The sequence below is a fragment of the Liolophura sinensis genome, chromosome 13 (assembly GCF_032854445.1).
Source record: "Liolophura sinensis isolate JHLJ2023 chromosome 13, CUHK_Ljap_v2, whole genome shotgun sequence".
In the NCBI taxonomy this organism is placed as follows: domain Eukaryota; kingdom Metazoa; phylum Mollusca; class Polyplacophora; order Chitonida; family Chitonidae; genus Liolophura; species Liolophura sinensis.
Window position 1 is genome coordinate 7,293,755 of NC_088307.1, and position 274,971 is coordinate 7,568,725.

Genomic DNA, 274,971 nt, shown 5'->3' on the forward strand with positions numbered 1-274,971 from the left:
AGTGCATTAATTTGACTGCAGCTAGCTCTGTAACATGCACAAACTGAGCATACAAAAAATAATAAATAAATAAATATTAAGGGGCACTGTATCAAGAGATCAAGGTATATTTGTTTAGCTTTACGATAGAATTAAAATATTCGGATGGCCATGATGAATTCTGGTAACAGTTAAAAGACCTGAAAACAAATACAGTGATTCCTTTCTTGTGAATTATTGCCTACATATCATTATTCTACATACAATATCATATATATGGGGCTTTCATGTTGTTGTTTCTCAAATTATTGTAAATGACCTAAAATTTTGTTCAAGACCAGGCTGTTGATTTTTCCTGATTCTGATCGAGTTTAATTGATATATTTTAGAAAGCTGAGTGTTTTGAACTTAGGACGGTAGAATGATGTTGTTCTGGACAGATGTAAATTTCTTATCCAAAAATAATACATTATCACATTTATTTGCCTCTATAAAAGTTCAGTTATTTTTAGGGTGAAATTTTAAGTCACTTACAGCTTATAGACTAGTGTATATGAATTATTAATGGCTAAATGGAAGTGTAATATATAATCCAAGTTTTATTTGAGCCAAGTCAAGAGGAAGTCTCTCTGTAAAAGAATTTGAAACCACACAAAAAGATCTTTATGACATGGAATAAAAGATGCAGAAAGCCAAACATTTTGAAAATATGTGAATGGTTAAACATAGTACAACATGAGGAATGTTGTACAGATGGCCATAGATCCGGGAAACTCTGAATATTGAGAAAAAAAACTACATAGTCCACACATGCAACTCTCTCTTTCTGCAGTGGGTGTGCACATGAATGCTTTTTGTGACTCTGGAGTTTACCCAAGCACATAATTATTTAGTTCTGCATGAAACTTTCTATTGTCTTTGTGCTTCTGTGATTGTACAGGCTTGTTTCCCTTTCATGCTCTACTATGCATATACATGTACCTTAATTTTTCAAAAATTTGAGACAGATATTAGTAGTGTTGAAACTAGATTATTACATTTCTATAACAGCTTTTTGAAAAAGATATGAGTATGTTGTTCATTAGATGGTCTAACCAGGTGAGAAAAAAAGAAACTCGATATTCCTGCTGGAATTACATATATTCACTAAAATGAGCAGACCAAATTTTAGAAGAAATAAGGTATATAACCTGAACTAGCTTTGTGGTGTATATTCCTGAATAGGGCAGCATGGAGTCACCGATAGGCCGAAATACAGAATACCAAACCAAATATGTTGACTTTAATATTTAGGGTTTCCTTGTTTTGTTTTACGACACTATGACAATGTAAAATTCTTGTCATAGACTGTGGTCAATTTCAGTGTTTTTTTTTTTTTCACAAACAGTCTGTCAACAAAGTGCACAGTTTGGCCTATTGTTTTGCCTATTGTCTTTTTACCTTTCATATTGTCAGTCAAAAACCTCATGACAACACTTGCTACATAGTCCAATCAAATTCCCAGAAAGTAAACTGAGCACATCCCCTTTCATAATCCAATATTCAGGTGTACCATCCAAGTCCATAATGAGTTGTACACATGTAGTTACATGTATAGACACATGTAGATAGGGTCTACTGCTCATGGGTTATTTTTAGCAGTTTAATTGGCCACCTTACTCCATTCATTCAGCTGACATATAGGGCAGAATGCCAGTAAGTGCATCTATACACGTTCATACCTATTAGTGGATAAAAAGGGTTGCTTTTGTGGGTCATGTAATAAATTTATTCTTTACATTTTTGACCTAATATATGTGTAGGCGGAGATATGGCAGAAATTTTTCTTTTCATTGAGCCCCCTGTTCAGCCATTTCTCTTTCGTTTAGCCTCTTGTTTATGTTGTTTAACCATTTCTTTCATTTATCTCTACTTGTTCAGCCATTTCTTTTTCATCTTTCCTTAATTGTTCAGCCATTTTTCTTTCATTTAGAAATTTAAACGCATAGTTTTACCAGTGTATGGAAAGATGTAAGCAGACATTCAGAATTAATGCTTTAATGCTTACTTAAAACACTTTAAAAACTGAGTTACCATTAACGCCTAACAAATTCGACCTTTACAGTACGGCTTTAGTGTCTGTTTGAAAACATACCCTAATGGACCTAAAATTTCGTCCAGAAAAGTGCATTTTTAGAGGCAAATGTCACAAAATATTTTTTTTGGTGCTGAAACTTACAATTTCCCAGTAGAATTTCATCCCATGTTCCAAGCAAACCTCCAAGCAAAAAAGCACCTTTCTAAAATCAATAAAACTCTCAGAACAAGGAAAAATGGGCAAGTTAGTCATGGTGGAAGGTTATAGTCATTGTGGAAGGTTATAGTCATTGTGGAAGGTTATAGTCATTTAGGGTAAATCATAAGATTTTGAAGACATTAATGTTCAGGTAGAGGTATACTTTACAAAAATAAGAACAGAATCATGTTCAGATCAGATAACATTCTCCTGAAGTATGAGTATGCCAAGACCTGTATAACCATACCTAAGCCCTAAAATTTCACAAGTGACAAAACTGCACGGTTTGCCTGATTATCATTTTGCTACTGATTTTAGAAATATCTTTCGTTTGGTAGGTTACATGATATGATCCTAGGATATGAAAAATACAAGTTACAGCACCAAAAGTAATATTTGATGACATTTATTTGCCTCAGATTTTTTTTTGTGTACAATTTTCTGAATTTACCGTGTATCTGTGGTCAAATTTGTTGAGGATTTAAGGTATAGCTATTATATGATATTGCTGTTATAAAATATTCTTAAATAAGTGTCCCACTTAGCAACAAAAGCCAGTTTTTGTTACCAGCATAGCAATATGCTGAATGCCTTTTTCTGATCTTTAAGTGAACTGAAGATCGATGTTAGCTGGCAATGTTACACTTCAGGTTGATTGGTGGTGACTTTCACAATGGAAAAGGTATGATGAAAAACCCCAAGCACGCAGGCACAATGGAAAACGGGAAGTTTTTGATGTTGGTAAATGTATTGATGCTCCAGTGTGTCTGACATATGAATTATAAAGCATTCTTCAGTGTTTGATATATAGCCTGTACCCCTCTGAATGGCTTCTTTGATCTTGGTTTATTTTTTTAAATGAATGAATGAATGAATGAATGAATGATCTGTTGGTTTGACACCAAATTGGCAATATTTCAACTGTATCGTGGCAATTTGTATTTTGAGCATACTGAGTAGAAAAAAGAAGGTTAGATGGACAAGGAAGTTTATGATCAGGAAGCCAGGACTGTTGGCGCGTGTGACAAAATTGAATTCAGTTTCATTCTAAAACTTTTATTAATCTCTAATTGTTCAGCCCGTTTTCTTTCATTAGCATCTGATGTAACCAGTTTGGTTTTATTTATTTACCAAGGATTGTCTCTTGTTCATACTGCTATCATGATCATTGGCTACACCACATACATATTTTGTGCTACTGTTATCAGATTAGGTTTTCAAAATTACATTTTGAGATATACACCATGCACTATGTATTTTGTGCAATTGTTTTCAAAATCTGAACATCTGTCTACTATAGGTAGATTGTATTTGTTTTGGGAGGTTTTTTCTTTTTTTGAGGATTATTAGGTAAGAAAAATAACATTTGGCAATCTAGTGAAAGTTTTACCAGAAATGAAAGTATTATTCCAGGTGGTATCAAAGTGTTATTTAATGTGTAATAGCTTAACATTTTGTTTAACACGTTTTTTTTTTTTTTAAAGATGTTCCTTTATCTATTTTGATAACCTGTTACTATTGAATATCTTGCTACATGCTACCACCTGTATGTTTTTAAAGAGACTAACTTTGCTTTTTTACAGAACAGGTGAATCGACCAATGACATGCATCGGCACTCCTCTGAGTCCAGTGGCAGAGAACAGAGAGTTGACCACATTTACCAGAAGCAGGGGAATCCCCAGAGAGGCTCCCAAGAGACCCCCTCCTGTGCCTCATTTTCTAGAGGAACAATCTGTGAAATGTCAGACTGATCAGAAGAGAAAGGTAGCTGTAACAGTACATGGTGGAGGTCCCAAGATAGCCTCAAACATTCTGCAGACAACCAATAAAAGTCTAATCCCCAAAAATACAGCGGTGAAAGTTGTCGAGGAAGAGGACGTCAGAATCCGCCCTTTATGCCAGCCTCCCTCCAGACCACCCCCTCGGCCTCCTCCTGACAAGGTATATGTACCTTCATATCAGCCTTATGTGTATTTTCATAAGGATGGTTGATCATGTAGGCCTATACTTTTCTCTCATTTAGCCTCTTGTTCGGCCATTTTTCATTCATTTATCCCTAATTGTTTAGCCATTTTTCTTTCACTTAGCCCTTGGTTCAGCCATTTGTTTTTCATTTAGCTTTTCTTTAGACATATTCTCACTTTAAGCTCTAATTGTGGAGTCATTTCTCTTTCATTTCACATTTGATCAGCCATTTCTCTTTCATTTACCCACTTTTTAGCCATTTCTCTCATTTAAGCCATTTTTCTTTTCATTTAGCCCCCTGTTCAGCCATTTCTCTTTCGTTTAGCCTCTTGTTTATGTTGTTTAACCATTTCTTTCATTTATCTCTACTTGTTCAGCCATTTCTTTTTCATCTTTCCTTAATTGTTCAGCCATTTTTCTTTCATTTAGCATTTTGTTCTGCCATTTCTCTTTCAGTGAACCTCTTGTCCAGTCATTTCTCCTTCATTTATCTGTAATTGTTCAACCATTTCTCTTTTATTCATCTCTAATTGTTCAGCCCGTTTTCTTTCATTAGCATCTGATTTAACCAGTTTTCTTTCATTTAGCATTTTGTTCTGCCATTTCTCTTTCTGTGAACCTCTTTGTTCTTCCATTTATCTCTAGTTGTTCAGCCAGTTTTCTTTCAGTTAGCCCTTCATATTCGGCCATTTCTTTCTCATTAAACCCTGGCTCATGTATTTTTCTTTGCTTTAGTCTTGGTTATATACATCTGGTTACAAATGATTCTATTAAATATCCGGTGGTTAGTGTGCTATGGCAGCACCTTGACCCAGGTGTTTCTCACCAACGCGGTTGCTGTGAGCTCAAGTCCAGCTTGTGCTGGCTTCCTCTCCAGCTGTTCGTGGGAAGGTCTTTCAGCAACCTGCGGATGGTTGTGGGTTTGCCCCAAGTTCTGCCCAGTTTTCTCTCACCATAATGCAGGTTGCCGACATTTAAGTGAAATACTCTTGAATACGGCATAAAACACCAATCAAATGAATAAAATCAAATAAAATATTGTATATATATATATATGCTTCTGAACACAAATGACATTGAGCTAAAGTCCAATTTTCTTTACATAAGAAAAAAAAAGAAAAATATATGAAGTCGGATTAAAATTTTATTGATGTACTGCATATATATTCAACAATTAAGTTTCAAGCAGACATGTAGACACTCAGTGCCTGTCAAGTATAAACCAACATTGCAGTCTAGATCCAGTCCACAAGTAGACACTTGGTGGCTGGCAAGTACAAACCAACATTGCAGTCTAGATCCAGTCCACAAGTAGACACTTGGTGGCTGGCAAGTACAAACCAACATTGCAGTCTAGATCCAGTCCACAAGTGGACACTCAATGTCTGTCAAGTATAAAGCAACATTGCAGTCTAGATCCAGCCCACATGTAGACACTCAGTGGCTGTCAAGTATAAAACGACATTGCAGTCTAGATCCAGTCCACAAGTGGGCACTCAGTGGCTATCAAGTATGAGGCAACATTGCAGTCTAGATCCAGTCCACATGTAGACACTCAGTGGGCGTCAAGTACAAACCAACATTGCAGTCTAGATCCATTCCACAAGTAGACACTCGGTGGCTGTCAAGTATAAAACAACATTGCATTCTAGATCCAGTCCACATGTAGACACACAGTGGCGGTAAAGTATAAAACAACATTGCAGTCTAAATCCAGTCCACAAGTGGACACTCAGTGGCTGTCAAGTACAAAGCAACATTGCAGTCTAGATCCAGTCCACAAGTGGACACTCGGTGGCTGTCAAGTAGAAACCTACATTGCAGTCTAGATCCAGTCCACAAGTGGACACTCAGTGACTGTCAAGTACAAAGCAACATTGCAGTCTAGATCCAGTCCACAAGTGGACACTCGGTGGCTGTCAAGTATATAGCAACATTGCAGTCTAGATCCAGTCCACAAGTGGACACTCAGTGACTGTCAAGTACAAAGCAACATTGCAGTCTAGATCCAATCCACAAGTAGACACTCGGTGGCTGTCAAGTACAAACCAACATTGCAGTCTAGATCCAGTCCACAAGTCCACACTCGGTGGCCGTCAAGTACAAACCAACATTGCAGTCTAGATCCAGTCCACAAGTCGACACTCAGTGGCCGTCAAGTACAAACCAACATTGCAGTCTAGATCCAGTCCACAAGAGGACTCTCAGTGGCTGGCAAGTACAAACCAACATTGCAGTCTAGATCCAGTCCACAAGAGGACACTCAGTGTCTGTCAAGTATAAAACAACATTGCAGTCTAGATCCAGTCCACAAGTAGACACTTGGTGGCTGTCAATTATAAAGCAACATTGCAGTCTAGATCCAGTCCACAAGTAGACACTCAGTGGCTGTCAAGTATAAAGCAACATTGCAGTCTAGATCCAGTCCACAAGTAGACACTGAGTGGCTGTCAAGTAAAAAGCAACATTGCAGTCTAGATCCAGTCCACAAGTAAACACTCAGTGGCTGTAAAGTATAAAGCAACATTGCAGTCTAGATCCAATCCACAAGTAGACACTGAGTGGCCGTCAAGTATAAACCAACATTGCAGTGTGGATCCAGTCCACAAGTGGACACTTGGTGGCTGTCAAGTATATAGCAACATTGCAGTCTAGATCCAGTCCACAAGTGGACACTCAGTGACTGTCAAGTACAAAGCAACATTGCAGTCTAGATCCAGTCCACAAGTAGACACTCGGTGGCTGTCAAGTACAAACCAACATTGCAGTCTAGATCCTGTCCACAAGTGGACACTCAGTGGCCATCAAGTACAAACCAACATTGCAGTCTAGATCCAGTCCACAAGTCGACACTCAGTGGCCGTCAAGTACAAACCAACATTGCAGTCTAGATCCAGTCCACAAGAGGACTCTCAGTGGCTGGCAAGTACAAACCAACATTGCAGTCTAGATCCAGTCCACAAGTCGACACTCAGTGGCCGTCAAGTACAAACCAACATTGCAGTCTAGATCCAGTCCACAAGAGGACTCTCAGTGGCTGTGAAGTATAAACCAACATTGCAGTCTAGATCCAGTCCACAAGTAGACACTGAGTGGCTGTGAAGTATAAACCAACATTGCAGTCTAGATCCAGTCCACAAGAGGACTCTCAGTGGCTGTGAAGTATAAACCAACATTGCAGTCTAGATCCAGTCCACAAGTAGACACTCAGTGGCTGTGAAGTATAAACCAACATTGCAGTCTAGATCCAGTCCACAAGTAGACACTGAGTGGCTGTCAAGTAAAAAGCAACATTGCAGTCTAGATCCAGTCCACAAGTGGACTCTCAGTGGCTGTCAAGTATAAAACAACATTGCAGTCTAGATCCAGTCCACAAGTGGACTCTCAGTGGCTGTCAAGTATAAACCAACATTGCAGTGTGGATCCAGTCCACAAGTGGACACTTAGTGGTGTCAAGTATAAAGCAACATTGCAGTCTAGATCCAGTCCACAAGTGGACTCTCAGTGGCTGTCAAGTATAAAACAACATTGCAGTCTAGATCCAGTCCACAAGTGGACTCTCAGTGACTGTCAAGTATAAAGCAACATTGCAGTCTAGATCCAGTCCACAAGTAGACACTCAGTGGCTGTCAAGTATAAACCAACATTGCAGTCTAGGTCCAGTCCACAAGTGGACACTCAGTGGCTCTCAAGTAAAATTTATTTATTTATTTATTTGATTGTTGTTTTACGCCGTATTCAAGAATATTTCACTTATACAACGGCGGCCAGCATGATGGTGGGAGGAAACCGGGCAGAGCCCGGGGAAAACCCACGACCATCCGCAGGTTGCTAGCAGACCTCCCCACTTACGGCCGGAGAGGAAGCCAGCATGAGCTGGACTTGAACTCACAGCGACCGTATTGGTGAGAGGCTTCTGGGTCATTATGCTGCGCTAGCGCGCGAACCGACTGAGCCACGGAGGTCCCTGTCAAGTAAAAAGCAACATTGCAGTCTAGATCCAGTCAACAAGTAGACACTCAGTGGCTGTCAAGTACAAAGCAACATTGCAGTCTAGATCTAGTCCACAAGTAGACACTCAGTGGCTGTCAAGTACAAACCAACATTGCAGTCTAGATCTAGTCCACAAGTAGACACTCAGTGGCCATCAAGTTTAAAGCAACATTGCAGTCTAGATCGAGTCCACAAGTAGACACTCGGTGGCCGTCAAGTATAAACCAACATTGCAGTGTGGATCCAGTCCACAAGTAGACACTCGGTGGCCGTCAAGTATATAGCAACATTGCAGTCTAGATCCAGTCCACAAGTAAACACTCAGTGGCTGTCAAGTATAAACCAACATTGCAGTCTAGATCCAATCCACAAGTGGACACTCAGTGGCTGTCAAGTACAAACCAACATTGCATTCTAGATCCAGTCCACAAGTAGACACTCAGTGGCTGTCAAGTATAAACCAACATTGCAGTCTAGATCCAATCCACAAGTGGACACTCAGTGGCTGGCAAGTACAAACCAACATTGCAGTCTAGATCCAGTCCACAAGTAGACACTCGTTGGCCATCAAGTACAAAGCAACATTGCAGTCTAGATCCAGTCCACAAGTGGACACTCAGTGGCTGTCAAGTACAAAGCAACATTGCAGTCTAGATCCAGTCCACAAGTGGACACTCGGTGGCCGTCAAGTACAAACCAACATTGCAGTCCAGATCCAGTCCACAAGTGGAAACTCAGTGGCTGTCAAGTATAAAGCAACATTGCAGTCTAGATCCAATCCACAAGTAGACACTCAGTGGCTGGCAAGTACAAAGCAACATTGCAGTCTAGATCCAGTCCACAAGTGGACACTCAGTGGCTGGCAAGTACAAAGCAACATTGCAGTCTAGATCCAGTCCACAAGTAGACACTCAGTGGCTGTCAAGTATAAAGCAACATTGCAGTCTAGATCCAGTCCACAAGTAGACACTCAGTGTCTGTCAAGTATAAACCAACATCCTGTCCACAAGTGGACACTCAGTGGTGTCAAGTACAAACCTTCATTGCAGTGTGGATCCAGTCCACAAGTAGACGCTCAGTGTCTGTCAAGTATAAACCAACATCCAGTCCACAAGTAGACACTCAGTAGTTTTCCATCATGGTGCTGCTTAAATACTTATAAAAGTAGTTTATGGACAATATTTTCCGATCTTTGTTGAGTGTGTAATACAGTGTATAAGTCATTGTGAATGTTGAAGAAGTTTTTCAGTGGTCTGTAAATGGAAAAATATACATGAATGTAAATATTTCTGTTAAATGTGTGTAAATTTCCATCTTGTCAGTAATAAAATTGGGTATCCTAGCTCACCTCCTGAGATGGTTAAATTTGCTGGTTCTCTGTGACTGTCAGACTATTCAAAGAGGTCACATGTTCAAAATCAGCTGCTTGTTACCAGGGGGCCTTAAATCAGACACTTTGTCAACTAACAAAGGTTCTATGGTTTACTACAGACACTTCCCCCCCCCCCCCCACTCCCACCCATAATGCTGACTTCGATCATACATGTATAAAAGAGTGGAGTGTTGGATACCAATCAAACGAATAAATGAATAAAACTGGTCTTTGTCTCTTCCCATAAGTCCATAGCGACACCTGTTCGCAGTACTGTGGCTGTATACAGTTATGACCCTGGCGAAGATGGGCAGCTCATGTTCAGGGAAGGGGAGATAATCAGTGTCGAGGAAGATGGTGAGTCGGGTAATGCTGCGTATTTCACATAAAGCTCAAGTTGGTGTGTAAAATGGACTTCCAAATTCACATAAAGGTGACATAATGGTACTTTTGATGGTAACACTTAAATTTTTTTGATAAGAAATTATACTTCACAGAAAACATTAAAGTGATACAGAATCCACTTTGATTGGCTGATAGCGAAGATAGGATTTCCTAGGTGTAAGCCTTCATCTTGGTCTATGCTTGAATAAATCTGCCTTACCAAAAATTCAGCCTGTGATTGGCATATAGCCTGGATCAGCAGAGGTTCTGTATCCTTTTAAATGGCTCTACGTTAAAAATTGTCACTTGAAAAACACTTTTCTATTTTCAGTTGATGAGAACTGGTTTCAGGGGAGACTACGAGGGAAAAGTGGGCTGGTTCCGTGGACATACGTACAGAGCATAGGGAGAAAAAGTGACATCTTCCACTGACAAACAAAAGTTAATTTATGAAACACTAATGTTCCGTGTCTAAAGTAACTAATACATATATATTTATTTATTAATTTGTCAGAATTCTGGTCAGCCTGAATGCAGATTCCTTAAATTACTTTTGTGGTTAATGAGTAACAAACAAATAATACAATTATTTCCATGAAATGTGATTATTTATATCCTCCGGTTATACCAGCGCCAAGTTTGTACCAATGAAGGTTAGACCAAATATTGCAAATCATCTGCAAATCAAACCATGATTAAAACTTTATGCTAGACGACACCAAATATTTCACCCTATCTAAAAACAGGGTTTTGAAGATGGTTTGAATTTAGTGACCGTCATGTAAATTTTATTTACCAAATATTGTTTGTTTGAATTTTGGTTCTGATAGTTTTACCAGCTTTAACATGAAGAACTTACTGTAGGGAGGTTTGAGATCAAATTCTTTTGTTTCTCTAGGTAAATAAAGTCTTATGGTATTACCTTGACTTTGTTTACCTATAGTTAGGGGTAAAAGAGGACGAATTTGAATCTCTCCTAACCAACTTGTGTCCCTTTTTGCTGACAGATATTTATGATTTCTTATATGTATTTATTACATCTTATTTGCTAATTAACATTTTTTGTTTTAATTATGAGTGCTATGCAGCCAAGAAGACAGCTACCCTTAAACATCAGTGTTTATTGTCCCTCCTTTACAAGAATTATACATCACAATATATGACAAATTTTGCTATTATATATAACTCTATGTCCATATACGTTGTTCTATAAAGTGACATGATTGTATGATTCACCAATTTACACTTTTACAGTTACTTAAGTTTAGATGACTATGGACATGTCTTGTATATGCTACTAGATATGCATATAACAGTACCAATTTTCTTCACCTGTCTCCTTAAAGCACTGCGATAGTGCTTTTAGCATTCAGGAAACGAAAAGTTAGTTTTCATATTCCATGACTGAAATAGTCAGTGGGCTTTCAAGATTTTTGGCCAAAAAAAAAAAAAAAAAAAAAAAAAAAAATCAATCAGCTCAGATCTAATCAAATTTTTGCTTTTATTTTAGAATAGCCCAAATAATTACTTATCACAAAATATCAGCATCATATGTGGACATGTTGGCATTAAAACTCAGTGATAACGAGAACAGGTATCAGGCTGATATATTCCAAAAGGCAATAATTTGAGCTATTCTTCACAAATGGAGAAAATTAGATTTGCTTTAGCAAATAAGGATTTTTTTGGCCAAAAATCTCACTACAGTCTGTTAAAATGTAATTGTTGATCGAATTTTATTTTCTGAACGTGTTTGACAAGAGCGACGTATTGTTGTGAAAATAGTTAGTCTGACAGTATTTGTTTATCCCCTAATTGTCATGGAGTCGTGAATTTGCATTTATAGTCCCTGAAAGTTATTATATGTATATTTGCTTTTACTGTTCATTTTCCTCTATACGAACATTTGAAGTTGAGGGCCTCCATGGCCGAAGTGGTTAGCGCGCTAGTGCAGCGCAATGACCCAGGAGTCTCCCACCAATGCAGTAGATGTGAGTTCCAGAACATTTGAAATGTTCATTGAAATTCTCTATGACAGCATTTGTCTTTTAATGGTGAACTGCAGCACTTCCAAATTTCTCAAACATTGTTTTCTTCAGTCTTCTTTCGTTATTGTACAAGATTGTAGAAACTTTCTTTGTGAAACTAAATCAGTTAGTGTTTTTAATAATAATAATATTTATGATGCTGTGCTGTGATGTAGGTCACTTAAATAAAGATCTTCCGTACGTGTAAAAATGTTGGAGAATTACAGTAAACACCAATTAAAGAAAGAAATGTCAAAGGTGGCAAGCAGTATGGTTGGGGGAAACCAGGTAGAGACCTTACATGATAAAAACTGCATAAACCCATCTGCTGGTGATTATCAGGTGACATTGGTTGTGTACACTGAAAAAATTATAGCTGTGATCATGTGCCTTATATTGTTTTATCGTCCACATACTCACAAGAAGTTCTTCTACTGCCATATGACAGATGTCATACAGGTACGTTTATGGCACATATGGGACAGTGGGATGGTAATAGTGAAGTACAAAATATCGTATGACAAAAAAATGTTGTACGCCGCTGTGTGAAACTGGGCCCAGTACAATAGCTAACCATTGTCTAGAGTTTTCAAATTTACATTGTCAGTGCTCTAGCTATTACAGTAACTTATTGAAGGATAATTTTCATGTCTTGTGCCATTACTTTTCGTCTTATTTCTTGACAGATCAAAGTAATGACTTGTTTATTTGCAATAAAATAAATTGTTTGCAGACGACTCTGAAAGTGTAAAATTTTATTTTCCGTAATAAAGTTACTTCTGTTAAAAGCTTATTTCAAGCTATTACTTTTTCTCAGGTTAAAATTGTGCCTGCTCTTGAATTAATGTGGATACACATTGGCCACATTTGAACGAGAAGAAAACATAAAAATGTTGCCAAAATCAGATGAAAGAGCATCAGAACTTATTTCTTTAATATTTTTTTTCGGGAGGAAAGGGTATTTGAAAATATTTTTGTATGGTGGATTTTTGGGACTACCTTCTGGTATTTATCATTGTTGCAAAATATTGTCCCAAATAAAAATGTGATGCATATGTAATAAATTTATTTGAATGTAAATTTGTTGTCCATATGCATTTAATCTGAATTATGATATTATTTATGAACATATTAAAATATGATTAAAATCCAGGTGGAACATATATATATATATATATATATATATATATATATATATATATGCGCACACATATTAAACATGTGTTACATCCTCATTTATAACCTTATTGCGCAGACTACATATACCACAAGGTAGTTCTAAATACCCACCATAAAAAAATATTTTGAAATGTCTTTCTCTTTAAAGAAAAATCGAAAAAGAAATTTGGAAGACCATATTTACGACTAACTTTTCACACTCTTGCATCTGAACTTTATGTAATTTTTGTGTCTTCTCCAGCTTTGAGACACGACTGGTGTGTTTTCCCCAGGTATAACTTTGAAGCATTGAAGTATTTGTCATATTATAATATTGTCCCTAAATCATCTATGAATCTCGATTGCCATTTTGGCCGAACAGACAGGTTAAAACGTTGACATATACTTGTCAGAGCTGCAAGCCACGCCCACAATGGGTATATAAGATTTATACCCTGCCCAGTCATTTTTCTTTGCGACACTTCATTCCATGGCACGTCATTGTGATATCACGCCACTATACCAGCATTGTCGGCAGTCAACAGACCTAGCATGAGTTTTCATAGCTCAGTTTTACATATATGGGAGGCTTTCTAGTTGATAAATATTGGAGGGAAAAATCTTTACCCACGTTTTGAGAAGGGTATATTGGGATTTAAATAGTGGGTGTGAAATTTTAAAATTTTTAAATACCCTTCTCAAAACGTAGATAACTTTTAATAATGAGGGACGAGTCGCTGCTGAGTGGTTTTAAGGTGATTGCCATTAAATCGCTGCTAGTGAGCTTAGTAGCACAGCACGACGACCAAGGAGCCATTCACCAATGCAATCAATGCTCGCACTGGCTTTCTGTCCGGTTGTATGTGTGAAGGTTGGCCAAATGGCTCTGGGTTTCCCCAAAGCTCTGTCTGGTTTCCTCCCACCATAATGCTGACAGCAGTTGTTTTAGTGTAATTTTGTTTATTACATCAATAAAATAAGTAAACAAATCAATGTTAATCCTGATAACTCGGGTTCAATTCACCTTGCCCATGCAGTGCATATTATTATCCCTTACAAAAGTTTCTGCAGCGGACATTCTTTACCACAAGTATCTTTGCAGAACTTTTCTACCTGGACACATTGTCATATGGTGTCCATATTCTGTGACTGGATGCAGTCATGTCTGGTGTCTTCAGCATGATAATCTTGTGAGGCAGCACTATAAACCTGTGCAAAATAAGGACCCATCTACCATGACTACCATGATGAGAATGAAATAATGTTGAATGCACTATGTAAGCAAACAAACATTCCCTAGTGGGTATTTTCACCAAGCTATAGAAAGAAACCAACAATTTTTTGTACAAATTGATGTTTTATTATTACTGTGACAATATATATATATATATTTACAGGCAACCAAACAAAAAAAGTTGACCTTCCACAATTTCATATACAGGTATGAACTAAACATCCTGGCCACTTTCTATGTAATATTTCAAAGGCATATACCTGTTGCACCATGCAGGACAAATAAACAACCATGGAATTTTGAGGAATATTGGATCAATTAGATTTTGACCAGAGTTTTTACAACCTATTCAACGTTGATCAAATACTGTTTTTCGTGGAGTGATCGGTTTGTAATCCTTGCTGTATGGTGATAAATGCAATGTCTCTGGAAAATGGCTTCAGTTAACAACTGTTGTGAAAAACACTCCCATTGAGAATACCCTGAAGAACCAAAACCTGATGCACGTACATATCAAACACATCGTACTAATATACCTATATCTAGACACTTAAAAGATACCTGAAACGATTTGGTTTTATTTCTTGATGTGCAGATTATCATCTGTAATAACATGACAGAACAAACAAATTTTTCAACTTTCACTTTGGGGGGTATAAATGGCCTCAAAGAACAGTTTCTTTAAGGCCCCAGCCGTCAGTCTGGAAATTAAGTAGCTTGCAGCGGTGAGGTCTACGATGATCCCTGTTTAAAAAGAGCTTCGAGGGCAACAGACTGAATGGGTCTGGCCAAAAGGGCGGGAGGTGTGGGGAACAGATCGAACGGGGGCTTGTGTAAGGGCACGGAGGGGGCGTTAAGCTGGCCCGAAAAAGCCATACAGTATCATGACATCTTGCTCGCACTGTAGCAACATTGTTCACCGGGCTCAGGGCACATCCGATGTGTTCGCTGAGTTACCAGCAAGATCAATAATGATGCAATTTCCAAAAAAATCCCACGGTTAATGGAAAATATACATAATATGGAGAGGTAATTAACAGGTATAATACCCCCAAAATGAACTTTTTTAGCGAAAATTCTGAGGCATAATTTTCTTCATTTGGCATAGAAACTTAGCTTTGCTTTACGGTTCCTTTTCATGTATTCTTTAATATGCTTATATTTAGTACGGCTGATACAGGTATGCCTATATGAATAGACTTAATACAGGTATGCCTATATGAATAGACTTAATACAGGTATGCCTATATGAGTAGACTTAATATAGGTATGCCTATATGAGTAGACCTAATACAGGTATGCCTATATGAGTAGATTTGATACAGGTATGCCTATATGAACAGACTTAGTACAGGTATGCCTATATGAGTAGACTTAATACAGGTATGCCTATATGAAAAGACTTAATACAGGTAAGTCATGGCTACAGAGAAGAATAACTGCAGATCTCCATTTCATTCTGATGTTTTAATAATCAGTCAGTCACTTGGTATTGGAATTGACTTACATGCTCAAATATGAATTTTTTGTCTCGGCTTTTTTGAGCCTTTAATAATTAACAATACTCTTAAATTTCAACAATGCTGACAACTGATTTCTTTGCAATTTGTTCAAGATTTCCAATGTTAAGAACCACTTAAATACAAACTAATTCATGTGCAAAAGTCATAAAATAGTCTTACACACAGATGACAATTTTTAATGTCATATATTCAGTGGTTTTTTAAAAAATTCTTCTTTGTTCTCAAACCAATGTACAAGTACCAGTCTGAGGCAAGTTACTAGTCTATCTACAAGTAAGTACACATATAAATAAGTGGATTTCTATAGCTATTTATAAATATCACAGAATGCCTGATAACACATAAATTACAACATACATCATATCCAGGTACAGTAACATGGACGGAATAACTATTAACACTGAAGACACTGCCAGGTGTTGTACGCACCTGGATCAATGTTTAAAATTAAACTAATTGTTTGATAGGTTAAAAATTAATGTTTAAAAGCAAAATAATAGTGAAAATACACACACTTAACCACAGAGCCCTTTCTGGTATTTAAAACTCACACAAAGTAAAACAAAAAAAAAAATCCTAAAACGTTTAAACTAAAATGACGAAATTTGTCTTTTTTCTCAGAAAAGATATTAAGTCAAAAGGCAAAGGTTTTGATGTTTCTAAGGTTGTGCAGCACCCTTTACAGCAAAATTTTTCTTTTCACAAAAACCTGTTGGAAGAGTTGAATATCAATGGAAGTACTTCTCATGGCCCATACATGTGGCATGTCAGAGCAGGGCGAGATGCAATACTGTAACCCTGACATGTCAAAATACATCAACCCATAGACATTAAAATAATAAGCGGGACAAAATCTGATGTATAATTTCAAAATCGTTGATAATTAAAGACAAAGTGCCTGATGAACGTATGGATGGCCATCAATTATACTCTAAGATATTTAGTCCACAACGATTTTAATTAAAAAAAAAAATAATTTTTACAACAGTGTGGGGTCAATTTCACAAGAGTTTGTCAGTCTGAAATGTCAGGTGAAATATTTTGTGGCTGAGACCTGTAGTAGGGATAAATCTGAACAGGATTCTGAAAGCAGTCATCGCCTAAGCTGATTGTAAATATCATAGCAGCGCATGTTAAAGGGTCTATGTACCCATGGTGTAATTACAATCAACTGAAGCCTATGACCAGTTAATGGTTGTATCTCAAGGTTTCATGAAGCACACATGAAGCTAAGTATTAAAGCCCTTAACTACTATGACAACAGACGATATGAAACACACTTAACTAAGGGTTACTTAGCACTAAGTATGCTTCATGAAACACAGCCCAGTGTCATTTCTGACTTATGTCAAAATTTAAATCTTCGTCACAATGCTTAATTTTTGGTAGTGGAAGCTGAAATTTGGACACATTTGTCCCAAAATGATATTGATGACAGGGACAAAATTTTAATTTCGGAAACTGAAAAATGAGCTTTAATATCACATTTCAAATTTTGACTGAAGTCAGAAATGGCTTTGAAGAACTGACCCATGGCCCCTAAGACAGAGCAACAACAATAAACTACGAAAATTCAGACTGGCAAGAGATGTTCTTTTGTAAAAAAGCCTTGGTCATTTGAGATGACATTTTCAGATGCTGCCTTTAAATGGTAATCCCTGGTTTGTTACTGTCTGTATCAATCCGTCTGTCAGCCTCTGATTGTCCTCCTGGCAAATCGTCATGGATAACCTGACCTTAGCGGCGAGCTGGTGCCCAGAGTTGTCTCCCCAAAGACGTTGGCGTAGGAGTTTTTCAGGAACTGTACGTAATTCTGCATGCTCCTATTGGTGCTGTGTGACTGCTCCAGACGGTCTTTCAGGTCATAGAGTCGTGAGTTGAACTTACGCTCGTTCTGAAAACATTGACAGATTTCATACAGTAATATTTATATATGTATTATATTTTTGGTGTTTTACACCTTACTGAAGAATACTGGACTTAAGTGCATTGGTGAGGGGCTCCTGGGTCATTGTGCTACACTAGCATGCTAACCAAAAGGCCACAGAGGTGCATCATGTTGAACAGATCATACAGGTAACGAATATAACAAGATAAATCAAAGAAAAAATTCAGGACAAATATGGCCACAACTCTGTCAACAAGAGACAACGATCCAAAACAAAGTTGTATGATGAATCAAAAAAAGCCTGGAAAACCAATTCTTGTCAGACTCATGTACAGATGGACAGACACATGCCCGCTAAACCTGTGCTCTCTTTCTCCACCCCCCCTCCCTCCCCCGGGAGGGAACCAATCAATGATGTTGATGTGCTTCCCTAATATAGCTACACTATAGCTAGATATCTTGTTTCCCCTCGGTTCTGCAAAGGTTCCCTACCATCATAACGTTGGCCTTCATCTGAAAGTGATATATTGTTGACAACGTCCTAGAACACCAATCAAATAAATAAATAAGTAAATCTCTATCTTGTAATCGAGATGACTTACCTCCTCTTTCTCTCGCTTGATCCTCGCGATTTCGGCACGCGTCTGACTCAGTTGTGACTCCAGGTCCATGATCCGACTCTGCAGAGTCCGCTCCTGATAAAAACAACGACCACAACACGCAAAAGATGAAGATATTTTGCAGTTCTTGGCAAAGGAACAATACAAATGTGATTTGTAACACTTAATTACAGCAAGATTAGCTAAAATGCAATAAACTTGTACATTTAATAAATGTTTACCTGTAGGCATGAATTTCATACTTGTTGACACAATCCATACTCCTTACCTCACCTACCTCTCTACACTCATTTTACATCACGCAAAGGTCACTGGCCTCACGGTTATGAGACAGGAAGTGGTGTCAGAAACATAAACTCTGGCTCAACCTTTGTTTCCAATAACACATTATATACGTACACATGCATTCTCTTTATCTAAAGAATGACTCGAACCAACACCTGAAAACACTTCATTACTGAACGTTCATTAAATAATTCAGTATGAGAACACCTGTGGTGAGGCAAAGCCCAACCAAGCCTTCATGCGTCCCACAGACTTCAAAGGCCAAGCTTGTCTATTGGCGGCAGTTACATAGAGGGAACCTGTAGAGAGTGGCACATGTACTGTAACAAGTATGGGCATGACTGCATATCCTGTGATGAAAAAAGGACCAACCTTTGTGGAAAGACGGTCTCGATTCTGGGCCTCCTGTCGTCGAGCATCTCCCAGAGAGTTCTCCAGTTGTCTTGTCAAGCTAGAAACTTCACGGGTCTTCTCCTCCAGACGCAACTGATCACAACAAATAGGTAAATTAATCAATGATTTCCTTATTGCCCACCTTTATGACATAAGTAGAGTAAAAGCAGCGACAGCTGGATTTGAACACACGACCGCAATGGGCCAGCCCTTTATTAATCTGAGACACTGAGGTCCCTTGAAGTTCTCCATTTTTAATTAGCCAAATTACTCTAAATGCCTTTTCATTCACGGGCATAAACCTTTGCGGATTTGGTAAGAAGACACATTCGCGGGAATCAACTTTCGCGGATCTTAAAAGAATTTTGGAACAACTGATAAACGAAAATCAAACTTCAAGTATTACGTCAAATAATAAAACAACTCAAGCATTCCAGTAACAATGTCATCATTTAAACTTGTTTGTACCTGTACGACGTGACAAAAGAAGTTAATCCTGCTAAGCTTTTAATCTTGTGAAGACAGTTAATCTTTATAAGATGAAGCCCTTATACCTGCTGTGTGAGCAAATATTCGTGTCACTCACTACAGGAGACAAAGAAAGATTAAATGTGATATAAATAAATCCCACTGTTTAATTCTCATGATTCAACAGTGCGAGTGAGACTTTGAGTGAACTGTGACAGATTTGAGTAAATGTCTCAGAAATCGTCATTATGAAAGGAGGTCTGAAGTGCAGAAACCCCCGAGCGATGTATCGGGCGCATCGGAAAGGTGATCTGACTGGAAGAAAATTACAGTCAATAAAAAACAGCCTCTCTCATCGTATGTATAACCTATCACGTACACACGCACAGTACAAATTATCAATTTGTATGTCTCCAACCGCGGCAATAAATCAACAACAACATCGCAATGTGGCGATACTTAGACGGAGCCAAGCCTCCTTAAAAGAAAACGAGATTAACTGACAATCAATTAAGCTGGATTTTTGAACGCCAGAATACATTCTAATTAGGTATTTCTAATTAATGTGTTTGAAAAAGCATTAGAACTGTAGTGCTTGCTAACAAATTTATAACTGTAAAGCATGCTACATTAATAAATTACTTACATGGGTTTTATACTTGATGGCACTTACTTTCGCGAAAGTGTGTTTGCTGCGAAATCTGTGAATGTTAGTACCATGCAAATAAAAAGGCACTTACAGTAGTTGGTACTTGTGTATTTTTTTGCCTCTGCAAAATAATTTTAAGTCCCTTTTTTAAGATATGAATATTGTATGGCAATAATAGTTTTGACATCATCCCTGTCCCACAAAGCGAAATGATCCCTGTCTCTCAGAGTGTCCCCACCAGTTCATAGCAGCACGGACGTGTACCCACCGTATTCTGATGGATGGTCTCTTCTCGCTTAGCTATGGTCATCAGCAGCTCTCTCACCTGGTCTTCAGATTCGCGCAGCTTCCTGTCAAACACAATTTATTTATCTGATTGGCGTTTTAAGCCATACTCAACAATATACCTGGTTACCACCAAATCATACACAGCACAATAAACAATTGTAATAAATACTTTAAATGGCCTCAAAACAAGATCAATAGAACTCTAAGTACCATGTAAAAGGATCAACTTGACCACGGACAAAATTTTAGGTCAAACACAGCATATGAAAAATATTTGTTTATACAAAGGTGAAATGTAAGAATTTCCTTCCATGTAAAAAGTGATATTATCTCACTCAGTTAGATATCACTTTTGCTATTACACACTCAGATGACATGATGTCAAAAAAGAAACATTTTGTTCATAATGGTCTAATTCAAGCTCAGTCAGAAGACGTCATAATACATCAACTTCAACGTTCCTACGTCACGCATCAAGACACAAAGTCATACAAGACGTCATGCTACCTACAAGTCTGTGAGCAAGTCCTGCAGCTAAAATATTCAATCTGTAAACGTTCAAAAGACACAAAATCCTTGTATTATCAAAATATAAATAATAAACAGAATATAGTTGGGACTATCTATGTAACAGCTTCTACATCTGACTTGACTAAGACAGTAAACCTGATCCCTACCGCTCCATAGTCTACAGTTTACTGACAGCTTTGACTATCTATGTAACAGCTTCTACATCTGAATTGACTAAGACAGTAAACCTGATTCCTACCGCTCCTCAGTCTACAGTTTACTGACAACTTGGACTATCTATGTAACAGCTTCTAGATCTGACTTGACTGAGACAGTAAACCTGATCCCTACCTCTCCACAAACTCCAGTTTATTGACAGCTGGGACTATCTATGCATCAGCTTATAGATGTGACTTGACTGAGACAGTAAACCTGATCCCTACCTCTCCACAGTCTACAGTTTACTGACAGCTGGGACTATCTGTGTAACAGCTTCTAGATCTGACTTGACTGAGATTGTAAAACTCATACCTACCTCTCCACAGTCTCTAGTTTACTGACAGCTGGGACTATCTGTGTAACAGCTTCTAGATCTGACTTGACTGAGACTGTAAAACTCATACCTACCTCTCCACAGTCTACAGTTTACTGACAGCTGGGACTATCTGTGTAACAGCTTCTAGATCTGACTTGACTGAGACAGTAAACCTGATCCCTACCGCTCCTCAGTCTACAGTTTACTGACACCTGGGACTATCTATGCAACAGCTTCTACATCTGACTTGACTGAGACTGTAAAAATGATACCTACCTCTCCACAGTCTAAAGTTTACTGACAGCTGGGACTATTTATGCAATAGCTTCTAGATCTGACCTGACTGAGACAGTAAACCTGATCCCTACCTCTCCGCCGTCTACAGTTTACTGACAGCTGGGACTATCTGTGTAACAGCTTCTACATCTGACTTGACAGAGACAGTAAACCTGATCCCTACCTCTCCTCAGTCTACAGTTTACTGACAGCTTGGACTATCTATGTAACAGCTTCTACATCTGATCTGATTGAGACAGTAAACCTGATCCCTACCTCTCCACAGTCTACAGTTTACTGACAGCTGGGACTATCTATGCATCAGCTTCTAGATGTGACTGGACTGATACTGTAAACCTGATCCCTACCTCTCCGCCGTCTACAGTTTACTGACAGCTTAGACTATCTATGTAACAGCTTCTACATCTGACTTGACTGAGACAGTAAACCTGATCCCTACCTCTCCACAGTCTACATTTTACTGACAGCTGGGACTATCTATGCATCAGCTTATAGATGTGACTTGACTGAAACAGTAAACCTAATCCCTACCTCTCCACCGTATACAATTTACTGACAGCTGGGACTATCTGTGTAACAGCTTCTACATCTGAATTGACTGAGACAGTAAACCTGATCCCTGCCGCTCCACAGTCTACAGTTTACTGACAGCTGGGACTATCTGTGTAACAGCTTCTAGATGCGACTTAACTGAGACAGTAAACCTGATCCCTACCTCTCCACAGTCTACAGTTTACTGACAGCTGGGACTATCTATGTAACAGCTTCTAGATGCCACTTAACTGAGACAGTAAACCTGATCTCTACCTCTCCACAGTCTACAGTTTACTGACAGCTGGGACTATCTATGCATCAGCTTATAGATGCGACTTAACTGAGACAGTAAACCTGATCCCTACCTCTCCACAGTCTACAGTTTACTGACAGCTGGGACTATCTGTGTAACAGTTCCTAGATGCGACTTAACTCAGACAGTAAACCTGATCCCTACCTCTCCACAGTCTACAGTTTACTGACAGCTGGGACTATCTATGCATCAGCTTATTGATGTGACTTGACTGAGACAGTAAACCTGATCCCTGCCGCTCCATAGTCTACAGTTTACTGACAGCTGGGACTATCTGTGTAACAGCTCCTAGATGCGACTTAACTGAGACAGTAAACCTGATCCCTACCTCTCCACAGTCTCCAGTTTACTGGAAGCAGTCCTCTGCTCTTCCTGAGCAGTGTGAAGTTTGTCTCGTAGCTGCTCTAGCTGATCTCCCTGAACCTCCACCTGTAAAAACACACACATACAAACTTTAATATAAAAATACCATATGAATGGTTTTCTTCAGAAACAATTTTACTATGTCACCATTGTGTCTTGATCTTTGTAGCATGATGTCTAAAATGGCACAATTATACAGACTACAAATCTCTTGCACATGATATTTCTAGCTCACTGTAAGAAGACGTTACTGTTCTATCACATGCTACACTGCACCCGGTCTCATGTGAACTAGCTGAGAGAAGTGACAGCTATCTGTTTGACCTGTACATTCGCATCTGTAATCAGTCTGTTTAATATCAATGTAATTCTTTTGACAGTTTAATTTTACGAGTAAACCTGTTAGGTTTTAGACCAGAAGAAATAGCAATGGTAAGAGTATTAAACTACCCCAATTTGCCAGATGGGAGTGTTTCCTCTTCTGAAAATTTTATTTATTATTTAATTGATTGGTATTTGACACTGCAAGAATTTTCACTTTCACGCTGGTGGTCAGATTCGTGGGTTGAGTAAACCAGCCCAAAATGCATAAGTTTATTTTATTTATTTGATTGATATTTTATGCCCTATTCAAGAATATTTCACTTATACGACGGCGGCCAGCATTATGGTGGGAGGAAACCCTGAATGTATAAGGACAGCACCTTTAGTTACATCTAAACCCACCCTTAACTACCACGACAATGCATGTTGTGGCGATATGAAGTGTGTTTTAACAGTAGAGGGCTATTTTATCACTTCTGTAAAAATCTTCAACCTTTTCAACCTCTAAAGCACTTTTTTCAGTGGAATTTAAGCATACAATTATTATAAAAGTGATGCTAACATGATCTGTTGGTGTCACCAAAGATGCAGGCTTCAATAAAGCTGTGCAAATTATTTCTTTACACCCCATCATTCTCTCAAAATGTTTTAAAATATTGGTTGCAGAGGTGGTTGTAAAAGTTGAAGAATTACATGTAGGATAAGTACACTTCATGAAACTGACTGGTCTCCTAACTTAAAATTGCCGATGAACCAATAAGAACATGAAAGCTCAATGGTCAACAGCATGACAACCATCTGACTTTTGTCCAATTCTAGAATCGGCACAAGTGAGCGAGTCATCAAATTTCTGGCAAGTCAAGATTCATCTATCTGATATCATTACAACCTATTCTCTCCAAAGTTGCTTTCCGTTAAATTCACAATGATCAATGATTTCAAAACAGCCCTCAACTAGTCATAGAAATCAGAAGAAAATGGGCAAAATTCAAGGATATTTCCAAATGCAGTTATAAAATGTTTTTGAAAAGTTTCAATTCTTTCATTGGAACTAAATCTTTACAAATGGTTATGTCAAAATCGCCTGGTTACTGGAAAACATCTGGATTTACCTGAAACTGCATACTGACGATTCACATCTCCACCTGTCCACACTAAACCTACCTTCATGACCTTTGTACAGATTCTAACTTTTTACACAGTGATCTCATTTCTCAGGCGACCACTTCTCTCTACTTTTCTGGTTATCATACTTCTTTATCTGAGCCTTGCCCCTCCCACTGAATTTGGTAGCCTATTTACCAACGTGGTGATCTACCCTCCTGCCCTGTCGTACCTTTGCTGTCAGCTCCGCAATCAGTTTGGTATTTTCAGCATTCTTTCTCTCGTACAGGACCATTCTCTCTGAAGACTCGTGTAACTTGATCTCTGTGGACTTAAGCATCTCGGGCAAGGGATCTAACTCCTGCAGTCTCTGCTGAAGACGTAACTTTACCTGTGGACAGCCAGATTGGCATCATCATCATCACAAGTCATGGCTGTACTGCATGATACTGAATACTAACACAAGGCCATCTTTAAAAAAACCATTTGTTGAGGGTATCTTATTAAACTTATCAGAAAGGAAATTTTTGCGGGAATTTTTTTTTTTTTTTTCGTGATGAATGAAAAGGATAGGGATTTATCATGAAATGAATTTTAAGACAAAATTTTTTTAAAAATCAGAAATTCCATGAAAAAAACATTCGCGTAGGGTTGTTTTCTTCGGAAGGTTGGTCGGATTTATATCCCTAAGGCTCATATTTTTCATAATGGCCCAAGTAGCTCACTTAAATGATGAAGGGGAAGTAGTTTCATATTCATCATGTTTCATCAGACTTCTATCCTACATTTACCAGTGCAAGCTTCTAAAAAGTTCAGGCTTTTCTACAGTAAACCAAAGATAAATTCATGGAAGTTATGTGTTAACTGTAAATCGGACAGAATTTCACTTCACTCGTTACCCCCTTTGTACAGCAGCATGACTGAATAGCTGGGGAAAAATTCTATTGCTCCCTGACTATTTTGCTCTGTCAATATCAAAGAGCAGCACTAGAGTGTCACAAGTTCAAATGAGAGCCTAGAACAACTACAGCTTTTTTGGCACTCACCTTATCCAAACTTCCATCAGAAAAGCATCATCAATAAGGGCTTTATTAAACGTACAATGCCGTAAACTTACAACACACATCCGCAAGCCAAGTTCGTATGCAAGAGTCATCTCCCTTACCCTTTCCAGTTCGACTTCACCGTCCCTCTGGATCCTATCGTTCTCTTTCTGCGTCTCCTCCAGCCTACACATGGTGTCATCAGCTTCACGACGAGAACGATTCATCTAAAAATACAAATGAATGCCGGGTTAATAGTCAGTGTTACCAGGAAGCCAGAAGCTCCATGTCCGGTTAGAAATTTATTGTCTTTATTCTACAAATATGGTACTGGATTAACATCTTTTTTGAACTCATTATTTTACAATAATATTATGGCATGGTTTTGTCTGTTCATTCATAAATTTTTGAATGTTACCACTAAGCCTGGAGAACAGCTGCACTTAAAGTTATAAAATCTGCTCACATTTTGTCTCGATACCTTCCGAGCAAAAGACAATTGAAATAAGTCACTTCACTTATTTACTTATTTATGCTCTCTCTCTCTCTTTTTTTCTTGATACATTGGTTTTTCATGTCAGCACTAAATTACAAAAAATGCTTCCCTTACAGAGTTCGAAAGTGGATGATTCTGTGCTATTTGGTCATCAATACCAAGTCTGATGACACTGTTATGCTATGGCTGGCAAATATGTAGGTTCCAAAACTATTATCTGCACAGTACTGTACACTGTGTAATTGTTGATTTTTTTTTTGCAAAACACAATTGAGACAACAAACTGATGTAGTTTGGGATGAGAACATTACTGTGATTTCAAGGAGAGAAAAGACATATACATGTAATTTATACAATTTCTGTAGTTGTATTAAAACTAAATTTTGGGATGCAAAATGACTACAACCTGATTTATGCCCATGCATTTTTTACTTTTTTTTAGTTTTTGGAAGAGTCTTAAAGCCGGGAACAGACTAAACAGATTTTTTTGCTTGTACATGCGTATTTTGTGAACTTCTAAAAATCTGCCTAGCATCAGCGATCTCACTGTCTGCGTAGTGTGTCTGCTCTGGCAAATTTCAGCAATCAGGATGATCGAGCTGACCAATCAAACAATGGGGAACTGTGCAGACCTGTGACATTCTGTTTTTTACTAATTCACATGGCATAATCTATTGACGACGATCAACGGAAAAATCTGCCTAGTGTGTCTGCAACTATGCTGCAAATATCTCCCGGGCAATTAAGTTTGTCCCTACATACGAAAAAATCTGCCTAGTGTGTCCCCGGCTTTATAGAGGGTATTACAGCATCATTTATACACAATGTGTACCAACACTACACTCATGATACATGTACATACATACATACATACAGGTATCATTGTTCGCATTACACACATACAGGTATCATTGTTCGCATTACACACATGCAGGTATCATTGTTCATATTAAATACCTATATGTATTATTGTTTGTATCACATACACATATCGTATCAGTCACTTTAAAATTTAAATAAAAGAAGCAAATATTTATCCTGTCTAACATCCATTACTACATGCATATCCACACCCACTGCCAAACAAATACAAAAGTTTCTTATTTACAGATTTAATAGCATGGTGTTATATTAGTGTTAGTAAGCATGCCTACGGACACGTACACCTTCCCAAGCATGCAGTGACTAACAACAAAGCTACATGAAACATCTTCATCTCATAACCCATTTTCATGATTCATTTGCATGTACCCCCACCACTGCGAACTGAGACATCCACAATGAATTGTAGCTCCTTATTTAAGGTTCTGAAATTACCGACTTGAACGAACAGAATTGTGATCTGCAGAAACTCCATACAAAACGTATACAATTTGAAGAAAAACCTTCACGCACATCAATAATATACTACCACACTGAATTACCAGCAATCAATCAACTTGGAACTGAGGTTGAGCTCAGAAGAATTCACTCAAATTTACAGAGTTTAACATACATGTACATGTACGTAAACTCAACCCAAAATATAAATGCAGGAGGCAATTTTTATATTGTTTTTTTCTCAGTATTAAATAATGTGTTAACTCAACAATTAGGGTAAGTATTGATTATCAAGAGTGGCTTCAATGTCCACTTCAATTGGGCCACTTGATTTTAAGAAAATAAAATCAATCAGTATACAAATAAATAATTTGTGGAGGGGGGTGGGGGAGGGGCATGTTTCATGAAAGGTTATTTTAACATAGCATTTTTGATTTGTGCGTCTATATTTTTGTTGAGTGTGCATAATGATGCTAGAGAGAACATCCATTTCTCAACAAGACGGGACAACCCGCAGCCTGATACAGCATCATCAAAGTATATGTAGTGTTAATAGTAATGAATGCAGACAGTGTTTGAATCTTTCCCAAAACCAGAACAAAAAATCGTTAATCATTTTATCTCCATGTACCAAGGGCAGTGTCAACTATTGTGGTTTTACTCCTCTTTTCTCCACCAATAAATCAAGCTATCTTCCAATAAAGTAAAAGATTCTTGGGAATGTACTAAGCAAATTAATGATCCAATAGTTTTATCTCTACATCTAGGTACAATACATGAAAAACAGTTGACAACTTCTCATTAGATTTCTGTAAGAGGGGTCTTATTTCGGTCACAGATGGAGGGTAAGACTGCTGTAGTTTTGTACATGCAATAAGTTACCCAAAATACATACTGGGAACAAATCTGAACAACTTCTATTAACAGAGGCTTTCTACCAAAGACAGTTATAATAGACAGAGAGAGTGCAAAACTGAAATAAGGCAAGCTAAGAGAACAAATGCACTACAAATACCACAATGGATGATAAAAATGCTGAATTCTACAAAGCATTTTGAAACAAGTCAGTTGCATTCCTACATTGCATTTTTGAATATTACAAGCCCAAATCACACTACACACCTAAAATCTATTTCTAGACAGGTATTTTAATACTGATTATAAGAATGTCAGAATTGATATTATCCTATTTCAGAAAATTACATTGCAGTCTTACCTCTTTCTAAATGTACACTGATCATTTTCAATCGCAGTTTACTGTCACCACAGACAGAACCTTCATCCTTCACATATATCAATACAATCAGCCTTCAACTATCACATAGCAACATGACCTTGCCCTTTAACCCCTGACCAGCTACAGTTCTAGTAATAAGAGCATGCAGCACAAGGGCTAACTTTGACATCTACTAAAAGTCTACAATACAGAACAACATGCAGTCTCACCCTGGATCTGAAACGTGTCAGAAAATCAGGCAAAGGCCGGTCTGGATATTTTAAATTGTACTCTAAAAACTGAAAGGAAACATTTAACTATTGTGAGGGAATGAAGTAGTGAGTATAGCAGTTCTGTCCCAAAAGAAACATCAAAAAAAATCAAGGCTGGAGAATTTCCCACCTGCTTTATGGTTGGAAGAATCTGGAGTACCTGAGATAAACCAGCATCCTTTGGGAAGATAGAGATGAAGATTACATCATACAGTGCCCAGTTTGACAAAGCACACTTAGCTAAGTAAGGCCTTAACTTCCATGATAACATGTTGTAGAGATACAAAGTACACTTAGCCAAGTAAGACCTTCACTTCAATGATAACATATGTTGTAGAGATACAAAGCACACTTAGCTTAGCAAGACCTTAACTTCAATGACAACGTACGTCGTAGAGATACAAAGCACACTTTTAGCTAAGCAAGACCTTAACTTCCATGACATCATACCGGCCCGGATAGCACAGTTGGTAGAGCGTCCGCTTCGGGACCGGTAGATCCAGGATCAATCCTTGGTCGAGTCACACCTAAGACTTTAAAAGAGGAAGTTGTAACTTCCTTGCTTGGCGTTCAGCATGAAGGGGATAGTGCAACGACTGGTTGACCCGTATCAGTATAATGGCTCGGGCGGGGCGACTTACTTGCCTTCGGTAAGTCGTCTCAGTGATGCAGCACTAAATAAAAGAGCGGTGGAAATCCGTCCTGCAACAAGGAGGCACATTACAGGTGCATGCACCCTAATGATTCCTTCGTCGTCATATGACTGAAAAATTGTTGAGTACGACGTTAAACCCCAAGCACTCACTCACTCACTCCATGATAACATATGTTGTAGAGATACAAAGCACAATTAGCTAATTAAGACCTTAACTTCCATGATAACACATTTTGTAGAGATACAAAGTACACTTAGCTAAGTAAGACCTTCACTTCAATGATAACATATGTTGTAGAGATACAAAGCACACTTAGCTAAGTAAGACCTTCACTTCAATGACAAGGTACGTCGTAGAGATACAAAGCACACTTAGCTTAGTAAGACCTTAACTTCCATGATAACATATGTTGTAGAGATACAAAGCAAACTTAGCTAAGTAAGACCTTCACTTCAATGATAACATATGTTGTAGAGATACAAAGCACACTTAGCTAAGTAAGACCTTAACTTCAATGACAAGGTACGTCGTAGAGATACAAAGCAAACTTAGCTAAGTAAGACCTTCACTTCAATGATAACATGTTGTAGAGATACAAAGCACACTTAGCTTAGTAAGACCTTAACTTCAATGATAACATATGTTGTAGACATATAAAGTACACTTAGCTAAGTAAGACCTTCACTTCCATGATAACATATGTTGTAGAGATACAAAGCACACTTAGCTAAGTAAGACCTTCACTTCAATGATAACATATGTTGTAGAGATACAAAGCACACTTAGCTAAGTAAGACCTTCACTTCAATGATAACATATGTTGTAGAGATACAAAGTACACTTAGCTAAGTAAGACCTTAACTTCAATGACAAGGTACGTCGTAGAGATACAAAGCAAACTTAGCTAAGTAAGACCTTCACTTCAATGATAACATATGTTGTAGAGATACAAAGCACACTTAGCTTAGTAAAACCTTAACTTCCATGATAACATATGTTGTAGAGATACAAAGCACACTTAGCTAAGTAAGATCTTAACTTCCATGATAACATATGCTGTAGAGATACAAAGCACCCTCAGCTAAGGACCATTGTATAACACTAAGAACGCTTTGTGAAACTTGGGCTGATTCCAGAAGTCCCTTAAGCCAAGATTTAAAAACATTCAAATTTTGACTTTAAGTCAAATGGTTTTGTGCAGCCCCCTGATAAAAAGACAAATGATCGAAGGCAAAATTCTCCAAACAGCCCCACAATTGTCAGACCGCTTACTGTCACCTAGAAGAGTGCACGGATTGAACCCGCACCAATCAGTTTTCCTCGATGAGTTCTCACCCATTTTCAGTTTCAGCAATATGACATATGGCATGAAGTCCAGGAATAATCACACGACGGAAACAAAGACAGGTATGACAGGTAACATTTCCGTACATTCCCAATCTGTTAATGCTTCATAGGGAGATAGTAACTGTGATGAAAAGAAGAGCTGTGCGCAAAAATGACAGCAACATTGTTATATACCACAGACATGGCAAATGCAGTATGCAGACATGGATGCAATATGAAAACAAAAGTGAAAGTGTAAAAGTTGCATAGGCTACACAAAGAAAGATGATTAATGATACATGTACTTCTGACGCTGAAGCCAGTACTGTGGCTGTCTGGTGGCACAATATGGCTCAGAAAGCTCACAATGTTTACATCTAGAGTAAGTATGTTAAATGAAATTGATACACTCAAGCTAGTGCAGAGTCTTATGGTATAATGCAATGTGGTGCAAAAAGTCCACCATATTATCAAGAATAAGCATGCTGAATGATGCTTGTTACACTCAAGCTAGTGCCGTATTTCATGATATAATGCAATATGGTCCAAAAAGCCCACCATACTTTTATCTAGTGTAAAGCCATCCAAGACACCAGAATTCCGATATGAAGTGGACATGCACATGACCCAGGGCTATATTACCAGACAGGCAGCACCTACCCTCAGTGACTGTAAATTCTTACTCTGATCAAGGAAATGTACTGTCTGTAAACACACAGTTTGTAAAATTATACAAAAAAAACAAAACAAAACAAAACAAACAAAAACATTTTAACTTTCAGACTGCAAATCTACTGTAATATGTAACCTTTAGAGGGGTCAGGAAGAAAACAAATGAAGTACGGATCGTTAAAGGCAAACTGTATGTAAAAATATACCTGCCAAGTATAACAATTATTTATATAATTATTTAATTATTTAAGAAGTCATGGTTCACAGGAGCATAAAATAAAATTTTGATGATGAGATAATAAATCCACAACAACAACAACCAACCAAGATGATTTCTACTCCTGTATGAAGTCTGGATGACCTTTTATACACAAACATACAAGCCATGTGAGCTTAGTGTCAACAAACTAATGTAGGTGTGTCTCTCATCAGAGTGCCATGCCCATACTCGTGACACATCACAGCACCCGCCCCACCTTACCAATACCCACTCACGACATGCAGCCACACTATGCTGCCGTACACAAAGTCTATCCATTTCACAAGCTGAGATGTTTCAGAGAGGAATGAATGGGCTTGATTATGGGCTGATGTCCCTTTGGCAATATTGTAGCCATATTGTGGCGAGGACTTACGAGTGGAACAGGAGGTACAACTGAACAGATTTCTCACAGATCTGATATGTTCAGATACACTACTTCTCCTACAAAGTACCCACCAAAGAGGTACCAAATAGGGGCCACTTTCACGAAAAAAGTTTCACGTAATATTTTTGCAAATGATGTTGTCTAGACTGTAGCTCCATAAGGGCGATGTGATTTATGTGAAAAGTTATGAAAAAATGATTTATGAAGTTTTGTGCAAAATGGTTATGCTCTGTCTCATTTTTCTAACAATGTCACACCTGTCATTAACTTGATACACCTGAATCATGCTGTCTGTGGCAGGTATATAATGTCAGAGCTGTCTGGGGCAGGTATATAATGTCACACCTGTCATTAACCTGACATACCTGAATCATGCATTCCCCTACTAAGTTCAAGAACTGTTTGGTGCAGGTATATAAAGTCACACCTGTCATTAACCTGACATACCTGAATCATGCATTCCCCTACTAAGTTCAAGAACTGTTTGGTGCAGGTATATAATGTCACACCTGTCATTCACCTGACATACCTGAATCATGCATTCCCCTACTAAGTTCAAGAACTGTTTGGTGCAGGTATATAATGTCACACCTGTCATTCACCTGACATACCTGAATCATGCATTCCCCTACTAAGTTCAAGAACTGTCTGGGGCAGGTATATAAAGTCACACCTGTCATTAACCTGACATACCTGAATCATGCATTCCCCTACTAAGTTCAAGAACTGTTTGGTGCAGGAATATAAAGTCACACCTGTCGTTAACCTGACATACCCGAGTTATGTATTCCACTACTAAGTTTTTGTACTGTAGGAGACGGGTACACAATGCAATTAATCAGGCATACTTGATTCCTGTACTCCTCTAATGATGGAGACAGGTAAATCTACATGATGTCACACCTGTAATTAACCTGTTTTACACGAGTCCAGAATTCAAATTCTCCAACTGTTGGAGACTGGTAAATAATGTCATACCTGTAATTCATCTTACGTACCAGAGTTCTGCATTCCTGTACCAAATTCTTGTGCTGCCTGAGACGGGTATATAATTTCACACCCGTAATTAATCTGACATACCTGACTCCTGTACTCCTCTACCAAATTCTCATACTGTCTGAGGTTTGCCCTTAGCTGATCTATCTCCTCCTCACTCTGGTTAACTTTACTCTCCAGGCTGGAGACTGTAGACTGTGAACACAATAAAACATCTTTGTGAATATGAGAAAACATCACTGTGAACACAAGACAACATCACTGTGAACACAAGACAACATCACTGTGAACACAAGACACCATCACTGTGAATATGAGAAACACTGTGAACATTTCTCATATTGTGAATGAGAAAACATCAATGTGAACACAAGACAACATCACTGTCAACACAAGACAACATCATTGTGAACACAAGACATCACTGTGAACACAAGACAACATCACTGTCAACACAAGACAACATCACTGTGAACATGAGAAACACTGTGAACATTTCTCATATTGTGAATATGAGAAAACATTAATGTGAACACGAGACAACATCACTGTCAACACAAGACAACATCATTGTGAATATGAGAAAACATAACTGTGGACGCGAAAGAACATCCATGTGAAAACGAGACAACATCATTGTGAACATGATAAAACATCACTGAGAACAAGAGACATCACTGTGAACACGAAAAAACATCCCTGTGAACATGAGAAAACATGGGATCTTTCAAAGGGCCTTTGGGCCATTGTGAAAGAGTTGACTTTTTTTTCTTACTTTATGGCTTTCTTCAGTTTTACAGTCAATTAGTCTAATGGCATTTGATTTCTGAATATCTGAATATTTTAAAATACTGGTGGAGGAAAAATGTTCAGGTTCTATTATCATTATTATATGATACTTTTTGTGACAATTGCTGACAAAAAAAACGGAACAATGAATTCAGATGTGAAGGGTAAAATTATGTGTGGGCCACAATTTTATTTAAATATTTTTTAAATATCATGCCACTTTGCAAACTGTGGTTCCACAAAGCGATTCTGCACATACGGTTTTGTAAAAACTGGGGCAATGTTTGAACGAGTTATTGCCCAGGATCACAAAGCGATCTTAGACTTAAGTCAAAATTTCAATCATTAAATTCGTTATGTTCCATTCCATTATTTTAGCTGAAATTTGAAATAACTTACCCTGAATCTACATTGTCTAGCAATGTTTTGACGTTGTTCGGAAATGAACAATTTCAAAGTGAATTGAATTAAAGTCTAAGGTGGCTTCGCGATCCCGAGGCCTAAAACTAAAGCATGATGACCCAAATTACTGTTTACGTGTTCAGCTGTCTCACCCTAAGTCTTTCATTGTCCAGTCTGAGGCCCGTGAGCTCGCTGGTTTTGTCCTGAAGCTGAACTGACAAGTCTTCCGTTTGTGACTTACTGCTCTCCTCAACTCTGTCCAACATACGCTCCACTTCTGTTATTCTCCTGTAACATCAAATGTACTGAATGGTTCTTCATAGACAACTAATCCCCACATCATTTATTTATATATCTGATAAGATCAGGGGAAACCCTTGGCCATCCAGAGGTTGCTGACAGAACTTCCCACAAACGGCCAGAGAGGGAGCTAGGCTTGAGCTCAGCTTGCGCCGTGCTGTCATGCTAACCACCTCGGCCATGGAGGACTCCACCAGCGACATTTGGCAAGACCTACTGTTTACACACACCCTGTTGACATATGCAGTAATACACACATTTCAGTGGGAAGGTCTGTCAGCAACCTGTGGATGGTCGTGGGTTCTGCACGGTTTTCTCCCACCATAATGCTGACCGCTGTCATTTAAGTGACGTATTCTTGAGTATGACGTAAAACACCAATCAAATAAATAAATAAATAATACATGTACATACATTTCAAATACTCGCCTCACATGTAACAACTTAAAAATAACTGTTTTAACATTGACAGTATTGTGTATAGAGAAAAGATGATTGCTGGTTGGATTTCCTGCTTAATAAAGCCTATATTGAGTCAAAATAACAGTTACTACAACACAAGAGTATACATAAAATATATGTGTTATGACACTGAAAACAATATACATGCATTGAAGAAAAACAACAAAAAGAAAGCATGGCTGCAGAAGATTTACTGAATCATGCAAGGTCCCTGAAAACAAAAATTTACTGCCATGGAAACAGGGGCTTGATTTGAACTTGCAAGCTACAGGACTGTGTAGTTTTGTCTCCAAAATCAAATTACTAATGTACTAAATTGCACTGAAAGTTGCTCTTTCAGATGCAAAAAGGTTGAGGACTAAGATGTAGTCTAATATCAGATTAATATCAGTACAAACATAAATTATTACGATTTCAGTCTTAGCAGAGAAACCAACAAAACAACACTGTTAAATGTTATAAATGTTAAATACAACACTCGTGTTGAGTCCTACAATGGTGTTCTCTGTCATCAGTCTGAAAGTCGATTGTAACGGGCAACATTCTGTCAGTCAATGAGTTTGTTAACATTCATCCCATATACGACTACAAAGTATTATGTTTGGTCTTTGGGTTACTTGGTTCTAATTCACTATGAATTATTACAGGGATGTATGTGTAAGTTGAATGCCTGTTACTCTAGTTGCTACACACTGTCAATGTTAAATGCACATTTAAGTCCAACAAGGTAGTGCTCGTTGCATATTAAAGTGAGACACTCACTGCTGGAGCTTTGTGTCCATGCTGATACTTGTCGTTCAGGTTACACACGTCACATACAATGTCACAATCACTACACTCTTCATGCCCAATACTACAAGGTAAGAATTCAGCCAGTCAGTCAGTCAGTCAGTCAGTCAGACACTCACGGCTGGAGCTTTGTGTCCATGCTGATACTTGTCGTTCAGGTTACACACGTCACATACAATGTCACAATCACTACACTCTTCATGCCCAATACTACAAGGTAAGAATTCAGCCAGTCAGTCAGTCAGTCAGTCAGTCAGACACTCACGGCTGGAGCTTTGTGTCCATGCTGATACTTGTCATTCAGGTTACACACGTCACATACAATGTCACAATCACTACACTCTTCATGCCCAATACTACAAGGTAAGAATTCAGCCAGTCAGTCAGTCAGTCAGTCAGTCAGACACTCACGGCTGGAGCTTTGTGTCCATGCTGATACTTGTCGTTCAGGTTACACACGTCACACACAATGTCACAATCACTACACTCTTCATGCCCAATACTACAAGGTAAGAATTCAGCCAGTCAGTCAGTCAGTCAGTCAGTCAGACACTCACGGCTGGAGCTTTGTGTCCATGCTGATACTTGTCGTTCAGGTTACACACGTCACATACAATGTCACAATCACTACACTCTTCATGCCCAATACTACAAGGTAAGAATTCAGCCAGTCAGTCAGTCAGTCAGTCAGTCAGACACTCACGGCTGGAGCTTTGTGTCCATGCTGATACTTGTCGTTCAGGTTACACACGTCACATACAATGTCACAATCACTACACTCTTCATGCCCAATACTACAAGGTAAGAATTCAGCCAGTCAGTCAGTCAGTCAGTCAGTCAGACACTCACGGCTGGAGCTTTGTGTCCATGCTGATACTTGTCATTCAGGTTACACACGTCACATACAATGTCACAATCACTACACTCTTCATGCCCAATACTACAAGGTAAGAATTCAGCCAGTCAGTCAGTCAGTCAGACACTCACGGCTGGAGCTTTGTGTCCATGCTGATACTTGTCATTCAGGTTACACACGTCACACACAATGTCACAATCACTACACTCTTCATGCCCAATACTACAAGGTAAGAATTCAGCCAGTCAGTCAGTCAGTCAGTCAGTCAGACACTCACGGCTGGAGCTTTGTGTCCATGCTGATACTTGTCGTTCAGGTTACACACGTCACATACAATGTCACAATCACTACACTCTTCATGCCCAATACTACAAGGTAAGAATTCAGCCAGTCAGTCAGTCAGTCAGTCAGTCAGACACTCACGGCTGGAGCTTTGTGTCCATGCTGATACTTGTCGTTCAGGTTACACACGTCACATACAATGTCACAATCACTACACTCTTCATGCCCAATACTACAAGGTAAGAATTCAGCCAGTCAGTCAGTCAGTCAGTCAGTCAGACACTCACGGCTGGAGCTTTGTGTCCATGCTGATACTTGTCGTTCAGGTTACACACGTCACATACAATGTCACAATCACTACACTCTTCATGCCCAATACTACAAGGTAAGAATTCAGCCAGTCAGTCAGTCAGTCAGTCAGTCAGACACTCACGGCTGGAGCTTTGTGTCCATGCTGATACTTGTCATTCAGGTTACACACGTCACATACAATGTCACAATCACTACACTCTTCATGCCCAATACTACAAGGTAAGAATTCAGCCAGTCAGTCAGTCAGTCAGACACTCACTGCTGGAGCTTTGTGTCCATGCTGATACTTGTCGTTCAGGTTACACACGTCACATACAATGTCACAATCACTACACTCTTCATGCCCAATACTACAAGGTAAGAATTCAGCCAGTCAGTCAGTCAGTCAGACACTCACTGCTGGAGCTTTGTGTCCATGCTGATACTTGTCGTTCAGGTTACACACGTCACACACAATGTCACAATCACTACACTCTTCATGCCCAATACTACAAGGTAAGAATTCAGCCAGTCAGTCAGTCAGTCAGTCAGTCAGACACTCACGGCTGGAGCTTTGTGTCCATGCTGATACTTGTCGTTCAGGTTACACACGTCACATACAATGTCACAATCACTACACTCTTCATGCCCAATACTACAAGGTAAGAATTCAGCCAGTCAGTCAGTCAGTCAGACACTCACTGCTGGAGCTTTGTGTCCATGCTGATACTTGTCGTTCAGGTTACACACGTCACACACAATGTCACAATCACTACACTCTTCATGCCCAATACTACAAGGTAAGAATTCAGCCAGTCAGTCAGTCAGTCAGTCAGTCAGACACTCACGGCTGGAGCTTTGTGTCCATGATGATACTTGTCATTCAGGTTACACACGTCACACACAATGTCACAATCACTACACTCTTCATGCCCAATACTACAAGGTAAGAATTCAGCCAGTCAGTCAGTCAGTCAGACACTCACAGCTGGAGTTTGGTGTTCTCACTGAGCAACTGTGTCTTCTCCTTGTTGTGTTTCTCACACCGCGCCCGGATCTGCGCCGTTGACGCTTCCAGGTCAGCTAGCTGATTCTCGCGCTCCAACAGCTGCACCTTGATCTGCTCCAAGGCGTCTTCTGTGCGCGACGCTCGCTGTTTTTGTGCCCTGTCAATGGGAGAAGTAACCCCTGACTGACCAATTCGCTGAGTGACTTAACTCAGTTAATAATCACAAAGTTTGTATATGGATGGAGAAGTAAAAATACTCCAGGATGTTCAGATGCTATTTTAGGACAGCCAGGTTAACAAACAGTACAAAATTAGGTATCAAACTTTACATAACATCACAATTTCCAAGGACAGTTATTAAACTTTTCTAAGCAGACAAGAGTGAGTGAGTTTTGTGGGTTTAATGTCGCATTTAAAAAAATTTTCAGTCATAAAGACTACAAAGGAGTCCTTGTAGTGTATGTAATGTGCCTCCTTGTTGCAGGACGGATTTCCACCCCTCTTTTATCTAGTGCTGCTTTACTGAGGTGATTTACTGAGGGCAAGAAAGCTGCCCCGCCCGAGCCATTATACTGATACGGTCAACTAGTCATTGCACTATCCCCTTAATGCCGAACGCCAAGCAGGGAAGTCACAACTTCCTCTTTTAATGTCTTAGGTGTGACTTGACCCAGGATTAATCCTGGATCTACTGTTCCCGACGCGAATGCTCTACCAACTGTGCTAGTGGGGCCGGTCCTAGGCAGACATGACAGATATCAAACTTTTCCAGTCAAATATCAAACTTTCAAAGGCCGATATAAAACCTTTCAAGGACCATTTTAAAACTTTACATGGTAACCTGATGTCTTAATACTACATGTACCTACAAATCCACAAGAATTGAATTCTGCTCTGACATACATTTATTTGACTGAATACTGTTTTATGATGTACTCAAGATGACTTATACGACAGTGGCCAGCATAATGGTGGGAGAAAACCGGGCAGAGCCCATGGGGAAACCCCAACCATTCGCAGGTTGCTGGGAGACCTTCCCATGTACTGCCAGAGAGGAAGTTACTTACAGTGACCGTATTGGTGGGCGGTTTCGGGTCACTGCGCCATGATGTCATGATAACCCCCTCGGCCACGGAGCTCTCCCCCGCCCCCAAGGATATGCAACTAAATATGGGACTGGTACTATGTGCTTGAACTAGTAATGTTTTATCAGTGATTTAATCTATGAGCTCTACAATACTTCTGATACAATACTAGAGTTGTTAATCGTACAAACTGTACCACTGGGTTAAGGGAGCCACGTAAGCACATATAATTTCTTGCCAAATAACACAGTTACATGTGCACTCCTATATGAAGGTACACCAAACACAATATACATACAGAAACTCCACAAGTACTTAGGACAACACATTTACACAGGGACTCGTTTTGGCTGATACAAAATCTAGAAGTACACACACTCTACATGTATAGGTCAGAATGTCAGCAGACACCACACATCCGTGGAAAGAGTTAATCAAACTATCACAAAATTACTGGTTTTTCACACTTAACCTTTAATTAGAAAGTACAACATATTTCATCACCCTGAGGCCTCACTTAATAATATGAATAATGATAGTTTTCTGTCCACCCATGACCTCCAATAAGTGACCACTGAGCTCCCATAAGTGACCACTGAGCTCCCATAAGTGACCTGTGACCTCCACTCAACGACTCTTGACATCCCTGATGTGAACCTTGAATTCCCATCAAAGACACTTGACATTCTGTCAGTGACCTCTGATCTCTGAGCCCCTCAATGACATCTAAGCCAGCCTGTGACCCTTGATCTCCCTTAAAAGACCTCTGACCCCTCTGTTTCCCTGACCTCACCTGGTAGCTTTTTTGAGGGCCTCCTTGTCGCGGTCACCCTTATCCCGGGCTGTGGCTAGCAGTTCTGTCAGATGCTCACACTCGATTCGAGACTGGGCCAGATCACTCTCCAGGCTCTACAACAACAACAGCAACAACTAAAACACCATATCAACAAAGGAAACACAACCCTGACATATATGCAGTAACCAAAATGTAGTTGGACACAGGCCCCCATTACAACTTCCGTTTTTCGAGAGGGACGAATGTAATTTTGTGTATTTTAGGGTGTAAAGTCTTTTTTAGCTGCCAGCCTGCCACTTTTGGTGTACAGCTGCATCCTTGGTATCAAAATGCTGGAAATTGTCTAAAAGCTTTGGGCAGGTATGAGTTTTACTGATGAAAGTTTGAAATTCTAGGCGAGAGGACACAAGGAGATAGGTGGTGATGAGGCTGCGAGTGACGTCCCGTTGGTGTTGCTAGGCATCCCCTCCGAGCTGCCAGCATAGAAACGTCTAGATTTTGACAGTCAGCCTATGTCAATATTTTAATGGCTTCTTTCTCACAGGCTGGGTCAGGCATGTACCAAAGCTTACTGGCCACAGAATGTTTGGCGCTGAGCTACAGCGCTAAACGTTAACATTGTAGCTTATGGAAAATTAATGGGGGCCTGTGGCCAGATCCTGTCCACTTGTGCCAAAATATGTGATATGTCACTGTGTGCTCAAATTTCGCAGCAGCCTGATAATATTTGGTGAGTACATCTGCAATGTGGTTTGCATTGACATGGAACTTGATTGAGCAATTTTAAAGCTTTTTAATTCTATATTTCCCCACATATCTGTTTTGTCTAAAAATCAGCTAAAACACTCTGTGGTAGTATAGGTGTATGAGCAGGCTGGAACAAACACAGACAACGTTTCATTGTTCCTGGTTTTTTAAATGTCTCTTTTGGGGCTGAAATAGGATAAATAATGCAAAATTTGAGTGCTGTGAGTGAAACTGGAGTACGTGGCTGGTAGATAGGGTGTGTGATTAAGGATGGTCAATAAGGCCGTGCATCACAAATAAGGGCCAAGCTTCACATAGGTGGATAAAAACACATCAGCAGATTAATTTACTTGGCTAGAGTAGTAGAGAGGGCCAGTGTGCATTTAATACACAAACCAAGTCAGGTTTCGCCCATGTGTGCCACCATACACTAGGTAAATGTGCATCAAATCAACCTGCAGTCACAAAACATGAAAAACAGGCATCTCTGCTGCAACACTGGCTACTGCCTTGGGTATAGGCTTAAAGCTGACAAGGTTAATTTTCCTCTTAAAACTTAAAAATAAACCACTGTAGTTGTCATTGCATGTGTGTATTCATTTCTCTGACAAGTTACATGTGCACTCATACATTATGTTCGGCGATGGAACAAAAGTAATCAATTTCCAACATCTAGCATACATGTAAGTGTGATCTGTTGGAATATTGCCCTTGTGAAAATGAGTCTCTGCCCCAAGCAGTTTTTGTTGTTGTATCTGGCCCATGGTGGCATCCACCTCCCTGGGCAGCTGGGATTTTTTTTTTGTTTCTAGTGTCCTCACACACAAGTTGAGAAAATAGACAGCTACACCTGGCTTTCACATCCTAGTTCAATACGTTTTGAGCTTTCTTCTTGGTTTCCCTCTTTCAACCTTGTCTCTCAAACATGGCTTCAGTGAACTTTGCCTGATTTATGCATGTATTGAAATAGGATCTACCTGGGTGAGTGGGGTCTGCTGGCCGTTAGGCCTCCTCAAAGGCCTGACCAATCGGATGCAGTCCTCCACTCCCTTGGCTGACCTAGAATCCCCATTGGTCCAGTACTACGCCATGTCATAGCCCTCCAGCCCCCCTCTCCTTCATCCATCCCCCTCGGGGAAACTTCCAAGATTTCTCATATATGTATGTACTGGCAGTTTAAATGTCCATTCCTCATGCCCACCCAGGAACACCCAATGTGGAACCTGATTACGGATGTAATTTCTCACTGATTATTTGAGGATTTCTGTGTTGGTACAGGTTAAAACGGTTCTTTCAAAGGGTTTTATCATGTGAATCAGTATGTAAAAGGGATACTAGTCTTTTCTTAAGCCCTATCCATGGAAACTGTGCCTATGAGCATTTCTATATCAATTTGATGTTGATCAAATTGGACTTTTCTGGAATTTTGAAAATCTGCTTTGGTATCCCCCTGTATCACTGTAGGTCAAATTTTGCACAAAGTTGCCAAAAAGGCATGTCTTATATTTTGTAAGTGAATTGTCAAATAAATTACCTATCTTTTGATATATATTTTGACACTTTTGGTCGTTAACTATTTTCTAAGTACTACTGTAAACATGAAAATCTACTTGAAAATCCATAATTTTCTGAAGGTTTGTTATTGGAAAATGTAAAATACGTGATCATTGGAATTTTTTCATTTTTCTTGCAGATATACAAGCTAGCTTTCCAAAACATTTGATATGGTTGAGATATTTTGAACGGTATGTGCACTACAGAGCTTTGAACTTCGTGCTTGAGAGCGGACAAACAGACACATTTCCAAGATAAGGGTACCCCAAGTTAAATTCCTCCTACTCCAAAGTTTTTGCATGTATCAAGCCCTAACTTTGTGTGTGAGGTTGAGAGGTGGTAGGAATTATGTGGTGCAAAAATTATTGATTTTGAAAAAAGTTGGCTGGTGTGATAGGACACAGAGCCCCATTACAACTTCCGTTTTTCGGGAGGGACGAATGTAGTTCTGTGTATTTTAGAGTGTAAAGTCTTTTTTTGCTGCCAGCCGTTTGGTGTGCAAACGCTTGGGGCTGAGCTACAGCTCTAAACATTAACAATGTCGTTTATGGAAAATTAATGGGGGCCTGTGGCCAGTTCGCTTCAAGATTCCAAAAAACAATCCCAATCACACTGCGTAACTTAAATGTAAGCCTGTCAATATGAATGAATCCTGAAAAGCCATTATAATTGTGAAGAAAGAAATACATGCACTTATTAAAGTTTTGGTGGTTTAAGCTTTGCTCTGGCCGCAGGCAATTAGGTCAGGAGGTTGTCTGGTACATGGATACATACTAATATGGTTTACGCCATCCATAAACTGCATTTAACCCCAACTGAATACACAAAGTGAGTGTGTGCTGCTTTTTCTTCAAGCAAACAGACCTAGAAATAAACGAATTATTGATATCTAAGACAACTTAGTCATATATTGGCGGGGTGGGGTGGGAGATGGGGGGGGGGATATGAAATCTCACAAAATTTATTTATTTGGAAGCCTGCATGCTTACACCAGCAGGTCCCAAAGGCCCCCACAACACTTAATACAACCTACCCTAATCTGGACGGCCATACGGTTACAGTCGCCCTCTTTTGTCCTCAGCTGCTTCTGTAGGTGTGCCCTTGTGGTCTCCAGAGAGCTCTGTAAGCTGGACAAAGCCATATTCTCCTCCTGACAATAAACATGTGCAACTGTTACATAGGCCAGAAGGTGACACCAATTACCTTTTGCCTTCTTTTATTTATTTATTTATTTATATATCTGATTAGTGTTTTCACCAAACTCAAGAATATTTCACTCATACGATGGCGGCCAGCATTATGGTGGAAGGAAACCAAGCAGAGAAAAGAGAAAATCCATGACCATCTGTAGGTTGCTGAGAGAGCTTGTACGGCTGGAGAGGAAGCCAGCATGAGCTGGATTTGAACTCACAGTGACTGCATTGATCAGAGGATACTGGGTCATTGCACCTCACTTTGTGTTTTATGAGTGAGCCGACACAAAAAACCCAAAAGTGGACTACAAATAGAACAGAAAGTCGGCCTTTATATTTTGTCCGATCTTGATGTTTTCAGGGTTTTCCTGTTTTTCAAAGCTTTCCGATCATGTAAATATGTCTTCAACAGGAAAAAGTTCTGTGATAGTCCTACAAATTAGATGAAAGTCAAGTTTTCTTATTTTATACCCTTCAACAACACGGAAAAAATTCCATTCTTTTTAAATGCATATTTACGACTTATCAACATATTTGTCTGCCTTACCTTCTGGGCGGCAACCTGTGCCCTTAGATCGTTGCACAGTCTGTCTTTACTGATAAGTTCTGAGCGAAGGCGCTGAAAACAGACAAGTATAATATGACTATTATCACATTACAAGGTAACATGCCATGAGGCAACAAATATAAAAATTCAAAATAATTTCTCCAATATGAACAGTTGGTCGTACCACGATCAGCATGACATAATAACAGGATTCTAGCTGGACTGTTCAAGAAATTCCTTTTTCGTTTTGGTTCTAATATAACTGTAGGTGGCTTAAATCTTTGATATCCTATCCTCTAACTGACAATGGGCCTACATGTAAGGCAACATGAAATGTTTGCAGGATGTTGGTGTGAATTTGTGCCGGTTCTTTGCCTAAATTTATCACTTTATTTATCTGATCGGTGTTTTATGCTGTGCTCAAAAATACTTTACTTATATGATGACAGCCAGCATTACGGTGGAAGGAGGGAAACCCATGACCATCCGCAGGTTGCTGACAGACCATTTATCAATTTTAATAGAGCACCACGATAACCACAACACTGACTACATAACAACATGTCTTTTCCTTTATAACACCTGGAGTTATCATGGCTCAAAAAAAGTAGACAGGAGCTGGGGTCGGTTTTACTAGTCAAGGGCTTACTTAAAGGTGAATAAAACACTCAAATGAAGTATATATCAGATGAAAGACCAATAAACATTGCCCAGGAAAATAGTTTGATTTATTTTTTTCAGAATTTTCTCTCTGGTGACCCAGAAGTAATTTTACATCCATACTTTTTGCTTGAAATAGTTTATTTCACGGCCCATTGGGCAAATGCCTTCACAGATCTATATGTATGTGTATTTAAAAATATGAAATCTTGCAGTTTTTGTGTAAAGTGGCAAAAACGTGATGTGACGTCACTGGTCTCAATATGACCAGAAAAGGCAACCATACAAGTTTTACCATAAAGTTTTAAATACATTTTACCGATTTGAAAAAATTCTGAAAAAATAAATCCATCTATTTTTGTGGACAGTGTTTAATGGTCTTTAGTATGACGTATACTTCACGATAGTGTTTTCTCTGCCTTCAACAAATTGCATTTCATGAAACCTTACGCTGGTTTAACTCAGCACAAGTCCTAACTCAGTAGGTTGTGTGTGTGAAAGAGCAGCTGAGCTCTGTGGGGATATTAACAATGTATGAGGAACAGGTTGAGTCAATCTGTGTACTAGTTATCTGACACCTGCTTTAACAGCCTAAAGATATGCACCCAAACACCATGAGCAGACCTAAGGAGGCATCAATTGAACAGCTGACTACATGACAGTTGGGCTTCACATGTGTTAGGTTTTTGGTGAATTTTCAGGTGATTTTCACTTTGGCTCTACCTGGCATCTTTCATCCCTAAAAATGACCTGCTGTGTTGTGCTATTGGGGAACTAGCGGTAGGCAGAGGTATGACACAACAATTACGGTTTTACGGTTTTACTTCAAGACAACTGACAAATCAACATCATTTTTTCTCAGCTCATCGAGCCCTCCTCTCCTCCTCGTCTGAGGTCATGACATTTCACCCCAACTGACTAATGCCTAAGGGCGAGTCTATTTTACAAACATGTGTGATAAAGGTTTCATTCACAAGCTATACACTTTTACTATTGTAAAATAGTAAAATCTTACACACACTACAGGTGGCTAATATGTTGATACCTAAGAAAAGAATCAGAAAAGCAATCGTACCAGGAGTATAACAGCTGTCACATTTAGCTCATTAAGCATTCTCAGACTCAAAGTTTTGATTTGCCACATAATCCACGTTCCCCAATGATTCCAGCCTTAAGAATAATATAACTAACACAAAGATGGCTGTAATTTTGTTGAAAGGGATAATTTCCCTGGCACTCCTTCTGGATATGTAGTTCGTATTAGTGAAGTCATGTACTCAGACATGACTAAGTTTGATGTCATAGACAAAAGTCTTGGAGCCCGCTTTAGAGCACAGGTGGACATATATAACTCTCATAACTTTGTCCAACATGAAGGAAATCACCTGAAAAATGACCAAAACATTAAAAAAGCTTTTAAAAAGTTCAAAAAACTTTTGACAGGCTGACAGATGGGTTTAAAATCTACATGTTTAGTCCCCTGGATACCAGTACAGGGCTAATGATGAGAACTATATAACCTACAATCAATTAACACAAAGAGTAAATCAATTCTTCCCATACCAACTTTCCTACAGTTATTAAAGGCTAAGTTCAAGGTACATGTACTTGTACGCATGTACGTGTGGTTGAGATGGTTCACGATACAACCAGTTCTAACCTTATATCAGCTCTGCAGTCCCAGGAAGTAGTCTGGCTCTCCTTCCGTGTACCATTAAAATTAATGCACAGCTGATCTGACTATAGATGACCAAACCACAGGGCTTTAATGATCAAGTGCATGTAATGGGGCCAGGTACTGGCTGTTAGGAGATAGATCTGTCAGTTCAAGAGACCACATGTACATTGCTGGCATCAGAGAGAGTATTCCTCCAGCAGATATTAAGCTTGTCAGATCATGCCCTGTGGCTGTGTGAGGTAATCTATTATGCATGGGTTACATGTACTGCTCAGGTGTGATTACCTGTACTTGTCGTTAATTACCTGTGTGGTTTAAATAGACAATGGCTGGGAGCTGTCCATGGTAGACACAAGCTGACAGTTGGTAAGACAAGACTGAAGGTCCTGAGGACTTTGGGGGCAGGGATGAAGGTGTTGGGGTGTGGGGTGGGATGGGGGGGGGGGAGGAGAGAGAGAGTCTTTGTCTTGGTTCCATTTAATACAGGGATTGGGAATATCACATCAAAAGAGGGACAGATAATAGGAGTCGATTCTATGCAGCCATTTCTACTTTAAAAAATCAAAATTTCAAAAACTTTTCACAATCCTAGTTTAAAATATCAACTTCTAGTGCCCCAAAACAAGCTCTAGAATTGTATTTGAAATTTTAACTTAGGTAAGAAATGAATTTTTGGAAATGGCCTCAGATCACAGAGCCATTTGAAACACAACAGTCAAAATTTGCAAGACAATCTTAGAGACTATCTTTGGGTCCAAGATATTAAAACTCTGGCCACCTCATACATGTTAAATATGTCACTTTCCATTACCAAAAACTAGGTATTGTGCAAAAGGTTCTAAAAGTCTGACTTTATTTAACAGGTCACAAATGGCTTCGTGGAATGAGTCCCAGATAATCTAAAAGAGACTGACTTGCTTGTACAGTAGATTCCTGAATAAGACAGAGGAGTAATGTTCAAAAAACACAACAGTTTATTATGGTACAAGGAACTAACACCTTGATAAATATGGTACTGGGACTGGTATTGAAACGCCTCTCATAAATCATCCATGAAACAAGGCAGTGGTTGTCCATGCACACAGTCGTTCTAATGCCAATTCCACAAAGCTATTGCAGATTTCAGTACAAAATTTTAAGTTTTAATAAACCTCATCACAATGCCTAGTTTTTAGTAAGGGAAATTGAAATGTTAACGCATAGATATCTGTAAAAAGATAAGACTGATGAGGTGGGAAAAACATTGTTTTCTTCAGCTCTTCAGCATTTCTTCAACTATTTTGCGATATTGCTTGTCAGAAATGGTTTTGTGGGATCGACCCGTATCTTCCTAAGCGGAGAAATTAAGATCAAAAAAAAAACAAAAAACATGGAATCTCCAGGTTCACTTTATAATGACATACACCGAAGCTTTGGTGAATGAGTATAGAATGGGGTGAAACACTGTTTACATGTAGCAGGGTGGCACTTTGGGCTAATTTGATCCCTCACCCCTAAGTGCTGTTGTTATCATATTAATGCTCAGACAATGTCAGTGATGTTCTCATCTACTACCCAGATGCATATACATGTACAAGTACCATATGACAATAAAATCCTACCATTTCACTATTCAGTTTACAAAAAATTAAAAAGGCATTCAAAGCTACTGTAATAAAAACTGCTGAAGGACACATGAAAAGGAACTATAAAACAAAGATTATGTTTCTAGACCAAATGAAGAAAATTATGCCTTGGAATTGTTGCTAAAAATGTTTATTTTCAGGGGTATTTTTGTAACTGTTAATTACCCCTTTATATTATGCACATTTTCCGTAAACGATTAGAGTTTTGTACTCTAATCTGTACACTAATGCTGCATTTCTCCCTATGGCCAGCTTAGCTGCCCCTCCGCACCCCTACACCTGCCCTGTTCACCACACCCCTGCCCCCATTCGCCCAGACCTGTTCAGTCTATCCCCAACAGAGTTCTTTTTAAACAGGGATCATCGTCGGCGCCAGAGCTGCAAGCTACATGTACATGTATTCCCTGACTGACCAGAAGGGCATTAAGAAAACTTTACTCTGAAGCCATTTTTACCTCCCAAAATGAAAGCTGAAAAATTTGTTTGTACCGCTATGTTATTTATTACACGCGACAATCTGCACATTAAGAAATAAAACCAAAGCGTTTCATGTAACTTTTAATTTTCTCAGTTTCTAAATGATAGAGACTACATGTTATTTTTTCCCTCTTAAAATATTCACAAAGCAAAATCCACTTTTTTTCATTGCTATTTTGTTGACAACATTATCTTGTTTGAGTGCAAGAACTTCCACACCAACATACATGACCTCATGGCATTGAATGGATCTGAATGAAGAAACTGAGCAGTACTGTGTGGAAGATGCTGGGCACTGTGTGTCTCATCTTGTGGGTTAATCAGGAATTTACATGGACCAAATGTACTTGTACACCAGTTCTTTGAGCACTTATTTTGCTATGTAGTCTAAGTTTACACAGTACAGAGCATCTATGAGCCTTGTAGTACAACTGGTACTTCCATTCTCCAGTACCATGTAGTTCTGAGTCACACAATAATGTGCATCTATGAGCCTTATAGTGCTACTGCTACTTCCACTCTCCAGTACCATGTAGTTTTGAGTCACACAATAATGTACATCTATGAGCCTTGTAGTACAACTGCTACTTCCACTCTCCAGTACCAAGTAGTTCTGAGTCACACAATAATGTGCATCTATGAGCCTTGTAGTACTCCTGGTACTTCCACTCTCCAGTACCATGTAGTTTTGAGTCACACAATAATGTGCATCTATGAGCCTTGTAGTACAACTGCTACTTCCACTCTCCAGTACCATGTAGTTTTGAGTCACACAATAATGTGCATCTATGAGCCTTGTAGTACAACTGCTACTTTCACTCTCCAGTACCAAGTAGTTCTGAGTCACACAATAATGTGCATCTATGAGCCTTGTAGTACTCCTGGTACTTCCACTCTCCAGTACCATGTAGTTTTGAGTCACACAATAATGTGCATCTATGAGCCTTGTAGTACAACTGCTACTTCCACTCTCCAGTACCAAGTAGTTCTGAGTCACACAATAATGTGCATCTATGAGCCTTGTAGTACTCCTGGTACTTCCACTCTCCAGTACCATGTAGTTCTGAGTCACACAATAATGTGCATCTATGAGCCTTGTAGTACAACTGCTACTTTCACTCTCCAGTGCCATGTAGTTTTGAGTCACACAATAATGTGCATCTATGAGCCTTGCAGTACAACTGCTACTTCCACTCTCCAGTACCATGTAGTTTTGAGTCACACAATAATGTGCATCTATGAGCCTTGTAGTACAACTGGTACTTCCACTGTCCAGTACCATGTAGTTCTGAGTCACACAATAATGTGCATCTATGAGCCTTGTGGTACAACTGGTACTTCCACTCTCCCGTACCATGTAGTTTTGAGTCAAACAAAAATGTGCATCTATGAGCCTTGTAGTACAACTGCTACTTCCACTCTCCAGTACCATGTAGTTTTGAGTCACACAATAATGTGCAGGAGTCATGCAGTTACCCTAATTCCTCAGCCTTTCCGCATGAAATAGCATCTGTCAGTGCAATTTAGGCACATTTTTCACTTGATTTTGGAGACAAACCTACATTGGTTGAAGAGTTTTTAGAGGGTTTTGCAAAAAAATATAATTTTATCAGCATAGACAGAATAAGACCTTCAGAATATGCTTGAAGAAACACTTTGCAATTGTGCAAAGAGGTTGAAGAATTACAGTACTGCACAGTGCCACAGGGTTTAGAATACTCTCTCTCTACAACACAAAATGTCATTTTTAAGTGGAGCTACCTCCATTTCTTAAATACTACTGTTATGTTTGGTGTTGGGGTTAAAAGGTCATTCAGGCAGAATCTGAATTTGTGAGGAAAGTTATGCTGTGTACATTATTTGTCTTCCCCTCACCTCAATAGTTTGATCAGAATCTGTGAGTTTCCTCATCAGTACATCTCTCTGTTCACTGAGGCGCACGGCTGCAGACTCCTGCCGATGCTGGTCTCGCAAGAGTCGCCGCAGTGTGCGATTTGTTGTCTCGAAATCTGTCAGCTTCTCTAGCAACAATTCTCTCTCCTTGTTCAGACGAGTGCTGGTCAATATGGTAGCCGTGGCAGTGTCCTGAGGTACAACACGAGAAAAAACTTATTTGATCGTTGTTTTATGCCATAGTTATGACTTTTGCCAACATGTAAAAACTGGAGTGCTTTGGGAAAACCAATATCTTTGTTAAGTTATGGACAATTTATTTATTTATTTGATTGGTGTTTTACACCATACTCAAGAATATTTCACTTACAGGTGGTGCTAGTGTGAAAGTCTTTTGTTGCACGACACAGTACAAGTTTTGTTCTGAGGTTTTATCTGTGACGTTGCACTGGTGATGCTGCAGTGGAATGTCCAGCATCACTGAAATGACGCAATACATCCCACTTCGGATTTCTGTCGGTATCCCATTGCAACAACACAGATTATGACCGGTGCAGAAGTGTGTTTCCTTGAGTGACAGTTTGGAAACAGCTATTACACACCCAACTCATTTCAACGGCCCAATGCCACAAGTTAAATTTGATTTGAGGCCTTATTTTAGCAAAGCCTGTCCAGAGTATTTTTGAACCTATCAAAAGGTATTGGGGGTTAGAAGTTTGGGATCCAAAATGCCAAATTTTCACAATTTTCACAATATTTGCATGTATAAAAATAGTGAGAATGATAGCTTTGCAAATCAAAAGGAACCAAATCTATTCAGCTAGGTCAGCCCCTCTTTGGGATCAAAAGAGTTACAATATGGAACATACAACAAGGGTTATGCTACATGTAATACAATTTTAGCACAATTTAAACGTCTTAGGCTACAAACTACGCAAGATATCACACAAAACTTTCAAACTTTCATGTAATTCACAAAAGAAGTTGTCTTGGGCGAGTGGGCAGGCGCGCCCCACACTAGCATTGAGCGCTCCATGTCAGGCACAAAATCTTGATGCGCCCAGCACTCCAAATCAAACCAGCTTTACAACATTCATAATTCATGGAAGGGACAGTATCCTGGGGTCAGTTTCATGAAGGTGTTAAATAGCTAGTTAACCGACACTTTTAACTGCATTTCATATGTCTATGACATATGTTGTCATGGTAGTTCAGGGCTAACTTAGCTAAGTGAACTTTACGAAACTGAATGCAATTCCACAAAGCCATTAATGACTTAAGTCAAAATTTGAAATACGATTCTAAAGCATATTTTTAAGGCCTTGTAATTAAAAGTTTGACCACCTCAAAAATGTTAAGGTATGATAAATATGTCAAAATTTCAACTTCCAGTACCAAAAAATAAGCACTGTTAAAGACATTTTAAATTTTGGCCCAGAAATGGTTTTGTGGAATTGGCCCCTGGTCACAGATCTCATCCTGGAGCCCTGATAACAAATACGCTTTATACATGTACCTTCCTGGATGTCATGGGTCATCCTACTTCAATCATCAAAGTTCTTATGTACCTTTGTACATATAATAGCTCTTTGAATGTTTCACAAAAAGTCCTTTTAGAATTTTGTCTGGAAGGCTTTGACTGGCTGTTTTGTTTTTGTTAGCTTGGCTCAGCCACATGCAGGTTTTTTTTTTTTTATAACACTTGTTAGTTTTCACTATTATGACTCAGTAACAGTGGAACAGTGGAATACCAAGCCTAATTTTAATGTAATTACCTCTTGTACAAAAATAATTAACAATTTAAAGAGCATGGTTTGGAATATCTGAGATTTAACTTGTCCCGCTAATCCTATTATGAGATAAATAACTTGCCCAAACCTGTATTATGGTAAATAACCTAAACTCCACCCCACCCCACCAAAGGGCTTTTTACAGGCCAATAAAGTATAAAATATCAGTTCTGCTGATAAACTTTACCTTTTTCCACGAAGATATCATACTACTTTTCAAACAAACCTCAAAACAACTGTTTAAGATCAATAGGCCTTTTAGAATCTGCCAAAATTTAAAACTATTAAAAATTTAAAATGGCCAAATTTTAAGTACGTTTTAAAGTGGTGTTAGGCATATGTTTGCAACATTTATCCATCACTCAAAGCCTCTGTTGGGGCCTCCGTGGCTCAGTTGGTGTAAAACACCAATCAAATAAATAACTAAATAAATCAATAAAGCGTCTGTCATCCCACTACCACATCGGGAGAAGAAATGAGAGACCAAAAAAACTGGGCTCAGTGGATTTATTTATTTTAAATTGACTACAGTTTTATGATGTTCTCAACAATACCACATTACAGTGGGAGAAAACCAGGCAAAGCCCTGGGGAAAGCAACAACCATCCACAGCTTGGTGGCAGATCTTCCCATGTACGAAGCGGAGTGGAAGCCAGAATGAGCTGGACTTGAACTCACAGCGACTACATTGGTGAGAAGCACCCGAGTCATTGTGCTGTGCTGGCAGGCTAACCAGGCCTTGGGATCAGTGGAGGGCTTGTTTCAGCTTGGAAGGACTGACTGATTAAACTTTTCACGTATATGACTGCATTAAAGTTTATGGTGAACGAAACCACAGGCCTTCACCAGGTAGCCAGCAAAGTTCCATTACTGTACCTTATACATGTCTGCATGTATATTTGTGCCAGACAAGGTTGCCAGTTTCCCAGGAAGAAATATGAGATATTCTGTATTTAATGAAACCAGGACAAGGATGTCCGCAAAACTGGGTTATCTATCGATTAGAAATCAAGCCAACCTCTTTCTTCCTGAGGAATTCCCTGAGTTCTGCCACCTGCCTGGCAGCAGCCTGTCCGTCCATTTCCACCTCAATCAGTTTCTTCATAAGCCGCTCTCTCTCATCACTCAAGATGTCACGCTCAGATCTGAAAGTAATCAATGTTCATAAACATCATATAAAAGTCGCAGACGGTACATTACAATGTATTGTTTTCAGCACATGAATGACAGGTCAGCTTATCTTCACTGGTCGTAAGCTTGATCTAAGTAGAATTTATTTGTGGACCAGGCCCCATTTTCACTAAAAGTTGTAAGTTGCAATTCCAATCCTAAAGCTTACAACAGACAACCACATATACATGTATCACATATATGTCCTAAACCTCTCCAACATAATATGTACCAAATCTGCTCAATGTCTTCAAACAGTGATACATGTATCACATATATGTCCTAAACCTCTCCAACATGATATGTTCCCAATCTGCTGTATGTTATCAATCTGTTAAATGTCTTCAACCAGTGATACATGTATCACATGTACTAACCCTCTCCAATATGATATGTTCCCAATCTACTGTATGTCATCCATCTGCTAAATGTCTTCAAACAGTGATACATGTATCACATATATGTCCTAAACCTCTCCAACATGATATGTTCCCAATCTGCTGTATGTCATCAATCTGCTACATGCCTTCAACCACTGATACATGTATCACATATATGTCCTAAACCTCTCCAACACAATATGTACCAAATCTGCTAAATGTCTTCAACCAGTGATACATGTATCACATATATGTCCTAAACCTCCCCAACATGATATGTTCCCAATCTGCTAAATGTCTTCAACCAGTGATACATATATCACATATATGTCCTAAACCTCTCCAACACAATATGTACCAAATCTGCTAAATGTCTTCAACCTGTGATACATGTATCACATATATGTCCTAAACCTCTCCAACACAATATGTACCAAATCTGCTAAATGTCTTCAACCTGTGATACATGTATCACATATACGTCCTAAACCTCTCCAACACAATATGTACCAAATCTGCTAAATGTCTTCAACCTGTGATACATGTATCACATATATGTCCTAAACCTCTCCAACACAATATGTACCAAATCTGCTAAATGTCTTCAACCTGTGATACATGTATCACATATACGTCCTAACCCTCTCCAACACAATATGTTCCCAATCTGCTAAATGTCTTCAACCAGTGATACATGTATCACATATATGTCCTAAACTTTTCCAATATGATATGTTCCCAATCTGCTAAATGTCTTCAACCAGTGATAAATGTATCACATATATATCCTAAACCTCTCCAATATGATATGTTCCCAATCTGCTGTATGTTATCCATCTGCTAAATGTCTTCAATCAGTGATGCATGTATCACATATATGTCCTAACCCTCTCCAATATGATATGTTCCCAATCTACTGTATGTCATCCATCTGCTAAATGTCTTCAATCAGTGATGCATGTATCACATATATGTCCTAACCCTCTCCAATATGATATGTTTCCAATCTGCTAAATGTCTTCAACCAGTGATACATGTATCACATATATGTCCTAAACTTTTCCAATATGATATGTTCCCAATCTGCTAAATGTCTTCAACCAATGATACATGTATCACATATATGTCCTAACCCTCTCCAACATAATATGTTCCCAATCTCCTAACTGTCTTCAACCAGTGATACATGTATCACATACATGTCCAGCCGTACGTGGGAAGGTCTGTTGGTCTGAAGGTCTGCTGGTTGTAGGTTCCCCCAAGCTCGTTTTCCTTTCACCATACTGTTGCTTGTCCTTGTATAAGTGAAATATTTGTGAGTACAGCGAAAAACCCCACTCAAATGAACAAAATAAATAAATACCAGTGCTAGCAGGGCCATTATACACACATGTATGTCCCTAACCTGCCAAAATATGCCTCCAATCACTAAAATATATCCTCAACCTAAAAATAAATTAGGTCCCCATTCCATTAAAAATTGGTCATGACAAATGCAGTCGGCAGAAACTACAATTATTTCAGTATTTCAGAAATCATTATTTAATAATCAAATGTTTGTTCAGCTTGAGATCCACTGATGGAGCTGTAAATCAATGGACAGGAAAGCAAAACAACTTTCATGTTTGTGATGTCAGTGTGGTTACCAGCTACCTCAGACCCTGGAGACCGTGTACATGTACCACGTAGCTGTACATCACAACGAACTATGATGACTAATGAGCCCCAGCCGATGATCAAATCCTGAAGGTGTGTACAAGGTATTCCTTTATTGTTGTCTGGAAAACGGGCTATGCAAAAATTTAAAATGCTCTACAAGGAACTGGGGGCTGAAATTTGAATATCTACGAAATACAACTAATAAGCATAATAATGCAAACAGAGTGAATCTTTCTTGTTTATATGAGTTGTATGGGTGAAGGAAACCATAAAACATCACCAAGCCCTTGGCAAGTAATTGGTGAACCCCAAGAACAATGGGGCTAAGGGAATATGCAGGATTCTCTACAAGTAGCTGTTTGAGTGAGTGAGTGAGTGCTTGCGGTTTAACATCGTACTTAACAATTTTTCAGTCATATGACGATGAAGGAATTCTTAGAGTGCATGTAATGTGCCTCCTTGTTGCAGGACAGATTTCATCTAGTACTGCTTCACTGAGACGCTTTAGCGAAGGCAAGTAAGCCGACCTGCATGAGCCGTTATACTGCTACGGGTCAACCGGTCATTGCACTATCCCCTTCATGCTTAACGCCAAGCTAGGAAGCTACTTCCCCTTTTAAGGTCTTTGGTGTGACGAGAGCCAGGATTGACCCTGGATCTACCGCTCCTGAAGCAGACCCTCTATCAAATGTGCTATCGGGGCCAGTAATCCTGAATCTGTGCACACGGTATTCCATTATTGTTGTCTGGAAAACGGGCTATGTAAAAATTTAAAATGCTCTACAAGGAACTGGGGGCTGAAATTTGAATATCTACGAAATACAACTAATAAGCATAATAATGCAAACAGAGTGAATCTTTCTTGTTTATATGAGTTGTATGGTTGGACGAAATCATATAAAACCACCAAGCCCTTGGCAAGTAATTGGTGACTCCCAAGAACAATGGATTCCCTACAAGCTGTGTGAGTGAGTGAGTGAGTGCTTGGGGTTTAAAGTGGTAAGGCAAGGCAGCAACAAATACCATTTTTAAAGTCTTTAAATGACATGAGCCTGGTTTGATCCCTGGTCTTGCGACTTCTGGTACTGGTACTGAAAAGTACTGGTATAAAGCAAGTGACCATCAAGAATTTTCTCTTATTCTCTATTATTCTTACACCCTCCTTGGGAGAAAATTATTAAAAAAAATTATAAAAATAAAAAAATTATTCTACCGATAAAACAACAATTTACATTCACATGGCCCTAAGGCTCCAAGAACAATGGAGGCATCGAGGACTGTCCAGCATGTAGCTCTCTGATGCTTGGTTAGACGCTACACCTGGTGTGTCCTAGCTCTTCACTTACCTATTGAGGTCGACCTCCTCCTGGAGCTTGTCCATGCTCCTCCTGAGGATCCGGTTCTCGCGCTCTGTCACATCCAACTCCTCCTGGTAGTCTCGAAGCTCCGTCTCCTGTTCCTCCAGCACACGGCGCGATGTCTCCAAAAGCTTCTCCTTCCTCTCCAGCTCCTCGCGAGACTTCTTCAGTTGTGCCTATAAGGTCATGGTGAACCAGAGTCAAGACAAGAGCTAGAAGTTAATTATATATTTATATGATTGGAGTTTAATGCCGTATTCAAGAATTTTCCACTTATGGTAAACAGCCTAAAATTTTGCAACCCCAAAAATACCATTTTCAGAGAAAAATAAACATTACTTCTGGTATTTAAACTTTTTCAATAGAGTATCATTCTATCTTCAAAACAAACCTCAAAACACCTTTACAAGATGAATATAACTCTCAGAATCAACCAAAATGGAAACAATTGTAATAAAGGCTGATCACTTAATAATCAGTGTAATAAAAGGAATCATAAGCTTTATGTTATTTAAAAACATACCTCTGTTGATTAAGTGTAGAATTGTCTATGATACACTACACTGTATATAGTCTGTAGTCATCTTCTATCAGTTATATCTACATTTTATATACAGTATACTGTATACACACTTAAATAACTTTTTGTGTGAATGAGTGTGTGCATGTGAGATTCAAGGAGGATTGGTTTGTAATTAACTGATCTTCCTCAAAAAATAAAGTGTTATTTGTAATATTATTATTATTATAATTACGTGGGGCATTCTGGTCCAACCTGTTCAACCAAGGTACATATGAACATACTGTTTATGGACAATAATTCACAGGTAGGTCTTGGCACCTACCTCGTTTTTCAAGGTGCCCACTTCATTCATAAGGTTTTCAATCTTTTTCTCGTAGCTTTTCATCTGTCCGTGGACATTATCTTCCTCATCCGTGGAGAGATCGCTCATACGGAGTCCTTCCTTCCCCGGGGAGCTGATCTCAAGGCGGTGAGACCCAGCCTGATCACAACACACACAAGCAGAACTAGATTATTACTGACACATAACACTACTTACCCTTATTCCTCAACTTTTTTGCATATGAAAGAGCACTTCTCATATGATTTACGAGCCTTTTTGATTTAATTTCAGAGAAAAAACTACATGGGCTGGGGTTGGTGAACTTCAGGGCTTGACAAAAACATATTATTTTACCACTCAACACAGAGTAATGCCGTCAGAATATGCTTGTATTATGCTTTCCATTCCAAGCAATCAGAGAGGTGAGACACATGTTTCTCAGTGGTTCGGAAGAATGTTAACTCACATTCCAGGACACCTTGGTGCCCTTGGTGGTTTTCCCCGGGGGAGGCACCCACGGTCCACCCCCAGGGCTGCGGCTGCGTGACTTGGGCTTTGTCTTCAGAGTGCTATGGGCTGGCCGAGCCTTCCTTATATTGTCCGACTTTGCTACCGCAAACCGAGACTGGGGAAAGAAAATGTGTAATACTCAGAGATAACGTGGTTGAAAATTTCACTTATATGATGGTGGCCAGCATTATCGTGGGAGAAAACTAGATAGAGCCAGGGTAAACCCATAACCATCCACAGGATTTTGGCAGACCTTCCCACATAGAGCTGGAGAGGAAGCCACTGTGAGCTAGACTTGAACTCAAAGCGACCACATTGAGCGATAAGCTCTAGGTCAGATTTTAAGGTGCACACATGTCCATGTATCTTGATGAGAAAGCAGTTCATATCTTCTTTGCTACTTCTGCTCTATACAACAGAAGGTTCATGACAAAAACTGAAAGAAAATTATTTTTTTTTATTAATCAGATTCTCGGCACTATAATTTATCCACTTTTTAAAATACAGCTGTAGCAAGATCAAAAAGGCTAATTCAATGTAGTAAAACATGTGGTGTAGTCTTCATGCGGTCTGTATCACTATTCTGATGCGTGTCTGTCAGCAACTTCACAGAAAAATTTATCCAAGGATATGAATGAAAATTTGTGCATGGATTGGCCATGGAGTTTGTATATTTAGCTGTCTCAGTGGGTTGCACTTTCGGGGTGCCTTATAGTTTTCACATTTGAATTACTTTCGGTAATGTTACCTTCACATTATTTAAAAGCTGTAGCAGATATAAAGACAGAGCTTGTTTTTTTCTAAATGAGTGCTTTCACAATACCTGCCACATTCTGTAAATAAGCATATGGATTCGTGTCATCTTGCAATGAGAGCCCTTGTTAAGTGAATGGCCTCTGTCAACAATTTGTAGCCGCAGCTAAAAACGTCTACTTCTATCTGTCATTATACTTTTCAACCAAACTGCTAAAGGGTCTACTCACATCAACTGTTTTAGCTGAAGCCGTTTTCTTGGATTTCTTCAGGTGGACGTGGACAGGTGTGTCATCCTCCACATGGACGTGAACAGGGGAGGTGGGCCGTAAGCCCTTCTCCACTGTCATTGCCATTAGCTAAACTCCTACAACAGGAACACTAAACACAAGCCTTGAAATGCATACACCATAGGCCAATCCCACACACAGAAATGTTTACATGTATCAATTCAACATAAATAATTTAAATAAATAAAAAACTGTATTGGTTATACTGCCAATCAGAAATTGTGATCATGTTTTTCTGATAACAAACAGCTACCAAGTTCTAAACTTTGGAAACATGTTTTAAGTGTAAAAAATATATTTATTCAACACTGAAACATTTGTTGGCTATACTAAATGGGTGACTGCACTCTCATATTGCCTTCAGATATTCTCAACCTGCGGCTAATGGAGAGCTGTCAAATATTTTTAGATAAATCTACATGAGACCCTATTGCCAAGTTATCGGTAGGTATTCCGTGATTGTTCTGAATCACTGCATATAAAATATGTCTCCAAAGCCTTAACTTTGCAGACACTTATGTTCCTTATCTTTCTGTCTATCAATCCATTTAAAAAACTAATGTAGTCACTGGAGACAAAAATTGTACATGAAATATGTCTCCAAGGCCATACGTTTGCAGAGAGTTAAATGTTCCTTATCTTTTTGTTTGTCAATTTATCACGAGCACAGTGTGGATAAGCCACATATACTTAATGGGCCGTGTAGGCTCGAGATTCCTAAACTAAACTGATAGCATTGACATATTGGACAAGGGAAGGTAACTGCATCAGGCTTTTACATGGACCGCGATCAGACGCTGGTTTGGAGCCATTCTTGGCCAAATAAAATTTTGCCACAGCTAACATCAGAGCAATCTCGGACAAAGGCATCGTCAGTGAACTGTTAACATCAGGCAAATATGTTGTCCAAATGAGGGATGGTAAGTGGTATTCTTGAATCAGTAATTAAAAGTCATCGTTAGAATGCTGTCTACTAAAACCAAATCATCATTTTTTATCATTCTTTCCCTAAAATGACTCACTTATTCTCTTCTCCAGAACTATGCAGAAATCTGTTATCTTCACGAACGATTTATTCTGTTCAAATGTCAGCAGATTACAGGCGCCAAATTCAAGACTTGTTTCTACCTGTCATCATGCCACTGTTGTTTGTGTCGAACAGATCAAATGGTTTCGATTTGACCACCCTATCTGTGGCGTGCAAATTGTACTTGGATTTTAATGCAAGTATGAAGCTGCATGATTTCATCAAACCCTTCATCAATAAGCTCCTCTCATTCTTAGTTTATAAACCATATAACGCAGCAATAATTTGACAGCCGTTGATACGTTCGGGCATGCAAACCTGACATACTTCAAGCCAGCGGACAAACCCATGCAATTGATAACTATTTCTTGGAGATAAATTCACACACGAAATGATAAATACTTACCACGCTTTGCTAACAATAGCCTGTACTTATTTGCAGCTCTCTATGGCTGTCACAACAGCCTTAAATTGTAAGAAAAGCGTAAGTTTGTGACACAGATTAAATCCACCCTTGTATCTTGCGGCTCCGTCAAAGAGACGCAAATTACGGACAGATGATTGGTTCATGCTGGGAGCAGACGTTTCGGACCTCACTGACAGAAGAGCTACGTCACGGGAGATAATGCTGAATGGGCACTGCATTAATGACATTTACACAAGTATCATATACCCTTTATATTTTGCTGTCGATGACATCATCGTACATACATAACCTCACGCACGGCCCAAGTCTAGGTCAAATTTTTCAGATTACAATTCTACACAGATGTAGCCCTAGTAAAGAAAGTTGACTATGACAACTACTTCAAGCTACGGAGGTAGATGTATTTCCACAAATTTGTCTTAAATGAGAAGAAAACTTAAAAACATGCCACTAGTGGCTGAAAAGAGCACATTTTTTCTATGTGGTGGTGCCTGCTGCATAATTTTGCAATTTTTTCCTCGCCATACACCTAAAGCCTGAAAACGGCAAAGCTGGCATAACTCGCTGAGTCCATTGCGTCTTCCATCTTTAACACCCTGTAATTTATGCTGGGGGTGTGTTGCCTCTCAGCCAATGAGAGTCGTTAAAACTGCAGGCTTGTTCGTGTAAACTCGGGACCTACGTCTAACATCCCGGTTACCCGATCGTCAAGCAGAAAACGAACTGTCGTGCTCACTTCCTTCTGAGAAGAAGAGATCTACCGGAAATGTACGAACTGCACTTCGACGGTTTCCGACGGAAATTCTGCTCTTAACACAGAAGACTTCAGGACTAGTTCTTAGGCAAAGTGGAGTTGCCCAAAGCGGATCTTGTCGCTGACTTTATTTATAATTTATCAGCTTGAAGTACATATTAGAATTTTTTATGGCATGCAGTCCGAGGAAATGCATAGTCTTTTCAATGGTATTTGATTGACATTTACATTTTCTTCTCCTTTAATGACGATCAGAATATAGCTTACCACTTTATCTTGGACGTTGATACAGAGAGAGTGGAAGAAGAGACAAACAGAAAAGTATAGCTAGTATGGACAAACAGATCTACGAGGTAAAGAGTGCAGATTGTCTCTGTAGCTTGTTATTATTACTACCAGTATATATAAGATATAAGCAAATGAATGCATATACCTTTATAATACTAGTGTTACGTGGACATTTGTCGATTTATCGCCTCGTCATGTAGACCAACTTTGGTTGTGTGGACGTGTTGTTTTAATGCGCCAAAAACCACTTACTACGGCATTTCCACGATTTTATATATAAAAAAAACAACAACAAAAAACAAGGAAGTTCACATTATCTGGGTCAACACAAACGCAATGTATTTGAAGTAAACAGTGCGTCTGGTTGCCACGTGGTAAATTCGCGCCTGACCAGGAAGTAGGCTTTCGCCATTTTCCGCCATGAAAATGGAGCACGTACGGGCGGGAGAAGAGAGTTGAGGTAAGTGCTGTTAATTGTTGTATTGGTTTGGGGGAGATTATTTTCTTTATTTCCTTTCTTTTGTAACTTTGCAAAATCCCGAAAACTTTTAGGATGGTATATTTAGCCTGAAGTGAAAAAGTACGTTCGGTACAAAGTAGTAGACAATCACGCAAACTAAAGTCACTTGTAATGCGGCCGTTTTGAAGCCTAAAACGACTGAAATGAAGAATACTAGTAATTGATATTAAAAAAACAAACAAACAAACAAGATTTCTGTGGGAACTATTTCTGTAGAAACTTAACTCAGGTGTAGACTTCATTGAGATATATAATTCGGAGTATCGATTTTCCATTTCGGTGATCGCTTGACTGTCTGTCTGGTGGTGTTAACATTTCCTTTAAATTGCTAATCCTCCTACAGTTCTTGTTTGAATTCAAGGAAGCTTGGATAAAGTTTAGACCACAGCAAGACATAATTTGTAATATCGAGTTTTCATTTCATTGATTGGTTGTCCTTAATTGACCTTTTAAGTTAGGTAAAATTACATCACGTCTAAATACTGCTAAAAATGATTGAACAAACACACTATCTGGTGCTTCATGATATCAGGATTACAAATCTGCAAGAATTATTTTCGTGCGTTGTGTAGATTTCAAGTTTTCACTAAGAAACCAACAAACATTTTCACATTTAACTAACATGGAGCTTTCTGCAACACTCCATCAAAGCCTTTACTATGCTTTGGCTGGCCAGACAGTGTCCTTGCAGGAGCAGTAGATAAAAGGCACAGCCTGTCCTTACATGTGGCCCAGTCCTGGTATCTGTTTATTTTCTTTTCACTGGCTTTCACCATACTCTGACATTTTTCAAAACACCCCATTGGATGAAATGGTATGACCATGTCATAAATACTGGACAAAGGTGTCTTGATCATACCACTTTCACCAAAGGGGTGTTGTTAATGCAAGCTTGCATTGTACCTACATGTAGCAGCCTTCATAGGTTCAAATCCTGTTAGTTTTCTCTCTCTGTCTCTCTCTATCTCTCTCTATCTATCTCTCTCTCTCTCTCTAGACTAGTCCTAGCACTCGCACTCTGAGGTTCAAATCCTGCCTATTTCTTTATCATTTTTACATGAAAATTTTGTTCCCACAATTTTTATTGTTCAACCTGACCTATTTTGGACGCCATGTGGCCATGAATAGAATGCCTTGACAGGAGTATGGTGTATGTTATTGATCTGAAATTCCTAATATAGATAGAACCCTTTGGGGATAGTTAGCTGTACAATATTGTTGTCATATCTGGAAAACTGTGGAAATGCCCTGATAACTGAAATTGTCACGTGACCAAAAGTTTTTGAATTTAAATATTCTAACTATGATACCTGATGTAGTTTGATATCCTACTCACAAATTTGATCTTATTTATTTTCTGCGATGTATATTTTTGACACAAATTACGATCAAAGTTTGAAAAAGTGCACTTTTCCTCTTATTTGGAGGTGACATGAAAGAAAACCTTTACAGTTGTTATGCTGAAAATTGTGGAGTGCTAAAAAACAGAAGTTCCCCAGTATTTAGAGGCCATGTGATAGGAAACCATTATAGTTTCCTATAAAGCTGAAAATCACTGAGTGCAGTTTACCATGGGAATGGAAATCATCCTTGCTACACAGTGTTCTTTATGTCCTTTGTTATGGGCTAAGAGCAAAAGAACGAAGCTGCATTGCTTCCACACTAGTTTTATTGGTAAGCTCATTGTATGTGACACCTGGCAGTCACGGGTTCAAATCCAGTTCATTCTTTTTCAATCTTTTCCATGTTTTCTCTTTTTTTTACTACCATGAAGTTGTAATTTGACTACTACATACGGTAAATAGGTAATACCATTTTTCTTATCATTTTTAGCTCTACTGGCTGCGTATCTAGATACATTGTTCGTAGTATCAATTTTCCATTTGGATCAGTTCTTAAAATAACCTGTCGGCTGTTAAATGTCTCTATGCCCAAACTAAAAAAAATGTTAATGTGTTAAATTATCATGCACTTTATATACAACTGATTCACTTTTTTTTTGTGTGTGTGTTTGTCAGTGTTTACAGTTGTGTTGTGATTTCATTTTATTTATGAAGTAACTGTTTTTTTTCTTGTTTTTTTTTTTTCAGAAATTCCAATATAAAAGGCAGCAGAGAAAGAAATGGTCAGCAAAAGAGATTCATTGTGTTAAGAGCAAATTCCTAAAAATCAACGCATAACTGAATTTTAAAGCAAATTTCCATTTATCGAGAGCACAACAGTAAATTTAAAGAGCAGAGTTCAGTATTTTGTTAATCATGCACATAAGTAAGTGGACAAGTCAGCAGAAGTGGATATACATAGGAGGACATTTCAGTGCTTTGATACATTTTTGTCAATGGACTATCAAAATTGAAAATTAAGAAAGTATTGTACCATTCAGTGTTGTATATACAGGGGGGAGGGGGGTCAAGGGGTGGGATTATGTCTAATCTGTCACTTTAACCGTATGGGAATGTGATGTTATTCTGCACAATATTTAATCTTATTGTAACTGGAAGTGTTTGTTTTCAACTGTATAGAACAAACAACCCTTCTTGCAGAGGTGGTAACATAAAAATATTATTCATTGAATGTTTGTCTTCAATTACTGTAGTTGGTGATCACTGTTCTCTTGAATATTTTTAATCCCATTTGTGATTTGAAAATAATAACATCTTTAAACTTTTCACATCACAGCACTTTGTTTGAAATAAACTTGAGAGATGTCTGTCAAATCCGTTAGAACTGTGTTCGGATTTATTAGCTGAAGCATGCACAAAATGAAAGGGAGACCAGAGATACATCCTCTTGCTTCATGCTCTAAAAGTGAACTGCTTGTAATGCAATTCAAAAAAGCAGAAGAGTACATCTAGGCATCTTGTCTGTTCCAAGCAGTAAGCTTAAATGGGATAGCATGTCACCAGGTGCTCATGCTGGGTTCCTCTCTGGCCATGAGTGGGAAGGTCTGACAGCAGCCTGTCGATGGTCTTGGGTTTCCCCCGGGCTGTACCCGGTTTCCTCCCACCATAATGCTGGCCGTCTTTGTATAAGTGAAATATTCTTGGGTATGGCGTAAAACATCAATCATATAAATATGTATATGTGATATTATGGTTCATTGGTGTCTGTACTTCGATGGAAACGATCATTCTCCCCACTGTTAACAGTAAAATGTTTGACCACTAGCTGGTTGATGTTATTTTCGAGGCAAACAGCCAAGGCTTTCCCAGTTAAATCCATTGTGGAATGAGTATGAGCCGGTTTCAAGGCCGGGACCATAATGGGGAGAGGCTACAAGCTGACCACTCGGAGTGAAATGTCACGAACATGAGACTTCTCTCTAGTATAACATTTGATGAATTATGCTAGTTCAAAGCTAACCATGGTTTTATACATGTAAATCATTTTCTTTCTACGTGTTTGTCATTCATTTCCGTCCAGCTGATTGAGTGGAAATGGCCTTGGATTACTCAGTTAGCTTCTTCAACCTGTAAAGTTGACTTTGCCCTTTATTTTTATCCATTTTGGGGAAAAGTAACCGAAGAAAGGGATAGCCCAAAGCCACAGTAACAAAATTTATGTTGGGAAGAATATGCAAACGTATCATACTTTACTATACATAACCCATATGTATTTGGACACCCGGGGCCTCCGTGGCTCAGTTGGTTAGCGCGCTAGCGCAGCGTAATGACCAAGGAGCCTCTCACCAATGCGGTCGCTGTGAGTTCAAGTCCAGCTCATGCTGGCTTCCTCCGGCCGTAAGTGGGAAGGTCTGCCAGCAACCTGCGGATGGTCTTGGGCTGCGCCCGGTTTTCACCCACCATAATGCTGGCCGCTGTCGTATAAGTGAAATATTCTTGAATACGGCGTAAAACACCAATCAAATAAATAAATATTTGGACACCCCAGTTTTATGTAGACCTACAGGCCTACGTATATAAAGGTATATAGAAGGTTTTGTGGACATCAGGGTTCAAGGGTCAATGATCAAGCCCACATAACGCAAAGTCCGCATACATATTAAAAATCTAACTGCTTTAAATTAGCCCTGATAAAAAGTTGACTTGGTCCTGTATTTTTTATCATTAATGGGGAAAAGTTAACGAAGGAAGGGATAGCGCAAAGCCACAGTAACGAAATTTACGTTGGGAAGAGTAGGCAAACGTATGCTAGTAGCTCATAACGTATGCTAGTAGCTCATAACATACTGTACTGTAAATATTTACTGCATATGTGGACCCATACTTATGTGGACACCTCAGTTTTATGTGGACTTACAGGCCTGCGTATGTAAACATACACAGAGTTGTGTGGACATCAGGGCTCAAGGGTCAAGTCCACATAATGCAAAGTTCACATGCATAATGAAAATCTAACTGCTTTGAATTAGTCCTGATGTAAAGTTGACTTTGCCCTGTATTTTCAACATCATTAGGGAGAAGTAACCCAAGGAAGGGATAGCGTAAAGCCACAGGTATGAAATTTATGTTAGAAAGAATATGCAAACGTATGCTACTAGCTCATAACATACTTTGCTGTACATAACCCATACATATGTGGACTCCTCAATTTTATGTGGACCTACAGGCCTACGTATGTAAACGTATATAGAGGGTTGTGTGGACGTCAGGGTTCAATGGTCAAGGGTCAAGCCCACATAACGATAAGTCCACATGGATATTAAAAATCTAACTGCTTTAAATTAGCGCTAATGTAAAGAATATATAGACAGTGTTAAGCGATATATATATACATAATGTAGCAGTATGTAGTAGTGTAGTAATAATAACAAGCTACTTTCAATCTGCACTCTTTAGCTTGTAGAACTGTTTGTTCATACTAGCCTACGTCTTTGCCTCATGCTTGTCTGTCTGTCTGTCTGTCTGTCTATCTCTACTTCCATATATACGACCGGAGAGGAATCCAGCATGAGTTGGGCCTTGAACTGACAACGACCACTGTGGTAAGACTGCAGCTTTAAGTCACAATTGCTGCGCGGTGGTTTTCCCTGGACAGGGTGTGGCTTCCTCCTCCCAATTATAAATCTTGCATCTAACACCAATCAAATATATCAATATAGTGTAGCGATGAAGCCTCGCTGAAGCTTTACTGATGTATGCATACGTGAATCAATCGCTGATCAACCAAGTACCCGATGTGTGCGGCAACAACCATAGCAAGTACCTAGCGTAGGCTATTCACCAGACTAAGATAAGAGCGTATGAATGAGGTAGTGAGAGAACAACTCAACACAGTAATCTTCATTTGAAACATAGCAAACAATATTTTATTCAAGAAGATGACATATGATCTGTGTGTTTGTGCAGGTGTTTTAAATTTCTCTCATTCCGAAATTATTAACTCTCTGTGCTTTCCTTTTGTATGCAAGCCAGTAAATTCAGTACCCAATGATTTCTTGGGGTAGGCGAGAGCAAGTGGCGCGAATCATAGATTAGTGGATTCAGCTGCTACCCAAGCTTTCTTGGGATTAACCAGTGACACAGCAAAAGGGGGACTGGGTATCTTGGATGTTTACAGCATTATAATGACCCAGTCTTTTCTGGAGGGGTGACCATCAACATCAACGAAATATACACACTGTGTGACTTGCACCAGTACTCGATGACTTCGCAGGGTGGCCGTTGTACCCGATGATTTTCATGAGGTAACCCCATGACTTTACAGACCAGTGCAAGTAAAGGCAGTATTAGTAATTTCCTCATTAACTTGGTATATTCCAGACATCAGGGTTGAGGTATTCATGAATGCCTTGAAACTGTTATAAAAGAATGGCCCCAATGAAGTCTGTATGTTTCAGTAGTAACCCCATGATTTCATAGGAGCACTAGGGACCCCTGTTTACAGAGGGTTACAACTGACATGCAGAGAAAATAGGACGTTTAGTCTTATAATTCCAAATTAAAACAGATTGTAAGATAATAACAAAGGCTCCATTATACCTCAGGTGGATATATTCCAATCCGTCATCAGGTCAGTGATAAATCAAGGTGTGGACTCAGCCAATATTTTGGAGCAAGTCCCTGCGTTGGTTTGGTTTAAATACTGGTTTTAGGGTCACTTTCCTGGCGGATATCGTGGGCCATCAAATCAGTGTTTTATTTTATTTTTTTAACACATGAATATTTTGGAAAGATAATGGCTGTGCGTTGGTATGCTATTTACATATGTACATGAGTCAGTTAGTGGGATTAAACCTTTTTGTGGTAGCATGTGTATAGCTTATTGTATAAGTTCAAATGCTGCCATGTTCATTTAACAGAAAGGGGATAAATAGTAAGCTATTTACAGAGATTAACGTTATCTTTACATTAGAAGTACATAGATCTACATTAAAGAATTACATTGTGTTGCCTATGAAGAAATTTAGACAGAGTGACAAATGATGACAAATCTGGTATTACCTATTTACCGTATGTAGTAGTCAAATAACAACTTCATGGTAGTAAAAAAAATGAGAAAACATGGAAAAGATTGAAAAAGAATGAACTGGATTTGAACCCGTGACTGCCAGGTGTCACATACAATGGGCTTACCAACAAAACTAGTGTGGAAGCAATGCAGCTTCGTTCTTTTGCTCTTAGCCCATAACAAAGGACATAAAGAACACTGTGTAGCAAGGATGATTTCCATTCCCATGGTAAACTGCACTCAGCAATTTTCAGCTTTATAGGAAACTATAATGGTTTCCTATCACATGGCCTCTAAATACTGGGGAACTTCTGTTTTTTAGCACTCCACAATTTTCAGCATAACAACTGTAAAGGTTTTCTTTCATGTCACCTCCAAATAAGAGGAAAAGTGCAAACAACCCTTCTTGCAGAGGTGGTAACATAAAAATATTATTCATTGAATGTTTGTCTTCAATTACTGTAGTTGGTGATCACTGTTCTCTTGAATATTTTTAATCCCATTTGTGATTTGAAAATCATGACATCTTTAAACTTTTCACATCACAGTGCTTTGTTTGAAATAAACTGGAAAGATGTCTGTCAAATCCGTTAGAACTGTGTTTGGATTTATTAGCTGAAGCATGCACAAAATGAAAGGGAGACCAGAGATACATCCTCTTGCTTCATGCTCTGAAAGTGAATTGCTTGTAATGAAATTCAAAAAAGCAGAAGAGTACATCTAGGCATCTTGTCTGTTCCAAGCAGTAAGCTTAAATGGTATAGCATGTCACCAGGTGCTCATGCTGGGTTCCTCTCTGACATGAGTGGAACCGCAGCGTAATGACCCAGGAGCCTCCCACCAATGCGGTCGCTGTGAGTTCAAGTCCAGCTCATGCTGGCTTCCTCCGGCCGTAAGTGGGAAGGTCTGCCAGCAACCTGCGGATGGTCGTGGGTTTCCCCCGGGCTGTACCCGGTTTTCACCAACAATAATGCTGGCCGCCGTCGTATAAGTGAAATATTCTTGAGTAAGGCGTAAAACACCAATCAAATAAATAAATATTTGGACACCCCAGTTTTATGTAGACCTACAGGCCTACGTATACAAACGTATATAGAAGGTTTTGTGGACATCAGGGTTCAAGGGTCAATGATCAAACCCACATAACGCAAAGTCCGCATACACATTAAAAATCTGCTTTAAATTAGCCCTGATAAAAAGTTGACTTGGTCCTGTATTTTTTATCATTATTGGGGAAAAGTTAACGAAGGAAGGGATAGCGCAAAGCCACAGTAACGAAATTTACGTTGGGAAGAGTAGGCAAACGTATGCTAGTAGCTCATAACGTATGCTAGTAGCTCATAACATACTTTAGTGTAAATATTTACTGCACATGTAGACCCATACTTATGTGGACACCTCAGTTTTATGTGGACTTACAGGCCTACGTATGTAAACATACATAGAGTTGTGTGGACATCAGGGCTCAAGGGTCAACTCCACATAATGCAAAGTTCACATACATAATAAAAATCTAACTGCTTTGAATTAGTCCTGATATAAAGTTGACTTTTCACTGTATTTTCAACATCATTAGGGAGAAGTAACCCAAGGAAGGGATAGCGTAAAGCCACAGGTATGAAATTTATGTTAGAAAGAATATGAAAACGTATGCTAGTAGCTCATAACATACTTTGCTGTACATAACCCATACATATGTGGACTCCTCAGTTTTATGTGGACCTACAGGCCTACGTATGTAAACGTATATAGAGGGTTGTGTGGACGTCAGGGTTCAAGGGTCAAGCCCACATAACGATAAGTCCACATGCATATTAAAAATCTAACTGCTTTAAATTAGCGCTAATGTAAAGAATATATAGACAGTGTTAAGCGATATATATATACATAATGTAGCAGTATGTAGTAGTGTAGTAATAATAACAAGCTACTTTCAATCTGCACTCTTTAGCTTGCAGAACTGTTTGTTCATACTAGCCTACGTCTTTGCCTCGTGCTTTTCTGTCTGTCTCTACTTCCATATATACGACTGGAGAGGAATCTAGCATGTGTTGGACCTGAACTGACAACGACCACTGTGGTAAGACTGCAGCTTTAAGTCACAATTGCTGCGCGGTGGTTTTCCCTGGACAGGGTGTGGCTTCCTCCTCCCAATTATAAATCTTGCATCTAACACCAATCTAATATATCAATATAGTGTAGCGATGAAGCCTCGCTGAAGCTTTACTAAAGTATGCATACGTGAATCAATCGCTGATCAACCAAGTACCCGATGTGTGCGGCAACAACCATAGCAAGTACCTAGCGTAGGCAATTCACCAGCCTGAGATAAGAGCGTAAGAATGAGGTAGTGAGAGAACAACTCAACACAGTAATCTTCATTTGAAACATAGCAAACAATATTTTATTCAAGAAGATGACATATGATCTGTGTGTTTGTGCAGGTGTTTTAAAATTCTCTCATTTCGAAATTATTAACTCTCTGTGCTTTCCTTTTGTATGCAAGCCAGTAAATTCAGTACCCAATGATTTCTTGGGGTAGGCGAGAGCAAGTGGCGCGAATCATAGATTAGTGGATTCAGCTGCTACCCAAGCTTTCTTGGGATTAACCAGTGACACAGCAAAAGGGGGACTGGGTATCTTGGATGTTTACAGCATTATAATGACCCAGTCTTTTCTGGAGGGGTGGCCATCAACATCAACGAAATATACACACTGTGTGACTTGCACCAGTACTCGATGACTTCGCAGGGTGGCCGTTGTACCCGATGATTTCATGAGGTAACCCCATGACTTTACAGGCCAGTGCAAGTAAAGGCAGTATTAGTAATTTCCTCATTGACTTGGTATATTCCAGACATCAGGGTTGAGGTATTCATGAATGCCTTGAAACTGTTATAAGAGAATGGCCCCAATGAAGTCTGTATGTTTCAGTAGTAACCCCATGATTTCATAGGAGCACTAGGGACCCCTGTTTACAGAGGGTTACAACTGACATGCAGAGAAAATAGGACGTTTAGTCTTATAATTCCAAATTAAAACAGATTGTAAGATAATAACAAAGGCTCCATTATACCTCAGGTGGATATATTCCAATCCGTCATCAGGTCAGTGATAAATCAAGGTGTGGACTCAATATTTTGGAGCAAGTCCCTGCGTTGGTTTGGTTTAAATACTGGTTTTAGGGTCACTTTCCTGGCGGATATCGTGGCCCATCAAATCAGTCTTTTTTTTGTTTTTTTTTTAACACATGAATATTTTGGATAGATAATGGCAGTGCGTTGGTATGCTATTTACATATGTACATGAGTCAGTTAGTGGGATTAAACCTTTTTGTGGTAGCATGTGTATAGCTTATTTTATAAGTTCAAATGCTGCCATGGTCATTTAACAGAAAGGGGATAGGTAATAGTAAGCTATTTACAGAGATTAACGTTATCTTTACATTAGAAGTACATAGATCTAAATTAAAGAATTACATTGTGTTGCCTATGAAGAAATTTAGACAGAGAGAAAACAACGGTAGTGCTTTTATTTATTGGTTAACAGTTTTGTTCTCTTGCTTCCTCCTCTGTGACGTGGAGTTCAGGAGCTCCCGCCACTTATACTGGACGCCGTCCAGGAAAAACCAGCGTACTGAAAACCCGTGCCTGTAACAGGTGCGACAAGTATAATTGAGGAGCAAGGATGTCAGGCCTCATCCACTTAGTTGAAGTCCTATTGATAGTCCTATTGTTTTGATGGTCTTTCATGTTTGTGGTCTTCGTTTCCTTGGTGTTAATTTTCTTTGGTCCCATGGGTCTTCTTATTGTTTTCCCTGTCTTCTTCTTTACTTGATTTCCTTTTCTATTTCCAATTTTTATTCGTGGCCTCCCATGGCGGCGCAGACAGTACGTTTCATAGACCGTTAGAACAGTTCCTGGCCCAGAGTGTTTAGGTGCACTCTGTCGTTGGTTAAAATTTGTTTTTGTGGTCGGATCAGTCCCCTGTGTCTCCAAAGGGTGGTCAATTAGTTGTTTGTCAGCTTCTTGTTAATTACATGGATTTTTGTATTATAAATGTGGACCGAAATTCGCCGAGATACCTGACGGTAAAGAAGCCGGCTGATGTAGATCCTTGGAATTTGGAATTTCGATTTAAGTTCACCAACGTTGTCTAAAATATCAGCGCAAATTGCTGCGGCTGATTTATGAGAGTCCGCATCGTTTCCCCCAATGTGGAGGATAACTAGGTCAGGTTTTGTCTCCTGAAGGAGACTTTCCAATCTTCCAGAGTATCTAAGTGTCCCAACTCTAGCTCCCCCAATGCCAAAGAACCGAATGTCCTGGCCTGTTCCGAAGTCGATTCTAGAGTTTGGGATCGAATTTCGAAGGACACTATTTTCCAGCCTATGAACGTACCTGCTGCCGATAATTAAGATTTTCATCCTTGTTTTTTTGTTTCTGTGAAAACAAATAGAGAAAACAAATATACAAGATAGCTGCATTTTGGATTAGCGAAGGGGTTTTGTTTATGAGATAGTGTATATCTTAAGGAAAAAGATATTTGATCAAACAGATACTTTGGAGCAAATACGTGGTAACGCTACCAATCAAATATCATACGAGGGTCTTGTTTTGTTTCTTATATTTGCAGCGCATTCAATGTTCCACTAGGGAACAGGATTTGCAGGCCTTTTATGCTGGGAGGAAATAGGGATGTGTTGTTCTGCAATCCTGTGTATATTATCAGTAAGACTTTGGTTGAATAGGTCTATATCGGAGAGGCAGTCATCAACAATGAATATATTTTGGCAATCTTTTTTTAAAATTTTCCCCCAATGCGGTCGCTGTGAGTTCAAGTCCAGCTCATGCTGGCTTCCTCTCCGGCCGTAAGTGGGAAGGTCTGTCACCAACCTGCGGATGGTCGTGGGTTTCCCCCGGGCTCTGCCCGGTTTCCTTATACCATAATGCTGACCGCCGTCGTATAAGTGAAATATTCTTGAGTACGGCGTAAAACACCAATCAAATAAATAAACAAATAAAATAAAATTTTCCCAGTTTGCTTTGTGGAACAGAAATTTGGGGTTGTTGAGATTTACTTCAGATTGAGGTGACATACCAAGTTCTGTCATGACAGCGAAGTGGTCACTCCCGAGTGTATCTGGTATAACATTCCAGCTTGCTTTAGGTGCGAGATCGGGTGTGGTAATAGTGAGATCTATTGCTGAAGTGTTGCCTGTGACGAAGTCTATTCTTGTTCCCTCGCCCGTCGTTTAGGTAGAGTAGGTTGTGTTCTTCTAACCATGCTTGTACTGTGTTACCACGATCGTCACTATGTTTGCACTTTGCATCCCATAAAGGGTTATGGCTATTGAAATTGCCGCAGATAATTGCACTTGGGCTGAACATGGAAATAATATTGTCGAGTTCTGTTTTGGATATTTTCCTCATACTTCCGGGAGGGTATATGTTTATAATGTGGATTGGTTTGTTTTCGTGGTATATTTGAATAGCTTGCCATTCAAGTAAGTCATTTACGTTATTCGAGCTCATATACAGGCGTATGATGTTTTCCTTGACAAGGATAAGATTTCCACCCAGTCGGTCTTGTAACCTATCACATCGGTTATGTTTTATAGCCAGGGATATTGAATTTGTTTGTTGGGGTTATTTCCTGGTTTGAGGAAGGTTTACTGAATACAAATAACCCCTGGGTTAGTTTCAGAGGTAAGTACTTTAAGGTTGTCTCCGTTTTTTTTGTTTTTTTTTTTGTTTATTTTTTTAATGCCACGGGCATTCCATTGTAGGATTTTGAAGTGATTTTGATTGAATTTATTGATCGAAATTTGGAGCCATACGGTTGATCATTGTTGGGGCTGTAATTATATCGACGTATTTAGTCGTTCTGATAATTTGGTTGGAATAGATGCCTTCTGGGCAAACTTTGGGTTCATTTCCCATTCAATTATTTCTTTTGGGTGTGAATTTCCAATTTAGAAAGTCATGTGCGATATTGGATATTATGTCAGTTTTGGTTCTATTGGTTGATTGTGAACGGAGTTGGTCACTATATTTATAAAACCAGAATATTCCAGTTTACTCATGATAATTTGGTCGGTTTGTCCGGTTCGGTTTCTTGTGCATGATTTTCTAGTTCACTATGCGATGCCTTTGTGTCCTTAGAATTAAAGCTTGGTAGCACGCTTTCTTTGGTGAGTTTTTGTCTGCCTGGCTTGTTTGACAGCTTCGGCGTAGCTTACTTCTTTATCTGCCTTTATAAACTCGATTGTTTTGGCTCTTGTGTATGCGCTGCACCCTTTATATCCTGCTGAGTGGTTTTGTTTACAGGTGGTTTTTGTTTCCCGTACAATTTTGATATTCGTGTTTTTCTGAACATTTAGGACAAACTATGTCGGATTTAAAAAAACTTTCTTTGTGTGACCAAATTTTTGTCTCTGGTAGTAACGTCTAGGCGCTTCATAGAAAGGGCTTCACAATAATGTTGTGCAGTGACAGCTGAACTGTTTCTGGTAATTTTAATCCTTTAATGACAAGCATTACACTTGTTGTTAGTGTATTTCCCTTGTTGTTAGTGTATTTCCCTTACTAAGACGTTTTGCATACAGGATATTTTGATTTTTGAGGTTATTCATCAGCTCTTCCATTTTGGTATTTAGGTCAATGCCATATATTACACCTTTACATTGTGTTCTACGAGGTGTATATGGTTTAATATTTACTGGTTTGTCTACTAGAAGGTCAACCTGTAGAAGTTTCTGGAACTGCGTTTCGGATCTGCAACGGATTTTAATGTCACTGCCAGGTAGTTCCGTAACGGCTGTGGACATGCCCAGCTTTCTTTTTCAGGTCTTGGGCCAGTTTCTGTTTAGGGAATTGGGTAGCCCATATATTCACTAAACTGTGAATAATTGCTATAGAGCTAGCAATGTTTGTTGGAGGGGTTTGGGCGAAACGCTTCGGTGACCTGTTCAGTTCAGGGATATCAGTCGCCTTGCGTTTGGCCATGTTAGATGAGGGGGGGGGGGGGATATGTCGAAAGTTTGATAGGTTGAAGCTTCTTAAACTGAAAAAGGAAAGGAGTAATGAAACGATTGTACTTAGCTGTTTTGCTTCTTTCTTTCTTCTTATGGGAGTGTAAGGGTTTAGGTTTCTTGTTCCCCTTTCTTCTTTTGTTGCCTGTCTTTCCTTAGTTGCCTGTAGGAAGCTCAGTATAGTTCAGTCCCTGGGGTTACCTGAATTTCCCGCCTTTAATATAATATATATAATAAATAATAATAAAAGCAGTTTCCTACTATATATCTTTGTGGTCTATAACATGTATAGATCTTCAAATGAAACAAACCAATTTATTAGAAAGTTACAGTAATATAAACATGGCCGATTCATGTAGCATGCACACATGACATGGCACCTTCTACCAGTTCATGGTGAGAAATATACAGAGACTGTGTCCAACAACAAGTTAAAACTGATAGGTAACAAGTTATCCTTACTTGGTATTTCAATTTTAGCTGTGTAATTAAAGTCGCAAAATAGTAATAATCCACTTAGCAATGTTTCACTACAACAACAACCACATCATACTGGTATTTACATTGCTCATGTGTTTGATATTTTATGCATCCACTATTAACTATTGAATCCCAGAAATATCAGCATGTTTACTACATGTATTAAGCAACATATGAACACGAAGACAGTTATGTCAGAGAAAGACATATTTTTGTCTGAATAGTGAAGTATTATATTTTTTCTTAGAATTTTCAATAATCTTCATATACTATACTATCAGACTAAGCGCAAGACCAAGTAATATAACGGGTAGCGGTATATCAATTGTCCGTGCCCTACTTGGTTTTTCGTGTGTGCACTTATGGTCTCAGCACATTAGGCAAGGGTCATGAAATCAACCCAGGCGTCACAAGTTACACGACTAGATTATCATAAAACTGACAAAAAAAAGTTAAAAATAAATAAATAAATAAAATAAATTCAGTGCCCCGAGCTTAGGAGTCGTGATTCTACAATGGGGGCCTGAATTTAAAAATTGTGGTCCCCACTTTAATATGTCCGTCAAAAATGAGCGATTTTAGCGAAATATTTTTCAAAATGCATGGAAGCCTCTTGTTCTTGCTTTTGTATCGTATTGCATTTGCCATTTTCAAACATCACCGTAAAATAAATTGTGTTGTAATGTTTATCATATTACATAGATTTTGAAAGTATTACAATGACTTGTCCACCTGTTTACCTTCCTTTATTGCAGAACATAATAAATAAGTAAACATGACAGGGCTAGCCTAATTATATTGTACCCAGCATGACATAACCTGTACATGCGTTCACGTCGGCAACACAGCAGGTGTGACAGACAACGGCAACTCAAGTATGCCATATCCAGATTGGTTGCTCTTGAATACACGTGTTTTCGCCACTCCAACAATTCTTGTGTCGCTCTGTTAAGTTATATACTTACCTTGTGACGCTACTTTTTTCAGTTTGTAAAACTTGAAATGTTTTCATGTTAAAACTTAAATCATCATGTTCAAAGACTGTTAAATATTGACAAGGCTTTTTAATTGAACTAATGTTACTTTGTAACAGACGGGCTGATATCGGATAAATGTAGCCAATATGATATTGGTTGTTATAGATGTGTGGGTAGATATCCAAATTTGTTGCTCTTGAATAAATGTATATCCCAATTCCAACCACTCCTGTGTTGTTCAGTTTCAGAGAAGACATCAAGGCCGTTAAGTACATGTAATGTTTTTATATTATAGTGAAGTACATCCTTTTCCATAACCGCAAATATCAGCTACTTGGTATTTGGATATAACCTTGATGTATTCCAGTGTATTTGGGGCTGGTGCTTCGAATCTGCTGTTTAACTTTTTTGTCTGAGTAACTTTCTGAGATATAGTCAGAACACTTCATTTTTTGCATCATCATTTCGACCAAATTATTTTTAGCCTAATAAATAATCTTTTCTAGAGGTGTGATCTCCGATCAACAATTGTTTTGCTAGAAATGTTTATAAATGACATCACCGTATTTGAAAAATTTATCATTTTTAAAGCCGATGGACAACTATAACTATATATTGACCCAGAAGACTCTCAAGAATGCTGTCACTGTGAGTTCAAGTCCAGCTCATGCGGGCTTCCTCTCCAGCCGTACGTGGGAAGGTCTTTCAGCAGCCTGTGGATGGTCGTGGGTTTCCCTTGGGCTCTGCCCGGTTTCCTTATACCATGATGCTGGCCGCCGTCGTATAAGTGAAATATTCTTGGACACGGCGTAAAACACCATTCAAATAAACAAATAAACTATATGTTGTTTCGAAAGATTATTCCAGAGTGAGGAAGTATCAAGTACCAAATGCTTTAAAAATGACAATAAATTAACACTTTGACAGCGAGTTGATATGCCGTGACAGGGAAGGTCAAAGACGGTGCGCATGCATGCGTAGTGCACGTAAACAATAGCTTCACACGTTGAATGTCGTTGTTGTGATAGTAGTGAGCAGGACACAAAAGGTAGATATCACGGAATTACCACTCGTATACACCACCGAATGGGATAAAACTTGCCCTTATAATTCACTTTACATTTGTCCATGAAATGTGATTTTGCCACTTATTTTCGTTCCCCGGCTTGATAATCGGAAGGCTCTGTTAACTGCAATACAGGGGTTTTACTATAGACATCTTCTCGGTCGTGAACTAGACCTTATCTCATTTGAAAGTTCACAACAGATTTCTTGGCTACTTCTTAGTGGTGTAGTGGTGGTAGTGGGGTGTGGAGAATGACTTTTTGGACGTTCAACAAAGCTTTGCTGTGACCGACTGTGAACTGTTTAAGGTGGCAGTGATCCAGCGGATGACCGACATCATGGGTCTACTCGCAGACTAACCGGTATTTTAGAGGTCAACTGAGTGTATGTGCGGTCAACTAAAACTTCACCTTTGCGAGAGCCATATATACAGGTATAAAGTTCGTCATCGGTCTACCACACGTTCAGTAGCAGAGATACGTGACCAGAAGTGGAAACTCCACGGAGAGTACATGACTTCCGAAGTATAACTTCGGAAGTCCGCATCTTCTCTCGTCTGCATTGGGTAGGCAACATTTATTACTACACTTTTATTATACCAACACTATACTCATCAAAATATGTACAAAAATGCACGTCCACAATGGCGTGTAAGTGTGTGTAAGACACGTTGTGGATGTATTACACAAATCACACAATTTGTATACTGTTGATGTACACAAATTACAGTTTGCCTACTGCTGGCGTAGACAAATTATATAATTTATGTGCAGATGATGTACACAAGTTACACAATTTGAGTATTTTTGAGTAATTTGAGTACTAGTATTATAGCGAGTATAATGTAGCATGGAAAGCAATTTAATCGTAACTATATGGTTATACAACGTTATACACTTCATCTGTGTTGTATATTTCTACATTTTTGTGTCTAAAGAGGCTCCACCCAAAGATGAAGATTGCCTTCGCGACTTACTCCAAGTCTCCGGATATCAACTATGGTCCCAATGTCCGTGACGACCTGCTGGCGTCAGCTCTCAGGCGTCAGGGTATAGCGGTGGACGGCGCACCGTGGGACGACTCGACCGTTGACTGGAGCAAGTTCGATGGCGTGGTGCTACGCACTACCTGGAATTACCATTTGCGATTGCATGATTTCATTAAGTGGATGAATGCACTGAAGTTGTTGGGCGTGAAAGTTTTCAACGCACCTGAAGTCGTAGCTTGGAACTGTAGCAAGAAGTACCTGTTGGAGTTACAGCAGAAGGGTGTTGCGATTCCTGCCACTCGTTTAGTTTCCCGTCGTACCGAACCTGTTCCACGGTTCAGCGATATTATGAAAAGATTCTCGGTCGACGCGTCTCGCTCCGTGGTTATCAAACCGTGCGTTTCTCTCTGTGCTTACGAAACGCATCTTGTTCCTTTCAAAGATGCTGATAAGTTTCAAGCGAAATTTGAGCAGATGGTTAGAGAAAGGGATGTTCTGCTGCAAGAGTTTGTGCCCGAAATAAAAACATCTGGCGAATGGGGACTTGTGTACTTAAACAAAGTGTATTCTCATGCTGTTCTAAAGCTAGCCAAAACGGGTGATTTCAGAGTCCAGCACTTTCACGGTGGGACTGTAAGACATGGAACACCATCACGCGCAGTCCGTGATTTTTGTGACAATGTCATGTCCAGGCTGCCAGACGACCTCTTGTACGCGCGCGTTGACGTCATACAGAGAGACGACGGGACCGTCCTCCTCATGGAGGTGGAGCTGATAGAACCCACTTTGTTCTTTGATGCGGATTCAAGCGGGCATAGCGCAACCGTTTTGGCAGATGAGATAGCACACAGACTATATCAATAGACATCTGTCAGCGGTCAGTGGGTTCGTCTTTTCGAAATTGGTGATCATCCCCTCACATCTTCATAGTTTTGTTATGTATATCAATAGACTTGGTATACCCAATCCGGGAATAATATGGATTATGGTATATTAAGTTATAAGAAAAACAATATATATAAAAAAAAATAGTGTATTTAGATCTGTGGTACTGGTGTTAGTGTGAACACAGAGCTCACGAAACATAGATGTATGTACTAAGCATAATATTAACAGAGGAAATCATCAAGTAAAACGAAAGTTTCCAGGCGATTACTTCAAACCTGGCCTTGGATAGAGAGGATGTATGTTTCCCCAGTGTTGCTTTTTGCGGGGTCTTGGTGTAGCCTATTTATATCTTGTCCAGGTACGTGGCAATGTCGGACAGCAACCTACGGATGGTCGTTGGTTTCCCCCGGGCTCTACCAGTCCTAAACCACTGGCCAGGTATACTTCACAAGACCCGCAGGTAGCTAGGGCCTCCGTGACCGAGGTGGCTAGCTACGACACCATTCAAGCGTTAATTAAACGGAGAATGAGTCACAGACCAGAAGTAATAATGGTATGCGTGTGGGTAAAAATGAAGTCATCCGTAATAAGGGAGTCCTGTTTTGCGCGCAGGCGTACTATTATCTTAGGGCTAAATGTTTCCTTTTCTTTATCTTTTAAACTGGCTAAAGTATGCACAACATGGTTCTAACGGAGACCGGAAACAATTTGTGTGCTTTACGTCTTTAATTATATCGTAAATTGAACAGGTTAGGCCTACTATACATGCAGCTCAGCAAGTAAAAACTGATTGTGACAGTTGCCAAACGGCATTTGCCAGTTTGATTCAGTTAGGGTTTTATTCTAGGTTAATATAATACATTGGTGTTAATTGCAATTAGACGTCATGGTGTAGAATTACTGAAGACAGTGAAAGCCGTGTAGAAGATAAATTACTGCGTTGCGCTGAATAAAGCCTATCTATATGACCAGTAACATTATCAACCTAACTTTTTATGTGTGAGTGCATGGATTGAAGAAATTTTGTTGTAGATTCTCATTCCTTCATGCCGTCGTTCCATCACTTCATGCCGTCTTGTTGTCGTTTCATGCCGTCTTGTTGTCGTTTCGTGCCGTCTTGTTGTCGTTTCGTGCCGTCGTTCCATCACTTCATGCCGTCTTGTTGTCGTTTCGTGCCGTCGTTCCATCACTTCGTGCCATCTTGCTATCACTTCGTGCCATGGTCCCATTGTTTCTTGCCATCTTACTATCGCTTCGTGCCATGAACCCATTGCTTCATGCCAACTTACTATCGCTTCGTGCCGTGATCCCATTGCTTCATGCCATCTTATTATCGCTTCGTACCATTGCTTCGTGCCATCCTGCTATCGCTTCATGCGATGGTTCCATTGCTGTCGCTTTGTGCCCTCGTCCCGTGTCATCGTATCATCCTCCCATCGCTTCTTGTCTTCGTCCAATATCACTTCGTTTCATGATACTGTTTCATGGAAAATGTCGTGCTTTTCCCCCGGGGCTATGCCCGGTTTCCTCCCACCATAATGCTTGTCGCCGATGTATAAGTGAAATATTCTTGAGTATGGCGTAAAACCCGAATCAAATGAAAAAATAAATTCAGGCATGATTATAAGCACATGCTGTGCTAGAATTGTCACTAATCAAATTATGAGGATACGTCAGAGGTGTCAACCCAAACTGGATAAATTGCTCCTTACTGTCCAGCTTGGGGTTTGTGTTAACACGTGAGATGTAATACACGGGCCGTGATGACGTTAATTTTCACCATTTCAGCATATCTCAAGTCAATGTTCTAGAACCGAAGCGACCTGTCATGCGTGGCTGCTCTACTTAATTTGAATAACTGTTCTACTTAATTTTGACAGCCTGCGCTTGCTAAACCGCTGACTAGGCCCTTCTGGATGTATTTATCTATTTATTTATTTCTTTCTTTTATTGGTGTTTTACGCCGTACTCCAGAATATTTCATTTATCCGACGGCGGTCAGCATTATGGTGGGAGGAAACCGGGTAGAGCCCGGGGGAAACCCACGACCATCTGCAGGTTGCTGACAGACCTTCCCATTTATGGCCGGAGACGAAGACAGCATGAGCTGGAGCTAGACTTGAACTCACAGCGACCGTATTGGTGCCCTTCTGGATGTAACAGCCAGCCTTACTTTACATGTGTGGAATTAAATTAAACCTGTTGGCTTTGATATGAGTCGTTTTGTATGATACGATGCCCTTTTGTCTAAATTGAAATGTAAATAGATCACCGATTACTTTTTCTAAGATTGAAACGTCTGAGTATTTGCCAAGAGAAAGAAAAGCTGCCGCAGAGGTAGCGTGCTCTGGCCATGCTTCATACTCAGATGAACAGAAAGGAGGCTGTGAGAATGTACTCGTAGCATCATGCGGAATTCAAGGATCAGTTCGTTAACCAACCGGTATTGTGTCATTAAGTGAAATTCTAGGAAATTTTTCTTTACCGAAAAAAGCATTACAGCTCCGGGTGAAATGCAAGGAATTGTTGCTGGACCGACAGACGTTGTATCACTATAGCACAAGGTGAAACGCAAGGAATTGCTGGCTGACTGACAGGTGTGTCATTAGAGTACAAGGTAAAATTCAACGAATTGCTGGCTGACCGACAGGCGTGTCATTAGAGTACAAGGTAAAATTCAACGTATTGCTGACTGACCGACAGACGTGTCATCAGAGTACAAGGTAAAATTCAACGAATTGCTGGCTGACCGAAAGACGTTGTATCATTAAAGCTCCGGGTCAAATTCAAGCTATCTGACCAGTAACTCTCTCTACTGCGAGTCTTTTATATCTATACTTCGTTAACAGACAGGCGTATCATTCAGTGAAATTCAAGAAATTCTTTCTTTACCAAAGCACATTGTTTTAGAGCACACGGTGAAATGGAAGGAATTTTTGCTTGATCGACAAACGTGTCATTAGACACCCGGGTCAAATTCACGGAATGTACTGAATGACCGACATAGTTTGTATCATTCGAGTACAATGTGAAATTAAAGGTATTGTCCGTTGACTGACAGATGTTGTATTATTAGAGCACATGGTGAAATTCAAGGAATTATCAAATACTTTACCGATCGATAGATCATTAAACTGGCTGGAGGACTGATTGTCGTATCTAAAAAAAATTTTTCGACAGGAGTCGTGTTGAAACTTATGAACGTAACTGTTGGAAGACCGATTTATATATTCTGGTCAAGTGTCGGAATATGAACAGTGTTCACTCAATTTCCCGGCAGAATTTCTTTTACTTCTGACAGAATTTCGCTAACCGCCTACCTCAGCAGGGTTAAGAGGATTGTCCCCATTTCCCTTGTTTTTGCTAAGCTGTTACTAATACCCGGATTAACGGAAGGTGTGGAACCGTAGGCGTTAGCGGAATACGCCCTCTTTTTACCTTATTGCCCTTAAGGCATGTTGCTATAGGGGTTTCATGTTGCTACTGTTTAAACATGAAGTTAGAATAAAAACCTGACTGAAAAAACTGATAAGGGGCCTTTACTTCACCTGTTACTTGTGACTATCACACTATCATCACTTCGAAAAGAATATTTCGAAACCCACAGGTGTTGTCGTACACACTGTCAAGATGCGCACGACATCTTCATTTTTATCCAAATGTTTGTTTTAATTCCTATTTCCACTGATGCGGGACTTATTTCTTTCATGTTTTACCATTCTGATATGACATGCATTTCTGTGTAATCAACTCTTCTTGTGCAAGTGAGACATTTCTGAAGTGTTGTGTGAAGTATGCCCTGTTGACAAGGGATCAGAAACCATATTATCAAAACACCTGAAGACTTTTCCTAAGAATTCAACAGAGCTACAATTAAAATGTTTCACTCTAGGAAGTTAAACATTTGTGCACCGATTTCTTTACATCAGAATAATGTATCAACCACAATTTGAGTTCTTTCATGTTCTGAATTTGGCTTTTTAAGCACTTGCAATTCAAGACTCACACCTAAAGTGGCCTATTAATTAATACTATATTACTATATATATATATATATATATATATATACCCACGACCTTCCGCAGGTTGATGCTAAACCATTCATTAATAGGATCAACAAACGTACTGGTTGACCAAAGGAAGAATGACCCCTAATCACTGGGCTAATCCGCTGCAGGGTTTCAACTTATGCAAACCCTCCTGTGATCCGGAAGTACAATGAAGTGAAGAAAGAAACAGAGATAGGTTACACGACTACACCTAGTGTCAGCTTGTGATATCGGGTGATATTTCGATCAATTAAAAAGCTGGGTACGACTTAACTGAAGTTGAATATGACTGGACAGAGGTTGGGTACGATTTAGTCATATAGAGTACCAGTTTTCATGAGAACGAGTTGCCCTGATTTACTCCATCAGATTAGGTTATATGATGTTGTTAATATAGAAACTAATTTGTATCTTAATTACGTTTTGATTACAACTGTTTATACATATCCAACGTCTTGAAAGTCGGTGGTTCTCCTCAACATTCACATCCAAGATCGATGAGGTCGCATGTTCGAATCCAGCTCTTCCTGCTTCGACAGTGGATTTGTCAGGAAATTTGTCAAGTACCTGACAATGGTCGGTGGTTTATTCCGGGTCCGCTGGTTTCTTCTGTCTTGAATCCGTAAAACTGATCGCCACCAGTTACATGTATTAAAGTGAAAAATTCTTGTCGACGCCCTAATCACGTGCAGATAATTGCGTATAGTTTGTCTTTACTCTTTACTTTCAATTCTCTATCAATATTGAAGTTTTGAATCATGTCTCAAATTTAATTCTCAATTACAGAGAAAGAGGAATTAAAGTTGACACCACAATGTTTGACTTCTGTAAAAATAAATACTTCTATATTTCTTTATTTATTTATTTGAATTTCCCGGGGGAACCCACAACCATCCGTAGGTTGCTGAAAGACCTTTCTGTAAAACTGAGGATAAGATTACGGAATTTAGGACTAGCATACATCAACGTACAAACGGGGAAAAGAGGCTTTGTCGCGCGCTTTCCAGCATCACGTTATATCTGCAACCTACAGTCTGTCGCACACTGGGAACGGATCGCGGACGAATGGCTAGTTATCGGATGGTCGCTTTTTGCAAGATGCGGTTCATATTCAACCTTGGACAGGGAAACTGTGGATTGCTCTACCCGCAATGTTCTTGAGACCCTGGTTACAATTTTCTGGTAGCACTTTTCCAGTTGCGTACGTTACATCATCTGTCTTTCTCTGCCCACAGAAACAGCAAAGCCCTTGCCCAAATGAAGATTGGCTTAGTGACGTACTTCCAATCCCCCGAGATCAGTAGTGATCCAAATATTCGCGATGACCTGTTAGAGAATTAGGGATCGCGGAGTGGCGGCAGTGAGAGTGCTATAGGATGACCCGGATGTAGACTGAACTCAATTCAGTGGTCTGGTCATGCGCACGGCCTGGAACTATTACGTTCTACCGGTCGAGTTTCATGTGAGGCTGAATTGGATTGAGTCACTGAGGGTGAGGCTGTTCAACACAGTAAGAGACCATCGAGTGGAACTTGGATAAAAGGCACCGGTTGGGCTTACAACAACAACACGGTATTGCGATCCCCAACATTCTCCTTATTCGTCGTCACACTTTGCCATTTCCTCGTTTTGAAGGACCTCATTGGACAGCTGTAGTGTGCCATCTCCCAGGCGATAGTAATTACCAAACTTATCTCATTCGTTTCTCGGATGGTTAAAAACTTCAGCCAAAATTTCAGCAAATGATCCTAGACATGGGTGTTCTGTTGGAAGACTACATCGCCGAGATCAAAACGTCCGCCGAATTGGTCCTTTTATACTATTCTACAGGAAATATGCATACGCCGTCCGAAAACTGTCCAAAACTGGAGATTTCCGAATTCAGCACTTTTTTGGCTTCAGAACCGAGTCACGCTGTCCGCGACTTCTGTGTCTCGGTCATGTCCACACTACCACAGATGCGACAGAGAATCGATTCGTAACATCAATAGAGTCTTAAGCTATGTTTTAATGCACGTTCTAAAACTGTTTCAAGCAAGTTAAGATACAATCAAAACCCTTAAAAAACAATGCCTAGACAGGTGGGATTGTAGACTATATGAAGAAACTGTCAGCTCTCCACAAATTAATCGTGCTACGCATTCATTGAATACCCCTTCTCTCGAGGCGACAATTTCTGATGGCCATATAGCATGTATATCTTTATATTATTTCACCACAGTGCGTAACAGCTTTTTAACCAGCCTACACTCAAAAAGTTAATCTGCTAAATTCAACTCAAAGTCTGTTGTCTGAGTGATGCTAGAATGTATTCTGTTTTTATGACACAACATTGTGTCACATTCAACTTAAATTTCCTGTTAGTCTAGTAGAATGGTTATGTTGAATTAATAGAATATGTGTGTAATATTTAACAGAATAATCTGCTGCAATAACAGAATACATTCTAGCATCACTCGGATAACAGACTTTCTGTTAAATTCAACAGATTAACTTTTAGAGTGTAAAAAAAATATGGTTTTGTGGGGAATAAAGAAAATTATCGTAAAAAAAGCATTTCTGGGACATATTTATTATTTCACTTTACCGAATAACGTTAACTGTAAATTTACCAGCATAGCGGCAGGCCTACCAGCTTATAATGGCCCGAAAATTGACCTTTCAGATCGAGCTTTGACAGCTAACACCGCTGCAGTCACTAATACAGGCTATTTATTTTCAGGACTGACAGCCGGGGCCTTAGGAAGACTGTTTAAGTAATTCATTTTTTACAATTTCATATTTATTTATTTGACTGGTGTTTTAGGCCGCACTCAAGAATATTTAACTTAAGCTATGAGGTGTCCAGCATTACTTTGGAAGATCCCGGGGGTAACCGCAGGTTACTTAAGAGCTTCTCCACGTAGTGCGCGTAAATAGGTAAACAGACCCATCGACTCTTGCAGAACTTCTATTGGTCAGTGGTAGTCACGTGACTGTATGAAATAAAAGGCCCAGAATTTATATGGAAATCGTGGATGATCCTTAACGTTTATGTACGTACAAAAACTATACCTGAGACCACAACTGGCTGCCCTTTGACGAATGGCGATATCAAGAGTCACCAAGATCCCACATGACTTATCGTTCCACCACTTCACTGGTGCATGTGTGAACGAAATCCAACACAAGCGTATTAAAATGCCACATAAAGCTCGGCTGGTTGGACAGGTCTCTTAATTGTTCGCACGGTGGCAGCCTGTTTATTTCACATGGAAACTTCCACTGACCTGCACGAATACTCCTACCCGTAAATGTATTTGGTATCCTCTGATATCTAAGTCATCTGAAGTGTAGACATGTCAAATACTGCATCTTTTAACGGTAATCCAGCTCTAAACTTTCAAATCGAACAATTCGAACCTCCGCAAAATATAGCTCTGGCAAAATATAGATACTGGCTGTTTGAAAATTTATTCCAGCGGGATTCTCCATTGGGAACATACTTTGTGTTTGCTGAGTTTTGCTTTTGCCTTTAAAAGTAAGGAGATTTCGTTGTCAACAGTTTATCTTTCAGACAGGAAGCGCGTACCTTGCCTGAGGATCGAACAATAAACATAGCGGGCGTCATTTTGACCTGTATTCAAAAACTTTCAATGGCTGGATTATTGTTAGAAGAGGTTTTGTCTGTGCAAGTTTTGATATCTTTTAAACTGGGATAACTTGTGGATTCGAAATATGCCAAACATTAGGATGGCCTCGTGCTGTAAAAAATTGTAAAATGTTCTTGCTATAGGCGATATACGGGCACGAGACGGGCTGTCTACGTACTGCGTTAGTATAGCATGACTTGATGTAAAGGTCGAGGTACATGTAACAAGGGAGCTACTAACATCATGCAGCTTATCTCGGCCTATGCGTGGTGTCCAACACTTACTATTCGACGTAAGCGTTGACTTAAGATCCCGACCTTATGCCCAGCTTAAACTGTTGAGTTCAGCCCGGAGATTAAGACCTGACTCAACTCAACTCGACACTTGTGTCGTTTCCTTAGCGCTCGTGCATGCTAAGTAACGCTCGTGCATGTGACTCAACTTACGTTGTACGTTTTGAGCTCGCGCCAATGTCTAACTTGAGATGGCATCAGCAAACAAGGTCTGAAACCGACAAATCCGACTCTTAGGCATTTCTAGAATAAACGTAAGAAATGATTAAGGTCAAGATCTTATGATTTTGAAATTTTTGAATGAAAAAAACATCAGTTTTTCTAGAGCACATTTGATAAATTGATTGACTGATGATCTCACTTGTCCTAGAGCTTAAAAATGTGTTACTTCAATAGGTGTGGGGTATGACTTCAGACACAAGGAGAAAGAGAACAACACAAAAACGCACGCCTGTCACTCTCTTTGTTAATAAATCCACCAGGCACAAGTCCATTCATCCCGAAAGTTCAAAATGTACATAATTATATAAGTGCATATATTTTTTGGATACAGAATCCATAAAAAAAAAACCATACAAAAAAAGACCGTTGATCTGTTAATAACGACTGTTTTGACAGGTGGGCGCAAGAGGATTACCTCTGTGTCGGTATCTCTTTGATTCTGGCTAACAAAAACACAGGTAAGTTATCTTACACACCTTCCCGTTTCTGCGCTCAACGTTTTCCCACCTGTATTTGATTGATCCGTACCCGTGTATCGCAACCGTTTCAGTTTGAACTGCCAGAGAAAACAGCGAAGTCATGTCCTAACAAATTCGTCCAGTTGACTTGAACTGCTTATGATAACAGAAAACATGCTGAGGTTGATGACAAAAGCCATATTTAAAGAAGGCCTATTGTCTAGCACAATCCAGACCGCCACAGTTGGGGATTAGAAAATGGTAAGTACGGGTATATATATATATATATATATATAGATATGTATGTATATATGTTTTGTGTTTGTGGATTATTTCCCTGACACTAAACACCTCGGCAACGGAAGCCTCGAAAAACTTAAGAGTCGAATTGAATAAATCCAAACGAGCAGTGCCATGAGTGGTATTCAGTGAAACGTAAGTGGTGACATACAACAGTGTTATAATCGCCATGTGGTGAAAACTTAAGGGCGATAATCGGTAACTAGTGAACCATACGCGATGAAATTGAGGAATAATATAATGGATATCTGAGAAAACACAAGCGGTGGAATACTTCAGCGCGATAATAGGTATCTGGTGAAATGTAAGCGGTGAAATTCAAGAGTGAAATAATCTGTATCTGGTGAATCAAAGGCGGTGAAATTCAACAACGCAATAATTGGTATATGGTGAAACGTAAGCTGTTAAATAGAGGAACGTGATGATTGACATCTGGTGAAATGTAAGCGGTGTGTTAAATTGTATATGGTCACACATAAACGGTGAAATACAGCAGTGTGGTGATAGACATCTGGTGAAATGAAATGAATAATGGTGAAATACAGTAGTGTGATGACATACATCTGGTGAAGTGAAATGAATAATGGTGAAATACAGTAGTGTGATGATAGACATCTGGTGAAATGAAATGAATAATGGTGAAATACAGTAGTGTGATGATAGTAGTTTTGAAGTGAAATGAATAATGATGAAATACAGCAGTGTAATGACAGACATCTGGTGAAGTGAAAGGAATAATGGTGAAATACAGCAGTGTGATGACAGACATCTGGTGAAATGAAAGGAATAATGGTGAAATACAGCAGTGTAATGACAGACATCTGGTGAAGTGAAAGGAATAATGGTGAAATACAGCAGTGTCATGACAGACATCTGGTGAAGGGAAAGGAATAATGGTGAAATACAGCAGTGTGATGACAGACATCTGGTGAAGTGAAAGGAATAATGGTGAAAAACAGCAGTGTGATGATTGGGATTGGGCCGATTCTTCAAACAATTTTTGACTTCAGCATTCAAAAAGTAGTAGGTCAGACTTCCTATAGGTGTTGCAAAATTATCTCCTGAGATTAAAAAAGAAGGGTTCTAATTACGTTCCACATTTTGGTCTGCATCAAAACTGGCGTAGTGGAATTGGTAAAATGTGGATACTTGACGGCTATTCTTTTTATCTCACCCTTGTTTAATCTAAATGTTTAGGATAACATTTCAAGGAAAGAAAAGGTTGAAGTAAAAATCCGTTTCTGAAAATACCTTTACTTTTCTTTATCGATTGGAGAGCTCCGTGGCCGAATGGTTAGCGTGCGAGCGCAGCATCGTGACCAAATGGACTATCACCAATGTGGTAGCAATTCAATCAGTCAACAAATGAATAACTCAATCAATTGTAGGCAAGTAATCAGTCAATCAATCAAGCAACCAAGCAGCCAACCAATCAACAAACCAAACAATGAATGAATGAACCCAACAATATATCGATCGATCAACCATTCAATCAACCAACCAGTCAATTGATCAGTCAGTCAATCAATCATATCTTTGTTTTTGTCTCCTTTTCTCAGGCATTTGTCGGTGTTTTACTCGTCCTCGTGTCCGCCGCACTCCAGTCGACAGACGCACAGAGTGAGTTTGTGAAAGCACAGTTTTGCATTGGGCAGTCTCATAAAACCAGTTTTTACATAGGCCTGTCAGTAATGGCAGTGGAAAGGGACAGTTTTGACACAGGCCTGTCAGTAAAAATGCCAGTGAAATATGGACAGATTTGACACGGGCCTGTCATTAATGGCGGTGGAATATGGATAGTTTTGACACAGGCCTGTCAGTAATGGCAGTGGAATATGGACAGTTTTGACACAGCCCTGTCAGTAATGGCAGTGGAATATGGACAGTTTTGACACAGCCCTGTCAGTAATGGCAGTGGAATATGGACAGTTTTGACACAGGCCTGTCCGTAATGAACTCTTATTATTGTGCCGTATGATGTAAATAGGTCAAAAACTTCTGGGTCATGAACTTCTTACATGATGATTGGACTTTCAGTTTTGACTTACGTAAAAAAACGTTTATATGGAATTGACACTTTGCCAGTCAGCACAAGGGTGCAAGTGTAACACTACCGTCAGTCAGCACAAAGGTATAAGTGTAACGCTTCAGTCAGTCAGCACAAAGGTGTAAGTTTAAGTCGCTTGTGTATACGCAAAATGAGGCAGTATGATGTTATCTGTAGAGAACGCAATAGCGGTGATATTATTAAGATATATGAAGCAAAAATATACCTTCTGAGCCATGAATTCTCATCACAATCGTAAACAGACCTATAAGTTTTAAATAATTTTGTACTTTGCAGTCACATGCTCGGAACAATTCGGCAAAGAGGAAGACCCTAATGATTGCTACAGTTTCTACCAATGTACCTTCTGGTACCCGAGCGCTCAACCAGAGAAATGTCCCAGCGGTTACGGGTTTGATTCCGACACGCGCCAGTGTGAAGTAGGCGCATGCGCAACGGGCACCACGGAGGCAGCACGTAAGCTATACATGTACATACATGTTCGTTGCTTCTCTGCTTTCGTTACTTTTTTTAACTTTCATTTCTGAAAAGTAAACAGTTAAATTTCACATAGCGATTACACCTGAGTGATTACAGAAATAATCATGTTTGGAAAACCGAGTAAATTAACGGCATGTGCTAAATCAGTGGAAGGATGGGAGAAGAGGCTATGCATGCCTAGATTTATACAGCCATTGCACTATTCACATTCTATGTCGCATAATAGTCATCTCAAAACGATGTAGTAAAAGACTTACAGCACAGAGAGTAAAACCAGAGCAGGGCATTGTGAACGTTGGTCACACGTTATCGGTTAAATACAGCCCCTTGTCTTATTTATTTATTTGATTGGTATTTTACGCCGTGCTAAATAACATTTCACTTATGCGACGGCGACCACCATCATGGTGGGATGAAAAAAGGACAGAGCCCAGGGGAAACCCACGACCATCCGCAGGTTACTGCAGATCTTCCAACGCACGCAGCCTCTTGTCAGTTTTTTCCCGGCTGTTCATGTATATGCTTGAAAAGTATCGACATACACACCCCTTAACTCCACCAAGCTATAGGTTTTTGGGAACGAAAGAGGGTTTCGGGGCATTCATATCTGTGGTGGTTGTGTTTAATCACTTACATGTGATGTCAGTTCGTCAACCAATAATATGCCACGGGCTAGTCTTAGTCCAGCGAAATTACATGTCATTTAAAATTAAAAGTTCGGTATATGATTTTAAAGTGAGTAGGTTACAAAGTTGATTTTTTTTATATTTTTTATTTCTTATTTTTTTTTTTTTGTCAACTTTGAAATTTGCCCCCTAAACCTATTTGCACTCTGTAATTTCCGTTGCCCGGGATTTTATGAGGTCTCAAGTAGACATATGAGTTCGTTAGTCATATATTCAACGGTGGAGAATAGTGATAGACGTGCCAAAAACCAAAAAAGAAAAGTATAAGAATGATATAAGTTATGCGGCGATAGCCATATACCCTCATATGCCCTCAAACACCACAAAAACATTTTATTAATGTAGGCCTATAACTGTCACCAAGTCTCTTTATACGGTTTAAAAAATAAATGTACGGTGAGGAAATGTGTATTGACCGGTAGCATTCTTTCTTGTGGAGCTTGGAGTATGTCCCACTGGTATAGGACTACTGCATTTTATAAAAAGTGAAATACCTGTATATGAAAAAAAAACCCTTGGTATGCAGAAAAGACATTTCGACTAAATTAATTTTATTTGACAATGTCTTTAAAACCAGTATTTCAAACGATCAGCCCCGTGCCTTCGGCTCAGCTGCCATGTTTATACATGTACCTAGTTTTGTTAAACACCACATGGTCTCGCTCCAAAAATACATAGTATCTCGTTTAAACATATCCTATAATGTTAAAACACTTCATGAAAATTAAATTAACTAACAGTGAACTGTATTTCCAACTACTGAAGAACCTATCTCTGGTTACATATGATAGATTGCAAAGACCTTATCAGTACTGAAAGCCTTTATTGTAAACCGTAGTGTATGTCATATACGGTCGGTTGATGGACCGAGTTTTCGTCAGCGTACGCGTTTATTTCAAACAGCCTGAGGCAACTCGTTGGTGAAAATTAAATTTCTAAAATTATGGTTACGTAAAAGAAAATCACTCAGTGTAAAGGAATGTCACTGGTTTAATGACATTTTATGATTAGTAAAGCGAGTCATGCCGTGCCAAAATCCATATTTAGTCCCTTTAATAACTTATTTTTATGACCAATATTTAAGTAGGTTTAAGTATATGGATAGACAAAACAGGGCATAGTCCAGGGAAGAAAATACCATCTTTCCATGAAAAAACCCGGCAAACCAGATAAAGACTATATTATAGACAGTAAAATCAGAGCCACGACGACAGTGTGACAGACGTACAGCACAGAGAGTAAAATCACAGACAATCATTATCTTCTTTTCTCTTTCAGTTGAAATATGTCAAAGCGGAGACTTTTTTGTCTCCAGAGGTGATCCAAACGACTGCTTTTCATACTACTTCTGCTATTTTGGCATTCAAGACCATCTTCAATGCCCCGCTAATACAGCCTTCAATTTACAAAGGAAAAATTGTGACGTCGCAAGCTACGAAGCTTGTGCTGCACAATTAACAACACCAGAGCCTACAACACCAGGGCACACAACACCAGAGCCCACAACACCAGAGCCTACAACACCAGAGCCCACAACACCAGAGCCTACAACAACAGAGCCTACAACACCAAAGCCTACAACACCTGAAGCTACAACACTAGAGCCTACAACACCAGAGCCTACAACACCAGAGCCGACAACACCAGAGCCAACAACACCAGAACCTACAACGCCAGAGCCCACAACGCCAGAGCCTACAACACCAGAGCCTACAACACCAGAGCCTACAACAACACAGCCTACGACACCAGAGCCAACAACACCAAAGCCTACAACGCCAGAGCCCACAACACCAGAGCCCACAACACCAAAGCCTACAACGACAGAACCCACAACACCAACACCTACAACACTAGAGCCAACAACACCAAAGCCTACAACACCAAGCCCTACAACACCAGAGCCCACAACGCCAGAGCCAACAGCACCAGAGCCTACAACACCAGAGCCCACAACACCAGAGCCTACAACACCAGAGCCCACAACACCACAGCCCACAACACCAGAGCCTACGACACCAGAGATCATAACACCAGAACCCACAACAATGAGGCCTACAACACCAGAGCCTACAACACCAGAACCCACAACGCCACAGCCTACAACACCAGAACTTTCAACACCAGAGCCTACAACATCACAGCCCACAACACAAGAACCTACAACACCAGAACCTACAACACCAGAGCCTACAACACCAGAGCCAACAACGCCTTCGCCCACAACACCAGAACCTACAACGCCAGAACCCACAACACCACAGCCTACATCACTACAGCCTACAACACCAGAGCCCTCAACACCTCAGCCCACAACACCAGAGCCTACAACACCAGAGCCTACAACACCAGAGCTTACAACACCTGAGCCCACAACACCAGAGCCTACAACAACACAGCCTACAACACCAAAGCCAACAACACCAAAGCCTACAACGCCAAAGCCGACAACACCAGAGCCGACAACACCCGAGCCGACAACACCAGAGCCTACAATGCCAGAGCCTACAACACCAGAGCCTACAACACCAGAGCCCACTACATCTGAGCCCACAAAACCAGAGCCCACAACACCAGAGCCTACAACGACAAAACCTACAACACCAGAGCCCACTACACCAACACCTGAGGTCACAGAAACCACAGCAGCAGCCCCGCCTCCAGACACAACAGCTTTTCCTACCACCGGATTTCCCATATCATCTACTGATCAACCGACAACCCAAGAGGCAAAAACGCTTGAGGCTACAACACTTGAGCCCACAACACCAGAGCCTACAACACCTGAGCCCACAACACCAGAGCCTACAACACCTGAGCCTACAACTCCAGAGCCAACAACACCTGAGCCCACAACACCAGAGCCTACAACAACACAGCCTACAACACCAGAGCCAACAACACCAAAGCCTACAACGCCAGAGCCGACAACACCAGAGCCTACAACAACAGAGCCTACAACACCAGAGCCTACAACACCTGAGCCCACAACACCAGAGCCTACAACACCTGTGCTTTCAACACCAAAGCCTACAACACCAAAGCCTACAACACCAGAGCCCACAACACCAGACTCTACAACACCAAAACCTACAACACAAGAACCTACAACATCTGAGCCTACAACACCCGAGCCTACAACACCTGAGCCTACAACACCTGAGCCGACAACACCAGAACCTACAACACCTGAGCTTACAACACCACAGCCCACTACACCAGAAGCTACAACACCACAGCCTACAACACCAGAGACAACAACGCCTGAGCTTACAACACCACAGCCCACGACACCAGAAGCTACAACACCAGAGCCTACAACACCAGAACCCACAACACCCGAGCCTAAAACAACAGAGGCTAAAACACCTGAGCCCACAACACCAGAGCCAACAACATCAGTGCCTACAACAACACAACCCACAACATCAGTGCCTACAACACCACAGCCCACAACACCACAGCCTACAACACCTGACACCACAGAAACCACAGCAGCAGCCCCGCCTCCAGACACAACAGCTTTTCCTACCACCGGATTTCCCATATCATCTACTGATCAACCGACAACACAAGAGCCAACAACGCTTGAGCCTACAACACCTGAGCCCACAACATCTAAGCCTACCACACCTGAGCCCAAAACGTCAGAGCCTACAACACCAGAGCCTACAACACCAAGGCCCACAACACAAGAGCCCACATCGCCAGAACCTACAACACCAGAGCACACAACATCAGTGCCTACAACATTAGTGTCTACAACAACACAACCCACAACACCACAACCTACAACACCTGACGTCACAACACCAGAGCCTACAACACCAGAACCGACAACACCACAGCCTACAACTCCTTCGGTCACAGAAACCACAGCAGCAGCCCCTCCTCCGGATATAACAGCTTCTTCTACCACTGAAATACCCATATCATCTACTGATGAACCGACAACACCAGAGGTTACAACTCCTGAGCCCACAACACCAGAGGCTACAACACCAGAACCTACAACAGCTGAACTTACAACACCAGAGCCAACAACGCCTTCGTCCACAACACCAGAACCTACAACACCAGAACATACAACAGCAGATCTCTCAACACCAGTGCCCACGACACCAGAGCCTACAACACAAGAAACTACAACACCTGAGCCTACAACACCAGAGCCTACACCTGAGCCCACAACACCAGAACCTACAACAACACAGCCTACAACACCAGAGCCAACAACACCAAAGCCTACAACGCCAGAGCCTACAACACCAGAGCCCACAACACCACAGCCCACAACACCAGAGCCTACGACACCAGAGATCATAACACCAGAACCCACAATAATGAGGCCTACAACACCAGAGCCTACAACACCAGAACCCACAACGCCACAGCCTACAACACCAGAACTTTCAACACCAGAGCCTACAACATCACAGCCCACAACACAAGAACCTACAACACCAGAACCTACAACACCCGAGCCTACAACACCAGAGCCAACAACGCCTTCGCCCACAACACCAGAACCTACAACGCCAGAACCCACAACACCACAGCCTACATCACTACAGCCTACAACACCAGAGCCCTCAACACCTCAGCCCACAACACCAGAACCTACAACACCAGAGCCTACAACACCAGAGCTTACAACACCTGAGCCCACAACACCAGAGCCTACAACAACACAGCCTACAACACCAAAGCCAACAACACCAAAGCCTACAACGCCAAAGCCGACAACACCAGAGCCGACAACACCCGAGCCGACAACACCAGAGCCTACAATGCCAGAGCCTACAACACCAGAGCCTACAACACCAGAGCCCACTACATCTGAGCCCACAAAACCAGAGCCCACAACACCAGAGCCTACAACGACAAAACCTACAACACCAGAGCCCACTACACCAACACCTGAGGTCACAGAAACCACAGCAGCAGCCCCGCCTCCAGACACAACAGCTTTTCCTACCACCGGATTTCCCATATCATCTACTGATCAACCGACAACCCAAGAGGCAACAACGCTTGAGGCTACAACACTTGAGCCCACAACACCAGAGCCTACAACACCTGAGCCCACAACACCAGAGCCTACAACACCTGAGCCTACAACTCCAGAGCCAACAACACCAGAGCCCACAACACCAGAGCCTACAACAACACAGCCTACAACACCAGAGCCAACAACACCAAAGCCTACAACGCCAGAGCCGACAACACCAGAGCCTACAACAACAGAGCCTACAACACCAGAGCCTACAACACCTGAGCCCACAACACCAGAGCCTACAACACCTGTGCTTTCAACACCAAAGCCTACAACACCAAAGCCTACAACACCAGAGCCCACAACACCAGACTCCACAACACCAAAACCTACAACACAAGAACCTACAACATCTGAGCCTACAACACCTGAGCCTACAACACCTGAGCCTACAACACCTGAGCCGACAACACCAGAACCTACAACACCTGGGCTTACAACACCACAGCCCACTACACCAGAAGCTACAACACCACAGCTTACAACACCAGAGACAACAACGCCTGAGCTTACAACACCACAGCCCACGACACCAGAAGCTACAACACCAGAGCCTACAACACCAGAACCCACAACACCCGAGCCTAAAACAACAGAGGCTAAAACACCTGAGCCCACAACACCAGAGCCAACAACATCAGTGCCTACAACAACACAACCCACAACATCAGTGCCTACAACACCACAGCCCACAACACCACAGCCTACAACACCTGACACCACAGAAACCACAGCAGCAGCCCCGCCTCCAGACACAACAGCTTTTCCTACCACCGGATTTCCCATATCATCTACTGATCAACCGACAACACAAGAGCCAACAACGCTTGAGCCTACAACACCTGAGCCCACAACATCTAAGCCTACCACACCTGAGCCCAAAACGTCAGAGCCTACAACACCAAGGCCCACAACACAAGAGCCCACATCGCCAGAACCTACAACACCAGAGCACACAACATCAGTGCCTACAACATTAGTGTCTACAACAACACAACCCACAACACCACAACCTACAACACCTGACGTCACAACACCAGAGCCTACAACACCAGAACCGACAACACCACAGCCTACAACTCCTTCGGTCACAGAAACCACAGCAGCAGCCCCTCCTCCGGATATAACAGCTTCTTCTACCACTGAAATACCCATATCATCTACTGATGAACCGACAACACCAGAGGTTACAACTCCTGAGCCCACAACACCAGAGGCTACAACACCAGAACCTACAACAGCTGAACTTACAACACCTGAGCCAACAACGCCTTCGCCCACAACACCAGAACATACAACAGCAGATCTCTCAACACCAGTGCCCACGACACCAGAGCCTACAACACAAGAAACTACAACACCTGAGCCTACAACACCAGAGCCTACATCAGAGCCCACAACACCAGAACCTACAACACCAGACCCTACAACACCAGAGGCTACAACACCAGAGCCTACAACACCAAAGCCTTCAACATCAGACGCTACAACAACCCAGGCTACAACACCAGAACCAACCACACTAGAAGCTACAACACAAGAGCCTACAGCAGAGCCCACAACACCAGAACCTACAACACCAGAGCCCACAACACCAGAGCCCACAACACCGGAGCCTACAACAACAGAGCCTACAACACCAAAGCCTACAACACCTGAAGCTACAACACTAGAGCCTACAACACCAGAGCCTACAACACCAAAGCCGACAACACCAGAGCCAACAACACCAGAACCTACAACGCCAGAGCCAACAACACCAGAGCCTACAACACCTGAAGCTACAACACTAGAGCCTACAACACCTGAGCCCACAACACCTGACCCTACAGCAGCGGAACCTACAACACCTGAACATACAACACCAGAACCTACAAAACCAGAGGCTACCCCGGAGCCGACAACACTAGAACCTACAACACCTGAGCCGCCAACACCTGAGCGGCCAACACTTGAGCCTACAACTCCAGAGCCTACAACATCAGAGCCAACAACACCTGAGCCTACAGCAGCAGAACCTACAACACCAGAACCTACAATAGCAGAGCTTACAACACCTAAGCCTACAACACCTGAGCTCACAACACCAAAACCTACAACACCTGAACCTACATCACCAGAAACTACAACACCTGAGCCTACAACATCACAGCTTACAACATCACAGCCAACAACACCTGAGCCTACAACACCAGAACCTACAACACCTCAGCGTACAGCATCAAAGCCTACCCTGGAGCCTACAACACCAGAACCTACAAAACCAGAGTCCACAACAGCGCAACCTACAACACCAGAGCCTACAACTGCAGAGCTTACAACACCTAAGCCTACAACACCTGAGCCCAAAACACCAGAACCTACAACACCTGAACCTACAACACCAGAACCTACAACACCAGAGGCTACCCCGGAGCCTACAACATTAGAGTCTACAACACCTGAGCCGCCACCTGAGCCTACAACTCCAGAGCCTACAACACCTGAGCCTACAACACCAGAGCCTACAACAACTGAGCCTACAACACCAGAGCCTACAACACTAGAGCCCACAACACCAGAGCCTACAACACAAGAGCCTACAGCAGAGCCCACAACCCCAGAGCCTACAACACTAGAGCCCACAACACCAGAGCCTACAACACAAGAGCCTACAGCAGAGCCCACAACCCCAGAACCTTCAACACCAGAGCGCACAACACTGGAGGCTACAACACCAGAACCTACAACACAAGAACCCAAAACGTCAGAATCTACAACACCAGAGCCTACAACACCTGTACACACAACACCGGAGCCTACAACACCAGAGCCTACAACACCAGAGCCTACAACACTAGAACCCACAACACCAGAATCTACAACACAAGAGCATACAGCAGAGCCCACAACACCAGAGCCTACAACACCAGAGCCCACAACACTGAAGGCTACAACACCAGAACCTACAACACCAGGACCCACAACGTCAGAATCTACAATACCAGAGCCTACAACACCTGAACACACAACACCAGAGCCCACAACACCAGTACCTACAACAACTGAGCCTACAGCATCAAAGCCTACCTCGGAGTCTACAACACCAGAACTTACAACACCAGAGCCCACAACAGCGCAACCTACAACACTAGAGCCTACAGCAGCGGAACCTACAACACCAGAACCTACAACAGCAGAGCTTACAACACCTAAGCCTACAACACCTGAGCTTACAACACCAGAACCTACAACACCTAAACCTACAGCACCAGAACCTACAACACCAGAGGCTACCCCGGAGCCTACAACACCTGAGCCTACAGCAGCAGAACCTACAACATTAGAACCTACAACATCAGAGCCTACAACTCCTAAGCCTACAACACCAGAGCCTACAACACCAGAACCTACAACACCAGAGCCTACAACACCTGAACTTACAACACCAGAGCCTACAACACTAGAGTCCACAACACCAGAGCCTACAACACAAGAGCCTTTAGCAGAGCCCACAACACCAGAACCTACAACACCACAGCCCACAACACTGGAGGCTACAACACCAGAACCTACAACACCAGAACCCACAACGTCAGAATCAACAACACCAGAGCCCACAACACCTGAACACACAACACCGGAGCCTACAACACCAGATCCTACAACACCTGAGCCTACAACATCAGAACCAACAACACTAGAGCCCACAACACTAGAGCCCACAACACCAGAGCCCACAACACCAGAACCTACATCACCTGAGCCTACAGCATCAAAGCCTACCCCGGAGCCTACAACACCAGAACCTACAACACCAGAGCCCACAACAGCGCAACCTACAACACTAGAGCCTACAGCAGCGGAACCTACAACACCAGAACCTACAACAGCAGAGCTTACAACACCTAAGCCTATAACACCTGAGCCCACAACACCAGAACCTACAACACCTGAACCTACAACACCAGAACCTACAACACCAGAGCCTACAACATCAGAGCCTACAACATCACAGCCTACAACACCTGAGCCTACAACACCAGAGCCTACAACACCTGAGCCCACAACACCTGAGCCTAAAGCAGCGGAACCTACAACACCTGAACCTACAACACCAGAACCTACACCACCAGAGGCTACCCCGGAGCCTACAACACTAGAACCTACAACACGTGAGCCGCCAACACCTGAGCCGACAACACCTGAGCCTACAACTCCAGAGCCTACAACACCCGAGCCTACAACATCAGAGCCTACAACACCTGAGCCTACAACACCAGAGTCTACAATAACTGAGCCTACAACACCAGAGCCTACATCACCAGAGCTTACAACACCAGAATCTACGACACCAGGTCTTACAACACCAGAGGCTACAACACTAGAGCCCACAACACCTGAGCCTACAACTCCACAGCCTACAACACCAAAACCTACAACTTCAGAACCTACAACACCAGAACCCACAACACCAGAACCTACAACACAAGAACCTACAACGCCAGAGCCTACAACACCGGAGCTTAAAACACCAGAGGCAACAACACCCGAGCGTACAACACCAGAACCCACAGCCCCAGAGTCTACAACAACAAAGCCTACAACACCAGAGCCAACAACACCAAAGCCTACAACGCTAGAGTCGATAACACCAGAGACAACAACACCTGAGCCGACAACAGCAGAACATACAACACCTAAGCCTACAACACCTGAGTTTACAACCTTAGAACCCACAACACCAGAGCCTACAATACCAGAACCTACAACTCCAGGGCCCACAACACCTGAACCCACAACACCAGAGCCTACAACACCAGTAGCTACAACACCAGAACCTACAACATCAGAGCCTACAACACCAGAAGCTACAACACTAGAGCCTACCACACCTGAGCCTACAACACCTGGACCCACAACACCAGAACCAACAACACCAGAACCAACAACACCCGAACCAAGTATGTTCTGCTTGATGTTGTGAAAATGCTTTTTTATTCTAATATTGTAATTTATGAGTATGTTAAGATTCAAGACGGTCCGTTAGGCTTTGTGTCAGCCTTACGGTCGTGGTGTACATTTGTTTTGGGCTTGAAATTGAACGAGAAGTGACTTAGATAGGAACAAATCTAACCTTACGATCCTGGTAGAATGGGTCCTTGGCTCGAAAACCTACTAAATTATGTCATAAGATATATTATTCCCCTGGAATACGTCCTAAGTTGTGTGACAGAAGCATTTGTATTCATGCATGTATTTATTTATTTATTTATTAATTTTTAATTTTTTTATTTATTTATTTATTATTTTAATTGGTGTTAAATCACGTGGTAGGAAACGTGCTTACCTGGGAAACGTGATGAGCTATGTGGTAGGATGCATTATTATAGGGTGAAAGGTACGTTATTTGGTAAGATGCCAGCAGAAAAAACGTTATTGGGAAGGAGACATTTTAGCAGGAACACATGCTAAGGATATGGTAGGATGGAATAAGTGCAGCAAAACGTACGAAGTTATAAAAAGTTTGCAATATTTTCCACGAACATACCAAATTGTGTGGTACTGGATACAATAATAGCTATTTTTTTTAGCAGGAAATCATACGAACTTATGTGGTATAATGTCTTACTAGCAAGAAATCGTACTGTTTCGTGTTAGGATGTATTAGGAGAAATCGTGCCGTGGCATTAGATGGAAAACCTTGAATGGAGACAACCATTAAAACGTTTTATGGTTTTAAAACAGGTAATGGGGATCTGTCAAATGCCCAGCAGGTGGAGTTGGACGTCATTTTGTTGACGTCATATGTTCCTTTCCCAGCTCATCATGATGACGTCACATCAAAGACAGTACGATGTTATAATAGAAACTGGTACATTGTGCCATTGTCGACTTTGCGCTACAATCCACTTTGACATAACAATGGCTCAAGGTCCCGCTTCACACTAGCGCGACCTCACGGGATTAAAAAATATGCCACCTTCCCATTAAAATTTAATAACACTTACGGCAATAAAGTCACGCGAACATGTTCACACATACAGAGAAATTCAGTAGAAAACTAAGAAGAAATTCAGGAAAAAATAAACAAAATTCATTTGCTGCAAACATACTTAACCCCCTACTTTCAGTGGGGAGTAGGTCATTCTCGGAGGAGCTGACTGTAGCGACGGGGCACAGCAGGTTTTACCTATCCGTCCAGATTGGTCTCTCTGCGCATACTATGTGGTAAGGCGCGAATGTCAGCCATTGCTGATCTTATGTGTAAGCGGAAATGCGCTTGGACATTCCGCGCTTTCAAATTCTGAACCATTCCATAAGTAAATGTCACATACATACTGCTTTGACACTGATCAAAATTCTTGCTGAAGCTACCATCAAGGCAAGCAAGGAATTTATACCAAAACTTGAAAAACATGGCCGTGTCAGACACAGGGCTTAGCGTAAGATCCATCGCAATTTATTGGTTCGAAACTCCACTATTCGTCTATATGCTAAGAATGATACCGCATCAACCTGGTTTGAATGTTTCAGTCTCAGCTGTGGAATGCCCAGCATTCGGATTTGAGTATAAGGCCGATCCAAATGATTGCCAGGTGTACCATATCTGCTCCACCGGCTCTGCTACGAAGTTGTCGTGCCCAGAGTACACAGTGTTCAATGACGTGACGAGTAGGTGTGATTCGCCCGAAAATGTGATGTCATGCGGTAAGTTCCAAATTCTTTTCAAAATGTTTCAGTGGTGCATGACCCAGGAGCCTCTCACCAATGCGGTCGCTGTGAGTTCAAGTCCAGCTCATGCTGGCTTCCTCTCCGACCGTAAGTGGGAAGGTCTGCCAGAAACCTACGAATGGTCTTGTGTTTCTCCTGGGCCCTGCCCGGTTTCCTCCGACTATTATTTTGACCGCCGTTGGATAAGTGAAATATTCGTGAGTACGGCGTAAAATACCAATCAAATAAATAAATAAATAAATAAATCTACCGAGGGGCCTAAAACTGGTCCCCATCGTAAAAAAGAAACATTATTGAGTGTGGTGTTAAAAGTTATCAAAAAAATAAATGTATACATCGTCCAAAGTGCCAAGATATACTACATTTACATCGAACAAAAATTGATGTTACAGGTCCAACAAAATGTTTACTCCATGTCCACCAAAAATATATATTCCTAATGGGCCAAAATGTTTATTCCAAGTAAATCAAAATGGATATTCCAAGTGAACCAAAATGTTTATTCCATGTACACCAAAATGAATATTCCTAGTGAACCAAAATGTTTATTCCATGTACACCAAAATGGATGTTCCAAGTCAACCAAAATGTTTGTTCCATACCCGCCAAAAATGGATAATACTAACTGGCCAAAATGTTTATTCCACGTCCACCAAAATCTGATATTCCTAGTGAACCAAAATGTTTGTTCCTTGTACACCAAAAATGGAGATTCCAAGTCGACCAAAATGTTTATTTCATGTCCACCAAAATGGATATTCCTAATTGACCAAAACGTTTATTTCATATTCACCAAAAATGGAGACTCCAAGTCACCCAAAATGTTTGTTCTAAGTGCGCCTAAAAGGATATTCCAAGTCGACCAAAATGTTTATTCCATGTCCACCAAAACTGGATATTCCTAGTGAATCAGAATGTTCATGGGCCAAAATGTTTGTTCGAAGTCCGCCAAAAAGGATATTCCAAGTCGACCAAAATGTTTATTCCATGTCCACACTTTTGTTCCATGTCCACCAAAATGTATATTCAGAATAGACCAAAATGGTTGTTCCACGTCCACCAAAAATGTTTATACCATGTCCACCAAAATGTTTTTTCCAAGTTCACCAAAGCAGATGTTTCTACAGTATTTCTTTTAGAGAGTCGCCTATATTCAGTAGTCTGTGAAATCAGTCATGCTACCAAAATTGCCTTTAGTTAGTAACACGTAACAACACAAGCTCTACACATGGATATGTCGGAAGTCCATATTCTTGCAAAGAAAATCAAATTAGAACACTTTTTCTAATTCATTATGTTAAACTCCATAGGATTAGTTTCGACTCCAAGAACTCACTGCCTCGGGTGACGTCATTATTGTTAAAAAAGCAGTCGCATGCCGGGGAATGGGCGTGGAGAGTAATTTGCTTTTCAAATGGGGCACCAACACACCCTACACTACACTCTCGGCGAATAGACAATATTGTTTTTTATAACAAAATTTCTTAACATCCAACTCTTAAACCATACTAACGTGAGATAATATACTACAAAACGTAAAATTGTATTTATTAAGGTTATGTTATACTGAAACGTGTAAACGCTTTCAAATATTTCAAAGACAGTTTACAGTAAGACGGATAAGAGTTTAGGAAACTGGTGTTGCCTTCCGTCAAAACATGTGGAACCCCGCCCAATACCCAGCGTGCCACTGGTTTTTGAATAATTATGACGTCACTCGAGGCAATAGGTTCTTTGCCGTCGAAACGGGGATTTTGGACTTTAACATTATGAATTAGAAAAAGTGTTCTAACTTCCTTTTTTTTCATGCAATAATGTGAACTTCAAACATATCAATGTGTAGAGCTTATGTTGTTACGGGTCACTGACTTAAGGCAATGTCGGTAGCGAGTATGGCTGATCTTAAAGGCAGTGGAAAATAGGCGACTCTCTAATAGACAATAGAAAACAGAAACAAAAACAGATGCTCCATATCTCCGAAAAATGTTCCAAGACTGAAAATTTATTAGACATCACTGTTCTTCTGTGTTGTCATTACATTTAATGTATATTAACATTAAACTCGTCTTTACTTCATCACTTTTAATATACATTAACATTGAATTCATTTTTACTTCATCACATGTAATGTATATCAACATTAAACTCTTCTCTTCTTCATCATAATTAATATATATATACATATTAATATTAAACTCATCTTTGCTTCATCACATTTAATATACATTAACATTAAACCCATCTTTCTTCATCATATTTAATGTACAGCACTGATGTCAACTGAAATTTATTTTACATCACTAGTCTGCTGTGTTGTCTTCGCGTTTAATATATATTAAAATTAAACTTATCTTTACTTCATCACATTTAATACACATTAACATTAAACTCATATTTACTTCATCACATTTAATATACATTAGCATTAAACTCATCTTTACTTCACAACATTTGATATACATTAGCATCAAACTCATCTTTACTTCACAACATTTGATATATATTAACATTAGGCTCATCTTTACTTCATCACGTTTAATATAAATTAACATTGAACTTATCTTTACTTTTAACCGACAGAATTTCCGTGTAACGAGAATAGTCGTTATCCGGATGTATTCGACTGCCGGATGTATTACATCTGTTTCTTGGGTCAGGCCATTCACGCTACCTGTCCGGCCGATTGGAAATTCAGCAATGAATTTAATGACTGTGCCCCACCACAGTTTGTTCCGGAGTGTCAAGGTGAGGTTCTTTTGTTATACATCTGGTGATGTGTAAGTTGGAGGCGTGGAATGGACGCGCGAAGTCATTGTCTCATGCAGGCAATTTTTCATGCCCATAATGGGCGCCCAAATTGGAATCAGAGGCCCAAAAGACCCAAATGAAGAGGAGTTCGAGATAGTTTAAATGTGTTTGATTTATCTGATGCTGAAAATATCTGATGTAATGCTACTTTTTTACTTTATCAAGATCCTTGTTATTAAATCGCATGTTTAGCCTAATATTAAATAAGGTTGGACAGTTTCTCAATTTTAGCTCAAATTATGGAACTCAAAAAGAGTGCCCAAATGAAAAAGCTGTATTTGACAGAATGAGTAAAGTATCATTTTATAAGGTAGAATGAGATTAGTGAATGTCATTTGAAACTGTTTTAGAGGCTATACCGGAGATTTGGCAAACAACTGATCAGCACAAATCTTTTCGAATTTTTGTTCCTATTTTAGAATAGTCCCAGTAATGACCTTACCCTTGTCTGAGGATGTGTTACTAGTCAAAAACCACAATAAAGTTCATAAAATTTATAAAGCGTGTTACATTAAAACTTATACAAACTTTAGAATCGTTTTAACACTATGAATTATACATTCACAGGTCTGATGTTTACTGAAAGGCAAAAATTTGGGGTATTCTGAGTATTAAGAGAAAGTTTGATTTGATTAGTCAATATGTCGTTTTTGACAAAAAGCTCCGGTTTTGCCTCTTTTAAGTATTACACTCTGAAAAAAAAACTAATATCGAGTTTAACCTAATATTTTGTTAACAGATTATACCTTAACTGGAGTATTATACTGTTATGGACAACACAATAACTCGTTACATCAACAGTAATGTCCTGTTAACATTGGTTGAGCTCGCCAACTTCAGGGCTTCACAAAACCTGTAATTCTGTCAGTCTACACAGAATAAAGCCTTCGTAATGTGCTTGAATAAACACTCTGTAAACATGCAACACCAGGACTCACTGTATATACTTTCTGAATATACCACATCTTCCAATTTTGTAAACCGACTGAGATCACAATGTGTTTTGAACCAAAAAAACCTCAGACTCGGGCACCTAATCGCCAAGAATGCGTGGGACCGTCTAGATTATTCGATCAACAGGCCTGCCACAAAAAGACGTGGTATATACTTGACCGATAGACAGTAAAGCACGCACTGCTGATCGGAAAAGATAAAGCTGCCTTAACTCAACGTAGGAGATTGATGATAATGTCATTTACAAAGTGGTTTAGTACATGTATTTGTATAACCAGTATTTGAGATTGACATTTTGTGGGTATAACATTTGTTATTATCTTTGAGGTTAACATTTCCATTTCTTCCTCAGAGCCTACAACACCAGAGCCCACAACACCAGAGCCTACAACACCTGAGCCCACAACACCAGAGCCCACGACACTAGAGCCTACTACACCACAGCCCACAACACCAGAGCCCACCACACCTGAGCCCACCACACCAGAGCCTACAACACCAGAGCCCACAACACCAGAGCCCCCAACACCAGAACCCACAACACTGGAGCCCACAACACCAGAGCCTACAACACCAGAGCCTACAACGCCTCAACCTACAACACCTGAGCCTACAACACTGGAGTCCACAACACCAGAACCCACAACACTGGAGCCCACAACACCAGAGCCTACGACACCAGAGCCTACAACGCCTCAACCTACAACACCTGAGCCTACAACACGGGAGCCCACAACACCTGAGTCCACCACACCTGAGCCTACAATACCAGAACCTACAACACTCGAACCTACAACACCAGAGCCTACAACACCTGAGCCTACAACTCCAGAGCCGACAACACCAGAGCCAACAGCACCAGAGCCTACAACACCAGAACCTACAACACCAGAGCCTACAACACCAGAGCCGACAACACCAGAGCCTACAACACCTGAGCCTACAACACCTGAGCCGACATCACCTGAACCTACAACTCCAGAACCTACAACACCAGAGCCTACAACACCAGAGCCTACAACACCAGAGCCTACAACACCAGAGCCTACATCACCAGAACCTACAACACCAGAGCCTACAACACCTGAGCCTACAACACCTGAGCCTACAACACCAGAACCTACAACACCTGAGCCTACAACACCGGAGCCTACAACACCTGAGCCTACAACACCAGAACCTACAACACCAGAACCTACAACACCAGAGCCGACAACATCTGAGCCTACAACACCCGAGCCTACAACACCAGAACCTACAACACCTGAGCCTACAACACCAGAACCTACAACACCAGAGCCTACAACACCAGAGCCTACAACACCTGAGCCTACAACACCAGAACCTACAACACCAGAGCCCACAACACCAGAACTTACAACTCCAGAGCCTACAACATCAGAGCTTACAACACCAGAGCTTACAACGCCAGAGCCTACAACACCTGAGCCTACAACTCCAGAGCCTACAACACCTGAGCCGACAACCCCAGAGCCTACAACACCTGAGCCGACAACACCAGAGCCAACAGCACCGGAGCCTACAACACCAGAGCCTACAACTCCAGACCTTGGCGTTCCATGTACGTTCGGAGCGACACGTGGTCACGAGAGCGCCTGTAACATGTACTACGTGTGTGTCCAAGACAACTGGCGCGCAATGACGTGTCAGGCCGGACTGGTTTGGGACGACAGTCGGAACGAGCCGGGATGTTATGAACCCACGGGACCCAGCTGTCTACAACAACCTACGACAACAGGTATTCGATCAGTACAGCATCTTATACAAAACAGACCTTCCAAACTCTTAATCAAAAACACGCTACTGACCACACATTAGTTACAAATGCTCAGTCTTTCTGTGACGTTTGTAGGTTTCCTTTGGGAATCGAATGAAAACGAACGTCTTCACGAGAAAGGATGATGGAGCGTCGGATATGTTGGATGCATCCATTTCCGCTCAACGAAAAAATATTGAACACGAATTATATCTGATAAAGTTTTCTATGAAATTGTAACTTTCTGTTTCAAGTTCTGAATTAGAGACGTCTTGACCCCTTTGCTTGACAGTATTCAAGTCATACGATGAATATTTGGGATTGTTTTAAAAATCTTGTTATATTTAGTCTGAGTGGTACTTTTAGGCACAGTTTCATGAAGTTTTAATCCGATTTTTTTTAGATGCTAAATTTAAGACTAGGCGTTCGGAAAATACACACGGCGGATGAATATAAAACGGAAGGAAACGCTAAAATTTTTAACCGATTTTTTCATTGTTGTATAATTATATAATTGTAGAAAGCTAAACCAGCACTTTACAACTTTCAGCCATTGGCCTAGACCTAATCACCTGTGGCAAGATCGATCCTTTATGCTGATAAACCAGCACGAGATTGAGAAACTATCCATAATTGGCCAATGGCCATTCCGCTTTGAAAAGACTGCCCCTTAAGGCTTTAGATGTTTTGAAGTTGTTAAATACAGCTGAATGAATTTGATAATCATCACCTGAAGGAATATTTGAAGTTGTTTAATTAAAGTGTTTAATACTGCTAGGCTACGATCTGGAAGGATATTGAAGTTAGGTAAGATTGGATTGATACTGACAACCTTTGACTCAGGTTAATGTTTGAAGTTAAATGGTACTGATAAGATCCCACTTAGGAGAATTCTGATGCGAATCTGTTTTGAAAAAAAAGTTCAGAATTTTGTACACACCCTTTTAAAATGTAAAATGACCGCAAATAAAACCAAGAATCTGGGCAAAATACTAAGACATCAATGAATATTGTAGAGTTCCACGTAACAATATTACTCATCAAGTTAAAGCCGATGATTTATTACGGGTACTCCGGTTTTCTCCACCCATAAACTTAACTGCCGTCATAAAAGTGAAAATTTTTTGAACAAGGCGTTAGTAAATTAAACACCATCATTGTCTGTTAGGGCCACACAGAAACACTTATTGAGGTGTTTAAAACGGAATGGTTATCTCATGGTTTTGAGCTCACACACACACACAAACAGAAAAAAGACCGAAAAAAAAATATAGAAAACAAACATATGCGCAGAAAAAGTGTAGATCTTTTCCGCACTTCAAAATAAACAAAAACTAAATCAATAAGGGCATACCTTATCGCAAATGCCAGCCTCTGTACACACTAAAATGAATGTTTCATTTACAAACACATTTCTGTTATAGTTTAGAAACGTGTCATAGTGTTTACTAGTATTCATAAAAGAACTGTGTTTACTAACTATAGAGATGTGTTTATTATAGTACATGTACACATGTGAAATGTTTACATATTAATGTGGTGGATATTTTCAAGAAATACAAACTGGCCAGTAAGCATGACTGTGTCTTAAAAACCGATAAACACATAAAACGTTAACCATAACAAACATGTGACATGTTCATATAGTAAACATGTGACATGTTCATATGGTAAACATGTGACATTTACGATATAAAAAGTTCACCTGTTTGGCTATATAGTAAACATTTTACATGTTTGCATGTAACAGAAATGTTTTTATAAACGCAACACTTATTTTTAATGTGTATTGATTAATCCGGATATTTAAACAATGAGTCGATCTGTAAACAAAGCTAAGGCTATTTTGTTACAACAACAACAACAACAACAATAATAATAATAATAATAATAATAATAAAGTAGTAGGGGCCATCATGAAGCTGGCTCAAATGGTTAAGGTACTGGCTGGCTCCTACTATGTCGCATGTTCGAATCCTGCTCTGGCTTTTTTCGGCTGTGACTTAAGCTTATGAGGTCGGTCACCTGACGAAGGTGGGTGATTTTGTTCAGGTACACCGGTTTCAGCCAACCATAAACCACCGTCATATAAGCAAAAAGTTCGTCAGCATGACGTTCTACTTTAAACAAACTTGCAAACAAAGAAACAAGCAAAATGTAGTGCTATAACTTCTGATGCTGAAATTGTTTGAAAGAATGAAATTGCATTTCAGAAGCTCCGACAACACCCGAGGCCACCGTTCCATGTACGTTCGGAGCGACACGCGGTCACGAGAGCGTCTGTAACAAGTACTACGTGTGTTTCCGAGACGACTGGCTCGAAATGTCCTGTCAGGCCGGACTGGTTTGGGACGACAGTCGGAACGAGCCGGGATGTTATGAACCCACGGGACCCAGCTGTCTACAACAACCTACGACAACAGGTATTCGATCAGTACAGCATCTTATACAAAACGGACCTTCCGAACTCTTAATCAAAAACACGGTACTGACCACACATTAGATACAAATGTTCAGTCTTTCTGTGACGTTAATAGTTTTCCTTTGGGAATCGAATGAAAAGGAACGTTTTCACGAGAAAGGATGATGGAGCGTCGGATATGTTGGATCCATCCATTTCTGTTCAACGAAAAAATATTGAACACGAGTTATGTCTGATAAAGTTTTCTATGAAATTGTAACTTTCTGTTTCAAGTTCTGAATTAGAGATGTCTTGACCCCTTTGCTTGACAGTATTCAAGTCATAAGATGAATATTTCGGATTTGTTTTAAAAATCTTGTTATATTTAGTCTTAGTGGTACTTTTTGGCGCAGTTTTATGACTTATTTAAGTTTTTAGGCCGATTTTTTAGATACTAAGTTTTAGGCTATGTGTTCGGAACATACACACGGCTGATAAATATAAGCCGGAAGGAAACCCTAAGATTTTTCACCGATTTTTTCATTGTTGTATAATTATATAATTGTAGAAAGCTAAACCAGCACTTTACAACTTTCAGCCATTGGCCTAGACCTAATCAGCTGTAGCAAGATCGATCCTTTAGGTTGATAAACCAGCACGAGACCGAGAAACTATCCATAATTGGCCAATGGCCATTCCGCTTTGACAAGACTGCCCCTTAAGGCTTTAGATGTTTTGAAGTTGTTAAATACAGCTGAATGAATTTGATAAGCATCACCTGAAGGAATATTTGAAGTTGTTTAATTAAAGTGTTTAATACTGCTAGGCTACGATCTGGAAGGATATCGAAGTTAGGTAAGATTGGATTAATACTGATAAACTTTGATCCAGGTTAATGTTTGAAGTTAAATGGTACTGATAAGATCCCACTTGGGAGAATTCTGATGCGAATCTGTTTTGAAAAAAAAGTTCAGAATTTTGTACACACCCTTTTAAAATGTAAAATGACCGCAAATAAAACCAAGAATCTGGGCAAAATACTAAGACATCAATGAATATTGTAGAATTCCACGTAACAATATTACTCATCAAGTTAAAGCCGATGATTTATTACGGGTACTCCGGTTTTCTCCACCCATAAACTTAACTGCCGTCATAAAAGTGAAAATTTTTTGAACAAGGCGTTAGTAAATTAAACACCATCATTGTCTGTTAGGGCCACACAGAAACACTTATTGAGGTGTTTAAAACGGAATGGTTATCTCATGGTTTTGAGCTCTCACACACACACACAAACAGAAAAAAGACCGAAAAAAATATAGAAAACAAACATATGCGCAGAAAAAGTGTAGATCTTTTCCGCACTTCAAAATAAACAAAAACTAAATCAATAAGGGCACACCTTATCGCAACTGCCAGCCTCTGTACACACTAAAATAAATGTTTCATTTACAAACGCATTTCTGTTATAGTTTAGAAACGTGTCATAGTGTTTACTAGTATTCATAAAAGAACTGTGTTTACTAATTATAGGGATGTGTTTATTATAGTGCATGTACACATGTAAAATGTTTACATATTAATGTGGTGGATATTTTCAATAAACACAAACTGGCCAGGAAGCATGACTGTGTTTTAAAAAACCGATAAACACATAAAACGTTAACCATAGTAAACATGTGACATGTTCATATGGTAAACATGTGACATCTACGATATAAAAAGGTCACATCTGTTGCTATATAGTAAACATTTTACATGTTTACATGTAACAGAAATGTGTTTATAAACGTAACACTTATTTTTAGTGTGTATAGATTAATCCGGATTTTTAAACAATGAGTCCATCTGTAAAGAAAGCTAAGGCTATTTTGTTACAACAACAACAACAACAATAATAATAATACTGGCTGGCTCCTGCTATGTCGCATGTTCGAATCCTGCTCTGGCTTTTTTCGGCTGTGACTTAAGCTTATGAGGTCGGTCAGGCACCTGACGAAGGTGGGTTATTTTGTTCAGGTACACCGGTTTCAGCCAACCATAAACCACCGTCATATAAGCGAAAAGTTCGTCAGCATGACGTTCTACTTTAAACAAACTTGCAAACAAAGAAACAAGCAAAATGTAGTGCTATAACTTCTGATGCTGAAATCGTTTGAAAGAATGAAATTGCATTTCAGAAGCTCCGACAACACCCGAGGCCGCCGTTCCATGTACGTTCGGAGCGACACGTGGTCACGAGAGCGTCTGTAACAAGTACTACGTGTGTTTCCGAGACGACTGGATCGAAATGTTCTGTCAGGCCGGACTGGTTTGGGACGACAGTCGGAACGAGCCGGGATGTTATGAACCCACGGGACCCAGCTGTCTTTAACAACTCACCGCCACCCCGCAACTACAGGTATGCCTATAGCGTCGCATGCTCCTTACAGGACATGCGCCGCCCCTTACTTTCGTTTTACGTCATTGTCACGACAAATACGGTGACACGGTGATTAGGCAGACAGTGAAGTCAGAAAAGAGCAAAAACTCTGCCACAAAGTTCATTTCTAATAATACATGATACCTATGCACTTTCTTTATGTGCACAACATATGATTCCAGCGGACACAGTGTTTGTCTGTGTTGATGCCACTGATGTAGAGCGATAGCTAGGAGCGCGGCTGATAGGCCTACGACCACACCTCTGACAACTCGAGTTGATACATCATCGTAGATCACTCACTGTTTACATAATCTCTGTTTATGTTATTAAAGTTACATGTGTGAGGGGCTTTGATCAATTTTAAGTTGATCTCCACGCACTCGTTCATCTTCGGTACAGTAGGAGGGAGGGAAGGGGGAGAGGATCGGGGTGCTCCGTGGCTCAGTCGATTAGCGCGCTAGCGCAGCGTAATGACCCAGGAGCCTCTCACCAATACTGTCACTGTGAGTTCAAGTTCAGCTAATGCTGGCTTCCTCTCCGGGCGTAAGTGGGAAGGTCTGCCAGCAACCTGGATGATCGTGGATTTCCTCCGGGCTCTGCCCAGTTTCCTCCCACCATAATACTGGCCGTTGTCGTATAAATTAAATGTTCTTGTTTATGGCGTAAAACACCAATCAAATAAATAAATAAATAAAATAAATCAATTCAGTAGGTATATTTCTCTCAGACGACGAAGGCGTCTATCGGCATAAGATGGCCTTACCATGACGACGTCTGAAGTTTTTGGCATTGATTTTTTTCTTCTATCTTTTCCCAGGTCATTGAATTGAGATGTGACGATAAATGGGATCCGTTAAGAGACGACTTGACACAGATTTATTTCATGTGTAGAATTTCTCCAACAAGTACACTATAAAATAGTCAAAATCAACATTGTCTTCCACTGTATTTTATTTTGCCTTTAAATGTTAAAACCGTACAGAACGACATTGAAAAAAATGTCTTTAGCCTATAGATACCATCATAGAGATACTATATATAGCATCATAGAGAGCGAAACCAGGGCAGCGACGACAGTGTGATAGCTGGTAAATAGTCGCACGTACCCGGTGAAATACGGCCTTTTGTCAGTGTACGCATGTAAATAAAAGTAGCCAATTACACGCCCGCTAGCACCATGGCTTAAGCAGAGTTAGGTAAAAAAATTAGGAAATGCAAAAACAAACAAAAAAAAAAACAAACAAACAAAAAAACAAAAAAAAAATCAAAAACAAAATCAAAAAGACGAAATGAGGAGTACAGCAGTGAAGGTTTGTTATATTTGGTGCCTCGGTTTGTTTGTGTATTTATTTATCTCGGATTTTCGTTTAACGTCTTATATAGGCCCACTCCAGAATTCTGCACATGTGCGATAACAGTCACTGTTTACGCCGTACTGGTACTCAAGAATATTTCACTTATTAAAATGGCAGCTGGGGGAACCACACGACCATCCGCATCTTGCTGGTCAACCCTCTCACGCACGACAGGAGTGGAAGCCAGTGTTATCTGGACTTGAACTCACATCGACCGCATTATTGGTTAAAGACCTCAGGGTCACTGTGCTGCTCTAACACGCTTACCAATAGGCCACCGAACCCCCTACAGTATATTACATGGTGCTATTGCCCCTGTCGAAGAATTCAATGCCAGAATTGATGTCAACGCAGTTTGATCACAGCTTAACATTTGCCTTAAAGGGAAACAGAATCGACGCTGATTGGCTGACAATAGAGAAAGGATTCCCTGGCTTAAATCTGGGAGCCTTGGTCACGCTTGAATAAATGTACCATACCGGTACCTAAAATTCAGGTTACGCATGGCATGACCTGGACTTGCCTATCTCCCACAAGTGCAAATCAGAATCAGTTGTGTATCCCTTTAAATAAAATCTTAAAAGTTACTGTGTGAAGTTGTGTGGTGTACCTGTGGTAATGTGGTATTAGTTCCAACAGTGAATGGGTGCCGTCATTGGGGACTATCATGACTATAGTAAGGTATGTGTGAGGGCAAAGAAAAAAAGTACAATGAAAGCGTCAAGAAAACGACATGTAGAAAAAGCGGTTAGTGTTTATTTATTTCCTTGCTTTGCTCCGAATGCTTTGGTGCTTCGAAGAACATTAGATGCTCGACCAATGCTCTTCCTAGATTGGTGTTTTACTCCATACTCAAGAATCTTATTTCACTTTATGTACGACGGCTGCCAGCATTATTGCGGGAGGAAACTAGAGAGAGCCCAGTGGAAAAATACGACCAGCCACAGGTTGCTGGAAGGCATATCCAGGTACGGGGAAATCGTCAGTATAGGAAAGCTAAACAAAAATATTTTCCTATAAGAATGAATGAATGAATGCTTGTGATTTAACCACGTACTTAACAATTTTTCAGTCATATGACGACGAAGAGTCATTAGGTGTGTATATATACTGTGTCTCCTTGTGGCAGGGCGAATCCATGTCGCCAAAGTGCTGCCTACACTGAAGTATCATGCCAGACACCAGACACCCCACTCAGTCACATTATACTAATACCAGGACAACCAGCTCTGTTTCTTTGCTCTAACCTCTCAGTGCTAACCGCCACGCGAGGCAGCAACAAGTAGGCCTACCATCTTTAAAGTCTTTTGTATGACCCGACCAGGCACAAAAGCGTGTCGTCTGCAAATAATTCAGTTGGGGTTTGAAAACGTAAAGGACGAGTGACACTTAACGTTTTGTTGGAAATGTTTGATTGGAAAAGTTTAAAAGTTAAAAAACTCGGTAAACATAAACTGAAAAGCTTAACGTTGGGTTCGCCAATGCCATGTACTATATATGCCCCAATAAAGTACCCCACATGAAGTTTAAAGAAGCATAACCTGAGATATCGGACACCTTCATCCATATGTGCGTGGGGGACGGGTGACGCAACATGGTGTTTCCGGTTGCTATAACACGGGGGAACCGATGGTCTCGTAAGAATTCTAGATTGAAAACTGATCTATATTGAGTAAGGTGATTTAAGCATATCTGTAATACGATAATCCTTGTAATAAACATTTATGGTGTTGATTTCGTGTCAGTGGGACAGATTTGGCAGTAGGCCTATATACAATGATGAAAAAATTGTTTTGTAGTGTATGATATGACATAACAGGCAGTCACCTCGCGGCGGTAAACAGTTAATTGTTAATAAAGTGGACAATTAACATTGGAAAGGTCAATAATAAGTTAAGAAAAAATCAGTTGCAATTTTTTTACAATCAGATAATCTGCATGATTACATGTTCATGCAGTTGGTTATACATGCATCTTTATAAATATGAAAACACTTTTCGAAAGGCATTTAAAGGAAAGATGCGTATATATGTAATCAGTTCTTAACAAGGGAAATTGAAACATTGCATTCGACCTTTTCAATGTTTAATATCCACATTATTGACAATTTACTGATACCCCATGAGGCTGCCTGCTACGTCATATCATACACTACAGAGCAATACATTCATCACTGTACATACTGTCAAATCTGTCTCACTGACACTAAACCAACACCATAAATGTTTATCATGGTACTATAGGTAAATTGTCCCTTTCTGGGAGCCTACTGTATGTATACATGTCTATATAGCTTAAACGTGCCTCACTTGGTACATTTCTCCTGAGGATAACTTAATTAAAATCGAAATACTGAGTTCGTCAAAAGGCATTTCTTTAGAGTTATTTTACTTATTTATTATGCTAAGCATTTCATAGATCAACAAGACTAGTACGGAGCCACAAAGGTAATTCAAGGGACGCTTCTCTTTCACGGCGCAATACAATCCTAAGTTATTTCCCTTGCTTGGGATTAGCGAACCAATGAAATGCAGCCTTCTGAACGAGTTTGGCCAATCACAACCTTTCTTGTATACATGGCGGGATCAACCTTAGCAACGTCAAAACACCTGTGAGGTGTGTAAGCTTTCCTTCTTACCAAATTTATGTTTTTCATTCACTCTACTGTTTAGCAATGGATGCAGCCAATCGACCTTTATTAGTTCCACCGGATTTTGCTACGTATGCTGAGAAAAATGGCATATTCGACATGTACAAGGTAAGTAGGAAAATCGGAGACGCTGACAAGCCTTCTAATGTTATGCAACAACAACACTGACAGGTGGCTGTCATTGTCGTCTTTGGATTTGCTGTAACTTGCGTAATATTGTTTTACGGCGCTGATATTCAACAGTAGGGAATTCGCCACATTACAGTAATATCTGCACGTGGACTAACTTCATTTTTCACCCTGGTCTTTCAATCACATTGACACATGATTTTAGTCCCGGCCTTGAACTGGGTATTTGTACATTCCCCTGTTTTCACTGTTCGTGGAGCCTTGGTGACAGTAAACTATTGAAAACGAAGAATTATGCACTCTAATCTGGTTCTGCGAATTTTGCTTTGTAATTTTTTGGCATGGCATTTTTCATGTTCCTTAAAACCGTAGTCTTTGTTTTATAGTACCTTTTCGTGTCTCCTGTAAATATAAAAGACTTACATGTACAGCATAAATAAATACTTGTATCACCATGTGTAACTTTTGCAACTTCATAGTTGTATGCTTTGTGTAGCAATGTACTGCAGCCCATATTTACTCTGCGGTGTGTGATAACTGATAACTTATCGTTCTTTATTTGTTAATCTTAGCGTCTTCTGCAGCAATTACTGATCCACAAACCTGATGATCCTCTTCCCTTCCTTGTGGATCTGTTGAAAAGAGACAATGATGATGGTAAGTGTTGGTTTTTATCTGGTCATGCAGATTCATTACTACAACCACTAATAATAATATCTCATCATACAAGTTAAATAATAATACTCATACTACTACTACAAATAATAATAATAATAGTTGTTAAATATATAAATAAAATAATCTGGAGTGATAATTTTAGTATTAAACGTAATCCTGTCAGTATCGAGGCAGGGTGCATGTAAAATGTTGTTGTTCAGTTGTATCGTGTACAGCAGTACAAGACACCTAGGAACAGTAACTTTTTCAAGACCCATAACATGTGAAGGCAAAATGACTGCTACTTTAGCAAAGACTGTAAGGTGAATTTGGGTTTTGTGTGTCCTTACCAATTTGAATATACATGAGATGATGCATGTGTGGGTGAGCTGAGAGGTAAGAGCCAAAATTCACACCAGTTTTGGACCGCATTCATTGTTTGGAAAGGCCTTATCGGACTTGGCTTTAATCGGTGTATGGTTTACCAAAGAGTGAAGTTAAAGTAGCCACCTAGGGCTACGTGTGGAACATTTACATTGGATATGTATTTCAGAAAATGCTTAGAAAGGCAATAAATATTTGGTTTCAGTTAATCCATATGTGTTTTTTAACTTCTAGATGTGAATGTTTACGACTTTATGTGTGGTTTATCTTTTGTTAGTTCCACAGATTGTTCTACTCGGGCCACCCGCTTCAGGAAAAAGAACGATTGCCAAAAGCATCTGTAACAAGTTGAGGACAGCCCATATTACAGCTGAGAACCTGGTGGCTGAAGCAGAGGTGGAATTAAGGAATGAAGCTCAATCTTACTTAGACAAGGGTCAGGTGAGTGTAACTGTTTGGATACGGAGCATGAGCAAGAGAGTCGGGATGAGATGGTGGTTGGGGTGGGGGTGGGGATAGATGTTGCAAGGGTTTTTGGTTTTTAGAAGAGAAGCCATATGTGTTGGGCAGGCCCCTTGACCCTTGGCTTATTTAAGACTTTAAGACAATAACCTCCCACTTTGGACATGATTCTGGTGCCTCTGCAGGGAGTGCACGCACAGAGAAGGCAGAGCTGAGGATATGGGTGGTGGGAATAGGGGATAAAGATGTATTAGAAACAAGGAGAAAACCAGGATGCACATGGAGGAAGTGCATGATCATGCATGCCTGAGTGTAGATAAGGGCAGGTCAGTGTAAATCAAAACTATATCTAGAGAAAGACACTATACATAAATAAAAAATGAAAATAAAATAAATTTGAAAAAAAAAAAAAATAATGTATCCTCCTATATCACAATTTTCAACTTCTGCAATCTTATTATTTATACTGATTTGATGAATGCTTTAGGAGATCCCATTGGAATTGTGGAGGAATATTCTAAAGGAGAGAATGTCGCTGTTTGACTGTGTGAAGAAAGGATGGGTCATGGAGGGATTCCCTTGTACCAGGGAACAAGCACAGGTTTTTCAGGCCATTGGAGTCAACCCCACCCATTGTGGTAAGTTAGCAGAGACCTACAATAGCTGTAGTTGAATGTACAAGCTGTGGGTTATTTATTTATCTGATTGGTGCTTAACAATCAGGTTAATCCTATATGGAGTCAGACTTCAGTGTGGAGAAAACATAAAAATGACATAAAGTTCAGTTGAAAGAGTGCGAAAAGTTGTTCCTAAATGTGGTCTTCAATATTTTTTCTGATTTTTCCTTAAGGAGAAAAAGACACTTGACAATAATTTTTGTGTGGTGGGTATTTGGGACCACTTTTTGGTATTTATGATCTTTGTTTAATAATGTCATAATTTTTGCACTAGAATTAGTTCTTTTCAGCTAACAAATATATTAAACCTCAATTTGGATCATATTTATACTTTAAAAATTTTCATAAATATTATCATAATTTAGGTTAAATGGATATGTTTTGATATAAACAACGAAAATAAGTACCAAAAGTTGGTCCCAAATACCCACTGTACAAAAATATTTTCATACCCTTTTCTCTTGAAAAATAAAAAATCCAAAAAAATATTAAAGATCATATTTGCAAATAAGTTTTGACGCTCTTTCATCTGATTTTGGCATCATTTTTATGGTTTCTTCATTTTTAAGCCAAGCTTAACTTTTATGAAGTCAGGCTTAACCTGAATGAAGTTGATGGTGGTCAGTTTCATGGATGAAGGAAAACCGGAGTGCCTGGTGTAAACCACCGACCTTTGGCAAATTACCGATAAACTGTTCCAAGTGTGACGTACAAATATGCACACTGTATTGGTACATTAGGACCCCACAAACAGCCACATGGTTATCAGTCATTGACCCCTGATTGTCACCAGCAGTGAAAGGGGTACAAGTTTCCAGATATGACGTTACAAGAGAAGTGCCCCTTTGTGATGTGGTGTTGTCGCTTTATATCACGGTGTGGTTAATCGGCCAAATTTAACATGCTATGGTCTACGAAATATAGAAAATTACTCAAACAGGATAAGATCAATCTCCTAATTCCTTTTCATTACTGGGTGGGGTTGTGTGTCAGATATTGCCAAAATAATGATATTCTGCCAGTAGATTTATTCTGACATGTTTAGAGACTGGAAAGGAGCCCTACCATGCCGTAAAGCAACATCATTTTGCACTGGGGGTGTGACTCTGTTGTAATGACTTCACTGAAGAACTACATCTTTGCTATTATTATATACATTATATATTCATGTTTGTATAAAGTGAAATATGATTTAGTATGGCATTAAACCCCATTCAGATAAATGAATAAATAATTCATTTGTGTTAAATGCACTACATATGTTCATGTGTTGTAGTGTTGCTGGATGCACCAGACACGGTGTTGGTGGAAAGAGCATCAGGAAAGCGAGTAGACACAGAGACAGGAGGTGAGTCTGGCTGTTACTTTATATATAATTATACCCCCTATTTGCCTTCTAATTTCATTCAAAGTTATAAATATAAACATAAATTATGGCATTTTTTTTTTCATCCAATGCACCAATGATTTTCATATTTGCTGTGAAATGTTCAGGAGTTGCTACATATTGTAAAGGAGCATTAAATCTTCTGAAACTATTTACCCCACCAGAAAATTGACAAGATGACAGAAAAATTTGTATTATTTTCTTTTATGCTTTTTTTCCCCACTTTGGGGCAGGATACTTTTTTTTCTCTTCACAGTAAAAAGTTGTATAATTCTTTGTGATCCACAGTTAAATATGAATTTGAGATCGTCACACAAGATTTGGTTTTTAGGCATCTGCCACACAAGATATGATTGGTTTTTCAGACATCTACCACCTAACATTTGATTGGTTTTTAGACATCTGCCACACATCATATGACTGGTTTTTCAGACATCTACCACCTAACATTTGATTGGTTTTTAGACATCTACCACCCAACATTTGATTGCCTTTTAGACATCTACCACCCAACATTTGATTGGTGTTTAGATATCTACCACCCAACATTTGATTGGTTTTCAGACATCGACCGCCCAACATATGATTTTTTTAGACGTCTACCACCCAACATTTGATTGGCTTTCAGACATCTACCACCCAACATTTAATTGGTTTTCAGACATCTACCACCCAACATTTGATTGGTTTTTTGGACATCTACCACCCAACATTTGATTGTTTTTTAGGCGTCTACCACCCAACATTTGATTGGTTTTTCGGACATCTACCACCCAACATTTGATTGGTTTTTAGGCATCTATCACCCAACATTTGATTGGTTTTTCGGACATCTACCACCCAGTATTTGATTGGTTTTTCAGACATCTACCACCCAACATTTGATTGGTTTTTAGGCATCTACCATCCAACATTTGATTTGTTTTTATGGATCTACCACACAACAGTTGATTGGTTTTTCAGACATCTACCACACAACATTTGATTGGCCAAGCAGCACAGAGATTCAGTCACGACTGGAAGAGGTGCCTGGCTATAGTGAGGAGGCCGTCATCAGTAAACTGGAAAGCTATCATCGTCACATAGACGGCATCAAGAGATGCTATGAGAAAGTAATAAAGGTTATCAATGCTGATCAGCCTAAAGCTGATGTCTTTGCTCAAGGTAAGTACAGAGTTATTCCACTCGATGAGTTCTCACCCTGGTATTGATCTCCCTTCCATGTGCATTTATATGTATATGAGTGTCATGTTAGATGAATTTGTGTACCCAAACTAAGCACGGTATAGGCCAATTTTTCATCAGACATGATGCAATTATTTCTTTAAAACAGATTTAACTTTGTATGATTATGAAAATTTAAGTCTGGTTTTTGTTTCAATAAAATTGAGGAGCCTAGAAGTTATAAAGCCTACCTAAAAGAAGTATCCTTGCAGTAACTAACCGGAGTCAGTGACTACAACTATTCAGACTGTACACCATACTCAAAACTTTTATAAGGACATTTGTGTACATTTAGGTATAGTCATTTTGATTACAGTAACTTGGTGTGTGAAGTTTTGCTTAGATTGCTCAGAGCGAGAATGTTTCCTCCAGAATACAGCTGACTAACAAGTTAATTGACCATTTCATTAGATTGCCACTTTGCAGTATGTTACAAGTTTGAGGTACGCTGCAAATTTGTGGCTTTAGGTTATTTGGTTCAGTTCCTAAAGTGTGTTGTCATTTCATACAGAGGCGTAATTAACGATTCTTGTTTCAGTGTTCTCTTACCTAACGACTATCCCACGCTCCGTGGCTCCCCACACCCCACGAGTCATTCTACTGGGGCCTACAGGCAGTGGCAAAGGAGTCCAAGCTGCTTTACTTGCCAATAAATACAACATTGTCAAAGGTAAGCTCCCTGTAATGGATAAATGGTTAGCGTGCTAGAACATTACAATAAGAGGAGCCTCTGACCAATGCGGTCACTGTGAGTTCAATATTTTTGTCTTAAATAGATTATATTTAGTTCCATTGAAAAAGTGAGTACATTCCTTGGGAAATAATCATATTGCGTTGTCAAGATGTGCGTGTATGTTTGTGTTGTCCAGTGTCGTGTGGGCAGCTGATCAAACAGGCCGTGGCAGACGAGAGTAAGCCCGGACTGGCTGCCAAAACCTACCTGGAGAAGAGTATGCAGGGTAAGTATGTGGACACTGACAGCTTGTTGATCATTCCAGTCTGTTAGTTTAATTACTTACATCAGCCTTTGTTGGTTTGTTTACTTGCATTTATTGTCTTCTTTTATCAGGCTTTGTCTGTTGGTTTGTTTGTTTTGTGTCAAACTGTTTTCTTGGTTTTTTGCTTGCCTTTCAAATGTTAAAGTTGATGCAGTAAGACGGAGATATCATTGCTTGAAGTTAATGATTGAAGTCCTTTAGATATGCATGGGGTTTGAAGTGAGAGAATTGGGTGATGAACATGTATAGACTTGGAAAAGCGGTCCATAAAGGTCCATAAAGTTTGACTGCACAGAAGAAATGTTCTAAACAGTTTGACTGCACTGAAGAAGTGTTCTAAAAAGTTTGACTGCACTGAAGAAATGTTCTAAAAAGTTTGACTGCACTGAAGAAATGTTCTAAAATGTTGTACTGAATGAGACTGAGCAGTATTAAGACTGACTTCTTTAAGAATAAAAATTTTTTTACCACTTTTGAACAAACAAGCCAAAGAGTATATTTTACATAAAACTTGACGTACATATATTTTATATGTGATATATGTTGCAGTACCAGACAGTATTGTGCTGACGATCCTCCGGGAGAGGCTGGCCCAGCTGGATTGTGTTAGTCGAGGGTGGGTCCTTCATGGTTACCCCCTTTCACGGGAGCAGGCAGAGCAGCTGGACAGGGCAGGATTCACTCCCAACAGGTATTGCTTCTAGCCTCATAGGTATAGATGCTAAAGGCAGTGAAGAAGGGACAGACCTGGGGGGGGGGGGGGGGAGGGCGTACATCATGTTTTTATCTGACATGGGAACAGGCAGAGCAGCTGGACAGGGCAGGGTTCACTGCCAGCAGATTTATATAGCTAGCCTCATTGTAGATGCTAAAGCAGTGTGATCTAGTGTGGGAGGTGGGATGGGGTGTTGAGGTCTGCACAAGTCTCCAATCAGTTAAGTTAATCATTAAAAGTGCTGGGAGATATTAGGTCGTTGAATGTCCTCGAAATTCTCACACAAATCACACACTATAGGGTGTTTTATGAACAAGTAGCAGAGTTATTTCCCACATTCTTTTTCAGGGTGTTTTTCCTGAACGTGCCAAATGACTCGGTGGTTGAGCGACTGACCCTGCGGGCCACAGACCACCTGACCGGGGAGAGATATCACATGCTCTACAACCCGCCTCGTTCCCAGGAGGTGAAGGAACGTCTGCGCTGCCACCCTAAAGATCGCGAAGAGAGCGTCCGCGGCCGACTGGCAACATATTACACATTCCAGGAAGAGCTGAATGATTACTACCTAGAAGCGCAACATATCAACGCTGACCAGGATCCACATACTGTGTTTGAGAACATCGAGAGTATGATTGTCAATCCTCTGCCTAAACAGTACGACAGATAACTGGTTTGAACATCAGACTGTGGACACTGTTACCTACTTGCACATGTCATCTGAAAAGTCAGATACCCTAATTCCTCAACCTTTTTGCATATGAAAGACCAACTTTTAGTGCAATTTATGCACATTGTTAATTTGATTTTGGAGATGAATCTACATTCGTTAGATTGGCCAATTTCAGGGCTTCACAAAAAGTGTAACTATATGAGCCTACACAGAATAATGCCTTCAGAAGATGTTTGAATAAACACCTTGCAAACGTGCGAAAAGGTTAAAGAATTAGAGCAATGGGGTGCTTACATTGAACTATTTATTAATTGTTTCATAACTTCTCCGCTTATTTCTACTGAGAAAGCATGTACAATAAACGACCAGAAATTTTGCCCATTACAAAGTGGCACATTTTGCCTTTTCTCATTTGTACACTGTATTTTCTGAATTGATTCTACTTGGGTGTATGATTCTATACAATTGCATGTATTTACAGTTTAGGAACCTGTGCTCAGCATGACATGTTTTCATGCCATAGTTATGAGTTATGTGAAATGGCATCTGAATAGCTTTGTATTTTGTCCTGGTATAAAATAAAACTTATTTTATGAAGTTTGGAAGACAATTGATGTCCATTCAACTGAACTTGGCCTGGTAAATTTGAGTTTGCTCGAACAAATATTTACATGAAAAAATGGACTGATTTTTTAGAAATATGGGAAAAATTCCTAAAATAACATCTCTGGTGCTGAAATTAAGGAATTCAGTCAAATTGGATCTCTCAAAATAAGGCGAAATGATAATTTAAACATGTTTGAAATTTTAAGTCTGATACAATACTTACGGCTCTATATGGCGGAGATGCTTGTCATTTCTTATGAGCTATATCCATGGAATTCTGTGAAACTGTATAGCGATGATTAGGTGCAGCTTTGACTGGCTATAGAAATCACTCCTCTTCTTTGCCCAAAGCTACAAAAGCGGAAAGGGGACTTGGAAATGCTGCAGTCTCTCTGCCCTTTTGTGGTACAAGTACCTATGAAAGCATAGAAAGTAGCGACTTTGGCTGTAAAGTTACCAATAGTACCCACTGGTATAGTTTGAATCAATCAATTGATGGTGTCTTCGTGGCGAAGGTGGTTAGCGTGTCAGAATGCTGACCCAGGAGCCTCACCCAAGTGTGGTCGCTACGAGTCAAGCTCATGTTGGCTTCCTCTCCAGATGTATGTGGGAAGGTCTTCCAGCAACCTGTGGATGGTCGTGGGTTTCCCAAAGACTCTGCCCAGCTTCCTTCCACCATAATGCTGACCACTGTCATATAAGGGAAATATCCTTGAGCAAGTTAATCAAATAAACAAATACTTCTATCAGTCATGTGCCCTTTTTAGTATATTACAAAAGAGGAAGCAGGCCAGCCTGGTGAACCATATCCATCCAAATTTCACAACAAAAGTGGTAACTGTGTGTGAACCAACTCCCAATAATATATGTGAAGTTATATATAAAGTGAAATTCTCAGGTGCAGTTTATAACTTACAGATAAAAAACAAAAACTACAGTTCCTTAATGGCGGAAGTTTTTGGATGTCCTGTGAATATGTGATTTAGTGCTCATCAGAAGCACAGCTTGTATCTGACCACAGAGAATACATACTCAGCATTTAGAATTTACATATTTGTTAGATTTGTGTTTTTTTACTTAAAGATGAGAAAACACTACTATGAAGTACATAACACTCTCCTGGAAAACAACTTTCTGTATTAGAACTTTTCAAACTGGCAAATAAATTTATATGCTTTCTAAGCATTATACTCAATGGCGGTCTGTTGCGACGCAGTTGGTTTTGATGTCACATTTGTAATTTTTTGCTAGAAATTTTTATAGCCCGTGAAGATCCTGTCTTCTGTAAGGGATGGTCATGTTGAATTGCAATCTTACAGTGCATCACACGATAAGAAACAAACTTTCAGAATTTCGTTTATTTATACGTTACACCAATCAAAAAAAAAAAAGAAAAATTTATACGTTTGGTTAACGTCACACTCAAGAGTATTTTACCTATCCAATGGCTGTCAGTTTTAAGGGATGAAGAAACCAGAGTTCCTGGGATAAACCCGCAAACATTTGGCAAATTCCTGACAAACTTTCTCATGTGTGATGTACAAACCTGTACACGTATATCATATCTGTTAAGACAAGTGGTCTTCACTGAATGTTTATTAGACGGTGTTCAAGAGCACATGAGGTCATCCACCACTTGTCACCAAAGCCCCATGAGCTGAGTAATAGCGAGGGAATAAACAAAATCCCTGTCCAGCACTGGGTTTGAACCTACATACCATGTGCCCCTCCAGGCTACTGAGGAACATTCTAAACTAAAAAACATGTAAAGAACTAAAGCTAAACAAAGAACATATGCTTATTTCCTTTATTGTACTCAAAGAGACTTAAATATACAGTAATGGATGCATTTCAATATTTACATGTAAAAGTAATATATAATCATACATAATATGGTTCTATTTTTTTTTCTTATAAAGTTCAATGATCAAAATGTAAAATAAATCCATCTTTTTATTATCAATATTAAAAGAGCGTAATAAAAATGTTGATATTTTAATACATGAAGGATGTGTTAACAACAAAAATCCAGCTGAAATAGTCCACATTGAGGGGTTATTTCCGATCCAACACATAACTGATCCACATCATTGATTTCAAACATAGAAACACTGCCATAACAAATTACAAACTAAAGGATCAAAGCTTTAGTTTCACATGTAGATACAACAACAATGGACCAGACTATAACCGAATATACATATATGTACAACATAAGATCTGAAAATAAGCCATATTCAAGTTACATGTGGCATTGTACCAAATAAAATCAAAGACTCATCACCACACTTAAGAAACACATACTTCATTTTGTGTTTGCGGGAAAGCTGACACTCAAAAATCCCAAAACGGCACCAAAATAAAACTGAAAATCCACCCTACATTGGGTTCTTCCCATCCAGTTTACTTACGAATTTCATGTTCTTCAAAGCTTTTCGATCATGTGTAAATATGTCTTCAATAAGAAAAATTGCAAGGATAGCCCAAATTCTCCACAAGTTCATGATTTTCAAGTTTTATTTTTATACCCTCCTCAGATATTGCAAAAAAAGATTTATTCTGCTTGTAAAACAAGTTAAATTGGTGTGGCCTTAGCGGCATAAATATCCAAACATTTGGTGATGATGTTATATGACCGGGCTTGCCAGCTGGGGATTTGAACCAGTGATCTCTGGGTTTTGAGTCCACGCTTTTTATTTTGCATTTTATTTTGACAATATTCAATATTTTATCATTTGACTGTTGTGTTATGCTCTAATTTTCAAAGATTCTTCTCTTACAAAGACGGCAGGTGGGCTTACGGATGGAAGACACTGCTGCACTACGCCAAGTAGCAGACAAACCTCCTGGCTTAAAGCTGCAGCAAACCAGCCAAAGCTGGACTTGAACCTGTGATCTCATTGGTCAGCCTCCAATCACTTCAAGCTAAACAAACCAGCAAGGCTTTTTGCTTTAGGTGTGTTAAAGTCTGTGTTAAATAGGCTAAATTTCATTAAAAAATGAAGTCATCAGTTAAGACTGATAACCTGCATCCAATCATGCACTAAATTCAAGTACGTTCATCTTGCTTTTACAACATAGTTTCTGTAGCTTTTCTTGCATCAGTTGTTGAGTGAAATTATAAGAACAGACTGTTACGTCATCCCTCTTTAAAGGTGAAATTTTTAGCGGTAATATTTCATCATGTCGCTGCCAAAAGTTGACAAATTTGCATATTTATGGATCAAACATATAAATGTACACATTAAACAGCAATAACGAGGAGCTATGCCCAAGGATAATCATTAGGAGAGAGAGACATGACAGAAGGTGACAAAACAAAGCAAAACAAAAAAAAAAGGAAACAAAAAAAACAAAAAAAAAACCAGGAAACAATCCAGTGTTGTATAATTTTTTCAAGCTTACAATAAATATTGGTTGGTGACAACCTTAACTGAAAGAAAGGTAACAAGGATGTGACAAACGGAAGAACTCACTGTTGTAACAGCCAGGAAATGCTTTTACACGAAAGAGCCAATGACAGGAAACAAGGCTACATTTAGAATTTCTCCTTAAAACAGGATGACAATTTAAGCACCCTTTAATACCCAAGTCTGTGTCAATAAATGTACCCTAAATGACCTAAAAATCTGACCACAATAGAGCGTTTTTTTTTTACAGACAAATAAATGTCATGAGATTTCTGGAGCTAAAATTTATATTTTTAGCTAAAAATAATATAATGTTACCTTGCAAACACCTCTCAGAGCATCTTTCTAAAATCAATAGAGCTCCCAAAATCTGGAAAAATGGGGAATTTAGTTGTGGATGAAATTTCAGGTCATTTAGGGTCAATTCTTTGTTCCATGTATAGTAATCTGAATATACTACTCTCTGACCACAATGCCCAGGAAACGGTGAAAGCTACATTTCATGACTGAAGCATGCAAAAGCAAATATAACTGTACATATTCAGTCAGTTTTAATTTCCATGAAATAAAGGACATTCTTTTAGCATTCTAAAAACCATCTCAGAATCTATGTGTTGAAACAGACATTTCTATTCCAGCCGTCAACCAAGATTGACATCCTTCAAATTGTGACTGCAAGCCATACACAAAAAAAGGCTTATCCAGACAAATCACTAAATGACGAGGAGTCTGTGAACCGAGATAAATTTCAAATTGTGGCAATTATGAAACTCAAATGACAGTTAAAGATAACATAAACAGACTTTGGTTTTGCAGCCACAACCAATGCAGCCACATTTTTCCGTTTTCTCCCACAAGACACTGATAAAAACTCAAGTACCAAGCTCCCTGTGTCTTCAAATAGCACAAATGGGATAAATGAAAAATAAAAATACAATTATTTTCTTTCTTTTGATTTTTTTTCTTAATATTAAAAAATTACATTGATTTAAAAATTTTAAATCTTGAGGTGATCTGACAGCCATATCATTGGGCACTACTGATGTCACATCAAATTCAATGACTCGGCACTTTACCCTTTTTTCTGTTTTTAACACTAAAGTATCCAAAACTTATGAATGTTGGAGAGTTTTCCTTTGCTTGACATTGTTAATCATACTGACTTTTCAAAACTCTTAAAAACGAACATACCATCTAACAAACTGATATACAACACTATATTATGTAAATTAACTTAAATAACAGTCAGCTAATCACTTAACACAAATGTTATAAAATATACATTAGCTTTGAAGCATTATTCAAGATATATTTAAATACTACATGTATCTAATACAAAGTCTCTTAAGATTTTATACGTTTTATCAAATTCATTTTCTTTGACACAAACTGAATTTCTGCAACATAGAGGTGTAATCTACACACAGCAACTCTATCTACTACCATCTGTGCCAGCAGCTAAGGTGACATACCAAACAATAGATTTAACTTGTTGATTGGCTGGTTCAACTCCACCAATGAACAGTCACAATAAAAAAAAAAACAAAATTCAAAAAAAAAAAAAAACAATAACAGATACTAACAAAATTCTGTAAGTGCTAATCATTTGCAAGAAGACAACAATTGTAACAGAGAACTGTGATTCACAGAATAAATCCAGCTTGTTGATGTCAGGAAAACAAATACATATCTACAAATAAACAATTTACATCTAACTTTCTTCTTTCTCAAAACTCTCCACTGCCTTCCTCAACTGTTGAAGTTCTTTTCCTTCAAACTCTCGCTTTATCCCGCGCGGTAAGCTGCGACATGACGACAGATTGACTGCCCGCAGACGTGGACAACGGCTCAGAATTGTACTGGAATTGAAAAAAAAAAAATAAAATAAAATAAAATAAAGCAGTGATGTACATTTAGATATATTGCAGTCAAAGCCCTGTCCCACAAAGCTGATTGTTACCAAAATTGCAGCACGTCAAAGACATGTTGCTATGGTTGCTATGGCCATTATGATGGACTTGGCCTACGATTGTTTTGTGGAACAATTTATTTATTTATTTGATTGGTGTTTTAAGCCGTACTCAAGAATATTTCACTTATACGACGGCGGCCAGCATTATGGTGGGTGGAAACCGGGCACAGCCCGGGGGAAACCCACGACCATCCGCAGGTTGCTGGCAGACCTTCCCACTTCCGGCCGGAGAGGAAACCAGCATGAGCTGGACTTGAACTCACAGCGACCGCATTGGTGAGAGGCTCCTGGGTCATTACGCTGCGCTAGCGCGCTAACCGACTGAGCCACGGAGGCCCCCATTTGTGGAACAACACACGGCAGAATTTTAAACACGCTCCAATGAGTTGATTCATAAGTCCATCACTGTTATTTCCATTTTGCGGTTTAATAATGACATTCAGAAACAGAAACAATATCATTTGCATACATGTACTATATTCTCCCCCAAACAAACCTATAAACTACAGTCTTACAGGTTAAATATTTTTCAGTACAGCTTCAAACTCCAATCAGATCAAACAAGTTAATTCAGAGGATGCATATCCCATGCTTTTAAAATGTGCCAAATTTTGGCATGAACCAAGCTGCTATTGGAATTTTATCTGACTGGATAAAAAAGTGAACCTGCACACAAAATTTTATTTATTTACTTATTTATTTGATTCATGTTTCACGCCATACCCAAGAATATTTGACTTACGCAATGGCCGCCAGCATTATGGTGGAAGGAAACTGGATAGAGCCTATGGGAAATCCACTGCCATCCACAGGTTGCTGGCAGACCATCCCAAGTACACAAAATGTTATCAAAATTGGACAATATTTGGAGCAGTGATACATAATGGATATACATGTACAAAGAGACCCATGGTAACATTGCTTGATCTTGATGAAGCATCTTGTGATAAATTCAGTTACACTGACATTGATATAAAGCTGACCTGATGGTTGAACATTCGATGTTCGTCCCCGCCAAATCTAACACCTCCACCCGACACTCGTCTGGGAACTCTGTCAACAGCTCGATGCCTGCGTCCAACACGTTGTCACGGTAACTGTTCCATGACAAATCCAGCTCCACCAAACTGTGACGCCACTGCAATCAGGACCCAAAATCAGCCTTAGTCCGAGGTTTGTCAAAAATCAGATAATATTTGGAACAGTTATTGCATGTAATGTCCAAACCAAAGTGTGACAGACCAAAATTAATATTCCTCGCTATAGCGGAAGTGTTGGGTTTCCCAAAGACTCTGCCCAGTTTCCTTCCACCATAATGCTGACCATCGTCATATAAGGGAAATATCCTTGAGCAAGTTAATCAAATAAACAAATACTTCTATCAGTCATGTGCCCTTTTTAGTATATTACAAAAGAGGAAGCAGGCCAGCTTGGTGAATCACAACAAAAGTGGTAACTGTGTGTGAACCAACTCCCAATAATATATGTACTGCCTCTCAAAGTGAAATTCTCAGGTGCAGTTTATAACGTACAGATAAAAAACAAAAACTACAGTTCCGTAATGCCTTTTTTTTTTTTTTTTTTTTTTTTACCTTCTGCATAACAAGCTCAAATCCAAAGTCTGGTGTGACATGGACATTATTCTGTGCCAGTAGGAGCTGCTCCACGGAAGTGGCTGGGATGTGGATCAGGCTCCGGAAGGAGCAGAATGACCAGCCGCGGATGTCCAGCGTCTTCAGCTCTGTGGAATTCTTCAGGATCCTAAGGAAAGACAAAAATTTGACTTTGTATTGATTTCTTAACTGTTACGAATTGACTGAATGCTGGTGTCAGTCAACATGTGAACGATTGCCGATGTCCATGAAAATAGTCTAACATGTTACTGTTGTCCATTTGAATAACTTGAATAACCACTGCTGTCAATCAAAATGTGAATGACCACCGATGTCCATAAAAATAGTCTAACATGTTCCTGTTGTCCATTTGAATAACTTGAATAACCACTGTTGTCAATCAAAATGTGAACAATCACTGATGTCCATGAAAATAGTCTAACATGTTACTGTTGTCCATTTGAATAACTTGAATAACCACTGCTGTCAATCAAAATGTGATCGATCGCTGATGTCCATGAAAATAGTCTAACATGTTACTGTTGTCCATTTGAATAACTTGAACAACCGCTGATGTCAATTAAAATGTGAACAATCACTGATGTCCATGAAAATAGTCTAACATGTTACTGTTGTCCATTTGAATAACTTGAATAACCACTGCTGTCAATCAAAATGTGATCGATCACCGATGTCCATTAAAACAGTCTAACATGTTACTGTTGTCCATTTGAATAACTTGAATAGCCACTGCTGTCAATCAAAATGTGATCGATCACCGATGTCCATGAAAATAGTCTAACATGTTATAGTCTATTGTATGCATAAGGATTACAGATCAGTGACTTTGTGTGTTATATTATGCCTGTCTGGTTAAAGCTATGTTGACCTCAGTGTGATCACAGCATTTAAGATAGGAGAAATCAAATGGCCAGACTATCATGCTAACATCTACTTATTACTGATATTTGAGAATAATCATTACACGTCAGCAATTTACTTCTTCGTGGATTCTGACCGACTTTAAAATAACCTGAAAGCCTTGGGAAGGATACAAGAGTTGAATGTCCCGGTCAGCACAGAAGCAACTGTTCCTCTTCAGTCGTATGTACGAAGGTCTGACAGCAACCTGCAGATGGTCATGGTTTTCTTTGGTTTCCTCACTTTGTAACAACGCCATTGCATATGTGAAATATTGAGGGAAAAATTCCAATCAGAAATAAAGAAATAAATCATAAAACTAAATGAAGGGAGATAACTCACCTGGACAATGCATCCCCATCCATGGCCAGTCTACAGGTGTTCTTGTTCGTGTTGACGGCAATGCTTAGCTCTTCAAGAGCGGGGAATCCTGGAGATTCGATCTGGAATGCATGAAACATACAAGGGATTAAATGAATGATCAATAGGTGGATACAGACTGGACACTCACATACAATGAGGCGACTTGAGGTGAAACAACACTGAGTTGTACAAAATAACACTAGAGAATTAGTGTTGTCGCCTTTTCATGTGTGACAAGATTGAGGCTTTAAGAACATCATGTGTTAGAGATGTGAGACAGTTGTGTTACCTGCTCTCTCTGGGTGGCCTGACTGGCTCGCACTTTGGAGTTCACAAATCGCAGGGTCTTGAGCTTTCGGCAGCCTTGCTGGAATTTCTCCACATTAAAGGATAGGTAATCAGAAGAGAAAAACACATTGGACACGTCCAGGAGTTCCAGATTTGGGCAGTGTGTCTGAAACATCATTACCAGATCAATTTGATGTACATACATGCAAAACATAAACATGCACAACTTAAACATGCAAAACATAAACATGCAAAACATAAACATGCACAACTGAACATGCACAACATAAACATGCACAACATAAACACGCTCAAGGAGTCCAGGGTCAGATTCTACAAAGAAATTTCTGACATTAAGTCAAAATTTAAAATGCGATCTTAAAGATTATTTTTCAACTTTTATAATGTTAAATTTTACCTTAAGCCAAATGTACATGTATCCAAATTTCAATTTTCGGTACCAAAAACTGGGCTTTGTGGAAAGATTTAAAATTTTGACTTAAGTCAGAAATGGCTTTGTGGAATTGAGACCCAGGTTTTAAACAGCAACTATTTCACTCTAAGAGGTTACACCAGAGTTCCAATCAAATCTTGGCTATTATAGTAATTCGTCAATCTTGCCGCATGTTTGCAAGGTGTTTATTCAAGCATATCCTGAAGGCATTATCCTTTGGTGACAGATAAAAATATATTTTTGTGAAGCCCTGAAACTGGCTAACCCAATTCATGTAGCTCACTCTCCAAAATTACACTAAAAATGCCAATAAATTGCACTACAAGTTGATCTGTCATATATGAAAAGTTTGAGGAATACTGGTACATGAGTTTAGGAATAGCCCAAAATCATTACCTTTTGCAAAAAATAATTTTTTCTGTGCATGTGTTACATGCATTTATAACTAAGTTCCTAAAATTCATAAAGCAGGTCGCATTTTGTCAAACTTTAGAATTATTATAATACTATAATTGTGACAGATACAGTTCTACTATTCACCGGAAGGCAATGATTCAAGCCATCCTTTGTATGTACAGAAAATTTAATTTTATTGGTGAATACGGACTTTTTGCCAAAAATCTGCAGTACAGCCTCTTAAATCTCTTAAATGAAGTCAGGACAGCAAGACAAAACAGGCCTTACAAAATATGATGTTAACAACCAAATCCAGGATTGGACAGTGGATTGAAACAGGGGACAGGTATAAATATGGACACAAGTATAAATATGGACACAAGTATAAATATGGACAGTAGTATAAATATGAACACCAGTATAATTATGGACACAAGTAAAAATATGGATGCAAGGATAAATATGGACTCAAGAAAATACGACATAATGCACATTAAAATTGCAGCTTTGGCCAATGGGTTTATAACATTATGAACAGGACATTAATGAAAAGTACAGTTACATATTTGTGTAGTGAGTCTGAAGTCAAACATTTATCTGAAGTTCTAGAAAATACTCTCAAAAAAATAAAGTGGAAAATCTCCAAATATTCAAAACAGACTACAATAATACTGAAACATTTAATAAGAAACCAGCAGATAAAACAACATTTACAATTGTATAAACACACTCCACATGAACTTTGCATTGAGTTCTTTTGAGATGGAGGTGCAAATACTCACAGAAATACAGTTCAAGACGGAGTTAAATCCCTTGAGTGTGTTATTGCCCAGGGTCAGGTGAGTGACGGAGTTGCCCACTCGTTCTAACAAGTACTTCAGAGACATCTGAGACACAGCTTCAGTCTGCAGCCCAGAGAAACAAAAATACATGTACATGGCAAATTTCTGGCTCATTTATTTATTTATTTAAAAACAGGGTTAAATGACAAGGTTCGAGATAGTCTGACTGGCTTTTCCTCAATTGTACAAAAAATTGCATTGTATTAAAAACGCTGTTGAAAGTTTCAGAGAACAGTACGAAAAAAAGACTGCTGTCATTTCTAATTTTGTTCATGCAAGAACACTTGGTGTCACCCATCGCTGACAAATGATGCCCATAACACCATTCCTACATATCAGCTTTACCTGACGTCATATCTGCCGGATTCATCATCAAACGAGGACTGTTACCAAAATTTTATGGAAACTGCCAAAGATTTTGTTTTCGAGGGCTCTTCACTTAAAAGGCTGAAATAGGGTATTCATCATATACATCGATTTGAGTCTTTGATTTATTTATTTATTTGATTAGTGTTTTACGCCGTACTCAAGTATATTTCACTTATATGACGGCGGCCAGCATTATGGTGGGAGGAAACCGGGAAGAGCCTTTGGGAAACCCACGACAATTTGCAGGTTGCTGCCAGACCTCCCCACGCACGGCCGGAGAGGAAGACAGCATGAGCTGGACGAACTTGCAGCGACGGCATTGGTGAAAGGCTCCTGGAGATGATTTGAGCCTTTGAGCCCTTGTGTTAGATGTGTTTCACAGGGTGTCCTTAATATCATTTTAATATTTCCACCTGGTTTCTCTTGGGTCTGAAATAACACTTAAATTGCCAAAGTTGCCACATAAAGCGACAAACTTTTGTGTCAAAAGCAAGAAATTCCAGACAGTTGAGGTTCAAGACAGGGGACGCGTTTAACAACACAATATCTTTTTTCCCCACAATTTTATCTCAAAATCCTGTTTCCTCATCTTTTTTTTTCACTCTTCATTCTATGTATATTTCATGTACATGTGTTAAAATTCATAAGATAAAAAATGTATCATAAAATTTTGTTTCACTCTGTTTATATAATGTACAGGCACTTTATACAAGTAATACATTTAGTTTCATACAGTTTACAGAAAGACATGTCAGTCGCTTTAATAGTAACCAGACCAAAATCGGTTATACTCTACAAGACCTTTGCCACCAGGGTGTTAATACAGGGTACATCTGTCTGAACTTACCGAAGTCGCTGAGAGGTCAATTTTCGCCAAACAGGGGCAGTTGTCAGCCAAAACCTGAACCGCCCGGGATGTGATTTTAGGGCAGTGTGACAAGTTGATACTCGACAGCTTTGGGCAGTTCTCTGCCAGTGACTAAAAAATAAGTAAACTAATGTGTTTAAGTCTTAAGAGCACATTTCAGGTGAAGAAAGGTGACAATTTTCAACATCATCTTTGTTCATTTCATATGCGAAATACATAAAAGGCCAGAACTAGATTAGGCGACACCAGATTTATTTTTGTGATTTTATGGGCAAGCCGACACGAAAAAAATCCAAGTGGAATAAAAATAATATTTTTATACCCTAAACCTTTTTGTTGTGTGTGATCTTAACATTCTTACATGGTTTTCCTGTTTTTCAAGGCTTTTCAATCAAATAAATATGTCTTTAACAGTCCACTTTTCCCACAAATTAGTTTTTTTTTTACTTTGATACCCACTGAAGACATCTGAAAAATATATTCTGCCCATAAAACAAACTGTTAAATTTGTGTGGCCTTACCATACACTAAACCAAAGTAAACATTTCATTTCACTGATTTGTCCTGCCTTACCTTGATGCCATTGTAGGTTAGTAGCTTCCAGCCGTTAAGCTGTATGTCAGTGCAGAGCGGGATGCGGTGTGTACTCAGCCAAGTCAGGTACCGCTCTTGACTCTTGATCCAGCCATAGGACAGGTCCACGCGTAACCACAGCTGAGAGTTACAGCTTGTGTTGTACCACAGCCTACATACACGCGCAGCTCTGCAGCAAATACACAGAAAGTGAAAGTGAAAGTAACAACTGTGAAAAATGAAAATGTTACAGGATAGCATCGTTGATAGGGACAAAGCTGGAACAAAGTGAAAATTAGTATGTATTGGTAGAATTTGTCTTCTTTGGGAGACTTCAGGTCAAATGCACCAGATTTTGCAAAGTGTGAAGCTTTTCTTGGAGTTCAGGTTGAATTGTACATGTATGAAGTTTTGTGATAAAAGATAGTTTGATAAAAGTAATATAAGCTGATTTTTAACCCTATATACACTGTATAGAGCTTTGGGCACCACTAGCTTTGGTGATATCGTCAGAAAAAAAATGCTTAACCACAAATAATTGGTTTGTTTTGTTAGAAATTATTCCTATATGGCACCACTTATCACTCAGGATGAAATTATCAAGAAAAAAATTTAAGGTTTTCATTCCAAACTTTAAAAGTGACACTGAGACCATGCATAATAAAATGTTATAACATGCAACTCAAATGACACTTTCTGAGTGAGTGAGTGCTTAGGGTTTAACGTCGTACTTAACAAACAATTTTTCAGTCATATGACGAGGAAGGAGTCCTTAGAGCGTGAGTACATGTATTAAATGTGCCTTCTCGTTGCAGGACAGATTTCCATCGCTCCTTTACCTAATGCTACTTACTGAAGGCAAGTAAGCCACCCCACCCAAGCCTTTATGCTGATACAGGTCACCCCCCAGTCGTTGCACTATCCCCTTAATGCTGAACGCCAAGCGAGGAAGCGAGGAAACCCTTTTAAGGTCTTAGGTGTGACGCCACCAAGAAATGACCCTGGATCTACCGCCCCAGAAGCAGACACTCTACCAACTGAGCTGGTAAACGCCTGACCAACAGAGTGGATGAATCCTTGGTATTTAAGGTCGTACTTAACAATTTTTCAGTCATATGAAGATGACGAGTCATTAGGTGTGCGTACATATACTGCGTCTTCTTGTGGTTGGCCGAGTTCATAACGCCAAAGTGCTGTCACTACTGAAGTACCATGCTGAAGACATCAGACTTGACACCCAATCCAGTTACATTATAAATACTAACACCAGGCCAACCAGAGCCAGGTCAGGAGTTTAGGAGCAAAAACATCTTCCAAACTAAAGTAGCTCTAGATCGTGCCCTGTCTATTTAATAATTCTGTTGTATATTCAATTGTCTCTGACAAACAATGTGAAACCCCATGGCCAAACCAACAAAAAAAAAAGTGCTAAAACAGTCCACAGTGGCCTAAAAACCATAAATGACCTACAATTTCGCTCACAAAACTGCATTTTTAAAGGCCACGAAATGTCATAAAATATTATTTTTGGTACTGAAACTTTTCCAGTAGAATATCATTGTATGTACCCAGCAAACCTCAGAACACCTTTCTAAAGTCAAGAGAACTCTCAGAATCAGGAAAAATGGGCAAGTTAGTCATTGACGAAATTAATGGTCATTTGGGGCACATGTAATAATCTATTAAGAATCTGCATAATGTTATCCCATTGGTTCTTTACCTGTCGTCTTAATTACATGTACCTATGCAAAGAAGGTTATAATTTTGCCACACTTCTTTGTTTGTACCTCTGTCTGTCTGTCTGTCTGTTGGCAACTTTATGGGTAAATGTGAGACACTACTAAATCTATTATTAAAGGTACTTGGATGAAATTAAATCTGGAGCATGCCCTGGCTTTGGGCCAATAACCACTCCAGTAAGGTTTGCTGGTGAAGTGGATCTTGATCCGCAGCCAGGATTTTTTTTAAACGATTCTTCATCACACCAGATGTCAGTTTACAGAAAAAGATATCCACACAGAGATTTTGATTAAACACAAATGCAGAGTGCAGTCCCTTTGTCTGTAGTGGGAGATTTGTACATTTAAAACTCTTATCTGTGATTAACAGATTATTTGTACACTTGCAAGCCTTTACATTCCTGAAACAAAATGTAGGCGTGTTAAGCACAATGAAGAAAGTGAGGTATACAAATAATTAAGATGTGTCAATCACACTCCCGATCTTCTACAAGGGGTGTGATAATCAAATACCAGCTTAATCATGAAAACAAGGGCCTGCCATACACTGGTTGGTGACTACATGCACCTTAAGCTATTCTGGACAGTTTGACTGAGGTCTGGAGAGACCGACACAAAAAAGGCAATACAGCTGAGTTCTTTGAAAGTGCAACACCCCTGATCTGGAAGTCTTGTCACAAAACAAGGCTTAATAACTTCCCTAATTTCTCAACCTTTTCGCATATGGAAGAGCAGCTTTCAGTGCAATTTATGCACATTTTTAATTACGCTTCCAAGCTTTGCTTGGAAGACAAGTGTTCTTGCTCAGATTATTTTTTTTCTTCTCTGACAAATGTTTTTTTCATTTGCAAGAAAACTGCACGTCACACTGGTTAACTTTCTACACATGCTCATTACCAAATCGCTTGGGCTACCTGCTGGAGTATCAAACTTTACCCACCTGTGAACCAATTATGGGCCATGTTGGAGAAATTTGAAAATCGAAGAAAAACTTCTTCTCCAGAAGTGCTGATCTGATGGCATTGAAAATTGATATGCATGTACAAGCCTACTAGGAGTATCAGGATTGGAAATTTTATACAAATCGGCTGAGAAATGTGGAAACTCACTATTGGTTGTATTAGTCACGTGATGATCTGTTATGGAATTTTGAAAAAAAAAAAAGATAGCAATCAGATGTAATCTGACTTGCTGATAAGAATCTTGGTTTTAGTTTTTTCCTATGATGTATAGTTTTTCTTCAAATTGCAATTAAAGCTAATTTTAGTGTCATTTTTCAAATGTCATGTGACTGTTCACCACAATAGCTATGAAGCTGAAACCTGGTTAGTAGATAGATCAACTACAGATCTTCATTTTTGACTGCTAGAACCACAGAGCTAGGACAGATAGGTTTGCCATTAAAATGCGTTTAAAAACTTGTTATTTTTATTTACAGTCAGCTCTTAAAATTGCAATATCTACAAAATCAGTAAAAACAAACTTGGCAGTTTTAATAACGAACATATGAAGCAGCTTTTGACGTCTTGTGCTGTTGGGCTAGTCACAAAATTTAGCAGCCATTTTGAATTTTACTGTTAAGCCTAAACTGTAAAACGGCTAATGATCTTTAGATGAAATTCCACTTGCAAGTTTTGGGTGGATCGCCTTACCTATATTGTAAAAAAAAATGTTTGTTTGATATACAAGTTGTACTGTAAATAAACAATGAAATTAGCTAAAAAGTAGGTCAAGTCTAAAAACTGCTTAAAATGATTAAATAAGAATTAAAATGATTTAATAAGAATCTGTAAGAATATTTCTGTACATGGTATAGTTTTCAGATTATGGCCAAGAAACCATCTAGAAAATGAAGTATGACATAAAACCCAGCAGTGTACATACATAGAGGAACTGACAGAATCTCTCATTCAAATAACACAAGAGCTTCACTGTACACTGCTGGTTACAGGATATGCATTCTAGTTCTGTCTGGCCACAGGAGCAGTAGATCAAAGAAACAATCTCTCTATACATGTGGCCCAGCACTGCTATTTGAGAGCAATGTTGTTTTTTTTCTCTTTCTCTTCACTGTCTTTCACCACAGCCCAAATGAACACTGTCCCTAGCAGTCACCGGTTCAAATCCAGTTCATTCCTGCCAATTTTTGTTCTCTTTTTTTTGCTTCAATTACCATGACATTATTAGGCACCAGACTACCAGTCCTAGCAATCCAGTCTACTCCTTACCATGCCTACCAAATTCATTTTGGTTATATGGACACTATGGTTCATTTGTGGGAGACAGTGATGTCAGGCATTGCTGAAGTAGTTTTGCTTTCATTGAAAATACGAGCTCTGGTTTCGCCACAGTATTTGCAATTCAGTCGTTCAGAGAGTTCATAGTCTAATACAGATTACGTCTATAATTTATTGCTCGTGTTAGAGAAACCTGGGGTCTTTTCAGTGGAGCAAAGAATTGATAGATTTGAACAGTCTGTGGTGAAGAAAATGCAAAGTTTTGGAAAGTGGACACCAAAAGCTGTGTTCACAGACCACTTGGAAGCCGTGTAACTGCATGCAGTTCTAGTTTTTGAAAGGCAAACTTACACTGGTTGGGCTGGTCAATTTCAGGGCTTCACAAAAAGTATAAATTATCAGTTTACATAGAATAATGCCTTCAAAACATGCTTGAATAAACACTTTGCAAACATGCGAACAAGTTGAAGAGTTACTGTAAATTTGGATCCAAACTATTCATGTAGCTCTAGCCTCATACCCCTACTTAATACTACATGTAGCTATGACATACCCAGTGTTGCATTTAGCCTCATACCCCTACTTAATACTACATGTAGTTATGACATACCCAGTGTTGCATTTTGTGTCATACCCCTACTTAATACTACATGTAGTTATGACATACCCAGTGTTGCATTTTGTGTCATACCCCTACTTAATACTACATGTAGCTATGACATACCCAGTGTTGCATTTTGTGTCATACCCCTACTTAATACTACATGTAGCTATGACATACCCAGTGTTGCATTTTGTGTCATACCCCTACTTAATACTACATGTAGTTATGACATACCCAGTGTTGCATTTTGTGTCATACCCCTACTTAATACTACATGTAGTTATGACATACCCAGTGTTGCATTTTGTGCCATGTTCTTGCACTCTTCTAGCACCCTTCATTCATGTCATTAATTTATCTATTTGATTGATGTTTTAGGCCATACTCAAGAATATTTCACTTATACAACGGCAGCCAACATTGTGGTGGGAGGAAACCAGGCAGAGCCCTGGGGAAATCCAAGACTATCCACAGGTTGCTGCAAGACCTTTCCACATACAAAGAGGAAACCAGCATAAGCTGTGCTTGAACTCAAAGTGACCTTGTTGGTGAGAGGCTCCTGGGTCATTGCGCTGCGCTTACGTGCTAACCCCCTTAGCCACTCAGGCCCACCTCATGCTATTAAGACTGAATGGCTGATGTTAAAAGACAGAATGTCAAAAATTTAACTGACAAACCAACAAAATGGCAAACCAACAGAATGGCAAACCAACTAATAGAGTTCCTTTAACAGTTGCATCTGAATGTAAATGCAATCCTCATATACAAAGACAAATTTACAGAATGAAAAAAATGGGCAAGTAAAAGGTTGAACAAATTTTGCAAATAAAATTTTCTGAGTACAATTCAAAAGAAAAATTGTTAGTTATGTGAGTGCTGCTGATTTCAGATTTTTGTTAGTGGAGGAAACTGTGCAGAAAACTGTGACTCCCTATCATGCGTTAAAAAAGTACGGCAAATAACCAAAAATTTCACCAAAAACGTGCATGTTTCGGGGGAATATGATAAAATAGTACTTTTTGAGCTGAAACTAAGAAACTAAGGATCATATCCTACACTGCAAAATAAATCTCAAAACAGCTTTGTAGGATCAGTATTATTCTCAGAATCGGTCAAAATGTTCAACAATTAATAGCTCAGTCTTCAACTGTTCCATTTTTCTCATATTGCTGACATATTCAAATATACCCTAGATGACCATAACTTTCATCCATGATGATTAAAATTGCCTGTTTTTCTGGTTTCTGAGAGTTCTATTGATTTTAGAAAAGTGCTTTAAGGTTTGCTTGGAACATGGGATGATAATCTGTTGTCAGCACCAAAAATAATATTTTAGGGACGTTTATTTGCCTCTAAAATGTGAAAAATGGGCAAGTTAGTCATTGACGAAATTAATGGTCAATTAGGGTACATGTAATAATCTATTAAGAATCTGCAAAATGTTATCCCATTGGTTCTTTACCTGTCGTCTTAATTACAAGTACCTATGCAAAGAAGGTTATAATTTTGCCATGCTTACTTGTCTGTCCCTCTGTCTGTCTGTCTGTCTGTCTGTCGGTCTGTTGGCAACTTTATGGGTAAATGTGAGACACTACTAAATCTATTATTAAAGGTACTTGGATGAAATTAAATCTGGAGCATGCCCTGGCTTTGGGCCAATAACCACTCCAGTAAGGTTTGCTGGTGAAGTGGATCTTGATCCGCAGCCAGGATTTTTTTTAAACGATTCTTCATCACAACAGATGTCAGTTTACAGAAAAAGATATCCACACAGAGATTTTGATAAAACACAAATGCAGAGTGCAGTCCCTTTGTCTGTAGTGGGAGATTTGTACATTTAGAACTCTTATCTGTGATTAACAGATGACTTGTACACTTGCAAGTCTTTACGTTCTCTAAAAAATGCAATTTTGTGGGCGGAACTTCAGGACATTTTGGGTATATAGTATCCACTGACCTGCATAGGAATGGCACAGCTCCCTCGGTAGATACAACCATCTGGAATATTTTGAGCAAAATTTCAGGGGGTACGACTTGTGCAGCACTCAAGCCTTTCTTCCCCACAACCACACTGGTGTCCTTGTTGTGCTTACTATCCTGCTTCTTAGTCTTGTGATCTTCCGAACTAGTCCTTTTTTCTTTACTCCGTTTTTTCTTTTTTGGCACAGGTCCATCGCCAAGATGTTTTGAGCGTCTCTTTTTCTTGTGCTTACTCTTGTCTCCCTTGCTTTTCCTCTTCAGTAAGAGGAGGGGAGAAGGGCTGCTCTGTGCAGATTCTACACAACTCGATGAGGTTTCACTAAAACCACTTTCTAACTGACTATGTACAGCAGATGAAGTACAAAGATGATTGGACGCTTCTCCATGATTATCATTGGATGATGACGACAGCAATGAATCATGGGTAATGTCTGATTGACCAATGACAGGTGTTTTCTTAAATTTTGTACTTTCTGATACATGACTACCAGGAGGGGGTTTAACAACAGTTGATGTTACATCTAAGTTTTTATTCAAAGTACTCTCTGATATGATAGTTGACTCGATGATGGTGTCTGAACTGTCGCTATGGAAACTGTCACTGTCACTGCCACTGCTCTCTACGGAACTCCGTCCTCGTTTGAGCTTTGCCTTCAAGCCTTTGCGGGGTTTTCTGGAAGGAGAGAAAGAAAGGTTGTAAGGTACCTAAAAACCAGATATTGTTTTTGTTTGGTGTTTATTCTGCCAACTACCCTGATGATTTCCTAGGCGTTAATTTCTTAGGTGCTTAAAAGATGCTGGTGGATTCAGTTCAGTGACATTTTCCTAGAGCAGTCATTTTTGTTAGGCAGGCCCTAACTCAGGGCTTAAAGATTGCCCGTCAAAAACATCCAACCCACCCTCACCACACGTACGTACAGCCCACTGTGGATATGGCTCCACTGCCCCTGTACAAAGAACATTATGGAAAATGAAAAATTTGAATATGACCACTCACTTTGCTGGAGGTTTTGTTTTGGCACTGACATCTGCAGTATCAGGTTTACTGTCCTCTGTTGGATGATAGTCCGAGTCATCTGAATCATCTGAGGGCCACTCCTCTCCAGGTCTCACACCAAACGAAAACAATATCTGGTTTTTAGGATCCTTACGGTACCCTAGAATGCCCTTCTCAAGTTTTGACATCTTCACAATAAGTGTCTGGCATCAGTATTTGCATTTATTATCCTGAGAAAATTACCCAATACCTGAGAAAGAAAACAAGCGACATTTATTTAAATTTATTTATTTATTTCACTGGGGTTTAATGATGAACTCAAGAATAGTTAAATTATAAGACTGAGGTCAGGTTTATAGGTTTTTTTTTTTTTTTTTTTTTTTTTGATGTTTTATGCCGTACTCAAGAATATTTCACTTATACGACGGCGGCCAGCATTATGGTGGGTGGAAACCGGGCACAGCCCGGGGGAAACCCACGACCATCCACAGGTTGCTGACAGACCTTCCCACTTACGGCCGGAGAGGAAGCCAGCACGAGCTGGACTTGAACTCACAGCGACCGCATTGGTGAGAGGCTCCTGGGTCATTACGCTGCGCTAGTGCGCTAACCGACTTAGCCACGGAGGCCCCAGGTTTATAGGTGGAGGGTTAGCAGGGGAACATAACAAATCTTCGGACTTAATTTATGTACTCTTGATAGGCGTTTTAAGCTGTACTCAAAAGTAGTTCACTTGTATCATGACTGTTAGTGTAACAACGGGAGGAAACAGGACAAACCCATGGGAAACCCACGACCATCTCTAGGCTGCTGGTAGACTTTCCCATGTACAACCGAAAAGGAAGCCAGCATAAGCTGGTCTTAAACGCATGATGATTGCATTGCTGAGAGACTTCAAAGGCTAGCACGATAACGACTTGGCCTTCCTCACTTGAAGCTACATGTGTGTTCAAACCAGTCTAGATACACTACAAACTACACTCAATGTGGTTTTTGAATCTTAAGTTTTGATTTTTGATTTTTGCATTTTACCTGTTTATTAAAAAGCTCAGTTTCGTTTTCCTTCTGATTTTGGAATGGCTGTTGTTAACCTTCTCATGTCGAAAGCCATAACTGACAGAGGTCTGTTTGTCTAAATGGCCAATTTCGCATTCATGCATTTCTTTATTGAAAGAGCATGCCAAAGACAGCAGAAATGACAAAAGAGGATGTCAAAACATAATACGTCTGTTGAAAACAAACAAGGTTAGGTTCAAGATTTCATAGTTTAATTTGACTTGTCTGGTGCAGCAAGGTTAAAATATCAAATAACCTGATTTGATTCCAACCAAGGCTAATTCAATCCATGAATATGAACATCAAGGAATGGCATCTTTGTAATACCAGAACAAGTGTTTCGCCTTGTCTATGTCATAGAGGACGGCTATGGCTGTTGTGTTGCTGTGTTATGTTGTTGTTGACATTTCCAGTAGTTGATCAATCCGTAAAAAAAAAAAACGTTTCAGATGAGATCCATACGTCAAACTATGAAGACATCATGGTCATTCGAAATGCACATTAAGTTATGGTTATGTATACTGTACTTACCTGCACACGTGACAACACGTCTCAAGTCGCCTCACTAAGAAAACTAACTCTCAAACCGCCAATAATCATCTCAAAGTCTGCACTTAGCTTCCCTCCATGCTGGCAACCTTGACCTATATCACTGAAACATTGTACTTCCGGGTTACCCGCCCACTTCCGGGTTAGTGTGCATTGGCAGGGAGAGCGGTAAATCCAACTAGTGACATATTTTGGAGCCTTACTCATTTTTTTATAGCCATTCTTTGTTGATTATATTCTCAGAACAGTGTTAAAGATACGCATCATTTCCGTTTCACGTCTGTTTTGTTTCCAGGAGAATAATTATTTACTTTGCAGTCTGTGGTGCGTTGTCAACAGACTTGTATTTTTGCTGTTACTCGTGTTACTAGTGTTACTGGTAATGATCCAAGTTAATCATGGTGGATGTGGTGTGAATTTACATGATAAAGAGGATGTCTAGACACAGAAGAATAAGTTGTTTGTAGATGATGTAGTTGAAGATGCCCTGACACATTTCATACACAGTGACAATTCAGTTAGATGGACCAGAAGCTAGAGACCACGTGATTTCCTTAGTAACAAAAGGCAAGGGTGAAGAAAACGGTCCTTCCAACGTTATTGCATAGGAAAATGCCTATTTTTGAATCGTTGTCAGCACTCCTGTATCCGTTGGATTTGTATAATTATCAGCTTTCCAGATAATGTGAGTATTTCTACGGAGCTTTTGTGATGTTATTTTGTACAACTAGGCCTTACTAGTCGCTAGCAAAGTGGCAAAAAGTGACCTTTTCCCCAATGCTTTAACACTGAGCGACCCTTTTGTTTTGGACGTGAAAAGGTGGAAAGATGAAATCAAAAAAGAAAGTAGACATTAAATTTGGATACGATAGTGAAAAAGGAAATGAACTCATATTAGCTGAAAGGAGAGGTAGTTCTCCCAAGGAAAAGTACGGTAAAAAGTATAAAGAGATTAGTACTGCAGATAGGGAATACATAAATGAAATACATCCAGTTAATGAACCTGATATTGGCTCGATCAAATGTGACCCTCATGGAAGTGACCAGACAAAATCACCAAAGAAAAAGCACAAGAAACGCAAACACAGTAAGAGTGCTACAGAGACTGAAGAAACCTTTGGGAGTGATCAGTCTAAATCAACTTGTCCTCACAAGAAAAAATCAGTCCATAACATGCATATACAAACACAGTCAACCAGCCATCTGCCTGTAGAACCACAGTCAACCAGTCAACATCATGTATCAAGGGAGACGCCATCAGAGTTTTCACACAAGTCGGAAAAGAATCGTGAAGTACAACAAATCAAACAAGAAATAGTGGAGAATGCAGAAAGCTGTGATGTGCACACGTCTATAGATGATACAAACACAACTCTTCTGTCTGGAAAGAGAGAGAGCTACTGTGTAAAGAAAAGTAAAAAGAAGAAAAGGAGGATGGGAAGTGATGGGCTGGTGAGCGATAGAAAAGTCAGTGGTGAGCAGATGAGTCATGGACGAGTCAGTGGTGAGCCGATGAGTCATGGACAAGTCAGTGGTGAGCAGACTAGTCGTATAGGAGTCAGTGGTGAGCGGATAAGCGATGGACAAATCAGTGGCAAGCAGACAAGTCAAATACAAGTCAGTGGTGAGCAGATGAGCGATGGACAAGTCACTGGTGAGCAGATGAATGATGGAGATGCCAGAGGTTAGTGCATGGAAGGATGGGCAGTATTCACAAGCTGTTGATCACTTTGGTAGATATAATACTGTTAGATATTTATTGGGTGTCTGCTGATTATGTGGCACATAAATAGTTGTAAGATGTGTTGTGTGAGAAAGTTTTATATGCATATCTAACATAAATCAGGGTTTGGGCATGTTGGGAAGCCATGACTGGGTGTTAGGTTTTACTACATATGCTTGTCATCAGGTTTTGTTGATAGTGAGTGCATCTCATGCTTCACTTGTTTTCAGTCTGAATATTTTAATTTTCCAAAAAATGTCAATGTGCAGTGATTGATACCTTTTAGATGTCGGTGATATACATCATATGAAGTTATATGTGAAGAAATAGCTTAAAATCCTTGAGAAGGCATTTCCAAGCATCCACAAATTCTGTGGCCTCTGGACCCAGAACAACACCCCCCCCCCCTCAATCCTACCCCAACCCCACCCCATTTTACCTCACTGCGATGTTCACAACTTTTCCAAAAATTCAAATAAGGACTGTACAAAAATTCCTGGATCCAGTTATAATGTGGTACAACACTCCTGGATCCAGTTATAATGTGGTACAACACGCCTGGATCTAGTGATAATGTGGTACAACACGCCTATCACTTGATTTATTCAGGCATCTTATTTCTTGTTTTCTTTTATTTATATTATTTTTAGTTTTTCACAACCAGGAAGCTTCAGGGAGTAGCCAGGAAGTTCTTGTGAAGAAAACAGATTTGTTTGTGTCTCCCGAGGCGGACCTCGTCATTCACAGCGTGAATACTGTGGATGGTAAGGGAAAGGCAGAGAAACTCCTGAGGGCAAAGCTTCAGGATCAAGGTCAGTCAATGTAACTCAAGGTCATGTGAGTAGCATGGTACATGTACCTATATCACATAGCAAGCAACCATGGACCATGATGGACTATGGGTAGATTACAGACCAATTGATGGCCTTCCGTCCTGTGTAAGATTTTCGGAAATATCAGCATTATTTAAAGTGATTGTAAGGGAGGTTTTTGGCAAAATATGGATCAGCGCAAATCAAATCCAAGTTTTGATATTATTTTAGAATAGCCCAAGTAATTACCTTTCACAAAGTATCAGCCTTCACTTGTGCACCCATTACCGTTCAAAATCAGTGAATAAGAGTTCCTAAAATGTATTAAGCAAGTCGAATTTTAACTTTTTCTAACTTAATTAAGTTAAGTCCCTAAATAGCACAGGTAGGAGTCTGATTTTTGCTGAAAGACAATAATTTCAGCTATTCTTATTTCATGTAAATACAAGAAAAGTATTTGACTAGTGAATGTGGACATTTCTTGCCAAAAATCTCTGGCATAGGCTATTTGACATGTTTAGATTGAAGATATGTTCAATTCCTTCAACATGTTCAGGGCAAGCTCATGTAATCCGGCTATAACAGGGTTAGCCAGAAATGTGATAAATGGTGTCCAAACTATCCTTTTTTGAGCCCATTTTGTTTGAGCATAGTGTCCAAATTTCATGTTATCCTATCGCTCCCATGATAAAAGTGCTGAAAACAGGGTGTCCAAATTGCACTAGTTTTCTGTTTCACTCGTCATCTTGGGCGGCTGGACGGGTCACTTGGCTAACCCTAGGGTGGCCATCACCAAGTGAATTAAATGGAAACTTGTTACATGAAAAAGTAAATCAAGGTTTTGTGATTAGAATTGCTGATGTTCTTTAGACACACCAGGTGTTGGTTCCTTTAAAGGAAATCACGATTACGTGTTTTCTTAAAGGAGAAGAAAACATAACAGTGATGCTAAAATCAGATGAAAGAGCACCAAAACATATTTTCCAAATATGGTGTTTAATTCTTTTTAGGATTTTTCTTCTGGAGAAAAGGGTGTTTGAAAATAGTTTTGTACAGTGGGTATTTGGGGCCACCTTTTGATATTTATTGTTCTTACATAATAATGTTTTAAATGAGGATGTGATGCATGCTTAATAAATTTGACTGTATATTTGTTGTTTATATCCAGGATGTGATGCATGCTTAATAAATTTGACTGTATATTTGTTGTTTATATCCAAGCATATGAATTTAATCTGAATTTTAATAAAATTAATGAATATGTTAAGAATTTGTGTATAAATATTAAAAATCCAGGTTTAACACATTGGTAAGCTGAAAAGACCAAATTCTCGTGCAAATATATTTATAAACCTTTGTTACATTCTCATTTATATCACTGTTACACAAAGACTATATATACCAAAAGGTGGTCCCAAATACCCACCATACAATAATTATTTTCATGTGTCTTTTTCTCTCGCAAGAAAAATGGAAATAAATATTGAAGACCACATTTACAACTAATTTTTCACACTCTTTCATCTGAACTTTAATGTATTTTTTTATGTTTTCTCCACCTTCAAGGCAGCCGGTATATACCCTGCACCTGTGGAAGCTCAAATTATTTTCTTATATACCAGCAACTGTCGATACAAGCTGCATTTGTTTTCTTATATAAACAGTGGGTGGGGATATAAGGCGAAGTTTGTTCTTACATATCCAATTTGTGCAGTCTTACGTTCAAGACCACGTGTGCATACCTGTATGTCATGTGTGCAAAAGTTTGTCATTAACTTGCCAAAGCTGGTGTTAAAAGAAATAAATGATTAATATATTTTTTTTTTGATTGTGTCGTTTTTGAAAAGCTAAACTTCAGGTGAAATACAGAAATTAAATCTAATCTACAATACAATGTACAACACAGTTTGTGTTCTGATCTTATTTTTTCAAAGGTATTCACCTTCGCACAGGCAGGTGGACAGCCATAGAGAATGAGAGGTTGAAATCAAACTGGGAGGAAATAATCAAGGTTTGTGACCGGCCTGAATTTCTGATTGAACTAGTCAGAGAAGCTCACTTTCTTAAGCCGATTTGAATTGGATATTCTCACAACTGGAGGAATCAAATTGTCAGAGAGGCCTACTTCTTCATAACTTTGTGAAGCAAGTCCTATGGGATACCCAATGTCTCAAAACATTGTTTATCAGAACTTTGTGATTGAATCATGTTATCAGAGAGGCCCACTTTATCAGAACTTTGTGAATCAAGTTGTCAGAGAGGCCCACTTTATCAGAACTTTGTGAATCAAGTTGTCAGAGAGGCCCACTTTATCAGAACTTTGTGCATCAAGTTGTCAGAGTGGCCCACTTTATCAGAACTTTGTGAATCAAGTTGTCAGAGAGGCCCACTTATTCAGAACTTTGTGAATCAAGTAGTCAGACGCCCACTTTCTCAAAACTTTAAGCAGTCCAAGAAGCCCACAAGTTTATTAAAAACTGTGTTAATCACTAAGTCCAAGGAATCGCCTAGGTCCATTCATGTTTCAGGTTTCCATTTTATGTTTCAGAACCATCCAGTATCAAACCCTTACAGCTTGCTAACTCGAAAATCATCAGGGGACAGAGATCAACAAATGTTTCTGAAGACATACATTCAGGAAACTTCTTTCTACAAAGCACTAGGTCAGTATGTGAGGTATATCTGGGTAATTTCCTTCTGTAAAGTGCTGTTATGAGAAGTTTGCATTCAACTTTCTTCTGCAGGGCACTAGGTCAGTATATCTGGGTAACTTCCTTCTGTAAAGTGCTGCTATGAGAAGTTTGCATTCAACTTTCTTCTGCAGGGCACTAGGTCAGTATATCTGGGTAACTTCCTTCTGTAAAGTGCTGCTATGAGAAGTTTGCATTCAACTTTCTTCTGCAGGGCACTAGGTCAGTATATCTGGGTAACTTCCTTCTGTAAAGTGCTGCTACGAGAAGTTTGCATTCAACTTTCTTCTGCAGGGCACTAGGTCAGTATATCTGGGTAACTTCCTTCTGTAAAGTGCTGCTATGAGAAGTTTGCATTCAACTTTCTTCTGCAGGGCACTAGGTCAGTATATCCGGGTAACTTCCTTCTGTAAAGTGCTGTTATGAGAAGTTTGCATTCAACTTTCTTCTGCAGGGCACTAGGTCAGTATATCTGGGTAACTTCCTTCTGTAAAGTGCTGTTATGAGAAGTTTGCATTCAACTTTCTTCTGCAGGGCACTAGGTCAGTATATCTGGGTAACTTCCTTCTGTAAAGTGCTGTTATGAGAAGTTTGCATTCAACTTTCTTCCACAGGGCACTAGGTCAGTATGTGAGATTCATCTAGCATGTCTTGGTAACTATCTTCTCCAGGGCACTTAATCAGGATGCGAGATGTTTACATGAAACTTCCTTCTGTTGGGGACTATGTCATTTTGTGAAATATCTATAGGAAACTTTCTTCCGGCGGGCACTATGTCAGTTTGTGAAATATCTATAGGAAACTTTCTTCTGGTGGGCACTGTGTCAGTTTGTGAAATATCTATAGGAAACTTTCTTCTGGCGGGCACTATGTCAGTTTGTGAAATATCTATAGGAAACTTCCTTCTGTAGGGCACTATGTCAGTGTGTGAAATATCTATGGGAAACTACATTTGTAGTGCACTGTCCGTTTGTGAAATATCTATAGGAAACTTCCTTCTGGCAGGCACTGTGTCAGTTTGTGAAATATCTATAGGAAACTTTCTTCTGGCGGGCACTATGTCAGTTTGTGAAATATCTATAGGAAACTTCCTTCTGTAGGGCACTATGTCAGTGTGTGAAATATCTATGGGAAACTACATTTGTAGTGCACTGTCCGTTTGTGAAATATCTATAGGAAACTTCCTTCTGGCAGGCACTGTGTCAGTTTGTGAAATATCTATAGGAAACTTCCTTCTGTAGGGCACTATGTCAGTTTGTGAAATATCTATAGGAAACTTCCTTCTGTAGGGCACTATGTCAACATGTGAAATGTTAATAGGAAATTTCCTTGTGTTGGGTACTGGTTCAGTCTGTGAGATACATCTAGTTAACTTCTTTCTAACATATTTAATGCAGTAGTATGTATGTCAAGAAGGGTTAATTTACATGTATGAGGTTGGTACATCAAGAAAGCCTTCTGTATGGCATTAGGTTAGTATCTGAGGTACAAGAAAGCCTTCTATAATGCACTAGGTGAATATATGAGGTACATCAAGAAAGCTTTTGGTATGGCGCTAGGTTGGTATATCAGGTTGGTACATCGGGAAAGCCTTATGTATGGCACTAGGTTAGTATTTGAGGTACATCACAAAAATCTCCTGTATGGCATGAGGTTAGTGTATGAGGTTGGTACCTCAAGAAAACCTTCAGTATGGCGCTAGATTAGTATATGAGGTATATCACATAATCCCTCTATATGACACTAGGGTAGCATATGAGATTTATCAAGAAAGCCTTCTGTAAGGCATTAGGTTAGTATATGAGGTACTTGACAGCCTCCTATATGATACTAGGTTAGAATATGAATATGAGTACATCAAGAAAGCCTTCTATATGGCACGAGGCTAGTATATGAGGTAGGTCAAGAAATCTCTCTGTGTGACACCAGGTTAGTATATAAGGTTTTTCAAGAAAGCCTCCTGTATGGCACTAGGTTAGAATATGAGGTACATCAAGAAAGCCTTCTTTATGGCACTAGGGCTAGTATATGAGGTCATCAAGAAATCTCTCTGTGCGACACAAGGTTAGAATATGAGGTTTATCAAGAAAGCCGCCTGTATAGCAATAGGCTAGAATATGAGGTACATCAAGAAAGCCTTTTATATGGTACTAGGCTAGTATATGAGGTACATCTTGAAATCTCTCTGTGTGACACAAGGTTAGAATATGAGGTTTATCAAGAAAGCCTCCTGTATGGCACTAGGTTAGTGTATTAGGTACACCAAGAAAGCCTCCTGTATAGCAATAGGTTAGAATATGAGGTACATCAAGAAAGCCTTTTATATGGCACTAGGCTAGTATATGAGGTACATCTTGAAATCTCTCTGTGTGACACTAGGTTAGTATATGAGGTTTATCAAGAAAGCCTCCTGTATGGCACTAGGTTAGTGTATTAGGTACACCAAGAAAGCCTCCTGTATGGCACTAAGATAGAATATGAGGTACATCAAGAAATCTCTCTGTGTGACACAAGGTTAGTATATGAGGTTTATCAAGAAAGATTCCTGTATGGCACTAAGTTAGAATATGAGATACATGAGGTATTACCATAGCAATCAGTACTACAGACATAGTCACTATGGTACCACTCATACATGTAGACGGACATGACCACCCTCTCTGGCATTGCACTGGTAAATAATCTTGTGAATCACAGATAAAAGAGCCATGAAATGTAAAAATAAATCTCTCCCATTATCCACAGCCGTATCAGTGACTGTGTCTTGGTGATGGTACTTGCTTATATAAGCTCGTTACATCAAGAAATCTAGCCATTTACCCTGACGTCACCCGAACCCTGTTTGGCCTGTTAACCATATGAGTGTAAGGCATGGATGACGTGATGTCATGTGTCCGCTTTCTCTAAATTGGTGCATCCCATGGCCTCGTAAGAATTCCATATTAATAACCGAAGTGTAGAGTTATCAAGCATGCGAGAACAAAATGACTGGAGCCATTTATGGCAAAATAGTTAAGGTTAAATTACTATTGTCTTTTCTTTTAAGTACGCCGTAAAACCGAAAGCAGACATACATACATATCTATACCATGCATAGCCACGTTAAAATAAGCAGAGTTACCCTACTGTTTTGTGAAGAAAAGGGACATTTCTCTGCATCATTGAAATATGAAAGAGCTGTCTTCTGTCGTTTTTCAGCTCGGGGGTTAAACAGATCAACATACAGCTGTTACATCAGAGCAAGGCGAATGTTTCATAAGCTGAACAAGGGCAGGTAACTCTCACTTTGGTGTAACACTTTAAATTAAAAATTACTTTTATGAATTCCTAGGTTGCAACTTGCATTATCTATCTACACGTGTTATTTAAGCAAATTTGATTTGCCTTACATGACCTAAAGTTTCGCCCATAAAAATACATGTTCAAAGGCAAATAAATGTCACAAAATCTTATTTTTGGTGCTGAATCTTCTAGTAGAATATCATCGTATGCTCCAAGCAAACCTCAAAGCACCTTCCTAAAATCAATAGAACTCTGAGAATGAGGAAAAATGGGTAAATTAGTTGTGGACGAAATTTATGGTTTAGGATATTCACTTTTTTTGATATTTGGCTTCCTCTCGAGCCGTACGTGGGAAGATCTGTCAGCAACCTGCGGATGGTTGTGGCATGCTCTGCCCAGTTTCCTCCCACCATAATGCTGGCCGTTGAAGTATAAGTGAAATATTCTTTGAGTATGGCGTCAAACATCAATCACATAAATAAATAAATACTTATTTGATTTTTTTTTAGCGCCATACTCAAGAATTTTTCACTTATAAAAGTGGTGACAGGTTTGTGGGAGAAGGAACTCTGACACAAAGAGGGGAATTCATAATTCTGTGTATTACCTTTGAATTTTGCTTGTATAAATTATAATGCAAGTGATATGCTGTCGAATTGTTTGTTTTCTCAAGTTACACGGAGGAGGATTTCCGAAGGTTAAAACGTCTGCGTCAGGAGCATGGTAACAAGTGGACGCAGATTGGCAAACTGATGGATAGGACTGGTTCATCGTTGTTTGACATGCATCGTAGAAGAGTTAACAGTACACGGGCTGGTATGAAACCTTCTCACGCAATATCTGCTTTCTAACTATTAATTCTCATTCACCATGGAAAAACCTTTGAACCTAAAGTACTAAGGCTGTATTGTCCATTGTTCATTCCTGCCTTTGACCGAGGAGATTAGCATGCCAGCATGGCACAATAACCCAGGAGCGGCTCATCAATGCAGTCTCTATGAGTTCGAGTTCAGCTCTTTTCTGGCCTGTCCGGCCGTACGTGGGAAGGCCCATCAGCAACCTGCAGATTGTCGTGGGTTTCCTCCGGGTTCTGACCAGTTTCCTCTCACCATAGTGCTGGCCTCTGTCATATACGTGACATATTCTTGAGTACGAATTAAAACACTAATCAAATAAATAAATAAACAAATTTCTGCCTTTTCGAGGACAATTTGTACTCCAGCTTTACAACAGGACAAAGGTTGGTTTAGTTTAGGCCAAATCAAAATGGCTCTGGAAAAAAGTACCCCCATTAAAGGTGGTAACCAGGAGATTTTTGGAAAAAATTTACAATCAATTGTAAAAATAAAATTCAATCAAATTTTTGCTATTATTTTCAAATACACCAAGTAATCATTTTCCATAAAATGTCAGCTTCGTCTGTGCACATGTTACCCTTCAAAACCAGTAATAAAGTTCCCGAAATTTGTAAACCAGGTGACATAATAATGTATGATATTAATATAATTTTAACACTCTAAATGGTACGGGTACAAATCTGACATTTATTGACAGGCACTATAATTTGAGCTGTACTACTTAAGCACAGAAAATTTGATTTGATCTGAAGATATGGATTTTTTGTCAACTGTTTGACCTCTGTTTTGGTGGCCTTGGTGGTCCACTTATCCGTTTGCTGACCACTGTTTTGGTGGCCTTGATGGTCCACTTATCCATTTGCTGACCACTGTTTTGGTGGCCTTGGTGGTCCACTTATCCGTTTGCTGACCGCTGTTTTGGCGGCCTTGGTGGTCCACTTATCCGTTTGCTGACCACTGTTTTGGTGGCCTTGGTGGTCCACTTATCCGTTTGCTGACCACTGTTTTGGTGGCCTTGATGGTCCACTTATCCATTTGCTGACCACTGTTTTGGTGGCCTTGGTGGTCCACTTATCCGTTTGCTGACCACTGTTTTGGTGGCCTTGGTGGTCCACTTATCCGTTTGCTGACCGCTGTTTTGGTGGCCTTGGTGGTCCACTTATCCGTTTGCTGAGCGCTGTTTTGGCGGCCTGGTGGTCCACTTATTCGTTTCCTGACCTCTGTTTTGGTGGCCTTGGTGGTCCACTTATCCGTTTGCTGACCGCTGTTTTGGTGGCCTTGGCGGTCCACTTATCTGTTTCCTGATTCCTCCATCTGCAAACTTGACCATGGTCATACGCCTGAAATCTTTTTGGGCACGGCCTTTTAATCTCCAGCCAGAAACAAATAAATAAATCTTTTCAAGTCATTGAATACTAGTGTTTTGAATGTAGGGTGGAATTTATTTTTTCCTCTGCATTCACCAATAATGTGAAGGGTGTCGGCTCTTACTGGTGTTCCTAAGTTTCTAAGCTTATGTTCATAAGTGAAAGTGTGCCGGCAAATTGAAGTTTTCAGTCTTGGTTTTGAAGTGAATTGGAAGGTTGCTCAGTGGAAGCTAAACTGTAGGGTATAGACGAGAGTAGAGTATGTGGATGCACTGTGAGGAGTAACGAAGTTTGGCTGAAAATTGTCTCTGTCAAAATGTGAACAGGAAACACAGAAAAGAGCGAAAAAAAAAAATTGAATAGAGTTGACGATCGTGTAATGAATGACCGACTGGCATTGCTGTCTCAGAAAGAGAGACATTTGCTGACAGTTTACTTAATTCTGCTTCATGTAGTTCCATTCATTCAAAGCAGGGTGTCAATGCCCGGCATTGTTGATGTTAAAAGTTTTACCCTATCAGAGTAACTTTAACAACAGGGTATTGGAGTACAGAGGAAGAGATCCAGCTGTTGGATGCTATCAGAGCAGTAATGGGGTCAGCTGATGTCACACATCTGTATCACCAGATACCATGGCAACAGGTGGCTGGTCATGTGCCTACCAGGTCAGCTCCTCAGTGCCGAGAGCATTGGTAAGTGTCAATTCTATGCCTTTTCAGTTTGCTGTGAGGAAGTAAAGTTAGTCATGGTGGGTTGCGGGAGAGGAGTGGTGATGTTTTTGGTGTTACAGTGTCTGGTTGAAGTGTTAAGAGCTTTATTAGCCTTAAAAAAGCATTTCTGATAACCAATTAGTGTAATGTTCAGCACCATAAGTAAGGTTTTATGACGTGTAGAAATGCAATTTTTTGGGTGAGGTTTTAGGTCATTTTATATATTTATTTATTTATTTGATTGGTGTTTTACACCGTACTCAAGAATATTTCACTTATACGACGACAGCCAGCATTATGGGAGAAGGAAACCGGGGAAAACCCATGACTATCCGCAGGTTGCTGGCAGACGTCCCCACGTAGTGCGGGAGAGGAAGCCTCTCTTGAACTCACAGCGTCCGCATTAGTGGGAGCCTCCTGGGTATTTGCGCCGCGCAGGCATGCTAAGCGTCTTGGTTACAGAGGGCCCCATTTTATATACAGTACATGACTGGTGATGACGTTTATACAGACAGAATGTGTATTGTCTTTGTGCTCTATGTGCTATAGGTGGAAAAAGATGGCGTGGACGGTTAATAACGAGGGATATCGACAGCAGTGGCGGTCATGTGACAGAAAAAAACTCGTAGAGAAGTAAGCATAGTTTAATAACTGCACACAGTCCAATTCCACAAACCCATTTTTGACTTAAGTGTAAGTCACAATTTGGAATACGGTATTAGATTTTATATTTTGGCCCTATAAGTTAAAATTTGGACTACCTCATCTATCTTACAGATGTGTCAAAAATTTTGACTTCCATGATCAAAAACAAGGTTATAAATTTTGACTTAAGTCACAATTTGGAATACAATATTAGAGCTTATATTTGGGCCATATAACTTAAAATTTGGATTTTATTTTGGCGTGCATGTAATGTACCTCCTTGTTGCAGGACGGATTTCCACCGCTCTGTTATCTAGTGCTGCTTCACTGAGGCGACTTACCGAAGGCAAGTAAGCCGCCCTGCCCGAGCCATTATACTGATAGGGGTCAACCAGTCGTTGCACTATCCTCTTCATGCTGAACACCAAGCGAGGAAGTTACAACTTCCTCTTTTTAAAGTCTTAGGTGTGACTCAACCCAGGATTGATCCTGAATCTACCGCTCCCAAAGGACTGAAAGAAATGAAGCATATGTTCTGCCATGTTTCAGGATTTATGTCATGCCAATCTTTGAAGAGTCAGAAATAGACTGGGATGCTCTTCATCTTATGTTTGACAAGTAAGTTCTCGACTTAGACGCATTCACATAACATATGTCTAGAGATAAATTCTTTATATTTAATATAGAGCTTTATTTATTTATATATAGAGGATTGCCCACAGACAGTGGCCACGAGGGGTTTTCCTCGACAAGATTATTTACATTTAATTACAAGATTTGGAAAATAATATCTGCTCATGTATAATAATCCACAGATACATGAGTATTTATTTAGAATAAGAAATAAAGTGAATGGAAACTTTAAGCCTTACAGATGTAAAGTGTAATCCATCCAATATGAAATGGTTAAACCTTAGGTATAATGTAATACTGGTTGTGAACATTGCTTTTAATAACACTTTTTTCAGTAGAATTTACACATAGGATTATATTGAAAATGATGTTACAATGTAGAAATGATTTCTGTGAGTCATTAAAGATTGCAAGCTTTGTATAACTATACATTTTATTTCTCTACACCACATACCTTGAATGACCTAAACTTTTGCCCAGAAAAGTGAATTTTTAGAGGCAAATAAATGTTACAAAATATTATTTTTGATGCTGAAACATGTTTCTAGCAGAATATCATTCTAACTTCTAAACAAACCTGAAAGCATCTTTCTACAACCAATAAATCTCTCAGAAATAATTAAGCTGAGCAGGTTAGTCATGGTTGAAATCCTAAAGTCCTTTAGGGTGGTTGTCTCAGAATGTTTCAAAATATTGGTTGCAAAGGCGGTTGAAAAGGTTGAAGGATTAGTCTGTCAATCCTATTAGTCTAACCAAGAACTGTGGCAGTAAGAAGACAAACATCTTAACTCCATATTCATGACATGTTCACTTGATCAAGTTTGAACAATATAGCGAGCAATAAACCACCAGCCGTGCTAGGTACCTGACAAACCTCTGGACTACTTTCAGGTGTAGCTACCTGAAAATCTGATGAACTTCCAAGAGAAATGAACCACAATGCTGTTCGCCGTCATATAAGTGAAATAATCTTGAGTATGTCGTGAAACACTAATCAAATAAATAAATAAACCCAAGTGAAATGTTTAGCACTGTTTGGATGAAAGTTGTCGATACTGTCGGCTTGAAGAAGCCAGCACAGCATACTTAATGGGGCTATACAGTATTACCTCCCTTTAGGTCACTCTGTCATTAAAAAGGTGTTTTTTTAGGAGTAAGCTCTGGTTAGGTGGGACCTCAGAGAATGGTGATTGGCAAGTTTTAGAGTTAAAGCGGCATAAACTATTTGAAGACTTAGTTTTAAGACAGATTTTAATTTTGTTAATTTATTTGGAAAGCCTAGAATAAGCCTTATATATTTTTGAATCCATTCTTAGATGGTTTTAAACTTCTGGCCCTAGTTAAATACCTTAAACCGGTTTGATAAACTCTTACGCTGAAAAACATTTACTTCATTTAATATGTCCTGACATTTCTATGACTGATATAATGGCTTTTTTTACATTTTGTTGTTTAGAAAATATTTGTCATTGTCTTGGCACAACCTACATATTGCATGCTTTAATGAACAAGATCCCACTTCTCATCTTAGAGAGGCATTTTGAAGTTGAGTTGGATAACAGAACAAGATATATGGATAACAGCTTGTGTTTATTTGGAAGCGATAATAAAACTGTTATCAAGCATAATGAACAACCATGGCAACTCTACTTATATAAGCGCATAAGTGAATAGTGTCAACACATAGAGGCGAAGGATTACGGGATTACAATAGAAAAAAGAACAATGGTAGATGTGGGCTGAAGATCAGTGGGTGCCTCGATCTGTCACTTCTGAGATTAGTTCACAGTTCACAGTGGGGATTAGTAGGCCATGGCCATGGTTGACCTGTGGATTTAATCAGCTTCCGTTAGCTTCCTTGTTGTGGTGTTGGTGATGTTCGTCTCCAGTGTCCTGATGTTAGACCAGTCAATTTTGTGTTGGGGATTAGATTTGATGTGGTCGGAGATGGCAGATTTGGAATCAAAAACTCTTACTGAGTTCTGATGTTCTTTGGTTCTGTGCGGTAATAGTCGTGAGGTCTCTCCAATATAGGGGTGGTTGCAGGAGCACTGAATTTGGTTAAATACAGGCTTTTTGTGGGCGGGAGGTTGAGGGAGGGCTTTTTCCTGAAGCTGATAGGTAACCCTTGATGGTCCGGATGCTGTATCCATGTTAACCATTTCTAAAAGGCGTTTTACTTGGTAGCTGGTTTTGCCAGTATAGGGAATGGTAATGGTAAAATAGGAGCTGTGACTCACCTGGAAAATAGAGCTCTACAAACAGCCCCAGTAACCTCCCTTTGTTGGATCGGGAAAGTTGGCGACATCTTTGTCACATTCCGACCGAATGACGATCCAACATAGCTCCTAGACCATCTCAACAAACAACACAGCCGGATAAAATTTACCATGGAAAAAGAACAGAACCAGAGGTTGCCCTTCTTAGATGTCCTAGTTACCAAAGACAATGACCGTGGCAAACTTCAAACATGCGTTTACCAGAAACCCACTTACACCGACCAGTACATCAACTTCAAATCCAAACATCCCAGGGGAATAAAAACTGGTATCATCTCAACACCAGTCCGTAGAGCAAAAAACCTATCTTCCACCCAGCAAAGCTTGAAAGCGGAGATAACTTACCTCAAATCTGTCTTCACTGACCATAACGACTACCCCACAAAACTAACCAACAAGATCATTTAACAAACCCTAAAATTATCCAGCACACAGCAACGCCCATTCAGAGACCCGGCACCGATCAGAATTACCATTCCCTATACTGGCAAAACCAGCTACCAAGTCGGACGCCTTTTAGAAATGGTTAACATGGATACAGTTTTCACCTGCAACTGGACCATCAAGGATTTCCTATCAGCTTCGGGAAAACGTCGTCCCTCAACCCCCTGCCCACCAAAAGCTACTGTAATCCCTTAATCCTTTACCTCTATGTGTTGACACTATTCACTTATGCGCTTATATAAGTAGAGTTGCCATGGTTGTTCATTATGCTTGATAACGGTTTTAGTATCTATACCAAAACGTCGCTTCCAAATAAACACAAGTTGTTATCCATATATCTCATTATGTTGTCCCACTTCTGGCAGTTTCATGCCTCAAAAGCTAATCTCATGGTGGCTGTCCTGTAACAAGGGAAGTAATTCAGGGCAGGCCTATTGTCTGTTCAAGTGCAACGAATTTTAAACATTCCTCAACTTTGTGACAGAGAATCACAGTATTGTGGAGTACAGTGTAAAATACTAATTGAATAAATATGAAAAAATGAAGTTTTGATTTTATGGGTTTTTTTTTACCACCAGGTCTGTTTCTCCACAATATTTACAGAAGCGCTGGTTTTATCTGAAAACTTTGGTGCCAAACTTTCAAAGAAAGTCATTTGATGGTAAGTACAATCTTATCGTGTCCATCTGATCACTTGGGTAACTAACTGGAAAGGTATCCAAAACCAAACTGATATCTACCTCTGAGATCAGGTGGCCATGTTCCCAGCTTAGTTTCTACATTAACCACTGTGAATTGTGACATTCACTGACCTGGAACTGGGTGCTGTTGCCTGCGCTGTCTTCAAAGTCCCCATATTGTACGCCACAAAAAGAGGTGTCCCGTGACCTTTAAAGCAGTTCTGAATTCATGTCACCTCATTATTAAGAAAAATATAACTGACTTGTCCACTTTGATAGCATCTGAACTTCACAAACAGCCATTTTCGATTGATGGCGCAAAAGTTGATGATGCCTCTGTGGCCATTCGCACTGTGAAATGTTCATTGAAGAGCTCAATTTTTTGCTCGATATTTTGTAATTATTCGACCATATCTTAAGTGAATTTTCTTGAATTAGTTTTGGGTTTGACGTTTTCCAACACTAAACGTATTGATTAGAAACTAATGGACATGGTGAATATAAACTCCAAAGTGGTAAAATTTCAGATGGTGTTTGAGTTTTGGTAGCTGTCCATTTAAATCAAAGTATATAGCCAATGTTTCACCTGTTGAAATGCACTTTTATTTTCAATCTTTAATCACTAAATGATTTATATATCATACAACATGTGCCACTACAACATGGCACGACAGTACTGTGGCTACAGCTACATGTAGCTATTATTCAGACAGTTCAATCTGATGGACAACGTGTATTCGGAAAAGGCTTGGTTTCTAAATTTTTGGGATTCAACAAATTTCTTACGAAAGTTGAAAGCATGAACTAATGAGTAGAGGGGTTTGGTACATGTAGATGAATTGGTGAAAGGTATCTGGTATAGTGTGAGCTACACACTTATCTTTAGTGCCCAATAAATCTGTGATTATTGTGTTGCATTTCAGAAATCCGTGACTTCTTGTACAACAGATATGACGATGAAGGAAGTGGGAAAGAAGACACCACACGACAATGAATGAACTTTTTAATTTATAGCCAAGTTTTATTAAAACATGTTTAAGGTGTAGAAGTACATGGTCATGTCTTTGGTTGGTGATGTAACCCGTGACCATCTGTAGGTTGCTGGCCGACCTTCCCACTCTTAGATTGGTGGTGTATTACTAGTAAATATATCAACATGGTGAAGCATGAACACTTGTATATAATTCACTGAACCATTTGCAGCCTAACTCACTGAGTCATTTGCAAACTATCTCACTGAACTATTTGCAGCCTTAATCACTGAGCCATTTGCAACCTAACTTGCTGAACAATTTGCAACATAACTCACCAAGCCATTTTCAGTGTAACTCATTGAGCCATTTGCAACCAACCTTGCTGAGCCATTTGCAACCTAACTCACTGAACCATTTGCAACCTAACTCAGAGCCACTTTCAACCTAACACACTGAGCCATTTGCAACCTAACTTGTTGAGCCATTTGCAACCTGACTCGCTGAGCCATTTGCAAACTAACTCACTGAATCATTTGTAACCTAACTCACTGTGTTATTTGCAAACTAACTCACTGTGTTATTTGCAAACTAACTCACTGAGTCACTTTCAACCTAACTCACTGAGCCATTTGCAACCTAATTTGCTGAGTCGTTTGCAACCTAACTCACTGAACCATTTGCAGCTTTACTCAGGGAGCCATTTGCAATCTAACTCACTGAGCCATTTGCAACCTAACTCATTGAACCATTTGTTACCTAACTTGCTGAGCCATTTGTAACCTAACTCATTGAGCCATTTGCAAGCTAACTCACTGAGGCTTTTGCAACCTAACTCACTGAGCCATTTGTATATAACCCCAACACAGAAAGAATCAACAGCAAATAATACACCGAGAACCTTACTTTTTTTGGAAGAGAGGGGTTTAACAGATCCGAACTTTGTAAATCAACTTTAAATCTGGAATTCTCATAAGGCCATGGGATGTGCCATGTTAGAGAAACCTGAAACGTGAAGTTGTGTCATTCGTATTCCACGTTCATTTGGCTTAAATGGAAAATTGTGTCAGTGTGTCGTCAGCAGAAATGGATTCGTTTTCAGCGTGTGGAAATAACTCAAGCTTTATTGTTTATAAAAGATAACATTTGATTGACTAAGTGTTTGCTTACTTTGAAATGCGATATTTCATTTATGCAACAAGGATATAAAAGTACAGTGTATCTTGTATAAACATTATTTGGGATACTTTATCGATATATTTGACCGAGTGTTATCTTTTCTCTTAAAATATGGTCGTGACAGCTTGAAGGAACACTTTTGATAAAAAACATTTGAGATAGGTCAAAATTTCGTTATTTTTGCAGGAAATCCTGTGTTTCACAAGATATGTTTCAGCTCCGAGCATTCATCAGGTGACAGGAAGTGTATCTGTTTTATGAAATGAAATTGAACTTCATGGTCACCAAGATGGATTTGTGTGTTTTTAGACTTGAAATGTTGATGTTTCAGTGACAAGTTTTTTTCCTGTTTGCCACCCAGGAGATGTTCATGGGTTTCCCCTGGATTCTGCCGGGTTTCATCTCACCGTAATGCTGGCCACTGCTCTATAAATGAAATATTCATGAGTATTGTGTAAAATTCCAATCAAAATAAACAAAACAATAAATTAGCAAGACAGAACATCTTGCTCGAAACTTTGTTTGTCTGAATGTAAATTGTTATGATTCGTACAAGTATTTCGCTTCTTGAGATTTAAAGGCGATTGCTGTGACCACACAGTAAAAGTGCTCATCTTTTAATTACTTGAACTGAGGCGTTGGATTAATGAGTGCCACCCTGGGTTCGGGAATCCTTGGGAGTTCTTTGCCTTTACTATTCTTGGTAGCCTCGGTGACAGGGGTCTACAGTGTAATTTTGGAATGAAAACTAGAACCTAAAAAGTTTAAATATTTTGCAACTGGTCCTGCAGTTGTCCAACTTACGAGTAAAACCAACTCTAGGCCTATTGGGTGACCCTGATAATTTAGACTTTACCGATACCAGTATATATAGACCTAAGAGGTACCTTGCCGGTAGCAACAACATTGTGGCGTCATGTAAACGGAGATTTTCAAAATTTTCTTACTAAACCAAATTGCACTTCAAAGCTGTTGGCAACGAACAAAATCATAATTACCCTACGGGTGACGTAAAATACATATAATTACATTTAGAAAACGGTCGGAATCAAGGCTTCGAAATAGACATTCGTACACAAGCCGTTAACTGAAAAGTGGACATTCATTGCTAGTAATCGCAAGACTAATTTCCAAAACAACATTCAAACACAAACCACCAAAGAACTAAGGAAGTATATAAAGTAAGGAACTGGAACACATTCATGCAAAGGGAAACAGTCAACAACGTCCAGCAATGATGGTAAGATGCGAAAAATATCGTGTACCATGCCAGTTCATAAGTTGTTTAAATATAGTCAAAGTATGTATCGCAGCTGCGCTTTGATAGTACCAGCGGTTTTTTTTCTCACTCATGTGACGATTAGATAAGTGTGCATATTGGCCCTACTGTGTCTCTCTGGAAGTGCGAGTCCATGTCGCCAAAATGCTGCCGCCACTGATGTATCATGCCGAGGACACAAAACATGACACTCCATCCCACCCTTCACCGGGCCAACCAGCCATGTTTCCTTGCTGTAACCTCTCTGCTGAGCGCCAAGCGTGGCAGCAAAATGCTATTATTTCATCTTTGGTATGACCCAACCCGGGTTTGATTCAAGGTCTCCAGACTTCCGTTCCTATATACTACCTTCATCTTGTTATCCGAAATAAGCAGTAGCTGTGACAGAGTCACATTTAATATGCTTCAAATATTTCGAAATTTGAATATTTGATTGGTTTGTTTGAGACGTATGACAGGTTACCCAAATGCTCTGTTATAATCAGCTTGGATGTCTATCATTCTGAGCTATACAAACGACTTTGTGGCAGTTTTGTAGCACACGACTGAACAGAAATCTGCCTTTATATATGTTTAAGTACTATTTATAAGTTCATGTCGAAAAAATAGTGAAATGTTTGACCCACAGAACCACGCATCCAGCGCTAACGTAGCGGGCAGCGGATCTCTGTCTATCTCCCTCTCTTTCTCCCTCCCAGAATTCAATCACAGCTGTTGCATGTCCTGTTTACATATTCGTCCTGTGGCAGTAATTCACTAGCCGTAGGTCATTTAAACAGGAGTTCTTTGAAAGTCCTCTTCATGTCGAAATCAAACAAACTGAAGAGGAAATTTCGTCTTAAACACATTGGTTATTTAAAAAATCACATCATTCTGTCCAGTCATGCTGCATTGCTACCTCATTCAGTGATTCATAGGAGCACGAGTGTAACTACAGAAACTGTGACCTATATAGAACAGCGAAAGAGTACACGGTCTGCGTGCTCTTGCTTAGTAGGTAGCAGGACCTTGACCAGGCTGGTTCCCTCCCTCTGCCGTCAGATGTGCTAATTGCTTCAGGGACTCGTTCTATGATGCAGTCGTAAACTGCGCCTGGTGCAATTTCCCTGACAACAGTGAAGACAAATGGCACCATGATAAATGTGCTTGAGGTAACGTTGCGACAACTTTGTGGAACGAGCCCCTGTTTTACGAAGCAGTCGCAAATTGTGACCGGCGTATTTTCCATGGCAACATACAGTGAAGAGATAAGTCATCGTGGATAATGCGCTTGGTGCATTGGTGCTTCATAAAACCCAGATCATAGGCCCCAGATGTCATTTTATTGAGGTCATATGTTCCTTTCCCAACTAAAGACGTCCAACATTACAACAGAAACTGATACATTGTAACGGCGTAGACGTTACAATACAATCCATATTTGACGTAACAATGGCTCGAAGTCTTGGCTGGTTCCCTGCCATTGACGTCAGATGGCGCCAATTGTTTCATTAAAGGTACGCAGAATACGTCAGGAACCTAGCTCTGAGAGCAGTTGGCCATGTTCCCGGCTTAGCTTCCACATTAACCACTCTGAACCGTTTCCCCCGCTAACCTGGAACTTGATCCAGTCACCTGTGCTGTCTCCAAAGTGTCAACGTTGTATGCCACAAAAGAGGTGTTCCGTTAAAGTAATTTTAAAGTTTTAAAGTAATTCTGAATTCATGTCACCTCATTATGATGGAAAACAAGACCATAGCATCGCATATAACACAAATGTACCGGTAACCGATGCTTCCACTCGAACGGCATCTGAACTTCACAACCTCCATTTTCGAACCACGTGACCCGGGTGGACTCAGCTGCTCTTCCCAAACAATTTGTCAATCACCCCTAATATGATGTACATCTCACTGGTTTCAAAAATTATTGCACAAGTTTATCTTTTTCCGAAGGATGCCGAGTGCGACCGATTCTAATTGAAAATGGCGGTTAGCGAAGTTTGACTTGCTTCCAATGTAACAGATACATTTATGCTAAATGTGACGTTGTGGTCGTTGTATTATTCATAAATGACTTGGTGATATGAAGTAAGTTTTACTGAGGGAGTGCAGGAAACATGTTTTTTTTTAGCGTGCAGCTTTGACATGTTGAGGACAGCGTACTCGAAAACACCGGATTCCAGGTTTATAAATGGAAGAGTACAGGTCTGTAATTCTGAAAGCTGAGCTGGGAAGAATGAAACAGATCTCAGATCTAGTCTGGATCAAAGTCTTGCTCCACACTAGCGCCACCTCCGCATTGTTTTAGGCGGGTTATGCTACCCAGTGGAAGAACTTCTGTGGCACTGAGCGGTATGGAGAAGAGACTGGTTGATCGCCGGCATCGAAGATGTAATGGCACGAAACACTTTCAGGAGAAGAAAACTGACCAAAAAAAATTGGCACTATAGGCTGAAAAGAACACATTTCTTTTCTATCTGGTGATGCCTGCTCCATAATTTTACGATTTTTCCTCGCCATACACGCAAAGCCTGAAAACGGCAAAGATGGCATAAATCGCCGAGTCCATCGCGTCCTCCATCTTTAACATCCTGTAAGTCATGCTGGGGGTGTGTTGCTTCTCAGCCAATGAGAGTCGTTAAAACTGCAGGCTTGTTCGTGTAAACTCGGAACCTGCGTCCAACATTTCGGTTTCCCGATCATCAAGTGGAAAACTAACTGCACTGTTCGCTACCTTCTGGGAAGAAGAGTTTTACCGGAAATGTACGAACTCCACTTCGACGGTTTACGACGGTAATTGTCCTCCTAACACAGAAGACTTCAGGACTAGTTTATAGGCAAAATGGAGTCGCCCACAGCGGATTTTGGCGCTAACTTTATTTATAATTTATCAACTTGAAGTACATATTAGAATTTTTTATGCCATGCACCTACGAGGAAATGCATACTCTTTTCAATGGTATTTGATTGGCAACGCCTCTTGGTAATTTACCGGAGTTTGGTTTTTATCGTAACTGTCCATATAAATGCCTAAATACATGTAGTAGTACACTACACTCCCCACAGCAACATGACTTAAGCAGGATGAAGTTAAAAAAATGCAGTGATGTTGCCTACAATTTGCAAGTTTCTTTTCTTTAGCGTGAGCCTCTTTGGGCAGGGAATGTATATACACTTACGGGAATTCCCCTCTGCCTTGGTGGCTATATACGTTCCTTAAAAACTTCTTTCAACAATACAGCGTACAAGTCTACGTCACACGTGTAAAAGTTTATCAGTAATTTGCCAACGGTCTGCGGTTTACTCCGATTTCCTCCACTCATAAAACCGCCGTCACATAAGTGAAAAATTCCTGAGTATATGGGGTGAAAATACAATAATAACAATGATGATGATGATGATGATGATGAACCACACACGCCATGCAGTTTAAAATCTTCCTCCAAACCTTTGTGAAATATTTCCCGTTGTATAGCCTCAAATGGTCCGGGCAAGCTAATCATGAATTCCTTACTAAATATGTACATGTAGCTCATCAAGACGCATTTTATTTCTGTTGACTTCTGTTTATTAACAGATGAATATTTACAAATATTTGGATGAAATACACATTACATAATCTACTTAAATATGAAGACAAAATGAATCTAGACGGTTCTGTTTTCTATGAAAACAGCGAGACAAAACTACGTGGATAATTACATGCATTTACACTACAGGCTTCTAGCCCAGGTCAACAATATTTACATATGTTCGCAGTAGTTCGATGGTATAGTTTTAAGGACGCTAACTTTATGCCTGGTATCAACGAAACGAACGTAGTGTTACATGCATTTACACTACAGGCTTATGACTCAGGTCAACGATATTTGCGTCTATACATGAGTAGTTCGATTGTATAGTTTTAAGGACGTTCGATCTCAATGCTTGGCATCAGCGAGGCGAATGTATGTAAGCCGGATCATACGTCTAGTGGACCTCTTCAATGGAAGTAAATAATCAACGCATACATTCAAACTGCATGATTAGGCTTGAATGAATATAACAAACTCAAACAACTACATTTCCGCCTGCTAACTGCAGAAAAACATTTTCATTGCCTAATTAACTTTTAACTGACAAATTTTTCTACAAAAAGCTAAACATAAACAATAAGAAAAACGCACTCTATAGCACACGATCGCATGTGACGTGAGTATTGTCCGCATAAACGCTAACTTTAATTATGAATCTTACGTTTCTTTGTATGAAATACATGTAACACTTGACATACAAGGTGAGCTGTGATCTTAGGGACGAGACTGCATGGAATTTACAAAGTTATAAATTGACCTTAGAACTGTATATTTTTCGTAGCTAAATCTGCCAGATTCTCACATGTAGAGAGTTACATGCATTTACACTCCTGGCCTCCAGCCCATGTCAACAATATTTACATATTATATATAGAGGAGTTAGATGGTATAAAGTTTCAAGGACGTTAGCTTTATGCTTGGCAACAACGACAAGGGTGTAGCTAAGAAAAAGAATCAAATAAAACGATCAATCGTAAATTAAGATCCATGCGGGCAATGAAAACGGTCATGAAAAATGATTCACCGGATATACTTTGTCATTACACCAGTTGGGTCATCTTTCTTTCAGACGACGAGCGGGCATGACTGGAATAAAGAAGGCGATGAAATTTGATGCAGAATGTTTGTCGTAAATTTTACATTACCGGTAGGCCTACAGGTTAAAATCCAAGTTCACAATTTAAGTTTAGCCAGTAATTTGGAGACGGAACTTTGCGACCCCGAACTGGAGGAACGCTTTCTCTTGGTTTTCTTTTTCTTTCTCTTAGAAAGGTTCATTTTTTCGTCGTCGCTAAGAGAACTCAATCGACTATGTGAACTGCACTGCGATTGGTTATCAAAGTTGTCAGCGAATACGTCCTCTGTCTCTTCCCTCTCTCTGTTGATCCAGATATCGCTAAGTAGCTTATAATTTGCAGTGTGGATGACTTCCGGCACAGGTATCTCACGTGACGTATCCCATAATTCCCGGAAATCAGACGTTACCGCCAGGAGGTCTTGTCGTCCGATGGCGGGAAAAACCTCTTCGAAAAATGAGATGTTCCTTGGGCCCAAGAGCTCGATTTGCTGAAGTTGGACGAACAGCTCAGCGGCTGTATGAATGTTCTCTCTTCGTCCACATCTCACACGTTCCTCTGCAGCCAGCACAAGCTTTATGCCCTCCAAGTCCACCGGCTTGAGCTCACAGGCAAGCTTCAGAAGAAATTTAGCGTAGGAAGAAATCTTGTAGGTAGGCTCTGCCATCGTGCCTGGTAAAAGATGGTCCTACAAAAAATAAAAACAAAATGCTTAGGATTTTTCTTCTTATATATGAAAGTGATATATGTTGAGGCCCATCCGCCTACGCAAGGCTTTGGATCAAATGCTTATACCGGAAGTCCACATAATGGCCGTGGAATCCAGAGGCCAGTGGTTCGGCCGATGCTTTAGGTTGGGAGATTGGCCAGGTATACCTGTCCAAGTGAGGTTGTTTCCCATGGGCTCTGTACGGATCTGGAACTTAAATAATGCAAATCGAAATAATAATAATAAATTAATGGAAATACTCTCAAAAAAATGAATTTTAAATTTAACAGAAAGTCTGAGTGATGCAAGAATGTATACTGTTGCTGCAGTAGAATGTTCTGTGATTGCAGTAGATTATTCTGTTAAATATAGCGCACACATTCTATTACAAAAAAAGAAATTACTCTGGCAGCAGATTCTTTGTTACAATGAACTGATTTTCTTTTAGTGTAAGCTTTGTTTTCTCCCATAACGCTTACTTCTGTATATGACGGCCTGCTTGGGCTACTCAGCCGGATTTCAGTATTTTGTGACTCGATATAAATTTACGCAACTCGCGCAATTTCTGGGGAATACCCTTGTAAGGGTCAGGCCGAGGGACTATCAGTCTACAGACAAAAAGGACCAACAACAATAAAACTTTGAACTCGTTAATAATTCCTCGAACGATGCATTACAGATCTTACCATGCATCTGCATGAGCTAACTGTTGAAAGCAAACCGTAAATGATTTTGTGCGGTTAGTTTCTTGATTTACCTTCTTAAAAACAAAAAGTGTTGTAGACCGAAAGCCCCTGGTACAGCGCCTCCTTCCTTTTTGGCGCGTAAAAAGGTGGTGCCATAACCTACATACAAGCTGGTCATGAATGGCCTTAAGTAAAACAGTGGCTGTCTGAACCGGTACATTTAGTGACGAGTCGCTTCGCACATAGAAACCTCTTATCTCATGCACCAAGAACCTGTTTTACCCACTGCTATTTATTTAATTTGTGAACCTATATAGGCCTATAGACCGCAGTAAGTGCTGAAACGTGCAATCAACTTAAAGTCCAAATTTGTTTTTAAAATAGGAATGATAATGTATAATGTTACAATTAAGAGGTTGAGCAATAACTATAGCTAAAGATCGACACAGATTAACAGTTGTTTAGCTTATAGGCCTACCCTGACATAGAGATAGCTTTGTAAACTAAAACCATGATAAAAAAGATCACATCAAAACCATAATTCAAACTTAAAAAAGATGATTTACTCCGGTTTCATCTATACCATTCGCAATGTGACATCTGTCGTACTGACAACTCTTTGAATTCGATTCGTCGAATGAGAATATGACAAGCGCTTAAATTTAATTCGACAAAAGATTTCATCTACATTCAAAAGGTTTGACATATATGCACAAAGTGCGATTTCTAGAAATGACCACGCAAGCAACTCGTCGAATTCCAAACGTCGTGAATGACAATATGACAAGCGCTACAGGATTTGTAGAATTCGACAAATGGCGCCGTGTGAACACGAGGTAAGAAATGCAGCTTGTTCTATTTGCATTCGACTATACAGTCACATTCTACGAGAAGAACATCTATATTTTCTCGATATACTATCGCCATGTTACAATGCTGTTATATATTACTGACACTTTTGACGCAACACTCGTCAAAAATAAAATAATGTGTTAATTTTCACAGAAAGTCTGTTGTTTGAGTGATGGTCGAATGCATCTGTTATAATAACATAATACTGTGTCAACATAATATCGCACTTTTTCACCTAAATTAATTTCAGTGAAAGATGAACTATTTCACTATGCCTACACCCCATAGTTGTATCAGAATGCTTCAAAATATTGGTTGCAGATACTGATGGACGAAATACGAATGCACGCAGTATACGTAGCTAGGCTTGCATACATACTTAGGTCACCGATGGCGACATGTGGATGGGTATAGGTTATAGGACAAGACAAAATGAATTGCAATGATCTCACATTCTCAAGGCCACTGAGTCATTTTCATTTTTATCAGGCTGGCATCTCTAAGAACATGTCCACATAATATATCACCCATATCTGCCCCTTTACATACAGTGGATACAGTTCGTTACTGGTTTGAAAGTTGCCCGATTGTATACAGAGCTCTGAAGTTGGGCTCAAATACAATCGTATACAACTCACTTGATGGACAGTCGGAAGCAAAAATCTTGCATGTGAACTCACCTTTACGTATAGCACGACTCAATGGGCCAACCTGCACGTTGACATATGAACAATGTTAACTAAAAAAACTAGCTAGTTATAGCTTCGACATACACAGTAAGCTTACCTCAGCGACGATACTGAATTAACACTTGTCAAGCCTGACATATATATATACTGACAAGTTGCTATCCGGTAAGCCTATAGACGTGCAGCCTTGGGTAGAAAATGGAGGTAAACAAAATACCCGGGTCTCACATCACGTCAGATTCATTCATGAAACATCCCAGGCCTGACCCACTTTAAACCCATATAAAAGGGTGTGCGTTAGGATGTCATTTACCAAACACATGGGGCGGAAATACGCATGCGTTGTGTATGCAGCCTCCTAATATAGAGCCAGCGAGTTCCCAACTTCCTGTTTCACTCCGTTGAGTGGATATGCATTTGTCCACTATATCTTGTCATATCCTTCACTGAGGCCTAATGGCATGTTATTCTAAAAGGAATTACAATAAAATAAAATGCTCTGTAAAAAAAAATTTTAAAAATCTGTTTTATTTAACTGAAAGTCTTGGTGATGTTGTAGCCTCCTCTGTTGTTGCAGCAGATTATGTTATATTCACATGAAGATTGTATTAGAATAACAGGACATTATGTTGAATATTACACAGTATTACGTTATAACAGAATACACTGTAGCATCACTCAAACAACATGCAGACTTTCTCAACAAAAGAGAGTAGCCCGCACTGACTTACTTTTGTTTTAACGGCGATGTGCTTTTAAATGACTCTGTAGAAAGGGTTTATTTTCTCATTTCTTGAACTTGTGTTTCGCCTGACGAACGAAAGTTGAAGTAACTTTGTAAAGGGTTTAAACTGTAAGATTGTTGTTTTGTCACGGAAAATTAGAACGATGAACAGGAAATGAAGACATATCATCATTTAAATAGAGACACATTTCATCATATTAGTTTAATTGTTTGGCGTCATTGTGTATTGGAGGGGCTTTACAGGGGCGGTGGGGGCTCCGTGGCCTCCGTGGTTAGCGTGCAGCGCGGCGCAATGACCCAGTGAGGAGGCTCTGACCAATGTGGTCGCTGTGAGTTCAAGTCCAGCTCATGCTAGCTTCCTCCATTTATTCCGAAATGTCTACACTATATAAAAAAGAGACCGACAATGTTATATTGTCTTCATATCCAATAAGCATTCCACACAGGTGCCACAAACATATTGAATATATAAATTATATAAATTTAAATAATAATGATACAAACGATGACTGGAGTGTCCTGTGTTTTTTGAAACATTTTCGTAAATGCCAGTGGTTACACTGCATCCCTTCTAATGGGCAGGGCAGCAAAGTCTTCTTCGTTTTCGGAACTCACTTTACAGGCAGGAGCATTGAAGTGACGCCATAAACGGTTCATATAGCTCGCTTCTGGAACTTTTGTTTCGCCTAAGTGACTGTAGATTTCATAATCTCGCTACTCGAACTTTTATTTCCCCCGAGGGTGAAGTGCTATTACATAAAAGGTTTATAATTTCGTTTCTTTGTTTCGCCTGACGGTGAGGTGTTTTTAAGTGACCCAACATAAGGCTCATACTCTCGTTTCTTGAACTTCTGTTCGCCTGAAGACAAGGTACTTTGAAGTAACTCTGTAAAGGGGTAAGGCCTACAGTATGAGATTCTTGTTTTGTTGAGGAAAACTCGGACAATGAACAAGAAAAGAAAACATATCTTAAGATAAAAAGTGACACATTTCACCACATTATTACAATATTTTTGAGTCATTCTGTGTACTAGAGAATTGTTAATGTTAACAAAAATTAATCTGATAATTTTAACAAAAAATGAATATGATAATTTTAACAAAAAATGAATATGATAATTTTAACAAAAAAATTAATCTGTTAACAATAGCAAAAAGTTTGTTGTTTGAGTGATGCTAGAATGTATTGTGCTATTGCAACAGGTTATTCTGTTAAATGTAGCACATCTATTCTGTTAATTCAACATAAAGATTCTATGAGACTAACAGCACATTATGTTGAATATGACACAGTATTATGTTTTAATAACAAAATAAATCCTAGCATCACTCAGGCAACAGAATTTCTGTTTTAGTGTATGACCAATAGAGTGCTGAAACGATGAAGTCCCTGTGACCAGTCAAAAGCAACGGTCCTTTAAATGCATGTGCACCGCAGACATGATCACATCTGTTATTCTGTTAAATGTAGCACATCTATTCTGTTAATTCAACATAAAGATTCTATGAGACTAACAGCACATTATGTTGAATATGACACAGTATTATGTTTTAATAACAAAATAAATCTTTTAAGTGCATGTGCACTGCAGACATGCTCACATCTATATTTAGGATATGCAACTGTGGTTATGGAACCCGATAGAGGACATGTCACTACCTCGACCTTTCTGCTACAGGGTGAGGCAACGAGGTGACGAGGTAGCCAAGCGAGGTAACAAGGTAACGAAGGTCCAACTACCTGAGTAGATCGTCCGTCCACATACCTAGGCCCACGTGCCTGTTTAAACGCCTATACATTTATACTTGGTTGGCGAAGTTTCACAGGCACAGTGACAATCAATGGTAAAGCGCACACCGACCATTTCACGCCTAGTCCGAGAAGTCCGCTCTAAACGATGGCAAGAATCCAAAACAGGTGTCAACTGTGGATCTTACATCTCAGCTCGCCCGCACACACAACATCGCATGTATATGTTCCTTCCCGTAAGGGCACGCCAGACCCAAATATGCGACTCGGTCACCGCTGAGGCAGGAGCCATTTTACCAGTTTTAAATAGTTTGACTATAACTATAGGTCCAACTATCGCATATTGCAACAGAAATCAGCCGTCTTTGAAGGTAACCAGTGGCCAAGAAGGTAAGATTCCATATGGCGTTGACGAACTACTCGTCCCTGAGTTGAAGCGAGATCATGGTAATCAAGGTGCGTACTGAGTAATCGCTGCGAAAAGTGGTCTAATACTGTCAGGCCGATATGTGTCTTTGATACGAAAAATACGTGTGGATTGGACGTCGAGAATGGCAGAATGTGCTGGATAGCATCAACAGAGATGTATGTCAAAACGGACTGAAGAATGCTTTGAGTCCATTCAACTTAGCTGAGATGGTGTTAGGTGGGCTGGCGCTTCCAGCCTTTACTTTTTATAAGGGCCAAGGGTATAGGGTATATCATGGTATAAGCACGTAAGGGCGATCTACCGATTTGAAACAAGGTCCTGTGATTGTGAAATTCTCCTGAATGACAAAAATGTTGTCATATTAGCTCCCGAAACACGTGATCGACGCTACGCTATCAGACTAGGCATCTCACAAACTCTTGATGCATGTTCTTGACTGCTGGCCTGAGACAAAAAAAAAAAAAAAAAATTGCAAGTCAATTTTCAAGGCCTTGTCAAAATCAGACAGATACTAGGCAATTTGTATTGGTGGTCGGACATGGACAACCATGAGAAAGACGCTGTAAAACATTGTCAGCTCGCAGTGTCAAATGCGGATTTACTACATGCTGTTGGAGGGGGAGTGGCCGCCTCAAATTGCAGGAGACGCATTAATAGCATTGTAATACGAAACCGCAACGGACAGCCAGACTCCGGAAGATCAAGATTGATACATGTAACTTTTGCTTAGCGCTTTTTATTAGCGCATCGTCCACCGTCATCTCATTTGTGGTATGACCCGAGGCGGGTTCGATCCCAAGTCTCCCGACAACGAAGCGATTAGGCCACTGACGCGGTCGAAATTACAGTGACTGGATTACAGTTTAACTTAGGCCGTGCGTCGAAGCAACATACCGAAAATAACGGACTGATCTTCTGGTTATATCAAAACAAGAAATAACAACCATTGAATAACCAAGTGTGCCATAATTTTATCATTTAATGAACACATCTTCAAAGCATAGGTATTTCTTATATCATATATAATGCGCCCGCAATTGTGAAATATTTCTTTGGGTTGTGTTATCACGTTTTTGCTACTGCAATGGATGATGACCTTGACCTCTGACCAACACTTTGACCTTGCCGAACTACTTATAATGTACGTTTTTCTCGTACGTTATCAGTAGTGAAAGTGTAATAAAAACTGGTTGTCAACTCATCAATGTGGATATAACTAGCTATTTTATAAGGTTAAGCTTGGCATACACCGGATATTAAGACCCAAGAAATCAACATGGCCGCTGTGTTTATGGCGGTAACCGCTTGTGTATGGGAAACAGCGACGAGGCTCAACTGGGGTTGTATATCCAATTGTTACGTGGAGCCGTTATATCGATCCAATCTAAAGTCGTACGGTCATCAGCCACTACACCAACTCCGTACGACCAGTGGAGTCGAATTCCGTCTTAGCCTCTCGGGTATACTTAGCTTAGGGTTACACACACTTAGGCATATTTTGCAGCTTGGGAACGGCAGATAACGGAATATCTGGGACGGATTCCACATAAGTCAAAATTTAAAATTGCATCATAATGCTTAGTTTTTGCTACTGGAAAATGAAACTTGCATGCATTTGTCTTAAGACAACACTGATGAGGTGGACAAACTTTTAATTTCTGAAATCTGATTTCAGATAGCATTTCAAATTCTAACTTCAGTCAGAATTCACTTTATGAAATCGTCCCCTGGTCTTCAAAGTTAATCCTGATTCATTTAGTTTTCACTCAACTGCTGTGCACTCATGCAAGTCACTGAGGAAATTTCTCACGTATGACACACATTTATTCGCCCGCAGGGCGTGTAAAGAGTTCTAAACTTGTTTCCCTTTAAGTCTCTTTATCAGGGCTGCCCTTCACCCGTGTCCTGTTCGGTGCATGTCTCTTCACCAGAAGCTGTCCTCCATCTGCGTTTCCCCTGTGGTGTGACTTTTAGATCTCGGTGTATGATACTTTGTCAGGAGCTGTCCTTCATTCGCGGACTGCCTGTTACCGGAAGTGGTATTATGTCCAGCTCTCGGCGCAAGTCCTCTAGGTTTTGTTCCCAATGCTTCTCATAGTACACAGCCATCAGGAATTTGGCGCTACTGCCACATTTGATAGCCCACGGCAGATACGTCTGCAGGTACTTCCTCTGCCATCTGGGGAATCAGAAAACCAGAAAATGCAGAATTCTTCTGGGGTCTACTCCCTAACAGTATTGAATTAAAGTTTGATACATGTCTTCACCATGGCAAGTTACATACAAGTACCAAGTTTAGGTTTCACTCTGTTTTGTCCATTTTCGACAAAATAATTGCCATTTTGGACCTGTGTAGGAGATTCTTTTAAACAGTTTGCCATACTGAAACTTGATGGATCACTTGACCATGACAAGTTACAGTTTCACGTTAATTCATTCACTTTCGAGAAAAGTATGACCATTTCTTGTCCAGCTATTGACGCTGATAGTTTGCCAGACGTTTTCTCTAAACAGCTTTATTAGTCAGAACTGAAACTTGGTAGACGTCTTCACCATGGCAAGTCCCAGATAAATTCCTACTTTGGGACAGTTTCTTCTTTTCTTGATAAAATTATCACCATATCTGTTTTATTGTCTTGGCATCACTCGACTTACCTTGGGCCAAATCTAACGGGCCCCATTAGGGCTCCCATCACACACATCGGTAGCCCCGTCTGTATGGCCTCTATCCACTTCACAACCACTTCACCCAACATGTTAGGCGGCATTCCTGCCGGGAGAGAAGACAGACAATACAGGGAGTGTGTGTGTGTGTGTGTGTGGGAGGAGGGTGGTGGTCGTGGTGTGGGGTATTTACCTCAGTTAATAAGTATCTCACATTCTAAAAATATACATTTCACTCCACAGATCAAAAGAACTTGGGCAATGTGTTTAGGAACTCATCCGTCAAAGCCCAGAAGATTATATCCTGTAATTTTCAACCTTGATTGTTTCAAAATAATCCTAAAACAATCATAATATATGTAGAAAAAATCCAGGAACAAAATTTCATGACATCCATCCTCATAACTCCTTACACAAGTTTTCCAAAAAACAGGTCCACTTTTATGGCAAAAATATGATTTTAACATGTAAAAGTTAGCCGAAACTATCACACTTTTTCTGAGGGTGAAGTATTTTAGAAATTTCAGAAAATGCCACATACATCACCTCTCATTTACCTGTGACAGCGTGGAACATGTGGTGACACAGTCTGTACCCTACCATCACACATATCACTTCACGTTTACCTGTGACAATGTGGAACATGCCATGACATCACCTCACATTTATCTGTGACAGTACGGAACATGTGGTGAAATTGTCTGTACCCTAACATCACTTACATCACCTCACATTCACCTGTGACAATGTGGAGCATGCCATGACATTGTCTGTACCATAACATCACCTCACATTTATCTGTGGCAGTGTGGAACATGTGGTGACATTGTCTGTACCCTAACATCACCTCACATTTATCTGTGACAGTGTGGAACATGTGGTGACATTGTCTGTACCCTAAAATCACCTCACATTTATCTGTGACAGTGTGGAACATGTGGTGACACTGTTTGTACCCTAACATCACCTCACATCACCTCACGTTTACCTGTGACAATGCTGAACATGCCGTGACATTGTCTGTACCCTAACATCATCTCACATTTATCTGTGACAGTGTGGAACATGCCATGACATTGTCTGTACCCTAACATCACCTCACATTTATCTGTGACAGTGTGGAACATATGGTGACATTGTCTGTACCCTAACATCACATACATCACCTCACATTCACCTGTGACAATGTGGAACATGCTGTGACATTGTCTGTACCCTAACATCACCTCACATTTACTTGTGACAGTTTGGAACATGCCGTGACATTGTCTGTACCCTTACATCATCTCACATTTACCTGTGACAGTGTGGAACATGTGGTGACATTGTCTGTACCCTAAAATCACCTCATCATTTACCTGTGACAGTGTGGAACATGTGCTGACATTGTCTGTACCCTAACATCACCTCACATTTACCCGTGACAGTGTGGAACATGTGCTGACATTGTCTGTACCCTTACATCACCTCACATTTACCTGTGACAGTGTGGAACATGTGTTGACATTGTCTGTACTTTAACATCACCTCACATTTACCTGTGACAATGTGGAACATGTGGTGATATTGTCTCTACCCTAAGATCACCTCACATTTACTGTGAAGTGTGGAATATATGGTGACATTGTCTGTACCCTAACATCACCTCACATTTACCTGTGACAGTGTGGAACATGTCGTGACATTGTCTGTACCTTAACATGATGTACATAAGTTCTGGGTCGTCAACAAATCGAACAGGAGCTCTTGCATCTGGACTAAAACCCTGAAATAAGCAAGGAGTGCTTAAAATGGCCAACATAATGTACAGATATGTACACTGAGATTTACATCTGAAGAGCTGGAACACAAAGTGTGGATTGAATCCTGGCCTCGGATAGGGAATTTCTATATATCCCTGGTGTCACTGTTTGTGGGGCTTTACTCAATTATTTGCATAGTTCATTGGTATTTAAAACATATGAATGAACAATTTTTCACACATAAAGGAAACGGGAGTTCCAAGAGTAAACCAGCAAATGCTGACTTATATTTATTTATTTATGTGATTTGTGTTTTACTCCGTACTCAAGAATATTTCACTTATACGACAGCGGCCAGAATTATGGTGGGAGGAAACCGGGCAGAGCCCGGAAGGAACCCACAACCATCCGCAGGTTACTGGCAGACCTTCCCATGTATGGTCAGAGAGGAAGCCAGCTGGTCTTGAACTCACAATGACAGCATTGGTGACAGGCTCCTGGGTCATTACCCTGTGCTAGTGCGCTAACCAACTGAGCCACGGAGGCCCCCTGCTGACTCATTGTAGGTTGAAATACAAAGTCTTCATTTGGGTGACCTTTCAAGTCCTACAATTTGGGCTAAATCAAGAAATGTAGTTCAAATATCAAAACCAAATACTAAGCTAAATATGACAATAAATACCAAGGATTTTAATAGAGGAATTCGCAGTTATAAATCACACATTTTCAATATCAAATTAATGAACACAAGCACATTTTATAAATTTTTCATTTCATTTTAATTTGTTTGAATTTAAACTTTTCCATATGACTGAATTTGGACACCCATTACGGGTATGAAAAATCGCCATTATCTGGCCCTGGATGGCTGCAGCCAACCTAACAAGAGATTGGTTCAAATCTGTCACCTTCATGTAATCAGGTGTTGCTGCAATACTAATACTTGAGATAGCAAGGATCCCACTTCTCTAATTAATAAATGATTTTAACGAGTAAATGTATTCACATGGTCATCAAGGAACCTCCAGTAAGCCTTCCCAAATGTGTCGTCGGGTAAGGTGCCCAGGTAGTTGATGTCTACGGTGTGTGTGTTAATGATTGGTCGCTCCCTGAAACCCAGTCAGTAAATATGGTACACATAAAACTTGTAACGGGAGCAGCCTTTAAGTGCTCACTTATTTGAGCAGTATCTAGTGGGAATTTCATAAGCTGGTAGACTGCTGGATTTCTGAGTGTAAATTGTGGTGTAATCCGCAGATGAAGTCTTTCAACCTTTAATACATGCTTATACATTACAAGTAATTTCACATTTTTATATGCAAAAAGATAAGCACATTTATTGGAACCACCCTAATTTGGTGAAAGTGATTTAAGAAAAGATAGATGATTTATTAATAACTAGATTCAGTTCTTGTTAGAGAATTAGACTTGTCTTAATATGAATCAAACAATGCAAGTATTTCTCTTACTCCAAAATCTGTCGGCCCACGTCATCTGCCTGCATTTTTCTGCGCATATTTTGTAAAGCATAATATCCAGTTGTTTCACCTAATGCAGCAATCATATCTGAAAAACAAAGTAACTCTCTGTGAAAACAACAAAATAAATAAATGAAATAAGCACAGAAATGTTCAATAAATAAATAAATAAAAATAATAACTAACAAAAAAATTAAAAGTTGAAAGTTTTCGGCAGAGGATGTGCTGTAACTCCATTCATCACATATTCTGATAGTATGATTTGAAATTTGATATCCCGAGAAATTATGCCAATTATTAAAGGTGTCGTATCTGTCAACTACATTCACTTTAATTCCACTCCTGAATTGTATTAATATCAACCAATTATGTCAGTGATCAATAACATGGAAAAAAGAAAAAAACACCAAAGCCAAACAAAAAAAGAACATGAATTTGAAATTTAGGTGCACACATGCAATGTTATCTTTGCAAAAGCGAAGTGCTTTTCACAAGCCATGCAAAAAACTAATCATAAAGCCACCAGAATAACCTGTGCTTTTAACAGGTCATGCAAAAAACTAACCATAAAGCCACTAGAAAAACCTGTGTTTTTTACAGGTCATACAAAAAACTAATTATAAAGCCACCAGAAAACCCTGAGCATTTTACAGGTCATACAGAAAACTAATCATAAAGCCACCAGAAAACCCTGAGCATTTTACAGGTCATACAAAAAACTAATCATAAAGCCACCAGAAAACCCTGAGCATTTTACAGGTCATACAAAAAACTAATCATAAAGCCACCAGAAAACCCTGAGCATTTTACAGGTCATACAAAAAACTAATCATAAAGCCACCAGAAAACCCTGAGCATTTTACAGGTCATACAAAAAACTAATCGTAAAGCCACCAGAAAACCCTGAGCATTTTACAGGTCATGCAAAAAACTAATCATAAAGCCACCAGAAAACCCTGAGCATTTTACAGGTCATACAAAAAACTAATCATAAAGCCACCAGAAAACCCTGAGCATTTTACAGGTCATACAAAAAACTAATCGTAAAGCCACCAGAAAACCCTGAGCATTTTACAGGTCATACAAAAAACTGATCATAAAGCCACCAGAAAACCCTGAGCATTTTACAGGTCATACAGAAAACTAATCATAAAGCCACCAGAAAACCCTGAGCATTTTACAGGTCATACAAAAAACTAATCATAAAGCCACCAGTAAAAACCTAGTGTCAATTGTCCAATATCACAAGCTCTGTGCAGACATTACCATCCCTAGCTGGGTTAATAATGGCCATGCCCGCTGCCCCGATAGATAGCAATGTTTTCTGGAAGACTGAGGTCGGGACATGACCGGGGTAATTCTCTCCAGTACAGTTGATCGTCTCTTCTCCATCATCTTGCCACTCTGTTAAGGAAAAGGAAGGCAGGTATAAAAAAAAAGAAGAAAAGAAAGATGTACATGCGCAATATCTGTTTCTACAAGTTTCCCACAGAATACTGACCGCTGAAATATCAATCAAGTGAAGTGCTGTTTATTTAACAATACCAGAGGTATTAATTGATTGACAATCCAGATGTCTGCAAGCTGCAGAGCCCGTCCCTAATAATCTTGTGAGGACAAGCAAGTAGGGTTTCGTGTTGACTTGCACTCAGGCCAACAATCAGCTCGTGATTGGCCAATGTTAAAATTTGGCAGGTAAAAAATTTGGCTAACTAATCAATATGTAGACAGAGAGGACTGAAATAGCTGATTATAGCAGCTAAAATAAGTGTGACACAGACTTAATTTTTGACATGTTAAATGACCTAGTCAGGTAACAGTGCAGCACCTTATTGCCTGAAACATTAAACTACATGCCATTTTTGAGGAATTTATTATGGAGTTAGGGTAGCAAACATGCATGAGAGATGCGAGTTCTCTTGAGTTCCGCATGGGGGGGGGGGGGACCCGTGCACATACCGAAAGTTGGGGTTAGAACCCCGGCAGTACATGGCCTTCGCACAAGAGTGTTGGGTGAATGGGGCATTTTCTAACGCCCATTTCTGACATATGCGCGAGCACCCGCACGTGGAACTTCAAAGAACTTGTATGTCTCAAGGCCCTATACGTTGTGGATGTGAAACAGGCAGCAAAGTTTAATTTAACTGAATTAACTTTCCCCATATGTAAGCCTGCTGACCTGCACCCATCTCCGTCAAGTATTGCCCAGCTGTAACAGCTTACTGTTCATACATTTTACTTGTGCTGGGCAGGTTGGAGCGAAAGTATACTGTATTTCAGGTGCATTTTCACTTAAAGTTTGGTATGTAAAATTGCAGTTTTAGAAACACACAATGGCCTTAAAATACATTCCATTTATTTATTTGATTGGTGTTTTACGCCCTACTCAAAAATATTTCACTTATACGATGCCGGATGATGGCCAGCCTTATGGTGGGAGGAAACCTCTCTGCCCAAGGAAACCCATGCCCATCCGCAGGTTGCTGACAGACCTTTCACGCACGGCCGAAGAGGAAGTCAGCATGAGATGGACTGGAACTCACAGTGACCGCATTGGTGAGAGTCTCCTGGGTCATTACGCTGCGATGGCTGGCTAACCAACTGAGCCACTGAGGCCCCAAAAATACTTTTGATACCAAGACTTAAGTTTGGATGAAATACAGTATTAATTGCAGGAAAGGGAAGTGTGTTATCAGCTCGGTGCCCTGCGTCCTGGATCACTAACAATTTAAAAGTCACGGGGCAAACGCAACGTTCCCTTTCATAACACCTATTTCTTACATTCGTGATTATTGAGCACGGAGCATTGCACAGATTATAGCTACCTGAAGTTGAATTCACAATTGTCCGGCGTGGACAGCGATGCACGTAAGGCATACATCCGCGATACGAACAAAGTTTTCGAACTAACAGTCTAGACATGATTTATCGACGCCACTTTTTCACCTTACAACCTTATGCTTCTCAACATATATCATTGGTGTTGTTGTTGCCCATGTTTACTCGTGAGTCTAAATTTACCACCAAACATTGAAGAGCTACTTCCGTGTTTTGATTCACGCGCCTCACGTGCTGTTTCAGGCACTGGATATCTACATTTGTCAATCACTGATAAATCTCTCATCAATGGCACGAGCTCCACTCCTAAACCGATGTGGTAAATCTGTACTAGCAGTCGGCAAAGACTTGTTGGGAACCAGAGAGTTGTCCGGTATAGATGGCGGTTGGAAACGGTTTACTTTTGCATCAACCTCAACAAATTCAGGAATTGCTATCATCAGCTGCAGACCATTTAGTTGGTGGCGTACGATCACCGTCACATCAGCAAGGCACACCACAAACCATATGACGCGCACTCAAGCGCTGCCAGTCTCCAAGTCACCACGGTTGTTACTTGGTCCAACTCGTTACAACAAGGCACACTCCGTCTCATCATGGATGTCGGTCTTTGAAAGACCTTTCAGTAGCGATTCTGGATCAGATCGAGGTCGATCGGAACTAGCAGATGACCCCGAAGACAGTCGAGCAGCAGAACGGCCGCTGGGACCGATAGAAGGTCGCTTGGCTATTGGTTTCACGTGTAAAATCTGCCAGACCCGCTGTACAAAGACATTTTCAAAGCTGTCATATAAAAAAGGTGTAGTAATCGTCCGGTGTGATGGCTGCGGCAGCAACCATTTGATAGCCGACAATCTGGGGTGGTTCTCTGACGTCCAGGGAAGGTGAGCAACGAATCCAACATGCGGCACGCATATTAGTTACAGATATGTTATGCGTCTCAGATTGGAGAGTTATAATGCTCGCATATCATGATTTTTACCGTTATCGCCTTTTTTCTGAAACTGTTCACTGTCATAATTTTTTCTCCCAAACTTGTGTGCACAGCTATCTAAAAGAGTTCATTTTCGACAAGACACTATACCAGACTAAAATAGAACTCCTCTGCACAAAGATATAGGAAAATATTCTTGATGATACATTCGATCATGATTTGCAAAGTAACCCTCGTGGCTGCGCTGCTCGAATCTAGAGTTAAATGTTTGCAAATATATACGCATATGTGAACATGGAGGTATAAATAGATGTTATCTATATCTCCGTGTTGTGAGCAACAGATCATATAATCGTGTTTCGTAGCAGCTTTGTGATTTACCGCATAAATTATCCTGTTATATGGTTCATAAAATGCCAACATTTAAGTAAGAAAATAAGAAATTTGTGCCTCAAACCAAAAGTTGACGAGATGTAGGTCTATGGTATATATTTTCATTTAACTTTCACCTATGTCAACCTGTGAAAACGGCGTGGAAATGATGAGAATTGTCTGAATGGTAAAAAGTAACCTCTCAGCAGAGATTATAATTATAGTTACTTGTTGGAGAAAGTTTATTCTAAACAGATTTTATGATGTGCGTGTATAACCTTGTGACAGCCCAGTTTCTTGTACGATCCTCCAGTAATCTTAACCAGGTTACTGATGCCCTGAAAATTGGTTATGATTTTTAGGAAAGCAGTCCTATGGCCTGTTTCCACAGACACGCGTTTGGTTTTCTCATAAGACGTCCGCTAACTCTTCGAGAATGGGAATAACCCCAATCGGCGTTTCAGGAGTCTCGCGAGTTCTCGCAGATATCGGCAAGACAAGGTGGGGGCTCTCGCAAACTAACGTAGATAGAAGGCGTTATTTTACGGTAGTTACTATAGATTGATCACACATCTGTCTGTCGACTCGACAGCGCCGTTGACACCTGACGTGAAATCACGTCTTTTTAGCTGCGGTGGTTTTTCCACGGACTCTGCAGGGGGCATGCACGATTGTTTAACACACGTGTTAACGCAGAGCGAATGGAACGTGTCAAAGTTTTAACACCAGAGTGAAAAAGAACCCTGATTGGAACAAGACCTGGATCGTCTTACCTTTCATTTCCAACAGTATAAAAGACGTACAGCATAGAGAGTAAATCCATAGCAGCGACGACAGTGTGATATTTCGCGAATGGTCACACGTAACCGGTGAATACGGCCTCTTACCTCAGTTATGGTTTTATTCCAACTGTTCATGTAAATAGCATAAATAGTCCCAAATTACACTCCCCCTAGCACCATGGTTTAAACAGAATTTGGTAAAAAAAATTCAGTGATGTTAATTGCAATTTATTAGACGTCACTGGTCTAGAATTGCCCAACATACCAAGAATTTAAAACTGGACTAAGCCACCAGTTTATTAGGTATCAGTCCGCTCAACGTGTATCGGTATAGGAACATACAGTATGTAACAACTGGTACACGGCGAATTTAACATTTAGCACTAATATGCTTTTGTGTCTTTCCTTAATTGTAGAAACGTAGAAGAAATCTTGGCTTCAAAAGGAGAGACTGTGAAAAAGCTGTCAGTGGAGGGACTTTTGGACGTGTCATTGGGCGATCGTGACTTGAAAGACGGGGATTGAGAAATAAACTGTAGTGGGGTGAAAGATGAGGGGCATGGGGTGGGTGAGAAATAAACTATCGTGAGGTGAAAGACGGGGAGTGAGAAATAACCTGTCGTGGGGTCTAAGACAGGTAATGAGAAATAAACTGTCGTCGGGTGAAAGACGGGGAGTGAGAAATAAGCTGTTGTGGGATGAAAGACGGGGAGTGAGAAATAAACTATCGTGGGGTGAAAGTTGGTGAGTAAAAAATGAACTGCCGTGATGTGAAAGATGGTGAGTAAAAAATAAACTATCGTGGGGTGAAATTCGGTGAGTAAGAAATAAACTATCATGAGGTGAAGGATGGGAAGTGAGTAATAATGTTTTGTTGGCTGAAAGACGGGGAGTGAGAAATAAACTGTCGTGAGGTGAAAGACAGGGAGTGAGAAATAAACTGTCGTGGGGTGAAAGACGAGGAGTGTGAAATAAATTGTCGTGGGATGAAAGACGAGGAGTGAGAAATAAACTGTCGTGGGTTGAAAGACGGGGAGTGAGAAATAAACTATCGTGGGGTGAAAGACAGGGAATGAGAAATAAACTGTCGTGGGATGAAAGATGGGTAGTGAGAAATGAACTGTCGTTGGGCGAAAGACGAGGAGTGAGAAATAAACTACCGTGGGATGAAAGACGGGGAGTGAGAAATAAACTATTGTAAGTTGAAGGAAGACCAGCAGTGCGAAATAAATTATCTTGGTCTTCTTCTTTCGTTTTTTTTTTTTATTTGTTATCTGAACCTGGTGTGTCCAATCCTGCTCAAAGCATTAAATTTGGCCGTGGAAGAACGGCAAATCATCGTCTGAACTTCCGTGTACATCTCTATATCTCACAACATCGCTATCATATTCTCAACAGCGCATGTATGGCTCTCTGCCTTCTCGCTTTATATCACTACCACCTGTAGAAAATTTTGTACACAAATCTTGAACAACGCTGAGGTCACGGTGATGAGACAGGAAATTATGTTAGAAAAATCAAACAATCCGCGTGAACCATTGTCTCTAATGATAATTTATACGTACGCATTCTCTTTATCTAAAGTGTGTACTACATGATTCTAACACCCAAAACAATTTGATTGATGGATTTAGATTAAATAGTTCCACGAGAGGACACAAGTGATGGTGCTAAGTCAAAACAAGCCTTCGTGCGTCTCACAGGCCCCAAAGGTCATCCTTGTCTATTGGTGGCAGTGATGTAAAGCGAAAGGTAGAGAGCGACGCATCCGCTGTCAGGAGTACATCGCTATCTCGCAATATCACTATACCTCGGAACATCGCTACCTCGGAAGAATGTGGGCCTCCGTGGCCGAGGGGGTTAGCACGCCATCGCGGCGCAGTCACTCAGGAGGAATCCCACCAAAGCGGTTGCAATGAGTTCAAGTCCAGCTCACGCTGGCTTCTCCAGCCGTACGTGGGACGGTCTCCCAGCAACCTGCAGATGGTCGTGAGTTTTGCCGGCGCTTTGCCTGGTTTCCTCCCTCCATAATGCTGGCCGCCGTCATGTAAGCGAAATATACTTGAGTACGGCGTAAAACACCATTCAAATAATTAAACATATAATAATCGGAACAACTCTACATCGCTTCGCAAGCTTGCTGGCTCTCTTCGGAACCTGGATAACGTATAACCATTTTAACAATCGCAAATTCACTATAGCTTTGACAACTCCACAAAAGTTTTTGATGCCTTGTACTCTAGCCCAACGTTATAAGATAGTACGCCTATGTCATAAAATGGACAAACCGGTGAGTACTTAAAAAAAAAAGGGATGTCTAGTTGACCGACTGACTGACAGGTGAACACACAGATCGACTTACACTGCGTGTAATGAGGAGGCATCCCGATGGTGTGATGTATCCGCCTCTGAACAGGCTTGATAAGGCTTTGGCGGATATCTGTATATATATATATATACATGAGCAACCCGGAGACGTACACAAATACAGAGAAAACTTCGATGCAAATAGACCTTGTGACAAGGTCTTCAAGCACAATGCGCGAATTGTTGTTGTTCGTGGGTATCAGTATTCTGCGCCCGTCCCTTGGGGTAGAGCCCGACCCGTATAGCGTCGATGTCATATCAGCCTTCAATCAAACCAGTAAGTAGTGCTTTGATTTCGTTTTTTTCGATTTTTACAGCACTGTAAAGCGAAGGAATACAGAGTGTCATATGATACAGGGTATGCACGAGGATGTATAGCTGTATACAGGCCTATTGTTACAACGTGGAGTGGAGGTTGTATCATGGTTTCATCGTCTCCAAGTATCGTAGTTAGTCAGAACTAAGGGGTTGGGGAAGAGGGGATTGAGCTACAGTTGTGAATACTTCTTGATTTCTATTTTTCTTTGGTAGTGGACGTAGGGGTATCAGATCTGTCATATTAGTCCCAGCTTTTCACGACGTATTCAGGAAATTTTCCTTATACGGCGGTGCTGAGTTTTGGTCTATTGAAGGAAATTGGAAGGGCACGAAACAAACCACATGCAGCCCTTCGCGAGTCACCTAACAAAACGCCAAACTTACTCAAGGAAACGAGCGACTGTGGAATTCGACCCTGTGACCTAATGACTTGGTGGTGCTACAGATTCGCTTGCGTGCATGACGTCATATTTAGGAGCACTCTGTTCATAGGACAGAACTTTACGAGTACCAGAACATACACATAAAGTGTACACGTGCGTCTCTGAAATCCTTCACCTTGCAGTGAGTCTCTTGTATTAGGTTACAGGATCCGGCTTGCAATGTAATTTGAGGAGATAAGCCTGGTATTTAGTTAGAGGATATATAATATAATCGTCATGACCTAATGTCTAGGTCAGTCAAATCACAAGACTCTGGCCGCATCATTTTGCCAGATTTTATTTTATTTATAAATTTGATTGATGTTTATTAATCAAGAATTTTTCTCTTATTCGATGGAGGTCAGTTTGACTGGAGAGAGAAACTGGAGTGTCCGAGGTGAACCACTGACCTTTGGCCAGTTGCTGACAAACTTTCCCCCATACGTTATTGTCTTCCACCAATATGGTTTGTATATCTGTGCAAGTGGGATTTTTTTCTGCTCTCCTTTGAACACCAATTATCAAATAGGAGAATAAATAAATTTATGGTACTTGATAGTCACAACATTTATATATCGTTTTACTTGTTGGGGGCCTTCGTGGCCGAGGCGGTTAGCGCGCCAACACGGCGTCTCCCATCAATGCTGTCGCTGTGAGTTTAGCTCACGTTGACATTAAGCCCGATTGTACGTGGGAAGGTCTGACAGCAACCTGCGGATGGTAATGGATTTTCTCCGGGTTCTGCCCGGTTTCCTCTCACCATATGCTGGCCACCGTCGGATAAGTGAAATATTCTTGACTACGGCGTCAACCACCAATCAAACAAAATAAATAAAATTCATTGGTGCTTCACGCCGTACACAAGAGCATTTCATTCGTACGACGGCGCCCAGGAATATGGTATGGAAAAACTAATATCTAGATCATATATACATTAATAAAACTGATATGAAATTAAATATAGCACAATATTATGTTGCATGAGTGATGATGGAATAGATTATATTACTGTAACGTAATATTATTTTATGGACAACTCGGTACCCCCGTAATACAGCAACAAAAGTACTCTGTTAGAATAACATAGCATGTCTGTCACATCTGATAGCAGTACTATAATCTTCTCTACTATCGCTCACTTGTAACAGATTACTTTTTTCAGTGTAGAAAACTAACATGGAAGACTGAACGAGTTTCTGTTGCCCTCTTCTTCCTTCAGTCTGTCCCCTTGAGCCGATAGAGAACGGGCATTACCTGGACATATCGGGCACCAAGGGGGGCATAGCCGTACAGGTGGTCTGCTCTCTGGGTTACAAGCGAGTGGGGAACGGTTTTCACATGTGTAACGTCACTACCGGTAACTTCTCGAATGGACGGTCCTACTGTCAAGGTACTGTATACAAACACTGGTATACACACGTCATATGTAAATTTAATATCCATAATACTCTTTAAGACAGTGAAAATTTAGTACAGAAGCAGCAGCTTAGCTTAGTTTGCCAGTGAGAAGACAACATGATTGGTTAAATATTCAGCGAGAACTGATATTCTACCCCAGTCACTGTCTTCTGTCGAAATGAACGCATGCAATACACTGGTGACGTATAAAGCTCACATATGTATAAGGTCACGCATGTCACTCACAAGTGTCAGGCCCCGGGATCATGAGGCGATCTTAGACTAAGGCAAACTTCAGTCATTAAATTTGGCATAGGCCTATTCCTTTCCGTCATTTTCTGCAGTTTCACTAAGCAACATTGCATTGCAACAACCCTTCATACACCGAACTTTGTTTACAGATAGGTTTCTCCGTGTTACTATAAATAAGTGACCAATGGTAGGGTGGCGTGTATTGTGGCGTCTTAACTCATGCGAATAGACGCGGCTTCCGGAACACTGTGACGTCACACTGTGTGCTCCGGTGACCACTGAATCTGCCACCAGTGGTGCTCGGTTCGACCAATGGAATGTACCCAATGGCTCAAGGTCCTGCTATACACTAGCGCTACCTGTCGGGAATACAAAATATGCTGCCTCCACTTAGGCTTTCCCGGATGGCTGCTGCTCGACAATGGGCATTCACTCAGTCAGCTGATGAATCAATATTTGCGCGTTGTCCACTTCTTGAACCAATCTTGGAATGAACTTACCTATCACTGATGGATTGTCTCCCTTCTTTCTTTACACCGCCAGGCTGTCCCGTGGAACGCCTCGAGAACGGACATTACCTGGACGTATCGGACGACAAGGTTGGCGTGGCCATACAAGTGGTCTGCTCTTCAGGCTACAAACTAGAGGGGATTGGCTACCACGTGTGTGACGTCACCACCGGCAACTTCACCAACGGGCGGTCCTATTGTCAAGGTAGGTCAGCACACGTTCTCTAATTATCTATTTATTTATTTATTTGATTGTTGTTTAACGTTATACTGATCTTATTCGATGGCAGTAGTATTATGGGATGAAGAAACCGGGGAAAACCACCGACCTTTGACAACTTGCTGACTAATGTTCCGACATATGATGTACAGGTATGCACCATATTGGTGAACCTTAAAGGTGAAGAAACATAAAAATGACATGGATGCTCAGATGAAAGAGTGCAAACAGGTAGTTGTAAATGTGATCTTCAGTATTCTTTTCCATTTTTCTTTATAGCGGAAAGACACTTCAAACAATTTTTGGATGGTGGATATTTGGGACTATACCTCTTGCTATATATTCTCTTTGTGTAATAATGTTATAAATGAGGCTGTAACACATGTTTAATAAATATATTTGCACCAGAATTTGATCTTTTCAGTTAACAAATATGTTCAGCCTGGATTCTGATAATATTTATATTTTTAATATACTCATAAATATTATCATAATTCAGATTAAATGCATGTGTTTGGATATAAACAACAAATTTTCATTCAAATAAGTGTATTAGACATGCATTCTTATTTAGAACATTATTTTGCAAAGACAATCTATACCAAGAGTTGGTCCCAAATACCCACCATAAAATTATATTCTCAAATACCCTTTTCTCATGAAAGAAAAAAAAAATGAAAAAAAAATGTTAAACATCATATATGCAAATAATTTTTCATGTTCTTTCATCTGATTTTCATCTTTGCGCGAACGACTACAAGGGCGTTATTGACTACGTACTGTCACCAACGCTGACAGTAGAGAGGGCGTGAGAATCAATAAATTACCTGTCCAAATGCGGTGTTGAACCCGTACCTTCTGACAAATAGTATTAACCGAAGTTATATTCATATTGTGACGGCTGACTACTGATATAGTCATAGGCAAAACTCATGATGTTAGTCAGCCATGAGGAGAATACCAGTTTTATTCTAAATGATATCTGGAACATTGGGGTTCCTGCTTCCAATCACCTTATTTTCGTAATGAATTCTTAATTCTCGCCTATAATTTAAAGCATTGCAAATCTACGCGTCATGGATTTCAGTATACGTCACAGCTTCACAAAATTGTACATTTTCCTTTAGACCTAACCTCGAATGAGCAAAGGCTCATACTGTAATCCGTTCATTTTTTTTTTAATATATGATATGCACTCTTCGCTTTGTCGATTCTATCCAGATATAGACGAATGTCAGGGGAACGTGACACGTCATCAGTGTAACATCAACGCCGCGTGCATCAACCTGCCTGGCAAGCACCTGTGCAAGTGCAAACTCGGTTACGCGGGAAACGGTATAAACTGCAGACGTGAGTTTCTTCCACATGTAACTCTCATTTTACTTTTCGTACTTTCTTGCTAAATCTGTCATACCCCTTCCCGTCTCACAACTCACACCTTATTTCCTCTCCAGTCATTTTATAGTCCCTTGACCATATCCCTTCAGTACATTCCCCAGTCGTATATCCTTCCAGACGCACCAACTGACACCGGTTTCCCTCTCCTGTCATCCGATCCAGTCATATTACAATCCTCTGACCAAACCACTTCAATTTGTTCCCCAGTGGTGTATCCTTCTGGACTCACCAACTGACACCTTATTTCCTCTCCAGCCATCCGATCCAGTCACCCGATCCAGTCATATTATAGTCCCCTAACTAAACCACTTCAGTTTGTTCCCTATCGTATATCCTTCTGGACTCACCAACTGATACCTTATTTCCTCACCAGTCAGCCGATCCATTCTCTCTATAATCCCCTGACTAAACCGGGTCGAATATCCCCCCGTTGTCATCAACTGACACCTTATTCTCTCTATCTCCAGTCATTCGACACAATTACCTTATAGTCCTCTGACCAAACCACTTCAGTTCATTCCCGGTCGTATATCCTTTTGGACTCACCAACTGACACCTTATTTCCTCCCCATTCCTCCGATCCAGTCAACTTAAACTCCCCTGACCAAACGACTTCAGATTGTTCCCCGGCAGTATATCGTTCCAGACTCATCAACTGACACCTTATTTCCTCCCCAGTTTTCCGATCCAGTCACCTTATAGTACCCTGACCAAACCACTTCAGTTCATTCCCTGAATGCTGGACTGACTTCAATATGTGTTTAAGTTATAGCATGGGCATAAATCGCCATGTACAATCTCCCCACTGTGCATGCCACAGGCCTCAAATTTATTAGTTTCGTCCAAACGTTTTTCCATCAAAGCAGGCTAACGTTGCAATCAAAATCTTGGATTGACCTTTGACCCCACCAGGTGTTGAAGACTGCTCGCCTCTGCCAAATCCCGAGAACGGACGAGTCATCTTAACAAACAGAGTCGCCCGGTATGAGTGTTATCCAGGTTTTCATCGTTATGGTCCCGGAATCAGGCTGTGTCGTAGGGGAAAATGGAGCAGAGTTGCACCAAAGTGTGTAGAAGCCAGACGTAAGTTAACTGACATCTACTACCGTATTTGACCTCAAATTTCCTCCGGGACTAAGTTACTAATTTTGCCTGATTGGGTGAGTTTTACTGATCTTATAAAGGCGTTATATATTTAACGTTGGGTGATTTCTTAAGTACTGGAAAGTTTGTTCTCGAAAAGTAATATTTTGTGACCTTTATTTTTAGTTGTACCCCTTTTATAGTATTGTATTTCTGCCTAAACCAGGATTCTGCTGGTGGACTAAGCATTCCCGAGGCTTGGCCCCTTTGCATTGTTTTGACGTGATTGTATATTAAATGTGATAACAACACAGCGGTTTGAGTAATCTAGACAAGTGACGTCTAATAAATTGCAATTAACATCACTGCTTTTTTTTTTACGTAATTCTTAAGCCATGGTGCTAGGAGCCGTGCAATTTGATACTATTTAGCATTACATTAAGCGTTAGAATAAAACTGTAAACTGACAAGAGGCAGTATTTCACCGGTCATGTTAGACCATTTGCCAACTATCACACTCGTCGTTGCTCTGTATTTACTCTATGTGCTGTACTTCTTATATAGTATTCTAAACATGTAATTTGGGATAAGTTTTGGGGTCCAGACCAGATTGATCATCGTTTAGGTGATTGCCACGTTACCAGTTTGCAAACAAGTGGCTATCGTAACGGTAGAAACGAGCATCACACAATTCAGCTTAGGTCCGAATTACTTTAGGCGAGAAAAAGCTCTCTACTAACTGGTGGTCATTCAGTCTATGGGTGTTACATTCGTATACCAGCCGTCTACTGTAATGGACGTTCCAGGTCTATAAAACAACGTTCAACACAAACCAACAACGAGACAAAAAAAAAAAATATACAAATTGTCGGACAGATTCAGGTAAAGAGGGATGATCAGCAGATTTCAACCCTGACGAAAACTCGCCAGGTATTTTCAAGGTAAATGAATTAAATCAGTTTGCAAATGATGTCCCTCTACATACTGTGGTATAGCCATTGCAATCCTACATCTTTGTTGCTGTGTAGCCAACAGCTGCCGTACGCCACGCGCTCCGCTTCACGGGACTGTGGCTGGGGCAAATTTTGAGAAAGGACAGATGATCCGCTATTTCTGTGACAAGGGCTATGTACTGGAGGGACCGGAAACACGAAACTGCTCCGAAAGTCTGCGGTGGACCGGCATCCGGCCTGTTTGTGTTCAGGAAGGTTTGTACAGAACGCACAAATGGAAGACGTTAATCCCATCAGACGTTTCCCATCATTGCAAATTTCCCAACATCTTTTCCAGCATGTATTTGTATAAAAATTGGGAAATCCCCGCTTTGGGAGAATTCTGGGAAGTTAGCATTAAGAATAATTAAATCACGGAATCAACCCTATAAAATTATCTTCATGAATGTAGGACTAGAGAATTTTACTTCACGAAAGAAGGCCAGCATAATGATTGACTCAAGAAAGGAGGTTTATAGAAAGATAAATTCACGGAAATAAGCCTATATATAGAATGATTAAATCTCGTAAGTAGGCCTATAGAATAATTAATTGCGAAAGCAAGCCTATAGAATGATTACTTCTCGGGATCTAATTAGGTGTTAGAATGATTACATCACGAAAGTAGACCGACAGAACGTGGGAAAGTCTGTCAGCAACCTGTGGATGATCGTGGGTTTCCCCGGTCTCTGCCCGGTTTCATTTCGCCATGATGCTGGCCACCATCGTCTAAGTGAAATATTCTTGAGTATAGCGTAAAGCACCAATTAAATAAATAAATAAACAAAATGACTAATAAATCCCAGAAGTAATCCATTATAGGATGCGTTGCCCGAACGACGTAAAAGGGACTGCTAAACAACAAAACCTTATCCTTATGTAGTCAGTTAGTGAGTCACTCAGTCTAGCACATTGTTATCTCTCTTAGCGGTTCAAATCCAGCTCTGGCTCTTTTGTCCGCGGCTCGAAGGCATCAGTGTTGTCAGTTACATGAAGCAGGGCGATGATATGCTCCGGGCCCATAAATATATGACACATATACACGTCGTCGTATAATTTAGGGTCGGGTCATATCAAAGATTTTAAAAATGGTACTTTTTGCTGCCTCGCTTGGAGCTCAGCACTGAGAGGTTAAAGCAAGGAAACAGGACTGATTGGCCCAGAAGCAGGACCTTGACGTCATTTTGTTGACGTCAGATGTTCCTTTCCCAGCGCACCATGATGACATAAAAGACAGCGCGACGCCGTAATAGAAACTGATACATTGTATCATTGTGAACGTGCTACAATCCACTTTTGACGCAACCAAGGTCTCAAGGTCCAGCTTCACATTAGCGCTACCTCACGGGACTAAAAAATATGCCGCCTCCCCACTGAAAAATTCTTGAGCGCGACTTCACTAAAACTCGATTTGTTTTTTGTGCATGCGTATGAGGTTGGAGGACTTGTGTCTAGCCAGCAGGCAGGGCAGGTACGGATCGATAATGCGCCGTCTCCTACAGCCCTGTCTCGCCTGATATTTGGGACAGCAGTCTTATTTGCTCTTTGTCACCATATAACTGTTGTTATGTTTTTTTTTATTTTTGTTTTTATTGATAAATTATGTGAATGAAAATCTCCGCATAATCATACTGATTCATGACATATTCTCTACAGCTTCCAGGTCCGTCACAGAAATTGCCGAGACACTCAAAGACAAAATTTCGGACATCAGCGCTGGTTCGTCTACAGGTAAAGTTTCTCAGACACGGGTGTTTTATTTTTTTTATTTTTGCACATATATATCACATTTTGATCGTACATGGCTGGTTTCCGAGACTACATATCGATCAGGAGAGCCCATCAATGCGTCGGATATATTCATATCATGTATGCAGTATTCGCGATAAAAAAAGAGCTGAGCTTCTGTCTGTTTATTACTGTCCAAACAAAGACCAACGCGTCACCTCAGTCTTGCAATTTATTCACTATGGGTGAGTTCAAGTCCGCTCCGACCGTACGTGGAACGGTCTGCCAACCACCTGCGGATGGTCGTGGGTTACCCGGGGCTCTGCTTGGTTTCCGCCTACCATAATGTTGGCCGCCGTCGTATTAGTGAAATATTCTTGAGTATGGCGTAAGACACCAATCAGATGAATAAATAAATAAATTCACTGTAGGTTAAGATAGGTAAAAATATTCCCTCACGCATCTGTTCTCATATTTACTCATTTAATACTTCATCCACCCATTCACCCATTAGTATATACATTCATTTACAAACCAACCACGCAACCGTTTGCATATTTGTCATGCATAACTCACCTCGCAACCGTTCCTAAAGTTGCTCATTCATGAAAGCATCACACAGCTCCGTAAACAGTGCATTTATTCATTCATGAATCCACCACGCGATCGTTCGTCTAGCTGTTCATTCAAAAATCCACCACGAGATCGTTCGTCTAGCTATTCATTCAAGAATCCACCACACAACCTTCGTATTTTTTTCGTTTCATTTATTAATTATTCCAGGCATCTGTTAGCATGTGGGTTCGTTCAAGAATCCACTACTGTGCCCTTCATACATATAAATGTGTTCATTAAAAGTATGAACGTGTATATGATTTCAAATATAAATTCATCACACATTTATTCACTCGTCCACTTCCCATTCGTTCAGTTCGCACATTCCACTTGCAGGTCGATTGCACACTGGCGGGGCCAGTGGGGCGGATATTGTGTTCATGATTGACAGGTCATCAAGTATAAAACCTTCGAACCTGAACCGTGTGAAGGATTTCATGATGATGGTGATCGCTGAGCTAGGGGTAGATAACGCCAATCCTGAGGGTAAGTGTCAATAGTCCTGCTGTAGATGTCCATTGACATTGATTGTTGGTTTGTCACTAACAATCGTCTGAAGACGTCAAACATTATCACAAAGTGCCGATAGTATAAAATGCACTACATAGTGGCAGACATTTTCACACGTCTCGTAAACTGCAATTAAATGCCATGGTTCTACAAATACGACTGGTAATTGTCATAAACAGTGGAGCTAATTGTCACAATGTAACAGGTGCTACTGGTAAATGTTACTGAACCAGTAACGGTCACACTGTAGGCAAATGCCACAAGAACTACTGGTACATGTTACAGAGCCAGTGATTGTCACAAAATTGCAAGCACTACTAGTAAATGTCACGGTGCCAGTTATTGTCATATCGTAGACAAGTGCCTCAAACACTACTTACACATGTCACTGTGTCAATAATTATCACATTGTAGACATATGCCTCAAGCACAGTGCAGATTATAGACAAGTCGTAGACAAATACCTCTGGTAAATGTTACAGTGCCAGTAATTGTCATACTGTATAGCCACATGCCACAAGCAAGCACCACTGGTAAATGTCAGAGTGTGATATTGATGATGTCTACTACAGATCTAGTATGTGACATGCCAGTATCTTATACCAGAATCTGACCTGGGCAGAACCCGGGGGAAAGGACGATCGTTGACGATGATGTAGTGTAATGCCCATTTGTAATTCCTTATTCAATCACATTTATACTGTTGTGTTTTCAAAAAATATCAACACAAACTGGAATGCCCTTACTTGTTTTGAACAGTACTTGTATATTTTGCCCTCTCCCTCTTCACAGGTAATGGGACGAGAATCGCCGTGTTAACGTTTGGAAACAAACCGGAAATGTTGTTTAATCTAGACAACAAGACCATAAATTCAGAGGTCAAGGTCAGACAAATGTTAGATTCCATCAAGGTAGGTGGTGAAAAGTTTGTCTTCCCAATTATAAATTCTGTTCCTATTGTCCGTTTTGTTGGGTAGTGTGTAAAACCTCCAGCCGTGTTACACATATGCTGATGCCTCCTTGGTATGTAACACCCGAACCTGTCATAATATGCAGACAGCAAAACTGAAACTTTCTGAAACATGCCCTAGCTGCGCGGGTCTGCCCTTGATGGTCAAAACCGGTGCACAGGGTGGACCAAAAGCTGGCACCCTGTAAATCCAACCCCAAACAGTTTACCGAAACTCTTTTTTTCAACCAGTTTTTCGAATTGAATTGAAACTGGTTGTTTACTCATCTTGTTCGAGTTTTGGACAGATTTATCCACTTTTGGCAAATTATGGCCATATTTTTTTGTTGTGTTATGAACTTGGCCTGACATCTGAAACCAGCAATGCTTCAAGAATGCTTAATTTTTTCTTGAAGAATGCAGTCACATTACCAGACCACCCAATAGACAGAGTACTTGGAATGAAAACGTTTACCAATATGTTTTAGTCACCAGTCCCTGCGTGACCCAGTGCCTTTGCAGAGTTTTGGTCCACACGGCTATCTTGCACTATTAAACTTTACATGTTGCTGCATAAGACGTCCTCGCAAGTATTTGGTGTAGCAACAATATTACGGGCCTCCTTGACCGAGGTTGTTAGAGTGCCAGCGCGGCACAATGACCCCACAGAGTTTCACCAATGCGGTCGCTGTGAGTTCAAGTTCAGCTCATGCTGTCTTCCTCTCCAACCGTACGTGAAAAGGTCTGTCAGTAGCCTGCGGATGATCGTTGGTTTCCCACGGACTGTCCGGTTTCCCCCCACCATAATACTGGCAGCCGTCGTATAAGTGAAATATTCCTGAGTGCAGCCACATAAATGAATGAATAAATAAATAAGTAAATAAATAAATAATAACATTTTACACATATTCCGATCAAACATAAATTGCTGTAGCCTATTTGTTTTAGCCAGTCGCCTTTATTCAGCTGTCTGTAAAATCAGTCATACTCGCTACCAAAATTACCTTTAGTCAGTGACAGGTAACAACACAAGCTGTACACAAGGATATGTTGTAAGTCCATATTCTTAAACAGAAAATGAAATTAGAACATTTTTTTTTATTTATAATGTTAAGCTCTATAAGCTGAGTTTCGACGACAGGAACTCATTGCCTCGGGTGACGTCATAATTAAAAACCTGAATGGCATGCTGGATATTGGGCGGAGTTCAATATATTTGGCGATGGCCAACACCACTTACCTAAACTGCTGTCGACTGTAATCTAAACCCTGTTTCCAAACTTCTATATTTGTCATTGTTCGCACCTTTTGGTATAATATAACCCTTATAAATGAATATTATTTTATCACTTGTAATATACGATCTCCTGGCATTATGGTTTTAGAATTGGATGCAACCTGCGGATGGTCGTTGGTTTCCCCTGGGCTCTACCCGGTTTCCTCCCATCATAATGTTGGCCGCCGTCGTATCGTTGAAATATTCTTGAGTACGGCGTAAAACACCAATCAAATAAATAAATAAATACAGTTGTACGTCACTTATAACGTATAACGTCACTTATAACTTATAACAAAGTATAACGTCACCCTCGGCAGTGAGCTCTTGCGGCTGTAACCAGGCTTTAACATTATGAATTAGGAAAAGTATTCTAATCGCATTTTCCTTGCAATAATGTAGAGATACAACGTATCAGTGTATAGAGCTTGTGGTGTTACGTGTCACTGACGAAAGGCAATTTGATAGCGAGTATGACTGATTTTACAGACAGCTGAAAATAGGCGACAGACTAAATGAAATAGACTATAGCCATTTGTGAAGATGATCTGTATGTATCCGCCCTGTAACGATGGATATCATGAACTGACTTGTCATTTATCTCCTATAGCGATGATCATATGATCGGTTCAAATCATCTGATTCTGCGATAAATTTGTCGAGCAAGGCACTGGGTTCTGAGTATACTGATACAAAGCTGTTCTAGACTTCAGTTTTAACTACCATGGCAACACCTATTAAACACATGTATTTCCATGGGATTACAGTCAGCGGACATGTAGTTCAGCATTTATCTAGCTTGTTGCCATAAACCCCGATGTTTGCGTAACTGTAGAATCCATTTTTGTTGTTGTTGTTTTGTTTTGTTTTTTTGTGCTCTGGGCCTCTGTGGCCTTCTTGTTAGCGTGCTAGCGCAGAATAGTGATCCAGGAGCCTCTCACCAATGCTATCCCTGTGAGTCAGCTGGTTTCGTCTAAGGTCGCACGTGGCAAGGTCTGACACCAACCTGCGGATGGCCGTTTGACTTCTTCCGGGGTCTGCCCGGTTTCCTCTCACCATAATGCTAGCCGCCGTCGTATAAGTGAAATATTCTGCAGTACGACGTAAACTTACAGTTAAATAAATAAATAAGTAAATATGTCTTGTTTTGCTACCCCCATCTTAGCCATATGGTGGAGAAACGGCACTTCGAGACGCCATAGAGAAGGTCTACACGGAGAGCGCGCAAATCGCAAGGCCCAAGGCTCAGAAAGCGCTCTTCATTTTCGCCGATGGTCAGTCAAACAGTAAAACCACATCGGACACCAAGTTCTTTCTGCGCATGCTGAAGGATAAGAATTCTGGCAAGTTGCGGTATCAAACAAGTTCAGAGAATCTATACTAGCATTATTTATTATTTGAACGTGTGTGTAAGATTTGGTTTATTCTTCGCTCGAAGAATAAATAATTTTAACAAAAAGTTGATTGTTTCAGTGATGCTAAAATGCATTCTGCCATTTCAACAGATTATTCTGTTAAATATAGCACACATATTCTATTAATTCAACATAAAGATTTTATTAGATTAACAGAATATTATGTTGAAAATGACACATTATTATGTTATAATAACATAAGAATACATTTTAGCGTCCCTCAGACAACAGACTTTGTGTTAAAATGAATAAATTCATTTTTTGAGTGGTGTTGTGTAGCACACTAAGTAAGTATATATATATATATATATATATATATATATATATATATATATATATATATATATATATATATATATATATATATATATAATATACACGTTTGTGTCCTCTGAATTATGGGAAGATCACAGCGGTACTTTTTATGCCAAAGGTATAATGTGAACTCGGAGTGTGAATGAAAATTACTACTCCAGCGAAATCGTAAACGTCGGTAAAAATAAAGATACGTGCGTATCGAAGGAATATCCCAAGCTTAAGTTTAAGCTTTTTTTGTGCGCATTTTTACTTTTTTGTGATGTTGTATCAAAGAGATATCGCTGTTCAAAGTAATCAAAATCGCTCTATAGCTTCGTCAGGTAACGGACAAACAGCTGTAAGTAAATATGCATAATAAAAGCGTCATTGCATCTTGGTCACGTGACCTCAAGAAAAAACATGTCTGTCTGCCTTTTGTGAATATAAGGCGGTTTCTTAACATAAGAATGGTCTCGCGCAGCAGTTATGGCGCATGTGTTTCAGCGCAGCAAATGAGTTTGGTTAACCCGCGTTCATATTTTTCTATTTGTTAGATCATCCGGAATAGTCGAACGAAAAGAAGACACACGCTTTTTCATAAGGAGCGTTCACGGTGGAACGATATGTGGAATTCTTAAAATTATCTTATTTCCGTTTGACCAATCGAATTAAGTGTGGCGAGTGAATGCGGCTTTAGCTCATTACAGGTATAATTGCTTGTTTCACAGGGTTTGAAGTGTTTGTGATCGGAGTAGGAGCCAGGATTATGGTCAAAGACTTGCTCCAGTACGCCAGCAAACCAAGTCGCAAGTACTTCTTCAATCTGGAGAACTTTGAAGACCTAACCAGGCCTGACCCATCGAGTTGTATTGGACAAAAGTTAGCTTGACTTATTTTTTTTTTTAATTTCTTTTTTTGGTTGGATGTCAGCTTCCTTTTTACATTGCGTCACTAAACTCTCTTAGAGGAAACACCACTTACAGACAATATATGTTCTTATTTATAGTGCTGCATCACTAAACTGTCTTACAGGAGACACCCACATAACACCCCACTTTTAACAATACATGTTCATATTTATAAATCTGCACCACTAAACCATATGGCAGGAGGACATCCACATAATACCCCACTTTGAACGATATATGTTCATATTTATTGTGCTGCATCGATAAAATATCCTACAGAAGACACCACACACATACACCTCATGTTTAATATGTTCATATTTATAGTGCTTCATCACTAGGCTATCATACAAGAGACACCACACGAGACACCCCACTTCTAAAATAACATGATCATATTTATAGTGCTGTACCATGTATTTAACAATACGTGTTTGCGTGAGGTTGACCATATGTGTTTCAGACAACCCATCATGTGGTACAGCCGGGCGGGTCGAATCCACAGAAACGGGGACAAACACCGAAGCAAAGCCGGTAATGTGTATACCTACTTTGGAATATCTAAATGAAAAACAGCGAAAGATCATATTTAGTAATTTGGTGTATTACGTATAATTCTTCTATTAAAGTGATCATGAGGCTTACTTTTAAGCCTTTCCTGTTATTCTTGACATACTTTTTTCGTTCGTCATTTCGTATATCACGGTAAAAGTTGTATCCTTTGAATAAGACAATTTCTCATATCCGTGCAAGCATGGAGCCACGCCGCCAATTTCGGGTAATTTGAGGGTTCACCAGACACTCGCCAAAGACAGGTGGTTTCTTCCTAGCTGTACAACGGTTTCCTCATAAATATATCTGATAACCTTCTCTTAAGTGAAGATATTATTGATTGCAGCATTAAACCCTCACCCAATAAATAGATAAATAAAATTGATGCCTGTTTCCGCCAACTGCACTCTTGACTCTTTTAATAGGTTCCTTGCTTACTCTGTTTACATCTATCCTCCACGCCCCATTGTTCCTGTCTTCCTCAAATTGTTCCTATCTCTTTCCGCTCCTGTGTCCCTCCTTTATCTTCTGTGTCTCCTCCCGTTATTCCCGTATTCCTCTAACTGTCCCTAGCTCTCCCCGCTCCTGTGTCTCCTTTAGGTGCTATATCTCCTCCCGTTGTTCCCGTCTTCCTCTAACTGTTCCTATCTGTTCCCGTTCCTGCGTCTCCTTTAGGTGCTATATCTCCTCATTGCTCTTGTCTTCCACTAATTGTTCCCATCTTTTCCCGCTCTTGGGTCTCCTTTAGCTTCTGTGTCTCCTCTCGTTGTTTCTGTCTTCCACTAAATTTTCTCACCTTTTCCCGCTCTTGGGTCTCCTTTAGCTCTGTAACTCCTCTAGTTGTTTCTCTCTTCCTATAATTGTTCCCATCTCTTCCCGCTCTTGGGTTCGCCTTTAGCGTTGTTCCTGTCTTCCTCTAAATATTCCATTCTCTTCCCCTTCCTGGGTCTCCTCTAGCTACTTCTGTCTCCTCTAGCTACTCCTATCTTTTCCCTAACGGCTTCTGTGTCCCCTCTGCCCCTATATCTTTTCTAGCTGATCCTAGCTTTTCCCCTACCGGCTCCTACCTCCTGGCTGCTCCTGTCTTTCCCCTACCAGCTCCAGCACCCAACCCAACCCCTGAAATTCTACTATCTCTCCCTTGGCTACTCATATCTCTCCCCTAACTCCTCCTGTATGTCTTCTTATTATATGGCTGCTCTTGTTTCTCTTCTAACGGCTGCTCTCTCTCCTCTTAACTGCTCCTATTTCTCCCCTTGCTGCTCATATGTCTCATTTACTTACTCCTGTCTCTACAATCACTCCTGCGTCTCCTCCCCAGGGCTCCTGGCCGTGGATGGCTCTAGTCTATGACGACAATGACGGTGAGGGGTTGAATATGTGCGGAGGTACACTGATATGCCGGAACTGGGTGCTCACTTTAGCAAGATGTGTTCAAGGAAATCAGGTAAAGGTAGTCTTGTTCAAAAGTTCACATTCTTTATGTACACGTACGGCATCTGCATGATTTGAAAAAAGTTGATAAATTTTCTTTTTCTTGTTTGAGGCATATTTTCTGTCAGTGGTCGGCAATGACGCCATCGATGAATTTACTGGGATCGTGGGACAAACGTTAACACCCCGTACGACCTAACCAAGCTCTTCCCCACAAAGAGATGCCTTTGACAGCTATCACCACTGACATGACTGCAAGCTACTTAATTTGCGGACTGGTTACTGGGGTCTTAGGGAACAGTTGTTTAAGGCCATTTTCGGGGCCTCCGTGACAGAGGGGCGTAGGACACAGAAGTGTTAGGACACATCTGCTTATTAGTAAAATCAATCGTGTTATGTCTGCATTACGTATGTTAGAGTTCAAGATTACAAGTCCGGATACTATTGTTCACAGATCACCGTGGAACTGGGTGTCCACGACCTTTTTGATGAAAATGTCGCTAGTAGGCTGCACCCGATCAAAGTCCACCGATTCGACAATGACCTGGGATATGACCTTGCACTATTGGAGTTCGACCACAGGGCGACGCAGGACATGTTGGGACCACGGATCAATCCAATCTGCTTGACAGCGAATCCAGGTACAGACAAATAATCTTTTGTTTTGTGATTTGTCACGTGACACATACACGCATGAAAAAGCGATTAAATTTATATCACAGTCTTGGCCTGACAGAGGCGTACAAGTAAAAGTAGGCTATTCAAATAAGATTTATTTACTATGGGTGGTATTAACCCTCGTGCCTACAAACCTGCTAACTTGAAAGCTGAACCAGGGAGAGTACCCTGGGATCATTCGGTCACACTACCAGCTTGGCTTCCACATTAACCCCTCTGAAACGTTGCATTCATTAATCTGGAACTCGGTTCTTCACAAGTCGACATTTTCATATCACGTGATACATATATGTTTCATATTTCATATTGTAATGCATTTATCATTCAAGTTTCCAGTTGAAATTCCTTATGGACCCTACTTACCCTGATGATATAACCCACATATAGCGGCCTCTCCGTGAAGCTACCGGCAGATTTTGAGCAATCGATGGGTATTATCATCCCACTGGAATTACATTCCCCTGTCAAGATCATAAGAGGATGCAAAGATTCATTTCATTATCTCTGATACTTGGTTTCTGGTAATTTGCCCTTCTACAGGGACCCTTGAGAATTTCTCTTGATATGGCTGCTACATATGCGTAGAGCTACATTTGATTACTCCTAGTTTCCCACATGGACGAATAATAAGAAAATCCGCTACATTAGGATGAGAATAAATAAACAGACCTCAGATGTAGATTTCGGGGCCTACGTGGCCGAGGTGGCAAGCGTGCCAGTGCGGCGCAATGACCCGGGCGCCCTCTCACCAATGCGCTAGCTGTGAGTTCAAGTCCTGTTCATGGTGGCTTCCACTCCGACCTTACGGAACCTGCGGATGGTCATGGGTTTCCCTCGGGCACTACCCGATTTCTTCCCACCATAATGCTGGCCGCCGTCTTATAAGTGAAGTATTCTGGAGTACGATGTAAAACAACAATCAAAAGATAAACAAACAAATGTAGATTTCATCTTGCCATGGGCCGATCTACCTGGGCGAATGAGAGAGCGATGTTCCCAATGAAATAAGATGTCTTTTCATCTTTTTATACATATATGACCTTGCTCTTGTATCACATACCTGATACAAGACCTGGATTTGAACTCACATACATGTGTATGTAAGATTCGCTTATCTATGTGTTATTTGCTTCAGGCGGGGGGTCTGAATGGTTGGGCAAGAAGAATGTTTGGATTGCGGGTCGAGGCGCTCAGCCGCCACGGCTGAACGGGAAGATAAGGATGCCTCTGACGATCCCTGTGTACACGAAGTTGCCCATCGTGAGCAAAGTGGACTGCACCGAGGCCTTTAAAGGGCGACAACTGAGTGGCACGGACTTCTGCGCAGGGCATAAGTAAGTTCATTCTCGCTTCTACCAAAGGTCAATCCTTCAAGATTGAACAATCGCATCTTTGGCCGTATTCGAATGCGCAGTAGAGTGTAACGGGGGTAAAGTGTTCTGGTGTCAACTGATACAAATCCTTAAGTGCAGAAAGAGCACGGAGAGCTCTTTATTTCTCTGGGGGCCTCCGTGGCTCAGTTGGTCAGCGCGCTAGCGCAGCGTGATGACCCAGCAGTCTCTCACCAATGCGGTCGCTGTGAGTTCAAGTCCAGCTCATGCTGGCTTCCTCTTCAGTCGTACGTGGGAAGGTCTACCAGCAACCTGCGGATGGTCGTGGGTTCCCCCCGGGCTCTGCCCGGTTTCCACCCACCATAATGCTGGCCTTGACCGTATAAGTGAAATATTCTTGAGTATGGCGTAAAACACCAATTAATTAAATAAATAAATGTTTATATCTCAATATTTCTAAACTGCTTTGTTTGGCCGTCATCTTCGTTCTTGTCCCACCTCGTTCCAACCCCTGAAAAATGGGGAGTGCAAATCTCGTTTGGAAAGAGAGATTTTGTGTGAAATTTTGACATTCGAAACAGCGATTCGAACGTATACGCTCTTCTTAAATTTGAGCTCAGCTCAGTAACATGTAACACGTTTCTACCAGTGAAGTGCCAGAGCGAAGGACATCTTGTGACCAATCGGAGCGTCTTAAATGTGCACCCCAGGCCCGATGACACATAATCATGTAGCAGCAATTTAAAAATAGCATATGAATATTATGGTATGTGCTGAGAGATATTAATTGGATGACCCACTTAATACCAACCTTTAACTTGATCGATCAGCAAGGGTCATCAGAAGGACCATTTTAAGGCTGTTTTGCAATCAGTAAAAGTGCAGTTAAATATTCAAATTGGAAGGGCCATAATTTTGAATAATGATGTAGTAAAGGCAACTCTTAAGACTCTTAAATTTTCCTAAACCTCCTGACTGAAAGCCATAGTTGACCTAGCGAGAGCTGGACTTGAACCTGCGTCCTCATTGATCATGAAACCTGTAGGGTGTGACGTTAGTAACGCTTTGAAGGTCTGTCAGCGAATGGTTCCCGTGATTTATTTATTTTATTGCATTTCATTGATGTTTTGCGCTTAAACGACGGCGATGAGTATTAAGGTGGGAGGAAACCGGCCTGGGGAGGTCCATGGCCATCCGTAGGTTGCTGCCATACATTTTCACGTGCGACCGGAAGCCAGCATGTGTTGCACTTGAAGTCACGGAGGCCGCATTGGCGAGAAAATTTAGACTCTAAGAATTCATGGTTGTTCGTAATGGATTTGTTGTTATTACCAGATATATTCAGGAATACGCCTGCAGAGGGGGACATAGGCGGACCCCTCATGTACAAAGATGGCGACCGATACAGACTATTGGGAGTTGCCAAGGAGACTGAGCATTGCGTCGAAGAAAAAATGTACGGTCTTTTCACAGAGGTGTTGTCTTTGGAGGTGAATACTTGGATAAATACTATCACCGATAACTGTAATCTATCCCTGCAGGATAATATTTTGAAGTAACACAAATCAGGAATATGTACCGGTATGTATACTACATTGGTACCTAGATCCGGTCAGAACTACACGTGGACTCATACCTTGTCGACGTACCGTGTAGTGTAATACGACAATGAGAAACCCTACGTCTTTTCCTGTTGCCATGATAATGTACCTCGTGAGCTTTTTTTTTTGAAATAGTATATCATTTTATGGAGAATGCGCAAACCGCGGTCCTTGTTCACGTGAGGTCTAAATGCCATGTTAAAATGTTGAAAAAAAAAATGTAAACAAGAGCAGGAAACACATTGCCTTGTAGAAAATAAAGATATACATTTTATTAAGCTCAATGCTGAGTCCAGTTTAATTCTTTGTAATTTGACGACATTACTTTGTAGTAACAGCCGATAAAAACATTTCGTCGGCGATATTTTTTAATTGTTCATTTAATTCTTTATTTATTTGATGAGGATTTCTCACAGCCTAATGGCTACTACGGCGATCTCCTCAAAGCATTAATTAACAACATATCAACATAATATTCACAGAGCTATATTTGTGGTATAAAGTAATAAGAAAATCTAAGCATTACTAACCCGTGCAGTCTTGCTGTATATATTTTGATTAAAATAGCACTATGTTAGCTTCATCACCAGCGGACGTTTTCATGGACAAGTTGCTTGTGGCGGATAAAATCCTGGTCCTTGGGTCTAAAATAGCGCAATCCTCCTGTAAATAAAGGAAGTGCTGAATGGGAAGGCATTGGCCTTTATATCACTATAATATATAATGACATCGAAGCTGTAGTGTATTAATAACAGCTGCAGGCCTACAGTGTTAATAATGTTAATTGTATCAAGTGCACAACTTATATATCCCCGAATGACATTTACTCACTGCCGGATCCCTCGATGCTGACAGTTACTCACTGCCGGATCCCTCCATGCTTAGAGTTACTCACTGTCGAATGTATCCATGATATCAATAACTCACTGTCGGATGTCTCCATGTTGATAGTAACTCACTGTCAGATGTCTCCATGATGACAGTTACTCACTGTCGAATGTATCCATGTTGAGAGGTACTCACTGTCGGATGTCTCCATGTTGATAGTTACTCACTGTCGGGTGTCTCCATGTTGATAGTTACTCACTGTCGGATGTCTCCATGATGACAGTTACTCACTGTCGAATGTATCCATGTTGAGAGCTACTCACTGTCGGATGTCTCCATGTTGATAGTTACTCGCTGTCAGATGTCTCCATGATGACAGTTACTCACTCTCGGATGTCTCCGTGTTGATAGTTACTCACTGACGGATATCTCCATATTGATATTTACTCACTGTCGGGTGTATCCATGTTGATAGGTACTCACTGTCGAATGTATCCATGATGACAGTTACTCTCCGTCGGTTGTCTCCATGTTGAGAGTTACTCACTGTGGGATGTATCCATATTGAGAGTTACTCACCGTCGAATGTATCCATAATATCAATTACTCATTGTCGGATGTCTCCATGTTGATAGTTACTCACTGTCAGATGTCTCCATGATGACAGTTACTCACTGTCGAATGTATCCATGTTGAGAGCTACTCTCTGTCGGATGTCTCTCTGTGAGAGAGTTACTCACTGTCGCATATCTCCATGTTGAGAGTTACTTACTGTCGAATGTATCCATGATATCAATTACTCACTGTAGGATATCTCCATGTTGATAGTTACGCATTGTCGAATGTATCCATGTTGAGAGTTACTCACTGTTGGATGTCTCAATGTTGATAGTTACTCACTCTCGGATGTCTCCATGTTGATAGTTACTCTCTGTCGGATGTCTCCACGATCACAGTTACTCACTGTCGGATGTATCCATGTTGAGAGTTACTCACTGTCGAATGTGTCCATGTTGAGAGTTACTCACTGTCGAATGTGTCTATGTTGATAGTTACTCACGGTCGGATGTCTCAATGTTGTTAGTTACTCACTGTCGGGTGTCTCCATGTTGATAGTTACTCACCGTCGGATGTATCCATGTTGAGAGTTGCTCACTGTGGGATGTATCCATGTTGATAGTTACTCACTGTCGGATGTCTCAATGTTGATAGTTACTCACTGTCGGGTGTCTCCATGTTTAGAGTTACTCACCGTCGGATGTCTCCATGTTGATAGTTACTCACTGTCGAATGTATCCATGTTGATAGTTACTCACTGTCGGATGTCTCCATGTTGATAGTTACTCACTGTCGGGTGTCTCCATGTTGATAGTTACTCACCGTCGGATGTATCCATGTTAAGAATTACTCACTGTCGGATGTATCCATGTTGAGAGTTACTCACTGTCAAATGTATCCATGATATCCATTACTCACTGTCGGATGCCTCAATGTTGTTAGTTACTCACTGTGGGATGTATCCATGTTGAGAGTTACTCACTATTGAATGTATCCATGATGACAGTTACTCACTGTCGGATATCTCCATGTTGAGGGTCACTCACTGTCAGATGTCTCCATGCTGGGAGTTACTCATTTTCGGATGTCTCCATGCAGGCAGTTACTCACTCGCGACTGTATCCCTTGAAATGGTATCATTATATCGGATGGACATAAAAGAATGGGCCGTACTTTGACACTCAATATCTCCGAAACCCTCTTACGTCAGCTTTTAAAAATTTACACACTCAAAATCCATTATGTAAATATACAAACGAAATTTCAATTTCATCCTTTAAGATTTCTGTTCATGGGACCAAAATCAAAATAAAGTCAAAAACGCATGTTCCGGGCATTTCAAAATGATGTTCTACCTTGTTTTACTTGAAAAGGTGATCAATTCGTTGTCGGCCGCAGAGAAAACCATCTTGATTCTGCAAAACTTGTGCTGATCTGGCAGAAAGGTTTCTCTAACACCAGAGCCAGACAATTTTTCCAGACGGCACTTGATTGACGCGTGTCACACAGGTGAAGCGCGCACTCTACTTATGACACCTGACAGGTGATGCAATGTGGGACACCGGAACGTGCGTTTCTGAGACTATGTTTTCATTATACCCCTGTGTACAGACTGCTCAAGCTATGACCTTGAAAATTGGTCAGTATATTAACAAAATCATGCCATTTGAATATGTAAAGTTTGAAAGAGTTTGAACAAAGGACAATGGAGCAATGCAGCATCAAAGTACGGCCCATTTTTTTATGCCCACCCGATATATATGCTACTATCAGCAGGGGCATGACCTGTGGCATATGTAAGTGGTACAGTTTCTATAGGTCACCGTATGCCAGTTTAACGTAAATATATAATACATCATTGGTAAATTCTGCGCTACATTTCTCTACATTTTAGGGCGGATATGCCAAAGCTGATCAGATGTACAGATGTTGCTATACGTTGCAACTCTTTTGTGAGTGCAATTAATACATAATATCATTAACTAGGAATTACATCAGAACTCAACAAGCACGATTATACAAGAACCTCACAGCTTTATTCATGAATTCATTTAAATTCATTTTAAAAAAAAAATCATTTCTCTCCATTTAACATTCAACGATTCGCTCATTATATACAAAGATATATTATTGAGCCTAAATACAATACTTTAGGATCACAGACATGCTTTCCAAACAGGCAGAATAAATAACAAATGTTGCAATGAATCTTCCGAAAAGACATTTTGAATTTACTATAAATTTATATCAAAGTCAGATTCATTCTTTGTTGTAAGCTTGGGCGGACTACCTTTCGTAAGTATACGGGAATTCTTCCGTTCCATTTGCCGGCTTATTCCGTTATTTAATACACGACATAATTATTCCGTTCTAAAATACACAACAGACTTATTACGTTATAAAATACTCAACGTAATTATTCCGTTCTAAAATACACAATAGAGTTATTACGTTATAAAATACACAACGTAATTATTCCGTTCTAAAATACACAACAGACTTATTACGTTATAAAATACACAACGTAATTATTCCGCTCTACAAGGCATCGACAATAATAAATTTATATGATTTAAAAGAAGCCATATTTTGGCTCGTAAAATTCTTAATTTCCAGGTATTTGTCTCAAATGTGAATCAACCCGATTCAATAAACCATCTTTATCGTCAATCTTTCACCAGACATATATTAACACTATTCAATACTTAGAAAATCAATAAAATACCAAACAGACGTCATTCACCACTAACATCGGTACAAACATTTTTCTTGGACTTGTAACCACATATTTCTTACAGCAAAGCAGGGTTTTATACCACAAATTCACAAAGCTTCATAGGTCGATTTTCCGTAGCTGACCGCGAAATCACGTTTCCCAACAAGTTGCTAACCCAGACATAATCATTTACAAAAAATAGAAGATTTACGAAGTCATTTTTCTTAAATGGGCCTAGTACAAAACTGAACTGTCTTTCGAACAGGTTTCGTACCTTTCGGAAGGTAACCCGGGGAGCTCGCATCCTTAAAGCAAAATGCAACATTAATTACAACAATAAGTATATAATAACGATAATTTTCACAATCTCAAATAAAGGCATATATCAAGCAATATGAATCCGTCTGCCATAAAATTTAAAGTCTTGTTACATTATGGCAGCAGCCATTGTGTTAGTGAGTTATCGCCTACGGGGCGGAGCTCTCCAATTTTTTCGGGGAAAAAAATCAATTAGAGTCGGCCATCATACTCATATCAGGAAGCAGCCGCCTTTTAAACCCACTCATGGGGCAACGTGATTGTTCTAATGGTCAACATACAAAAACGGTCAGGAATACAGGCAAAATGGTATAGCTATTATTTAATTAATGGCGTTATTTTATTGGTAATCACGGTGTTATGTTTTGTTAATGGTGTTACGATCGAGGGCCCTTATTTTCGATGATATACAAAAAAAATACTGTATATACTGATTTTGAATTATAGTCGTAGGATATTTGATCGTCTTGTCAGAGCTCTTGCCAAAGATCGCGGATATTTTTGTGGTGATACCTGGGGCCTCCTGCACAAAGAGATCGTAGGCTAGGTTGATTGTAACTGTCATGGCAACATGTTTTTAACATGCGTCACCATGGTATTTACAATCAAATTAGCTTACGATCACTTTGTGCAAGCCGCCCCTGGACTTCCTCATTATTAAACAATGCTGCTTTTAAATAGTATAGGCGTATATAAGGGCCAACGCAAAATACATTCATCACCTTGAAAATGAAGCACCGATTAGTAGATGCATTGGCTGATATCACATTCTCATAAAAATTTCTAAGTACAGAGGCACAAATCTCTTCAAATAATTAAACCTCATTCAAAACAACCCGAATAAATTTAGCACTAAAGGAATACACCGAATATTCTGTGTTGAAGTTCAGTCTCAATCTCAAATACGAAACTTCTGTCGAGTGACAGGCTCTTCTTTTTTTATCCCGTGTTAGCCGAGTCGGCATTTCAAGAATCTCGTGAGTTCACGCCGGTCGAGATGAGACAGGGTGGGGGTTTGTGAACTAAGGCGTCTCAAAGGCGTGATTTTACGGCAGCTGCTATCGGCGACGTTGGGCCGACAGACTCGTCTATACGAGATGTGTACGCAAGTATCGTAAAATCTCGCCTTTTAGCTGCGTTAGTTTGCAAGAGCCCAACCCTGTCTCGTCCAAATCCGCATGAACTCGCGGGACTCCTGAAATGCCGACTCTGCTGATTGGCTGGACACAGCAATCTGCTGCCAAGTGAAGAAACAGAACAGGGTATTTGTAACATACCCCTTTTGAGGCAGTAACGTCTCCATCGTTCATTTTCATACCTCTCTTCAGAAAACAAAGGCATGCATACATCACGAAGTCATCGCCAGAAAGAGACATGCACCGCGTGTCCACGAAAGTCAACCTCCTGGTGTGTACCAAAGTCTTGCACCCAATGATGATCTATGCAGCCGCTTTTTGTCTTCCTTGCACAGATTTATTTCATACCTATCGATATTTACGGTACCGAAGGACAGCTGTTCTCTGCTTGTTAAGAGAGTCATTAAAAGGTATCGCACATTCTTCTTATCCATCCAACTGCCTAAACCTGTTTCCTCCAACACATCCCCGCGTGCGTGCATTAGAACAGGATATGGCAGCAAACCAATACCAGTGATGTCATAGTGAGGACAAGCATGATGGGGTTACGCAAGGAATCGGATCCATCCAAGATACCTAGACCAAACACGAAAACGGATTTTTAGAATACGAAAAATATAAACTTCCTGAGATCCTCCTCAACATCCCCATTAAAAGCAAAGAAGATCATTACGTATTTAGTTAACTGTATTTATCAGTGAGATCTTGAACGGGATTATGCTGACCGCCGTCGTATAAGTGAAACATACTTGAGTATGTCGTAAAACACAAAATAAATAAATAAATAAATAAAAAAATAAATCACCTACCCAAAATCTCTCCTGGTAGAAACAGACGTTGTTCACCTTTGGGATCCGGTTGAGAATTGGGATGTGATGTAACCTCGTCTTTTTGAGCCCTGCTTTCCGATGAAGGTGCTTTCGGATTGCTAATGGAACTGGAAGACTGTGCTTCCTGTGGAACTCTAATAATGTTAACGTCACCTGTCCTTTGAGACGTTTTCGCTGAAGCTGTTGGAGCACTGACTGATTGCGCCCGACCGGTCCAACTGGTGATATCCGACCCTGTTAACAGGGTGTTTCTCCTAGGATAGCTCGTGGTAGCACGAAGACTGGTTCTTGTTGCCGTGGAAGTTGTTGATTGTCTGGAAGGACGTGACGATGGGCCGTTAGTGGCGGTCCGGACTGCTAAGGTAGTGACAAGCCGTGCAGGGGAAGTTCTCGCACCCTGTGTTGTACTAGGGGCCCAGGTGTTTTGGTGGGGCAGAGTAGTGACATAGCTGACCCTGGGGGTGGAGCCTGGAGAGACGAAGCCGGATGTCCGGGGTTCCAAGGGAGGCGATGGTGAAGTAATTAGGATTCCTGATGGTGTGGTGCTCAGAGAATGGACATGGACTGGGGGCTGCTGGATGTTTTCCCCACCAGTGACAACCTGAAATGGACCACCCACGACGTGGTACATTGTATGGCTGGCACCACTGACGTGTCGACGACGTCGACGTCTGCCCGTGCTGCCAGTCTCGCAGCTCTGGTCGCAGTCGGCGTTCTTTTCGTTGACGGTGCACACGAACGTGTCGCAGGTAACGTAAAACACCGGGTTATTACCCAAAAACCGAATTGTTTGAAATCGAAAGGCAAACATAGTTCTGTTCCAAGGGAAAACGGCTAAAGCTGGATCAGTTGGGCACCTGCAGCGATAAAACACAAGAGTGGTAAACGTCAAATGGCAAGAAAAACTTCAAGTGTATAGTACGTCATTTGCACACCGCTTTGTAAGTGTTACTAATTCCGCTTAACCCCGGTCTAGGGGATGTATATTCATCGTGTTGAATTAAATTGACACGTTGGATATATGAACAGTTGGTATCAAAGCGCAACTGAGATACACAGTTTGATTACCGACTGCTTATAACTAGCATGGTACAACCATTTGAATACTGATTTCATTCATGAATCTGGAAAATTTTGGCTATTTATTGATTTGATTGGTGTTTACGCCTTACATAAGAATATTTCACTCCAACGGCGACGCCCAGCATTATGGTGGGAAGAAGCGGCACAGAGGTCGGAGGAAGAACACTCATTGCATCACAATATAACAGTATTTCAAACCGTTCTAAGGAAACCAAAGGCCAATCGCAATCGAAAACAGCGTTAAATATGCAAAACGTATGCACGGCTCTGGTTTTTCAATGTTATGCTGATGTTCAACAAAATGAAGCTACAAACCTAGCTGTACCCAAATCGGACAATATCTGGGTCTTATACGAAAACCAAAGCACGATAGACGGACAGAAATAGACTCAATAAAACGGTGGATAAAAATAACTGCAAACGAAATACTGTTCAAAAGCATAAAATCACCTTTCAGATATGAGCGGGTACATGACATTAGAGTTGGGGTCCAGGTCAGGAGAGGCCCGGCAGTTTGGAACGATTAGCTTCAGTCCTGTGTCCACGTCCTCCAGGCTTACACCTACATTGAGAAACTCCCCTAGGGGTATTCTTATAGGGAATACGGTCTCTGCCTGCGTGAAGTTGTCGTTTCGGTAAAAGGTCATCTGGAAGTTGTACTGACCCGGGGCCCGCTGGCTGACGGACTCAGTCAAAGGTTGGATGCCGTTATCGTCGACATTGCCTGCGCGCGGGAAGTCACAGGCCAGGTAAACCAGGTAGGTGTTTTTACGGTAGACGTTGTTCTGGAGGTAGGTGGAGGCGATTCGAACCGTATTCTTGTACACGATATGAGTGGCGTTCAGCTGGGGGCGAAAGAAGAGAGGCAACTCTCATCTGATATTGTCATATAACACATACAACAAAAACGAGAATTAATTGTTGAGAAAGGGAGGTCAAATGGGCAGTATTTCAAAGGCATGTATATTGTCACACAAATAAAGGATAAATAAGAAAAAGAACTAAAACACACAAAAAACTGGCAAGTCATGACGTACTACAGTAGTTTGATATATAAACGGTAATATTCCACTTACAGCTTTAAATGTTAACTTTTAGCTGGTACATGTATATTGACCAACTTTCACGTCAAACTTCAAACTGTTTCCTGCACCATCAAGGCCAACTAAGGACTCTCAGGTTATTCTCAAAACAGGTCTCATCATGAAAACGCTACTGTTGACAAAAAGACAAAGTGTAAAAAGTTGAAGAACACGAATACATGCTCTTGGCACACTGTTTAGGCAGCTATAAAGCGTAAATGACAAGTCTTCTAAAATCAGAAGTTCGAGTTAGGCCTATTTATTTAATTCATTGTTGTTTAACACCATGTTCAAGAATTTTCATACATTCACACTACACAGGCGGACGACAAGCGGTCTTCAACGAACGTTAGTCTGGACAAACTCCCTCACCAATTTCATCCTTTGCTTTTTTTTTTTTTTTTGCTTATTGCTTAATTCACAAATTCTCTGCCCAGGGCAAGGATTTGAACCTGCGTCTCTCGTGTAAGTGAAAATCATGCCAGCTAACCACTCTGTCACGGTCACTCCTTGATACATCTACCAACCTCTTTTACGGTATCACATTCATCGAACGGTATAGCGATCTCTGCCACCGTTGTTGTTGTCCTTTTCCTGACGTTGCAGTTAGGCGGAGAGTTATTGACGTCTAGATGTTTATCTTCAATATCCGGGTAAGTAGTCCGGTTGAAGGAAGCTAGGATTAAGGCGTTTGCGCATGACACAGATGGGATCGGGGCTGAAATGTGTGAATACAGACGACTTGGACAATTTGCTTGAATAACGTCATATGCAACGTCACACTAAAGTGAAGAGATGTCATCTGGATGCAAACTCATAGCTATTATTCTATAACTTAAGTGTGGCATGGTGTTTCATTGCTCTGTTTTGTTTTGTTTTTGGCAAATAGGAGGCCTTACATATCATTTCCATCAACATTGTTTTTGCAGCAAACGGATATGCATGTCTGTTATTAGATATTAGATTCTAATAACAGATAGATTAGATATTAACAAAGTAGATACTTTTCTCGCAACTAATTTCTGCCATATATATATAGTGGTCAATTTTGCCACTGACATGCAGACATCTACAAAACGACTTCTTTTCCCTCGATTTGCCACTGACATGCAGACATCTACAAAATGACTACTTTTCCCTCAATTTGCCACTGACATACAGATATCTATAACATGACTTCTTTTCCCTCAATTTGCCACTGACATACAGACATCTACAAAATGACTTCTTTTCCCTCGATTTGCCACTGACGTGCAGACATCTACAAAATGACTTCTTTTCCCTCAATTTGCCACTGACATGCAGACATCTACAAAATGACTTCTTTTCCCCCAATTTGCCACTGAAATGCAGACATCTACACCGTCATTACTTTTCTGTCAATTTGCCACTGACATGCAGACATCTACAAAATGATTTCTATTCCCTCAATTTGCCACTGACATGTAGAAATCTACAAAGTGACTTTCTTTCCCTCATTTTGTCTCTGACATACAGACATCTACAAATGACTACTTCGTAAGGGACCTAGAACAGTACGTACGTGGTGGAGCCAGATAATCCTGAGGTATACAGGTCACTCTCACAGCCTCTGTCGTGTCGTTACAGTTATCTGTACCCCATCCGTCACTAGGACAGCTGAAAATGTCGTTTTCATTTCCTGTACAGCCCAGGTTATCAAGCTGGATGGGTAATCTGGGCGTGGCCTGTACCCTGTCCGCACGCGCTCCGGCACGAGCGTATCTTACCCTGCCAACAGGAAACAATAACACAGCATTCTATCAACATCGTTTATTTATTTGGCTAGTGTTTACGCCGCACTGGAGAATACATCACGTATACGACAGCGGTATGCATTATAGTGGGAGGAATCCCGTTGCAAATCCATGACCATGTGCAGGTTGTTGAAAGGCCGTCCCACGTACAACCGAGATGGCGCCAACAAGAGCTGGAGTTGAACTCACCACAGCTGTATTCGGACTGCTTTGTTAAAGGTGGAAAGGAGTTTTACGAGTTATTAACTTTCCACATTACTCAGAGAGGTAATCTATCAGACAATAGAGATAAATTACTGTATCAAATATTAATCAATAGCAACGGAGCAAACTAATAACAAATGCGGAAAAGTTTGAAACGAATTATTGAAAAATATGGCAAAACAAATTCGAAAATGTAGAAATGTTGCAATAAGCGAATGACTAAAATATGAAGCAAAACAAATTTGAAATAAAGACTGTGGATCATCATTGAACAAATTACATTAAAAAAAAAACACACAGCAAAGGAAATTAACGAATAAAAAGTAATAAACGATGGAAAAATAAATCACTTATAACGGTAAAGCACAACACAACAAGGTATCCAGAGAACACCGGTAGCTCGTCCGATTGAGCAGTTTGTAAAACTGCACAATGTTAATGTCAGGTGATATGTTCAATCACTGACTTCTAAACCAAAGTAAAGTAGAATGACGTCGTTATACACATGTCAGATATTCACAAATTCACAGATATTATCCCTGTGAAATACAGAATTTTCAGTATAACATCAGAATAATGAAATGTGGAAATAAATATAATAATCAGATTGTTATTATTATCAAGCATGTAGATGTTTAGGTCATATAAAAAGATACACACAAAGTTTCAGAGAAACTGTTGGAATACTTTAGCAGGAGTTACATGGAAAAAAATTTACCTACATGAAAATCAATTACTGCCTTAAGTAAGAAAACGGGAGCAATTATGAAAATTATCAGATTTTAATTAAAACTTAAGTATGCACAAGTTTAGATGATCACAAAGGAGGTATGTTGAGATTCATGGAAATAGGTTCAGTACTTCAGGAAAAGTTGCATGGACAAAACCTGGATGCATAGAAAAGCATCATTAAGTCCTAAATGGAGGTAATTATGAAAAAAAAATGAACAGGTTGCCATTAGACGTGAACACGCACAAGTTCAGATGGTAGGCAAGATCTATGGTAAGTTTCATCAACATCAGCGCAGTAGCTCCGGAGGAGATGCAATACCGTGCCTACAGAGGAAAGACAGAGTGATTTCAGTACATCTACCACCAACCACCACTAACTCCCTTAAGTGGGGTGGGGTGGGGGTGGGGTGGGGGGGCATAAATATTAAAAATAAAATTCTACTGTTGTAAAAAAACCCTTCACTTTCAATCCATGTATGAGACCCCAATATACATATATAAGAAATGCTTCCTTCCATCCGCGTATGTACATTTACACAACATACCTAAGATTGGGAAGGTATAAAAAAGCTTAACCTTCAATCCATGTATGAGAACAATCACACAGGAGCTAAAAAAAGCTTAACCGGACACCAACGCCGCCACGTTTCATCCCTCTTCCCACTCTGTACTGCGTACAGGCGATCTAAAAATTGAAGACAAAGAGAAGATCTTGGAACTCACTCGTAACAAAGCATCCTGCAGATGACCATGGCGTCCCTCTGACCAAAGCCATCGTCACAAATGGACCCCCATTGGTTAAGGGCAGAGTTAAACACCTCCACAATGCCAATGCCGGTTACGGTGCCGTACAGACGGACGTTAGGGCTCGGTTGATTGCCTGGACCTGCACAACAGAAACACAGATTCTGTAATAATTTGTATTATCTTTCGTTAAACCCACTATGCCCTCCTAATGCAACTTTAGATAACCTCATTTTGCCTCCATAATGAAACTGTGGTTAAGCGAACTTTGCCTCCATAATGAGGCTCTGGTTAAGCTCGTTTTGCCTCCATAATGGAACTTTAGTTAAATTCACTTTGCCTCCGTAATGAAACTTTGGTTAAACTCACTTTGCCTCCATAAATGAAACTTTAGTGACGCTCACTGTGTCTCCATAAAGATGGTTTTGTCAAACTCACACTGTTTCTGTAGAGTAACTATTGGTAAAACTACGTTTGTCCAAGATTTGGTTAAACTCATTTCTCTTACATTAATTTTGGTTAAGCTAACTTTGCTTCTATACTTTTACTTTGGTTGAACTAACTTTGCTTAAGCTTTAAACTCCCTTGACTTATAGTGTAACTTTGCCGCTACAGTGTAACTATTGATGCACTCACTCTGTCTCCGCAGTGTAACTTTGATTAAAATCACTTTGCTTCCATAGTTAAACTGTGATTAAACTCATTTTGTTTCTATAGTGTAACTATTGATACACTCACTCTGTCTCCACAGTGTAATTTTTGTTAAACTCATTTTGCCTCAGATTTGGTTAAACTCTCTTATCTTATGGTTTGCATTTGGTGAAACTAACATTAAATCTATAGTTAAACATTGATTAAACTAACTCTGACATTGGTCTGTCTTTGCATCGTCATGATTGTGCTCATTACAATCGCCATATTGAACATATATGAATAGCTGCAATGAAAGCATAACTGAAATGCATGTCGTCGATTAACGACAACATATTAAAACTAACACGATACACTATTTGGATACAGATTAAATCTGTGTTCCTGGAACATTCCTTGCATATTTCCGTCATCACTGAAAACTGCTCCTCTTCATATGACGCCCTAATTTCTTTTTTTTAAATATTTTCTTACTTCTTTGAATCTTAGATTGCATTTATTGAACATCAAATCTGGTTGACGATTGGCATACCGAATATCTGTAACGTGAATTTGTAAGAATATCTCAGAATGAGACGATCACTCAGTAATATTGTCATTAACGCCAGCTAAAGGACATTGTAGATACGGCGCAACTTCCGGTACGGTGTTCACTTCCGGTTCAAAAAAATTCTGCGGCTGAGATTTGACATTTGATGAACTCATATAATTTGCTGAATATAATTACAGACATGCAGATCTTAGATCTTTAATCTTGGAATTTTATACTTCGAGTACAACTTGTTCTCCATAAAGCCACGCAAAAGCACGCGAGGATCTGAGCGACACTGTCTGAAGGTATGGAAACTCCAAGTTGTATGATGTCCTGGACAGATAATTGGCCTATTTTGTGGGGACTGAGGATGTTCCAGAAGTTGTATTACCTGAATTTGTATTACCTCTGCCATAGTGGTGTTGTTTCTACTAGCGTTTAGTCTGTCAGTCTACCAGTCTGTCAACGGCTTTGCGGAAAAAGTTATGCACGGATTTGGATGAAATTGTATGTCCAGCTTGATTTTGGGCCAAGCACCAGTGCCCTGTAATTTGGGGGCGACCAGGATCTTGAATAAGATCCAAGAATTTCTTGAATCCGTCTTCTGTTGACCGCTTCTCTTTGTATGATTCCGTCCTATTTTCGTACTTCATATACTTTCTTAGTTCTTTTGTAGTTTGTGTTAAACGTGGTTTTGGGATTTACCTGTGCGATTATTGACCTGGATAGTCCATCTTAGTTGACGGCTGGTATATGAATGTCTGCGTCGTCAGATTCAGCAGTGGCAGATAACGCACAAATACATAATTGTCCATTACCCTGTAGCAGTGTTTACCACAGTATTGCCACTTTCGTTGAACTTGGAAGATATTTTTGGATTTGTTTTGTACCTGGATACATGTTGCGGAAGTTTCCGCTTTCTTGTTTGATTGTTGCTTTACGTCATAATCAAGTATATAGTCTGTCATCTACCCATGACCTGATTAGCATGTGCCATGAAATGCCTATTCGGTTTATCGTTAGATAGGACTTACAGTTGTCAGGGACAGGGCCCGGAGTGACTGGTCGCCTGGTAGTTGTGGCGATAGGGTTTCCCGGAGTACCTATGCACTGCACGCCGGCATCTTCGGAGTGAACGCAATCGTGCACACCCCATCCTCGATGCAGACATTGCGCAATGTTCACTTCCGGCCCAAAACAGTTAACGTCATCAAGGGCAATGATTCCAGCTCCAGCACCGAATGGAGGGACACCATTCACAGATACCAAGGCAACGCCACGGCTGGCGATAAAAAAAGAACTTGGTTTAGCTAACAAGAAAACAAAACCAAAAGTACCAGAACTGAAAGGCTAGATAATGCTGGGTTAATGGAAGGGTGGAGTAGAGGATTAGTTTTGATGAAGTGACAACAATTGTTTCCTATCAAAAACACTCGCACAGAAAACATCATACTTTCAGGACATTAAAATCTGAATAACTGGCGGAATGGGAGAGCTATTAGAGTAATCATGGTATGATCGATCACGTGCCTGAGTGAATGACTGAACATGGAAGAAATTAGGGACAGAAGCTAGCAGGAGGCAGAAATAACACAAATGAGAGCCAGGTTAATGCACCAAAGCACCATCAAACGCAGAAACAAACTAAACAGCTTAAAATCAAACGAAAACTTTCGACATTCAGCTGTATAGGAATCTGTAAAATCATTCATGGCCACTGCAAAAATTGCTTTTCTTCCGCAAGACGCAACACCACAAGCTATACATATGGGTGCGTTTGACGTCCATATTATTGCAAAGAAAATAGTGCTTGGAAGCGTTCACTAATTTATAATATTGAAGGCGATAAACTTGTTTTGGAGACCAAGACTACATTGCTACTGATGAAGCCTAAATCATTAATGAAGAAGTGATTTATTGTTCCAAATTTAGATATTTTAATAATGTACATAACCCGATAATGATCGTATATATACTTCCTTCTGCGCTTCTTCTTTGGCTTTAAGTCAGAAAGTTTGTCAGGTACCTGAGGGAGGCGGGGGCTTACTCCGTGCACTCCTGATGTTTCCTTCATCCATAAACCACACCGCATTCATCAAAGTGAAAAACTCTTGAGCACAGCGTTAAACATCAATCAATTAAATCAATCAATCAATCAAAACACCAACCACTCAACGAATCGATCTTGTTTTCACTCGATTCAATCTAAATGAGGAATCTGTTTCCATGACTAGAAGTAAACGTGTTTGGTGTATTGAAATCGTCGTTTACACCTGTCGTTTACAGTGACTGATTGATTAATGAACTGGTTTATTGGATGATTGATTGATTTATCCCGTTGTCTCACCTGAAGCCCCTCATACGACAAACGATCGTGGCGTCCTGATCTTCCCAGTTGTCGTCACAAACTGTTCCCCACGTGACGCCATTGTTTACCTCCACGCGGCCATTGCTGGAGTTTGTTCCCCCTACAAGTCGCACCTGGAAACTCTGTCCTGTGAGGAAAGATGCAATGTTTCATGTAAAAGAGGTCTAAAATATTGCTTTTAATGTCACTACAATTTATTTCTTATACCTAATTCTACTTAAGCCATGGTACTGTGGGACGTGATGGAATTAGTTTAAGCATTTACGTTAACAGTTTAAACACAATTTGAGGTAAACTGACACGAGGCCGTATTTGACCGGTTACGTGTGACCATTTACCAGTTATAACACCGTCGTCGCTGGCCTGGATTTACTCTATGCTGTAGTCTTTCATAGTACAGACACGCGCCTTCGTCAGATATCTCCTACAGCCATGAACCTTCGCTACTTGCCTACTACAACCAAGGACCTTTATGAGATGCCTACTACATGTACATCCACATATCTTCATCAGATGCCTATTACAACCTGGGGCCTTCGCCACATGCCTATTAAAATCAAGGGGCTTCACCAAGTGCCTATTTCAACCAGGCACTGTAAATACTACCGATGTAAATTTACAGTAAAACTTGCTCGCAATTTTCGAACCAGCGAATTGTACTGTATTTTTACATCATCACAGTAAAGAATTTTAAAGAAAATACAAATGTAAATTTACAGTAAAAACAGTCGATAAAGTAACGGTATTATCGTTACTAAGTATTACTCTTTCTGTGGGTTTCGGACCAGCGACCTCACAGTCAGGCCTCAAACCGTCAGTAATACATGTCACTCGACAAACAGGCCTTCCACAAATATAGGAGGTAGTTGACTGGTAGACTTTACCGGGAATATGCATCACTCCTCTGATGATCACAAATAACGTTACTCCATTAGGTGAATATATCAGATATATACAGATATCAGACATAGACAGATATATATTGTCTGATATATTCACCTAAGATAGTGGTGTCAGTTGTAATCATCAGAGGGGTAATGCATGTTCGCTGTAAAGTCTACCGGTCAACCACCTTCTATATCTGTGAAAGGCCTGTTGGTCGAGTGGTCTACACGGTTGACATGTATTACTGACGAGGCTTTGGGGCCTGACACTGTGGTCGCTGATTCGGAACCTGCAGAAAGTGTAGTTCTTATTAAGAATAATACATTTACTTAATCAGCTATTGTTTTTTTTTACATTTACATCTGTGGTTTTCACAAAATTCTTTACTGTGGTGATGTAAAAATACAGCAAAATTCGCTGGTCCGAAAATTGCCAGCAAATTTTACCGTAAATTTACATCGGTACTATTTACAGTGTGGACCTTCGCCAGATACCTCTTACTACCACATATTCTTGAAAATGGCGTAAAACACCAATCAAATAAATAAATAAATAAAATCCTACAACCACGGCTCTTCGCCAGGTGCCTACTACAACCACGAATCTTTGCCAGGTGCATACTACAACCACGAATCTTTGCCAGGTGCCTACTACAACCACGAAACTTCATTACGTGCTTACTACAACCACGAATCTTTGCCAGGTGCCTACTACAACCACGAATCTTTGCCAGGTGCCTACTACAACCACGAAACTTTGCCAGGTGCCTACTACAACCACGAATCTTTGCCAGGTGCCTACTACAACCACGAATCTTTGCCAGGTGCCTACTACAACCACGAAACTTCATTACGTGCTTACTACAACCACACACCTTCACCAGATGCATACCTGCATCACAATTAGTCAACAACAACTGTTCCAAAACCTTGTTGGTCTGGGTATTGTCTTTGAAACATTGATTGATTGATGAGTGTTTAAAGGCATACTCCACGGACACTAGTTTTATGGACATGCCAAATATTTATACCAAACGTCCGAATAAAAATTAACATTTACATTGAACATTGCATATCTTCAAAGGCTGACAGTGGAGAAGGTTGCTGAACACTGATTTTCTCCCTATGAGGGAGGATCAAGGAGTGTGCCCCTCGCAATGTTTTAATGTTATTTGACAATTTGCCAATTATCACACTGCTGTCTCTGTTCTTGTTTTGAATTATAAGTTGTATTATATTCTGGTCCCTGCATGGGCTTTTAAAATCGGTCATGCATGCAGTTAGCTTAGGCCAACACAATCTCGTTGGCAGCAACCATGGGGTAACGAGTTGTAAGCCGTATTGTGTAATCGTTAGAGCACAGATATAGTAGTTTTCTACTTCGAAAGCCAGATAGTTGAGGGCTTATAAATATGTATATTGAAAATAAACTTTTCCTTGAACCTTTGAGCTCCCTTTCCCGAAGTCTCTATAAGACTTAAATTTTAAGCCAGTGTTGCTAAGCGTAGCCTTGCTCGCTCAGATTGTTCAAACGTTGGCTTACTGCGATTTACAAGCCCAGGACCAAGGAGGTCGTGTGTTAGAATCCAGTCCTTGCTGTTTCTTCTGTAGCTTCAAGTCAACAGGCATGTCCATTACCTGGCAAAGGTCAGTGGTTTACAACAGATTCCTCATCAACCAATCATATGCTGCACAGCATGTTATCTTGTGCTGTCCTCACACGTTAGAGTCACTTTCAAGGCCTTGTATGACACAACGCTATTTGAGTTACCAAAAATGAACGGTAGGCTACCACTTGGCCTTAAGGATACCAAATTTCAGTACAGCATTTCCTCCACACGTTCGATTAGAATCACGGTTTTGAACACTTGTTCGGACTGTAAGTCATACAGACCTATTACAAAGAAAGATATTACGTTTATACCAGCAACTATGAGCCGTTTTTATCCCCATTCCTATATATAGAGCGTACAAGGTGCTTGTGTTATCAGTTTTATCTTCCCATGGGCCGTGAATGCTGAAAACCTTTGCTTATTGTTGCTATTTCGTCTTCTTCTTGCAGTCCATTACCGAGGAAACTATACCATTATATTCCATTTCTGGATACTTGTTAATATTTATCAACTGACAAGACAGTTAGATCGGTTAATTCTGCTCGTTGGATCAAGGTGGCAAACGGATGGGCTTATGCAAGGTCTCAGGCTTGATAAAATGAAGATGCCAGTGTCACGTCGTGGCGGTGCATCAGAGTCTTACTGACGATCCTTCACATTTACATGTATCGTTCTCAAACTTTTGCCCTTTGTAACGTGACGACCTCAGGGTCATCTTCCCTCACCCTTCATGAATATTCATGTATATCGTGTTTCTGAATTTCTGCATCGCTCCTTAATCTTCACAGCTTTAGGGACAATTCCCTCGAACTTTTGGCCGAGACATGAAGGCCAGCTTGAAGGCATATTTCTGTGTAGCCTCTATAGACCCCTATAATGGTCTTTATTTTATTTTAGGGTCAATGATCTAGATCATCAGGCCTGCATATTAGCCAGCTTGGTGGCCAGTTCCACAGAAATCTGTAGATTCCCATAGTGTCACAAATTTAGGCTCTTTTTCTGAAAATGTAATGTATAAACACAATATTTAGCTGTATTTTACGACAGAAGAAAGTACTGCATAAATACATTACAAAAACATAGTAGACCTGCAAATACAAGCATATATAGGGCCATGCTCTCTGTGTGTTTATGGCATTGACAAACTCGTTTTAATTGCAATATCACATCTTATTATACACCTAAGTGTCCAGCGCCTACTATATTATGTAGTAACTGTTCAATATTTTTAATATATTGGACAGTTGTAACTGTGACGTCACACGTACGGTCTACTTTTTGTTTGTCAACAAGCAGACGACACAACAAGATGTTCGTCCGTGCTCGTTCAGAAAAATCTGTGTCTCCGGGCGGTCCGTTCTACCTCACACCTATTCCCGAATGTCGCCTCAAACCTGATGCAGCTGTGTGGTATTACCCCACTCCCATGGGAGAGCATCGTTTGGGAGAGCTACTGAAGAGGGCAGCCGAGGCTACTGGACTGAAAGGCCGGAAAACTAATCACTCGGTCCAGAAAAACAACCGTCCAAACCCTTGTAAAATCTGGCATCGATCCACATAAAATTATGCAGGTCACCGGACACCCTTTGCTAGCATCCAGGAGTATGATTCTAAATTAGATCACGTAGAGCAGAAGCAAATGTCGAGTTTACTTCAGGGCAATCGCACCTTCAGTCAACCATCTCCCACGCTTCCACTCCCTGGCAGGTCAGTTCAAGTGCACACAAACGAAGTTTTCACGACTCCGATGCCATGAATTTCCGCACAGAATCCTAAGGACAATCAGCTAACTTTGTCAGCAAACTCCACTTCTCTTTCGTACTCATCCTGTAAAGATTACACTAATCTGTTCGGTGGCGCAGTTTTCAGTAACTGCACTTTTGATTTTCACTGAAACGTCTGCACGCCTTTTCTTTACACTTCTGTTTGTAAAATACCGCCTCGGCCACGTGCGCCTGACCCAGTTTTCCGTCAGCCAATGAAAGTGCTCCATTCAGTATTCCATGTTCATCCGCAACCGGCTATCCGCAAGCTCGTCCCTTTCCTGGGCGCCCAGGACTCGTCCATACAGGACCATACAATCCAATAACCTATAAATATTGGCTTACATACTGGATTGGTTTATTTGTATCTTTACAGCATCAAATGCTATACATTTACTACGTGAGTAAATTGGTAGTGAATTTATACTGACAAAAGGGAGCTGTTTATCAGGGGATGTTGGGATAGAACAAGTCATTATGACTAATCCCGTCATTATCCATCTTTCTGTAATGAATATATCTTTTTGAATCCATGGTGAATAAATCAGTCAAATCAATTTGCAGAAATATGCACTGTGGCCCAAACTGCCAGCAAAATTTACTGTGAGCATACACAATTTGTTACTTGAGTCTATTTCACAGGTATTTATTAAGGGCTAAATTCGTCACTGACTAGTTTTTGCTTAACAAAACTTCGGCCCTATTTCTGTCATATCCTGGCGACCATCTTGCTTCATACAAGATATATCTAATATTTAAGCCAATGACCTTTCCGAATACCCCTGTAAATGATTCATAAATAACAGTCCATGGGCCTAACATCTATTGACATTGTCGTTTTTATTTGTTTGATTGATGAGTGTGGTTATATATTACGTCCAGTATTAAATCATTAAATTAAATATTTATTCATTCATTAAAACTCAGTCGGAAAGATCCAGCGATCATCCGTCGAGTTTTTAAGACGTCTGTCTCTCAATCACCAGGGTGCGCGCACAAGGCACCGGTTCAATCCCGGTATAGAGCAATGAATTTGTACATTTCCCGCTCTTACTTTTCGTAGAGACCTTGGCTCGACGGTCGATGTCGCTCGTGTGTCCATTTTAGCAATCTAACGTTCGTTGAGCAGAAGATCATTTGTATGCCAGAAAATATAGTGTGAATATCATGGCTATACACGTCTCAAGGTAATCGGACGTTCCATTATTAATCTTGCCAACAGTCGGTGGTTTTACACCGGGAACTCCGTTTTCCTCCACCCATTAAACGACCGCTATCGTATATATGTTACTACTTCTGCCGTATATATACTGATCTGGTATCAGGTCGGTGTCCATTTCAACCAGATACAGCTTGTAATGAACTGTTCGGCACACCAGTCAAAGTTGTTCCAACGAAACCCGCTTAGAAAATAACGCCCTTGAAACATCATTGTCCACATGCAGTTCGATCTCATTAGGTAACAATCAAGAGTGCCGGTGCACGTACTGTCAATCAATACAGTACAATTTGAGGATCTACTCACCTTCCGTCCCCGGAATCCACAGGGCGACCAGCATCCACAGAACCATCGCGCACCACCACATCATACTCTTCTTACAAATGGTATAACCTTTCACCTATAGGACTTAGCACCGGTGGGAACTCCGCATTTGACGTCTCTGGTACATTCCTTTCCTCACACCTATAGCTGTCTGGCGATCAATGGTAAGCAATGTGTCAGGCCCTGTCACCACGCAAAGAGAAAACAACGCAGCCGTCACATAGATATTTGCCGTTACACAAGTAGTTCCAAACCCCGCGATCACAGTAGAAGCCCTATGTGGTAGTCAACCATTCCTCTTTTGGGTAGTACGACGTTAAACCCCAAGCACTCACTCACTCACTCTTTTGGGTATGGACCTATATGTCACCGTTCAAAATGGTTTCAAAGAATGTCAACACTGTGTGGAGAGTCATATCCATACATACACAGTCTGTGCTGTCAGCCAACATTCGTATGGATCAGCTTGATTTACCCCACCCCATGTGACCTTAACGCTCCATGGAAAACTAACAGGTCAACGCCTGAATAGCGTTAAGCCGGTCCTCTTATAGGGGGTTACATCGGATATAGCACCTACATATAAGTATGTGGTCTTTTCGCAGAACTTGACAAGACTTGTACGTCGTCGTTCACAGTTGGCATATTGACACTGACTGATACACTAGTCCACAAACGATCCGTAGCGCGCGCTCTGATCAATACCACGCGCTGACCTAGTCGCCATGACAACCTCCGTCAACATAGCTCATAGCTTAGCGAGCTATGAGTAGTCAGTCACTGCCATACTTATTCTCAGCGGTGCGGTTTAGCACATGTGGTACATCTTAACACACACATTTGTGAGGTCGGAGGGAAAGGAGAAAAATAAAATGTGGGCGTTTTCTCGTATCTGCGTCCCTATATTTTTTTATTGTACTAATAAAAGCTCATTGAGCACGTGTGAGCAGCAGTTGAAGAGTGTGATCAAGCCTTCTTCCCATGTTATAAGTAGGTCCTATTAAAAGCTAATACAACCATCTTGACGAACTCATGCCCAACTCATACAGCTATGACAGCTGTACATACCCACCTATGTTGCACGTACCATATATAATGTTCGAATGAGAGACGAGAGAAAATCTGCACAACGATTTGAATGTTATGTTTGACAAAAGGCTAATAGTGTTAAAATAGAAACCTTTATACTTGAAACTAGAATAGATTAACTAATTCTGGTTTGAAGTTTGTATTTCAAAAAATCGAGTTTTACAACGCAACGTTGTTTACTGTTTGCATCTGTTTCTTGCAGCTTTGCTTACTGGCCCATGACAAAAAAGAAATCGGGGTTAGAAACTCTGCGTTGTCTTAAATCGGGTTTGTTTTAACGTACAAAAATAAAGTTTAAAATGTCGGCGTGGAGTATTGTGTGCCTTGATCTTCGGAGATAAACAAAATCACTTCTTCATAACACAAACAGAACTGCATACAGATGTGACAACAAACGAGATGTGAACTACCTGTATTATTTGTGTGGCTTTGCTTAATTGATTGATTGGTGATTGGTAACGCCATGCTCAAGAATTGTTCACTTATATGAAGTCGTGCGGCTTTGTGGTTTATTTACTTTTTTGATTGGTGTACTCAAGAATATTTGACTTATACGACGGCAACTGATGAGGACAGGACATGACCTAAGTGAGAGGAAACCTGGCAGGGCCCGGGGGAAACCCCAAGATCATCCGCAGGTTGCTGCAACAAAATAGTGATGGATATTTGGCCGAAGATAAGCGGTGACATGAGACAGGACATGACCTAATGAGGACAGGGCATGACCTGGTGACTGTGTGAGTGAGTGCTTGGGGTTTAACCTCGTGCTCAACAATTTTTCAGTCATAAGACGACCAAGGAATCCTTAGGGTGTATGTGATGTGCCTCCTTGTTGCAGGGCGGATTTCCACCGCTCTTTTATCTAGCACTGCTTCACTGACACGACTTACTGAAGGTAAGTAAGCCGCCCCACCCGAGCCATTATACTGATACGTGTCAACCAGTCGTTGCACTATCCCTTTCATGCTGAACGCCAAGCGAGGAAATCACAACTCCCTCTTTCTAAGGTGTGACTTGACCCAGGATTGATCCCGGATCTACCGCTCCCGAAATGGGCGCTCTACCAACTGTGCTATCCAGGCCGGGTAGCTGATGAGACAGGACATGACCTAATGAGACAGGACATAACATGATGAGGACAGGACACAACATGATGAAGACAGGACATGACATAATGAGACAGGCCATGGCCTAATGAGTACAGGACGTGACCTATAGAGGACAGAACATAACATGAAGAAGACAGGACATGACCTAATGAGACAAGACATGATCAAATGAGACAGGACATGACCTAATGAAACAGGACATAACATGAGGACAGAACATGACCTAATGAGACAGGACATGACCTAATGAGACAGGGTGACCTAATGAGACAGGACATGACCTAATGTGGCAAGACATGACCTAATGAGAGAGGACATAAGATGAGGAGGACAGGACATGACATGATGAGGACAGGGCATGACCTAACGAGGCAGGACATAACATGATGACAGGACATGACCTAATTATACAGGACATACCATGATGAGGACAGGACATGACCTAATGAGACAGGACATGACCTCATGAGACAGGACATGACCTCATGAGGCAGGACATGACCTAATGAGACAGGACATATCATGATGAGGACAGTACATGACCTAATGAGGCAGGACATGACCTTATGAGGCAGGACATGACCTAATGAGACATGACATGACCTAATGAGGACAGGACATGACCTAATGAGGTGTGACATAACATGATGAGGACAGAACATGGCCTTATGAGGCAGGACTTGACCTAAAGAGACATGACATAACATGATGAGGACAGGACATGACCTAATGAGGCAGGACATGACCTAACGAGGACAGGACTTGACCTAAAGAGACATGACATAACATGATGAGGACAGGACATGACCTAATGAGACATGACATGACCTAATGAGGACAGGACATGACCTAATGAGACATGGCATAACATGACGAGGACAGGACATTACCTTATGAGGCAGGGCATGACCTAATGAGACAAGATCTAATCAGGTTCCCCTGTGACAAAAATAGAGCATGCAGGATTTCAGCCACCTAGGCACAAAGACAGATTGCATATTTATATGTAGTGATATCTTGTACTCAAGGCTAAGATTTCAATTACCAGTTTTATTTCCACAGGAAATTTTCATGTATTAGGCATACAGGAATGCTCATTGACATGATACATGTGACTTATCATTTAGCACTTCAGGAAAACCTTTTGATAACGTCTATTAAACATAGGGCTGAAAAGTCTGCAATTATCAATATTTTAACTTCACTGCAGAAATGTGAGAATTCCCCCCCCCCCACCATATACATGGAGGTAGTTGTTAAGCATGTCCGATTGGTATGCTCATTCAACCTCTGACAAAAACCCCCCAAAAAACCAAAAAACAAACAACTTAAAAGAAAAAACCAAAAAAAAAAAAAAAAATCTTTAAATCTTAGGTTGTACATTATGAATGATTAACCTTATTGCCAGTGTGCTCGGCTAACCTACCTTGTCCACAGTTTGAAAACATCATGTGAATGAATGAATGAATGTTTATAGCTTAACACCACATAAGCCATATTTCATATCTTGATGATATCAATAAATCAATAATGTGATTGATTTATACAGGAGACGGAATAAGCCAAAATTTGAAATCAGGGGGTCTCCTTTCCAATTTTTCGTTTATTGCCCATATCAGTCCCATCATGATACACACTGGCAGAATCCCCTCATGTTATGGTGCATTACATGCACACAAAACCTTAGCTCAATACATGCAGTACTTTTTGGAATATTACACCTGATGTTACCTTAACATTGCTTTCATGGTTATTTTACGCTCGGGCTTTGACATTAGCTACGCCTGCATAATCCACAGGTTGGCTAAATATTTATTTGGTATTGAGGGAATATTACTGTACAGTACTTATTATTCGCAGGAATTTATTTTCCCAGATTTTCTTAAAAAATATGTTTGCGGGAATTAATTTTCGCATATTTAAGAGAATACTGAAAAACAGATCTTAAAATCTTCCAAGACATAATATAGCTGAAATCATTCAAGTAAGTAAAACAGGTATCATCATGAGTGGCTTTAATCCTCTTTTGTTTCCGGCAGTGTCGCTAATCCTCGTGATCTAGATCAGAGATTAAAACAATGGGGATGGATTATCACTATATAAGAAGATTACTTTTGCCCCTACTGTGAGCAGTACTGTGAGCAGTACTCAAACAGGTGTCACTTCTTTTCAAATCATTGATGAGTACTTTCAAACACAGGGCAAAGTGACCTGTCACCTTTTAAGCCGTTTAATGCAAAACATATGAATTCACCATTATTGGCGCTGGTCACTCATTCTTTATCAACACGGTAAGTTCTGCCTTGTTTTCAGTTTTAATCGTCCTCTGCTGCAGGTCAGAAAGCGCAAACATTGCCGTAGCTGTCAAACAGCCATTGTGTTGTTGTACACACTTCACAATTTGTTAGAAGCTCACTCATTGGACCACAGGAGAGACATAGCCAATGGGATAGCGAGTACTTTTCTTTCACTTTATGGGTATAGCGAAGATTGATCAAACTAAAGACAAATAAACCACTTTGTTTTATACCCACCAGCCCTTAGCACCAGAGTCTGAATATATTTAAACCATAATTTCCCTTTCCTACTGTTAAGAAATTTAGATGGCCCGTCGGGCTTTCTTAGCGCAACTACCGTCACCCTGGCAAAGTTTCACTCCATTATGACTACTACATTATTTTTTTCGCTGGAATTATTTTTCATGGTAAATTATTGACCGCAAAATCCACGAACATTAGTTATATGCGAAAATTAAGAACTGCAGAGTATTTCTAATTATCATTTGTTTACATGATCCTAATATGTTCTGCAGTTCAAGTTTAAAGATGACGCCCTTTAAAGATGAAACATGGCTGCCAGTCTCCTGCAGCTTTATATATCATTAACGAGCATAAGGAGTATAAAGTTTATTAAACACAAGAGAAAACTAAAAAAAAACATCACATAAAAACCATGCTGAATCCTTGGTGGTTTCCCATATGTGTTAGCATAAAATACCACGCTAAATGCTAATGGGATACAGAATTGTTTCTGATTGGCTAGTGTGAGAGACCATGAGCTGAGTGTTTGTTGTGACAGTTTTATTCAGGCATGACCAAAGCTGCAAGGTGTGTCCCAGAAGATTTGATCGCCACTGTCAGCCAATCAGCATCGATTTTGTATCCCTTCATGTAATGATTTGGCAGTTCTTCCATTAGTCTTGGCATCTGTCATGATCTGATCACATCAATTTGTCCTTCACAAAATGAGCATATCTAGTACAAAGAAATTTCTGAGAACAGTCACAGAGCTGCTAATCACTCAGCTCATTCAATCAGTCATGCTCAGAGGCGATTGTCGAGACTGATAGTCCTGATGTCCCTGAATAAGAAAGCCCCCCGCGAGGCTCCCACTGGTCGGTCTCCAGCACATAAACTGGACAGCAGTTTCTCGGTATCCATGCTACATTCCGACCCCGCTGGACCATGCCCATGTGGTTGTCATGATAACCTGTGTTATCGCTGTTTGTTCCGCGCTGCCTCTTTCCTCGCTGCATCCTGCAGCAGCTGTGTGTCGCAGTCGTCTGCCGGCAGCTGCACATACCTCACAACCGAGCCTCTGATGAAGCAGTTCTTCACAGACAACTGGCAAGCAATGTAATTGAAAGATCTGTCAGATACACATATAAACTGTCTATATATAATAAAAAAAAAAACGGAAAAAAATTATTAACATATTTTGTATGCAACTTAATGTATGAAAACTGATTAGTTAAGTTTTGGCAATGAACACTGATATGCATGGGGTCAAGTCACTGACAGAGAGGTGTGCAGGTCTCCAGAGTAGTAATGTACGCCTACATGTACATCTCTAAATATACCCATGAACGAAATTGAAGAAAATATTAAAACAAATGTTGCCTATTACAAACCTTTAAATTCCTACACTGTCTGAAAGCATGACTATGCCAAAAAAGGAATGTACATGCCCAATGTACACCGCAGACGAACTGATTATTTGGGTTACACCTGCGTGGAAGTCACCTCACACTGCTATCTGGTGAACGGTTGTCTGCTGAGAGCCCTCATTGTGCAACGAAGATATGTACAAATGTATTTTACAAAATGTATAAACGAATTTCAATGAGAAATATCTGTTATCAGCTTCCTGTGTCCAAGTAATTCCAATATAATATGTCAGTCTACACGCACATTTTGTTCCTTTACAGTCAGAACTGTCCTTCTATTGCAGAAGAGTTCCTTTTCCCGCATTTTTATATCCGGAACCTCCATTAAACACAGAAAACATACTCCACGTAAGGTTTTTGACAACTACCACGATTTACTTTTTACCCCTTTTCTGTGCCACTGTGTGTAGTCTGGTATATCGTGAGATAGGATTTGCTTGGGTTGTAATCACATCAGGAGTTCACACCACACCGTCACTGGCTCTAAACAAAATGTTTTATGATTTCCTGTATACAATTTGCCCAGGTGTAATTTATGTGTCACCAGCAACATATAAGGTTATTGTTTATACTGGTATCGCTTTATCGCAATTTGATATCTTCATCTTGTCTGCTGGTAGACCTAGTGTGCAAGTATGGATTCATGCTATGCTAAATTGTTACAGCTTGTATACGGAGAGCCCTGCAGTTTAAAAACACATATTCAACATAACGCTCCACATGCGCAAAGGTACTGAGTAGTCACACTTAATCTCCACAGAGTTTTCTCCTAAAATCTCATTTATCACAAAATAATGATAATAAAACAATCAACCTGTCGCGAAGTGTATGTACTAACATTAATATGATTTAAACCGAGGAAACCATGAACTGTTGGTGGTAGGAGCATTGACTAACTGCTCAGTGAAGTGTGAGCTTGTTTATTACATTATTGAACTGCCAGTAGAATCCCCTGACCAACCCCTGATGCTCTCAGGCTGCACTCAGCCAGTATCAACGCAATGAATCCTGCGATACACTTTCTGAGTCCCAGGGCGAAACTTTACATCGTTTACTGTTAGTTAATAAACAATGATCAGGTGTAAGTTTTATGATCAAGACATATATACAATTAAAGAAGTTTAAATACAATTCTGATTAAAAACATAAGGTGCCTTGCTCATCATTAAAAATATGTTTGTTGGGTATAACTTGGCCGATCCTCCAAAACAGTGCCAGACTGAAATTTTTTTTGTTAGGATAATTTTATTTTCCTCTCTAAGGCTTTGTTAATTTCTTTAAAATTCCTCTTTGCCATTTAACCAGAAAAAAGAAGAATTAATTATAATATTTTATCCGATTTGTCTGTGTTCCCCTCAACAAAGAACTTTTTAAGGTTACTTTAAGAACTATTATAACATTTTTATAAATGAAATGTGACTACAGTAATTCTTCAACCTTTTCGCATGTTTGTAAGGTGTTTATTTAAGCATATTCTGAAGGCATAATTCTGTGTACACTGATAAAATTATACCTTTTGAGAAGACAAAAATGGCCAACCCAACCAATGTAGATTTGGCTCCAAAATCAATTAAAAATGTACATAAATTGCACAGAAAGTTGATCTTTTACACGCGAAAAGGTAGAGGAATTAGGGTACAGTACACATGACCAGGCAGTCTTACCATGTGTGGGTATTTGTCAGGGTCCGTCACGCTGATGGTCTGTCAGCTTTATGTTGAGGAACTGGTCCACTGAGTGAAGTGTGCCACAGATACTGTAACAACATCAATTACAGACATACTGTAACAACATCAATACATAAATATTGTTTTCAAGAACTATCAATACTGTGATATAAAACAAAGAGAATATATACAGATACAGTTAGATGGTGATTCAAAAGTATGCATGGAGCTGCTAATTGATCTACGTGTAATTCTCAATATCAGGTGCATGAATGTGACTTATTTATTTAATTGTAGTCTTAAGCTGTACTCAAAAATATTTCACTTATACGACTAGGATCAGAATTATGTTGGGAGGAAACCAGCCAGAGCTCAGGGGGAACCCACAACCATCTGCAGGTTGCTGGAGAACCTTCTCAACATGACTGGAGAAGAAACCAGCAGGGCTGGACTAGAGCTCACAGTGAAAGCATTGGTGACCCAGGTTCCTGGGTCATTGTGTTGTTGCATTTGTGTGTTAACAAACTTGGGCACAAAGGGCCCCTGTTTGAATCTGAGGAGTGCTATCAAATCTTCTCACAACACAGTTTTGAAACAAACTCTAGATATGCCACAGTGACTATTAAACACTGATACACCTGACATAATCAAGAACGTGTGGAGTATGAATTAGCTGATACTCCTTGTCCTTTGCAAAGTATGTCACTGTAATAACCTGCTCAAAACAAAAAGGAAGACCTGTAAAAAGCATTTAATTATGCAAAGGTAGACACGTGAGAAGAAAAACCACCGCCTTCTCTTTGTCTCTCCTTGCAAAACTGATGCTTAATTGTCCTTGATGGATTTTTATTTTACCTCACAAAACTTTTACCCTTTGATACACTTAGCTTATTTTTCCTAAATCTTATTGTCCCAAATCCTATTCTCCTAAATCCCATCTTAAATTTATGATTTGAGAAATTTCAAGACGAACTATTTTCTCTAATATTTAATTATTTTGTTATTTGGTAATATCCATTCAAAATTTATTCCATTCATCTAGCATCTGACATTTGGTTGGCTTCTAAATAGAAATATTGTGCGTTTTTCTCCAGTAAGTATTATACTGGTAAATTTGTAACAATGAGTGACATTCTGAAAGCTGTTCCTGATAACAACAGAAAGTTTTTGGATGTTGGACAACACCACATTCTGCATCGCATTGGTCTCAATAAATTATGAACATCTACAAAGCTCAGTTTTGGTCGTTGTTCTGCAGTCTTTTGAACACACGTGCATGTTAATTACCATGTTTAGACAATATTTTTCACCGCTGTGTCTCCACAAGTCAAGTCTGTAGGCAAGAGTAAAACAGAAAGTGCCCAAATGTCTACAGTCAAAACAGAAATACAAAACCGATGAAGAGACAACAAACCTGAGATCATTTTTCAACTCCACTACGACATCTTTGCCCACCAGAGATTTGAAAAACGAGTAGAACAACTGAAAAGCAAAACCAAATGTGATTAATAAACGATAATTGCATTTCTGGACAGACGCCACTACACTCGCCACACCAGAGTAGCCTTGATCGAATTAGCAACTGTCCTCGGACATAGCTTCTGAAATTTCTGATTTTTCATGGCCAATAAAACAACAATGCTGAATTTCCATGAAACAGATATTTAATGTAGTAAGCAGGCCGCCGCTAGGTTAAAGGATAGGCTGTGATAGGAATGAAAATTAGCGCCAATCTCCTGTGTAATACAAGAACCCAAGACATTTCTGTTAAAAAAATGGCAGCTTTCTGAAATCTGAAAGTGACCTATTATCACCCTAGCCTTGGATGACTACGCCACGCTCTTTTATATTTGTACTGACGCTCACATAGTCATAGCAGGATCCCATTCGTTCGAGTGGGAAGAATTGTGAAATTTCGGAAAACAGTTTACTACTAACCTACCACGCCTGCCCAGTCACTCCTCTACAATGCATGGGGTTCTAAGGCACCTGATTGTTAAAATCCTGAGATGGCGATAATCCCAAAGGTAAATATCCATGCATATTGATATATATAAATATATCCATGCATAAGTCCAGCATCTCCGCTCAATTGTCATTTAAAAAATGGCTGCCATCTACACAGCATGCATGTAGCTGGATACGAAACTATCCCTCCCTTCTTATGCTAGGTATGATGTCCGTTTATGGTTATACGATCACACGATGGCTGGTTTTAGTCCCCTTGACATTAGAAGTAAAAATCATTCGCCAGGGAATGAAACTAGAGCATGTGCTGTTGTTTTGACTTGTGTGACCACAGCAGATGAGGGCAGTACGGGTCTGATTTGTATCCAGCTGCCTGGTGGCGCCGTGTACATGGCGGCCATTTCGTAAATGACAAGTCAGCGGAGATGCTGGACTTTAATAATTAGGGATGGATATTTACCTTTCAGAGTGAGTGAGTGAGTGCTTGGGGTTTAACGTCGTACTCAACAATTTTTCAGTCATATGACGACGATACCTTTCGGATGATCGACATCTCAGGATTTTAAAAGAGGTGCCCTAGGACCCCAAGCATTGTAAAGGAGTGACTCGGCAGGCATGGTAGGTTAGAAATCAACTGTTTTCTGAAATTTTACAATTCTTCCCACAAGGGGGAAGGGGCCTCAGCCATGACTACGCAAGCATCAGTACAAATATAAAAGAGCGTGGCGTAGTCATCCAGGGTTATTGGCACCCATTTGCGGACAGTGGCCTTCGAAATTTCTGCTTTTCATGGCCAATAAAATGGCAACCTTTCAATGTAGCACTTTTTACTTGGTGTGTTCAGCTTCTCCATTGTTTTCACTATAAGTTACCGCGCATGGGGACGCGATTTCCAATGCTGAATTTCAATGAAACAGATTTTTAATCTAGCAAGCATCCTGCTGCTGGGTTTGAGCATAGGCAGTTGAATCAAAATTAGCTCCAGCTCCCGTGACATTTCTGTTAAAAACAATGGTGGCCTTCTGAAATGCGAAAGTGACTTATTCACCAACACGTGCCACAAGGAAAAGATCAATTTGACGGGTGTCCAGATTTCGTTACATTAAAGAGTTGAGCAGCAAGCAAATGAGATAACCCAATAACCCGCGCAACTTTTTAAATCAGTGATATCCTTGCAGAGAATGCAAAGGAGAACATAGTATCAGTAGAAGAGTTCAACATATTAGCAGCGAGTAGAGATAATCTTATAAATCATCCTTGATTTTGGGGAAAATCCGAATTACCCACCATCCTGAAACAGTTCACGTCGGTGCGAGGTTTTGAGGATGAGTGATTGATTATGATAAAAATATAGCCTAATAGGAAAAACGCACATCAAGAACATACTCGAAGCTGCATTTGAAAAAATCGGCTATTCCTGTTTATTTTCCTTTCCTATGATTTCTTGTTTCGGTTATTTACGTCACGTGACTTGGACCCGAGAGTAACAGAACCGCAAGTCATCAGTGGTCATTGAAAGTAATTTCTGACTTCAAAAATGAATTTGATGCACGAACATGGATGTGTTGAAGAGTACCAACATGGCCCTAAGCAGGCGCACTTTAGCCCATACGCATTCAACGGAGGGTAAGCCAAAATGTCCATTTTAATTGAATGAACTTCTGCTTTCGGCTTGCGGGAAACAACAACAACACAATGTTAAAATTTCACGTGTGTACAGTCATTATCGGGTACCACCTTTGATCAACCAAAAATCTATGACCATTTATTGGAGGAGTTTAACAGTGACCGCTCAGAGCATTCTGATCCAGTCATTGGGGGAAAAGTTTGATCGCTTCATTTTTCTTGTACATTCCTGTCGAAATGTCACGTCCCGTGGAAATCTGAAGAAGCTAAAGCCTGAAACCGTCCCACTCTTTTTGGAAGAGCTTAAAATGATGCAACAAACCATATCTGAACATACGGAAGTATCTGTGAATGAATGCGTCGTCTGCTTTAAGAAAATCTCAGCAAAAAAACAAATTGGGCGGACTGATCAATCGCTCAGACTCGTCACTGTGGTGACAGCGGTTCACTGGGCTCAGGGCATGTCGGGGTGTTTACCGGCCCAGAGTAAGATCAGCGATGACGTAATTTCTGAAAAAATCCGACCATTGACAGAAAATATGGATAATATAGAGTGGTAATGAACACGTGTAAAAGTACCCCCAAAATGAAAGTTCCTTTGTGTAATTTTCTTCATTTGGCTTAAAAACACAATCTTTGTTTTAGAGTTCCTTTTCATGTATCCTTTAAATACCTGAATATATTTTGGCCCAAATAAGAAAGCTGTAGTTGCCCGACCTCAAATGGTAACGATATTCAACATTGTCGACCATCTGGGATTTATAGGTTCTAGTCGAATATGAGAGAATATTGTGAGGATTAGGGTGCTGTTAACATGTTTAGTTCTGTGTGCCTTTCATTTTTTTTTCTCCTCCACGGTCAAGTGGTTTTACTTTTTATTCATTGTTCATTTTTATGAATGGTGGGATGTTTAATTTACACACGAAAATACTGTAAATGAAGTACGACATTCTTTGCTCTAGTCTCTGTCACCCATGAGTGATCTGCATTTAACTGTTCATGGTTCATACATATACCAGAAAGTCATCTCTTTGTTTTGGGACTGGCACCTATCGCACAGTTGGTAGCGTGGGTTGATCCTAGGTCGAGTCGCACCTAAGGCCTTAAAAGAGGAAGTTGTGACTTTCTCGCTTGGCGTTCAGCATGAAGGGTTACTTGCCTTCGTTAAGGCGTCTTAGTGAAGCAGCACTAGATAAAAGAGCGGTGGAAATCTATCTTGCAACAAGGAGACACATTACATGCTCTCTAAGGATTCCTTCGTCGTCATATGAATGAAAAATTGTTAAGTACTACGTTAAACCCCAAGCACTACCTCACTCACTCTTTGTTTTGGAAGTTCTGGATTCAAATTTCTGTCAGACAGCGTATTGGGTCCGTAGTCAGATGCTTATGCCACTAGACCACTGGAGTTGTTGTGACAGAATGAGTTTTTTAACGTACGTTTAATACAGATGAACATGGTAAGAGTTGAATGGACATGTGCGTATCTCACATGCTTTTGTCACGTGGACTACACCTGAAAAGGGTCTCCTCCATATTTGGCCAGCCTCATTTAGGGAAGCAGGAATAAATGAACGCAAATAGTAACATAAAAGATTACACATAAGCACAGCACCCTAGTCTTTACTATATCCAAGAATATTCCTTGTTTGTGGTTTCAGAACTGTGTTGGCTATAGCAGGAGAGAAGTTTGCTGTTGTAGCCTCTGATACTCGACTAAGCGAGGGCTTCTCAATCCACTCCAGGGAGACCCCAAAGACATACCAGCTGTAAGCTCTGAGTTTGTTATAACTACTCCATTACCTTCTAGTTAATGAATTGTGTGGAAAGGGATACAGAATGATTTCTGTAAGGCTGTCGTTAGAGATTGGCAAAGTCCAAGTTATGCATTGCCTAATCTTATTGTTTGGAACAGTGTTGTTGATTGTTAACTTGTGAAACCACGAAGGTATCAGCACATATATTGTTGTGATGGCCCAAAAGAATCTAAATGTTGATAGCAAAATTGTCAGAATGACAGAAATACCGGGAATATATCTTCACATATTACTCCATTATTACGCCATTTGCTTCTTTTTGGTGTTAAGTTAAATCTTGTGCCAAGGAATGGTCTAACAAATTTGATGGTAATTATCCTACACGTTTTTGTTCTACTGTGCATCTCTATTTGCTTTCAGGACAGAAACAACTGTTTTAGGCTTATGTGGTTTTCATGGAGATGCTTTGACGCTGAAAAAAATTCTAGATGCCAGATTAATGGTAAGAAACAAGACCAGGGTTATCACATCAGTTCTCCAGATGTATCTCCATAAACAATTATTAAAATAGATTGGACCCTTTGTATTGGAAACACAATTTGTTTGAAATCACTATGTTTCTTTAGCCAGAGTTGACAAAAAAAAACATTAATTCGCTGCTGGCCAGACCTGTTTTGAGGTTACTCCTGACGAGGAATTTTTTGACAACGGCCTTGGTAAGACTGTTCACTGTGACTATCAGGCCCTTCACAAATGAGGTTGCATGTTCAGAGATTTAATCTTAAGTCAGGAGGTTTGTCAGGTATCTGACAAAGAGTGGAGATTTAATCTTAAGTCAGGAGGTTTGTCAGGTATCTGACAAAGAGTGGAGATTTAACCTTACGTCAGGAGGTTTGTCAGGTATCTGGCAAAGAGTGGAGATTTAACCTTACGTCAGGAGGTTTGTCAGGTATCTGGCAAAGAGTGGATTTAATCTTAAGTCAAGGGTTTGTCAGGTATCAGGCAAAGAGTGGAGATTTAATCTTAAGTCAGGGGGTTTGTCAGGTATCTGGCAAAGAGTGGAGATTTAATCTTAAGTCAGGGGTTTGTCAGGTATCTGGCAAAGAGTGGAGATTTAATCTTAAGTCAGGGGGTTTGTCAGGTATCTGGCAAAGAGTGGATTTAATCTTAAGTCAAGGGTTTGTCAGGTATCTGGCAAAGAGTGGAGATTTAATCTTAAGTCAGGGGTTTGTCAGGTATCTGGCAAAGAGTGGAGATTTAATCTTAAGTCAGGGGTTTGTCAGGTATCTGGCAAAGAGTGGAGATTTAATCTTAAGTCAGGGGGTTTGTCAGGTATCTGACAAAGAGTGGAGATTTAATCTTAAGTCAGGGGTTTGTCAGGTATCTGACAAAGAGTGGAGATTTAATCTTAAGTCAGAGGGTTTGTCAGGTATCTGACAAAGAGTGGAGATTTAATCTTAAGTCAGGGGTTTGTCAGGTATCTGGCAAAGAGTGGAGATTTAATCTGGGAACTCAAGTTTCCTCCACCCATAAACCTGACCATTATCCAAAAGTGAAAAATTCTTGAGTATTGAGTTTAACACCAGTGAAATGTATAAATATATAAACAATTCCCAGTGGCTTTAGACACACTACTCTGATGATATTAACATGTGTGAGGTGAGGGAAAACACAAGGAAGCATATAAAAGGCACCTTCTTACCCCAGAGTTGACTAAATGGTGCAGTGGTATCTGAGTGCAGTGGTATTATAAGTTATCCGTGTGTTGAGAAGGGTATATGAGGAATTAAACCCTGGATTTTTTAATCCTGAGCTAGCTTTGTCAACTAATGACAGCGCTGGTATACCTGTGTTCAGTCACAGTGGCGTGTCACAAAGAAAAATGATGTCAGTCTGCGCAGTAATTTAAACGCGCAGGGTATAAATTCAGCGTCACAGAGAGAAATGATGTCAGTCTGCTCAGTAATTCAGCTGTGCAGGGTTTAAATTTCATATACCTCTCTGATGCTGGAAAGTGCAGAAAGAGTTAAGACCAGTATTAAGTTTCATTGAGGCTGAAGTTCCATACTTGTGTTCAGTGATAGGTATTAATATTCATCAGTCCTGACTTTAATACACTTTGGAAGAACAGACTGTGGTGAAATGGTTGGATACATTTGCCTTGCAATCATTAGGACAAATGAGCTTCGGATTCAAACTAGCCCATGGACAAGGAATAGTAGACTCCTCAGCTCTCACTGCTTGATGGACCTGGTGACACTGAGCAGTGCCTTCTACCAGGCATCATATGTGCAAATCTGTCCAACATGTGGGAAAGTTTGTCAGTGCCTTGCCAAAGTTTGGTGGTTTACCCAGTGCACTGTTGGTTCCTGCACCCATAGAACTAAGCTAAGAATTCTGGAGTATGGTGTTGAAAAAGCAATGAAATACACTTGACGACAAAAAATCCTGTAATCTCCACTATGACAGTTTTCTCAGCTTTACAGGATGCAGAAACATACACCTATACCCTAAATGACCTAAAAATTTTATCACAAACAAGCATTTTCTGAAGCAAATTAATGTCATATGGTATGACTTCTGGTGCTAAAATTTACATTTTCCCCAGTAGGATATCATCCTGCCTTCCAGATACCTGTCAAAGCAACTTTCTAAAATCAGTAGAACTCCCAGAATCTGATAAAATGATATCTTGGACAAAATTTAAGGTCATTTAGGGTACACACAAGAAAATGACTTGAGTCTTTTGTATTTCAGATGTATGAACATGAACACAACAAGCAGATGTCCACCTCAGCCATAGCGGCCATGATCTCCACCATTCTCTACTACAGACGATTTTTCCCCTACTATGTCTACAACATTGTAGCAGGCATTGATGATGAAGGTTCGTACAGGTGGTGGTTCTCTGTGTTACTGCTGCCAGTTGTGTAATCTAGCACATTGTAGGAGGCATTAATGATGAAGGTTTGAACAGGTGGTGTTTCTCTGTGTTACTGATGCCAGTTGTGTAATCTAGCACATTGTAGCAGGCATTGATGATGAAGGTACGTACAGGTGGTAGTTCCCTGTGTTACTGACACCAGCTGTGTAATGTAGCACATTGTAGCAGGCATTGATGATGAAGGTATGTACAGGTGGTGGTTCTCTGTGTTACTGACGCCAGCTATGTAATCTAGCACATTGTAGCAGGCATTGATGATGAAGTTATGTACAGGTGGTGGTTCTCTGTGTTACTGACGCCAGCTGTGTAATCTAGCACATTGCAGGAGGCATTGATGATGAAGATACGGATAAGTGGTGGTTCTCTGTGTAACTGATGGGCCTCTATATTTTTAGCCCATACATGTGAAGGTCTGACAGCAAACTGTGAATGGCTGTGGGTTTCCCCTGGGCTTTGCCCAGTTTCCTCTCACCATAATGCTTTTTGCCGTCATATAAGTGAAATATTCGTGAGTACAGCGTAAAACACCAATCAAATAAAATAATTACTAAATATATTGTTAGCTTTATCTTGTCTCTTAACTTGTAAGGGGAGAGGCTCTACTTGGTTTCTTGTTCTCTCACTGTATGTAATTGTGGTTCACAGGGAAAGGCTGTGTGTTCAGTTTTGACCCTGTGGGATCATATGAGCGTGAGTCGTACAGAGCCGGGGGTTCAGCTAGCTCCATGTTACAGCCGTTGTTAGATAACCAGGTAAGTGGCAGTGCAGCTCATTGTGACTTAAAAAAAAACAAACAAAAAAAAAAAAACAGTTACTCCAGTCCCAAATCTCTTGAATTGTAAGCAAAATTAATTAATGGTATGGATCAAATGATCAGGATTGCATTCCTCAATTATAACAAACTTTTTGGGCATCTACATGTATGCCTGTGTATGGGTATCAATCCCATTTTTACTCGGGAAGTTTTCAAGAATCGTTCATTTGTTCAATCGTTCAATGAAGTCAATTGCTTTGTGGGACTCCGTGCAAAGAAGCTGTTTGTGTTTTTTGTTGTGTGCGGCCTTACATAGTGAATGTTGACGACAGCTTACCTTCCATTCCACCAGTGTAATGTGTCAATTCAGGGAAATGGAGAGGTTGGTTGTGTAAATTTGCCTGCAGCACCTCATTCTCAAATTTCAACTCTTCCACATTTACAGTTTTATGATGCACAACAGTGACTAGATAAAGAGTCATTATTTCTTAAGTAAAAATCAAATTGATAAATTAATAGAGCCTAGAGGCTTATTCCTGGCCTAGTGCTGCCGATAGTGTATACATTATGTTCATGACTATCAGGCTAAGAATACATGTAGCTTGATGGTAGACTTATCTGCCCCCTGAATTACCCTAATTTGTCAGCCACCTAGGACACTAATATTTTGAAACGTTCTGGGAGATCTGTAGGGCTTAGAGAAATAAATTTAAGCTTTTATCCTTAGTGACACAAATAATTCATTTTAGTGTCATTTTTGTTATAATTGTATGCAAAAATTTCTCTGAAAATAGTTCTTCTGAGGTTATAAGGTTCAAGATTTACTGTAGTCTTGAATGGTGTAAAATAATAGCATTACAAACCAATAGAGCATCATGGGAATATTAAAGGGCCATACCACTGACGTCAGAAAAATTGTGCTGTTATTTCAGGCGTCGTCTAAATGATCTAGTTGAGCCTTTCAGATGTATACTGACGCGTATCTGATTTTGAATGAACAATTGAAGCTTCATTTTTTTCTGCGGTTTCACTTCGACCATCAACTCACTCAAGTCGTCTTATTTAGAAAGCCATTTTTTTTTTTGTCAGTTATCGCTCCTTGTCTAAAGGATAGGACATGTTCAGTGCAATTTGACATGGTACAATTTTGTAATTATGCAGTCAAACATGCAGCTTCAGTTCTGCAGCACAGATCCTTGGGAATTACGAATGCTTTTTAAAAAGTATTTAGTTTACTAGACTTAGAACATGCTTATTTTATATTATTTATATGTGCGTTCGTTACATGGTGGGAATCTTTGCGCTACCTCATTTGCATGTTATCTTGTCGGGCAGACAGTTTAGACCAGTGGCAGATTTCCCCTTATAATTCTCTTAATTGACATTTTTAAGAAAACATTGGCCTTAAAGGTTTAATTAGGAGTCAGATGCAACTCATTTTTGTATTTAGCAAAACCAACGCAAAAAATTTGAATTTCTTTCGGCCGTATGCCCCTTTGATGTGTGTGTATGTCTGTTACAGATAGGCTACAAGAACCAGGAGGGAGTGAAACATGTGAAGCTGTCCCAGGAGAAGGCCGTAGCTCTGGTCAAGGATGTGTTCATATCTGCTGCTGAGAGAGATATCTACACTGGAGACGCAATTCTCATTAACGTTATCACAGCAAAGGGAGTTAAGTGTGAAGATTTCCAACTCAGGCGAGACTGATCTCCCCTTTTTGTAACTGTAACCCTAACGGGCTCAAGGGCGGTTGACTTTTGACTTGGAGATGTGGAATGTAAAAGTTACCAGGGTGGAAATTGAGCAGTGGAGAATGTGTCTGTTCTGAAGGGAAAATCTATCATCAATCGCCATCATCAAGCATCAATAAAATGTTGACTTTTTGAAAATTTGAATATTGAATTTTCCTTCGTCAGCATGGCCAAGAATATGAAAAAACCTTTACAGGGTGTGAAAAGGACAAAGCTGTCAAAAATAATCGTCATAACTGTCCACATTTTCTGAATTTTTTTTTCTAGTTAGTATATTTATCGAGTGCTTCGCAGTGTACTAGAACTATTCTTCAAAAGCCAATGGTTTAAGATATTTCTATGACTTAAAATATGTTATGTCAGACATGATCCTGACAATGGTGTGATCAGTTCGTTCGCCACACGTGTAAGGCTGAATAAGTTATCTTTACACGATTCATCCTTGGTCATTTGACATTGTCACATATGAAATAAATTGTGCAACTTGCTTTAACTTGTGTTGGCGTGATACTTCAGTAGGGGCAGCACTTTGGCGGCATGGACTCCCTGCCACAAGACAACACAGTATATGTACACAAACCTAATTACTCGTCGTCATCTTATGACTGAAAAATAATTAAAGTACCGCGTAAATCCCAAGCACACAAACATACATTCAATAGCGAAGACACACGAGGTGTGAGTTTAATATTGGACCTCGACATGAATTTTTTGTCAAGATTCTTATGCTAACACCCATATCATGTTGATGGTGGCAGTATGTAGTGGCTGCCCATCCGTCTGATCGTTTGCTGGCAAAACACTCTATCTGTTCTAGAAGTGAACTTAAAGAATACATGAAAAGGCGCTATAAAACAACGAGTATTGTATTAGGGAACACGAAGAAAGATAGGCCACAAAACTTCATTTTCTCAGGCATATTCTATATTTCTTAGTCATTTCTTAAACGTCTATTTCATGCATATTTTCCATCAGTGGACGGAAATATTCAGAAAGACGTCATCTATGAACATACTGGGAATGCGGAACCAGCTTAGTGTCCCCAGTTTGGGCTCCCCCCCCCCCCCCCCCCAAAAAAAAATTTATTTTGACAACACAACAGGCTACATAATTTGAGCTCTGACCGCTGGGGCCTTACGAAAACTGTAGTTTAAAGTCAATGAAGAAAGCTAAAATGCGTTTTTATAGTTTTATTTGTTGTGCCACACCATATGCTGCGTATATAGAAATAAAAAAAAAAGCGTTATATTTTTATTTATTTATTTATTAAATTTGATTTTGTTTTACACCGTTCTCCCAAGCATTTTATGTATCCCTTAAGTTCAGCAAACTTACATGTATACCACATCTATACTCTGTCATTAGGAAGAAGCTTATTTTTTTAAGTTGGAAAGAAAAACCCTGCGCCATGACAGCTTTTGATAATTATTTTGACTTTGAATGAATGAATAAATGCTTGGGATTTAACGATTTTGACTTAGAAAACCAAGCATAAAATTGATAATGGAACAAGCAATCACTGATTCAACCAAAAATAGGCCACAGCATGGTACCCAGCAATATCCAAATATACCATTACCAGAAAGAAAAGAAAAAACATCAATACGGAAAAGAAAGACGTCTATTTAGAGTATGCATGTATATTTTAGGATGGTGGATCGTTTCTGATTGGCTGGTGCAGGAGATAATTAAGTTCTGATTGGCTGGTGCGGCAGATAATTAAGTCCTGATTGGCTTGTGCGGGAGATAATCAAGTCTAGGCTATGCCTAGCCTGAACTGAATTGTAGGGATAGCAGATTGATCCAAGCGTGACCAAAGTTGTAGGGTTTAACCCAAGAAACCCTAATCCCACTGTCAGACAGTCAGCGTGGGCCCTGTATCCCTCTAAGTGGACAATCTGATTTCACTTTCTCCCAATAGGTGTTATGGGTCCTCCAGTCAAACAGTCTTTTGTTTCGTCCTCCGCTTTGACCATATAAGGAGTGCAGTCATGCGCTATTACTTTACATCCTGGTATGGGGCCATAAACACCAGCGGCAATACCATAGCTGCGGATGAAAACGGTGAAATGTAATTAGCCCGAGACATCGGTTTAAGGGTGACTTATATATGGTGATACGCGGGAACCGCTGGCCTACGCATAACCCCGTATTAAGAGATTACAGCCGAGATTCTTGGCTATGATATATTCAATGAAGTTCATCCAAGAATGATTTTAGTCTGCGTTCTTCACGATAATGTCTAGACGAGACAAGAAAATGTTTTTCTCCAGGTTGTAATGTCAAGGAAATGAAACCAAAAGGAAGGTGTTCGCTCAAAGCAGTATATCTTTTATCTTTAGGGACAGGGGAATGAGTCCAGCGTTCATTATTTATGATGTCCAATATATTTCGCCTAAACGTTTAGCTCGTTTTCAGTTGACATATTTTTTCTTGATTCTAACTGATTCATTCACCTTATTGGTTCTGTTTAGAAAGTTTTTTTTTATGAAGTTTGATTAATTTATTATTAGAAAAACTAAATTGTTAGCAAATTAGCATTTTAAGTCTTTAAAACGTGATTCTAAATGTGCATTTTACAGACCAGACTGTACTTCATGTATGGATGACTCTATGCTTGTGATTTTACGTCGTACTTAGCAAATATTTTAGTCATATGGCAAGAAATAGTCAGCGTGTGCCTCCACCGGAGTATCATACCGAAGACACCAGACATGACACCCTACCAAATCACATTGTACTGACACCGGGTTAACCAGTCGTGATGCCGTGCTCTAACATATGTCAGTGGTGAGTGAAAAAAGAGGCAACAACAAGAACAAGTTTTAAAGTCTTTGGTATGGCCCTACCCGGACTACGAGGTGGGCGCTCTTACCATTAGGCTACCGGAGCGGTTCAGTATTTCATGAAGAAGTCCCTATAAGAGCTGGAGGCGGGAATGAATGCAGGGAGGAGTTTTATTATTTTCTCCATACTAGTTTTACGCTGTACTCAAGAATATTTCACTTATACGACGGCGGGAGGAAACCGAGCTGAGCCCGGGGGAAACCCACGACCATCCGCAGGTTGCTGGAAAACCTTGCCCCAGGGGTTAATAATAAGCTTATAAATAAATTCAGTCAAAAGGTTTCCTTCAAGGGCCCAAAGTCAACCGTTGATAGGGCCAACCCGGTGATGTGTCTGAACGGAGCAGTATATGAAACTATATATTGTGAAAATAAGCTGACCAAAGATATTGAGATACTCACCCACAGCAACCCATGCCCGATTTACTACAGCTACATTCAGTGCACTCCTTCGGGATTTTGAAACTGGAGCCGATTTCATAATGGACGCCTTTGTACTCGCAGTATGTATGGCTCAGTCCGTCTGTCAACACAGGAGCGCTAGTCAGTTGGAAATAAGTATCGTAATGTATTGGTATCTTTATAACATTTTTATTTAATGCCACGCTCAAAAAATTTTGCACTTTTGCAATACGATTGGGTTTCTGGGGTTGAAAAAAACCTTAGTGCTCGGGATAAAGTATCCACCTTTTGTAAGAGTATATGTTTCAAACCGATTTCAACCAAGTTGAGAAACCCTTGATAGCTTATGCGACTATAGGCTTGATGTTTTTACTCTTGCAAACCACTCCCCTGGACAATACAGTCGCGTGCTCGAAACGAGTTCTGGCTTCAAGTCAGAAGGATTGTCAGACGAGGAAAAGGTGAAACCCCGAAAGGTCGCGGTCCTGTGTCGTCCGTGTCTTCCTCATAAACACGAAGGTCGCGGTTTTGTTATATTGGCCTAACACCACTCTTCGCGGATTCGCCAAGCTCGCGGTCAAAAATGGACGCTATCAGCCACCATACCTAACACAGATTCCTAAAGCCTGTTTAAAGCCTGGAAGTCAAAGGCCCGTTTAAAGCCTGAAAGTCACAAGCCTGTTTAAAGCCTGGAAGTCACAAGCCTGTTTAAAGCCTGGAAGTCACAAGCCTGTCTGAAGCCTGAAAGTCACGAGCCCGTTTAAAGCCTGGAAGTCACAAGTCTGTTCAAAGCCTGGAAGTCACAAGCCCGTTTAAAGCCTGGAAGTCACAAGCCCGTTTAAAGCCTGGAAGTCACAAGTCTGTTCAAAGCCTGGAAGTCACAAGCCCGTTTAAAGCCTGGAAGTCACAAGCCTGTTTAAAGCCTGGAAGTCACAAGTCTGTTTAAAGCCTGGAAGTCACAAGCCCGTTTAAAGCCTGGAAGTCACAAGCCTGTTTAAAGCCTGGAAGTCACAAGCCCGTTTAAAGCCTGGAAGTCACAAGCCTGTTTAAAGCCTGGAAGTCGCAAGCCCGCTTAAAGCTTGGAAGTCACAAGCCCGTTTAAAGCCTGGAAGAGAAAAATCTGTTTAAAGCCTGGAAGTCACAAACCCGTTTAAAGCCTGGAAGTCAAAGCCTGTTAAAAGCCCGGAAGTCACAAGCCCGTTTAAAGCCTGGAAGTCACAAGTCTGTTTAAAGCCTGGAAGTCACAAAGCCTGTTTAAAGCCTGGAAGTCACAAGCCTGTGTAAAGCCTGGAAGTCACCAGCCTGTTTAAAGCCTGGAAGTCACAAGCCTGTTTAAAGCCTGGAAGTCACCAGCCTGTTTAAAGCCTGGAACTCACAAGCCTGTTTAAAGCCTGAAAGTCACAAGCCTGTTTAAAGCCTGAAAGTCACAAGCCTGTTTAAAGCCTGGAAGTCACCAGCCTGTTTAAAGCCTGGAAGTCATAAGCCTGTTTAAAGCCTGGAAGTCACAAGCCTGTTTAAAGCCTGGAAGTCACAAAGCCTGTTTAAAGCCTGGAAGTCAAAGGCCTGTTTAAAGCCTGGAAGTCACAAGCCTGTTCAAAGCCTGGAAGTCACAAGCCCGTTTAAAGCCTTTAAGTCACAAGCCTGTGTAAAGCCTGGAAGTCACAAGCCTGTTTAAAGCCTGAAAGTCACAAGCCTGTTTAAAGCCTGGAAGTCACAAGCCTGTGTAAAGCCTGGAAGTCACAAGCCTGTTTAAAGCCTGAAAGTCACAAGCCTGTTTAAAGCCTGGAAGTCACCAGCCTGTTTAAAGCCTGGAAGTCACCAGCCTGTTTAAAGCCTGAAAGTCACAAGTCTGTTTAAAGCCTGGAAGTCATAAGCCTGTTTAAAGCCTGGAAGTCACAAGCCTGTTTAAAGCCTGGAAGTCAAAGGCCTGTTTAAAGCCTGGAAGTCACAAGCCTGTTCAAAGCCTGGAAGTCACAAGCCCGTTTAAAGCCTTTAAGTCACAAGCCTGTGTAAAGCCTGGAAGTCACAAGCCTGTTTAAAGCCTGGAAGTCACAAGCCTGTTTAAAGCCTGGAAGTCACAAGCCTGTGTAAAGCCTGGAAGTCACAAGCCTGTTTAAAGCCTGAAAGTCACAAGCCTGTTTAAAGCCTGGAAGTCACCAGCCTGTTTAAAGCCTGAAAGTCACAAGCCTGTTTAAAGCCTGAAAGTCACAAGCCTGTTTAAAGCCTGGAAGTCACAAGCCTGTTTAAAGCCTGGAAGTCACAAGCCTGTTTAAAGCCTGGAAGTCACAAGCCTGTTTAAAGCCTGGAAGTCACAAGCCTGTTTAAAGCCTGGAAGTCACCAGCCTGTTTAAAGCCTGAAAGTCACAAGTCTGTTTAAAGCCTGGAAGTCATAAGCCTGTTTAAAGCCTGGAAGTCACAAGCCTGTTTAAAGCCTGGAAGTCACAAAGCCTGTTTAAAGCCTGGAAGTCACAAGCCTGTTTAAAGCCTGAAAGTCACAAGCCCGTTTAAAGCCTGAAAGTCACAAGCCTGTGTAAAGCCTGGAAGTCACAAGCCTGTTTAAAGCCTGAAAGTCACAAGCCTGTTTAAAGCCTGGAAGTCATAAGCCTGTTTAAAGCCTGGAAGTCACAAGCCTGTTTAAAGCCTGGAAGTCAAAGGCCTGTTTAAAGCCTGGAAGTCACAAGCCTGTTTAAAGCCTGGACGTCAAAGGCCTGTTTAAAGCCTGGAAGTCACAGGCGGAGCTAACCAGAATTTATCAGTGGTAAGGCTATCAGCGGTGCTGACAGCAAGGTCCTGGGCTTAATGGCCTGTTTAAAGCCTGGAAGTCACAAGCCTGTTCAAAGCCTGGAAGTCAAATTCCTGTTTAAAGCGTAAGTTAATGGAAAACTTATCACAGTATGATCTATATAGAGAGATGGGAAGCGCAACAAAAAGCATGACCGGTATATATATATATATATATATATATATATATATATATATATATATATATATATATATATATATATATATATATATATAGCTTACCCTTTATCTCTGTTATGGGCAAAGTCATCATGCACCATCCATGGGCGGTCAAACAGCACAATTGCAGTATAAGGAGCCCCAGGAGGACACTGTTGTGACAGGCTAGAGTCGACATTACACCTATGCGTCTTCTCGTTTAGACTACAGAGTACTTGCTCGAACGGACACTGATGTTGGTATCCTTTGGTCTGAACAGTACACCATGAGGTTATGTAGATAACACTAAGGTATTTAAGTAAGTCATGCATACTGGGTCGTGAGAAAAGAACAGCTTCTTATTCCTTACTTACCTATATACACGTGGCCGAGTGGTTAGCACGCCAGCGCGGGGCAATAATTCAGGACCCTCTGGCCAATGCGGTCGCTGTGAGTTCAAATCCAGCTCATGATAGTTTTCTCTACGGTCGCACGTGGTAGGGTCTGTCAGCAACCTGTGAATGGTCAATAGTTTCCTCCCGGCATAACGCTGGTCACCGTCATACAAGGGAAATATTATTGAGTACGTTCTAATCAGATATAAATAAATGAATGAAAACCATTGTAAAACCATTGCCTATACAATAGAGGATTGGAATCCAGTTTAAACCACGTGAAACATGTTATCAACATTCAGTGTGATTGATTTATTAAAATTACACGTAACTGGCTTTTACATACACCTAGCTCCCACGACTCAAGATGGGACACATCATCCGATCTCCCCACGTGCGTCGCATAGTCCGCACGGGTGACGTATTACCTGTAAAGATGATTGCCTTCCTGCATGTACACACGATGAAGCATGGAAACACTACTTTAGCAGGATTGTTAACAAAAAATTCTCATGGGATCTCAGGTAGAGAAAATATGAACGGCTCTAACCTCCTGGAGCCGCTTCCACAAAGCCATTTCTGACTTGAGTCAAAATTTGAAATTCGATCATCAAGCTTATTTTTCGGCTTTAGAAATTGAAATTTTGTCATCCTCATCAGCATTAAGCAAAGGTAAATCTATCCAAATTTCTACTTCCAGAACTAAAAACTAAGCATTGTGAAGAGGTTTTAAATTTTGACTTACGTCAGGAATGGCTTTGTGGAATCGGCCTCTGGTTTGTCCATCTTCATTTATCAATCTGGCGATGTCAGATACTAACTCCTTTAGCAAGAGTCAACCGTGCTGACAGGGAGATGGATTTGCCCGACTATTCATGAAAACGGTTTGAAGAAATATGAACCGATTATTTTGAACATTCAATAAAAGCAAAAATAATAACAAAAGTGTGTAATTTTGTTATTACAGCCCCCCCCCCTCGCAAGAAAAGAAAAGCTTTTAACTTTTTCATATCGAAATGTCCGTATTGTATTCCACTTTCCAAGTAAATATGAAGACGGTAGTTTTTTGTGATAGATCACGATAGATCGCTGTTTCGTGTTTTTTGCGCTTCGTCCTTTCATGTTTTCGAGTTTACATCCTTTTATTTACAAGGTCGAAAGTTAGAGAACGCGAGCGGCCTCATCCAGCTTCGAAAGGTTTCCGCAATTTTCCTATTTGCATTCTCCTAGCCGCGTGAATTTTCAGAAAATAGATTATGGGTCCACGTAGAAACAGCTCGGGGCCTCCGTGGCTCAGTCGGCTAGCGCGCTAGCTCAGCGTAATGACCCAGAAGCCTCTCACCAATGCGGTCGCTGTGAGTTCAAGTCCAGCTCATGCTGGCTTCCTCTCCGGCCGTAAGTGGGAAGGTCTGCCAGCAACCTGCGGATGGTCGTGGGTTTCCCCCGGGCTCTGCCTGGTTTCCTCCCACCATAATGCTGGCCGCCGTCGTATAAGTGAAATATTCTTGAGTACGGCGTAAAATATCAATCAAATAAATAATTAAAGAAAGAAACAACTCTCTCCAAATTGACCAATCAAGCTTAACCTGCTGAACCAGTCGGGCTCCATGTCACAACGTTCATTGTCGGGGACAGTGCAGACGAAAGCGAGCGAACCACACTGATACTGATACTTTTGATGCTAGGGCATCTCCGTTTTCTGGTTGTTTGGTGACAGGACGTTCGCGTGGCGGTTTGCAGTCTTTTGTTGAATTACCTCTTGTCGTCCACCAATATAGCGAGTGTATCTGCGCGTCAAACCTGGGGGATTTCATCAGTAACTTATCAAAGGTCTGGGTTTTTTTTTGTTGTTCACACCGAGCATCCGAATTTCGTCTATCCACACAACTGACTTCCATCCTGTAAGTGAAACATTCTTCAGTATAGCCTTACACAACAATTAAATAAATAAAAGGACCTGGTATGGTAAGGAGGGGAATCGGCCGGGTGCAAGAAACCGTGCACCCCAAGAAGCGAAACTGACTATAGCTGCGACTGACAGCTGCTGACACTCGTAAGACCACTTCTCTTTTCCATTCTGTTTTACTTTAAATGGATATCCTGCTCCAGTTACGCTGAAATGTCTTTTTGTTTGCATTAGACACTGCAGAATGGGGGAAAATCACTGCACCACAAATCAGTCACGCTGAAATGTCTTTTTATTTGCATTAGACACTGCAGAATGGGGAAAATCACTGCACCACAAATGTAACATTCTGAAAAATTCTTGAGCACGCAATTATGCACCGATGAATTGAATACAGACATAAGAAATGCTCAGCCTTACATGTTAATAATATGTTAATGTGAATGGTAGCTGGAGGAGCAGGTGTTCTCAACCAGGATTCACGTATGATTTCGTTATATAGTTACCACATGTTACATAACATCATGGCTTAACAATTATCCACTCTAATTCATGATAACACTTATTTAATGCATGGCAGACTCTATCTTTACTCACACAAAAGTATGTTTTCAAAGGAAAAAAAAAACTTCAAAAACTCTTCCTGGAGGTAATACTTGTTCTACATCGTGACTTCGTTAGTTTACCCTACTATGAAAGATCCCTGACAGACTGTGGCAGAAATACGGATTTCAAACTTGCCAAAATATGACAAAACCGATCACATTATAAAGTTTATTTTTTACACATCAAGACAAACGTTAATCATAGCGAAGCTTTGACAGCTTCGTAGAAATAAACAGGAAACTTTCAGGAAAGATATTTTTCTGGTTAACTTTGATCTTCTTCTTGTGAGTTAAACATAGTGCCTCCTTTGAAGGGAAATTGGCGTTTTGGATCAAGAGTGTATATTTGACGATTTATTACTTAGCAGCCATCTCTTTTATGGCCATTTGACTTTTATGGGTTATTCGACAAAGTTTCATACTTTTGATTTGGAAATGTACGGAACTGTGCTGAGATTTTGATATTCGTTCTTTCTTATCGTACTTCTCTGGGACCGATTCTCCGCCTTACCGTACCAAGTCCTTTTTTCATTTCTCCAAGTTATCGTTTTTACTGAGGCTTTACATGCATACGCTTGCTGTATTGATACAATTTGGGATACAGGTTACCAGGATATGCCACCTTGCCATACTTAAGGGCTTACCTTTGTCTCTGTTTTAGGGATGAGAATAAAACAGATATTAACGTATTAACGCTATCGATGTTCTGAAACGAAGTTCCCTGATATACAGAATTTATGGTCTTATGGAAACACCAGTCGCACAGCGCAGATAAATGCAAACGTAAACATTACCTTACCTATAGTCTGTTTCTTTTAGAGAGTCTCATATATTCAGCCTTTAATCAGTGACATGTTACCTCACAGCTCTCCACATGGTTATGTTGGAAGTTCATATTCTTACAAGGAAAATGAAATTAGAACACTTATTCATAATGTTCAAGTTCATAAGCTCGATTTCGACGGCAAGTACCCATTGCCTCGGGTCACATCCCAGAACATCCTCCGTGTGCTCTAAAACACGTGGAGGGCACGGAGGACGCTATCAGTCACCATACCAAAGAGCACAGCTGTAGCATAACGAGTCCCATTTGGGAACTCATCCACCAGAATGACGACTTCATGGTCTGATTTCTTGTCCGCAGAACATGTGGAGGGCACGGAGGGCGCTATTAGTCACCATACCAAAGAGCACAACTGTAGCATAACGAGTCCCATTGGGAACTCATCCACCAGAATGACGACTTCATGGTCTGATTTCTTGTCCGCGGAACATGTGGAGGGCACGGAGGACGCTATCAGTCACCATACCAAAGAGCACAGATGTAGCATAACGAGTCCCATTTGGGAACTCATCCACCAGAATGACGACTTCATGGTCTGATTTCTTGTCCGCGGAACACGCGGAGGGCACGGAGGACGCTATCAGTCACCATACCAAAGAGCACAGCTGTAGCATAACGAGTCCCATTTGGGAACTCATCCACCAGAATGACGACTTCATGGTCTGATTTCTTGTCCGCGGAACACGTGGAGGGCACGGAGGACGCTATCAGTCACCATACCAAAGAGCACAGATGTAGCATAACGAGTCCCATTTGGGAACTCATCCACCAGAATGACGACTTCATGGTCTGATTTCTTGTCCGCGGAACACGTGGAGGGCACGGAGGGCGCGATTAGTCACCATACCAAAGAGCACAGATGTAGCATAACGAGTCCCATTTGGGAACTCATCCACCAGAATGACGACTTCATGGTCTGATTTCTTGTCCGCGGAACACGCGGAGGGCACGGAGGACGCTATCAGTCACCATACCAAAGAGCACAACTGTAGCATAACGAGTCCCATTTGGGAACTCATCCACCAGAATGACGACTTCATGGTCTGATTTCTTGTCCGCGGAACACGTGGAGGGCACGGAGGGCGCGATTAGTCACCATACCAAAGAGCACAGATGTAGCATAACGAGTCCCATTTGGGAACTCATCCACCAGAATGACGACTTCATGGTCTGATTTCTTGTCCGCGGAACACGTGGAGGGCACGGAGGACGCTATCAGTCACCATACCAAAGAGCACAGCTGTAGCATAACGAGTCCCATTTGGGAACTCATCCACCAGAATGACGACTTCATGGTCTGATTTCTTGTCCGCGGAACACGTGGAGGGCACGGAGGGCGCGATTAGTCACCATACCAAAGAGCACAGATGTAGCATAACGAGTCCCATTTGGGAACTCATCCACCAGAATGACGACTTCATGGTCTGATTTCTTGTCCGCGGAACACGCGGAGGGCACGGAGGACGCTATCAGTCACCATACCAAAGAGCACAACTGTAGCATAACGAGTCCCATTTGGGAACTCATCCACCAGAATGACGACTTCATGGTCTGATTTCTTGTCCGCGGAATACGTGGAGGGCACGGAGGACGCTATCAGTCACCATACCAAAGAGCACAGCTGTAGCATAACGAGTCCCATTTGGGAACTCATCCACCAGAATGACGACTTCATGGTCTGATTTCTTGTCCGCGGAACACGTGGAGGGCACGGAGGACGCTATCAGTCACCATACCAAAGAGTACAGCTGTAGCATAACGAGTCCCATTTGGGAACTCATCCACCAGAATGACGACTTCATGGTCTGATTTCTTGTCCACAGAACACATGGAGGGCACGGAGGGCGCTATCAGTCACCATACCAAAGAGCACAGATGTAGCATAACGAGTCCCATTTGGGAACTCATCCACCAGAATGACGACTTCATGGTCTGATTTCTTGTCAGGATTCCTCACTGTTGCGGACAGAGGATAAAATAAACGGAGATCTTTATATCCCTTTGTCCTGCTGTACACCTGTTCTAGTATCGTCACAGCTCGTCTTTCTTAAGTTTGGATGGAACTACATGTAATTCCAAAGGCACCCCTCATATACATACGTCGAAGTGGTAAATACATGCGTAGTCACCGAGATCTGTCTTATATAAGTGACAGAGCGGTTTAGACAAATGGAGATCAAGATCTTCTAGTGTTCAGTTCCAGCTGTCCCAGGACAGTTTAATTTGGTATCTGGATGCAAAGTAAGCCTTATGCATACATGTAACAGTTGTGTAAATTATTGCACATACTGCACTTTACGAATGCAGTGTGCCGAATATATAATGCTTACGACACCCAACTAAGTAGGCGTCACAAGGAATGATGTCTATAGTTATGTAAGCGGTACGCGTGTGTCAATTTTTCATTAAGGGTTTAACGCCGCCGTAGCAGTGTTGTGTGGCTGGTTCCCTCCCCCTGACGTCAGATGGTTCTAATCGCCTCTGACCTTGGGGCAGGACAGTACAAGTTTAGCGCACCATCTTCATTGACCCCGGGTCGTTGTTTCCGATATGTAACAGTTACTGTTCTACCGTACGTATTTTTGGGATGCCACAGTGGTGTTGTATATTTTCATGTCAAATCCTAGCGTTGAAACGTCACAAAGGCTTTTCATACGCGATACTATTGGCCGGTTTCGTGAAGCTCACTTAGCTAAGTAAACTCTTAACTACCATGGCAACGTATGTTGTAGAGATATAAAGTGCCGTTAGCTAAGGGCACTTCAACACTAAGTAAGGTTCATGTAAAAATCACAAATGTAAAAGCAAAAGCGATATCTATAAACTGTGTGAGATAATTTTTTTTGTATCACCGAAGGCAACTCCGATTGTTCAATTAATATGTCATGAAAACAAATTTCAAAAGTAAAAAAAAATCAAATTTGTTTATTTGTAAACATGAACAACATGAAATGATATTAAAACTATTACTAAATTTAGCTTGCCACTGTTTACATATGCTGAGTTCAGGGCCTGCTGTCTGCCTCTGCCTTAGAATGTTCCAGAATACCCTCAGTTCGGGGCCTGTTTGTTTTACAACAAGTGGTCAAGAATTTTCTTATTCTAGAAAATTTCACCAGTCTGTATAAGACCTATGACGGCAGGTCAAAAGGGGAGAAAGGGGAATTATTGAGAGTTTTCGATGCTTTCGCTGTGTGTTACTTTAGTAGGCCTTTTGTGCTGAATTTTGGTGTCTTTATAGCCTCTGGCTTTGTTATATCCTATCTCCACCGAGCACTTGTTCAGTCTGAACTTGTATATTTAATTTGTGCTCTTGTGAACACAGTGCTTATTAGTACACGGACCCTGTCTGTGGAATTTTGTGTATATTTCGTCATACACTCAGTTATACTGTGGATTTTCCCTCTTATGAGTATTGCCTCTGTGCATTTTTTAAGCATTGTGGAATATATGCGTCCGTTTGGACTTGACACCGTTGTACATGTAAGTTCTTTAGTATTTGTATAGATACTGCTATCCTTCTTGTTAAACTTAAGTACTTTAGTTTTTGTAAAAGTCTTGTTATCTGTTCTTGTTAAACCTAAAAAATTGTTGTAAAATAAAATCTGCTGGTTTTGGTTACTATTTTATGCGGCTAAACCGTCGTGTATTTCGAACAAGCCATCTCTTTATAATACAGTTTGGATCGTAATAGTGTAAATAACCGGAACGCCCGGGATATATCTCTGACCTTACTGAAATATTTTCGCACGTGCCACAAGCAACATATTAGAGAAAGACAAAATAACTGAATCCATAGTATTGTCCACCACCATTTTAATTCTCCGAACAACTTATGATCGGTACTTCAACGTGAAATATCCAAGATCTTAACAAAAGCAAAGACAAATTAGTTGTAATAACGGTAAATTGCGTTTTGCGATGTTTTTGGGATTTTTCGATAAAGAAAGTGATGATTTGGTACAACCAGTGTTGACCAAGGTATCTTATCGTAACTGACGATGTTTATATGTGTGACGTATTTATCGTATTCATATAGGTATAAATGTATTATTATTTGCATTTGGTAGCACTTTTTAAGTTTTGGAGAAAGGCAGGTTATTCACCTGTTAACGTGATAATATACAATATTCGGAACTCTTTGGGAGTTTCTGATCGGACCTACCTTGGGAAGGGCTAGTACCAAGTTTTGTGGTAGTTTAAGCTGAATATTTTCGCCTATTTTGTACAAAATATTGAAAATTTTAGAGATAGTCCAAATATATGTGAAAAAATATTTAACATGGTCCAAATGTACATGTATGTAGAAATATTGGACATAGTCCGAAATAATAAATATTATTCAAATGTTTGAATGTTTTTTTGAAATTTTGAGAATGCTCAAAATATGTGACAAAGCAATTCGTCGAACATAGTCCGATCGCTCAATGGATCAGCCAAGACACGATTTCGCAACAATATGGCTGCAATGTTGCCGATATTGCGCTAAGCCATAGTCATTCATTAATTACATACAAACTCTCCACCATATGGACAGAATACTGCCCAAGCGGCGTAAAAGCAACGCCGCTCAAGTAGCATTAAGCAATTATGATTCGTTCCAAAAATACCATGTACAGGAATCAATGGATAATACTGAACCAGGAAAGCTGTACGTTCAAGTAAGGCTTTATTCAGCAAGTTGTCAGCACATAGTTTGCTTTTTACTATTTTCCCATGGGTTTTCTTGGTCCTCCAGTATCACAGTCTTTCGTTTCGTCGTCCTCCCTCACCATGTATACAGTGCAGTCTTCTGATATTGTCTTACAGCCCTCTGGGGTGTGGAATATACCTGCATTAATGCCATACCTGTAAGCATATGGTTTATGTTTCTTTATTAGACAGGTTTTTAAAACTGCACTCAAGTAATTATCATTTATACGACGGAGTAGAAGAGTAGAGAACAGCTAGCTCTACTCGAGAAGCCTGACAAACTTCCTGACAAAGCCGCAATCTTTCCCAAAGTTTCTGTCCTCAGCTCCTAGCTGTTCCATAAATAAAGATGCCAGATTCCTGTACCCTACACTAAGTACTTTTATAAGATATATACTACATTCCTTTGCTGTATTCTCTAATGTGCTCAACAACGGCAAAGGGCGGATGAGCGTTGCGAAGCCAAAACAAATTTGTGTGGTTCAAAACGCCCGCCCAATTGGCAACGGCCGCTCCTGTCCTATCGTGACGGCTTTTACAAACAGCTTGTTGGAATTTGACCAGTCACATGCCCATATACAAAGGCTGGCGGAAGCTAGTGCGAATGTACGATTTATTTAATTATTATATCCAGGTTTGCGCCGAACTCAAGAATATTTCACGTATACGACGGCGTCCAGCATTATGGTGGGAGAAAACCGGGCAGAACCCGAAGGAAAGCCATGACCATCGGCAGTTTGCCCCAGACCTTCCCACGTAAGGCCGGAGAGGAAGCCACAATGAGCTGGACTGCGACTGGTGAGAGGCTCCAAGGAAGCCCCGTAGCAAATAATGGAGAGAATCTGAATGGCGTTTGTTTGCGTTTGACCAATCACATGCGCAGGTACAAAAGATGGCGGAAGCTAACTTTCTCAAACAGGAATCTGTCTCTTTTTATTGAAGTGTGCAGTATAGGAAATAACACACACCATGAATTCTCTTCAAAGATTTGTCTGTTATGATCTACAAATCTTTTGTAATACATCGCATTTATTCATGAATAGTTTGTATGCCACGGACAATTTTGATATCAACTTCACCTGTAACATTATAACCTGCAGTACAAATGAAGTGAATAAATTGCAATGAAGTTTCACTTTACTTATTTACGTTCGGTGGAAACCGGGCAGGGCCCGGGAGAAACCCACGACCATCTGCAGTTTGCAGACAGACCTTCCCACCTACGGCCGAGGAGGGAGCCGGCATGAGCTAAACTTGAACTCACCGCGACTGCATTGCTGAGAGGCGTTATTTTGTAAGTTTCTGCACAAATTCTTGATTTCACATATATGACTTATTAAACTGTGTATAAACTGAAACTGAACAAGAAAGCCTTTTGTATCACTTTGTATTAAAATATTAAAGTTTACAGCTTTATGTCATGATAAGACTCAAAACGCATTTTAAAATATTAGTGCATTATTTTGCATTAAATCAAAGATAAAAAAATCATAAATGCATGTCATACTAAACTTTAAAACTGCAATCTCTTAACATGCAATGCAAACGGTATTAACAATGAGGTTTTCATTAGTTGAGCAATCTATGATTCTTTGTCTCCCTCTCTATCTCTCCCACGATGATTTGACGTTAGCACATAGTCATACATTCACCATTTACTGATTATTCTGATCTAAGAAATTATTTCAAACCGGGTTTAAAGTTCATTTAAATGATTTTGGTTTTAATCCTTTAAATTATATCCACTCTTGGTTGCAATTACTACGTTTACCACAGAATTACACGCAGTGGAGAGCTGTAGGAGTCAGGCTGCTATAGTAACAGACTAGAACGAGGTGTACTTACCTGCAGCAACTCATGCCGTATTCGTGACACCTTCATCCCATACATCTACGGGGAAAGTCAACCTGGGAGCCCAGATCAATGCGGGTACCCTGGTATTCACAGTAATTGAGGGTTGGGCTATCTGTAAGGTACAGAAAAAATTTGAAGCTACGAAAAACAAAACCTCATGGGGGATTTAACATTGCATATGTTTGCAACACGGTTTGTGTCTAATACGATGATGTTTTTGTACGCAGTGTCCAAGATATAGGTCAGCGTGTTACAGGTGACGTCATTTCTACACTTTCACTGCTTGTTGGGCCTTGGCGCCAATAAACGGTCGTGAGGTTCGTTGAAGGCCATTCTCTTCCACCACTCTGTAGTGTGTGTCTGTATGTCAAAGTTTGAAAAGTTCGTCAGTAGCGAGACAAAGGTCGGTGGTTTACGCCGGGCTCTCCGGTTTTCTCCACCAGTAAAGCAGACCGACATCATGTAAGTAAAATATACCTGTCGTTGATTAGGGAGGGGCCTCCGTGGCTCAGCTGGTTAGCGCGCTTCCTCTCCGGCCGTACGTGGGAAGGTCTGTCAGCAACCTGCGGATGCTCGTGGGTTTCCACCGGGCTGTTCCCAGTTTCCACCCACCATAATGCTGGCCGCCGTCGTATAAGTGAAATATTCTTGAGTACGGCGTAAAACACCAGTCAAATAAATAATAATAAATAAACACGTTGATTAGGGCGTTCAACCGCAATCAAATAAATGAATGATATTAGTTACATGGTTACTCAGTGATAGGATACGCAAATATATGGTGTCAATAATGCTCATATTGGGCATATTTGTGTATCCTATATCTGAGTAACGATGTAACTAATTTATCCTGCAAAGACTCATCAGTTCAGTGCACAAGACAGATGTATGAGTGAATCGCTTCAGCGATGTGAGCGATGTGACCATGGTATTCACAACCCAATAAAGGGAGATAACTACTCTACAAACACATTTGACGTTGTCTCCAGGATTCGAGAATATATCTTTACCCGAGTATATCTTGTCCAGTGAAAAGCGGAGTATTTTGTTTGATGCGGGATGATTAAATAAATCCATATAGTTTACAGAAAACATGAATAGCCTACATGAGACTACCCCACGTTGAAGCGGTCCTGATTCACCGCCCGACGTAAAGCAGCATTTGTCAAGTTTATTTCATCATACCCCATTCACTACACGCGTGCCTCGATCTCTACGCTCGCTTTACGTCAGTGCCATGGCTATAGTAAATTTTGGACACAAATCATCTTGAACAATGCTAAGATGTTAGGGCGTCAGGGTAACGAGAAAGGGAGTGTGGAGACAGTTGTGAAAAGGGAACGCCGAGAGCTTCATATGCGCTTTAAGCGGACTAGGGGATTTTATTTATGTAACTGAAAGTTTATTCTCATGTTTGAAACTAGCCCGTTGACAGACCAGGGAGAAACACGCAGTCCGAATTTCAAGGGCTACATTGATTTGAGCATTTTTACAAAACCTTCGGTTTGCATTAACTTGAAACTTGAAAGAAATTTTGTTTGTTTTGTTTGACTGGGTTTTGTTCGATAGCGCTGAACACTGAGTAATAATTTGCCGCAGTTAGAGCTATGAGCTGCCTTCATTATGCGTTTTTCCGAGCAAAATCGCAATATCATCCCTGATAAATAAGTTCAAAAATTGTTTTTTTCTCAGACTACCTAATTGGAGACAGGTACGGTTTATGAAAAGAAAACATGAGCTTGGGAAACATAGTCTCTAACACTTTTAAAGGACGCCTTAGGAATTCGTATCTTCCTGAAAAGCAAACAAAATAAGTGAAAAGCACAACAGCTATGAACATATTTCAAAGCGTTCTGTCCGTCATGTTCTCACATACACGGATTTTCAGGAAATAGATTGTGGGCTCACATAGCAACGACTGTCAGTAAACTAACCAATCTTACTGTTCAACCAATCGCGACCCATGTCACAATGTTGAATGTCGGAGTCAGTACAGACAAAAACGAGATAAACATAATGATAGTAACACTTTCGCAAGGACATCTCCGTGTTCTGGTTGTTTCGTAACAATAAGTGGTAAACGTCATTCGTGTGCTAGTTAGCACTCTACGTGAGAAGGTCTGCCAGCAACCTGCGGATGGTCGAGGGTTTCCCCCGGGCTCTGCCCGGTTTCCACCCACCATAATGCTGGCCGCCGTCGTATAAGTGAAATATTCTTGAGTACGGCGTAAAACACCAATCAAAAAAAGTTAGCACTCTTTCCTTCAATAAGATCTTGTCTTCTACCAACATAGCAAGCATACCTCCATGTAATACGTAGGTAAGTTCTACTGTAACTTACCAAATGTCTTTGGTTTACACTGAGCACTCCAATTTCCTCAACCAATAAAACTGACCTCCATCGTATAAGTGACAGATTCTTAAGTATGGTTTTGCTTTTCAACAACAATGAAATAAATAAAATTGTCTTGGATTTTCTAAGTTGTCGTTTTTACTGAATCTTTACATGCATAAAGAAATGCGTTACATGCATTACATGCGTATTTTTTTGGGACATACATGTAGGCTAACGGGATATTCCACACAAACACGATCCATGGGCTTCCAAACAGCACAGCTGTAGCATAACAAGTCCCATAAGGGACCCCAAGCACCAAGTTGACGACGTCATGGTCTGGTGTCGGGCCTCGATTCCTCACTGTGGCGAATTAACTGAGATCTTTATATAACTTTGCCGTGTTGTACAGCTGTTCTAGCATCGTCACAGCTCGTCTGTCCTAGGTTTGGATGGAATTAATGCCGAAGTCATCCCTTGTATACATGCGTCGAACTGGTAATGCATGCACAGTCACCAACATCTGCCTTTAACGAGTGACAGAGCGATGGATAGACGGCCTCGGTTTAGATCAATGACAAATGTCTATAACTGTTTCGATCCAGCTGTCCTTCCCAAGGTTTAGTTTCTCTAGCTAGATACAAAGTGAGTCTTCCACATGCGCGTAACAATCGTGCAAATTATTGCACATAGAGCGCCTTTATTAGAATACATTATGCATAAGACACTCCCACTATGTACATTTAGGCGCAACGATGCTTGCAGCACGTGCGAGCCATCAGTTGCCGCATAAGCGCTTACATACAGTTAGAAGAATAGACCATACACGTGCCACATATTACACAAGGTATTAGAGAGGGTCGGGATGAAGGACAAAGTATCTGACATCGTCCAAAATTGGAACGAAATAATGGAAAAATTCAAATGTTTGACAAAATATTAGAAATTTGAAGAATACTCCAAACATGTGACAAAATATTGAGGATATTCCGAATGTATGACGAAATATTGAACAGTCCGATCGCCCAATGCACCAACCGACATCCACAGACACACTTTCGCGACAAAATGGCTGCAATATTACTGATGTGGCGTGAAGCCATAATCAGTCATCAATTCCTGTACAGACTCTCCACCACATCAATACAATACTGAACAACTGGCGTAAATGCAGCATTGTCCAAATGGCGTAAATGCAACACTGCCCAAGTGGCTTAAATGCAACACTGTCTAAGTGGCGTTAAGTCATTATCATTCATTCCAAACATACCGTGATCAGAAATCAAAGGATAATACTTAAGTACGAAAACTGTATGTTTAAGAAAGACTTTATTCAGCAAGTTGTCGGCACATAGTCTGCTTTTTACTATTTTCCCATGGGTTTTATAGGTCCTCCAGTTTCACAGTCTTTGGTTTCGTCCTCCTCTTTGACTATGTATGGAGTACAGCCATGTGATATCATCTTACAACCCATTGCAGGGACGATTACTCCCGCAGCAATACCGTACCTGTGAGGAGATGATATATGTCGGTGTTTAACACTGCTCATAACAATTGTTTCCCTATATGACGGTAGAAAACAGCTATGTTCTGTTTCTGTCAACGTGTCGGAAATATGCACCTCTGTAAAATCAGCCGCTACTAAAATTGGAAACAATTTTAAATATGAAAGTGTCAGAAACAGGATTTAGGGTAAAGTCGATAGCAGTTGAGCACAAAATTGTTTACTTAATTTACATGTAAAAAAGCATGGATGGATTATTAAATTGTGTGGATTGAGCTGAGCAAGAAAACGTATTTTCAAATATTATTATTTATATTAATATTATTTTGTATCAAAACATCAAAACTTGCAATTTTAATACTTGGTATAACCTCAAAATTCATATTGTGGTATTAGTGTACTAGTTTGTATAAAACTAAAAATTAAAGCTTCCCAATTCCCCCCACTTTTGCAGCAACTTTAACATGCAATCCAAATATAGTCTTAACACTGACGTTTGTTTGTTGCTTACTGTGATTTGTCAATGTCCATATACATGTATATGGATGTGCGCGCTACGGTGGCCCCTATACAACATTTTCCTTTTTTTTTTTTACTTTTGTAACTTCTTCTTAGGTTTCTACTTGGGTGAAAACGTTTTCACCTGGGTGGAAACTGTATTCACCTGGGTGGAAACAGTTTTCACCAGGGTTAATACGTTTTTACCCAAGTGTCGCGAAAATTTTATTTGTAGTCAAAATGATCTCATTTTCTATTTTCGCCCATTTTTGGACCAGAACGAGGCATTTGGTATCACGTGAGTTTCCACGTGGGTGAAAACCTAAGAAAAACTTACAATTGTTAAGAAAAAAGGAAAATGTCGTATATGGGCCACCGTTGTGCACAATATATAATTACATTTTATCCACCCTTGCACACATTTTACTACATTCACCACATAATTAAATGCAAACATGGGCTGTAAGACTGAAACTCATCGAGTCCCAGTCAGGTATATTTACCCGCAGCATCTCAGGCCGGATTTATCGCAACTGCATTCTAGACAGTTGCTAGGAATCTTGAAGGCGGAACCCACTTCATAAAGGATACCATCGTCTTCACAGTACGTGTGGGTTTGGCCATCTGTAAGGAAATGAAAAACGACTCAATATACAAAACTAAACCTCACAGGGGATTTAAGACTGTTAATGTTTGCAACACGATTTTTTTGTAATAAGATGATTGGGGGTTTGTACGCCTTGTCAAAGATATGCGTCAGCGTGCTGTGCGTTGTAAGTGACGTCATTCTCCCACCCGCACTGCTCGTGGGTATGACAAAAAGCCCTCGTGTGACTGTTCTTTCGTCCAATGTTCTTTAAGGACAACATGTGGTAAAGTGCGGCAGTAGCTTGCCAAATGTTGGTGGTTTACACCAGGCACTACGGTTTCCTCCACCCATGAAATTGTGTGGTAGATGAATCTTGGTTTCGGCTTTAAACAACAATCAAATGAATAAATAAATATGCGTAACAGAAAACATTAATAGTGTACAGAAAACCATCACACATGGACACGCGCCTGACAAACTGACGTAAAGCGGCATTGGTCAAGAATTGTGGTACTTCTTGTTAGTTACATCCCCGTCCTATAACGTCCTACAACGTTTAACGCGGCTACTTTATGTGTAGAGTATCCAAAATCCTCGAAGTTAACCACCAAACTTATTACACGCCACATATTACATTAAATTTTATGCATGAGCATCCAAGGGGGTGCTGCGTCGATCATTTTTTGATGCAAAGCCCTACGAACAATGGAAGTAGGGTCTAGATACTGAAGGCACAATAATGTCTAAGTACTTCTTCTTCATGCAATTCGTATGAATTTTTTCAATAACAAACCGTAAATTTATTTATTTTTTTGATTGGTGTTTTACGCCGTATTCAAGAATATTTCACTTATGCGACGGCGGTCAGCATTATGGTGGGTGGAAACCGGGCACAGCCCGGGGGAAACCCACGACCATCCGCAGGCTGATGACAGACCTTCCCACGTACGGCCGGAGAGGAAGCCAGCATGAGCTGGACTTGAACTCACAGCGAGCAAACCGTAAAGGTAGAAGTCATCGTCTCCCAGCTACATATATGGGTGATCCATAAAAACCGCCTTAATTGTAGAGTTCCAGTATTGAAATGCTTTTAATTCTGCTTATAAAAATAGTTTTAAGAGATAAACTCAGCAATATAAATATGACCTACAAAGTCCAAAGGGTCTCATGCCACCATATTGCTGGACGCTGCCGTATTAGTGAAATATACTTGAGTGTGGTGTCCAATCAAATACCAATCAAATAAATGAATAAAAATACAAAGCCCAACTTTGAATTCATATGTTTAAATGCTTTTAAAATTCTGTTCAGGAAAGTTTTCAATTGAAATTTTCATTAATAAGTGATGGCTGTGAGTTTCCGAAGCTGATTCCTATCACAGATGATGAGGGGCCTCTGTGGCTTAGGTGGTTAGTACGATGCAATGAATCAGGAGCCTCTCATCAGTGGGATCGCTTTGAGTTCAAGTCCTTCCGGTCGCACGTGGGAAGATATGTCAGCAGCCTGTGGATGATCGCAGGTTTCCCTAAGGGCTCTGCACCGTTTCCTCCCACCATAATGCTGGCCGCCAAGTAAGTGAAAATATTATTGAATTCGGCGTGAAGCACCAATCAAATAAATAAACAAAGAAATCTCTCAGAGGATAACCTCTAAACGCAGCTGTTTCTCTATGTTTTATCTTCTTTGGAACTTTTCTCTTGGAACTCTTCCGTTGGCTGTTGACCGGGAGTTGTTTTTGAGTTAAAATACTTTCCGTGGAGCAATTTCGACAAGTGGCAGACAAAGCGAAGAAGTTCAAAACCAGTATAGGAGATAGCTCTCTTATAGCTTTATTTATTTTACGACGTACTTAAGAATCTTTCACTTATACGACGGTGGTCAGCATTACGGTGGGATGACAGATAGCTCTTTCAGGAACAAGATTTGAGCTATGGATTTTCACATACAGACTTGTAACACATGGAGTTTGTTCACTAACAGTGAAGAAACACAGACTTGGAACCGTCATTTGTCGACTTTTCTTGTAAAACTTACCTTCAGCTTGAAGGTTGTTTCTTTCTTTCTTTTGTTTGATGGGAGTTCAGCATAGCTGTTAAGAATATTTTAACAACGATGGTGTCTCCATAAAACCAAGACCAGACCAAAAACAGACATACTCATAGTGCTACGCCCCTCTCACTAGAAGGCCATGTCGAAGACACCAGACACAACGCTCCACGTTATACTGACACCAGTACTAACCCCATCGGTGGCCTAATGGTTAGAGCGTCCGCTTCGAAGTTGGGAGACCTGGAATCAAACCCGTGTCGAATCATACCAAAGAGTTTAAAATTAGTACTTGCTGGCTCACTTGCCGCTGAGGACTGAAAGCTAAGAGCAATGCAACAGGCCTGGTTTGCCCAGTGTCCCAATAATGTGACTGGGTTTGGTGTTATATCTGGTCTCTTCGACATGATACTTCAGCGGCGCTAGCACTAGCGGTGTTATCGTCGTCATGTGACTGACAAATTGTTAAGCACGACGTAAAAAACACGAAGCGATTTTTAGCCCTTAGTGCAAGGTGCGCAACTCACTTTTACAATTAGTTCTAAACTCAATTGTAGGGCCTACAATCGACTGTAAGGACGATCCTTTTACGCAAGCGCGCCTTGGTCGTCTATTTATAGTAATGGACCGTGTCTGTTGGTTAGAGGTGCTTGCATCTCAACAGTTATTGCTCAATATGTGAGTTCAACTTGATCCTGGAACAGGTTTTTGTAAATTCACCATCTATCTCTGTGAGGGCGCTAATGACAATATGCGATCGAGGATTTTCTCGATTTTCTGAGTTATCTTTT

At 40.1% G+C, this 274,971-nt stretch overlaps 13 protein-coding genes and 1 long non-coding RNA gene across 15 annotated transcripts; 7 read left to right on the forward strand and 7 right to left on the reverse strand.

Annotated features, from left to right (window-relative positions):
• Nucleotides 1-14,521: 14,521 nt before the first annotated feature.
• On the reverse strand, nt 14,522-60,869 carry LOC135480107 (outer dense fiber protein 2-like). 2 transcript variants are annotated; one of them, XM_064759864.1, is made up of 21 exons: nt 60,750-60,869; nt 59,257-59,393; nt 58,230-58,388; nt 57,764-57,922; nt 56,907-57,094; nt 53,370-53,496; nt 50,544-50,753; nt 44,229-44,300; nt 43,522-43,638; nt 40,185-40,300; nt 38,284-38,463; nt 34,470-34,605; nt 33,211-33,321; nt 31,472-31,516; nt 25,648-25,752; nt 24,715-24,873; nt 23,020-23,120; nt 20,483-20,564; nt 19,077-19,190; nt 18,402-18,494; nt 14,522-17,805 (listed from the first exon to the last, which is right to left on the reverse strand). In XM_064759864.1, the coding sequence occupies exons 2-21, from the start codon at nt 59,380-59,382 to the stop codon at nt 17,632-17,634; spliced, it is 2,574 nt and encodes an 857-aa protein (XP_064615934.1). In that variant the 5' UTR covers nt 59,383-59,393; nt 60,750-60,869; the 3' UTR covers nt 14,522-17,631. The 2 variants fall into 2 exon arrangements, with proteins under 2 accessions (XP_064615934.1, XP_064615935.1); XM_064759865.1 differs by lacking the exon at nt 31,472-31,516.
• An 18,381-nt stretch (nt 60,870-79,250) lies between these two features.
• Nucleotides 79,251-80,150, forward strand: LOC135480811 (cycloserine biosynthesis protein DcsG-like). Its single transcript, XM_064760737.1, has one exon. The coding sequence runs from the start codon at nt 79,251-79,253 to the stop codon at nt 80,148-80,150; it is 900 nt and encodes a 299-aa protein (XP_064616807.1).
• Nucleotides 80,151-89,084: 8,934 nt separating this feature from the next.
• On the forward strand, nt 89,085-115,428 carry LOC135480124 (mucin-2-like). The gene is made up of 10 exons (XM_064759888.1): nt 89,085-89,089; nt 90,688-90,748; nt 91,473-91,652; nt 93,641-102,361; nt 103,935-104,108; nt 106,713-106,877; nt 108,247-109,653; nt 111,885-112,094; nt 114,253-114,473; nt 115,315-115,428. The coding sequence occupies exons 1-9, from the start codon at nt 89,087-89,089 to the stop codon at nt 114,444-114,446; spliced, it is 11,115 nt and encodes a 3,704-aa protein (XP_064615958.1). The 5' UTR covers nt 89,085-89,086; the 3' UTR covers nt 114,447-114,473; nt 115,315-115,428.
• Nucleotides 115,429-118,430: 3,002 nt separating this feature from the next.
• Nucleotides 118,431-126,961, forward strand: LOC135480460 (adenylate kinase 8-like). Its single transcript, XM_064760298.1, has 10 exons — nt 118,431-118,610; nt 119,204-119,288; nt 119,950-120,113; nt 120,622-120,772; nt 122,088-122,159; nt 123,162-123,362; nt 123,961-124,092; nt 124,292-124,381; nt 124,970-125,111; nt 125,484-126,961. The coding sequence occupies exons 1-10, from the start codon at nt 118,527-118,529 to the stop codon at nt 125,803-125,805; spliced, it is 1,443 nt and encodes a 480-aa protein (XP_064616368.1). The 5' UTR covers nt 118,431-118,526; the 3' UTR covers nt 125,806-126,961.
• Nucleotides 126,962-131,425: 4,464 nt separating this feature from the next.
• Nucleotides 131,426-147,725, reverse strand: LOC135480666 (F-box/LRR-repeat protein 6-like). Its single transcript, XM_064760561.1, has 11 exons — nt 147,628-147,725; nt 146,041-146,290; nt 145,021-145,716; nt 138,484-138,673; nt 137,890-138,021; nt 136,614-136,736; nt 134,983-135,147; nt 134,673-134,773; nt 133,389-133,557; nt 132,780-132,934; nt 131,426-131,683 (listed from the first exon to the last, which is right to left on the reverse strand). The coding sequence occupies exons 2-11, from the start codon at nt 146,226-146,228 to the stop codon at nt 131,536-131,538; spliced, it is 2,067 nt and encodes a 688-aa protein (XP_064616631.1). The 5' UTR covers nt 146,229-146,290; nt 147,628-147,725; the 3' UTR covers nt 131,426-131,535.
• Nucleotides 147,726-148,473: 748 nt separating this feature from the next.
• On the forward strand, nt 148,474-166,409 carry LOC135480812 (cyclin-D-binding Myb-like transcription factor 1). The gene is made up of 11 exons (XM_064760738.1): nt 148,474-149,329; nt 150,019-150,180; nt 152,115-152,191; nt 152,729-152,843; nt 156,069-156,144; nt 156,826-156,968; nt 158,915-159,068; nt 159,636-159,719; nt 160,281-160,349; nt 163,666-163,748; nt 164,691-166,409. Exons 1-11 carry the CDS (start codon nt 148,474-148,476, stop codon nt 164,759-164,761), a joined length of 1,890 nt encoding a protein of 629 aa, XP_064616808.1. The 3' UTR covers nt 164,762-166,409.
• A 4,327-nt stretch (nt 166,410-170,736) lies between these two features.
• Nucleotides 170,737-173,062, reverse strand: LOC135480724 (uncharacterized). The gene is made up of 2 exons (XM_064760640.1): nt 173,017-173,062; nt 170,737-172,516 (listed from the first exon to the last, which is right to left on the reverse strand). Exon 2 carries the CDS (start codon nt 172,493-172,495, stop codon nt 171,926-171,928), a length of 570 nt encoding a protein of 189 aa, XP_064616710.1. The 5' UTR covers nt 172,496-172,516; nt 173,017-173,062; the 3' UTR covers nt 170,737-171,925.
• Nucleotides 173,063-178,944: 5,882 nt separating this feature from the next.
• On the reverse strand, nt 178,945-186,574 carry LOC135480440 (ubiquinone biosynthesis protein COQ4 homolog, mitochondrial-like). The gene is made up of 7 exons (XM_064760273.1): nt 186,399-186,574; nt 184,840-184,977; nt 183,565-183,661; nt 183,102-183,204; nt 182,010-182,118; nt 180,345-180,459; nt 178,945-179,868 (listed from the first exon to the last, which is right to left on the reverse strand). The coding sequence occupies exons 1-7, from the start codon at nt 186,493-186,495 to the stop codon at nt 179,685-179,687; spliced, it is 843 nt and encodes a 280-aa protein (XP_064616343.1). The 5' UTR covers nt 186,496-186,574; the 3' UTR covers nt 178,945-179,684.
• Nucleotides 186,575-186,699: 125 nt separating this feature from the next.
• Nucleotides 186,700-189,709, forward strand: LOC135480438 (uncharacterized). The gene is made up of 2 exons (XM_064760272.1): nt 186,700-187,295; nt 188,916-189,709. Exons 1-2 carry the CDS (start codon nt 186,700-186,702, stop codon nt 189,022-189,024), a joined length of 705 nt encoding a protein of 234 aa, XP_064616342.1. The 3' UTR covers nt 189,025-189,709.
• A 1,252-nt stretch (nt 189,710-190,961) lies between these two features.
• Nucleotides 190,962-210,660, forward strand: LOC135480527 (complement factor B-like). The gene is made up of 16 exons (XM_064760380.1): nt 190,962-191,143; nt 192,826-192,996; nt 193,800-193,970; nt 195,207-195,335; nt 196,296-196,466; nt 197,495-197,674; nt 199,115-199,189; nt 200,138-200,287; nt 201,104-201,222; nt 203,702-203,879; nt 204,977-205,127; nt 205,620-205,690; nt 207,030-207,155; nt 207,597-207,783; nt 208,956-209,154; nt 210,487-210,660. Exons 1-13 carry the CDS (start codon nt 191,002-191,004, stop codon nt 207,059-207,061), a joined length of 1,740 nt encoding a protein of 579 aa, XP_064616450.1. The 5' UTR covers nt 190,962-191,001; the 3' UTR covers nt 207,062-207,155; nt 207,597-207,783; nt 208,956-209,154; nt 210,487-210,660.
• Nucleotides 210,661-216,341: 5,681 nt separating this feature from the next.
• Nucleotides 216,342-232,540, reverse strand: LOC135480390 (deleted in malignant brain tumors 1 protein-like). Its single transcript, XM_064760218.1, has 9 exons — nt 232,095-232,540; nt 226,289-226,436; nt 224,976-225,223; nt 222,738-222,900; nt 220,847-221,052; nt 219,831-220,021; nt 218,672-219,066; nt 217,118-217,995; nt 216,342-216,884 (listed from the first exon to the last, which is right to left on the reverse strand). Exons 1-9 carry the CDS (start codon nt 232,156-232,158, stop codon nt 216,790-216,792), a joined length of 2,388 nt encoding a protein of 795 aa, XP_064616288.1. The 5' UTR covers nt 232,159-232,540; the 3' UTR covers nt 216,342-216,789.
• Nucleotides 232,541-235,710: 3,170 nt separating this feature from the next.
• LOC135480813 (U6 snRNA-associated Sm-like protein LSm2) lies at nt 235,711-241,810 on the reverse strand. The gene is given in 5 exon segments (XM_064760739.1): nt 235,711-237,933; nt 239,921-239,956; nt 239,958-240,012; nt 241,338-241,405; nt 241,790-241,810. Coding segments are annotated over 5 exon segments (309 nt in total). The 3' UTR covers nt 235,711-237,804.
• Nucleotides 241,811-243,367: 1,557 nt separating this feature from the next.
• Nucleotides 243,368-251,217, forward strand: LOC135480307 (proteasome subunit beta type-1-like). Its single transcript, XM_064760118.1, has 6 exons — nt 243,368-243,517; nt 245,179-245,286; nt 245,695-245,776; nt 248,032-248,161; nt 248,864-248,970; nt 250,495-251,217. The coding sequence occupies exons 1-6, from the start codon at nt 243,429-243,431 to the stop codon at nt 250,678-250,680; spliced, it is 702 nt and encodes a 233-aa protein (XP_064616188.1). The 5' UTR covers nt 243,368-243,428; the 3' UTR covers nt 250,681-251,217.
• Nucleotides 251,218-252,048: 831 nt separating this feature from the next.
• On the reverse strand, nt 252,049-257,146 carry LOC135481102 (uncharacterized). The gene is made up of 3 exons (XR_010445971.1): nt 256,997-257,146; nt 253,973-254,093; nt 252,049-252,773 (listed from the first exon to the last, which is right to left on the reverse strand). It is a non-coding gene; the product is annotated as an uncharacterized LOC135481102 (long non-coding RNA).
• Between the last annotated feature and the right edge of the window lie 17,825 nt (nt 257,147-274,971).

Excerpts from the sequence above, each read along its gene's own strand:
- LOC135480440 (XM_064760273.1), bottom strand. The coding sequence starts at position 186,495 with ATGTCTAGACTGTTAGTTCGAAAACTTTGTTCGTATCGCGGATGTATG. Across the intron at positions 183,205-183,564 it reads GTGGGCCGACAGATTTTGGA|GGAGCGACCAATCATTAACA; the intron begins GTAAGAGAAATA and ends ACTGGGTTTCAG. Across the intron at positions 180,460-182,009 it reads CATGTTCCACACTGTCACAG|GAATGCCGCCTAACATGTTG; the intron begins GTAAATGTGAGG and ends CTCTCCCGGCAG.
- LOC135480107 (XM_064759864.1), bottom strand. The coding sequence starts at position 59,382 with ATGGCAATGACAGTGGAGAAGGGCTTACGGCCCACCTCCCCTGTTCAC. Across the intron at positions 53,497-56,906 it reads GAGGAGGTCGACCTCAATAG|ATCTGAGCGTGACATCTTGA; the intron begins GTAAGTGAAGAG and ends GATTACTTTCAG. Across the intron at positions 19,191-20,482 it reads AGACCATCCATCAGAATACG|TTGCGTCTGGAGGAGAAGAC; the intron begins GTGGGTACACGT and ends TGTTGTGATCAG.
- LOC135480124 (XM_064759888.1), top strand. Across the intron at positions 90,749-91,472 it reads CCAGTCGACAGACGCACAGA|TCACATGCTCGGAACAATTC; the intron begins GTGAGTTTGTGA and ends TGTACTTTGCAG. Across the intron at positions 112,095-114,252 it reads ACAACAACCTACGACAACAG|AAGCTCCGACAACACCCGAG; the intron begins GTATTCGATCAG and ends ATTGCATTTCAG.
- LOC135480666 (XM_064760561.1), bottom strand. The coding sequence starts at position 146,228 with ATGTCAAAACTTGAGAAGGGCATTCTAGGGTACCGTAAGGATCCTAAA. Across the intron at positions 136,737-137,889 it reads TTGACCTCTCAGCGACTTCG|ACTGAAGCTGTGTCTCAGAT; the intron begins GTAAGTTCAGAC and ends TCTGGGCTGCAG. Across the intron at positions 131,684-132,779 it reads ATCGAATGTTCAACCATCAG|TACAATTCTGAGCCGTTGTC; the intron begins GTCAGCTTTATA and ends TTTCAATTCCAG.
- LOC135480390 (XM_064760218.1), bottom strand. The coding sequence starts at position 232,158 with ATGATGTGGTGGTGCGCGATGGTTCTGTGGATGCTGGTCGCCCTGTGG. Across the intron at positions 225,224-226,288 it reads TGTCGTATGAGGGGCTTCAG|CCGTGGCGTTGCCTTGGTAT; the intron begins GTGAGACAACGG and ends TTTTATCGCCAG. Across the intron at positions 216,885-217,117 it reads TCTACCAGGAGAGATTTTGG|GTATCTTGGATGGATCCGAT; the intron begins GTAGGTGATTTA and ends TGTTTGGTCTAG.
- LOC135480812 (XM_064760738.1), top strand. The coding sequence starts at position 148,474 with ATGAAATCAAAAAAGAAAGTAGACATTAAATTTGGATACGATAGTGAA. Across the intron at positions 159,720-160,280 it reads AGAAAAAAACTCGTAGAGAA|GATTTATGTCATGCCAATCT; the intron begins GTAAGCATAGTT and ends GCCATGTTTCAG. Across the intron at positions 163,749-164,690 it reads TCAAAGAAAGTCATTTGATG|AAATCCGTGACTTCTTGTAC; the intron begins GTAAGTACAATC and ends GTTGCATTTCAG.
- LOC135480811 (XM_064760737.1), top strand. The coding sequence starts at position 79,251 with ATGAAGATTGCCTTCGCGACTTACTCCAAGTCTCCGGATATCAACTAT.
- LOC135480724 (XM_064760640.1), bottom strand. The coding sequence starts at position 172,495 with ATGGCAGAGCCTACCTACAAGATTTCTTCCTACGCTAAATTTCTTCTG.
- LOC135480527 (XM_064760380.1), top strand. The coding sequence starts at position 191,002 with ATGCAAATAGACCTTGTGACAAGGTCTTCAAGCACAATGCGCGAATTG. Across the intron at positions 201,223-203,701 it reads AAATGTTAGATTCCATCAAG|CCATATGGTGGAGAAACGGC; the intron begins GTAGGTGGTGAA and ends CCCCCATCTTAG. Across the intron at positions 205,691-207,029 it reads CAAACACCGAAGCAAAGCCG|GGCTCCTGGCCGTGGATGGC; the intron begins GTAATGTGTATA and ends TCTCCTCCCCAG.
- LOC135480460 (XM_064760298.1), top strand. The coding sequence starts at position 118,527 with ATGGATGCAGCCAATCGACCTTTATTAGTTCCACCGGATTTTGCTACG. Across the intron at positions 119,289-119,949 it reads GAAAAGAGACAATGATGATG|TTCCACAGATTGTTCTACTC; the intron begins GTAAGTGTTGGT and ends ATCTTTTGTTAG. Across the intron at positions 124,382-124,969 it reads CCTGGAGAAGAGTATGCAGG|TACCAGACAGTATTGTGCTG; the intron begins GTAAGTATGTGG and ends TATATGTTGCAG.
- LOC135480438 (XM_064760272.1), top strand. The coding sequence starts at position 186,700 with ATGGCACGAGCTCCACTCCTAAACCGATGTGGTAAATCTGTACTAGCA. Across the intron at positions 187,296-188,915 it reads TTCTCTGACGTCCAGGGAAG|AAACGTAGAAGAAATCTTGG; the intron begins GTGAGCAACGAA and ends CCTTAATTGTAG.
- LOC135480307 (XM_064760118.1), top strand. The coding sequence starts at position 243,429 with ATGAATTTGATGCACGAACATGGATGTGTTGAAGAGTACCAACATGGC. Across the intron at positions 245,287-245,694 it reads ACCCCAAAGACATACCAGCT|GACAGAAACAACTGTTTTAG; the intron begins GTAAGCTCTGAG and ends ATTTGCTTTCAG. Across the intron at positions 248,162-248,863 it reads AGCAGGCATTGATGATGAAG|GGAAAGGCTGTGTGTTCAGT; the intron begins GTTCGTACAGGT and ends TGTGGTTCACAG.